This window comes from Ursus arctos, unplaced genomic scaffold (assembly GCF_023065955.2).
Source record: "Ursus arctos isolate Adak ecotype North America unplaced genomic scaffold, UrsArc2.0 scaffold_19, whole genome shotgun sequence".
Taxonomy (NCBI): domain Eukaryota; kingdom Metazoa; phylum Chordata; class Mammalia; order Carnivora; family Ursidae; genus Ursus; species Ursus arctos.
In genome coordinates this window covers 50,182,698-50,441,285 of record NW_026622863.1, presented here as the reverse complement: position 1 = coordinate 50,441,285, position 258,588 = coordinate 50,182,698, and the positions used below count along the sequence as shown (strand labels likewise).

General features: G+C 53.5%; 21 protein-coding genes and 2 long non-coding RNA genes across 39 annotated transcripts; 14 read left to right on the top strand and 9 right to left on the bottom strand.

Annotated features, from left to right (window-relative positions):
• Window positions 1–2,585: 2,585 nt before the first annotated feature.
• On the bottom strand, window positions 2,586–18,960 carry SNRNP70 (small nuclear ribonucleoprotein U1 subunit 70). 2 transcript variants are annotated; one of them, XM_026481862.4, is made up of 10 exons: window positions 18,478–18,960; window positions 17,555–17,711; window positions 16,145–16,207; window positions 15,978–16,032; window positions 10,472–10,536; window positions 10,242–10,304; window positions 9,561–9,642; window positions 6,241–6,342; window positions 3,489–3,576; window positions 2,586–3,406 (listed from the first exon to the last, which is right to left on the bottom strand). In XM_026481862.4, exons 2-10 carry the CDS (start codon window positions 17,699–17,701, stop codon window positions 2,755–2,757), a joined length of 1,317 nt encoding a protein of 438 aa, XP_026337647.1. In that variant the 5' UTR covers window positions 17,702–17,711; window positions 18,478–18,960; the 3' UTR covers window positions 2,586–2,754. The 2 variants fall into 2 exon arrangements, with proteins under 2 accessions (XP_026337647.1, XP_026337649.1); XM_026481864.4 differs by having other exon boundaries at window positions 2,586–3,379; window positions 18,478–18,689.
• A 7,624-nt stretch (window positions 18,961–26,584) lies between these two features.
• On the top strand, window positions 26,585–30,977 carry KCNA7 (potassium voltage-gated channel subfamily A member 7). The gene is made up of 2 exons (XM_026481709.4): window positions 26,585–27,193; window positions 28,102–30,977. The coding sequence occupies exons 1-2, from the start codon at window positions 26,639–26,641 to the stop codon at window positions 28,915–28,917; spliced, it is 1,371 nt and encodes a 456-aa protein (XP_026337494.1). The 5' UTR covers window positions 26,585–26,638; the 3' UTR covers window positions 28,918–30,977.
• Window positions 30,978–32,950: 1,973 nt separating this feature from the next.
• On the top strand, window positions 32,951–35,943 carry NTF4 (neurotrophin 4). Its single transcript, XM_026481710.4, has 3 exons — window positions 32,951–33,067; window positions 34,053–34,176; window positions 34,995–35,943. The coding sequence occupies exon 3, from the start codon at window positions 35,007–35,009 to the stop codon at window positions 35,640–35,642; it is 636 nt and encodes a 211-aa protein (XP_026337495.1). The 5' UTR covers window positions 32,951–33,067; window positions 34,053–34,176; window positions 34,995–35,006; the 3' UTR covers window positions 35,643–35,943.
• Window positions 35,944–37,616: 1,673 nt separating this feature from the next.
• Window positions 37,617–40,237, top strand: SAXO3 (stabilizer of axonemal microtubules 3). Its single transcript, XM_044378079.2, has 5 exons — window positions 37,617–37,772; window positions 38,061–38,261; window positions 38,362–38,526; window positions 39,238–39,365; window positions 39,874–40,237. Exons 1-5 carry the CDS (start codon window positions 37,617–37,619, stop codon window positions 40,235–40,237), a joined length of 1,014 nt encoding a protein of 337 aa, XP_044234014.2.
• LHB (luteinizing hormone subunit beta) lies at window positions 39,281–42,352 on the top strand. Its single transcript, XM_026481867.3, has 2 exons — window positions 39,281–41,716; window positions 42,031–42,352. Exons 1-2 carry the CDS (start codon window positions 41,432–41,434, stop codon window positions 42,271–42,273), a joined length of 528 nt encoding a protein of 175 aa, XP_026337652.1. The 5' UTR covers window positions 39,281–41,431; the 3' UTR covers window positions 42,274–42,352.
• A 301-nt stretch (window positions 42,353–42,653) lies between these two features.
• Window positions 42,654–56,559, bottom strand: RUVBL2 (RuvB like AAA ATPase 2). The gene is made up of 15 exons (XM_026481866.4): window positions 56,177–56,559; window positions 53,083–53,137; window positions 51,404–51,459; window positions 50,960–51,101; window positions 49,931–50,060; window positions 49,705–49,771; window positions 47,428–47,534; window positions 47,236–47,329; window positions 46,727–46,850; window positions 46,304–46,398; window positions 46,084–46,202; window positions 43,915–44,034; window positions 43,396–43,525; window positions 42,902–43,016; window positions 42,654–42,773 (listed from the first exon to the last, which is right to left on the bottom strand). The coding sequence occupies exons 1-15, from the start codon at window positions 56,186–56,188 to the stop codon at window positions 42,748–42,750; spliced, it is 1,392 nt and encodes a 463-aa protein (XP_026337651.1). The 5' UTR covers window positions 56,189–56,559; the 3' UTR covers window positions 42,654–42,747.
• A 189-nt stretch (window positions 56,560–56,748) lies between these two features.
• Window positions 56,749–72,110, top strand: GYS1 (glycogen synthase 1). 2 transcript variants are annotated; one of them, XM_026481868.4, is made up of 16 exons: window positions 56,749–57,100; window positions 58,595–58,776; window positions 60,775–60,966; window positions 61,853–62,038; window positions 62,263–62,407; window positions 63,263–63,380; window positions 63,683–63,803; window positions 64,087–64,193; window positions 65,566–65,625; window positions 65,718–65,796; window positions 67,655–67,768; window positions 68,047–68,173; window positions 69,515–69,610; window positions 69,770–69,933; window positions 70,378–70,458; window positions 70,611–72,110. In XM_026481868.4, exons 1-16 carry the CDS (start codon window positions 56,983–56,985, stop codon window positions 70,932–70,934), a joined length of 2,214 nt encoding a protein of 737 aa, XP_026337653.1. In that variant the 5' UTR covers window positions 56,749–56,982; the 3' UTR covers window positions 70,935–72,110. The 2 variants fall into 2 exon arrangements, with proteins under 2 accessions (XP_026337653.1, XP_044234170.2); XM_044378235.3 differs by lacking the exons at window positions 56,749–57,100; window positions 58,595–58,776 and adding an exon at window positions 59,947–60,148.
• Window positions 72,111–73,565: 1,455 nt separating this feature from the next.
• Window positions 73,566–75,042, bottom strand: FTL (ferritin light chain). Its single transcript, XM_026481873.4, has 4 exons — window positions 74,686–75,042; window positions 74,374–74,520; window positions 74,001–74,126; window positions 73,566–73,885 (listed from the first exon to the last, which is right to left on the bottom strand). Exons 1-4 carry the CDS (start codon window positions 74,785–74,787, stop codon window positions 73,733–73,735), a joined length of 528 nt encoding a protein of 175 aa, XP_026337658.1. The 5' UTR covers window positions 74,788–75,042; the 3' UTR covers window positions 73,566–73,732.
• On the top strand, window positions 75,028–96,182 carry LOC123000224 (uncharacterized). 2 transcript variants are annotated; one of them, XR_006408077.3, is made up of 5 exons: window positions 75,028–75,286; window positions 75,392–81,738; window positions 90,366–90,609; window positions 94,700–94,756; window positions 95,737–96,182. It is a non-coding gene; the product is annotated as an uncharacterized LOC123000224 (long non-coding RNA). The 2 variants fall into 2 exon arrangements; XR_008960167.1 differs by lacking the exon at window positions 94,700–94,756 and having other exon boundaries at window positions 75,392–75,511.
• DHDH (dihydrodiol dehydrogenase) lies at window positions 87,574–96,024 on the bottom strand. The gene is made up of 7 exons (XM_026481869.4): window positions 95,886–96,024; window positions 95,400–95,511; window positions 94,327–94,490; window positions 92,151–92,403; window positions 88,927–89,051; window positions 87,977–88,130; window positions 87,574–87,732 (listed from the first exon to the last, which is right to left on the bottom strand). The coding sequence occupies exons 1-7, from the start codon at window positions 95,973–95,975 to the stop codon at window positions 87,623–87,625; spliced, it is 1,008 nt and encodes a 335-aa protein (XP_026337654.2). The 5' UTR covers window positions 95,976–96,024; the 3' UTR covers window positions 87,574–87,622.
• A 4,469-nt stretch (window positions 96,183–100,651) lies between the features above and the next one.
• Window positions 100,652–121,188, bottom strand: NUCB1 (nucleobindin 1). 2 transcript variants are annotated; one of them, XM_026481875.4, is made up of 13 exons: window positions 120,897–121,188; window positions 120,359–120,498; window positions 117,727–117,834; window positions 115,252–115,384; window positions 110,587–110,690; window positions 106,681–106,866; window positions 106,347–106,437; window positions 103,287–103,345; window positions 102,925–103,017; window positions 102,748–102,840; window positions 102,221–102,391; window positions 101,660–101,756; window positions 100,652–101,548 (listed from the first exon to the last, which is right to left on the bottom strand). In XM_026481875.4, exons 2-13 carry the CDS (start codon window positions 120,485–120,487, stop codon window positions 101,436–101,438), a joined length of 1,377 nt encoding a protein of 458 aa, XP_026337660.1. In that variant the 5' UTR covers window positions 120,488–120,498; window positions 120,897–121,188; the 3' UTR covers window positions 100,652–101,435. The 2 variants fall into 2 exon arrangements, with proteins under 2 accessions (XP_026337660.1, XP_026337659.1); XM_026481874.4 differs by having other exon boundaries at window positions 120,329–120,498; window positions 120,897–121,003.
• Window positions 121,189–122,895: 1,707 nt separating this feature from the next.
• TULP2 (TUB like protein 2) lies at window positions 122,896–129,227 on the top strand. Its single transcript, XM_026481878.3, has 9 exons — window positions 122,896–123,216; window positions 123,827–123,964; window positions 125,345–125,466; window positions 126,129–126,428; window positions 127,322–127,434; window positions 127,957–128,071; window positions 128,157–128,255; window positions 128,496–128,667; window positions 128,955–129,227. The coding sequence occupies exons 1-9, from the start codon at window positions 123,003–123,005 to the stop codon at window positions 129,086–129,088; spliced, it is 1,407 nt and encodes a 468-aa protein (XP_026337663.1). The 5' UTR covers window positions 122,896–123,002; the 3' UTR covers window positions 129,089–129,227.
• Window positions 129,228–130,521: 1,294 nt separating this feature from the next.
• PPP1R15A (protein phosphatase 1 regulatory subunit 15A) lies at window positions 130,522–134,706 on the bottom strand. The gene is made up of 3 exons (XM_026481880.4): window positions 134,436–134,706; window positions 131,374–133,734; window positions 130,522–130,965 (listed from the first exon to the last, which is right to left on the bottom strand). Exons 1-3 carry the CDS (start codon window positions 134,490–134,492, stop codon window positions 130,609–130,611), a joined length of 2,775 nt encoding a protein of 924 aa, XP_026337665.2. The 5' UTR covers window positions 134,493–134,706; the 3' UTR covers window positions 130,522–130,608.
• Window positions 134,707–136,155: 1,449 nt separating this feature from the next.
• On the top strand, window positions 136,156–158,913 carry PLEKHA4 (pleckstrin homology domain containing A4). Of its 3 annotated transcripts, none has more exons than XM_026481881.4 (20): window positions 136,156–136,690; window positions 137,132–137,221; window positions 138,342–138,449; window positions 139,975–140,047; window positions 140,166–140,266; window positions 140,425–140,534; window positions 141,132–141,347; window positions 141,714–141,993; window positions 142,623–142,697; window positions 144,246–144,293; window positions 144,438–144,518; window positions 144,663–144,812; window positions 146,077–146,175; window positions 148,454–148,594; window positions 149,595–149,694; window positions 149,767–149,843; window positions 156,508–156,669; window positions 157,532–157,590; window positions 157,993–158,105; window positions 158,456–158,913. In XM_026481881.4, the coding sequence occupies exons 2-20, from the start codon at window positions 137,138–137,140 to the stop codon at window positions 158,713–158,715; spliced, it is 2,337 nt and encodes a 778-aa protein (XP_026337666.1). In that variant the 5' UTR covers window positions 136,156–136,690; window positions 137,132–137,137; the 3' UTR covers window positions 158,716–158,913. The 3 variants fall into 3 exon arrangements, with proteins under 3 accessions (XP_026337666.1, XP_026337669.1, XP_026337667.1); XM_026481882.4 differs by having other exon boundaries at window positions 136,166–136,568; XM_026481884.4 differs by lacking the exon at window positions 158,456–158,913 and having other exon boundaries at window positions 156,508–156,692; window positions 157,993–158,102.
• HSD17B14 (hydroxysteroid 17-beta dehydrogenase 14) lies at window positions 158,912–173,228 on the top strand. Of its 2 annotated transcripts, XM_026481886.4 has the most exons (10): window positions 158,913–158,997; window positions 159,205–159,407; window positions 159,898–159,936; window positions 160,098–160,180; window positions 160,923–160,989; window positions 163,975–164,066; window positions 172,122–172,226; window positions 172,481–172,548; window positions 172,644–172,740; window positions 172,843–173,228. In XM_026481886.4, exons 2-10 carry the CDS (start codon window positions 159,320–159,322, stop codon window positions 173,014–173,016), a joined length of 813 nt encoding a protein of 270 aa, XP_026337671.1. In that variant the 5' UTR covers window positions 158,913–158,997; window positions 159,205–159,319; the 3' UTR covers window positions 173,017–173,228. The 2 variants fall into 2 exon arrangements, with proteins under 2 accessions (XP_026337673.1, XP_026337671.1); XM_026481888.4 differs by lacking the exon at window positions 159,898–159,936 and having other exon boundaries at window positions 158,912–158,997.
• LOC113243332 (uncharacterized) lies at window positions 170,194–178,473 on the bottom strand. Its single transcript, XR_007191030.2, has 4 exons — window positions 178,321–178,473; window positions 177,767–177,891; window positions 172,024–176,089; window positions 170,194–170,443 (listed from the first exon to the last, which is right to left on the bottom strand). It is a non-coding gene; the product is annotated as an uncharacterized LOC113243332 (long non-coding RNA).
• Window positions 175,253–184,862, top strand: BCAT2 (branched chain amino acid transaminase 2). Of its 2 annotated transcripts, none has more exons than XM_026481885.4 (11): window positions 175,253–175,410; window positions 178,702–178,776; window positions 179,137–179,340; window positions 181,239–181,349; window positions 181,444–181,563; window positions 181,698–181,861; window positions 182,712–182,854; window positions 182,994–183,079; window positions 183,301–183,441; window positions 183,514–183,588; window positions 184,418–184,862. In XM_026481885.4, exons 1-11 carry the CDS (start codon window positions 175,387–175,389, stop codon window positions 184,454–184,456), a joined length of 1,182 nt encoding a protein of 393 aa, XP_026337670.1. In that variant the 5' UTR covers window positions 175,253–175,386; the 3' UTR covers window positions 184,457–184,862. The 2 variants fall into 2 exon arrangements, with proteins under 2 accessions (XP_026337670.1, XP_044234046.1); XM_044378111.3 differs by lacking the exon at window positions 175,253–175,410 and adding an exon at window positions 175,572–175,661.
• Window positions 184,863–207,667: 22,805 nt separating this feature from the next.
• FGF21 (fibroblast growth factor 21) lies at window positions 207,668–209,538 on the bottom strand. Its single transcript, XM_026481711.4, has 3 exons — window positions 209,126–209,538; window positions 208,826–208,929; window positions 207,668–208,063 (listed from the first exon to the last, which is right to left on the bottom strand). The coding sequence occupies exons 1-3, from the start codon at window positions 209,358–209,360 to the stop codon at window positions 207,773–207,775; spliced, it is 630 nt and encodes a 209-aa protein (XP_026337496.1). The 5' UTR covers window positions 209,361–209,538; the 3' UTR covers window positions 207,668–207,772.
• A 212-nt stretch (window positions 209,539–209,750) lies between these two features.
• On the top strand, window positions 209,751–214,609 carry FUT1 (fucosyltransferase 1 (H blood group)). Its single transcript, XM_026481890.4, has 3 exons — window positions 209,751–211,110; window positions 211,332–211,494; window positions 212,053–214,609. The coding sequence occupies exons 2-3, from the start codon at window positions 211,359–211,361 to the stop codon at window positions 213,138–213,140; spliced, it is 1,224 nt and encodes a 407-aa protein (XP_026337675.1). The 5' UTR covers window positions 209,751–211,110; window positions 211,332–211,358; the 3' UTR covers window positions 213,141–214,609.
• Window positions 214,610–215,164: 555 nt separating this feature from the next.
• Window positions 215,165–219,214, top strand: IZUMO1 (izumo sperm-oocyte fusion 1). 5 transcript variants are annotated; one of them, XM_026481900.4, is made up of 9 exons: window positions 215,165–215,931; window positions 216,343–216,417; window positions 216,789–216,875; window positions 217,119–217,139; window positions 217,486–217,566; window positions 217,771–217,871; window positions 218,137–218,290; window positions 218,595–218,757; window positions 219,025–219,214. In XM_026481900.4, exons 1-9 carry the CDS (start codon window positions 215,697–215,699, stop codon window positions 219,191–219,193), a joined length of 1,086 nt encoding a protein of 361 aa, XP_026337685.1. In that variant the 5' UTR covers window positions 215,165–215,696; the 3' UTR covers window positions 219,194–219,214. The 5 variants fall into 5 exon arrangements, with proteins under 5 accessions (XP_026337685.1, XP_026337684.1, XP_026337687.1 ...); XM_026481899.4 differs by having other exon boundaries at window positions 218,568–218,757; XM_026481902.4 differs by having other exon boundaries at window positions 218,568–218,778; window positions 219,025–219,117.
• A 22-nt stretch (window positions 219,215–219,236) lies between these two features.
• Window positions 219,237–231,547, top strand: RASIP1 (Ras interacting protein 1). 2 transcript variants are annotated; one of them, XM_048223844.2, is made up of 12 exons: window positions 219,237–219,599; window positions 219,833–219,973; window positions 220,653–221,338; window positions 222,784–223,139; window positions 225,784–226,437; window positions 227,006–227,043; window positions 227,278–227,429; window positions 227,537–227,652; window positions 228,804–229,047; window positions 229,255–229,427; window positions 230,422–230,569; window positions 231,138–231,547. In XM_048223844.2, the coding sequence occupies exons 2-12, from the start codon at window positions 219,837–219,839 to the stop codon at window positions 231,335–231,337; spliced, it is 2,904 nt and encodes a 967-aa protein (XP_048079801.1). In that variant the 5' UTR covers window positions 219,237–219,599; window positions 219,833–219,836; the 3' UTR covers window positions 231,338–231,547. The 2 variants fall into 2 exon arrangements, with proteins under 2 accessions (XP_048079801.1, XP_026337678.2); XM_026481893.4 differs by having other exon boundaries at window positions 219,238–219,599; window positions 227,549–227,652.
• Window positions 231,548–232,093: 546 nt separating this feature from the next.
• On the top strand, window positions 232,094–237,699 carry MAMSTR (MEF2 activating motif and SAP domain containing transcriptional regulator). 4 transcript variants are annotated; one of them, XM_044378098.3, is made up of 10 exons: window positions 232,094–232,489; window positions 233,002–233,085; window positions 234,260–234,298; window positions 234,974–235,125; window positions 235,302–235,486; window positions 235,809–235,911; window positions 236,114–236,308; window positions 236,599–236,820; window positions 236,899–236,953; window positions 237,131–237,699. In XM_044378098.3, the coding sequence occupies exons 2-10, from the start codon at window positions 233,028–233,030 to the stop codon at window positions 237,412–237,414; spliced, it is 1,293 nt and encodes a 430-aa protein (XP_044234033.2). In that variant the 5' UTR covers window positions 232,094–232,489; window positions 233,002–233,027; the 3' UTR covers window positions 237,415–237,699. The 4 variants fall into 4 exon arrangements, with proteins under 4 accessions (XP_044234033.2, XP_026337683.2, XP_044234034.2 ...); XM_026481898.4 differs by having other exon boundaries at window positions 232,098–232,489; window positions 234,944–235,125; XM_044378099.3 differs by lacking the exon at window positions 236,114–236,308 and having other exon boundaries at window positions 232,102–232,489; window positions 234,944–235,125.
• A 7,678-nt stretch (window positions 237,700–245,377) lies between these two features.
• LOC113243338 (galactoside alpha-(1,2)-fucosyltransferase 2) lies at window positions 245,378–256,672 on the bottom strand. Its single transcript, XM_026481904.3, has 2 exons — window positions 256,591–256,672; window positions 245,378–248,677 (listed from the first exon to the last, which is right to left on the bottom strand). The coding sequence occupies exon 2, from the start codon at window positions 248,673–248,675 to the stop codon at window positions 247,656–247,658; it is 1,020 nt and encodes a 339-aa protein (XP_026337689.1). The 5' UTR covers window positions 248,676–248,677; window positions 256,591–256,672; the 3' UTR covers window positions 245,378–247,655.
• Window positions 256,673–258,588: the final 1,916 nt, after the last annotated feature.

Here is a 258,588-nt window from a genome sequence, read left to right as displayed (position 1 = left end):
ACTCTCCCTGCTGCAAGAGGCAACAATTTACAGATGTTTTGCTTGTGTACCTAAGTAACCCGCTATTTCTCAATTTATCAATTTTAGGTATTAGTAATATATTACATATTGATTTTCTGCTCTTACAAACTTTCTGCTCTCTTCCCATGGTAGTTTTACGCTACCAGTTTTTAGGGCAATCAATAAAGGGCTCACATTATGTCTAAGTACTGACTGTTTAGTACTAGAGAGCCCAAGCAGTGTTCTGTGATTACATTTCCTTTCCTCAACAGTTTTCCTGCAACTTCAATCTGCTTTTCTTTCACGACATTCTCAATTTTTCAAACTTGCCGTCACAACATATTTTACTCCATCTTTTTAAGGCAGGTTTACTGAGAAATAATCGACAAGCATCGCTGCGGAAGCTTAAGGTATGCATGCAGCACGATGGTTAACATACATTGTGAAATGAGAAATTCCATCAGTTCAGCGACTGAACCTTTTATGCTGAAACTCCTTGGAAGCGTGAGTCCTCTGACTCCAGCCTGGACTAGGCACTCTAGAAACTGCCATCCTGGGATTTTCCCTGCTGCTCTGAATGGGATCCAGTTTCCTCTCCTTTAAATCCCTTGTTTTGGTGCCGTGTATCCTGTTAACTTACTTAAAAGATCGTGAGGTTTCTCTTAATCTCAAGAAAGTTTCTCTCTTCCCGCCCCAGCACTTCTAATGTGTTACAACAGGAACATTTCGGGTTATGTGGTATCTGATTAACTGCAAAATGCACCTAAAATCTTAATTTGTTATTGTTCTCAGTTCTAATTTTTTTTTTCTTTTAAAGATGGCGGATCTCTGTTAAAGCTCTCCATCCTTTCCTTGTTTTGTGAGCCTATAGTTATTTCACTCCCTGATAACTCCCAGCATCAGAATGCCTGGGTCTCTTGGCTACTTTTCCCTTGGTTTTCAGCAACTCTTCTTTCCAGAATGTCTGATTTTTTAGTAAATGCTGAGCATTGTGTACTAAAAAATCACAGAGGCTCTGAATTACATCTTCCCCCAAAGCGCTAAGTCCTCTCCTAGCAGGGAGGTCACCTACAAATCCTGAGAGGTCTACTTTCAGGTTTCCTCGCGCTTGGTCTGTTTCACTTGTGGCCTTACTCCAGTATGCTGGAGCTCTGGAGATCTGTCTTGCACTGACAGCAAGCAGTTTAGCAGCTGGCAAGTGCCTTGAGGGAAGACTGCACGTAGATCTGGGGGCTCAGTGCCCCATCTGAAAATTCTGCCCTCAAGTCCAAGCTATGCAGTCCGACCAGTGTGAACTCAGCCCAATGGGCTGCCGCTGAGTCAATCCCCCTCCCCACCCTTAACTGGCAAATGCCCTCGAGGAAAAAGAGGGTAAGTATGAAGTTCACCTGTGTGCTTTCCTTTTCTTAGGCATCAGACACCCTCGAGTCAAGCTCCCCGGTGCCTTCTGCAAGCTGCTTTTGCACATCTTGTCTGGGCTTTATGTAACTGGCCTATGTCACGCTAGCCCAAAACACTGTTCTTCACGGCCAATTCACAGGTGCAGTATCTGAGATATCTGTAAGAACATACTAATTAGAGGCACTGAATTCTTTTATTCCCTAAATTCTTCCAAGACAGTTTTTCCATTCAGCTTCTGGTCTCCGGCAGGATTTGCTCCATTGGCTGTCATCCTTGTATGCTTATGTAAAATGAGGCAGTTAAAAAGCATACTCCTTGGGTCAGATCTAATGGACAGGCCACCTCTGGGTTATCAGGCCAACTTTACCTTCAGACTGAGAAACTCCTCACACAAAAATAGGTCCTGTGTTTGCCTACGCAGAAAATGCCTGGCTCCTAGGCATCCATCCCGAGGGCTGAAACGGTTGTCAGACATTCCGGGCAGAGATTTTGGAGTCCGCTGAGCTTGTTGTACCTGCAGCTGTGGTCTCGAGCCCCTATGGGCTTCTGCGAGGCTGACTGGCTTCCTTCTCAACGGTCACCAGACTGAAGTGTCCTCACCATCACCTTAGTAATCTCCTGTCCGGAAATGGCTGGAATCTCAACTGCTGATGGAACCTCTGCGGGGTTTCCTGTTAATCCTCCACTGTCGCTGGCAGGCATGAAGTAAAAATACTCGCGGTGAACTTGCGGGCATGAACCGAAGGCCCTTTGCCCTCCCAGCCCCATGCAGCTGCTCTGCAGCACCGCATCTCATCCCTCTGCAGCCTTTCCCTGCTCTCCAACTCAGACCACAGCTTCCCTTTCACACAAACCTGCAGCAATTTAGTGTCTAGAGCCCCATCCGACCACCGAGGCAAGGGTAGGGACAGCCCCAAAGGGAATGTGTGAAAGACAAAAAAAAAAAAAAAAAAAAAAAGAAGAAAATCACAAAGGGATGAAAGACCATAAGGAGGGAACCCTTACAGAGCACCTCCTTCTTCCATTTTAAGCAGGTCTGGTGTCATGTGGGCAGCCCCAGGCTTAGGTCATAAAGCCCAAGTCCTTGGCAGGCCCTGGGACTCAAGCCAAAGTAGGGCTATCAACAGTCAGGTGATGACCTTCATGGGAAGGCATGAAGAGCAGTGAAGAAGAAACAAAAGTGCTCATTATCAACAGGAAATTAATTTTATTTTTAAATCTGAGGGGCCAGAACAAATGAGACTCCTACCCTTGGCTGGCAAACTTAGGTGGTGGCCAAGAAGGTCAGGGAAGAGGACGACAGCAGAGGGGTGGGTAGGAACACGTCCAAACAAAACAGGGGGGAGGCCCTCTTCATTCTGGTGCGGCCTCCATCAAATACCCGTTCTCCGGAGCCAGATACCCATCACCTCCCTCAGACTCCATGTACATGTCTCGGCTTTCATTGCCCAGACCCTCCAGCCCGTTGTCCTGGCCGCCACCACCCCCACCTCGGGCCTCATCCCTGCCCCGTTCGCCACCCCGCTCCCCCCGCTTGTGCTCGCGATCCCGGTCTCGGTCACGGTCCCGACGCCGCTCCCGCTCGCTCCGGTGGCTCCGACGTCGTTCCCGGTCTCGATCCCGGCCCTTCTCCTCTGGACCATCAGGACCATCAGGACCCAGCTCCCCAGGAGGCCCATCATCAGGAGGCGCGTCACCAGCCTCAGAGGGCTCTGCCATGTCGCCACCACCTCCGCCACCACGCAGCTCCTCCTTGCGCTCCCGCTCCCGGCGTGCCCGCTCGCGGCTCCGGCTACTTCGCCGCTTCCGTTCCCGGTCCTTGTCCTTGCTACGCTCCCTGGAGCGTCTCCGCTCCTCCTTGTCGCGACTCCGTGAGCGCCGCCGCCGGTCCCGAGAGCGGGAGCGTCGCCGTTCTCGTTCCTTGTCTCGCTCGCGGCTTCGTTCCCTGCGCTCCCGCTCGCGGTCCCGGTCCCGGTCCCTGTGGGGAAGCGGGGAGGGGCCGGGCCTGGATGAGGTGGGCAGAGGTTTGCGGCAGGGCTCCCCCACGTGACCACCCCCATCCCAGGAAACCAGTTGCCCAATCTTACCTCTCATCATAGCGGGAAGTATCGTCCCGGCCAGAATGCCGGATGTTCACGTCAGCCCCGCCTCTTCTGGTCCCACCTAGGCCACCTCCTGGGGTGGGAGTGGGGGAGAGAGGATCAGTCTGGGCAGGGCGCTTAGGGAAGGGAAATGAGGGGCACCAAAGAGCAAAGGGAAGGACTGCAACCACGTTTAACCGGACAGCCATGCTTTACAGAGATGGGAGCTCTTTCTCAAAGTGCCAGCTGGGAAACACCTGCACTCAGACTCCAAAGCACATTCCCCTCACAGGCAGGTACCACCAAGCCTCGCAAACCCTTCCCACTCAGTGTCCTCCTCCTCACACGAACCAAAGCCAGTGACTTTTTTTTTCTTAATATTTTTAAGATTTTATTTGAAACACAGCATAAGGCGGGGAAGGGTGTGCAGAAGGGTGGAAGATGGGGAGAAGCTGACTCCCCGCTGAGCAGGGAGCCCGGAATGGGGCTCCACCCAGGACACTAAGAATCATGACCTTAGCTGAAGGCACTTCACCAACTGAGCCACCCAGGCGCTCCAAGCCAGTGACCTTTCTAACTGATCTGCCTCAAAGCTTCCAATGGCTTCCCACTGTCCACTTTTCAAACCAGGGGCTCCTGGTTCTTTACGTTCTGGGCGGTTCTCGATCCCCTTATACTCTCCATCTCCTTTCTGCCCCAGTTTGGGTTCATCTCTTTCCCTAGAATCTTATCTTCCCTCTGAACTTATTCACCTGTTACAGGTTAGCCCGAACATCACTTGCTCAGAAAGCCTTCCCTGACCTACCAGATTAAGCTGTTCTTCACTATATACTCACAGACCATATACGTTTCCTTCCTGAAACTTGCGGGGAGCTTCACATTTAATACATCTGTGAGCTGAGGAATGCTTGCCTTTCCCGGCAGACTATTACGCACCACACAAGTTGGGACTGTGTCTGGTTTTGCTCGTTGTCACCAGCACGCGTGGTACAGCACCCACAATATGAAAGTCTATGTAGTGTAGTCAGATGACTGACTGAACAACTTTAAGTAGCAATAGAGAGCTCCTTCTGCAGATGAGAAAACAAAGACAGTCACTTGCCCACGGGGACTTGGCAACGAAGGTGCAGAACTGGGCTAGGGCTCCCAGCCAACTCCAGAACTTGCCCTTTCATGCACCCTTCTGCACCACCCGGACTAGAAGAGAGCTTCAGTGAGGCAGGCCCGAGTTCCGTATAAGGAAATGACTTTTAGCAGTGCCGGTGAAAAAGGAGAAAGGCCACTTGGAGAGCAAACATTCTACCCGGGACGGGCAACCACCGCGCATCTGGAACATCACAGGCATAGCACAGAACAGATTACCGTCTTCCGTTTTCAGGTCATGATCCAGCTATGGATCCCATCATCAATTTGATGGCTTGCAACCGATATATTAAAATACAAAATAAAACAACAGAATATGAAATACTAGTACTACCCGTAGAAAAGATAATTACTGTTCATAAAGCTTTTGTTTTGGGTGATATTTTTCCAAAGATATATACTGGGTCAGATGTACTGGGATTGCTATCACAAAGTTTGAATGCCAACTGAACTAGAAGATTCTGGGATTCCAGCACTCTACAGCAGAAAAGAGCAGACTGTGAAACACTCACTGCACCCTAGAGAAATGAAGGAAAGACAAGAACCTATCTACTGTTCTGAGACTCAGCAGGTGAGAGTATGGTCTAGGCCGCAGAGGCCAGTCCAGGGTGGGAACAGTGCAGGCAGGGGAGTAAAAGCAGGTAGTACCGCACCTGCCTGAGGTGTCGGCCCGGGGAGGACCATCTCTCTTGGAGAGCAGTCACTCACCCTCGCAGGAGTAGGTCCTTCACATGCGTGTTTGGATGGCAGGACCACAGCCCCAGGTCCAGACCCAACGCCGAGCCACTTAGCTCCAAGCACCCCAAAGCATAGAGACTCAACTAGGACTAGGTGTAAGAGCAGAGCAGGCACGGGGTCAGTGCAGGGAAACACAGAAGAGACCGGTTTGCAAAGACAGCAGGCAGGGTGGAAGCAAGCTGCTGTGACGCCAGAGGTGGCTCTTGACAGCTTTAAGGTTTGGCTACCAGGTCCTCTGGAGGCCCACTGGGATCACACACCTCTGGGCTCCAAAGGACCCCCAGAATGCTCTACCAACAAGCTCCTTTATGCTTTAAAAAGCTCAAATGTATTTCTGATACTTGCAACCAAACTGACCTTGACCGACACAGTGAATAACAATCAGAGACAAACAGAGGCTGTCTAGTCTTGCTCTTGACTAAAAAACGTGGTACACAGCTGGTAATCAATGAATAAACAAACGGGCAAGAGCAAAGAATACGTGGATGAGAGAGTGACATTTACAAGCCCTACCACATGCCACTTGCCAAGCTGGGCATCTGGTATGCTGAGCTCAGTGAACTCTGAGGTTATCCCCACTTTCCAGGATAAAGGAAAATGAGGCAGAAAGAGGGGAAAGCCACCAGCTAGTAAGTACACAAGCTGGCATATGATCCGAGACTCGCCTCTCCAGGCCAGAGCTCCCGCTCCTAATCAGTAACCCAGAATGAGAAGACAGCCACCAGGAACGATGATGGTGACAAAAGGAGCTGAAGGAGGAAGGGAGGATGTGATGAGCAGCCAGGCAAGCAGAAAGAGGAAGGGAACACAGAAAGCAGCAGAGGACACAGAAGGGAGTCAGGCCCACCAGGGTCCAGCCGGGACAGGAAGTGCTCACCTAGCCGCCGGGGCCGCCAGCCCTTCACAGTTCGGCCCCTCTCCACGTCCACAAGGACTCTCCTGCCATCAATCTTCTTGCCGTCTGCGTGCTTGTAAGCGGCTGCAACAGATGTGGGGAGGGGGGAGGGGGAGGAGTCCCCAGAGGGTCCTCTAGTCAGGACAGGGCCCAGCTCTGCGGCATCCCCACCCCCGCATCCCCATCAACACACTCTGTGCGCACGCGCACACTCACGCACACGCCCACCAGACAGCCAGGCAACTGACAGCCAGACCAACCCTCTCCCAAACCAGGAGGGGCCTGCTCCATCTCGGCACCTGTTTATCACCCCCCAATCACTATTGGGGGGGAGCAAGACCCCCCCGACCACCATGCCCCTGGGCTCCCAGGCCCTTCCTACTCCCATTCGACAGAGCAGCCCCCTCCCGCCCAGGCGGCCAAAGTCGCTGCAAAGAAACTGGAGGTTAACTTAAGGCCGGACTCTGCTGCGGGGGAGGGCTCCTCCACGACCCCAGGCATGCACCCTAAAACGTCATGCTGGGGGGGAGGCCCAGCTGGGCCGCTCTGCACCCCAGTGCACACCGGTTTTCCTTTTCGTTTTTTGAGTTTTTTGGGGGTGGGGGCGGAGGTGAGCGTGGGGGGAACAGACATCAGAACAGAAAATGAACCAGAAAAGGTGGGAGAATTCTTGAGGAGATGGCAGGGAGCGGAAGGGTGGGTTATGGTGCTCCCAGGGGGCCTGGCGGGGCCCCCTACAGCAGCTGGGGGAGAGGGCAAGTGGGGGGAGGCAATGGGAGGCGTGCGGTGCTACTGACAATTCCTGCCTTACCTGAGCCGACTGACTGCCACCCAATCCCAGCCCCCATTCCATCTCTCCCTCCACACCCCCAGCTCAACACACGCTGGGAGGCCAACCCCCGCCGGAGCCTCTCGGGAAGGGTGAGGAGTAGAGGGGGAGATTCGGGGACAGGCATGTTCCTGCTCTTGGGCAGGGCACAGCGATGGGCAGGCCCGATCCCCGGGCCTGTCTCACACGGGGCGTCGGGAAGGCCAAAAAAGCCCGTTTCCCACCCCCAGCCCTGGCCTAGGGGGTTGTCCTCAACCAACCACAATACCCTGCCCCGCCCCAGCCCTCTCCCCCCCAAATAACAACCAGAGGAAGAGAAAAAGGTGCCATTTACCGATGCCGGCCTTGCGGGTGTCCAAACCGAGCGGGATGGGGGGGGCTCGGCAACTCCTGGGGGCCTGGCGAGGAGGCGGGCTTCCCGGGGGGGGGACACGGGACCGCTTACCTGGAGCCCCCAAGCTTACCTGAGCACGCGCACAGACCCCACACCCACCACCATGGGGTCAGCTAAAGCTACAGGGAAGGGAAGTGGGGGGTTCTAGGGAGCCACAGAGAGGGAGAGGAACCACATCTCCTGCACCACCTGGAGACAGGCAGAGGAAGTGGTGGACCCCAAAAAAACCTCATGGAGGCCTTGAAAGGGGGAAGACAAGGATTAACATCAAGTCTAGGAGCTGGTAAAGCCCTGGGACTCGCTTGTTGAATTTAAAAAGAAGGCTGGGGAGGCCTTAGCGAACCTGTCCACCCTCACCTTTCCCAGTAAAGTCCACACTGAACTAGGCACACGCCCCACCCCCTCGCAGCACATAGAAGGACTTTTCCACCTCGAATTCCACACTCCCTCCCACCACCTGCCACTCAAAGGCTGGCACACAAGGGGACAGCCTGGGGGGTCCAGGAGATGGAGTGCTGCCCGTGATTTGAGGAGGAGGGGCCGTTTGGCCCCCGAACCCAAAGGAGGGTAGTGGGGGAAAGGGATTTAAGGACCGGGAACACAGTCAAGCAAAGGAACCCTGCTCTGGTTCAGTGTCCCAAACCCCAGAAGAGGCCCAACCCAGGAGTACCAACAAAGAAACCATGTGACATGTGTACTTCTAGGCTTCTCTTTCTCTCCCTCTCTTAGGTCTCTAGACAGTGGAAGGGTCTTAAGTAAGATCTACAACACCTTCAGCTGCTTGCAGCCTGTCGCTCGATCCCTCCCACACCCCAAACCCCAATTCCATGCACTCTGCAGAGTCGCTGGGCACCACAGCCCTTTGGTAGGCCTCAACCATGGTAAGGCAGACAGAAAAGGGGCACAGCACCCTGAGTCTAGCAACCACAAAGATTCTCCAGGGCCACCACAGTGACAGCCCCACAGAAGCACGGGGCCCGGGAGCAAAGGGTTGAAGGGTTCCACACGGAGCCCTCGCCCTAGTGCGTCCTGTCTTCAGTATTCCCGTAACCTTGCCGCTGATGTCATGAAGCCAGGTAAGTCAGGGGCTGGGTGGAGCCCAACTGGAGAGGCCGGCTGCCTTTCCCATCAGGGTTCATCCTTCCCTTCCTGGGATCAGCCAGATTATCAGAGAGAGCATATACGGATTGGGGGAAGGGGTGGTAGGAGGGACAAAGGGCACCCAAACAAGGAAAGGGTTCTGGGTGCGGGGAGGCTGAGGGGGCAACTGGGGATGGGAGGAGGGATGCCTCACTGCTCCTGAGCTGCCTGGCTAAGCTGGGCTGGTGTGCGGTGCTGAGTGATCTTACCCATGATACAAACCCTTATACCAACCATACACTGAGGTGTTGTAAGGGGAGCGTAAGCATCAGCTGCAAGCCAGCTGCGTGGTGGCTGCAGTGACAATAAGAACAGTCAATTAATACGGCGGCCCCTGGACACGCCGCAGCCCTGCCCGCCCCCACCCACCCATCCCTGCCCATGTGGACGCCGCCGCAGCCTCAAAGGGGGCTTTGGAGATGTGGGGGCAGGCGCTAAACACGCCTACCAACCCACTGCCCGCTGAGGAACAGGGTGGGGGGCCAGGGGTGGGGAGGTGGAGGGTCGGGTGGCCCAGCCCCAGCTCTGCCGGGGGGGAAGAGAGGGCAGGTTCAAAGGCCAGTCCTCATTCCAACCTGGCCCCCCCAATACTGGTGGGGGGGAATGGGGAGAGGCTCCCCGAACATCCGACCCCTCCCCCCCACCTCCAGCTGGCCCCAGCCCCGACCCAGTTCCCTCCTTGCCCCTGAGGTTCAACGTGTGACACTTACCTCCCCAGGTTCACACACACACACACGTTGTGGGGGATTTTGGTTTTTGTTTTTTAAAAAACACGTATATAAAAAAAAAAAAGATATATCAGAAACAGAGGGAGGAGGAGAAAAGACATCGCTAATGTCAGGTTTGGCAGGGTGGGAGGTGGGGACAGACGACGGGAAGGGGCTGGGCAGCAGAGAAGAGAGAGGGTCAGAGGGCAGGGCTCAGGCCGGAGGTACTCACAATGCATGTCTCGCTCATGTTCGTACTCGATGAAGGCATAGCCGCGGGGCTTTCCTGACCGCTTACTGTACACCATGTGTATCTGGGGGGCAAGAAGGGGGGCACAGGCAGAGATTGGTTCTCAAAGAAATCCCACCCATTCAAACGCAGATGCCTTGGACCCTCTCCCTGTCCTCAAGAGCCCAGAGTGACTAAGGCTCGGATGGTGCTGGGCTCAGCAGTGACTGCGCACAATGACCTCCAGCCCTCACCACTGCCCAGAGAACTTAAGTGACTTTTCAACGGATTCAAGACATGTCAGTTCAACATAAAGCTTTGCCCTAAAACAGGAGTCAACACACACATTTGCACTTTTTCTCTAAAGGACCAGACAGCAGATACTTCCAGCTCTGAGGGCCTCAGTCTGTCAACTACCCAAGTGTCTTACAGGAACAGCAGCCAGAGGACAGTGAGCAAGTGGGCTTGGCTGGTTACCAAATAAGCCCTTATTTACAAATAGTAAGTTTACAGTTTGCCGACTTCTTAGCTTTACTCCTGCTACCCAGATTCGGCTGTGTGTAAGCACAGGCCACGGCTTCTGAAGCCTCAAGATAACGGGATGCAACCCTGGGGCTGGGAGCCAGCCTTCTCCCTCCCCCCACCCCGTTCCAATTCCAGTAGCCGAGGCCCCAGTTCACTCACTCTTTTGATGGGTCCGTACACCTCAAACTCTCTCCGGAGCTTGGATTCTGTCGTGTCATAGTTCTACCAGGAGACAGATACACAAAGTTAAGTGGGAGAAGTGAGCCATCCCAAAGCCCTCAGAACATTCCAGGACTTAGCCTGTTGTCCTTTGTCCCACACATAAGCTCTCAGCAGCCCAGGGTTCTAGGCTCCTCTGGGGCTCCAGGGGCGGGGAGCTGGGGACTCACCACTCTAGCCACAAAGAGAGTCTTGAAGGCATCACCCTGAGCATTGGGATCATTGTGAGGGTCCCCTGTGCAGGAAGAACACAATGTGTAAGTACAAGGCATCAACAGGCTTGCCATGTGAGACAGGCAGAGGCCCACGAGACAGAAGAAACCGGCGGCGACCTGGAGACCTCGGGCATGCTCCTCTCTCCAGCTTCCCTAGAACGCAGTGGTCTTTATCTGAGTAGCCAACTGAGGCTGATGGGGGAAGGGGATAGGCTGACCTCAAGCTGACTGGATGGGGCCAGCCTAAATGCCATTTCAGCCCTACACACACGAAGACTCCAGTCCCTTCCTGGGGAACACTAGGTGTCTCTGAGGCAGTGCCATCACTCCAGGTGTCAGTTCCTCCCTAACCTGTGCAGCCGCAATGCCACCCGACGGCAACGCCTGCAACTACAGCCCCAGGGAAACCTTCCATCAAAGCTGGGAGAGAGGCCAGGAGAGCAGGAGCCTTGCTTTCTTCCCGATGCACTATGGCCTGTGCCTCAGGGAGAAAGCCAGGCCACAAGATGCGGATCAGATTCTTACTCCCACAAGGCCACTGAGGAATAACCATCTCTACAGACAGGAACCAAAATCTATTACAGAACTCTTTCCAGGGGCACCTGGGTGGCGCAGTCGTTAAGCGTCTGCCTTTGGCTCAGGGTGTGATCCCCGTGTTCTGGAATCGAGCCCCACATCAGGCTCCTCCGCTATGAGCCTGCTTCTTCCTCTCCCACTCCCCTGCTGCGTTCCCTCTCTCACTGGCTGTCTCTCTGTCAAATAAATAAAATCTTTAAAAAAAAAAAAAAAGAACTCTTTCCAGAGGTGATTCCGATGGCTCAGGCCTGGGAAGAAGTCCTTTTCAGACTATGGTGACCCAACCCCACACAATGGCCCTCGACTCCCACCAGGGCCCCAGAAGCGACCTGCATGCACAGTGCCCAGCGGAGGCGGTTTTTCCATGACACAGGGCCACCCTTAGAATGACCTGCCACATTGTGCGGGAATATGAGAAAAGGAACATTAATAATTGACTGCACATATAATTAGGCCCCGACACTGTGCTGGATGCTGAGGAGTAATCATTTTGCAAATGGAAACAAAACCAACCCCTGAAGCACGGAAGAGGAAGAAGTGTCAGAGCAGCAAAGAGGCCAAGCCCAGTTTTACACCCCAGCCCGACCTCACAGGCCGGGGTTCTAACTCCCAGGCTCCATGCTGAATGTCTAGGCACTAGCTTCTCAGGAAGATAGTCTAGGTGTTGTAGGAAGCCAGAGAAATAAAGTTCCAGATCTGTTTCCGGTGAGAGGGCTACACTGCAAACATAAATCAAGTGCAAGCTGACTTGAGAGAATTTACTACAACTCAGTGGACTGAGCCCATTTAAAGGAACTACCTGGAAACTAATGGCAGCCTTTGAAGACAACCCCATCTTTGAGCCTGCCCCCTTCAGTTGCTCACCCTACCTCGTCCCTCTGCGCTGTCATTTTCTGTGCCCTGGTCTCTCAAACTGCACCAGGCCGCTCTCATCCATTCATCTAACGGGTACCTGTGAAGTACTAGCAAGTGCCTGGAGCTGTCATTAAGGTGTCGGGGATTCAAAATGAACCAGACAGGGGCGCCTGGGTGGCACAGCGGTTAAAGCGTCTGCCTTGGGCTCAGGGCGTGATCCCGGCGTTATGGGATCGAGCCCCACATCAGGCTCCTCCGCTGGGAGCCTGCTTCTTCCTCTCCCACTCCCCCTGCTTGTGTTCCCTCTCTCGCTGGCTGTCTCTATCTCTGTCAGATAAATAAATAAAATCTTAAAAAAAAAAAAAAAAAAAAACCAAAATGAACCAGACAAAAAAGATCCCTGATCTGCTGGAGATCAGACACAAATGCAGGGAGGCAGACCATAAACAAAATAAGGAAACCACCCAATTCTATCAGTGACAGAGCCAGGCAGAAGAGATGTAAGGGGAAGGTCAGGAAAGGCCTCACTGGGATGAGGACATCTGACTGAAGACCCGGAAGTCTCACAGCAGCAACAGGAAATGCATCTGCCAAGAGCAGGCAGTAGGTGGTCGAACAAGTGCAGCAGGAATGCAGCAGTGGGACCACCGATGGCTGCCTGGGGAGTGCACTTCCTGGCGCGCAGCGTGGAAGTGCCAGCAGCACCGCGGGTACACGGCGGCGGCAGGCTCTGTGGTTCCCGCTTACCCAAGGGGCCCACGAATGTGACTAAAGGTCAAAGTGCAGCCGAGCCAACAGTACCCCTGTACCAGAAAAAAGACCCATCAGCACAATGACGGTGGCAAAGAACTAAAGTTGGTCAGCAGTTCACCAGTCCGCGCACATGCGCACACATACCCACGGCACTTCTTTGTGCTGGCCACTTTGCCTTTGGGAAATCCTTGGCTAAAGGGATTATCTAGGTAGCGACCCAGAGCAGGGGCTCAAAGAACTGTCCTGTGCGGTGGGGAAACCTCATGAGACTTTTGGATGGTGGGGAAAGCATCTCGGAACTCTCTCTCTCTCTCTGTAAGCATATTAGGCCTCAACGAGCCTCGATTTTCCTTGTCTTAAAAATACGAGTAATAACCCCGGCCACGCTTGGAAGCTGTGAGAAATCAATAGTATAAAGTACACCAACTGCTTTGGAAGGGAGGAGGTCCCCTCAAAGGGTAGCTGTTAACTGGGACAAGGCACAGCAAGCTTCTGTAGTGGGGATAGAGGCTCTCGGGGGCATAAAAACCCTCATATACTTGATCCATTCTTTTTTCTTTTCAATTATGCAGAAGTCCAAACACGTAGGGAAGCAGAAAACAATATAATGAAGCTCTAGGAGCCAGCTTCAATTACCAACGCTTGGCCACATTCGTTTCATCTCTAGCCCCATCCCACCAAAGTATTTTAGATCAAACCCCAGATATACCATTTCCAGCTCTGACAGACTTTTTCAGAACCCAGAACCGCCATACTGACATTGCACCTTAACACGTTATGTCAGTTCCTCAACTGCAGACCCAGTGTTCAAATGCCCATTATTTCAAAACCGGATGTTTATGGTTAGCTCATTTAAATCCAGATCCAAACAAGCTCCACGCATGTCACGTGCCTAACAGAGCTTCTGATTCTTTAGTCCACAGGGTCCGCTCCCTGCCCCTTTTCCTTGTCATTTATTGGTTAAAGAAACTGGGTTACAAGTTTGTTGTATACAACTTCACACGTTCTGGATTTGGCTGACTGCACCTTCGTGGTGTCGTTTAACACATCAAGACCCCTGCTTAAAGGGGGGAAGATAACTTCCAAGGGGACAAGTGATTAACCCAAGGCCACCTGGCTCCAAGTGGCAGAATCGGGGTTAAAGCGCACGTGGGTCAGAGCGCAAGGCCCGTGCCCTAGCAACGGACTGGAAAGACTCCCCAGACTAACTGCGGCCAACAACTGTGTGCGCCAGGCCCTACAGGGGAGGGGCCGCCACAGCGAGCAAATCCCATCGAAACCCTGCTCTCTCAGTGCAACCGTGAACCTCCAGGGGAGAGAGAGATTCTCTTCAAATCCCCCATGCAGACTGAAGTGACCACCCTGCGGCGGGACTCGGGGCTTTCAGCACACAATGTGATGCAACATGAGCAAGGAAGGCATGGAAGGCTTGAGAAGCGAGGCCAAATGGGGACACGAAGAGCTGCTACACATAAACGAAGATGTCATCACAGACTGGGGGAACCACCTGGGCAAAAGCCCAATGACAAGACACCATCCAGCAAGAATGAGCCATAAGAAGAGGCAGCTGTGGCTGGAGTGGGAGGGGAGCATGGTGCCCAGTGTGTCTGGAACAGTGTGCAAGAAAGAGACTTCGGTCTTATGCCGAGGGCAAAAGAAAGCTGTTAGAAAAAGGTGGAGTCGTATTTAAAAAAGACCCAAAGAACTTGGTGGAGACAGAGATGTAGATAAACCAGTTAGACTCTGTGTGGGCAGGAGGGAACCTGAGTGGTGGTGGACACGGAGAAAAGGGTCAGATTTGAGACAGAGAGTAACAGGGACAGGCCATGGGGACAGGCTGGGGAAAGGAGGAAAAAAACTGTTAAAAGCAAACTGAGTGGCCCACGATAGAGATCGTGATTTGCAAAGTTGCATGGCTACGTTCCACTGAAGAAAACATCCAAGGAGACCAGGTTGGTGGGAGGAGGAAATTCTTAATGTGGTTTGGACATTGAGTCTGAGATACTTTGGAGGCATCTGAGAATAGACAAGGAAGCAATTGCGGTGAGTCAGTGCTCAGAGAGCTCTCAGCCAGATATCCAGGTCTTTACGTGTTAGGCGTCTGGGGGCACCTGGGTGGCCAGCTGGTTAGGCGTCTGACTCTTGGTTTTGGGTCAGGTCATGATCTCGGAGTCATGGGATCGAGCCCTGTGTCAGGTTCCATGATCAGCTGGGTTCTGCATGGGATTCTCTCCCTCTACCCCTACCCCCAGTTCACACCCGCTCTCTCGCTCTCAAAAATTAAGTAAATAGGGCGCCTGGGTAGCGCAGTCGTTAAAGCGTCTGCCTTCGGCTCAGGGCGTGATCCCGGCGTGCCGGGATCGAGTCCCACATCAGGCTCCTCCGCTGGGAGCCTGCTTCTTCCTCTCCCACTCCCCCTGCTGTGTTCCCTCTCTCACTGCCTGTCTCTCTGTCACATAAATAAATAAAATCTTTAAAAAAAAAAAAATTAAGTAAATAAAATATTAAAAAAAAAAAGGTGGGGCACCTGGGTGGCTCAGGCGGTAAGCATCTGCCTTCGACTCAGGTCATGATCCCAGAGTGGGGATCAAGCCCTGCATCGGGCTGCTTGCTCAGCAGGGAGCCTGCTTCTCCCTCTGCCTGCCTCTCCCCCTGCTTGTGTGTGCGCACCGCCCTCCCCCGACATATGAATGAATAAAATTGGAAAAAAAAAAAGTTAGGCATCTGCATAATTGCCTTGAGGAAACATGCCACTCCAAGAAATAAGGTCCAAAGAGACATGATTCACCAGCCTCACAAGATGCAGAAAAAAAGCCCAAGTCTTCTGACTATAAAGCCCTTGCTCTAACAAGAAAGGATCATCTGAGATTGATATGACCCTCTTGTGAAGTCTGGTTAATGGTTATAATGTATCTGGTCCTGTGCTCCAATTCCTCCTGTACCTGCAAGGGATGGAAAAGTCCTAGCACGAGGGTCAAGGAGCAAAAGTGGAGCCATAACTGCCTCACTGCTTCAGCCCATGACACCGAAGTGGGTTGTAGTAGCCCCTCTGAGTGCGCTCCCCTGTAGGACTTTTAGCCCAAGGTCCCAAGGCTCCCTTCCCGCCAACCCAGACCCCATGCTGTACTCCTTAAACGCCTAAACCAAACAGTGTTTGGCCCACTTTGTGAGCTAAAAAAGTGAACCATCCCATCTTCCCAAATTAGAGTCCTGGGGTGGATCAGTAGGAAACAAACGCAAGAGGGTTTGAAAATATGGGAGAGGAAGAGAAACTTACACATTTTTAGCTCTGTTTCCACTTCCTGCTGTCGCCGCTCAATCTTTTCTCGTCTCTGTCAGGAGAAAGGTGGACAACTGAATGCAGACAGAAGTGCCCTGATGTCAGGGAACATCCTGGAGAAAGTGACAAAAAAGATGTGGGGCCAACAGGCAAAAATAACATACCTTTCTTTCCATGCGTTCCTCCCGAGTTTCTGCTCGAGTTGGGGGAGGGGCATCTCGAGGGTCCTGGGAACAAGAAGAGAGGTGACAGGGTGGGAGGAACAGGGGGTTGCAAGGGACACCCATCTGGAAAACAATAAGCACCCAGCCACTCACCTCTCCCCACCCAATCACACAAGCAAGCATGGGACAGTTCCCAGGCCAATGGAGCTGGGGGAGAGGCAAAGATCAAAAACACAGTCTGCGGACCAGTGCTATCCACAAACCGTTGCTGGTCTGTCACAAGAGAAGTACAGAGATCAGAAGAATTCAGAAACTTCTACAGCAACCAGATAAAGCAGCTTTATGCCCACTGAACTTAATAAAAATTTCATCTTTTATTCTGTGGTCTTTCTTTAAAGATACAAAAAAATCAAAATCATTCCTTTGTATTTATCAACATCACTCCGCAAAAGATTCATCCTTCATCACAGAGATCGGGACCAGGGCTGAAGCAAAAGAAGCTGACATTCGAGTACAGAAGCAATAACTGGACACCTTCTGAGGGCCAGGATAGTTCTCGAAGGGCTCACCAACCGCTCATTAAACTGTAACTGCCACATGACTCGCATCATCAAGGGTGCCACGGGCCTGTAGCCATTAAATTAGTTTAATTAGCTAATAACATTTCCCCAGGAGCGGTTCACCAAGGGTGGCAAATCCTCCTGAGGAACCAGTCTTCTGTTCTCTCTCCACTACCTTCTGCTCTGCAGCTTCCTCCACCTTCAGCTGCCCTTTCTCACTTGACACCATAACTGGCCTCTTCTGACTTCTGGCTGCGTGCCAGCACTTCTCAGGTGTGCTCTGATGCACCTCTGATGTTGTTTCCCCCAGTTTACAAATGAAAGACGGAGGCCCAGAAGCCCAGCCCAAGTCACGTATCTGTGTTTACCCTGCAGTTGTAGAGCTGAAATCCTCAAGCCCATATGAACATCACCCTATTAATAACAAAACTGATGAGCATGGTAACATTGATGACTGCTGACTACTTGCTGCCAAGCCCTGTACCAAGTCTTGCAGTTAATTCCCTGCCAATATTATGAGGAAAGTATTATTATCCCCTTGCTAAAAATGAAGAAATCAACTAAGAGAATACACCACTTGCCCAAGGTCACACAGCTGATAAATCGTGTGGGCCAAGAACTGCCTGACTCCAGAGCCTGAATCCTTAACTACTAGTTACTGAATTTTCAAACAAACAAACAAACAGCCACCCCACAAAGGATGCATTATCAACTCCATTTAAGACAGAGGATCAGAAAGAGTCTCCTGCCTATATCGCACTGCTAGAAAATGGCCAGAAACGGTACTCCCAAATCTAGCTCTCCGGCCCCCCAGGACCCAAACCATTCCAAGTCTGCTCAGTGAACTCACCTCAAACTCTCTGATGTAGGGCGCAATCCCACAGTAAGGTTGATTGTGGTGTTTTTCATGTGGCAGTTTCTCCAAGGGTGGCAGGTATGGGATAGGGTCACGGGGAGCAAAGAGGGCCAGAAGGTTGGGCGGCAGGAACTGGGTCATCTTGCCAAGTCTGAGAGCAGAAGCAGGACAGCATTATGTTAGGGTGACCGGGTAGAGATGAATCCCCCTATAATCCCCTGACTCCCAAGAAAAGAGAGAACGAGGGACAAGGCCTCAGTATGAAAAAAAGGTTCTGTAAGAACACGGCAGTGATCCTACGGCTTAAGGGAAACGCATCAGTCTGAATAAAACATCAGGTTCTTGGGGGGAGGGCTGTGTGAGCGCGGGGCAAGGCCGGTCAAGGAAACAAAGACTGAAAAAGAGTTTCTTAGTTAAGTGTGAGAGTCACGAGCAAGGAGCCGTGAGGCTGAGAGGTTCCCTGGGAGCGTCGGGGGGACTCAAGGATCCTTACGAGGGAGGTCCAAAGCAATGGCGGCTAGGGGTCCCACACCCTGGAGAACAGGTTACGGTGGCGGGAGTCGCACGAAATCTCCGATCAAGGGAAGAGGCTCAGATGCAACAAGCCCCTCGAGCCAGGGGCTTGTGGGTAATAAATAGATCCAGGCCCCCCCACAGACGAAAGGAATTGTGGGTAAGGGTCCAGGCAGCCGCGGAGGCGAGGGAGAAAAAGGCAACACGCCGCAAGGGCCTGTGGGTAAGGGACCGCGGGAGAGCTGCGGGAAGAGGGCCTAGTGCCCAGAGGACTCTGGGTAAGGGGTGCAGAAAGGTGCGGTGGCGCCGGAAGGAGGCCCGGCCGCGGGGAAAAGACTGGGGCCCACCGCAGGGGGTTGTGGGTAGCAGCTCCGCACCCGGTAAGGCCACTCAGTCACACTCACCCGCCGCGCGGCGCCCTCCTCGGCCTGGCGACGGTCCAGGGGCTCGCGGCGGCTGCGGCGGCCCCTCAGCAGTGGGGACTCCTGCTCTGGCTTCGACTCCGGCGGCGCCCGCGTCCGTCTGCCTCCGTCGCCCGCCCAGCGCGCGCACCAGGCCGCTGCTCACGAGCCCGCGCGGCCTCGGCTCGCGACAGGGGCAAGGGGTGGAACAAACCTCAAATCCCTCCGCCGTCCGCGTTGCGCACGCGCCGCGCGATTAAGCACAACCCACACACAAGGACCTGGCGCCGCCGCGGGCACTGCGCACGCGCCGGGTCACTCGCCCGCCCCCGGGCACCTTAAACTTTGCCGCGGCGGGCTGCAGGCCGTAGTGCGCACGCGGGTAGCGCACCAAGCCCTAGCCTTCTCCACCTTGCGCTCCGGGCTCCAACCGCCTCTAAGCGCGAGACTCCTCGATGCTCCGCCCCTTTCACCGACACACTTCCCGGATCTTGTACGCATGCGTGGTTGTCGCGTTTGTGAAATACCCCTCCGCCGCCTAGCAAAGAGTCCCTACGTGAATGGTGTCATTACGTCAAAGTCTGACCTGTTAAATCAATAACTGTTAATCCAGCGGCTAGTGGATGCTGGACGCTGTTAGGGCTCTGGAGATCTAGTACATGACTAAAGGCAAAGTCTTTTTCTTCTTGGAGCTTACATTGTACTGGGGGAGACGATAAGGGCATTTAAAAGGAATAAATTTCGGGGGCGCCTGGGTGGCACAGCGGTTGGGCGTCTGCCTTTGGCTCAGGGCGTGATCCCAGCGTTGTGGGATCGAGCCCCACATCAGGCTCCTCTGCTGTGAGCCTGCTTCTTCCTCTCCCACTCCCCCTGCTTGTGTTCCCTCTCTCGCTGGCTATCTCTATCTCTGTCGAATAAATAAATAAAATCTTTAAAAAAAAAAAAAGGAATAAATTTCAGAGAGTGCCTGGCAAAATAAAGAAGACTAGGGCAGGGACCTCCAGCTGACTGAGTCGGTAGAGCATGTGACTTTTAATTTCAGGGTCGTGAGTTCAAGCCCCCGGTAGAGGGTGGAGCCTACTTAAAAAAAAAAAATAAGGCAGAGTAAGGGGCTTGGGCAGTGAGAGTGGGACTATTTTAGAAAGGGGATAATGGAAGGTTCGTCTGAAGAGGTGAAATCCGATCCGGATGGAAAGAAGATCTGGGCGAGTGAATAGCAAGTGCAAAGGCCCTGATTTAGGACAGATGGCAGGAATTCCAGGTTGTCGGCCATGAGATCCGAGAGCTAGCAGCCGTGTTGCCTAGGGCCCTGTAGACCTGTGAGGAGTTAAGTGTTGTATAAGTTTTTCGGATAGACTCAATGGCCTGTTTAATAATAATTATGGCAGTTATTGTTTCAACCCAACCAGGAGCCAATCAAGGTTAACACATTGCATTTATTTGCATTGATCTCTTTTAATATCGAATAGACACGCACACACACACACACGTGCACACGTGCGCTGACACTTTTTTTTGTTGTTGTTGTTATGTTGGTTTTTCCCAGAGTTTGGACCAGTTTCCAGTAGAACGTCCCACATTCTGGATTTGTCTCATTGTTTCCTCATGGTGTTTAGTTTGTTCCACTAACCCTGTTGCTCCTGTAAAATGGAAATTGAGTCTGAGGTTTTGAATAGGTTGAAGTTAAGCATTTTTGGCAAGAACATTTCCCTGGTGATACCGTGGACTTCATAGCGCATCACGTTTGGAGGTGCATAATGTTAGATGGTCCCACTATTATGATGCTGAGTTTGGCCACCTGGTCAAGGACCTAACTGCCAGATCTCTCCTTCTAAAGGTACATCATCCCCTTGGTAATCTGGGCGGTGAAACTTTGCCACCATGCAAATACTGTGTTCCCCAGCCATCTCTCACCAGCCGTTGATGATCCTTGCCTGCAGCTGAGTATTACATGGGGCAGAGGGCAGATTTTATTTGAAATGAAAGAGGAAGTAACTAAAGGGTTTTGATCAGAGGAGATAGGTTTTTAAAAGATATTTAAAAGACCACTTCATTGGCCATGTAGGGAAGGGGCTGAAGGGACAACAGGAAGATGGTTAGGAGGCTGCATTTTCCAGGGCAGGGATGGTGTTTCGGACTGAGATGGTAGCAGTGGGGTGGAAAGGAGTGTTGGGATTAGGGATGTAGTGTGAAGATGGAGCTCACCCAGTCACTATAGGAGTGGAATTAGTGTATGGAAATGAGGGAAGTTACAAATAACTCCAAGGGACACCTGGGTGGCTCAGTCAGTCGAGCATCCAACTCTTAGTTTGGGCTCAGGTCATGATCTCAGGTCATGGGATCGAGCCCCATAGCAGGCTCCCCACTCAGTGCAGAGTCTGCTTGGAATTCTTTCCCTCTTTCTCTCCCTCCCTGTCTGCCCCTCCCCTCTGCTCACTCTCTCTCTCTCTCAAATAAATAAGTAAATCTTTAAAAAAAATAACTCCTAGAGGGGCGGCTGGGTGGTGCATTCCTTAAGCATCTGCCTTTGGCTCAGGGCATGATACCGGTGTTATGGGATCGAGCCCCATGTCAGGCTCCTGCGCTATGAGCCTGCTTCTTCCTCTCCCACTCCCCCTGCTTGTGTTCCCTCTCTCACTGGCTGTCTCTCTCTCTCTGTCAAATAAATAAATAAAATCTTAAAAAAAAAAAATAACTCCTAGAGGGGGGTGCCTGGCTGGCTCAGTTACTGGAGCATGAGATTCTTGATCTTCGGGTTGTGAGTTCAAACCCCACCTTAGGTATAGAGCTTGCTTTAAAAAAAAAAAAGGAAACAAAACAAAAAACTCCTAGAGGAAATTAAGGAGACAAATAAATGCAACGTGGGATCCTGGATCAGATGATGAACCGGAAAAAGAGCAGTCGTGGAATATTGGTGAAATTCAAGTGAAGTTTGTGGAATTATTGGTTAGTAGTATCATATCAATGTTAAGTTCCTAACAAATTACTATGGTTATGGAAGAAGAAGATTTTCGCAGAAGCTAGGTGAAGGATATGTGGGAATTCTGTGCTATGTTTGCAACTTTTCTGTAAGTCAGAAATTAGTTCCCAATGCCAAGTTTAAAGAAGATTTTAGGGGCGCCTGGGTGGCACAGAGGTTAAGCGTCTGCCTTCGGCTCAGGGCGTGATCCTGGTGTTGTGGGATCGAGCCCCACATCAGGCTCCTCTGCTATGAGCCTGCTTCTTCCTCTCCCACTCCCCCTGCTTGTGTTCCCTCTCTCGCTGGCTGTCTCTATCTCTGTCAAATAAATAAATAAAATCTTAAAAAAAAAAAAAGAAAAAGAAGATTTTAACATTAGCTTGTTATTAAATCCAAGGATTAACCCCAGTCTACCTCTCTGCACAATGCAGATGCTCGCCGCGGTGTTGCTGCCATTAACTGATGCCAGAACTCTTTGCCAATAACTTGAGTTAGAAAATGTCGTTAAAAAGAAAGAAACTCATCAACATCTTTCTTTACTATCTTATCTATATGTTCGTCTCGAAAGCATCTATTCCAACGTGGCATAGCTCCAACTCTCTAGCTCTGACTTGCAGATTCAAGCTCTCCTGTATTTATTAAGGGTAGAAAAAAGTTTTCTTATTTATTTTTACTTTTTTAAAGATTTTATTTATTTGAGAGAGAGCGAGAGAGCACGAGCGGAAGGGAGGGGCAAGGGGAGAGGGAGAAGCAGACTCCTCGTTGAGCAGGGAGCCTAAGGAGGAGCTCGATCCCAAGTCCATGACCTGAGCCGAAGGCAGATGCTTAACTGACTGAGCCACCCAGGTGCCCAGAAAATTTTCTTTTTAAAATGTTCTCCTGTGAAAATAATTGCTTATTTGTTATTTGATCGAAATTATGGAACCATAAAGAACAGTGGCTCCATTTCAATAAATATTTTTGAGATGATTGTCTAGAAAGCCACATCATATAAATCAGCTTGTGACCTTGCTAAGTATATGAACTGGATACATTCAAAATTATGGCTTCACTAGGGACGCCTGGGTGCTCAGTTGGTTAAGCGTCTGCCTTCTGCTGGGGTCATGATCCGGGGTCTTGGGATCCAGCCCCACATCGGGCTCCCTACTCAGCAGGGAGCCTGCTTCTCCCTCTCCCTCTGCCGCTCCCCCTGCTTGTGCTCTCTGTCAAATAAATAAAATCTTTTTTAAAAGATTTCATTATTTTTATTTTTTAAAGATTTTATTTATTAATTTGACAGAGAGAGACAGCCAGCGAGAGAGGGAACACAAGCAGGGGGAGTGGGAGAGGAAGAGGCAGGCTCATAGCGGAGGAGCCTGACGTGGGGCTCGATCCCAGAACGCTGGGATCACTCCCTGAGCCGAAGGCAGACGCTTAACCGCTGTGCCACCCAGGTGCCCCAAAGATTTCATTTTTAAGTCCTCTCTACACCCAACCAGGGGCTCGAACTCACAACCCCGAGATCAAGAGTCGCACACTCCACTGCCTAAGCCAGCCGGGAGCCCCTCCCTTCCTCCTCCATCTTTAAACTTCGCATTGTAGAATCTTCTCTTCTCCGTGACCTCTATCTACTTCTATCCTCACATCTTCTATGAATCTGACCTTCCCACCCTCCTCTTATAAAGACCGTTATGATTACATTGGGCCCACCCAGATGATCCAGGAAAATCTCCCCGACTCAAGAGCCTTCATTTGATTTAATGAAGTCCCTTTTGCCATATAAGGTAATAAATTCAAAGGTCCCCAGAATTAGGGGGTAGATATCTTTAGGGATTCCGGTAGCTTGTAGGTTTTCAGTGTAATCTGGAGTGAGGTGATCAGCTGACTGAAGGTGAGGGGGCCAGGGTGCTGTGGGGGATTTAAGGAGATCGAAGATGGGTAACAGCCATCTTGGGAAGGCAGAAGGTACACTGATGAGGGACATGTAGCAGGGTAGCAGGCAGGGCTGGGATGTAGGGTCCAGCCCCCCTTATGCTCCCTCACCCCCGCGGGGAGGCACAGAGTAGATGACAGAAGGATTTACCAGGGTTAGAGTTTGACTACAGCAGTGCCCTGGAGGGGGTCACAGTCAAGGGAGTTTAAGAAACGGGAAAGCTGGGCGCCTGGGTGGCTCAGTTGTTTAAGTGTCTGCCTTCAGCTCAGGTAATGATCCCAGAGTCCTGGGATCGAGCCCGCGTTGGGCTCTGTGCTCAGTGGGGAGTCTGCTTCTCCCTCTGCTCCTCACCCCACTCGTGTGCGCACGCTCACTCTCTCTCTCTCAAATCAATAAAATCTTAAGGAAAAAAAAAGAAACAGGACAGTGAGGGATTTTATTGGTGGCCCGTGGACTAGTGGAAGCAGGGGAAAGAGGGAAGGGAGGACAAGGTGGGGGGAGCCAGAAGGAATGAAAAGGTAACAGGATCAATGCATTGTCTGTGCCGGCAGGCAGGCTTGAAAGTTTTTCAGTGCCGTTGATGAGAAAACGGAGGGCACGGGATGATAAAAACAAAGTTCGGAGGAAATGTCATTACTGGTAATGACAAGGACAAAGCTATGACCATGAAAGCGGGTGGTACGATTGGGTGACAGATCAGGGGTGCAGAGTTTCTTTGCGGGTTAACAAAAATGTCCTCGGGTTGATTGTGATGGGTGCACAACTCTTAGGAATACATGAAAAGCCTGCTGTGTCATACAGGTTAAAGGGGTGAATTGTACAGTAATGTGAACTGTAGCTTGATAAAACCTCGAAAGAAAGAAAGAAAGAAAGAAAGAAAGAAAGAAAGAAAGAAAGAAAGAAAGAAAGGAAGGGAGAAAGAAAAAAAAAGGAAGATGGCTGGGGTAGGGCAGCGAGCAAGATCGATAGAAATGACGGGCTTGGAGTACCAAGAGGCCATGTTTGGGTTATCTGCTGCCACAGTGTTTGTAACAACGCATGGCTGAAAACAACAAAGGTAACTTATTTCGGTCCCGCATCTGCAATGTGGGCAGGGATTGGAGGGGGCCCGCGGGAGGGTTTATGTCTGCTCCCGGACCATCAGCAGGATGCTTCCGATGGGGTAGGAGGATCTGCTTCTTCCAATGGCTCACTCAGAAGCCTGATGCTGGAGATCAGCTGTGAGTTTAGCCAGGGCCGAGGGCCAGTAACCTAGGGTCCTCTCCCCATAGACCTCATCATCTGGCCTGTGCAAGGATCCCAAGGAAAAGAGTGGGGCCGAAAGTTGTGTTTCATGACCCAACCTCGGAAATCACACGGTGTTCCTTCCGAGGTGGTCAGTTAGTTGAGGGAGTCACCAAAACCTGGGGACATGGTCTCCGTGAGATAGGGAGTGGCAAGATTCAGGATTATCTTGTAGGACAAGAAATGGGTTCCTTTTTGGAAAAGACAAGCCAGTTACAAGCCAGGTTTTAGTAGGATCTTCTGTGGGGATATTGAAATCACTAAGGGTGAAGGACAGTAGCTTTAGAATGAGGGACAGGGAACCAGGATCTAAAATCTTCCATGAAAGAGCAGCAGTAGCCAGAGAGAAAGGGATAAGTTCAGTAGGGAAGGATGGGAAATGTCCAGGGATAGCTTGAGCTTCAAAGGAGCTGAGGGAGGGGGCACCCGGCTGGCTCGGTAGAGCATGGGACTCTTGATCTCTGGGTTGTGAGTTCAAGCCCCACATTGGGCATAGAGCTTACTTTAAGAAAAAAAAAAGTCAGAGAAGCTGAGGGTGGAAGAATGGTCTGGAAACGGCAAGGAGAGCACCCATTGTAGGTAGGAGGGTGTAAGAAAGGGCTGCAGGAAGAAGGGACCAGTTCATAGAGAGTTCAGAGACCTACAAAGAGAGGGATCTCTCTGTGGTCTCTGAGAATGACAGAAATATAGACACAGAGAAAGGGAGGACAGAGACCCAGAGAGAGAGACCCAGAAATCCAGAGGGTGGTGACACAGCTTTGCAGACAGAAGAGACTCCTAGTCATAACCTTCGTGTTTCTCCGCACTTGCCCAGCAGAGGGCGCTCGGGACCCCCATTCCCTTGAGTCCCGGTAACCAATCCCCACTACTTCCCCCCAAGCCCATCAGATGGGGCTATTTTTACGCGGTGTCATAGGACACCGGTGGCTGGAAGGCCATCGTCTGTCTGTCCTTTGGTCCCTGCGAGTGACCCTGCGTCATCTCCCCAGCCCACCCCCCACCTGTTCCTGGCAGGCCCGGCCTCCTTCTGCACTACATACAGCTCAGGCTTCACTGGGTCTCCGAACGCCTGACCGAGAATACAGGTGGAGACCTTGGCGAAGGAACGGGGTGTGGGGCGCACATGATCATGGCTTGCAGCTGCGGGAGCGTCTCCAGGACGGGGCGACCACCAGGGCAATGGCAGAGCCCCCCTACAGTTAGAGTCAAAAAGAGATTCAGAGATATGACTCCAGAGACCCTGAGTCCTCCGGAGGCCCTGAGACTGAAACTTGCAATACTTCAGGAATACAGAGAAAGAGACCCAAAGGGGAGCCCCAGGGAAACCCAGGGACAGAGCATAGAGGGCTGAGAGATGAGAAGAGATCCCGACAGAGGGGAGAGACAGAGACCAAGGGAAACAGAGATAAACGGAGACACGCCCCTAAGAAACAAGAGTCAAAGACGGAGATCCAGAGAGACCAAGACACAGACAACTGACACAGACCCCCCAATACAGAGTCCTCTAGAATCGCAAAACTCAGAGATAACTGACCCATAGAGATACCCAGAGATACAGCCCTTGAGAGAGACTCAGAACGAAGACATAGCCAGCCGCAGAGACCTACAAGATAACGAGAAAGACAGACGTGGAAGTTTGTGACTCCAACAGAGGGGCTCGGATATTCTTAAGAAAGAGACGGGAGACGCACACACGGAAACCCGGAAAGACGAGGGACAGAGGGAAAGGGGACCCGAGAGCGGGATGGGGGGCGGGAAACTGCGGCTGGGGGGAAAGGGCGGGCACCCCGGCAGAGGGCGCGCGGCCGCCCTCTGCCCCGCTGGGGTCAGGCGCCCCCTCCCCCGCGCCCTGGCCGGACGGCCGGGCTATTTTTACGCGTGGACACCGGACACCAGGCTGGGGCGGCGGCGGCGGCGGCGGCCGAGGCGGGGCCGGGCCGGGCCGGGCCGGGCCGGGTCGGGCGTCGGGGCCACACGTCCGTCCGCGGGTCGCCGGGGCTGCGCGCGCCATGGAGCCGCGGTGCCCGCCGCCGTGCGGCTGCTGCGAGCGGGTGGTGCTCAACGTGGCCGGGCTGCGTTTCGAGACGCGGGCGCGCACCCTCGGCCGCTTCCCGGACACGCTGCTAGGGGACCCGGCGCGCCGCGGCCGCTTCTACGACGGCGCGCGCCGCGAGTACTTCTTTGACCGGCACCGGCCCAGCTTCGACGCCGTGCTCTACTACTACCAGTCCGGCGGGCGGCTGCGGCGGCCGGCGCACGTGCCGCTCGACGTCTTCCTGGAGGAGGTGGCCTTTTACGGGCTGGGCACGGCGGCGCTGGCGCGCCTGCGCGAGGACGAGGGCTGCCCCATGCCGCCCGAGCGCCCCCTGCCCCGCCGCGCCTTCGCGCGCCAGCTCTGGCTGCTCTTCGAGTTCCCCGAGAGTTCGCAGGCCGCGCGCGTGCTCGCCGTCGTCTCCGTGCTCGTCATCCTCGTCTCCATCGTCGTCTTCTGCCTTGAGACGCTGCCCGATTTCCGCGACGACCGCTTCAACCCGGGGCTCGCTGCGGTAGCGGCTGCTGGCCCGGTGAGGGGGCGGGGCCTGGGTGGAGAGAGGCGGGGCTCGGGAGGAGCCGAGCGGGGGCGCTGGGAGGCGAGGCCTCTCAGGAAGGAGGGGCCCGGCTGTAGGTGGGCGGGGCATTGAGGGGCTTGTTGGGAGACAGGCCAATCATAGGTGGGGCAAGGAGCTCGAGTGGTGGGCCACCCAGGCACAGGGCCTGACCGGGGGGAATCTACCAAAGGCGGGCTGGGGGCGGGGCCTGATGATTTGACTAGGGGGACCTCCCTATCACAGGGCGGGGTTGAGACAGGTGAGAAAATGGCTTGCGGAGGGCGGGAGGGCAGGAAGACCGGTACGTTAAGAAATGAAGCTGAGGGCTGAGAGACTGAAAAATCAGGTGTCTGTGCGGCTGGCAGTAACCAATAGAAGGATGGGCTGGAGGTGGTGGGAGTGGAGCTTGAGGGAGCTGGAGACAGAGGGCCGAGGTAGGAGGAATCCGTCTCAAATAAAGTCAGGCTGAGGGCCATGAGAGCAGGGGCCCCAGAGTTTGGTGTACAAAGGAGGTCTATTGTAGTCTGGACTGGGGTTGGTTAGGGAGGGCAGTGCACAAGGAAGTGGGACCTGGGTGGTGACCCTCCCCTTCTGGAAAATCAAAGCTGGGGGTGGAACTTTGGGAAAGAAGAAATGGAGCCTCACTTGGGCACCATTTCAGGAGGCCCCACCAGTGAAGGATCAGGGACGGTAAAGTCAGCCGTGCACGCATGATTCCTAGGGTTCTGGAAAGGAATCTAGGACAGCTGGGTCACTGGAGGCCTGGGGACAATGACTGCTGACCAATTTGTACAGAAGTAGTTGGACAATTAAACCGTAAATATGGCTGTTCCAGTGTGTCCCAGCCCTGGTGTGGTCCTCTCTGAACCCCTTCCTCCCTGCAGTTCCCCGCTCGGCTGAATGGCTCCAGCCCAGTGCCTGGACCCCTGTCTCGCATGCCCTTCGATGACCCGTTCTTTGTGGTGGAGACATTGTGTATCTGTTGGTTCTCCTTTGAGCTACTGGTGCGCCTGGCGACCTGCCCGAGCAAGGCGATCTTTTTCAAGAACGTGATGAACCTCATCGATTTTGTGGCCATCCTACCCTACTTTGTGGCGCTAGGCACCGAGCTAGCCAGGCAGCGGGGTGTGGGCCAGCCGGCCATGTCACTGGCCATCCTGCGAGTCATCCGACTGGTGCGCGTCTTCCGAATCTTCAAGCTGTCCCGGCACTCAAAGGGCCTGCAGATCCTGGGCCAGACCCTACGGGCCTCCATGCGTGAGCTGGGTCTCCTCATCTTCTTCCTCTTCATCGGTGTGGTCCTCTTCTCCAGCGCAGTCTACTTTGCTGAGGTTGACCGGGAAGACTCCCATTTCACCAGCATCCCTGAGTCCTTTTGGTGGGCGGTGGTCACCATGACCACAGTTGGCTATGGAGACATGGCACCCGTCACTGTGGGTGGCAAAATAGTGGGCTCTCTGTGTGCCATCGCTGGAGTGCTGACCATTTCCCTGCCTGTGCCGGTCATTGTCTCCAACTTCAGCTACTTTTACCACCGGGAGACAGAGGGCGAAGAGGCCGGGATGTTCAGCCACGTGGACACGCAGCCCTGTGGCCCACTGGAGGGCAAGGTCAATGGGGGGTTGATGGATGGAGAGATGCCTGAGCTACCACCTCCTCTCTGGGCACCCCCTGGGAAACACATGGTCACCGAAGTGTGAGGGACAGTTGAGGTCTGCAGGACCTCACATTTCCTTGGAGGGAGGGAGGGAGGGGTAGAAGGGAAGGTTAGGGGGAGGGGGTTGGGTTTAGGAAGAACTAGGTTAAGTGGTCATGAGTTGGGGAACACTGAGTCTTGTTGGGTCTTGAGTTGTGGTTTGGTAGCTCCCGTGGATGCTTCCTTAAGTGACGGTGAATGGCAATGAGTTATAATGAGTTGATGGGGAGGCTCCACTGGTTTGTACTGCATTGGGTTGCGCGAGACTTATGGAGCCTTTGGCGGTTAAGTGTGGAGATAGATTTGATCACATAGTTTTGTTTTTTAGGTCCTCATTGGGTTGGGCTGTGTTGTTGAGTCTGGGTGAGTCTTGTCCAATTGCACTGTGCAGGATTCTGTGGTTTTATAAGTCCCCTAGGGCCATTTTGGATCAAGTTATGTGGTCACCCATGGCACTGTTGGGACTGAGTGCGTGTTCATGCATGGTGTTGAGGAGTTGAGTTGAGACATGTTGGAAATTTTGTGGCTTTGTGATGCTTCTAGGGCTATGTTATTTTAGGTTCTGTGAACTTGTGAGTCACGTAGAAATACGAAGAGTCAAGTGATTGAATGTGAGCTTTCTAGGTCACGTTAGGTTAAGTTGGGTTGGAATGTATGATGGTATGAGTCTTTCGGGGTTCCGTTGGGTTGAATTGTGTAGAGTAATGTAGCTAGAAGTTTTGGGGGCTACACTGAGATGAATCATATTGAATTGTATAACCATGTGAGTCATGTAGGGCCATGCTGAGGTGAGTTATCCCAAGTCGTGTCGTTGTGAGTCCTGTAGGAATGTTAGGTTGAGTTGGATTGTGCGTATGGGCTCCATAGGGCCATGTTGGTTTGTTTTGCATTTAGTGGTAGCACCAGGACCCAAGAATAACAACACTGGGGAGGAATCATGTATCAGGGAGCAAGTGTGGTGTTATGGACTCTGCGAGACAAACTGAACTAACTTGCCCAGCGTCACTTACTATAAGGGGCAGGGCTGGGTGCTGGATTCCTTGAATCAGTTTTTCATGCAGAGGGCCTCCGGATGAGCTAGGAAGATGTAGACACTCCTTCCATTTACTCCACACCTGCTTCATTTTGCCATTCACACCCTCTCTATCTGTCCTCCCCTACAGTTTTGCTTCCAACCATGGAGATCAGAGCCACAAGGGAAGGAAAAAGGGGGAGAAACAGTACTTTGTACAGGCATGATGGGGGGGGGCAGAAACTCAAATGAGGGGACAGAGACCTGGGGAGTGATAAAGACTCAGAGAAAGAAAGAGACAGAAACCCAGAGAAGAGGGAACAAAGACCCAAAGAGGGAGGATGAGAGATTTAGGGAGAAGGAGACAAAGACAAAGACCCAGAGAGATGGGGAGATAGAGACCCAGAGGAAGGGGGTCGGAAACTCCAAAGAGAAAGGGAGACAGAGACCAAGATGGGAGATGGAGATGGGGGTGTGTGTCAGGCACCCAGAGAGGGACAGACATCAGAGTTGGAGCCATACCAGAGTGCCCCCGAGAAAGATAACCGATAAAAGAATAGGCAGAAAAAGTCAGTGCCTCTGAACCCAAGAGATACACGAAGTATCTCTTCCACGGAATTACAAAGAGATCCCAAATCAGGGCACACCACCCTATCCTCCCACAGCTCATGAAGGATGTCAGACAAACTGGGGAGCCCACTCTATTTTCCAGGGAAGAAATCAGAGTCTTAGGGCACGGGAGTGGCTTCCCAGGGTCCCGTGGCACATCCCCAGGAGCTAGGATTTATGGCGGGATGCCTGACCCTGTCCCATCAGCCTGCTGATATCCTCCAGCCTCATTTCTCACAAACAACGAAACCGAGGCTCAGAGGGGAGGGTGGGACCCAAGGGCAGGAGGCCAAACATTTTCAGAGGGCTTTCAGTACTAAAAAGGCATTTGGAGGAGGGGGGGAAGGATGCTTCAATCACTAACACATATAGGGCTTCCTATGTGCCAAAGCATCATCCAAAGTACTTTACTTGTATTAATTTATTAAAGCCAGTGGTTTACAGAGTGTTGTTGTTATTTTTAGCTCTTGGGTCAAATGACCTGCTTTAGGGTCAAATGAAACCTTACTTAGATGCACTCACTTCGATGTAGTGTGGCACCTCAGAGGGGACCTGGTTTGAGGGACACATACCTGTGGAGTCCTTCTTAGCAACTCAGAATGCAGCCAAGAAATTCAGTTTGAAAAGCCCTGATTTAATCCAACCCCCTTTTTATACAGAGTGACGGAAGAAAATACAGATGGTGGGATAAGTTTGATAAAGGTCAAAACCCATAGAATCTGTAGGTGGTCCCTTCCCTCTGAGATGGAGACACATCTGGAGACAGAAATGGAGACAGACCCCCTCACAGTGACAGACACAAGGCAGAGTCTGGGACCCAGCACGGAGACCTGAAGAGGAGGAGACACATGGAGAGTGGGGTGAAGGCCTGGAGAGAGGACACCCAAGGGGAGGAGGGAGAGTAGGAGAGCAGTGACCTGGGAGGGGGTCAGAGACCCCTGGGGGGAGGGGGAGGACAGAGATCCACAGGAGCTGGGGAGGCAACCAGAGAGGAGAGGTCAGAGATCCAGAGAGAGGGAGGGGGACAGAGACCCAAAGAAAGAGGAGGGGTGCAGAGACTGCCCTGCTTTTCTTTAAAAACTCACCTGTATTACCTCATCAGAGACCGGAGGTCACACAGAGTCTCTCTGGTAGGGGGTGGGACCTGTTGGGTGCTTAGGGATGGGGGGGAGTGTGGAGAGGTCAGGGAGGTGACCCAAGGGGACGCTCAGAGACTGGGAAGTGCCCCTCTCCCACCCTCAATAAACAACCCACAGCCCCCTTCTACAGCCTTCTAGGCCACCTTGGCTGGGATGGGGAAAAGGACAGGGGAACACCCTAATCCGGGGACACCCTTCTTGCCACCTTGCCATGCTATATTTAGGCTGAGGGAGGGGTATGGGATGACCCCCCCCCCCCAAGATGGGTGTCAGCTTTCCTCCTGAAATAGCTCCGGGGGAGGGGGGGAGGACCTGGGACTCCAACTCCGTCTGACCTCCGTCTCTCTTAGGGTCTCTCTCTTCTCACTGGGTCTCTGTCCTCCTCCTGGGATTCTGTCCCCTTCTCTTGAGTGTCTGTCCTCACTCTGGGTTTTTGACCCCCCTTTCTCTCCGTTTCTGTGCCTTTCCCATCTCCCTTTGTCACTATTCGTTTTTTTTCTCGGAGCACGTCATTGTGTGCTCACATCATACCCTCGTCTATCTCCGAGTCCTATAATACCTTGAATATCTCTTATCTGAGCTCAGGACAGACCCTCTCCCCAGTCCCCACCCAGGAAATTCCAGCAGAGAGGATTCTGTGGGAGAACCCCCCCATATCCACTGTCTCCCTGGGCCTCGGGCCTTATCGCTGCCCAAGTCCAGCTGGTTAATGTCTGGCCTAGAGCTCCTGGGAAAGTAGGGATGAGAGCAGAGGGTGGGAATCTGCCCAGGGATTGACACTTAATTGGCAAAAGAACGCAAAGAAATCTCAGACCCAGACTCCTGGCTCTAAGGAAAGAGGGAGCTGCTGGTCAGGACTCCTGGGTCTGAGAGAGGAGGGGCTGGGGGTGCGGACTCCTGGGTCTGAGTGAGAAGGGAGGTGGGGGGGCGTTCTGACTCCTGGGTCTGAGGGAGAAGGGGGCTGGGGAGGGTCCTGACTCCTGGGTCTGAGGGAGGAGGGGGCTGGGGGTGAGGACTCCTGGGTCTGAGAGAGGAGGGGGCTGGGGGGGATCCTGACTCCTGGGTCTGAGAGAGGAGGGGGCTGGGGGGGATCCCGACTCCTGGGTCTGAGGCAGGAGGGGGCTGGCGCCTGGCCTCCCGGGGCAGAGGCGGGCCAGCAGCTGAGCGAGCCAGGCCGGGCTTCCGAGGTCTCGGCACGCGTGTGGAAGGCGGGATCCCCCGGCCCCTCCTCCGCCGTCGGGCGCCGCCCCGCCCCCGCCCCCGCCCCCGCCCGGGCCCTCCGGAGAGTGTGCGGCGAGGAGCCGGCGGGCGAGCGGGCGTCCCTGCAGCCAGCGAGCGGGAGGAGGAGCCGCGCCGCGCCAGGGGCAGCCGCGGAGCCGAAGAGGGCGCCCCAGGTAAGAGCCTCCGCGCCTCCTCCCCCGGGATTCCGGCGTCCGGGTCGCCCTGCCCCCGGGTAGGGAGGGACGGGGGCGGGGCCAGGGGGGCGGGGCTTGGCGGAGGAAACTGAGGCAGGAGCGAAGTGCTCCAGATACGCAGTCGGTTACCCCCAGCGGGGTCTCAGGAGACCAGACCCTCAGCCTTGATCTTTGGGAGGAGGGCTCTGGGAGTACGTAGTTCTGGATACCTGGGGAAGAGAGTCCTGAACTCCAGAGCTCCCAGGTCTGAGGGAGGAGGGCGCTGGGGGTCTGGACTCCTCGGTCTGCGGGAGGAGGGTGCTGGGCGCCCGGACTCCGGACTCCAGCATGGGAGGGAGGGAGCTGGAGATCTGGACTCCTGAAGGAGGAGGAGGCAGGGAACCAGGACTTTTGGGTCTGAGTGAGGTGGCGGCCGGGAACCGGGACTTCTGGTCTGAGGGAGGAGGTAGCTGCCTTCTGGTCCTGGTTGGATCGGCGTGGCTGGGTCCCTTCACACCCTTCTTTCCATTTCCCCATCTCGGAGCCAAGGCAGGCAGCCACTCCAGGTATGTGCGGTAGAAGTCTTGGACGGGCCCCGGCCTGTCCTGTGAGGATAGAACATTCCAGGAAGCAGCCTCAGGGGCCCAGGGCTTCTTGAGTGTGGGCCCTCAGGGACCCGGGTGTCCAGACCAGCGCCACCCCCGCCCTGTCTGGGAGATGAATGGGCCATGGAGGATGTAATCTTTTCCAGCCTCCTCTATCCCCCCGCCCCCTCCCCCCCCACCCCCGCCTCTCCCCTCACCTCCCCCATCTGCTTCCCATCCCAGCCAGGAGCCATCACCTGGTCAGGGAAGGGGCCTCTGGGAAGGGGGCGCGGCCTTGACTCTTGGGTACCCTACACTTAAAGAGGAACAGTGGGAAGGGGAGTGTTCAGGTCCCCTCCCCCACTTGCCCACACAACCTGCCTGTTCCCTTCTTCCCCTAGGTGGCTGCCCCTTCCCTCTCCTGAGATGTCAGGAAAGAGGGGACCACCTGTGTCCCCCACAGGGGCCCCCCAGAGCCTGGGGGCCCCCAGCACTGGAGCCTGGAGGTGGAGGAGGTGCTGACAGGTCTGGTAACCACCTGCTGCTTCCCACTTCTCTCCACACCACTTCCCCAGAACCACAGACTTCCAGAATATTGCAGAGAAACTGTAGGATCCACGCCCTCACCACTATCTCCCAGGCCCTGCTTCATTTCTTTTTTTTTGTTTTTTCTCTCTTAAGATTGTATTTATTTACTTGTCAGAGAGCGCACACAAGCAGGGGGAGTGGCAGGCAGAAGGAGAAGCAGGCTTCCCACTGAGCAAGGAGCCCAAGTTGATCCCAGGACTCTGGGATCATGACCTGAGCCGAAGGCAGACACTTAACCTACTGAGCCACCCAGGTGTGTCCCCGGTTCATTTCTTGGACAGGGAGACTGAGGCGCCACACAGAAGAGGAAATGTCTTGCCTTCTCAGTGGCACTTTTGAGCTGAACTTGCTAGGGTTCTAGAACATGGCCTTGCTCAGAATTTTGGAACCTCAAACCTCCTCTAGCCTGCGGACTTAGGGTCCCTCAGGGTTGTCAGTAGAGGTAGGATAGAGGGTGGAGTTGCTCTGATGGGGCTCAAGACCTGCTTCTGGCATTTGCCTTCTGTGTGATGTGGTATAAGTCACTCACCTCTCTGAGCCTGTATTTCTCCGTTTGCTGATTTGTTGGCTATTATTAGCAATAGTAGTAGAATAATTATGATTAATCTAGAAGTTGGGCATTATCCAAGGTTCTAGAACAAGGGCCTCCCCATGGTTCTGGCATTCAGGGCCCCCTGCAGTTCCCAACCTCTGCCCCCCTCCCCCACTAAGTTTTTACCCTCATCTTTAACCCCAGCTTCCCTCTCTATCTTCAGGTGCTCAGCAAGATGTTCCCCAGCCCCTCCTGCTCCCTCCCCATCCTCCTCCTTTTCCTCCTCCCCAGTGTCCCAATGGAGCCCCATCCCCCACCCTTACCACTGCCCCCATTTCTAGCCCCTGAGTGGGACCTCCTGTCCCCCCGAGTAGTCCTGTCCAGGGGCGCCCCTGCTGGGCCCCCTCTGCTATTCCTGCTGGAGGCCGGGGCCTTTGGGGAGCCAGCAGGCAGCCCTGCCAACCGCAGTCGGCGAGGGGTGAGCGAGACAGCACCAGCAAGTCGCCGGGGAGAGCTGGCTGTGTGTGATGCGGTCAGTGGCTGGGTGACAGACCGCCGGACAGCCGTGGACCTGCGCGGGCGTGAGGTGGAGGTGCTGGGCGAGGTTCCTGCGGCTGGAGGCAGCCCCCTCCGCCAGTACTTCTTTGAGACCCGCTGCAAGGCTGACAGTGCCACCGAGGAAAGTGCCCCTGGTGGGGGTGGGGGAGGCTGCCGGGGTGTGGACCGGAGGCACTGGGTGTCTGAGTGTAAGGCCAAGCAGTCCTATGTGCGGGCATTGACTGCTGATGCCCAGGGCCGTGTAGGCTGGCGATGGATTCGAATTGACACTGCCTGTGTCTGCACGCTCCTCAGCCGGACTGGTCGGGCCTGAGGCCCATGCTCAGGAACTGGGCAGACAGAGGAAGAAGACAGCTGGATGCTGAGGGACCTCCAGGTTGGCCTGGCTGCTCTAGGCCTCAGTTTGGGAACTTGTGAAATGGTCACAATATCAGAGCTTTCTGAGTTGGAGAGCTCAATCCATGCAAGACGGGTGGTGAAACCAAATGGGGTTTTGAAGGATGAATAGGAGTTCTTCTGGATGAACTTGAGGGTAATGATGATGATGACAATATCCAATATTTTCTGAATGTCTACTGTGTATCAGCGCAAATACACAATTTGTCAGATCAACTCTGGTGGATTTAACCATCAGAGGAAACTTGGCTTCCTAAGTTGCTAACCACTTGATCTCAGAGGTTATGTTGCTCACCCTGGAGGGAGTGACAAGGAAGTGATATGTCAAGAAGTGGGGGGGGGGGTCAAAACGGACACATAAGCAACTAGCTGGGAGCTGGGGTTCGAATGGGAAATCTTACTTGGTCACATGGGGTGAGTGTTGGCTTAGAATGTTCTGTTTTGAGGTAGTGAGCTACCCATCGCAGTAGGAGCACAAGCAAGGTTGAATGATAAGAGGTCAGGAGGCTTGAGAGTTTAACCCTGCTGGGGAGTTGGAGTCAGGTTTCTACCTCCTTTTCTGTCCCAACTTTTACCCCATATTGCGAAAGGAATAGAACCTAGAATTGTCCAGCTTGAGTATGGCATAAAGTTCTGACCACCAGATCCGACTCCTGGCTAGGATCAGGGGTCATGTGGACAGTGCTAGGCTTTGAGTGTGCCAGGAAAATCCAAAAGGAGAAGTGGCCCTAGAGGCCTGAATGAGGGGTTCAGTGGGATGAGCTACTGGGAGCTGAGAAGGCAAAGGCCTTGACCAAAAGGTCTTTAAACCAAGGAAGTGACAAGGGATGTCAGGAGTAGATCCCACACCTTCAGGATACCCCTTCATGTGTCACCAGTCCATACCTTAAGCTTGTTGCCAACACATGCGCGCGCGCGCGCGCACACACACACACACACACACTCACACACACACACACATTCTTTTAGAACCCGCTTTAGGCTAAGGACTGAGATCCTAGACATCCCGCATCCCCCACCAACACAGACTGGGCCCCTGGGAAGGGTAGGGATGGCCAGGCTGGTCCGGGTGTAGCTGCCTCTGTTTCTACATCTCTGTGTTTCTAGGTCTGTGGTTCCCACTCTCTTTTTTGTCACCCCCCTCTCCGTCTCTTGTCTCTGGGTCAGTAGCTCTCTATCTCTGTTTCTCATTCACTGTCTCTCACCCATTCTTGCCCTTGTTTCTTTCTCATCAAAGCTCTTTCCACACCCCCTCCCCTCTCTTTTTGCTAAGTATTTCCCTGTGTATGTGTCTGTGGGTCTCTCCCTCGTCACCCGCCCCCATATCCAGGTGGAAGTTTTCAACCAAATCAAAGGCAGGCAGGACAGACGAAGCCCAAGCCCCGGACTGACTCTTTCAGCGCACACAGGGAGGGAGGGAGAGCCCTGGGGAAGTCTGGAAATCGTTACCCTTGAGGTAGGCAGGCCTGGCAGAGGGAGGAGGGGGCTGAGAGAGTTGGGACCCTGTAGGAAAAGGGGCTGTTGCTCATGGATTCCCTGATGCGGTGGGTGGTCTCTGTCCTCCCCCTCTGGGTCTCTGTCTCTCCCAACCTGGGGTCTCTGTGTCTCTAAAATTCCCTACACCTCTGAGCTTCTATTCCCCCTTCCTCCCCCTTCCTGCCCTTCTCTCTCTCTCTCTCTGGGACTCCCCTCCCCCATTTCTCTGAGTTTCTGTGCCCTTCTCTCAAAGTCCCTGTCCCTCTCTGTGCCTGCGTCTCTTTCTCACTCTATCCAACCATCCACACACCTGCAGGCCTTCCATTGGCTGAGTTCAGGGTGGGCGGGTTCTGTTACCTAGGGCAACGGCAACAACAAGCCTGCCCCTGCGTGGCTACCCCGCAGGGGTGGGACCATGGCGGGTCGGACCCTAGCTCTGCGCTATGGTCCCCCATGGCCCCCAATCTCTGGGACCGAGGTACCTGGATCCTGGCCCAACTGGCATCTCACCAGCAGTGGTGTCGCCCACCACATTATCCCGTCTGTGCCCTTTCCCCCGCCCAATGTGCAGGTGAGAGGACCCTAGGTTCCTGGCCAGGAGGAGACTGGGGGCCCAGACTCCGGTGTCTGAAGGAGAGGCCTGGGGGTCCAGACACCTGCTGAGAAGAAAAGGGGATTGGGGGCGTGGACTCCCCTCTGACTGAAGGAGGAGGGTCCCCGAGTCCTGGGTCTGAAAGAAGAGGGGCCAGGGAACCTGGATGCCTGGAACTGGAGGGAGGAAAGGGTTGGGGACCGACTGGGAGAGATTAGGGCTCGCGGGCCGGACTTGAATCCTTTCAGCTGACGTCCTTCTCCCCAGTCCACGGTCGCGGAGCCCCTGCCCCCTGCCGCAAAGCAGGGTTTGCACATCTGGGATTTTGACGAGGTCATCAGCAGATGGGAGACAACCTCTGGCTCGGCTTACGTGCCTAAGACCCACGGGGGGCCCTACGCACAGACCAGGGCCCCAGAGCCTTCGGACCCCACGCGGACTGTGGGGATCAAGGATTTAGAAGAAAAGGTAAGGTTCTGGAACGTAGAGGTCCGCAGGGGACAGGACTGGGGATCGCTCTGGAGTACCGTGCACCCTCACGTCGGATCCCCGCGTCGCCTTCCCGCAGCTCAGACACCGCGGCTGGCGCCTCCCGCTGATCACAAAGCAGCAGTGCAGTGAGACGAGGGCGCAGTACACCGGCTGGCCCGGCTTGGATCAGCAGCGCCCTACCTTCTACGTCTGGCCCCAGCCCCTGGAGCTTGCCGAGCACCTTCGCGGAGGCCCTTCCCAGGTAGCGGAGAAGACCCGCTGCCACCGTGGGACAGAGCTTGTAGCGCCTGGGGCGGGGTCGGAGGGGCTCTGAAGCTGGGGACCAGGCTAGGAGACCCTGGGGTGGAGAATTTTGAGCCTGGGGTCTTGGCCAAAAGGTCTGGGACGGAATCAGGTTACGGAGTCTGGGGGTGGAGCTTGGACCTTCTGAGGTAGGGTCTGGGGGAGGAGGGGGCTGGAGACCGAAATCCCAGCGCTGAGGCTGGGGCCACAACTAGTAAATCCCGGGGCGGGGCTGGGAGGGTGTCTGAGGCCAGGGTCAGGGCTCCGCGGCGGACGGTACGTGGGGGCGGGTCTTGAACTTTCCAAGCCAAGGTCGGGAGGCGGGGCTAGGCTTTCCCGGAGTAGAGGAGCGTAGAGAAACGGTTGCCCGAGGTGCAGCTTGAATTCCAGCGGCGGGAGGTGGAAGCCAGGAGTCTGGGGGCGGAGCTGGGAAGGCTTTGTGTTCGATGACCCGCAAGTGTTTGGATTTTGGAGTAACCCTAATTAGGGTTCTGATTTGGGGAGCGAAGCTAAAGTGCGCTGACTTGCGATTGGTCAGGAAGGATTCGGATTCTGGGGGCGGGTGTGAGGGCTGGTGGGTCGAAGGAAAAGGGATCCTGAGTCTGGGAGCCAGGGCCTGGAATGCGGTATGAAACCTCTTGCTTGTCCTTCCTCCCCGGGTCCTCCTCAGGCTTTAATCCCCTGGACCAAGAACCCCGAGCTGGCCGGCCGGCCTTTCACAGTATCTGACCAGGGCATCTTGGACCGCCATCAGCTCTATCTGACCACCTCGGCCAAGGACTTCCGGGCCTACCCGAAGTGAGCCTGGGTCCTCGCTCGGCACCGCCCCCAGCATAGGCTGGTGGGACGCCGAACCCGGGTGTCGGCTACCTCGTGTCCGACTCAGTAGCCTCAGCCTTTAGCTCCTGCACGCTCAAGAACCAGAAGTTCAGACCCCAGCCCCTACCTGTTTCCTTAGTGTCAACTCCCAGAAATATGAAACCTGCCGCTTGCCCAAGAAGGGGTTCGGGACCAGGGGCGGGGCCCTAAGGCTCTGGGGCGGGACCTACTTTGGTTCCCAGATACTCCTTCCCAAGGATTAGAAAATTCCGGATTCCAGACCCTTACGGACCTCGAGGACCAGGAATCCAGGCTAGGAGTCTGCAGCCCCCATCCTTCCTGAGGGGTCCCCGAATCATGCAAATGTACCCTTGCCTCGAAACGCAGGAGTTCACGTCTACAGGCTCCTCAGAACGCGAGGTCTGAACCTCAGCCTTGTCTCTCGGAACCAACTGTGCCTTCCCTCTCCTGCCTCCCTCACCAACAGGAAGGAGTTGTCTGGATATCCCCGCAAGGACTCGCTGACCTACTGGAGCTTTGAGAAGACGCCTCAGGCCTGGGGCCATGACCCACAGAGGCCACCGTGTCCGGGCCCCTCTCGGCCGCCAGGGATCCGCGTGCCCCACGTCCACCCAGTGACGATAGCCGTGCCACACCACGGAGCGTTGTCTCTGACTCAGGAGTCCTACAGACCCCCGCTGCACCCGCTCCTCCGGCTCGACCGTTTCTGCCCGCTGGAGCTGCCCTGGGGCGGCCCCCACTGGAAGCCCGTGTCGGGGATCTACAGCGTGCCGCACGCCTACAGCACTGAGAACTCCAGCTACGGCAGCATGATGCCAGCCCTCATCTGAGCCGGCAGCGCCAGCCCCGCCCTGGACACGCCCCCCGGGCGCGGACCGAGACGAGAAAGCGGTGACTGGGAGCACACTGGGCGGGGCTAAAGCCGGGAACCCCGCCCGCCACGTGGGAGGGAGACAGAGGCCAGGACCCGCCCACTGGGCCGTGGGCTGGGCGAATCCCACACTTGACCTTAGGGTTGACTGGTTGGGAGAGGGAGGTGGGAGCTGAGCCGGGAAAAGGTAATTTGGGGCTGTGGGCTCGAGGGCGAGTCACGCCCTCTGCGACCGAGGAGGCGGAGCTTCTTAGTCAACGACAGAGTTAAATAGCCTAAACTATGCCCATTGCTGGGTCGTCTCTGGGGGCCTGAGTGTGGGGAGATGGGGCCCCCGCTGAATCCCTTGTGGAACGAAGGCACGACTGCCTGCAGGTGGAACCCGGCCTCTGGGCACAGAATCCAATATTGAAGCCACGCCCCTCCGAAGAAGTTAGTGGCACGGGAATGGCTTTCAGCCTACGGCAGGTGGAGAGGGGCTGAGGTCTCAGCTGATCATTCGAGGGTCCTTGGAAGGGGCGACCTTCAGCCTTCCCCTGGCTCCCAGCATGATGCGCAGAGGCGAGGCTATACAGCCAGGGGCAAGGCCAAGGGCTCCCTGTGGCCCATTCCCGATGACCAGGAACACGACTTCGCTAGTACCTGAGGATTGAGTCAGTGAAGTCAGCTTCACCTTGGGCGTCTCCTGCTTCTTGTGTGGGAGCCACTCAGGGAGTGGGGGGTAAGGGGCACTCCACGGAGCCACTCCTGCACACCTCCGTGACCTTTTCTGCTTCTCGCCCCCAGAAAGATTAGTGTCCAGGTTACCCCATCGTGCCGTCACCCCCAGTGGCCTTGCCGCCCCCACAGCCTGCAAGTATAAGACCAGGTAAACATCATAGGGAAGGCACTGAGCATGGAGACGCTCCAGGTAAGACTGTAGGGCCCCTAGGCACTTTGCAACTCTGTCCAGGCCACAGCTGGCACAAAGAGGGAGAGTCCTGTGACCTGATGGAGGAGGCTTCCTTCTAGAAGAGTGTGGACGGCCAGCAGGCTTCCTGCCAGGAGGGAAGCAGGTGGAGCAGGGCCTGAGGGTGGGAATCTGCAGTGTTGGGAGTATCTGGGGTTCCTGAGTCCTGGGACAGGGGATCGAAGTGGGACAGATGGGTCCCGAATGGAAGAGGCCAGGCAGGGGAGCTGTGTCCCTGAATGTGTCTGTGTGGGGGATGGGAGGGTAAGGGCTCAGGGTAGAGAGGTCTGGCTTGGCCCAGAGACACCGGCCTTGTCCCAGGGCCTGCTGCTGTGGCTGCTGCTGAACGTGGGTGGGGCATGGACATCCAGGGGGCCACTACGCCCACTATGCCGGCCCATCAACGCCACCCTGGCTGCCGAGAACGAAGCCTGTCCGGTCTGTATCACCTTCACCACCACCATCTGCGCCGGCTACTGCCCCAGCATGGTGAGCTGCGGGGGGCGGTCGAGGGCCAGCCCTGCTGGCTGGGGGACGGGTGCTGCCACCTCAGCACCAGGGGGGGTACTCAGGGCCGGGCCCACATCAGACGGGAAGCGGCAGCGGGGATGGAAGGGTGGCCTGCCCCCTGGGCAGGGGCTGGGGAACTGGGAGTCAGAGCTGGGCACGTGGGAGGGAGGGGGAGCACAGGGGGTCTGCTGGACACCTGAGTCTGCGACCTGTGAGGGGTGGGGGGAGCTCAGGGGAGGGCCTGACCAAAGGAGGATAGCCATGCCCCCCCACCCCCCACTCCTGGCCCACAGGTGCGAGTGCTGCCAGCCGCCCTGCCGCCCGTGCCCCAGCCGGTGTGCACCTACCACGAGCTGCGCTTTGCCTCCATCCGGCTCCCTGGATGCCCGCCTGGCGTGGACCCCATGGTCTCCTTCCCCGTGGCCCTAAGCTGTCGCTGTGGGCCCTGCCGCCTCAGCAACTCCGACTGTGGGGGTCCCAGAGCCCAACCCTTGGCCTGTGACCGCCCCCCGCTCCCGGGCCTCCTGTTCCTCTAAGGATCCCCCCCACACCCCAACTCCTGGAGCCAGCAGATGCTTCTTTCCTCCCTTCTTAATAAAGGCTTCTCGAACTGCACTCAGGTTGTCTTTTGTCAGGCTCAGGGTGCATGTACGCGTACACACACACACACACACACACACTCACACACTCACGATGGGTCCAGTTTCAGGGGCACCTGGGTGGCTCATTCGGTTAAGTGTCTGACTCTTGATTTCGGCTCAGGTCATGATCTCAGGGTCGTGGGAATGTGCCCCATAGTGGACTCCATGCTGGGTGTCCTGGAGCCTGCTGCAGATTCTCTCTCTCCCTCTTCCTCTGTGCCCCCTCCCCCACCACATGAACTCTCTCTAAAAAAAAAAAAGAGAGAGAGAATGGGTCCAGCTTCAGAACCATTTTATACAAAGTTACAGTGTCAGAACTCTAGTAGAAAACAGGTGGGGCGGGGGGGAGAGGGAGAGGGTGACATCGGCTCACGAGGTGTCCATGGTTTCGCCTTCTGTGGGGAGAAGGAAGGCCAGGTGGTCAGTGTGGCCCAGAGGGCAGGGCCTGAGATCTCCAGATCAGACACCCGCCTGCCCTCTGGGGTGGGTGACCCTGGGGACAGGCGCAGCAGGGGACACTCACTGAGCTCGTTGAAGAGAAAGGCATCCTGGTACTCCTTCATGTACTGCGTGGAGCGCGACTCGTCCAGGAAGAGCGAGTAGACCCGTTTGATGTCATCTACCTGCACTTCCGTGCCCTGACAGGGGATGGCCAGACCTCAGTGGGGCCCCTCTCCGGCAGGTGGGTCAGGCTGGGGACTCCGGGGCCGGACTGCCTGGGTTCGAATCCCGCCTTGGCCACCTCCCGGCTGAGGGCCCAACCCCTCCAGTCCTGGGTTTCTTCATCAGGAAGATGACCTTGACGGCATTAACTCAGAGCTGACGGACATCTCCAAAGCACCCGCTACGTGTCAGGCCAGGAGATACAGGTATAAACTCCCCAGACCCAAGCTGCCGGCCTTTGAAAACCCTGTTCTGGGACTAAATCCAACAACGTACTCCAAGCCCTTGGAGTGGTGAGCGAGGCACTCGCTCGCTCGCTCGGGCCGGCCCCGGGGGCTTACAGGGCTGGCTGACCTTGCGTTTCCGGCACACCAGGCTGGCAGCCGTGATGAGCTGGATGGCGTAGCGCAGGGACGTCTCCAGCCCGATGCGCGTCAGCACTGTGTAGGCGTCCTCACTCATTTCTACGTCCTCCTCCTCACACCTGTGGGCGGCGGGGGGGGGGCGGTCAGCCAGGCTGTGACTGCAACGAACCCCCTGCCCCTGGCCGGCCCTTCCCCTGGGCGCTGCTGGACATCCTGGGGGATGTGTGGAGTCTATGTCCTCAGAGCCATGGAACGCTGAGCAAGAAGGGCCACTGAGGTACAGGCTGGGCCTGCAGCCTGGGCCCCTAGACCCTCCCCAGCCAGGGCTCTTTCTCCGACCCCCGATCGGAGGCCATTGCTTGGATGCCCAGCCCTACCTCTTGCAGGTCCAGCGACCCTCCCCCTCAGACCTCGCTGCCCCCACCTGCCAAACACGGTGGGGGCCAGCCCTTCCTCTCAGGCCCGCAGCCGCGTCCTGCCCCAGAACGCCAGGCAGCTCTGCCCATACCGAATGCGGAGAATCTGCTTTGTGTCCTTCTCACTGTAGGGAGAGGTGGAGACGATGAGCAGGCGGTCCAGGAGGTCGATGGGGATGCCATGCGGGCTCTGGTAGCTGGTACCCCGGATGCTGGGGAGGAGGGGGGGAAGGGAGGGCTGTCAGGGTGATGCTCCCAGAACGCGGCTCTCCACTCCCTCTCCTTGGAATCCCCCACCGCCCCCCTCCACCACGGCCCACTCACCGGGCAAATACCACTTAACCTTTAGCTCAGGGCTGCTGTCACCACCGAGCACGCAGCCACCCCCCCCAGAGCTGGGCTGGCTTTAGCTGGGTATCTACATCTGGGATTAAGAATCAAGGTCCCCCTCCTCTGCGTGACACAGAGCTCCAAAGAGAAGCGACTATGCCGGTCCTACTTCCTGCTGCACCCGGCCCGGCCCAGGGCCCAGGAGATGGGAGTGGATTCTCAACATTCACGGCAGTGAAGGTTCTGTCACCGCTTCTCGAGTAGGTTCTTGGGAGCCTTTGCTCACAGTACTTTTGTCAACCGACTGACATGTAACCTGGTTCTATGTGTTTCTGTTTAAAGACAGCCTATTCGGGGCGCCTGCGTGGCACAGCGGTTAAGCGTCTGCCTTCGGCTCAGGGCGTGATCCCGGCGTTCTGGGATCGAGCCCCACATCAGGCTCCTCCGCTATGAGCCTGCTTCTTCCTCTCCCACTCCCCCTGCCTGTGTTCCCTCTCTCGCTGGCTGTCTCTATCTCTGTCGAATAAATAAAATCTTAAAAAAAAAAAAAGACATCCTATTGAACATATGTCACTGACCCACTCCCCTCGAACTTGCGGCTAGCAGCACTCTATGTCAGGCCCGAATGAAGCTCGTCTAACACACACACGCTTTCTCTAGAAGACGTGTCCATCCCCGCCCTATGCTTAGGGACACGGGACAGCGAGGGGCCTCTTTAGCCACGAAATCACCACTAAAAAGCATAAAACGCGGCACTAAACAGATCAGGAAAAGGACACTCATTTACAGCAGGTGAGCTGAACCCAGAAGGCAGGCAGGGTGTCGCCTTGTAGGACCTCAGTTTGGAGTGGCCGTATAGGGCGACTCAAACACGAGGCCCCTCCGCACATGTCTGCGGCCGGAGCACCAGAGTGTCGGCAGTACTGATTTGGGGGGCGGGGGGTTACAAATCAATGGTAGTGACAGTACGCAGACGCCCAAACACAGGCCGTGCAGATAACGAGGAGGGACCTGGGTTTGCGGCCGGACCCGGGAGGCGCCCTGGGCTCAGCCGGGCTCTTCCCATCCTCGTTCGGAGAGCCAACTCTGGCCCTGACACCTTCTCCCTGTAACCTGAGGCACGTCACTGGGCCTCGCTGTCCTCGTCTGTACCATGGGGCTGAGACAATATCCACCTCCCGAGCTCCTCTGAAGGGTCTGGGCGGTTCACCGGGGAAACAAGCCAGGGACAATCTGCCCACCTGCCCCCTGCAGGGGTGACGGTGGTCCTCCGGGCCCCAGCCTCCTGGGGGCTGTGTACCCCCCACTTCCTCCTCCCTGTTCACCAAAATACAGATGCGGCAGAGAAGGCGGCCAGCTGGGACAACAGAGCGAGGGGTGCTGGCAACACCCTAGGGCAGAGGTTCCCAAGCTTTACCAGAACCTGAGCACTTCACGGCTCGGGAATTTTTCCCTGGTATTCTTAGGCCAAAAGTAATATTAAGTTCTGGTCTGTAAAGTGGTTAGGGCTAAGTGACGTAAGCACAGTGATTTACGCAGTGTCCAACACACATCTCCGTGCATCCCTCAGAAACAAACCATCCCACAGCACTGTGTGTGTTCTGTGGCACACTGGGAGGCCTCGGCACGCAGTTTGGGAACTGCAGCCTCAAGGGCTATAGGAACAAAGACAGAAAGAACATGGTCCCTCAGCTTCCTTGTGGGGCAGAGCTGCCCGCCTACCCTCCCTGAGCCCCCGACTAGGAGAAGGAGAAGCACATCCTTTCGTCTGGGCCCCGGTACTTGTGGGTAGCCTTGTTGCAACAGCTAAGCCCATACCCTTCCTAACAGGGAGCTCAACAAACATGCCCTGCTTACCCTGGGCCTACACCCACCGCCTGGAGCACCCCATTTTCCCCAGAGGCCTTTGAGGGGGCCACCAGCTGGCTCACCGGGTGATGCCGCGGTTGGTGGCCATGATGAGGACTGGCGCCATGTCACTCTCCAGGGCCCGATTGAGGAAGGAGAAGCTTTCGATGTCTAGCATGTGGACCTCGTCGATAAACAGCACCTGGGAGCCATTGGGGCATGTGTCAAACCCACGACCCGAGCCTGTCTCTTCCCATTTCCCACCACCACAAGCCGCCTGCCCTGGCCGAACCCAGTACTCACCCCGGGGATGATCTCTGCTTTGCCCTCCTCACGCCACTCAGCCACCTTGGCATTGATCTGCTCTCGGACTTCTGACTTGATCTCCCCTGTGTCGCCTGAGGGAGGCAGGGGTGGCGCAGGGAGTGTCAGACAGGAAACAGGGACCCAGGGCCGGAGGGTGGAGGAAGATAGAGAAAGATGGGACACCAGGGACAGGGAAGAGAGACCAAGACTGGAGTGGCAAAGGGACAGAAGGGGTGGGAGTCCCAAATGTCCCAGAGAGGAGGAAGACCAGAGACAGAGAAACCAGGAAGAAGAGAGGGCAGGACATGCAAGCCCCCGCTAGACCCCCGAGAGAGGGACAAATGGCAACAGAGTGGGAGGGATGAATCAGGGGATTGTGTCGGGGGTTGTACGGAGCAGGGCCAATCCGAGGGGCCTCACCTGAGAAGAGAGCCAGGAAGCCCTGGGTGCGGGAGTTGATGACGTCAATCTCATGCAGGGACACGGTGTGGACCACCTCCTTGCGTTTCTGGAGTTCTCCGTCTGGACACTGCACGAACTTGGTCTATGGGGTGGGGCAGGGGAGGGGAGGGAGAGACAAGGGCGGAGAAGAGCATGAAAGAGGGCTCAAAGGGGCTGTGTAGGGGGAGATCGGACTCTGGACTCCTTGGGATGGAGCTGAGAATCCAGAAACCCCAGGTCCAAGAGGTAGTCACCACTAGGAGATTCAAGAGCACTGAAGGACTAGGGGTTCCCGGAGGACCTCAGAAACCAGGAGCAAATGGCCAAGCTGAAGGGCCCTGGCTGTCCTAGACCGTATAGGGAAAAAGTGCCAGGGACATGGAGCTGGGGTGACTGGAGGATCCAGACCCTCTGGGCCATGGGGGTGATGGAAGAGATGCAAACATGCCGGTGCCCGGAACGAGGGGACCCCCAGAGCCCTGGCCCACCTGGGAGCCCATGGCGTCATAGTCGCGAGCGCGTGTGAAGGAGCGGCCCAGCTTGGAGATCTTGCCCGTGGCCTTGTCAATGGTGATCACATCCCTGCAGGTGGGGGGGGGGGGTAGGAGGGCGGGAGTGAGGACAGGAAAGAGCCCAAGATCCCCCACCTTGGCCACTCAGTGTGGCCCCCTGCCACTTACCCAGCCTGGACCTTGTCCTTGGTCAGGGACTCAATCATCTTGGTGCCCAGGTCGTAGATGGTCTCCATCTCCGTGGTCTTGAGGGTCAGCTTGCCTACCTTGGAGCCCTGAGAAGGGTGACATGCCAGGCAAGGAGCTCAGAGCAGGCCCGATGTCCCCCCAGTACGGCTGAAATGGGCAGGACACAGGGATGCTTCAGGGGCTGACAGACATGTTCACTGTCAGGACCGTGGCGATGGCCTCACGGGCACACACGTGTGTCGAACCTTAACATCCTGTAAACTTTCAACGTGTGCAGTTCATGGTTTGTCAATTTCTCCTGCATAAACCGATTACTAAAAACCCAGCGAGCAAACAGGCCACCACCTGCCTAAAAGATAAAGTCTTAAGAACAGCAACACGGCCCAGAGGGCCCGTGACATGGGGGTCACACGCTAACACTCCTTACTCGATAGCCAAGTAACTGGTGTTTTTTATCCTTCACAAACCCAGAAAACAGAGCAAAGGCTAAACACAGCTAAGAAAACAAAAACGCCACACTCCCTCCCACAGGGGTTAAGCACAGTCAACATCTTCCAGGCTCTTTCAGCACATTCACCTCTCTCGTTTCCAGTGAGTTGTCCCTTCTGTAGGGACAGGTGGCAGGAAGAAAGGGTCGAGATTTGGGAGGGAGGGAAAGATGGTTTGGGTTTTACATTTTTATCTTTTGTTATTTTTTAAAGATTTATTTATTAATTTATTTATGTAAGTAATCTCTATGCCCACCGTGGGGCTCAAACTCATGACCCTGGAGATCAAGAGTCACACGCTCTATCGACTGAGCCAGCCAGGTGCCCCAGGTTTCACATTTTTAAAGGGAGGATACATCCATGGAATTCTTCTGTCATAAAAACCAAGCTTAAAGAAAGAACTACCTTGTGGGGCTCGTGGGTGGCTCAGTCAGTTAAGTGTCTGACTCTTGATCTCAGCTCAGGTCTTGATCTTAGGGTTGTGAGTTCGAGCCCCACGTTGGGGGTAGAGTTTACTTTAAAAGAAAAAAATAAAAGAACTATCTTGGGAATGGCTTTCTCTATGTTTAAATATTCTCCTACCATATTTTTAAAATTCAAAATATAATTGCCGATGGATGGGACTGATTTAGGAGACTGTGGACAAGGGTTAAAAGTGCAAGTCGAGGGGCGCGTGGGTGGCTCAGTTGGTTGGGCATCTGCCTTCAGCTCGGGTCATGATCTCAGGGTCCTGGGATCAAGGCCGGCGGCGGGCTCCCTGCTCAGCTGGGCGTCTGCTTCTCCCTCTCCCTCTGCCGCTCCCCCTGCTTGTTCTCTCTCCCAAATAAACAAATACATTTTTTTTTAAATTGTCGATGTAATTATGCATCTGAAACCCATTTCCACTGAGAATGACAAGCAAGTGAAAGAAGGGGACAGGGTCCATGTGACAAGACACAGGAACAGAAGGTGACTGGGCATGAGGCCAATGGGCTTGAAGCACATTTAAGCTTTCCATTACTTGGCATGTTACCAGCAACTACAACTTCACGTGTAAAAGAGAATGCGAGACGGAGAAAGCACAGCCTGGAGAACACGGTGCCAGGTGAGAGAAGCCAGCCTCGGCGGGTCACGTGCTGCAGGACCCGGTGTATAAGAACCGCCCAGAACCAGCAACTCCACGGAGACAGGAAGCAGATACATGGCCGCCAGGGGTCGGGAGCCGGCAAAGCTCTACTTTTTTATCTTGATGGTGGTTCTAAGGGGATTTGCTTTATAATAACTTACTAACCACACGATTATTTTACGTGCTTTACATCTGTTTTATTTTACAATAAGAATGTTATAATTCTTAGCTTAAAAAAAAAAAAGGGAGCGAATCACAACAACCGTGTAAGCTGCATAGGAAATGCCTTTTAGTGCTAAGCTTCATAAAATCTCCCAGAACAGGTTCTTAAGCCCAGCCATTAAGAATTAGCTGTGAGAGAGCGCTGCCGCTCTTTCTGCCCACAGGTCCTGTCCCCGTGCTTTAATAAAACCACCATTTTGCACCAAAAAAAAAAAAAAAAGGAATTAACAGTGAGAAACTTCCAGACCTTCTCTGTCATGACACCACTTGGTTTTAACTGCTCACGGTGTCGCTCACAAGTGGATAAACTTGCAATCTACTGATCCCACTGTAGGTGCACAGAGGGCTCCAACCTGCAGCTCAAACATTCCATGGATTCTGACCTCAGTGAGGACCTGCTGCCCCACATTCGGAGGTGGCCTAGGCTCACAGCAGACTCACCGTCCCTGTCGCCGGCCTGTCAATCTGGATCTCCACCACCTCCCCTTCGATGATCTCGGTCTCCTCCCTGGACAGAGAACGGGTGTGAGCAGAGAGCCCCATGTCTGGGCCCTTGGGAATGGCTAACTCCCATGAGCCCCTGGGCACCGAACAAGTCCAACAGGGCAGGGGTCATGCTGAGGCCGCTGGGCGTTGGCTCCAGCCCTGAACTGGGTCCTGCGCTTACTTGATGCGAACGCCGATAGACCGTCGGAAGGCCTGTGTCAGCGCCTCTGTCTTGCTCATCTCCAGCGAGAAGATCTCACTGCCGGCGATGGCTGTGAAAGGGGTGTCAGGGCCCAGGGCCTGGGCCATGCCTGTGGAAGAGGTGGTCTGGGTAGGTGGGCACAGCCTGGCACCAGGCAATACCTCCTCCGAGTCAAACCAGCTCTCTCCCTCCTCAGGAAGGCACGTAGTTGAGATGTCCCTAAAGTCAAGGCTTTGGTCTTACTCATCTAAGTGCCCCCAGTGTCTGGCCCAGGACCCCATTTTATTAAGAAAGCAATGGTCCGGGCGCCTGAGTGGCACAGCGGTTAAGCATCTGCCTTCGGCTCAGGGCGTGATCCTGGCGTTGTGGGATCGAGTTCCACATCAGGCTCCTGATATGAGCCTGCTTCTTCCTCTCCCACTCCACCTGCTTGTGTTCCCTCTCTCGCTGGCTATCTCTATCTCTGTCAAATAAATAAATAAAATCTTAAAAAAAAAAAAAGAAAGAAAGCAATGGTCCACGTTAAAACACATTAATATGTGTTAATGTCTCACCATGTTGCAGCAGAATGTAACTATATGATTAAGTTCTAGTCAATAAGATATAAGCAAAAGCGTGTGGGAGTCCCAACACAGCTGCTTAAAGGGAGCAACCTTTAAAGGGAGAGAGGTACACCCTCACTGCAAGATCTCTTTTCTCGTTCCTTCTACCTGGGACTATGGGTGGGAAGGCTGGAGCTTAGGCAACCCTCTTGGAACACGAAGTGCCCTGACATGGAAGCTAGTACAGAGAATGTTGAGGTGGGAAGGCAGAATACTTTACAGAACGCCTCAACAAGCCCTAAGTGGTCTATGTTCAGATTTCTTCTATGTGAGAGAATGAACCAGAGTGCTTATGCCCCTGCCATTTTGGGCTGTCTGTTAAATGCGGCTGAACCCAACCTGGATTTACACAGTAAGGATTGTCTGGCAGAGACCAGAAGAGCTCCTGCCCCGAGAGGCCTCTTACCCATGGCGATGGCCGTCTTCCCGGTGCCTGGCTGGCCAGCGATGAGCACCGCCCGCCCGGCGATCTTCCCTTCCCGGATCATCTCCAGCACAACGCCAGCTGCCCGCCGGGCTGCCAGCTGCCCCACCATGCCCTGGGAAGCCTGTAGGGTGGGAGGCGAGAGCACACCAGGTGACTTCCTACTGGGCTGCCACCCCATTTCCACCACCTCCAGGCCGGGGAGATGAAAGGGCATGCTCTTGGCTTGGCTAGGACTTCAGGAAAAAGTTAAAAAAAACTTTTTCCACCCCAATTTTTTAAAGCTAATAAAACTCTACACATGGCTCAATCTTATAGATAGGTAGCCAAAGGTCTGGGAGACCCTAACACTCCCTGGGGCCCTGGGGTCCCTGTGCCTGAGGCCTCCATGGATCAGCCTTCCCACCCCACCGCCCTCAGCTCTACCTGCCGTGGCTCCAAGGCATCGTCCAGGCCCAGCCCCCTGATGTGAGAGTGTGCACCTGTGTTGGGGGAAAGAACCAGAAGACACAGTTACCAGCCAGCTTGGGATAATGTGTGACCTGAGGAAAGGGGCTTCGTCTCTCAGCCCTGGTTTCCTCCTTGGTCAAATGGGAGGTCTGAGTCTCTACCTCACTGGGAGGATGGCTGGTCGGGATACATGCTTAATAAACTGGAGCTACTCTTAGAATACAGCATAGCCGACCAGAATCATCGAGACCCGGTTAACCACACCATCAGATCAGGATCTAACCGTGACAGCTAACGATCACAATTACTTTACGTTTATAGCCTCAGGGGCCCCACAGATTCTTATTTCATTCCATGTCACCCCGAGAAACAGAAGAGTCCTAGCTATTACCACCCCAGAGTGCTTCTGGGATTCAATATCCTCTTCGGGCCCTCATCAACATGAAATCGAGAAGGGAGCCCAGAGAGGTCAGGCCCCCTGCCCAAGACCACACAGCCCAGCAAGAGGTCAAGACGCGGGATTTCAGTGTTTCACACTGGACCGGGGCTGGGCAAACTATAGCCTGGGGGCCAGTAACTTGTTTTTGTAAATAAAGTTTTATTGGCACACCACCATGCCCATTCCCTTACATACTGCCTGTAGCTGCTTTCACGCAACAACAGGAGAACTGAGTATTTTCCACAGACAAGAGATTTACTGCCTGGCCCTTTAAGAAAAGATTTGCTGACCCCAGCACTAAATCGTAAGCACCTGAGGGCAGGTACTGGGTGCAGTTAGTGTCGACGGGGTCCTCAGCTCCAGCAGGGCCTGGCCCTCTGATAGCTGAGACAGTGTTGGCCCCTGCCCGTTAACGGCTTTATATGCCTGACCTTAGGGAACCTTATATCAACTGATGAAGTGAACTACCTTTGCTCCATTTTGCAGATAAGGACATTGAGGCAGAGAGCAACTAGCCTCTTGCAAAGAAGTGGTCGCCAGCAGCGGGGCTCCGGAACCCATGTTCCTAGCCACAAGCTCTTTACTCGTAGGCACAGAGTGAAGGAACGCGCACGAACAAGTAGTCTCCCCCATGCAGGTAAAGCTCTTTGGGGAGGCTGCACCCTGCTGGCCCACTACACCCCAGCTTCGTGCTCCTGGATTTACAGCCTACTCCATGTGGGAGCTGGGACCAGCGGCTTGACTGCTCTGAGTCTTGGTTTCCTCGGCTGAAATATGGGATGACAGTCGATATGCCCATCTCTCGGGATGGCCGTGAGAACTTGGCAGGTCACGAACTGGTTATCTGTTAAGCACCTACTCTGTTGGGGGCCCCTGCTAGGGACACAGCCAGAAACGAGCCAGACCTGGTCCCTGCGCCCAGGGAGCTGATGCCACAGTGTGTGCTGAGGGCATGGGACAGTCAGTTCTGAGCCAACCCCAGCGGGGACTCAGCAAACTTCCACTTTCATGATTTCCAAGAAGCAAAATGCTGGGACACCCAGGAGCCTGACCAGGGTAGCCAAGCCAACAGAAGTGCAGCCTGGGGTTAGGAGCCCAGCACGGTCCCCCATGTGCCATCTGAGCCCGCTCTGGCACTCAGCCCGGCTCCCTCTCAGGGCTCCTGGGCAGGCTGGCTCTGTCGGGGGCAGGCAGGGTCTGGGTCGTGCTCACTCACCGATACGCTCAATCCTCGTCACATCTCGGATCTCTGGGACCTTTGTTGTGGCCGACTGGAAGTGGAGGAAGACACGTGAGAAGAGTCAGATCATCTCAGTTTTCACCAACTCCTCCTCTGTCCCTCCCGCCCATGTCCTGGGAGACAGTCCTTTCCATTCCTTTTCCCTACACAAGGCAGGCCAACAGCCCAAACATCCGTCCCTTCCACACTTCTCATTTGTCACCAACTAATGCTGGTTGGTTGACCCCAGTACACTGAGTCCCAGAAAGACAAGGACCGTCCGTGTCTGTCTCATTGACAGCTCTGTCACCAGGGCCTAGCACATTATTTGGTGCCCAGGAATTATTTGGTGAAGGAAGAAGTCCTCCCCACTTCCATGACTGGAAGGACAGACACCTGACTGCCCAAGCCCCCTGTGCCCTGCTGCCCGAATCTCTATCACTGGGCCTTTGCATGCGCTTGTCCCAGAGTCCATCCTGCTCTCCCCACCTCCCTCACTGAATTAGATCAAGCAACGCTCAGGAAGGGAGGCCCTCCCTGACCTCTGCCCCAGCCTGACCCGTTCCAGGGTCTCTGGATGTCCAGACAGAATGAGAGGTCGAGCCGGATCTCCCTGTGTAATCTCACATTTAGGAGGGAGACTGTCTGATCAGTGTTCTCGGCTCCAGGGGACGGAAGGCCCGTGAAGGGCACAGCCCACATCCTGCTTGTTCACCTGGGGTTCAACACTTGGGGTCTGGATGAACGATGTACTGCAGTGCTGAGCTGAGTCAACAAGCAGGAACTGAGTCCTCTGGTGTTCCCAGCTCTCTGAAAAGAGGAGCCAGCCACCATTTCTTCTCACAGAGGGGAGACAGATCAGTAAGTACCCCCTGGGACAATCCGAAAACCCCCAGAAGATGCACATGAGTTTTCACAGCAGCATTATTCACAAAAGCCAAAAGGCGGGAAAACCCAAAATGTCCCTCAACGGACGAATGGATAAACAAAAGGTGGCATGTCCACACTTGGAATATTATTTAGCCATAAAAAGAAAGTTCTAACATATGCTACAGCGTGGATGAACCTTGAAAACATCATGTGCAATGAAAGAAACCAGGCACAAGAGGTCACCTATGGTGTGATTTCACTGATATGAAATGTCCAGGATAAGCGAATTCGTAGAGACAGGAAGTACACTGGTGGTGGCTAGGGCTGGGGGTATGAGAGAATTGGGGGATAACGGCCAAGAGCTAGCTACGGGGCTTCCCTCTTGGGAGGATAAAGATGCCCTAAAATTGATTGAGGTGACAGTTGCACAATTGTGAATATACTAAAAGCCACTGAACTGTACACTTTAAATGGGTAAATCGTATGGTATGTGAATCGCATCTCCATAAAGCTGTTAAAAAAAAAAATCTGGGTGGTAGGTCCTAGGCTGTATTATTTTCTGACACTGGAGGATTTAGCAATTTCTTTCTTTCTTTTTAAAGTTTATTTCTTTAAGGAATCTCTACACCCAACAGGGGCTCGAACTCACGTCCCCGAGATCAAGAGTCACCCACTCTCCACTGACTGAACCAGGTGCCCCTCACAATTTCTAGTAAAGGAAAGGAAAACCTAAGCAGCCAGCCTGCTGACCCAGTCCCTTGGCCACCTTCTCCCAACCCTTCCCCCCTCCACAGGTCTCTCTTCTTCCACCAGGAGAGGAGAGGAAGGCATCCAACCTAGTGGAAGGCTCCTGTCTCTGGAGTTTAGACTGTGGCCACCACATGGTCACAAGCTTCCCTCCCACTTACCCTCTGTTCATAGAAGGCTGGAACCAAGAACAGTGGACACTGGCCCCAAACATTATCAGAAGACTCAGAACATACCCCCACACATCACGACACACCCTATCAGACCCTCCTTGCAGCAATGAATGGGCATGGATCCAGAAATCCCAACTCTGAGCAATCCCAACACAAACAGACCTGCCTCCTACAAGGCCTTCCTTTTCACCAGAAGCCTCTCCTATGCTGTGCTCTCCATTGACCCCATGGAAGCAGAGGTCATTTTAAAACTTGGCACCCACGATCCCGTCAAACTTCAAATACTTCATCCCTGTCCATAGGAAATAGGTCTCAGGAGTGTGGCTGTTACCTTTTCTCTTCTGCTCCCTTATCCACCCCCTTGGCCACGGCAGCAGCCACAAACTCAAATTCCACCCCTCCCTCCGCACCAGTAACTATTACCCCCACCCCTCCTCCATCCTGACCAGAGTCACTATGGGAACCAAAGCAGCCAGAAGCCCAGTTCAACCCCAAGCTAAGGCCACATCCCTTCTTCATTCAGATGTTTCTCAAGCAAATGCCAGGGCCAGTGTACCTAGTCCCTTCCTTACAGAGCTCATTCATTCATTCATTCATTCAAACATTCAAGTGATAAGCCACTAATCATCCGCACTGAGTATGAGGTGCTGAAATATGAAAATGGCCCAAACAGTCCCATGACATGATCCCTAACCTCTGGACCCCTAGCCGTGTCCCCTTCCCCACGGACACCCTCCAGGTTCTCAACACTCTGGTGGCTCAAGGCTAAGCAACTTCACACTCTCAAGCACACAGGACAGGTCTCCACCTGAGCTTCCTCCTGGTACTCAGGTGCCATTCATACCATCAACAACCCAAGGCTCCTGAACGGCTTGAAGCCCAAGATACTACAACCCTCATCAAATTTTAGGGCAAAAGACTGCAGAACTGACTGCTGACAGCGCCCAGAGGACTGGAAGTTGGAGTTCCCATAACACCATGCGGTCAGATCTGACCACCGAGACCTTGACTTGAATACCACTTGAATCCAGGATTCCAGGATACCAGCCCCTTTCCTCCTCCTCAGACCCGGAGTCCTGGCCCCCAGCCTCCTCCTCCTTCAGACGCAGGTGCCGGGGCCCCCAACCCCTCCTCTCTCAGACCCAGGAATCTTCACCCCCAGCCTCCTCCTCCCTCAGACCCAGGAGTCCTGGTCCCCAACCCCTCCTCCCTCAGACCCAGGGGTCCGGGCCCCCGGCATCCTTCCCGCTCAGACTCGGGAGTACAGATTCACTCCTCAGCTCTCCCCACGCAGCACTTACCACGGTTGCCATGATGCTCACCAACCGCCAATATCCTAGCGGAAACGGAAACGCGCTAGGAACTGAGGCGTTCTGGTCCCTCTAGACGGCCAGGTCCTCCAAGATCTCGACGTTTCCTCATAAATATGCAAACTCTCCTTGTGGGGGCGTGGCGTCACTTTTTAGGTTCTGCTCCTCCGCCGAGACTGAGCTGGTAAAGGGATTCCCGGAACTCCGGGGTGTGTTCCCAACGCCTCTTGGCCCCTCCTTTTACCCAGGCCTCCTTGCTGAGGCTGATTGCAAAACTCTTAAGACTTCTTTGAGCAACCACACGTACCCCACGATCGCTTTCCTCCCTATTCCACCCTCTTCTCTCCCCGCTAACTTTGGGGCCTCAAGATTAGGATTGACAGAGTTGAGGGCCAATCTGCTAGCGCAGGGAGCAGCCACGCCCCCCCAAAGCTCTCATTGGTCGCTAAGGTGGCGGGGCAGGGCAAACCCTACCTTGTTCACCAATGAGGAGACGCGGCAGTCCCCTCCCCCGGGCACCGGCCAATGGCTCTGGCCGGGGGGCGGGCCCCGCCTCCTGGCGGCCGCAAGATTTCACTGCAGGGGCCCCAGTGGGTTCAGTGACGCTTCGGCCGCCTCCTACCTAAGGCCCAGCGCTCCCGGGCGGGGGTGCGGTCGTGCAATAGGAAGCCGAGGGCGTTGCAAGCTTCCCGTTGGGCACCAGCTACCTACCTGGCCCCGCGCCCTGCCCTTTGCATTCCCCAGACACCTTTGGAGCCCCCACCTGTGGCCCCTGGAGCCCCCTTCACGCGTTGGCCATGCCTCTAAGTCGCACTTTGTCCATGTCCTCCCTGCCAGGACTGGAGGATTGGGAGGATGAATTCGACCTGGAGAACACAGTGCTCTTCGAGGTGGCCTGGGAGGTGGCCAACAAGGGTGAGCACGCCAGGCTGTCGCGGACGAGGAGGGCAGTCGGGGATGGGGGCCGGAACTCTTGAGTAATAGGGGGACAGGACTACATGGCATGACTCTTGGGTTCTGGGCAAGGAGCCTATGACTCCTGTGTCCTTGGGGAGGGGTCGGGGTATGTCTCCTGGACCCTGGCGGGGTGAGGATGAGCCGCCTCACTGTTAAAATGAAAGAGGCTGGAAGTCCAGTTGCTGGGTCCTAGGGAAGAGGGGACTAAAATGAAAGATTCCTAGGTCCTGGAGGGAGGATTCCGGGAGACCAGAGACCTGGGTGCTGAACAGGGAAGGAGATGGGGCCGGGCGGGGGGCGGGGGGCGGAGTGGCACTTCCTAGTGCAAACCTGGGAAGTGGTTGGGTTTCAGACCCGCCGCCCTAGGGGAAGAGTCTGGGGATATAACTCCGGATTTGGGAGAGAGCCAACTGGGAGACAGGATGCATGAGTCGCCGTGGCAGAATTTGGGGGCTGGCCACTTGAGAGTAAAGATGGGAGGGGCTGCAGACTCTAATTCTTAGATCTTAGGGGGAGAGAGAGTTGGGGTCTGAATGCTTAGGCTCTGAAGGGAGCTGAGGGTGTGAGTTATATGTTTCTAAGATCCTGTGGCCTCAGACACATGCGTACTGGAATGAGGAAAGGCTGGGAAGTCCTAAGTTGGTCAGGGGCTGGGCCCAAGCATGGGAGTGGCTGGGGGCCTAGATTTCTGTGTCCCAGGCTCTGAAGGGCCTAAAGTTCTGGGTTTGGGAAACCAGCTGCAGCTGGAGGGAGCTAGGATTTTGCTTTGCTGAGTCTTGGGAGGGGAATGGGACCGGGTCTTACACCATGGCAGGCAGCCATCAAACTGGGAGCCATGTATCACAAGGGCCCAGGCTTCAGTAGGTAAGGAGGCTGAGAGCCCAGACTCCTGGGGCTGGAGTGGAGTCATGGGAGGAGCAGGGCCCTGCATGTGTGTCCTCAGTTGGAGAGAGAAGACTGGGGGACAGGTCAGCAGAGCCCCTGGGGGGCACGGAATGACAATTCAGCCTTCTCTTAGGCAACTGTGGGAATCTGAATAGGGCCATGAAGAGAGATTCTCCCCTACTGTGACCTAGAGCCTGACGGAGAATTTAAACCCAGTTCCTGTAAGCTGGGAACTCGGGAACCTGGGTCCTGCTAATCCTTGTCAGTGTCTGTCATCCTTGGGACCCCAGCCCCTAATTCCCTCAGACCCAGGAGCCCAGGTCCCTGGCCCTTTCCTGTCTGACTCAGAAGTTTAGCCTGAGCCCTGTTCTCCCTTAGACCCAGGAGTACTGCCCTCGAACTCCTATTGCATCCTCCCTCTGACTCAGAAGTATGGGTTTCCAGTCCCCTCCTCCCTCTAAGCCAGAAGTCCAGGGCCCCAGCACCCCCCATGCCCCCCACCCCCACCCCAGGTCCCAAAGCTGTGGACCTTGGCTGGGGCCTGCCCTCACACACTTGGGCCCACAGTGGGAGGCATCTACACGGTCCTGCAGACGAAGGCGAAGGTGACAGGGGATGAGTGGGGCGACAACTACTACCTGGTGGGACCTTACACGGAGCAGGGCGTGAGGACCCAGGTGGAACTGCTCGAGCCCCCAACGCCGGCCCTGAAGAAGACGCTGGACTCCATGAACAGCAAGGGCTGCAAGGTAGGACATGGCCGGGCTGAGGGCAGGGAGGTGGGTGCCCAGAGTTAGGGCGGGAGCAACAGATGGAGAAGGGATGGCAGGGAAGGGGGGGATAGCCCCCAGGGGAGAGAGAGGCATGGACAGAAACACGGGATGACCCAGTACTTTCTCAGACAGACAGAGAGGAGGTAAGATTAACAGACAGACAGATGCAGGACCCCGTGAAATGGGTGGGTGAACCCCAAGCTATAAGACATTGGTGAATGGACAGACAGCAGGTACAAGATAGACCGAGAGATGGTTCCTTAGAGGCCAAGATCATCAGACCCACAGAGAGAAAAAGAGCTAGATAGAAAGACAGCCAGCCAGATAGAACCCAGGGCAGGTGGCCTTGGGGTGAGGCAGGAGTGCCAGAGTAGGGGTTCCAGAGCCTGAAACTCAAAAGTCACCTTCTCCACTCTCTGCCTCTGTGACCTTGGCTAATAAACATGCTAATAGCATCTACTTTGTACAGTTTTGGGGAGGATGCAATAGTTAATAAAGTCTTCAGCCCAATTCCTGGCTTCAGTTAGCACTGTGTATGAACTACCGTGATCATGGCTGTCACCATCATCATCATTATTACTATAAACAGCCAAGCTTGCAATGAGGGGGAGAAGTGGACCAAGGGAGAGAGACGGATAGAGAGAGATTGATTGTCCCAAAAGGTGGTGACAGCCCCAGGGGCTAGAGCAATAGGGAGAGAGAAGAAGAAAAACGGCCTGACGTTGCAGGGAGAAAGACCTAGAAGGGATAGGAAGATGGAGTACTAATGAAGAAAAGAGAGCTAGGCAAGCAGACCTGGGGTGGGGAGAGGGCGGGCAGAGATTCAGAGGGATAGAGCCAGGAATTAAAGATCGGAGGGGAGCTCTCATCCCAGGGTCCCAGATAAGGACCAGAGAGATGGCTGTCGCCTGCAGAGAAGACCATGACATAGCAGGCCTCAAGTACAGAAAGGTTGGGGTTGGGGAGGGAAGAAGTACAGTGGTTCCTGCATTCATTCACAGCCTCTGGCTTGGGGTGGGGTCTGGAGTCCAGTCAGGCCAGGCCGTGTCCCTAAGAAACCCTAGGACAGCCCAGCCCTCCCCCGTGGCAGCTGCTCCCCACGTGCTGGGGGCCTAAGAATAGCCCCCCCCACCCAGTGAAAGGGCAGACAACAGCTGGGAGGGGGAGGGGCAGGGCATCAGAGTCGGACTCCCCGGGCTGGGAAAAGCCAGGTCCAGAGAGGCAAATGACTGCTTTCTGCCTGCACAGGGCCGTGGCAGCAGGCCCAGAAGCTAGGCCTTCATCTCGGGAAGAAAGCAGTCGCCGAGCGGAGGAACGTGGCAGAGGCAGAAGGAAATGTGACAGCGAGGTTTAGAGACAGGGCAGTGGGTAGAGAAAGGCAGCCCCTGGGGGAGGAAAGAGGGCAGCCGGTGTTAGAAAGGGTGGCTGCAAATCAAGGAGGCAGCAGGTGACAAACTTATGGTGAAAGGGTCAGACGCCAGGCAGCGGGTGGACGAAATAGGGCAGGGAGAACAGTAAAAGAAGCATCCGGTGGAAGGAATTTGCGGCAGAAGGAAAAGATCACGGGAGAAAGCAACGTGAGGGTTGGCGAGAGAAGTGGCAGCAAACAGGGAAACAAGGCAGCGGGTTGGAGACATTATAAGGGTGTGGAAAAACAAGGCAGCGGAGGCACAGAGGAAGGACATGTAAAATGAGTGGGTGTAGGCAGAGAAAGGAGGCAGTGGGGAGGAGCGGGGTGGTGGTTATAAGCAAGGGAGAGAGTAAATGTAACAGATGGAAAAAGATCGTGGTGGGAATAACTAACAGCACGCATAGAGAAATAAGGCAGCGGGTGAGAAATGAGCAGCAGATACAGAAACAGGGTGGAAGAGCTGAGGTGGTAAGTCCAGGTAGCTGCCTGCAGACAGGAGAGCCACAGATGCTGAGCCCAGAGACATGTGGCCACAGCCCTGAGCCTTCCTGTGACCCCCCCAGGTGTACTTTGGTCGCTGGCTGATCGAGGGGAGCCCCCTGGTGGTGCTCCTGGACGTGGGGGCCTCAGCCTGGGCCCTGGAGCGCTGGAAGGGGGAGCTCTGGGACACCTGCAACATCGGGGTGCCCTGGTACGACCGTGAGGCCAACGACGCCGTCCTTTTTGGCTTCCTCACGACCTGGTTCCTGGGTGAGGTAGGCCCCATTGTCCGTCCCCGTGTCACTCCTTCCAACCCCCCCCCCCCCCCAAGCTACAAGGGCCATCAGCCCCTGGCCAGGGGGTGTCTGGGTGGGGGCCTGGGGCTGGCTGGCTTCTCCCAGGGCATTCTGGGAGTTGTAGGTCCTTTTCCAAGCATTAGCTCTGAATTTTGGGAAAATGGACATCCAGGGGCCCACAGTCTTGTTCCTCAGAGACTCAAACTTCCAACCCTAGCTTCATTCACTCTAACTTTCCAAGTATAGGACTTTTGAGCCATTAGCTTTTGGGGGGGCTGGCCTGGCTGGAGGGTTTGTACCAGGGAATTCTGGGAGTTGTAGTTCTCTAGTCTGATAGTGGCTGGACTTAGCTCTCAGATGGGGCTCTGGATGTTTGGGGATCTCCAGTCTATATGAGAACGAGGAATCCTGGTTCTGACCCCCCTTTTAGCTTTTAAAAGGCTCAAGAAACTTCATTTCTCATGCCCCAGGAAAACAGTCTAGAACTGGCTACTCCTATGGCATTCTGGGAGTTGTAGTCCTTTAGCCAGTATTGGGTACAGTTTTACTCTTGATTGAGTTAGAGTCTCCAGGAATTGCATCCAGGACCTGGGGACACTTTCCAGTTCAGCCTTTTTGGGGCTCAAAAGGTTGCTTAAAAAAAAACCCCAGCTCCTATCAGCCTCTGGGGATGGGGTTAGCTGGTCTAGCCGTCTCAAGGATTTATCGTTCCTTCCTTATTCTGGGGGGACTGCCGTGGGCGACCATTCGCTCTGTGCAGGAGTCGTGATAGCTCTCCCTTGCTTTCTTCTCCACCTTGGGGGATTGTTGATTGCCTACACAACACATATGGAGACACAGTGGCCCTGTTCCTGTTGCCCCATAGTTCCTGGCCCAGAATGAGGAGAAGCCACATGTGGTTGCACACTTCCACGAGTGGTTGGCGGGCATCGGACTCTGCCTGTGCCGGGCCCGGCGGCTGCCTGTGGCTACAATCTTCACCACCCACGCCACGCTCCTGGGACGATATCTGTGTGCGGGTGCTGTGGATTTCTACAACAACCTGGAGAATGTGAGCCGGGAATGTGGCACGGGGGGGCTCCAAGTGTTTCAGGACAGCCCAGGGGGATCAAGCTTCCTTTTCTCCCATGACCCAGGAGTTCAAGGCCTCAGCCCCCTCCTCCCTCAGATCCAGGAGTTCAGCCTCCAGCCCCAACCGCCGCCAGGGCCCCGGAGTCTGGACCTCTAGTCTTCTCCCCAGTTCTTCCACCCTGACTGCCCTCCCTTCCCACCCAGTTCAATGTGGACAAGGAAGCAGGTGAGAGGCAAATCTATCACCGCTACTGCATGGAGCGGGCAGCGGCCCACTGCGCTCACGTCTTTACTACTGTGTCCCAGATTACCGCCATCGAGGCTCAGCACCTACTCAAGAGGAAACCAGGTAGGGAGTAGGCTGGGGTCCCTAGACGTGAATGAGGTGGTCTGTGCTAAGGCCTGCACCAGTTTTTTTTTAACTGTAGAGAGCGAAGAACTACACCTCCCAGAAGACCCTAAATTGGTGATCTGAATATGAAGCTGCCTGGCTATATGCCCTAGAGACCCACGGGAGGTGTCATTTCTTTGACGTTAATTTCAAAATGGTAAAGTTATTTTATTGGCAAATGTAGATATCGGTCTTCTGAAAGGGAATGGAGTTTCACTGGGTTTTGATTTTGAGAACAGTGTTGGAACCAGTTATTCCTCCCAGGTTATGGTACCCATTCTCAATGGGTGTATTGTGAAAACTACAATTCCCAGAAGGCCTTTGGCTAGTCAGCTCCTTACCCTCCTGGAATTTTGCCCCAGGAGGGGGTAGAGGTTATAATTTTTCATTGACATGCTTTAATTTCAACGAGGATAGAAAATGGTTGGAACCCTAAGAAAGGCTTGAAGGTTGAGGGTATATTCTGGGAGAAGCAGGATGGGGATGTTTAAACCGTTCCCAGGGCAGGGTGGAATAGGGGCAACAAAATAACCACTCCCAGAGGCCGCAAGGTGGGTCATTTCCCTGTGGGGTTAGTCATTGGCAGGGGCTGCTGGGATTTGTAGTTGTGCTTGTGAACGCATTCAAGTAACTTTGGGCAAGAAGGCATCCAAGTGTCAGGGCAGCGGGGTCACCAAGGGAGCTCCCAGAGGAGCTCCTGAAGCAAATAAATTGTTCAAGGAAAGGAGTCTTTCCTTTGTTTATTCATTCAGCCACACTGATCAGTATGAATAAATGAAGATCTGAAACGTGGACCTTCTCCCCCAACCCCAGATATTGTGACCCCCAATGGGCTGAATGTGAAAAAGTTCTCCGCCATGCATGAGTTCCAGAACCTCCATGCTCAAAGCAAGGCTCGAATCCAGGAGTTTGTGCGGGGCCACTTTTATGGGTACGTGGACCACATACCTGGGTCTTGAGAGAGGAGGGGGTTGGGAACCCAAGTCCCGAGTGTAAGAGACGGGACAGCTGGCCACTTGGCCTCTTGAGTTCCTGAGCCCCAGAACAATGGCTGAGTGTTGAGGGATCGATCCCCATCTAAGGAGAGAGGAACCACAATTCCCAGGAGCCCCCGTGATGCCTCTTCTCTGGCTGAGCTGTTCCTGGCCCCTGTAGCTGCTGCAGTCTGTAGTTCGCAGGCCAGGGCTACCGGCTCCCCACCGTTGCCTTCACCCTGCCTTGTGGCTTTTTTAGACACCTGGACTTCAACTTGGACAAGACCTTGTATTTCTTTATCGCCGGCCGCTACGAGTTCTCTAACAAGGGGGCCGACGTCTTCCTAGAGGCCTTGGCCCGGCTCAACTATCTGCTCAGAGTAAGGCCTGGGCTCTCTGTGAGGACACAAAAAGAGGACGAGGAAATCAGGACACAACTGGGTGGGGGGGTGGGAGTAGGAAAACCCATGTGTGAAGGGGAAGTGTCAAGACCCAGAAGGCAGACCAGGGTCCCCGTGGGGATGGTAACTTCAATCCTCCCTGACAGGAAGGGGCATGGCAGGGCCATAGTGGTCTTGATGGGTGGAAAAGGGTAGGTGACCTCAGCCTTCTCCCAGGTGATCCTGACCCCTTCCCCCACCTCACACCTTTTCCTCTGCCCAGGTGAACGGCAGTGAGCAGACGGTCGTTGCCTTCTTCATCATGCCGGCTCGGACCAACAATTTCAACGTGGAAACCCTCAAGGGCCAGGCCGTGCGCAAGCAGCTCTGGTAGCAGCCCTGGGCCCAGGAGCCCTGCCATTCCCACTCCAGCTTTGTGCTTTGGGGGGCTCAGTTTTGTTCTCTGGAACACAAGCAACTCACCCCACCACTTCCTAGGGAAGCCACTTGCTTGCGAAGCCTCCAGTTCAGGGGCAGTAAGGAGCTGCAGGCAGGACGAGTGTGACTGCACAACCAGGGCTCTGGCAAGGTCCCCCTTGTGCCACTGCCCCTTGCTGGTTTTGTGACTTTAGGCGAATAATTCTGCCTCTCCAAGCCTCAGTTTCCTCAAATGCAAAACCCATTCATCAGCTGTCAGATACTCACTGAGCACCTACCATGTCCCAGGCACTGTTCCAGGCCCTGGGGACACAGCCTGGATGAGAAAGATAAAATGAGAAAGATAAAAATCCCTGCCCTCGTCACATGGAGCTCACATTCTAGAAAGTTCTATAGAAAGTGCTCGGGGCACCTGGCTGGCTCACTGGGTAGAGCATGTGACATTGATCTTGGGGTTGTGAGTTCAAGCCCCATATCGGGTGTAGAGATTACTTAAAAATAAAATCTTTCGAAAAGAAAAGTGAGGGTGGGAGGTAAAAAAAAAGGGGAGGGGGGAAGTGCTCTGGCAAGAAAATAAAGCAGGACTGGAATATGAGAGACAGGACATGAGTTGTCAGGACAGGTCACACCGAGAAAGTGCCATTGGGTAGAGACCAACAGGAAATGAGGGAGGGAGCCCTGCGTGTATCTGGCGGATAGCATTTCAGGCAGAGGAACGGCAAGTGCAAAGGCCCTGTGATGTGTTTGAGAAACCACAAGAAGACCAGTGGGGCTGGAGCAGAGTGCTGTAGGGAGATGGGGTAGAAGATGAGGCCTGAGCTATGAGAGGATTATGAGCCGAGGAATGTCAATGAGACTGTGGGGTGTCACTAATTGCTGTCTTCCCTCATGCACCTCAAGTTTCCTCTCTCAGAACAGAATTTTCCCTTTTTATAAAATGGGGCTTAGCATTGCCATTGCCAGGACAAGTGCAAGTCCTAAAAATAGCTGACATTTCTGGAAGGCTCACCGTGCCCAGGCACTGTATACTTTTTGTCATGACTTCAAGTTTTCACTGCAGACCTATGATGTTGGTTCTATTTTTATCCCCGTCTAACAGATGAGTCACTGAAGTCAGAGAGGGAAGGCCACCTGTCCCTGGCCACACAGCTGATGCAAGGCACAAGGGAGTCGAGCCTTCCAGGGCCTGTTTCCCAGCTCCCCCTCCTCCAGCTCAGAATCCCCAGGTCCTCTGCTCAGACCTCGGTTTTCCAGCTGCCCCAGAAACCTAACAACTTACGGCACCTGGTGTGTGTATATGATACTGTGGCTCTGCTCGTTCTAGGGATACGGCCAACACTGTGAAAGAGAAGTTTGGAAGGAAGCTTTACGAATCCTTGCTGGTGTGAGTGTCCCACCCCCAGCCCTGCATCCTCCTGGGCCCTAACTGCTCTCATCACCCCTGATTCCCAGCTGCATACCCTGCTCACCTTGCAGGGGGAGCCTCCCGGACATGAATAAGATGCTGGACAAGGAGGACTTCACCATGATGAAGAGAGCCATCTTTGCCACGCAGGTATGGTTGGGACCCCTCAGTCGAGGGCTGGCAACGCCCAGCAGCCCCAGAGGCAGCTTGCCCTGTCGGCTCTGACCCCAGAGATGGCCGGAAGATCTCTGTCCTGGCAGCCCTTCCCAGGGAATCAGTTCTCAAGTCCACCGAAGGTCTGAGCTGACTGGTAGACCTTCAGTTTCCTGAGGGCAGCCCTGGTTTATTCTGCTACAGGGGCCACTTGGAGTTGAAATTTATTTTTCTTTCTTTCTTTCTTTCTTTCTTTCTTTCTTTCTTTCTTTCTTTCTTTCTTTCTTTCTTTCTTTCTCTTCCTTCCTTCCTTCCTTCCTTCCTTCCTTCCTTCCTTCCTTCCTTCCTTTCCCCTTTCCTTTCCCCTCCTTCCCCTTCCCTTTCCCCTTTCCTTTCCCCTTCTTTTCAAGTTGTAATTTCTTTGAGTCTCTGGGGTCAAAGGACAAAAGGTGAAAGGGAACGTTAGCAAGCCAACCCAGCCACAAAAGGAGAACTACAAGTCCCTGCTGTCCCTGGGTCTTGCTGGCAAACTAGCTGCATACTCATTAGAGACAGAAAATCCGCTAAAACACTTACCATGACCAGAAGAACACTGAAAACTCTCAGCAGCCGCTGCGTTTCTTATACTACTGGCTGTGTCTTAGTCCCCAAACATTCCTGGGAGTTGTAGCTTCTTCAGATTCCTGAGGTTAATGCAATTAGGCGGATGGGAAACCGTAAAGGTGTGGCAGCAACAGAATGAGAACTACAACTCCCACCAGCCCCTGCTTCACTGAGTCTTTGCTAGCCCCAGAGGCTTATGGGAGGTAGAGTTCTTTTCTTTTCTGCAGTCAAGAATCTTTGGTACCACTGATCAGGGTTGGTGAACCATTTCCTGGGGAATGGAAACCTAGATAAGCCAAGCTGCACAAATACGGCCTGTTGTACTTTTGGCCAAATTACAATTTCCAATAGTCCCTAAGGCAGTTGGTCTCCCTGAGGATGTATCTGCTATGGGGCTGCTGGGAGTTGTAGTTTCTTGCAGCCCCTGGAGGCCCTCTGAAGGTGAGTAGAACTTTTCATGAGATGGAAGAGGTACCAATAACTATCTGTCCAGCACCCCATGGGAGTTCCTTGCTCTGGCCTCTTCCAGTGACTCTTGGGAATTGTGGTTTCTTTGGGCCTCAGTTGGGAGCAGAGGTGGAGGGAATTACAGGAAGGAGAGTAAAGGGAACTTAGATAGAAAGCAAGCCAGGATTTTCATAAGAAAACGACAACTAAGGGCACCTGGATGGCTCAGTCAGTTGAGCATCCAACTCTTGATTTCGGCTCAGGTCATGATCTCAGGGTTGTGAGATCAAGTCCTGCATCGGGCTCCGCGCTGGGTGTGGAGCCTGCTTGAGACTCTCTCTCTCTCTCTCCCTCTCCCTCTGCCTCCCACCCCACCCTTTCTTTCTCTCTAAAAGCAAACCAACAAAACCAAAACAAAAACCCTGCAGTTTCCAGCAGCCCCCGAAGCTTGCTACCATATTGGGTAAAGTCTCTGCCCCATTGATTTAGGGTTTTAGTGCCTTTCGGGTTTCTTTGATGACAGAGCCAAGAGTATAGAACAGAATAGCTGCGACTCTCATAGTCCGTGAGGCTTTGCCTCAAAGACAGCTGGGAATTATAGTTCTTTCCGGCTCAGGGTGGTCAAAGGGAAAAGCGGACCTTTACAGAGAGAGCCAAGTAGAAATCTACAACTGCTAATCTCTTGGGCTTGTGGTTCCCACAGCCTGGTGGGAACTGTGGTCTCGCCAGGGTCAGCATGGCTCATAGGGCACTAGGGAGCCCCCTGTCCCTTCTCTGACCCCCATCCCACTTGTGACCTGTATAGCGGCAGTCCTTCCCCCCTGTGTGCACCCACAACATGCTGGACGACTCCTCGGACCCTATCCTGACCACCATCCGCCGAATTGGACTCTTCAATAGTGGTGCTGACAGGGTCAAGGTGAGGGCAACGGTCAGGGTGGGTTAAGCATGGTGGGGTGGGGTAGGGGTAGGGGGAGCCTGAGCCTCACATCCCCCCTTTCCCATAGTTTATCAAAGGATTGCTGTGTTTAGAAAGGACCTTAGCACTTTAAGCAGACAGACTTGGATTCAAATCTTTGTCCTCCCACTGACTTGTGTGACTTTAGACAAGTCTTTCACCCTCTCTGGGCCACTCCGGGATCCCAGGGAGTAGCTAAATAAGGTGCTTGGGCTGAGCTCTTCTTTTTTCACTGGTAGGTGATTTTCCACCCAGAGTTCCTCTCCTCCACGAGCCCCCTGCTCCCCGTGGATTATGAGGAATTTGTCCGTGGCTGCCATCTTGGGGTCTTCCCCTCCTACTATGAGCCTTGGGGCTACACGCCAGGTGAGTGCAGCATGGTGGTGGGCTTCTGGTCCGATCAGGCATGATCGATGATGGCACTTGCCCCATTCTGCGCCCCAAGCTCTCCTTCAACAGTCTCTTTTGCTACAGAATATGTTTTTGTGACACAATAGCTCATGTGATGCGTAATTAGGGGTCACATGTGATTTCCCCCAACTGGCTGCTGTTTGCCCCCCCCCCCCCACATAACAACAGTTGAATGCATAGTTCACTCACACGACTGAATGTGGCCAAGGCTCCCTGAGATGTTCTCAGGGCCCATTGGCTCCATCTTCCTCTTTTAGGAAGGGGTTGGCTCCAAGTTAGACCTTATTTGCAATTCTCCCTCATTTAGGGACATTCTGCTGTGGCCCCAAACTCAACCCTGCCTCACGCACTTTTCAGTCAAGCTACCTTCATGTTTTTCAGGCTAAGGAAATATCACATTTGCTGTAGTCTTTCTTAATTTATGAGTAATTAACAAATCTCTTAAAGCGTGCTTGCACGATAATTAGGATGATGATTTGGCCAGTTTTATTTCTGTCGTGGTTACAGTGATGCGGGGGTTTTGTGTGCTTGGCCCCAACCCTATTTTTCCCATAAGCCCTGCTATATCTGGAGCCTGCCTTTCCAGGTTATGTGGGTTTTTAGAAACACTTACATTTGAATTATAATAAACTGCTTGAAGCACTTCTCAGGCTTGTTTAGAGTATTAAACGAGGCAGTAATGAGAGCCCTTCTCTTACCTCTTGTCAAGATAGACTGAAGCTCGGGGGCCTGGATAGCTGAGTTGGTTAAGTGACCGGCTTTTGGTTTCAGCTTAGGCCCTGATCTCAGGGTTGTGAGATCGAGCCCCGAGTTAGGCTAGCACCAAGTGCAGAGTCTGTGTGGGACTCTTTCTCCCTCTCCCACTGCCCCTCCCCCCTGCGCGCGTGCTCGCGCGCTCTCTCTCAAGTAAATAAATACATCTTTTAAATAAATAGACTGAAGCTATGATTAAGCAGCACACTATATTTGGCACAAGAAAGTATCTTACAGGTTGTGAGGATTAAGTAAAATGGTAGATACTGGCACAGAGTCCGTACTTAATAATTCAGCATCCTATCGCCTAACTCTAGACTCTTCCTCGTCCTGAAGCCTTGGGACAAGTGAATTCCCTATTCTGAGCCTCCTACCTTCCCCTATGAGAAACACACTATGATAGTCTAATGCACCGCCTGGTTTTGTGGGCTCAGTGGTTTGCTCAAGGTGTCAGTAGAGGGCGCTGTTGGGGCTTTTATTGCGATTTAAGAGGCTGGAAAGGAGAAAGCTAAGCGGACACTTGCTTCTCACGCCTTCCCGCAGCTGAGTGCACGGTTATGGGTATCCCCAGTATCTCCACCAACCTCTCCGGCTTCGGCTGCTTCATGGAGGAACACATTGCAGACCCCTCAGCTTACGGTCGGTGCCCAGACTGAGAGCCAAGACTCTTGGATCCTGGGGGAGGAAGGCGTGGGCTCCTGGGTTCCCGGGGGAGGACGGGTCCTGGCGCCAGAGAGTCCCCGGAAGAATGAAAGTTTCCTTAGTCTGATTTCTGAGCCCCCGTCCTGGCCCCCACAGGCATCTACATTCTGGACCGGCGGTTCCGTAGTCTGGATGATTCCTGCTCGCAGCTCACCTCCTTCCTCTACAGCTTCTGCCAGCAGAGCCGGCGGCAGCGCATCATCCAGCGAAACCGCACCGAGCGCCTCTCAGACCTTCTGGACTGGAAATACCTAGGCCGGGTATAACCGCCTTCCGTGTCCTTTGCTGCTGAACTGGCCGCTGGGTCTCTCATTCCTCAGCCTCCAAGGCTGGGCGGGAGGCAGTCAGGCTCCTTCCGCCTCTAACAGTTGCTGTCCCTTTAAGAAATCAACCAGTTTTTGCAGGTAGACCACACTGGTGGCAGTTACCTTCCTTGCGTGAGTGTGTGGCGGAGGAGGTAACCGACTTACGAATTCTGGCCGTGTTAATGAGCTGTGGCTCAGAGATGGTCCGTTCACAGCTCTGCTTACCTACTTAAGGAGTGGAGCCGGAAAGATGGATAATGGGCATAAGGGCCATCGGGAAGGTGCCTGCGTGTGCTCATCTGCATAAAGGGTGTGGCTAGGGTCCGCCCCCTTCTACCTCTTCCGGGGGCGGGGTCTGGCTCCCATCCCCTAACGCCCCCTCCCTTTCTTTTCCCCAAGTACTATATGTCTGCGCGCCACATGGCGCTGGCCAAGGCCTTTCCAGAACACTTCACCTATGAGCCCCACGAGGCTGACGCGGTGAGTGGACCCGGATCTCTCTGATGGGCTTGGAGCTAGAGGGCTGTCGTGGGGGCACGTTCCTCCTGAAGTGGGAAGGTCTGGGGGAGTGGGGGGGAACCGTAGGGGCCTCTGCTCACTTTGAGGTTTGTGTCCACACCCGCCTAACTCAGACTCAGGGCTACCGCTACCCACGGCCGGCCTCGGTGCCACCATCGCCCTCGCTGTCGCGACACTCAAGCCCACACCAGAGTGAGGACGAGGAGGAGCCCCGGGACGGGCCGCCGGATGTAGACGGGGAGCGCTACGACGAGGACGAGGAGGCCGCCAAGGACCGGCGCAACATCCGCGCCCCCGAATGGCCGCGCCGCGCCTCCAGCGCCTCTTCCACCGGCGGAAGCAAGCGCAGCTCGGTGGACACGGCGCCCTCCAGCTCGCTCAGCACTCCCAGTGAGCCCCTCAGCCCTGCCAGCTCCCTGGGCGAGGAGCGCAACTGAGTCCTGTGCCCCACACTCCCGGCCTGTCCTGCCGCCCTTGTCCAGAGGGTGGATGCAGAACGGCGCTGTTCCTAAACCCGACTCCAGATCCCAAACCTTCCTGGGGGTCCACAGCCCTGCTCCCTCCGCCATACACTCCAGCCCCTCTAGCTCCACTCTTGGAATCCCCAACACTCCAGAATACACAACGCCGTGCCTTTCCTGGGTTCCAGAATGCATAATCTGTGTGCCCTGGAGTCCTTCCGGCCTTGTCTGGGCTCCAGGGTCCAGGAACCTGCCATTACCCTGCCGTGGGGCCAGAGGTTTTAGGAAACCTGGTCTGGTGCCTTCCAGGAAGGGGCTCCTAGAGCCCTTTGTGGCTTGCTAATTTTATAGCCCACAGAACATGCCATGCTCAGGCTTGGCCCAAGGGCCAGCAAGCTCTGGAAACCATGTGGTTTCCCTGCTAATGGGACAATCAAGTCCAAAGCTGGGGCACTTTCAGGGACTTTACTGAATGCAGAAGGTCCTCCATTTCAACTCCAGAACTGGGGCTCCAGACCAGGGCACTCCCCTGTTTACTCTGATCTGGCCCTTCCTGGGGTGCCTGGCTCTGCCTGGAGGGCCCCTCCACCCCTGCACTCTTCTTTCTCCGTACTTTGGCCAACGGGGTGGTGGTGGTACAGAACCACTTGGCTTCTCATTCCTATTGGAGAACATGCAGTCTTGGTCTAGATGCCTTTCTGGCCTTTTGAAACCAGACCCTCCTCCTCCTTCCCGGAGTCTGAGCTCCCCTCCTCATTTTGAGATTCCTGTTCACTCCAGGGAATCCCCCTGCTGAGGACAGAACTGGCTGTCTTCCCCTGCCACAAGCCACAAGCCCTAGGCCCGCCATGAAACCACTGGGTTCTAGGTCCCAGCTGCTGAATCTAGAACCTTACCACTGTGCTGCTTCCTGGTCCCTTTCCCCTGGTCTAGAACTGAACCCAGTAGGTTCTAGAACCTTCTTCATATTTACCTCGAGGCTCTTCCATCCTTAAGCTGTGCCCTGCCCCCAGCTTTGGTGAAAGGGAGGGGCCCTTCATGTGTGCTGTGCTGTGTCTGATGCACTCGGTTTGCCTTTGGGAGGGGGAGGGCAGAAGGGGGTGTGATTGATGTGTGTCCAGAGATGAAAAAAAATACAAGTATATTTAAGAATCTCAGGTTTGGTCCGCTGGGAGGGCTTGCTGGGCCTCGTTCCTGGCCCCTCCCTCCTTCTGGCTTCTCTACCTCTTTCCCGCTTCTATTCTACCCCTCCCCCACCCTCACCCCTGTGTCCCTGATACCTTGTCTCATTCTGCTGTCTTGGAGAGACTTGTTCTAGATTCTAGTTTTATTTAAAGGGAAGGCAGCTTTGTTTAGTCGGGACTTGCAAGTTTGGCTCAAGCTCTTTGGCAGAAAGGGGCTGTGTCACCATAAAAAAAAAAAAAAAAGACCCTCAGATAGCCGCAAGCCCCCTGTGGCTATTTAGATTTAAATGAACCAGATTCCTCAGTGGCAGTAGCCACGTGCAACTGCCCAATAGCCACTGTGGCTACATAAGGCTCATAGCTACACGACTGAATGGCACAAATACAGAATATGTTATTTATTTTTTAAAGATTTTGAGAGGGAGGGCATGAGTGGGGGAGGGGCAGAGGGAGAAGCAGACTCCCTGCCCAGCAGGGAGCCAGCCGAGGGCTCCACCCGAGGACTCTGGGATTGGGATCATGACCTGAGCCGTGGGCAGACGCTTAACTAACAGACACACAGGCGCCCCCAGAGTATTTTCATCATTGCAAAAAGTTCTGTTGGACAGTGCTAGCTTAGAACATGTTTCAAGGACGCTGGCCTCTGGACTTTAGCCCTACTGTCCCCCGAATGGCTGTTTTCCAGGAAAAAATCTGTTTTTTCAGTTCGAGTCTTCACTAGAGTGCATCTCTGAACCAATCACGTTTCAGGGGGAGTAGAAACTGGATTTGCATGTGTGACCACCCTTCCCGTTAACTGTATTGGTGATGGACACACACAAGCCCCCTCCCCTGCCAGGATCATGAGTGGCCACCAAAGTGTGGGGACTACAGCAGGTGCTGAGTATCTGAAAGAACAAGTGCCTGGAAGCCACTTCCTCTTAGATTCTTCTACCAAAACCAGAGAAGGGGCAGGGGGTCAGAGTTCACAGTTTTGTAGCTTGGACCCAGCAGCTGCCTGCTAAGCCTTCAGTTCCCACTCGGAGAACTTAAGTCCCCAGGTTTCACATCCTGTTTGTGCTGGGCCCGAACTCCTAGCTCAGCACCTCTTGCGTTATCATGTGCTCCTGGTGCTTGTTTCTGGTTACAGTTTATTTCTAACTGTGCCTGCTTCCAGCTACCCAGCCTAGGGCTTAATAGACTCTCCTTGGAGTCTGTAGAAGGGGCAGTTAACAGCCTGGCAAAGCAGAGAACTTGCTACTCCACCCCCCCAACATACTCCCCCAGGTAAGATTAGGGCTTAGAGAACAGCAAAGGTGGGAGTGGGGGCCAACACCTGTCTCCTGGCCAGGGCAGTCCAGCTTATTATAAGCCTTGTGAAAACATACCTCATTTCCCACACCATACACACAACCACAACACAAACACACCCAAAACCACCAGCTGCTGCAAAAAGCTTTATTGTTTCATTTGGTCCAGGGCTTGGGAGAGGGCTCCAGGGTGGTTAAAAAGCTGCCTCGTGGCTGCAGGGAGAGGCTGAGGCACAAGCTCTGGCACCAGGGGCTTGTTAGAGGGGCCCCCTCAAAGGCTGCTGGTCTCCTGCAGAGGCTCCTAGTCGTGCTTGAGAGTGAGCCTCTCGAAGAGGTACTCGCCCAGCCCAGCCTGGGGGCCGGCCAGCCTGCGGAGGTTGGTCAGGTGGTCGCCCATCTTCTTGATGAGTTTCACCTCCTCATCTAGGAAGTGGTTCTCCAGGAAGTCACAGAGCTGAGTGACGAAGACGAGAAAACATTGCCACTTATCCATCCACAGTATGACAGATGGGGAAACGAGACTCAAAGGGAAATCTGCCCGATTCGATGTGGATGAAGGGACTACTTACATGGGGGTCTCCGCGGGCAGAACCCAGGGCATGCAGATCCAAAAGGGCCTGGTTCAGGCTCTTCTCCAGAACCAGGGCAGCCTCCATGGCGTCCAGGGTTTTCCCCCACTCATCTTGGGACGGCTTCTGGACAGAGGACAGAGGGCTCAGGACTAGCTACATAGACGCACCCAGGCTCCTCCAACTACCCATCCCAGGGTTGCGGTGTGGTCAGCCACGTCTTCGGGGAAGTGCGCGCGCCTCCATTTTGCGCCGCACAGGAGGGAACACAATCGTCCAGAAGCCCACGCGGGGCCTACAGCGCTGCAGTCAAGGCGCTTGGCGCGCGCACGGCCCCCCGGGACATGTAGTCCGCTGCCCGCACACTATTTACCTGGACGTCCTGGAAGAGGGCGCGGCCGCCGCGCTGGTTTTGCATCTTCAAGAGACGCTCGGCGCCCTCGCGCTTCTCCTCAGCCAACTCGCGGAAGAAGTGGCCCACACCTTCCAGAGCCACATCGTCACGGTCGAAATAGAAGCCCTGAGGGAAGGGAGGCGCGAAAAATAGCGGGAAGAAAGGCCAGCCAGGAGCCCGAACTCCGCCCTCCGACTACCCTACGGGACAAAGGAGGCCAGCGCGTGCGCAGAGGGCCGGAGGTGCGCACTTGGGGGGAACTTAGGCTGGGGGCGTCCTGGGGACCCTCACCAGAGAGAGGTAGGTGTAGGAGGCCCGCAGATGCACGTTGACCAGACGGTTGACGGCGGCCTCCACCTCGGTGGAATAATTCTGACGAATCTGGGAGCTCATGGTTGTTTGGTGATTAGGAGGTAAGCTCGAAATTGGTTGTTGGCTGATCCCGGAGGCAGCGGGTGGCCAAGAAGACGGCTCCCAAGGTTGCGACTGGAAAAAAGGTTGGAGGGTGGTCGTTGGCTGGTAGAGGGGGCGTCCCTGGGTCTGTTCCGTCCAAACACTGTTGAAGCAAGAGACAGATCCGCAGGACCGCCGGGCGCACTGCAAGAAGCTGTGGCCAAGGCGGCTTCTTTTATGGCGCGCGGGCCCTCAGAGGTGGGGCGTTCAGGGAGAGCGATCGGCCAATGCTCGGTGCTGGGAGGCGGGGCTTAGAACCCGCTATTGACCAATCTGAGCTGATAGGAGTCCCAGACCCCCCGCCCAGAAGTTAGGAAGTCACGCGCCAGTAGCGCGAGGCTGTTGTGAAATGGGGAAGTGGAGGTGGGGGGCTGGGTTTCGGGGTGCAAGGGTCTTGGGGCTGATTCTGGGACGTCAGGGGATTGTGGGGGTCTCTCTGGTAGGTGGAAGGTTAATGGGGACACTGGGAGCCCTGGAAAATTATGACTCTGGGGTCTTGGGGGTGTCTCAGGAAAGTAAGTTGGATTCTGGGGTTGTCTCTTAGAGCATGGACCCTTCTGGCGCCCTGGAGGTTTCTCAGAGGTGCGGAGACTTCCAGATGACTGGGGTTTGCTCTGGAAGATAAGGGGCCCCCGGATCATTAAGAAGTTTGGAAGGCGGTGCGGTGAGATATTTTTGGGATCTTGGGGATCTCTCTGATAGATGGGTTGAAAGGGGGGCCTGGAACCCTGGGGTTCAGTCAAAGATTGGGAATTTCTGTAGCACTAGAGCTCATGATGGAAATCCTCATTTTCTGGAATCTTCCCCTGGGAGAGGGGTGGTGGTGTGTGTGTCTTTAGACTCATGAAGTGATCTTCAAGATTAAACGGACAGTTCTAGAGTCTCAGGGGTCCTCCTGCGCCCCCCCTCCCCAGTAGGGGACAGGGATATTTCTGGAAGCCTTGTAGGGGTTTTACTAAGAGGTAGGAGGTCTTTGGATCCTTTGAAAGATTGGGCCATTTGGAATACCTTGGGGCTATTTCAGGGGCCTGTTGTTTTTCTAGAAGCTGACACGGGTAAGGGTGAAATGACACTCAAGCTTTAGGGTCTCTCTGAGGCTGCTTATTCCGGAGACTATTCTGAGGGCAGCCAGAGACATGTAATTCTCTTTGGCTCTGAAGCAGTCCCTGTCTTGCCTAACACATGCTTCTTGAAGGTCCCAAAGAGAAGCCCTGGGTCCTAGGGAAACCAGGAGGGTCTGGGGACCTGTGGATGGGATGTATCTTTAGCCAATGTACATTTTTTAAGTCTTGTCAGTTGCAGGCTGGTGTCTGGGAAGCAGAGCTGGCTCAAACCAGGACTCTGCCCTCAAGGAACTCCCCGTCCTAGAGGGGGGTAAAGGAGACAAAGACAGGAACGTGACCCTATTTTCAGTGCCCTCCATTAGCTAGGGGGTTGGGCAGGGAGCTGAAGCCACTGAATCCTGCTTTGCAGGGGGCCACTCCAAACAGCCCAGGCAAGGGGGTGTCTCCTGACCTAGGGGATCCTGGACCAGGCTGGTCTCTGGGGTCCTCAAGGGGCGCCTGGGCCCATGGCCAGGGGAGCAGCTGTGCTGAGTCATGCTGAACTCAGCGGGAAGGGTCTCAGGCAGAGGCGGGGTGGGGCCACTGACTGACCTCATGGCGACGGCAGACTGCAAACTGGCTGGGACCCTGAGAACTAGGCCTGGCTGGGAACCACGGCTGGCCCACTCCCCCAAGATGTGAGTGAGCTTTGTCTCCGAGTCTTACAGTCTTTTTCGTTGCCTTGATGTTTTCCCTGGGCTCCTGCCTGTGGTCATACTGTCCCCTCTCTCTGGGCCGTTGACTCAGTCTCCCTTCACTGCTATCTTATCTGACAGCTCTCCCCTGACTTGGTGTCTCTGGGGAGAGTCTATGGGGGAGGGGCAGTTGCGCCAGGCACACAGTCACAATGGGGCCTGAGTTACTCATTCACCAAATTTCATACCTCAGCTTAAAGACCTTTAGCCTCCAGCAGGCCCCACCTGCAGAGAGGTGGCTTCTTCAGAAGTGCTCACAGGTAGAGAAGAAGTGGGGAGGCAAAGACCATCTGAAGAAGGACGGAGATCTTGGGGGCGAGGGGTAGGTCATGGGTTGGGGGAAAACAAGAGGCCCAGAGAGAGGACAGAAAGACCTGGGGGGGGGGGAAGAGACCCAGAGAGAAGGTACAACAGACCCTATGATCAAGTGATCTTAAGCTCTGATTTCCTTTTCTGTGTCCAATCTACAAGGCCGCTTTCCAGCATCTTCACTAAGGCCGGCTCTCCTGGAGGGCCCTACCCAGTTACTGGGCCAGCCCCTCCCCATGCAGCTGGTGTCCAGCCCTGTGCTCCTGGGCCACACAGCACAGGCTCAGGCCCTGTCCTCTCTCTCAGAACCCCAGATTCCAGCCTTCTGACCTCCAGCGGCTTCTCCACAGGGCTCTAGAGCCCTCTCCTGGTCCAGTAAGTCCTCCCAAGGCCTCCCATCCCTCCCCCCCCCTCCATTCTCCACCTCAGTAAGTGCAACTTCCTCTGGTCCCATATGGCGGAAGCTTCCAAGCCCTAGTTCTCCAGGGCCTGCTGCCTTGTTCTCTTTTCCTAAACCCCCAGGCTCCACTGCCTGGCTTGGCGTTGCCCAGTGCTGCCTCCAACACAACACCGCAGGCTTCCACACAAGTGATCTTCAGTTCCCTCAGGACTGCATGCTCCTGGAGGGCAGAGTGGAGACCTAACTCATCACTAACCCAGAAGGCACCAGGCTTCTTTGAAAAAGATTTGTCAGCACATGAAGCCTGGTCTCCTGTGACAGCCAGGGAGTGGGCTTAGTGATTCAGACGCCAAAGTGTGGCCTGAAAGAGGTTTATTGCCCCCCTAGACCACTCCTCCCTGTGCCCCCCCCAATAATTACAAAAGTAAGAAAAATGCCCATGACCCCCAATCCCCACCCCTCCCAGAAAAATGCCATAATTTATGCAGAAAAGACACAGTCCAAGGCAGCTGGTGGCCTCAGCCCATCTTTTTCCAGATGGTGAGTGACGCAGTGAGCACTCCAGCCACAAAGATGGTCACTGTCTGCCACGTGGGTGTCCCAAAGTAGGAGAGGAGGCCGTCCTGTGGACAGAGACATCAGTCACTTCAGCAGCTGGGCCAAGAGGCAGCCCTTGGACCAGCACATGAGGAATCAGGGAGGGAGGTGATCATAGGGCATGAGTGGGGACAAGAGCCTAAGATGAATGGATACCAAAGAGCTGGTGTCAAAGGGTTATCAAAAAACGTGAGGGACTCCAGAAGTGGAGGCACCAGGAAGGACAGAAGGTTAGATCAGAGGTCACTGAGAGGTCAGGGGTCACCAACAGGTCGTGGATACCAGACAAATGAGTTGATCAGACATGTGAGGAAATGCATTCCAGAGTCAGAGAGGGCAACACTGGTGGGCTCAGGAAGACCCAGGGGTCTCAGAGGAGTGGGGGAGGGGTTAGGGGCCTCACCCAACCACCCTGGTCCTGGATCCAGCCCAGCAGCCGCTCTCGAAGGAAGTCCAGTGTCCAGCCCATGATGGTCCTTATCAGCTCCGGCACCTTGGTACACAGGGCCTGCAGGGAGTAGACTGGCCTTAGGGACTGAGCCTTGTCCCCACTCCTTTCTCAACTCTGCCTCCCCTCCTGCCCCACTGCAGTCTCTTTCTACTCCTACTCAGAATGAGCTTCATACATTGTACACTGGATCTTGTTACGGTCAACTGCCCTGCTCACATACCTTCCATGGCTCCCCAGGTGGTAAAGACCAAAAGGCATATCTCAGCCCACAAGGCCCTGTATAAAGGCTCTGACTTGATCGCATTCCAATTGTCCACTTCTTTTCTGTGTCTCATTTACCTTCTTCCACATCTTCACTTTCACCAACTCTTCCCTGCCTCAGGACCTTTGCACATGCTGATTCTTCTACCTAAACAGGCTTCAACCAAGCAAATTTTTACTCCTCCCTCAAAGCTTTCATGTCAGGTCTGATGTCACTTCTCCAGAGACGGCTTTTCTGATCTTCAGACTAGGTAGGACCAGACATACCTCCATGCCCATGACTCTCTAACTCCCTAAACTTCTCCTCCTCACCGTTTTTTTATCTGGCTACTTCCTCCCTATTGTCCCCAGCCCCACCATCGCTCTGACCACTGTCCCCCTCACCTCCAACATTCAAGTCCCATCAGCTCAATCTGGCAAACACATTAAGAAATCTACTCCCTGCCTCCGTTGCTACCAAGGGAGGCCAGGTCAGTCATCAATCACTGGAACTACTACAAGTGCCCCCCTCCCAGCTTCCCAGCTTCCACCCCGTAATCTTTTTTCCTACCCATAATGGCCCCCCAAAATTGGTGGGCTTCCACTCCCCTGAAATTTTAAAGTTAAAAGGATTTTACAGTGAACAGCTATATGCATGCAGGTCACCTCACTCTCCTGTTTAAAACCAGCCAGTCACTCCCCTCTCGGCAAAGTTAACATCTTTAACATCAATTGTGGGGGGCCTTCAGATGACCCCTCACAATCTGCCCTCAATGCATCACCAACTCTTCCCTGCCTCAGGGCCTTTGCACTTGCTGTGGCCTCATCAGATGCCTTTCCCCCGATCTTCATAGATCACTGCAACTTTGGCTTTAATGTCACTCGCTCTCAGAAGTCCTTCCCGACCACTTTGCATTACATCATCCTAATTTACTTCTCTCAGCACCCATTAGACAATGTGAGCTCCAAGAGAGCAGGGACCTAGCCTGCTCTGTTTGGTGCTGCATCTTGGATGCCAAGGACAGGACAGGCACATAGTAGGCCTAATAAATTTTTGCTCCATGAATAGATGAAGGACCAAACAAGCAGCTCATAGGTCTCTCCATCCCCTTTGGTGACTGGGCTGCCACAGGGGTTGACCTCACAACTCCCAGGTCCCCATAGGTCTGAGTGGAGCTTCCCTGGGTTCACTGCCCTGCAGCCGCGCCCACCTTGAGCACCAGTTTGCTGGCAAAGTAGAAGAGGGCAACAACCCGGCCCCAGTTGAAGTTGCCATCAGAAAACATGTCAGCTGCCACTCGGAAAAAGACCTCGCGGGGTGAGTCTGTGTCCACGGCTGCGATCATCCTGCAGGAAAAGAGGAAAGCCAGTGCTGGGGAGGAAAGATCAGGCATTGTGTGGAGACCCTGGCAACCACCTCATACCAAAGACAGGGAAACTGAGGCCCAAGCCAGGCTGACGTGAAAAAGGGTCCAACGTGGGGGAAAGGGACAAGATTGACACTTAGGAAAGTGGGGAAAATGACTCCCTGAGGGAGGGTTTCAGTATTCTAAAGGAGGGAAGAGCTGAGAGTCCAAGGTGCTGGGGGGGGGGGGAGCTGGACCCCTGGGTCTGAGAGAGTAGGAAGCTGTGGGTCTGAACTCCAGGCTCCAAGGGGGAAGAGGGGCCTGAGAGCTGGGACTCCAGGGGCCCAGGGGCCACACCTCTGTAACTCCATGTTACTGTCCAGTTCATCTCCGATGCGCTTGAGACACTCGCTCAGCTTCTTGGTGGATGCGTCCTGGGGCACCTGCTCCAGGGCCAGCTCAGGTGTCTCTCCCCCCATTCGCCCTGCTCGATCTTGGATGAAACTAGAGTGGGAATGGAGTGCAGGGGGTGCAGAATCAGAATGGGGCATCACTCCTCAAATCCGCTCGGCAATAATCACACCTCAAACTCACCCCTGAAGCAAAAGGGCCCCTGTCTTCATGATCTGCTCAGAGCTGGTGGGCCCTAGAGGAGAAAGGAGGGAAGAGGTGCCTGGACTCTTGGGTCCTAGGGGATCCAGGGAACTAGGGTGGCTCATGATCTCTGAGGAAGGACAACACTAGGGGGTCCTGCATTTCTGGGTTCCTGGTAGATAAAGTAGCTAGGGGCCCGGACAACTGAGTTCCTGATGGAGAAAAAGGCAGGGACCCTAGGCCTGTATCCTGCGTTCTTCCAGCAGGAGACTGAGGGGAACACTTCATGCATCCAGACCCCTGGCCTGAGGGGGCAGAGGAGAGACCCGCCCCTCCCACCAGGAAGTGGTGCCGGCGACAAGCCCGGGCCTGCCCCGGGGGCTTGGATTCTGGGGTCTCCAGCTTCTCCGGGGTCCGAGAGCACCAGGCAGGAAGGAATCGGGGCACGGAGGCCAGAGAGCCGGGAACCCCCGGGGAGGAAGGGGGCTGGAAGCTGGCAGCGCCCGATCCGGGAGTTTCTGCCCCGGAGTGCTTAGAGATCGCACGGCCCCACACCGGCTGGACGGATCGTGGGGCCGGCCGGCGAGGGGGCTCGCCCTCCTCCCGCCCGTCTGCCTCCCGCCTCACCCCCGCCTCTGGGTTGCTCCCCGGACCCGTCCATCACCGCCGCTCCCGCCGCCGCCTCTCGCCGGGTCCGCCCGGGCGGCCGCAGCACGCCCCTAGTCACGTGATCGCCCCGCTGAGCGTGCGTCCTCTCACGTGACCGCCCCGCAAAATGGCTGCCGAGAGCTTTCGCCCCGCAGGGCCGTGCCGTCACGTGACTGCACCTGCCTCACCTGCTGGGGGCGCCTCGGCCCCTATCACGTGACCGTCCAATCCGCACTTCCCTGTAGGAAGCCGTCGTGGCGCCATTATACCGGCCACCCCCGTTCGATGGCCGCTGAAACTTTCATTCATTCATTCGTGCGGTATTTTCGAAAGTTTCAGGTGGTATTCGAGCCCTCCCCAGGGCAGAAGGAACACCGGAGGCGAAAATTATCATTCACGGAGGCAGGACGTTTCAGATGATTGAAGTCTGTGAGTTGTTTTCGTGAAAATAGAAGGAATATGGAGTTCAAAAAGTGGCGAAACTAATCTATGCTGATAGATCGGCAAGGTATGAACCTTGAAGGACCCCAGGACAGGCACCAGGGAGGGCCTGAAATGAGCTATATGTGGATCTAGGTGAGGATTACTTGGGTTTGCACATGTTGAAAAATTCATGCAGCTGTACATAAGCAATGCACACTCTACTGCATGGAAATTATTGTATCTCCTTTTAAAAAGAAAAGAAGAAGAAAAAACTCAGAAAATAGGCTGGGGTCAGTTAGTGAAGGGTGGGGGCCTGTAAGAGAAGGGATCTATGTCCCAAGGGTGGCTGGGAGCCATAGCAATAGATGATCATAGGAGTCTTAATACATCAGCCTAACACCACCAGGAAGAGAGTCTGACAAAGTCAAGCTTATTGACCCATTGTGATGATGGAGACCACACAAGAGAGAAACCATGGAGCATTTTGACAAAGGAAAGGGTGGAGTTATTATAGGATTTGCAGGAAGGGTAGAATTTAGGTGACAACTAAATGATAGGCTCAAAGCAAAGCAGGGTCAACATCAGGTGCAGACTGTGAAGAGGAACCAGGGTCTTGTACCCTTGGAAACGTTACAAGGTGAATCTAGATGTGGAGAATTGGGTCCAGAAACCCTTTATGTGAAGCTCTGCACCTAGACTGGAAATCGAGGCTGCTACTCTGTTTCAAATGACTACAGGCAAGAGTGAGATGTTTCATTTTTACTGATAGACTTTTCAACACTTCATGATTTTAGGGAACAAAGTTTCTCTGTAAGAAAACATGTCCTTGGGGGAAATAGTGTTTCCTATTCACTTTGAAGCTAACTTTATCTGTGCCTATTATTCCAGCCCAATGAATTAGCCCTCCCTTTGCCTTAATTACAGAGAAGAGAAGAAAGGGCTTTTAATGCAGCTACAGACCTCTAAACAGTACAGGTGTTGAGTAATGGGGAGAAGACTTCTTAGCTAATTCTGAAGTCAAAACGTTTTATAATAACAAAGATGCTACATTGGAACTGTGAAGCCCACCTCCAAGATGGCCCCCGACGATTTTTAGTGTCCAGGTATTCATGCCCCTGTATAGTCCCCTCCCACACTGAATAGAACTGAGCAGCGTGATCAATAGGATATTGTGGAAATAAATGACAGAGTGTGACTTCCAGAGTTAGGTCATAAAAATTACTGCAGCTTCTGTCTTGCTCTCTCTTGGATCACCCGCTTTAGAGGAAGCCAGCTGCCATGTTGTAAGGACTCTCAAGCAGTCATCTTCCAGAGAAACACACATGGTGAAGAATCAAATCCTTCAGCCTTGTGAGTGAACCACTTTGTAAACATAACCTCTAGCTCTAGTCAAGCCTTCAGATGACACCACCCCCCCCCAGTGTCCTGACTGCAACCTCACAAGAGACCCTGAGCCAGAAGCACACAGCTAAGCCACTTGTGAATTTCCAACCTTCAGAAATTGTGTGAGATTTATTGCCATTTTAAGCTGCAGCGTTTGGGAGCAATTCGTTTCACAGCGTAAGACATCTAGGATAATTATGGCCTATTTACAGATGAGGAAACTGAGGCCCAGAGAAGGAGCTGAACTTTCCAAAGTTGCATGGGAGTTCTCATGGGTGCTCTCAAGTGTCCAGCTCGACAGCTATGTCATTTGGACAAGGGCTTTCCTACTCAGCCCCCTTCATAGGTCCCCAGCCTCTTCTATGAACTCCCAGCCTCCAGTCCCTCCCCTCTAGTCCATCCCCCACATGGACTTAGAAGGGTCTCACTATACCCAGAGCTGACTGTGGACCTCCCCTGCTCATAGCCCTCCCATGGCTCACTGGTAAGGAAAATCTCTTACACATTTTTTTAAAGATTTACGTATTTTAGAGAGAGAGAGAAATAGCGTGAGCCGGGGGTAGGGAGAGGGAGACTCTTCGAGCAGACTCCCCACTGGGCAGAGAGTCCAATACAGGGCTCCATCCCAGGACCCTGATATCATGACCTGAGCTGAAACTAAGAGTTGGCTGCTTAACTGACTGAGCCACCCAGGCGCCCCTCTCTTACACATTATTATAAGACAACGAAGCTGGGGCAGCTGGGTGACTCACTTGCTTAAGTGTCTGCCTCTGGCTCAGGTCATGATCCCTGGATTGGGGCTCCCTGCTCAGTGGGGAGTCTGCTTCTCTCTCTAAATAAATAAAATCTTAAAACTAAAAAAGGACAATGATGCTAATAGAATCTGCTACTTATAGTACATCCGATGAGAAGATAAACTGATATTTTAAAACTCTTCTAACAAAGAAAAATATAATGTATAGATGTTTTAAAGTCATAGATTTATATTACAAGATGTAAGTGATAGATGGAATCTGGGTGTGGCTTACCTGGGTCCCCTGCTTCACATTCGCTCCCAAGACATCAAAAAGCCGTCAGCTGGGGTTCTGGACTCATCCAAAATTTCAACTGGGGAAGGATCCATTTCCAACCATGCTTACATGGTTGTTGGGAAGTCTCAGTTCCTTGAGATATGTTGGACTGAGGGCCTCAGTTCCTTGCCGGCCCCTGGCTACAGGCTATCCTCACTTCCTCATCATGGGACCTCTTCATAGGGCAGCTCACAGCATGGCAGCTGGCGGCACCACAGTGAGCAAGCAAGAGAGCAAGCAGGACTGAAGTCAGTCTATTATCACTTAGTCTCAGAAGGGACATCCTGTTTCTTTTGCCTTTAACAGATCGCTAGGTCCAGCACACCCACAGGAGAGGGGAGACACAAGGACGCGAAGACCGGGAAGTAGAGGTCATTGAGAACCCCTTTAGAAACCAGTTGCCACACCAGGAAAAGAGGAACCCTTTATGTTGTGGGTGCTAAGTTTTTCAGGAGCAGTGGGCCCTGGTGGCTGACCTAGGGAATTTTTCAGGGTGGAGAAAAATAGGTAGGATTTGGGGGTTCCAGTCTTGCTTAGACATATTAAAAATGGATCCATGTTGTAAAAGCTGTGATACCCGGTGTTCCGGTTAGCTAGTACTGTGTAACAAATCATCCCAGAGCTTAGCAGCTTCAAACCACAGGAATCATATTATCTTGCATAGTCCTGTGGGTCATGCAATCGGGAAAGGCTTAGCCGGGCAGTTCCAGCGCGGGGTCACTCAGTGTTTTCAGTCAGACAGCAGCCGCAGCTGGAACATTAGAGTCCGTAGCGGTCAGGACCAGCTGACCGAGCATCCCCCTCTTCATGGAGTCTCAAGCTTTCCATGTGGCTTCTGCGTGGGTTAGTTTGAGCTTCCTTGTGGCTTGGTGGCTTCGGGGCAGCTGGACTACTGGCATTATGGCTGAAGGTTTCAAGAGTATTTCGGCTCCCAAGGAAGACAGTGCATTGCCTCTCCTGACAACCTCACCAGTCATGGGGCTTGACCTTCTGCCATGTTGCAGTGGCTATGACTGAGTCATGAGCAGACACTTTTTAAGGGAAGAGGAACTAGAGGAACTCCAGCTCTTAATAGGGGAAGTGAGTGGGAACAGGAGAGACCTTTGGAAAATGTAAGGTGGCAGACCAATTCAGCTGCTTTAGGAAAGGCTAACGTAACAGTGACTTAAACATCAATGAAGCTTATTGACTGTTCATGTAAAGTCCGAGAATACGCAACCCACAAATGGAGTGAAGTTCTAAGGTCAGGGACTGTATGCTTAACTTTCTATGTCAACTTGGGGGGGCCACAGTGCCCAGAAATCTGGTCTTCCATTTTCTGGGCATGTCTGTGAGGGTGTTTTAGGTGAGATTAACATTTAAATTGGTGACTTAGTAAAGCAAACTACGTTCTCTCATGCGGGTGAGCCTATCCAATCAGGTGAAGGCCTGAATAGAACAAAAAGGCTGACCCTCCTCAGAGTAAGAAAGAATTCTTTCTGCCTGGCTGCCTCTGAACTGGGACATCAGCCTTCTTCCTGCCTTCAGGCTCACACTGAAACATCAGCTCCTCCTGCATCTCAAGCTGCAGGCCTCCTGACAAGAAGTACACCATCAGCTCTCCCAGTTCTCAGGCCTTTGGACTTGGGACTGGAACTAGACATCGGCTCTCCTGGGTCTCCAACTTGCCAACTCACCCTGCAGCCCTCAGGGCCTGCCCACCTCCATAGTCTTGTCCTTCTTCTATCCTTCTGGCTTGTGGCTCCACCATCTGGAAACATGGCTTCCATCTCATGATGTAAGACGGACACACCAATGCCCAACACCACCTCTCTACTCCAGAAGCAGGAAAGGAGATGTTGAAAGGGAGATCATCCTCTTTGCCTAAAAAAGGCCGGAATTCAGATGCTGCATACATCCCATTGGCCAGAACTTATCCACGTGGCAAGACCTAGTTGCAAGGGAGCCTGGGAAATGTAGTCTTTAGCTGGGCAGCCACACATCCCGTGAAAACTTTCCCATTGTAAGTGAATGATTGGAGACATCAGCCATGTTTGCCACACAAAAGATTAAAACCAAGCAAGCAGAGGGCTGAAACCAGTGTAGTGATAGCTGAATGACGTATAATGGGACTTGGAATAGAAAATAATAGAAAACTCATTTGACTGATGTCTACTCTCTCTCATTTGCTCAAAGTGAGAATTACTAGTGTAAACCCAATGTATGCATCTCTATCTTCTAGAACCTGGTAGGACAGGACTTCCTGGACTCTGGCCCATCAAGATCGTGTGGCTAGTTTTTGCCAATGAATTATGGGCGGTTATGTATGTTGTTTATGTGCTAGAGCATTTAAGTTTTGGTACCAGAGCCTCCAGAGCTTTCTTTCCTTGGCCACAGTGATGGGCAGGACTCCAGATCCTAGTGGCTCTGTCAGCCTAGATACCAGACATACACAGACCAGAACCCTCAGCTAATACATAGCACCCGCGAGACATAAACCTGTTATGCTGAGTTGAGATTTGAGGGTTGTTACAGCAGCACAACCTAACCTACAGCAACTATTACAGAAAAATGTGAAAGTTAGTCCTTGCTTAGAGCACAGAGTTAACCCTAACTGGCTGGCCAACCACCCGCATATAGCCCCCCCTCCAACTGCTTGTAATCTTAGTGGGCCGGACATCCTAAACCTGCTACACAAACGGGCATATGACCCAGGCTTTGCCAGTAAGGCCATTGAAGCTGAAGGTAAGGGGCGCCTGGGTGGCTCAGTCGGTTAAGCATCTGTCTTCAGCTCAGGTCATGATCCTGGAGTCCGGGGATATTGAGCCCCATGTCAGGCCCCCTGCTCAGTGGGGAGCCTACCTTTCCCTCTCTTGCTCCCCCTGCTTGTGCTCCCTCTTTCTCTCTCTCTCAAATAAATAAATAACATCTTGAAAGAAAAGAAAAGAAAAGAAAAGAAGAAAGAAAGAAAGAAAGAAAGAAAGAAAAAAAAGGAAAGAAAGAAAGAAAGAAAAAGACTGAAGCCCAATCCCTTCTTTCCAGTTGCAATGACTTTTTGTACCATAATGGAGGCCTGGAGCTTCTAGAGACCAGTTTGGGAAAGGCCTGACCTCAAAGCCAATGGCCATCAGTTAACATTTGTTGAGAACCTACCATGCTCCAGAGGCTGTTCATATACCCCCTCATCTAATCCTCACCAGAGGGTGGTTAGTACTATGTCTCTCCTTTACTGATGAGGAGACAGAGGCGGGGAGAGGCTGCAGGAGCGTGCAGTGAGGGACACACCTCCTACCCACATAGGATTCCTTGCCCAGGGTCACGCAGGGTATAGTAGGCAAACCAAGGATCTGCCCATAGGTGTCTGCTCCAAGAGCTTGTGAGAAATGCCCTGACCCTGCCTTCCTCCTCCTCCCCACATCCTTCTACCAAATTTATTCTCTAGTGACCCCTTTGGTGACCCCTTTACTCCAGTTCCCACCAAACCACCATTGCCAAGATCTCTGCGGGAGCCACATCTTTATTTATTCAGGGCACGCATTAGCGTTTGTCTTGGGGGAAGGTGACTCCAATGGCCTTCCTCACTTCTTCAAGGATGTCAGCCAGGAGTTCACTTTCCGCCAGGGGAATCACAGGACTTTCCTTCAGGCCTGGGGGAGAGTATAGTTAGGGACCCCTCCTACTCACACCTTAAAGATCGAAAGAACTACCATTCCCAGAATCCTGTGAGGCAGAGTAATGCATGGTTCAGGCAGATGGATGCCCCAGGGGGTCCTGGGAATTGTAGTTCCAGACAGCTACTTAGCGGGGCTGAGGGCTGGGGAGCGGCCCACCTCCCCTACCAGGTTTGCCCCTTCACCCTGCCACCCTCTCACCCATCCTCCACATCCTTACCCTTTCGCAGGCACTCCCGGACATGCTTGGCCTCATAAACCATGCCTGCTCCATTTATAAAATTTAACTCCTTGCTTGGGGTTGGGGGCAGCGGGAACTCCTTACGCTCTCCCTTCACCACCAGCTCTGTCGGGCACCAGCAGGGGTCGAGGATCTGGGGGGAGATAAGAGGTGGCAACGGGGGGCTCCAGCCTAATGATATTCGGGGGCCTCCCTCTCACACCTGGTGGCTAGGAGCTTGTAGGAAGGCTTGCCTCCCTCACCCCCGTTGCTGGGGATTTGCTTCTCAGCAGCAGGACTGTCACAATAGAAGCCTGTCTGTTCATCTCCCCAGGGGCAAACCCCTCTCTGACCTGATGCTTAGGCCTCGTGAGGACAGCTTATCTCCACACGTGTGAATTTCCTTTGCAAGGAGGAGACTTAGACAATCCAGCACCTTCTTATCTACCAGGAGACTTGATTTTTTTTGGCCCCAGAGCCCTGGGAAGCCTACAATATTCCCATAGCCAAGTCTAGGCCAAACTGGAAATAGAGATGTGCCCAGGCAAGGTCCAAATTCTGCAGTGCAAGTCTGGGGCAAGGTCCCAATTCTTCTCCTAAGAACAGGATTTCTTTCTAGCAACAGGGCCCCATGAAGCCCAATGAAGCCGCTCTTTGATAATGCCCAGATCAGGTCCTGGAAGCAATTCCAAAGGCCACAGCTGCCCTCTAAGCATGGTTGATTAGGACCGGTTTCTCCTCAGGCCTAGGGATTTGTGACAGACCAGGAGGTTCACCCTCAGGAAGGAGCCTGGAGGGCCAAACCCAACCCATGGCCTGGCAGTCAAGGATGGATTCCTTAGCAACTGTGGGAAAAGGCTGATTCAGCCCACAGCCAGCTCCAACAACCACAGCTGGCCTGCTCCTGTGGTGAGGGGCCACAGTTCCCAGCTTGGCCGGTCGCGCCTCACCTGGGCCATGCCCTTGGTCCCGCTCACAAAGGCCATATTGGAGAGCTGAGCAGCGATGCTGCAGGTAAAGCTGGCATGGACCTCTCCTGGGTACTGGAGAAGCACAGTGACGGTGTCGTCCACACCTGGGGACGGTATGGGACAGGAGAAGGCCTGGTCTCAAATCCTGCCTATGGAACGCTGGGCAAGAAATCGCGTCTCTAACATGGCAGTGAAAAAGGAATGAAGCCCTAAAAACACGTGTGCTGGGGCATCTGGGTGGCTCAGTCGGTCAAGTGTCCAACTGGATTTCAGCTCATGTCGTGATCTCAGGGTCGTGAAATCGAGCCCAGAGTCGGGCTCCCTGCTCAGCGGGGAGTCGGCTTCTCTCCCTCTTCCTCTCCCTCTGCCCCTACCCACCCCCAGCACACAATCTCTCCCTCCCTCTCTCTCTCTAAAATAAATAAATAAGTCTTACTTAAAAATTAAAAATTAAAAAAAAAATAGAAACAGAAACACATGTGCTAGGTGAAAGAAGCCAGGCATAAAAGGTTGCGTACTGTCGAATTCCACTTGTGTGAGGTGTCATAGTTGGCAAATCCCCAGAGCCAGAGAGGAGATCCGTGTGGTTGCTTAGGGCTCAGAGGGATGGGAGGATGGGGTGTGGGGATGGGTTTTTTGGGGGGGTCTTTTTGAATGATGAAAATATCCTAAAACTGATTAGGGTGATAAATGCGCAACTCTGTGAATACCCCAGAGCCATGGAATTATACACCTTAAATGAATAAATTGTATGGTGTGTGAATTGTATCTCAGTAAAGCTGTTACCAAAATAAACAAATGTATGCTATTAAAAAAAAAAAAAAAAGAGGGGCACCTCGGTGGCTCAGTCAGTTATGTGTCTGACTCTCGGTTTCAGTTCAGGTCGTGATCTCGGGGTCAAGGGCTTGAGCCCCGCCTTGGGCTCTGTGCTCAGAGGGGCGTCTACTTGAAGATTCTCTCCCTCTGCCCTTCCCCCCTCCCCGCTTGTGGGCTCTCTCTCTCTCTCTCAAATAAATAAATACATCTTTGAGAGAGAGAGAGAGAGAGAGAGAGGCTTAACCTCTCAGAGCCTCCATTCCATCCCTCTATAAATAACCTGTTGCATCGGTTTGCGAGAATCCATTTCCTCGGCTCCAGAATGGGGATACTAGAACCTTCTCACACAGTTGGTATGAGGATTACACTAACTGATATAAAATGCACAAAGCACTTGGAAGGCTATTTAGATTGCGATAAGGGCTATATAAGCATTAGTTAAACATTAAATTAAATACAGCCCATAAAGTACTAGCCTGGTTCCGGAACACATCGCGTGTGCCCTTGATGAGAGAACCTACTGACCTAATTCTCTTTGCTTTCAGATAAGCCGGGGTTCGTTCTTTCATTCTTTCGTTCTTTCTTTTTTGTTCTTTTTAAAGATTTATTTATTTCAGAGAGAAGGAGAGGGAGAGAAACCACGAGCTGGAGAGTCAGAGGGAGATGGAGAGAGAGAACCTCAAGCTGACTCCCCACTGAGCACGGAGCCTGACGCGGGGCTCGATCCCATGACCCTGGGATCATGACCTGAGCCAAAACCAAGAGTCAAGGCACTCAACTGACTGCATGACCCAGGCGCCGCAGATAAGCCCCAGTTCTTATCCTGGATCTGCCCTGTGAGCCTGGGTAAGTCACTCTGTCCCTCTCGCATCTGTGAAATGGGGACAAGGACAATATCTAGCTCCCGGAGATCATTCCTCTGATAACACTGACGCAGAGGAAACACTTGATAAAAAGAATCTGTTTTTGGAGTACTATTTAGCCTAAAAGTTGGCCAGATATTACACTGAGAAGATTTTCTAAAGTGTGACATTCACACCCGTGTATATTTTCCTGGTGATTCATTGCCTTGTGTGGGGCCGTTTGCAGAGCTGGCCACGGGAATTCCTCTCGTTCCGCCGTGAGTGTCCCTCGGCAATATGTCTTTGCAGCTCCTTCCATCAAAAGGTATAGGCTACTTGCCCACCTCTGAAATCTGAGCTGGCTTTGGGCCACGGAACAGTAGCAAACAAGGCAGAGGCCAAGGTTTGAAAAGAGCTTGCAAGGGGCGCCTGGGTGACTTAGCTGGTGAGGCATCTGCCTTCGGCTCAGGTCGTGATCCCAGGGTCCTGGGATCGAGCCCCACATCGGGCTCCCTGCTCAGTGGGGAGCCTGCTTCTCCCTCTCCCTCTCCTGCCACTCTGCCTACTTGTGACCTCTGTCAAATGAATGAATAAAATATTTTTTAAAAAGATTTTATTTATTCGACAGAGATAGAGACAGCCAGCGAGAGAGGGAACACAAGCAGGGGGAGTGGGAGAGGAAGAAGCAGGCTCATAGCGGAAGAGCCTGATGTGGGGCTCGATCCCATAACGCCGGGATCACGCCCTGAGCCAAAGGCAGACGCTTAACCGCTGTGCCACCCAGGCGCCCCGAATGAATAAAATCTTAAAAAAAAAAGAAGAAGAAGAAGAAGGGGCGCCTGGGTGGCACAGCGGTTAAGCATCTGCCTTCGGCTCAGGGCGTGATCCCAGAGTCCTGGGATCGGGCCCCACATCAGGCTCCTCCGCTATGAGCCTGCTTCTTCCTCTCCCACTCCCCCTGCTTGTGTTCCCTCTCTCGCTGGCTGTCTCTATCTTTGTCAAATAAATAAATAAAATCTTTAAAAAAAAAAAAAAAAGAAAGAAAAGAAAAGAGCTTGCACACCAGGGCCTGCTTTTTGCTGTATGTGGAACTGAGCCCACAGTGTGAATGAGGCCAAACTAGCCAGATGGGGGGAAAAAATAAAATAAAAGACTGACTTCATTAACTCTTTATGACAACCCCATTACCCCTTTCTTTCTCTCTCTCTCTACTCCCATTGTGGGGCTCGAACTCACAACCCCAAGATGAAGGGTCCGCGTGCTCTAGCGACTGAGCCAGCCAGGCGCCCCTATGACAACCCTGTTATTGACATTTTACCAGTAACGAAGACTCAGAGATGTTGAGTCCCTTGGCTAAAATCACACAGCAAACCCCAGGACAGAGCCTGCCCACTCTCTCAACTCTGATCCTCTTTGACTTCAGCAGGAAGTTCCTACAGCTGTCTAACTTGATTCTCAGGGGCGAGGAGACTTCTCCCCAGCTCAGGGCTCCCAGGGAGGGAGGATCACTCTTATCGTCAGCATATAGTCCCGCACAGACGGTACCTGTTTCATGGCGCCTTCCCACGGCTGAGATCTTCTCTGGCTTCTGCCCACCAAAGACCATAGAGATGAACTGGACGCAGTAGATGCCTAAGTCCATCAGGGCACCGCCAGCCTGGGCCCAGTCTACGACCCGGGGTACGTGGGTGAGTTCCTTCCCAAATTCTGCCCGAGCCACCCGGAGATCCCCCAGAGTTCCCTGAGACACAGCCGACCTCAGAGCCTCTACAGCAGGAAAGAAGCGGGTCCAGATGCCCTGCACGCCACAGAGGGGAGAAAGCAGGACAATGGAAAAGGAAGGAAAGACGTCAGGACCCAGGAGTTAACCAACAGTTCCTCTCCCTTCTGGAGCCCAAATTGAGGGACTACCCGCTGCTCCCCACTCTCCACACAAGACCCTTCCCCCTCCCTTCCCCAGCCCTGCGCAGTCCCCAGGTAGTGTCCTGCCCCTGAGTCTCTCTGCCCTCTCCTCTCCTCTCCTCTCCTTTCCATTCCCGTGGCCCCAACTCTGGCCTTGTCCTTTCTTATCTGGACCATTCCCCCAGTCTCCCAATGTTATGGGCTCAATTGTGTCTCCACCAAATTCAGGTTGAGGTCCTAACCGCCCTACCCACCCCCCCCCCCGTACCTCCCAGTGTGGAGATGGGTTTTTTAAAGAGGTAATTAGGTTAAAATGATGTCATTATGGCGGGCCCTAACCCAACAGGAAGAGATGAGGAGAGTGACACAGGGGAAGGACCACCTGAAGATACAGGGAAAACAGGGTGATCGACGGTGAGCTATGAGCCAAGGAGGGAGGCCTTAGGAGAGACCAGTGCTGCTGATACCTTGATCGCAGACCTCTAGCTTCCAGAAATTGCAGAAAAGAAATCTCTGTTGTTCAAGTCGCCCAGTCTGTGGTGGTACTTAGGGCAGCTCTGCAAACTAATGCACGTGGTCTCCCCACCCCAGACCACCCTCCATGTGGCCCCCGAGGCAGCTCTCCTTCTAGAGTTGATTCTGTCTCAAATTACTTGCCCTAAGATCACAGAGCTAGAAACCGGTGAGATGGAGTCTCAGCTCGGACTCGAAAGCCTGTCCAAGGTCAAGTTCCCACTAAATACAATGAATCTGCTTTCCCCCTCTGGCCCATTTACCTGTGCGATGTACTTTCCCTTGAAGGCTCAGGTCAGTCCCTACCTGTGGGAAACTTCCTTGACTATCCCCTACGCTGGGCTGATGCCTCTGTGTTCTGCCAACTGCCCAGTACTGTATCTGTGAAAGTTTGTGCAACTAGGCATTGCAATAGCCCATTTCTGTGACCGCAGCAGACCTTGAACTCATTAACTACTGTGCCTGTGTCTTACCCATTAGGAATCCCCAGTTCCAAGGGCTGGATTGGAACACAACTGGTACCAATAAAAACAAGGAAGCAATAAATTCAGACCTTTGGCACTGCCAAGGCACAGTGAGAACCAGAAGCACTGAGTAACCACAGTAAATCTTGACTATCTACTCCTTGGGCATAGAGAACTTTGCAGACTGGGAGCAATACTGGGCACAGGACAGCTAGATAGGACATGGGGAAGTAAAAGGCAGCGGTTGCTACTACTGACAGAACCTACAGCAAGGCAGCATTTAAGAACCACAATACTCCTTAATGTGAAAATAGCTCCTGGAGGTCATTTGGTGGCCATCTTAACTGCTGGCGCTATCCTTTGCCATCTGGCAGCCATTTTAATTACTGGCACTCTGCAAGCTGTCAAAGGCCCCCTATAGGTAGCCATGTCTGATAAGGGCAAAAGCCGACTGGTTGACCTTGAGAGTTGGTAAGGTAGGGGTGCCCTGGTCCTTCTGACCACTATCCTTGGAAATCTATCCAAACTCAGCCTATTGCTATTCTGTGCCACTTTCCACTACTGGCATCTTTCTCTGAAAAGCTGACAAAGTATCTTTCAGGCAGCATCGTTTGCTAATGGCCAAAAGCAATGGCTCTCATTCCTGATAGCTGTTGCCAGCAGATTTCATGGCATAGCTCAACTACAGCCTAGAAAACACACCAACCCCAGTTCACTCTGTGGCCATCTTTGTTCTTGACAAACCCTTCCTTTTTGTTCCTCCAAAAACGTCCACTGGCAACCATGTTTAGTAATGGCAAGAAGCGCTACGTTGGCGTTTGGAAAGTCCCCTCCACTCTCACCTCCATAAGAAAGAGGCCTCGGGATCGGGCTTCGGCAACCATTTCGCGAACTTCCGCAGCATTCACCCCCATGGGCTTCTCGCACAGGACGGCCTTGCCCGCTGCCAGGCATAGCAGCACTGCGGCCTTGTGCTGGGGATGCTGGGTCCCAATGTAGGCCACCTCTAGGTCGGAAGGAAGGAGGGCGGGAGGTCAGAAGCCCCGCCCACCCCAGACCTCCGCCACGTGCCCATAACTTAGAGGCCTGCTCCCAGCATGCTAGGAACTGGGGTCCCACCAACCAACGTGGGCCAGTCCTACTCTAGTGGGCAAGCCTCGTCTCCCATTAGGAAGGAGCTAACACATTCTCTACTATAACTCTTATTTTCTTCAGGTTATTTCCAGCCTTCCAAAATTACCATGAAGTCATTTGTCACACCACCACCAAGAGGTAGATACTAATATTGTGCCCGTTTTACAAATGAGGAAACTGAGAAAGGCAAGCGGAAGAGGAAAATACCAATTCAGGCAGCCTAACTCCAGTCAGGCTGTTGTCCAACTATAACATCCTGCCTCTCCATCCAGGCCACTCCAGAACACAGAAGCCGGGGCCACACAGCGTACTTAAAGCCTGAATGGGGGGCTCCTGGGTGGTCCAGTTGGTTAAGCATCTGCCTTCAGCTGAGGTCATCATCCCGGGGTCCTGGGATTGAGGCCTTGTGGGGCTCCCCGCTCAGCTGGGAGCCTGCTTCTCCCTTTCCCTCTGCACCTCCCCCAGCTTGTGCTCTCCCATTCTCTCTCTCAAATAAATGAATAAATAAATAAATAAATAAATAAATAAATATCTTAAAAAAAAAAAAAAAGCCATCCTGAACAGGCTCACTTACAAAGTCAGGCCCCTCCCAAACCACGGACACCTTGTTTCTAAACGCAAATTTCATACTAGACTGTTAATCCCAGGCCAAACCCGTTCCTACAGTTCTGCCTCCCAGCCCCAGATCCTTCCAGAAGCACACAGGGATTGGGCCATCCTGCGGAGCCTTGTTTATCCTACGGAGCACCCTAGAGCCAGCGCCGCTCCCCTTGCCACTCACCCACATTGGGGTCTTTGGCCAGCTCCTCATAGGACCCATAGGCCTTGGGGATGTCATGTTTCCTCGCAAACTCCTTCGCCCGGCTCAGGTCTCGGGCCGCTACCGCCACCACCTGGAAGGACGCTAGGGTCAGACTTGCGGGGCTGGGCCAGGTGGATGGGAGGGAGGTTGATGGAGAAGTCCCCAGGATAAGAAAAATTATGTCCCCCAGGACGGAGGCGAAGGGAAGGAGTCCTGGGGGAAGAGGTGACGGGGGCAGGACACGGGTCCTGAAAAGGAGAGATCTGGGGCAAGCGATTATTAAATCCCCTAATACCTAAATTTCCTCTCTTCGCAGTAGTTCAGAAAAAAACCCTCCCAAACCTGACGAAGCTCGAGTTCACAGGACAGAAGTGTGGAGAAAGGAGTAGGGAACCCTGGCTCCCTCCTCCCTCAGACCCAGGAGTCCCGGCTCCCCGGCCACAGGATTCCGGAGGGAGGGTGGACCTGATGCTCGGAACGAGGCAGCGTTCGCAGCCCGGCCGTGAAGTCGCTGGAGATAAGGCCGGCGGACACGATGCCCCAGCGAAGCGCCATCGCCAGAACCCGGGGTCCCAAAGTCTTGGCACCTGAGGCTGGAAATTTAAGACCTGACGCCCCGCCCAGCCGGGGGCGTGGTCATTTCTCCGCCCCCATTGCAGCTACGCCCCTTCTCATTGGCGTACTGGGCCTGCGCGCCCCTCCAGTCCCAACGCAAAGGAGAAGGTTATTTAAATAAATAAATAAATCTAGCATCCCCATTGGAAGAGCGCACCATTGGCTCCGCTTTATTAGGGATGGGACCAGAAATACTTCATTCGTCGCCAATGGCGACTTCTAACCACGTGACGTGTTTTTGTTTTTTTTTTCTTTTGAAGCTCTCCGCGCAGTGTAGGGGTTGAAGTCCCCACCGGAGATTAAGAGTTGCACGCTCTAGCCACGAGCCTGCCAGGCCCCCCAGGAGGGGGTGGGGAGGCTTTCTTTCTTGTCACCTTCGGAGCTGGCCTCCTTCCTCCTTCCCCAACTCTTTTGCTCCGAAAGCCGCGCACCCTTAGGAATTGTCCAGAGGGAGGAACAAGATAGTAGCAATAGCAAACATAATAATTACTAGCATTTCTAGAACCCCTGTTGAGGTCAGGCCCCCAGCTCCGTGCTTTACTTTCCTCATTTCTAATTTCTCACCACAGATCTGCGAACTAGGTTCTGTTGCTCCCTGTTTACAGAGGGAGAAACAATCCCAGAGAGCCATGGCCGTTTTTTGAAAGTCTCACGGACAGGATGTGAGCACGTGCAAATTGACCGCTGCCAAAGACCATAATTTTAGAAACCAGGTTATTCTGCTTCTTAAAAGCCCTGGAGCCAGGCTGACTGGTTCCCAGCCCCTCCCTGCCCCTGGCTGTGTTGCTTTGCACGAAGGGTTTCCCTCTCAGAGCCTCACCTTCCGGTTCTGGAAAACCGGAGTCACAACGGCATCCACCTGTTTAAGAGGATGAACCGAGCTCCAGAGTCTATGATGTAAAATAGAGCAAATGATTATTCTGTAATTGGCAAAGGGCTGGCCAACTTTACGCACAGCAAATCTGTGCACTTCTCTTCCCTTGTAGACATTCAATTAAGATCTGAGTTTCAGGGGTGCCCTGGGTGGCTCAGTCCCTTAAGTGTCTGCTTTCGGCTCAGGTCAGGATCTCAAGGTCCGACACTGGGCTCCCGGCTCAGTGGGGAGTCTCCCTCTCCCTCTCCCTCTGCGCCCCCCCCCCTTTGCTCTCACTCAAATAAATAAATAAAATCTTGGGGGAAAAATCTGAGTTTCACTCACAGGGGTTCCAGGTTCACAAAAACTGCCGAATACAAACGTTAAGGGATTGCCCTGAGGGCACAATATGACAGCTGTGAAGAAAAAGAAAAAAAAAGATGGGGAAGGTGGTCTTTGAGACATTCCTTCCCCATTTTCCCAGGTTGCCACCTTCCTGAATAAAGCGACTTTTCCTTTCCCACCATCGCTTGTCAACCGAGTATTGATTTTCCAGGGGTGAGTAGCAGAACCTGAGTTGGGAACAGACTCTCCGCCTGGTGAGAGAGATAAACAGACCAGCAGTGTCCAGGAGTTAAGGTTTGGGGAAGGGTGCTGTTATGAAGGGGTAACAGGCACGAGTTTCTGTGGACGGATGAAACAGTACTGTATCCTGAATGTGGCGATGGATGCTCGAAACTTCACATTGGATAAAGTTTCATAGAACTGTATACCAGAATTTTTTTAAAAAGATTTTATTTATTTATTTGACAGAGAGAGAGAGACAGCCAGCGAGAGAGGGAACACAGTAGGGAAGTGGGAGAGGAAGAAGCAGGCTCCCAGCGGAGGAGCCTGATGTGGGGCTCGATCCCAGAATGCCAGGATCATGCCCTGAGCCGAAGGCAGACGCTTAACGACTGAGCCACCCAGGCGCCCCTGTACACCAGAAATTTTTAAGGTGCATGAAAATCCGAGTAAATGCTGGTGAAATCCAAATCAGGTCTGTACCAGATTAAATCATGTAACCATGTCAATTTCTGGCTTTGACAATGCGCTATATTTACCTAAAATATCATCATGGGGTGGGTTGGCGGAGGGGAAACTCGGTGCAGGATACAAAGGAGCTCTCTGTACTATTTTTGCAAGTTCTTCAACAGTTTCAGGATGAAATGTTACGGCTTAAAATTGTTGGCAGTGAGTTCGTGTACCCAGAGAAATCATTTTGCAATATCCGGTAAAGTAGCAAAGGAGGGTGTCTCATGATCCAGCAATTTCTATTGTGGGTAGAAGACACATATCCTTGAGAAACCCTCAGATGTCCTGGGAGGACATATGTAAGAACATTTATTGCAGGGGCGCCTGGGTAGCGCAGTCGTTAAAGCGTCTGCCTTCGGCTCAGGGCGTGATCCTGGCGTTCCGGGATCGAGCCCCACATCAGGCTCCTCCACTATGAGCCTGCTTCTTCCTCTCCCACTCCCCCTGCTGTGTTCCCTCTCTTGCTGGCTGTCTCTCTGTCACATAAATAAGTAAAATCTTAAAAAAAAAAAAAAAAGAACATTTATTGCAACATTGGCTGTGATAGCTCAAAATCGGGAAGAGCCATCAGTAGAAAAATCCGTGAACAAACGGTGGCAAATTCTAGCAACAGGATACCACGTAGCAAGGAAAATGGATGGACTAACTCCCACCGTGCATACATGGAAGCTCAAAAACTTAAACTTCAGTGGAAAAAAAAAAAAAAACCACTCAAGTGACATCACCGGGATACAGTACACACTCTGAACTGTGTTGGCTGTGTTTAATTTCATTCATAATCAAGTTAGGAAAATCGCTGAAGGTCTGACACTGAAATGGAGGTGAACCGCGAGCGTTAAGCACAGGATAGCATTTCTGGGACCTGGAGTGAGAGCCAAGGGATTGACAGAGGGCAGAAGACAATGTAGAACTTAAAGGCAGAGCATCAGCAAATAGACAGGAGCCCATTCTCTTGATGTCTTCTGGCGAGGGCTGCTTGGCTGGGCTCAGGTGGCCACAGTGCGGGTCTGTAACCTGAGGAAGACACCCACTTCCTAACTCTTACTCTCTGTACGGAGACAAGAAAACGATGGTGTTGGAAGTGTGGCAAATCCAGTCTGAGCGTGGGCACCAGCACTTTCCAGGACTGGCAGGCAACATCGTGTGCAGACCTTGGAGGACGTTGAAATCATGGCAAGAGGAGATCCTGTGCCAGCCAGCCCCTAGCCAGGAATTCCAAAAAGAGCCTCCAGGGTCATTCCACAGATAGTCCTCCCAGATGGAACACAATATTTACTGAGCATCCAATTGGTTCTAGGTCCCGAGGACACATGAGAAATGAGACAGACACTTTCTCGGCCCTCCTATCAGCTCTCAGGGCTTAGTTATGTTCTAAGAACCGAAAACAGGCCAGCATGGTTGAAGGAAAAAGATGGCGGGCCCATAGTTGAAGGAAAAAGATGGCGGGCCAGTACGATGGAAGTTGGGGCTGGGGAGGCAGGCAGGGGAGGAGTCAGGAAGGGTTTGGAGAGGCCACCCAAGTTTTCAGCAGGAGCAGCAGGGACAAAGATCTAATTTGGGCAGCTTCTCGTTTCTGCACCCACCATTCGCATGACTCATATATTCACTGAGCAAACATTTTTACTTTTGACCTGGTCCTGTGCAGCGTGATGCTGGATGCCCAGGGATGCAGCTCTGCTCCCTGCCGCCCTCTAGTGGGCGAAAGAGACACAACCTGTGAGGTCGCAACATCACAAGTTCTGGTGTTTAGAGCGTGGACATCTCCCGCGTCCATATTGCTGTTGTTACGAGGTTAGGGGGCAGTGATTGTCCTCTGGGGCAAGGACCCTTACTTCTTCTGGGGTGTCTTCAGCTCCTGCATGCCCCGGATCTTATCCAGAGGCCAGAGACAAAGGCCTCAGTGGTTTTGTACCAGTCAACCAGCAGCTCCTTGACCCATCCCTCCACATTCATCTCCAACTCCAAGATTTCCTCTTTCTGGGAGAGAGGTGCTCCGGGATCCACTGCTCCAGGCTGAAGTGCTTCTGCAGCTCCTTGCAGTCATACTTGACCAAGACCTTCCCTTGATGCCTTACTCCTTGCTGCCAGAGCCCTTGCCTGCAGCCCCGGGGGCCTCTGAAAGTGGACGCGGGGCCCTGGACCACAGGCTACCACTTCGGCTGCCTTGGTGGCCAAGTGCACACCTGGCCACATCCTTTCTGTGGGCACCAAACTAGACAGACCCCCTGCCCAGTGGTGTGTTGGTGAACAGGCTTTGGTGGGGAGGGGTAGGAGGAGGCTCTGATTTGTCGTCTCTGCCGATTTCCTTCATCAGCTGTTGGTGTGGAGGTGTGACATCCGGAGCAGCTGCAGCCACTCTGGGGAGAAGCTAGAACTAGGGATATGGGAGAAAGTGGTTCCCTGGAATCACCCTACCTCGGGATGTCTTGTGTTGGGAGGTAATACTTCTTTTTCTTTACTAAACCTTTCTATCCTTGTGGCTGGGATCCTGCTGGAGGGTGTGTGTGTGTGTGTGTGTGTGTGTGTGTGTACACAGTGGACTTATCAGGAGAGGACAAAAAATTGCCAGGATGGAGCCTCTCAGATATTACGCTTGAATTGAATTTTACAGAATGAGGAGGACTTTAGCAGGGGGGTTGAGGATGAAGTTTCAGAGGGAACAGTATATACAAAGACAAAGAGGCAAAGATTGTTCCAGAAAGTGTATTTGGATGGAACTGGAATACAGAGAAGAACTCGGAGCCATGTGAGAGAAGGCCAGAAAGTGGGGTGGCGCCTCCCACGTGGGCTGACGGCCTGGAACCTGATCCTGGGGCAGGGTTGTGCTCCGGGACCCTTCTGGGTCTGTGCGGAGAAGAGGCAAGGAGCCAGGCAGTCAGGGCAGAGGCCGAGGCAGCTGGAAGCCAGGGGTCAGGGAGAGTCTGGGTTCCTGGGATCAGCGCTACTCAGCTATGCTGACTCTGCTGTCCCTCACAGCCAGCCACGGGGAAGACCCCATCCTTGAGGCATTGGTGGTCCTCTCGAGGGACCACCCAAGCCTCATCAACCGACAGAAGCCGGGAAACAGGCAGAATTCCAGCAGCTTTGGGGATGGATGCAGGACGCCAGAGTAGCCGGGCAGCCGGGCAGCTGAGGCCAAACCATCTAAGACGGCAGGCATGAGGGAGCCCCTTCTTGGGAGGGAGCAGACTTCCCTAAGTCAGGGTGACCCAGTGAGGGCCCAGCTAGACTCGAGAAGGCAGTCCGTTGGAGGGGCTTGGAAAGAAGGGACCACAGACCGGAGGCTGTGGAAGCTGAGGTGGCAAGTGCAGGGCTCGGGCAGCAACGTGTGAAGAGCCGCCCGGCCCGCCCCTCCCCCAGGCGGCCACACAAGTTGCTGGCCCCCAGAGAAGGTGGGTGTCAACTCCTCATCCCCCTCCCATCAGCTGCCTCTGTAGGAACCCAGAGTGTGGGGGTGGGGGATCCCAGGAGGATCACAGGTGTTGGGTATCCGACTGGGGCAGCTCAGGGGGCTGATCAGGAACCTTCTTTTCTGAAGGGTCTACGTCCTTCTGGTCACCAGCTGGAGCTGGGACAGGCGCGTCGTCTGGAAATGGAGGGAGGAAATGGTAGCACTAGGCATCCCAGCTTCTTCCTCCCTCGGACCCAGGAGTCGGCCACCAGCTCCCTCCCCCGGGGTGCCCAGGGCCCGGAGCACCTGTGTCTGGGTGGAACTGGAGCTGTCCCTCGGGGCCAGGGGCTGGGTTGTTCTGGCCTTGCTGCTGCTGCTTTCTTTGTTCCATTTGCAGAACGGCCTGGAGCGGGAGGCGGAGATGGGACAGGTAAGAGGGGATGACAGCGAGTCTCCATGGCAACTTGCTAAGTGGTCCTAAACCCATTCCTCCCCTATGGGGCTTAGTTTTTTTCTCTCTGAGAGTTGGGCTTAACAGTTAAAAAGATCCAGTTTTCCCTCCCCTGTCATGGCTTGAGTCATACCTCGGGACAGGGGAGACTTCACTGAACCCTTGCTGAGTCTAACCTCCTCCTCCGTCCTTGGCCTCCCCCCCTTTCCTGCCTAGAGCCCCACTGCCCTTATCCAACATGGCAGCCAAAGAGCTGTCAGGGATGGGGACATCTGCCCTTACTCAAGATGGCGGTCGCCACCGGGGGCTCTACTAGTGATGAACACAGTGGCCACAGGCCTTCCCAGCCTCTGAACACACAAGGACAAAGGCCACCAGGGACTCAGAGGATGGGCCCAGCCTCCCTGGCCAGTCACCTGCTGTAGCTCTCTCTTCTGGGCCTCCAGGCGGCCCTGAGAGCGCCCTAGGGCCTCCGTCTCCTGGCTCAGGCGCTGCGCCTTGGCATTCAGCTCAGCCTCCCGGGCGGCCAGCTCCTCCTCAAAACGCCTCAGTTCATCCTCCGTGTAGGCAGGGTGCATCTCCACTGTCTGCGAGGTGGGGACAGGGGCCCTTAGCAGGGTGACGTCAGCCTAGGCCCACCCGCGCTGGGGAGGGCTCCGCTAACAGAGGAGGTCTGGGGAAGGCTGGGAGGCCTGGGTCATGTGTGCGGACAGAAGACATCTGAGTGGAAGCCGAAGAGGGTGATGAAGACCCAGAGAAAGGGGAGAACAGGGACCCAGAGGGGGACGGAGACAGAACCCAGAGACAGAAGGAGGCAGAGACCCAGGGTGGGGGCGGGGAGCAGAGACCCAGAGAGTAAGAGAAGTGGCCAGCGACTCTGAAAGAAGGGTTAGGGCTGGGGGAGACCAGTATTCAGGACTCAGGGAATCCTCCATGGCCTCACCTCCCAGCCCTCCCCGGTGTCCCCGAAATCCTTCCTCTGCGTGGATGCGAGGAACTCCTCCAGGGTCACGAGGCGGTCCTGGTTGGTGTCCACCTGGGGAGCCAGGGTAAGCGACAGAGCTGGGCCTCACTCCACCTCTGCCCCCACTCTCCCCGTGATCCCGGTCCCCCCTCTCACATTCTTCATCACGTGCTCCCTCATGCGAAGCCGCTCCTCCTCCATCTCCCGCATGTCATCTTCTTCATTCTTTGGGTCATACACCTTCTCCAGCTGTAGCGGAGTCAAGCAAGAGGCAGGACATATTGAAGGGTCTAGGGCAACCTCTCTCCTAGGCTACTCCGCCTCTTTACACACACAACCGGGCAACTTAAACTCCCAGAAGTCTTTGGGGCCACCCTGCCACTCCTGGTAGCCTCTTTTTGTCCCAGGGGCTGCTGGGAGTTGTAGTTTCCCTGGAGTTCCCATCCAGGGGGCTCTGAGGGGACACGTGGCAGACGTGGGCATCCTCTGTACCCATGCTTTCCAAGATGCTCGCTCACCTCTTTGGTGAAGAGGGCCTCCAGCTCCTGTTCATCCAGGACCCCATCACTGTTGATATCTGTGGGGGAGACAACAAGGTATCTTGGGGGGACTGAGCACAGGGCAGGGCAGGTCTCTGAGGAACCTGCTAGAGAATGAATTGGGGGCTGATGTGGGCTCTGTTATCAGAGGACAGGTATCCTTGGGTCTCCAACAATACAATGATACCCTTCAGGCTTCAGTGCCCCATTGGCCCACTGCTAGGACAGACTGATCCCTACCAACCAGGGTCCCAAGAAGGGAATAAATGAAGGTGGCCTTCACCAGGACCATTCTTGGGATGGTTGTCACGCAGGACAACTTGATCCCTAACACCTGGTGGTCTGGGCACAGATCAACCCCTCTGCCCAGGAGCCAGGGGTGTCAGAGGCCCCCGCCACCCACAGAACCAGGCCAGAGGAACTTCCACCTGCCACCCAGCTTATATGGCTCCGAGGCTCCAGGCTTCTCAGCCGCACGGGCCACACTCGCTGTCCCCACTTCCTCTGCTCACTCAGATCAGGACCCCACTGGTCCCTCAGAGATGGCCAGGAACCTTGACCTTGCAAATCCAATGATCAATTTTTTTTTTTAAGATTTTATTTTTAAGCAATCTCTACATGGAATGTGGGCCTCAAAGTTACAAGCCCCAGACCAAGAGTTCCATGCTCCACTGACCAAGCCACCCAGGCACCCCGCCAATGGTTAATTTTTAACCTGCATTTTACTTGACTTTCTGCCCTGGCTTCCAGAACATCTTTCTCTCCTCCCAGATACCCCTCATTCTCCTTCATTGGCTCTGTCTTCCTCCTGAATGCTACCTATTGGTGGGCCCCAGGGCTCAGGCCATTTGATCCTCAAATCCAACATGGTGGCCGCTAGCCACACAGGGTATTTAAATTTAAATCAATTAAGGTAAAAATTCCAGTTCCTCAGTCCCACTTGTTACAGGTCAAGCATTCAACAGCCACACGTAGCTGGTGGCGGCCATATTGGGTGGCATAGAATATTTTCATCATTACAAAAAGAGTATGATTGGCTAGAACCTCTTCACATGGATTCCTCCAGCCCCTCCGCTTCCAACGCCATCCACAAGCTGCCTCCACACCTGAATATTCAACTGCCAACTCTCCTTACCACGTAAGTACCTAACAGACATCTCCATTTTAACACGAACGGACCTAGTTCCCAAGCTTCCCTGACAAATATGGTTGCTCTTCCCACTCCATCCTTCCGGTTGCTCAGGCCAAATACCTTGGAGTCACCCTTGACCCTTTTGTTCGCTCCTAATCCTCATCCAGTCCATCCGTGAGTCCTCGCAGCTTGCCCTTCAAGATAAATCCAGAATCCAATCACTCTTCCCTACTTCCCAGGGCACAGCCACCGCCATCTCTGGCCTTCTCCTGGCTTCGGCCCTCACGCCGTACGGCCTCTCCTCTTGTGGTGCCCCATCCCAGAGAGATCAAATCCAAATTCCTTAACTCGGCTGGAAGGCTCTGAGCAATCCGGCTGCTGTTACCTTGGGAACCCACGTTCACTCCTCCCCTCTGCGTGTTCGCTGTTCCCTCCGCCTAGAATGCGCTTCCCCCCAAATATCTGCAAGGCTCAACCTCTCACTTCACTGGAGTCTAGGTTCAAATGTCATCTCTCTAGAGCTGTACTGTCCAGTGGAGCACTCGCCACGTGGGACGCATGACACTTAAATTAGTAACAGCCAAATACAATGAAAACTTGGGTTCCTCGACATTATGCTAAATGAAGTAAGCCAGCAGCAAACAAGACAAATACTGTACGATTCCATTTCTATGAAGTAGCTAGAACAATGCAATTCATGCAGGCAGGAGCCAGAGCAGAGGTGGCCAGGGGCTGGGGGGAGGGGTAGCGGGCAGTTGTTGATTAACAGTTTTCGTTTCGAAGAGGATGAAAAGAAGGCTGGAGGTTGACTGCACAACGGCGTGGGTGTCCTTAACGTTCCTGAACCGTATACTTAAAAAGGAGCTGAAGATGGGACATTTCATGTTAAGTGTACTTTTTTACCACAATTACAAATTTTAATAAAATTCATGTCTCCAAACTAAAAACGAATTCGGTTCCTCGGTACATTTCAGGAGCTCAATAGCCACATGCGGCTGGTGGGTACGACACACTCTACGCCCTGAACCCTGCTGTCGTCTTTTCCATGTTACTTACCTCTTATCACTGCCCGAGACGCTATTATAGAATCCACTTCATTGACTGTTAAGATGTAACCCCCCGCCACCCGCACTATTTTATTATCCCTGAGACCAGGAGAATCTTGTCATTGGTGGTGTGTAAGTTTAATGGGCAGGTTGTGTAAAAATTCTAGACTCTCTTACACTCCCCGGTTTTTTAGATTCACTGAAATACAGAATTACTGGTGTGCCTGATTGCTGGCTATGTGGGTGGGTGGGGGGACTCTGATTTGTTCACAGTGGCGTCAGTCCTCTGTGACTGGGTCTCTGTGCAGCTTGACCTTAGAGGGAGTTTAGTAAATGTTTGGTGAATGAATGAACCAGGCCCTGTTACATTCTGCTGACTGCTTGCAGCTTCTGGGGCAGGGTCCTAGGCACATCTGAGGGGGCCTGGCAACCCTGGGTTAGGTTTCTAGAGAGGAGGGGAATGAAGGGAGACATGTGGCTGAACCACCATGGAAAAGGTAGTTCCTCGGTCTCCGGAAGCCTGTTTATTTGGGGGCAGCCCACCCTTGGCAACAGGGCTCCTGGCAAAGACCCGGGTTTCTGGGCCGTGGTGGGAGGGGGGCCCAGCCTAACCAAGCCTGGATGGCTCCGTGAGTGGATATCAGCCAGTCCTGAGAAACGAGATGTCTGGTGTATCCCAGAGAAGAGGCCTAGCTCTTCGATGGAAGATCCTAGCCATGGGGAGGGGTGTAGCCTTCTAGACCAACAGGAGGGGCGGGCTCAGACCTCCTTGGCCTGCCTAAACCCCACTTAGTATTCAGGCCCCAGAAAGGTCAGAGCCTCAGGGTTCAGCCTGGGTCTTGGGGCTCCTCCCCACCTTACCATGCAGTATGAAGAAGGTCTTGGGGTTAAACCTGTTGGGGTCCAATCCATCCAGCTCCTCCCACACCTCCTTCAACTGGGCTTGGCTGCCCTGTGGAGGGGAGAGCCAGGGGCTCATGAGCAAGAAGTCTGAGTCCCCCCCATCCCGCAAATGTCATTTCCCTCAAGCAAGAAAAACTACAACTCCCAGCAGCCCCTGGGGTGGCTGAGGACATTTAAAAGGACTTTTGGCCTCACGGTCGGCTGGGAATTGTAGTTCTTTAGCTACTTTCTCATCTTGTGGTGCTTGGAGAGTTGGACTCAGTGGGGGGTAGCCACAAATGGGGGTTCTTACAGGTACGTTGACTTTGGGGTGCTCTCGGTGCCGGCGCTGTTGTTCTTCCAGCTTCCTCTCTGCCTCCTTTCGCTGCTCCTCCCCCAGCGACTCCAGATAACGGCGTCTCTCATGTTCCTTGAGCATCTCATAGCGTTTGAACTCTTCATGGTGGGCCGCGTCATACTGGGCAAGGTCCCGGGTGGCCTGGGGAAAGGCAAACCGTCATTCTCATCTCACCACCACACCCAGGCCCTAATTTCAACCTCCAAATTCCAGGCCCTCAGCCTTGAACCTGGTCAAGCACCATCTCGACCTCCACCCAGTCCTGGGTTCCATGTCCTGAGCTCACTTCTTGATCTCTGTGACCCACTCTTGCCCCATGACACAGCCTCCCCTCTCTATTTGTTCAAAAGAAATTAGGACGGTTACACAGTAACAACTGTTTTTAAAAAGTTTATTTATTTAGGTAATCTCTACACCCAACATGGGTCGAACTCATGACCCTCCGAGACGAAATGACCCAGGCTCTTCCGACTGAAGCAGCCAAGCACCCCTACACAGTAAGAACATCGACCCACCTCTTTCAAGTCCTCCACAACCTCAGAATCTTGGAGGAATGGGGCGCCTGGCTGGCTCAGTGGGTGGAGCATGTGACTCTTGATCTCAGGGTTGTAAGTTAGAGCCCAACACTGGGTATAGAAATTACTTAAAAATAAACTAAAATAAAGATCTTGGAGAAATAAGCAATAAGGAACAGCACTCGAGGTGGACTTAATAGGGAAAGGAATGCAGCTAGGTGATAAAGAACGCTGGGTCTCTAATTACTTTGCCCAGGGTTCAAACCCAGGCTCTGCTGTGTGAACCAATCCCACTAGGCTGTGCGACCTTGGGCAAGTTACTTAGCCTCTCTGTGCCTCAGTTTCCTCCTCTGTAAATTGGAGATAGCAATACGACACTGGGTTGAAGAGTATCGCCCCCCCTCAAAAAATTCATGTCTACCCAAAACGCCGAAATGTGAACTTATTCGGAAACAGAATCTTTGTAGATTTATTTAGTTACAGTGAGGCCCTACCAGATTAGAGTAGGCCCTAAATCCAAGTGAATGGTGTCTTTATAAAAAGGCCACAGACAGGGGTGCCTGGGTGGCTCAGTCGTTAAGCGTCTGCCTTCGGCTCAGGGCGTGATCCTGGCGTTCTGTGATCGAGCTCCACATCCGGCTCCTCCGCTGGGAGCCTGCTTCTTCCTCTCCCACTCCCCCTGCTTGTGTTCCCTCCCTCGCTGGCTGTCTCTCTCTCTCTCAAATAAATAAATAAAATCTTAAAAAAAAAAAAAAAAAAAGGCTACAGACGGGGTGCCTGGGTGGCTCAGGCAGTTAAGCCTCTGCCTTCGGCTCAGGTCACGATCCTGGAGTCCTGGGATCGAGCCCCGTGTTGGGCTCTCTGCTCAGCGGAGAGTCTGCTTCTCCCTCTCCCTCTGACCCTGCCCCCTCTTGTGCTCTCTCTCTCTCAAGTAAATAAATAAGTAAAATCTTAAAATAAAATAAAATAAAATAGAATAAAGAAGGCTACAGAGAAGACAGAGAGAGACACAGGGAGAACACCATGGAGGCAGAGGCTCGAGTGATGGGTCTACAAGTTGCAGAATGCTGGCAGCCTCCAGAAGCCAGAAGAAGCAAGAGGTGGGTTTTTCTCTCTAGCTTCTAAAGAGAGTACAGCTCTGCCAAAGCCTTGGTTTTGGCGCAGGGATACTGATTTTGGACTACTGGCCTCCAGAACTATGAGAGAATACATTTCTGTTTTTATTTTTATTTTTTTCATTTGAATTTTTTGTTTTTTTTATTTTTAAGAAACCTCTACACCCAACACGGGGCTCAAACTCACAACCCCGAGAACAACAGTCACGCGTTCTACTGACCGAGCCTGCCAGGTGCCCCACATTTAAGACACTGAGTCTGTGGTAAGCTGTTGCGGCAGCCCCAGCAAACTAACAGCCCCAGCAAGACCCTTCTTGGATTCTGGTCTACACCGTATGATAATTTTAAGGTATTTTAAGCCACTAAGTTTGTGGTAATTTGTTACAGGGCAGCATAGGAAATGAACACAGCTGTTGCGTGGGGAAGAGGTTCTCAAGCTGGGGTGACTGGCCCACAGGAGACCACCGTCAATGTCTAAGGGCATTTTTGGTTATCACAGTGAAGGTCTACAGGCATCGAGTGGATAGCGAGCAGAGATGTGGCTAAACGTCATACAACGCACAGAAATCCCCCACAACAGAATTATCCAGCCCCAAACGTCAAGAGTGCAGAGTTGAGAAATCCTGCCAGCGAGCTTGGAAGGCAGAAGCAGGGAGCCCAGTGAGGAAGCGACTATGAGAGACGATGGGAGTCAAAACTAGGAGAAGGACAGTGGGGCTGGAGAAAAGTGGACAGTTTCTAGAATGTTCTGGAAATGAGTGGCAAAAACATCCCTCGGACTGAGCCCAATGCCAAGAATAGACGCGATTGGCTGCTATTATCGTCATCGCCACTAGATGGAGCTCCAGTAGGCCAGAAAAGCAGGGCTGAGGCCAGGCGGAGGCCAGGCGGTGGCCCTGGCTCAGTCCGGAGGTGCTGGGGACCTGTGGAAGGAATGGGAAGGCAGGGGCAGGTCTGGGCATCCCCTTGCACTCCCCAGCCCCGCCGCCCTTGGCCTTCGCCATGAGGCTGGGCTGGAGATCCCACTTCTCAGATAAGGACTCTATTACTCCAATGGCTGCTATTACGAATTATCATACATTTGGTGGCTTAAAACAACACACATTTGGGGGCACCTGGCTGGCTCAGTCTGTCAGACAAGCGACTCTTGATCTCAAAGTTGTGAGTTCAAGCCCCAAACTGGGTGTGGAGCCTAGTTAAAAAAGAAAGAAAAAGGGGCGCCTGGGTGGCACAGCGGTTAAGCGTCTGCCTTCAGCTCAGGGCGTGATCCCGGCGTTCTGGGATCGAGCCCCACATCAGGCTCCTCCGCTATGAGCCTGCTTCTTCCTCTCCCACTCCCCCTGCTCCCCCTGCTTGTGTTCCCTCTCTCACTGGCTGTCTCTATCTCTGTCGAATAAATAAATAAAATCTTAAAAAAAAAAAAAAGAAAGAAAGAAAGAAAAAAGAAAGAAAGAAAGAAAAGGAAGGAAGGAAGGAAGGAAAGGGAGAGAGAAAGAAAGAAAAAACACCATACATTTATCATCTTACAGTATGGAGGCCAGAGATGTGAAATTAGTTTCACGGAGCTCAAATTACAGTGGAGGCCGAGCTGTGCTCCCTCTCCAGACTTGGGGACAATCCTTTTCTTTGGCTCTTCTAGTTTCTAGAGCTGCCTTCCACGCTTACAGCTCCTTCCTCCACCTGCAAAGCCAGCAGCGGCAGGAGAGCCCTTGCTTCAGTGGTCACATGGCCACCTCCTAAGGTGATGACACCTCCCTCTGTGAGGACAGGGAGGGCCCCCTGGATAGCCCAGGATCATGTCACCAGCTCAGGACTCTCAACTTCATCACATCTGCAAAATCTCTTTCGCCACGTGAGGTCACGTAGCCACAGGTTCCACTGATTAGGATGTGCAGGATGTGACCTCCTTGGTGGGGAGGAGGGGGGCATGATTCTGCCTCCCACGAGGACACAGAGGGGACAGTGCCCCCCCCCCCCGCCCTGCCCAAGTTATATGGGAAGGACAAAGCCGAGGAGGGATTTGAAACCAGGTCTGAAGGGAGCCCAGCCTGTTCTGCCTATGCCTCCGCTCTCCCAGAGAGAATGTGGGGAGGGCTTCGGGCACCGACCTCAGAGAACACCAGACTGATCGGGTGCATGTCCCAGGCTCCGCTCCCTTCTCCCCTTCCACAAAGCCTCCTTCGGTCCTCTACCTATAGCCCCCGCCCCACCCCACCCCCCCGCCACGCTACCGTCTGGATCAGCAGCTCCAGGTCCCGGGCCTCAAAGGTGTGCTGATTCTGAGGGTCCAGGTGCTCAAACTGCTTCAGGAGGCTCAGGTGATCCAACTGTACATCTGGATGAGGGAGAAGTATTAAAACAAACTCATGGAATGTTCTTTCTTTCAAAATCCCTATCCTGGGCTAGATGCGCTCTAAAGAAGGTCACAGAGGGCACTGAGAAAGCCCACAGGATGGCCTAAATTGGGTCTGGGGCAATCAGGGAGGGCTTCCTGGAGGAGGTGATACCACAATGGACTCTGATGCTTAAAACAACAACAACCATGATAATAATTAACACATGTTATGCACCTACTATATGCCAGGCTCTGCTTTAAACACATTAAATATATTCATGCATTTTTTAAAGAGTTTATTTGTGACAGAGAGAAAGAGAGAGCACGTGTGCGCACACACACACACAAGCAGGGGGAGCAGCAGGCAGAGGGAGAAGCAGGCTCCCTGCTGAGCAGGGACCCGATGCAGGACTCGATCCCAGGACTCTGGGCTCATGACCTGAGCCAAAGGCAGGCATTAGCCAACTGAGCCACCCAGGGGTCCCTAATGCATTTATTTTTCACAAAAATCTTAAAACATAGGTCCTATGATTATCCCATTTTATGGATGTGAAAACTGAGGCCCAGAGAGGGTAAGGGACTTGTCTAGGTCACCACTATCTAGGAAGTGGCAGAGGGAGTATTAGAACCAGGTGTTGGGCTCCAAAGCACATAAACTCAAGCCCTGTTACGGGTTGAATTACGTGCCCCAAATCCATTTGCTGGAGTCCTAACCCCCAGACCCTCAGAATGTGACCTTATCGGCAGAGAGGGTCTTCCCAGAGTGATTGAGTTAAAATGAGGTCACAGGGTGGACCCAAATCCAATAGGGCTGGTTTCCTTCTAAAAGGGAAAAATCTGGACACCCCGGGGAAGACAAGAGGTGGAGGCTGGCCATCTCCAAGCCAAAGAGAGAGACCCAGAACCGATCCTGCCACGACTTGATCTTGGACTTCTGGCCTCCACGGTTGTGAGACAATACATTTCTGTTGTTCCTTGTACGAGAGACCCTCATCGAACAGGCCCTGCTCACGTGGCACCCTCCTTGCCCGGGAGTTTCCAAGCAGTAAGGAAGCGAGAGAGCACATACTCAACAGCCAGGCCTTCACTGAACGCACATCTTTCAAGGCCTCCTGGGGGCCCCTGATGTGAATCAGACCCAGGCCGGCCCTCCAGTGGCTCCCGGTCGGGGGCGGGGGGATCCCGGGGGGAGGGACCCGTGGAGGCAGCTGTGGCAGGGCTGAGCCCAGAGGTGGGACAGGCACTCAGGACACAGACACAGGTCAAATTTCATGGTGCATCATTTATGCCACAGACGCGTGCTGAGCTCCTTACTCTGGGCCAGACGCGGTGCCCGGCACTGGCGACGCAATGGGAACCAGATAGCAGCAGCATCTGCCCCCCTTGCCCTCAGCACCCAGCAGAGAGACAGAGGACGAACACACGACCCCCAGGACTCAGACTCCTTCATGCAGCCCCGTCAGGGTAGGAGCTGAGACAGAAGCTCAGCCAGCCTGCAAAGAGCCCCGAGAATGTCCCAGGCAGAGGGAAGCACCTGGGCCAAGGTCCAGAGGTGACAGAGACGTGTTGCACTCCAGCGTTACTAAAACTGCTGACAGGAGAGGGTACCTGTGAAGGGAGGGGCTGGGCGGGCAGAGCAGCCATGATGACTGTGGACTTGGGCCTGCCGAGCACTGGGGAGCCACGATGGGTTCTAAGCAGAGGAGGGACAGGACATGGACTGGGTGCTGTGGTGGGCTGTGTCATGGGCCCCAAGATGCCCAAGCCCTGAAACCCTGGAACCTGTGACGAGGAGACCTCAGGTGGCAAAAGGGACATTGCAGATGTGATTAAATTAAGAATCTTGAGATGGGGAGATGATCCCGGATTACTCAGGAGATCCAATGTCCAATGTCAAGAGGGAGGCAGGGGCGCCTGGGTGGCTCAGTGGATTTAAGCATCCGACTCTTGATTTCGGCTCAGGTCATGATCTCAGGGTCGTGAGATCGAGCCCAGCGTCAGGTTCCATGCTCAGCACAGAGTCAGCCTCCTCTCTTCCTTTGCCCCTCCTCTCTGTTCAGGCTCTCAAGCACACGTGCACGCGCTCTCTTAAATTAATTAATTAAAAGCAAAAAAAGAGGGAGGCAGAGAGAGACCCAACTACAGTAGAAGGCCATGTGACCCCTGAACACAAAGGCTACGCAGCTAGCTTTGAGGATGAAAGAAGAGGCCACCCGCCAGGGAATGCCACTCTAATAGCCAGAAAAGACAAGGCAACAGGCTGTCCCCCAGAGCCTCTGGGAAGATCGCAGCCCCACCAACACCCTGATTTTTGCCGGGCGATACTGATTTCAGATTCGGATCTCCCAACTGTGAGGGAATCAGCGTGTTGGTTTAAGGCACTAAGTTTGTGGCAGTTTGAGGGGCGCAGGGAATAGGACACAAAGCAGGGGTGGCAGCAGGGAGCCCGGCAAAGAGGTGACTGTAGTGATCCACGCAGGACCCAAATGGCAGCAACGAATGTGCCACGTGGCCAGATTCTGGAGATGTTTTGTGTTGCTAAAAGGACAAAAGTTGAAGCACCCAGCACAGTGCCATGGGCACGACAAGCAGCCAATTCATAGGACGCATTTTTCCCACTAGTGACAAGGGAATGTCTAATTTACTAGAGATCAAGTCAGACTCCGAAGCTGTAAGAATTAAAACAGCAGGGCAGAGAAGGCGTGGGTGCGCACGCGGGCTGTCTGGTCACCGTGGAGCTCCAGCCCCCGCCCGGCGCCCGGCACACAGTAGGACCCGAGACACGTTTGCTGAATGGATCAGCGGAGTCAGGCAGAAATGAAAACAGGGGTGCCTGGGTGGCTCAGTCGGTTAAGTGTCTGCCTTCGGCTCAGGGCGTGATCCCGGTGTTATGGGATCGAGCCCCGCATCAGGCTCCCCTGCTAGGAGCCTGCTTCTTCCTCTCCTACTCCCCCTGCTTGTGTTCCCCCTCTCTCTGGCTGTCTCTGTCAAATAAATAAATAAAATCTTAAAAAAAGAAAGAAAGAAAGAAAGAAAGAAAGAAAGAAAGAAAGAAAGAAAGAAAGAAAGAAAACAGGGGCGCCTGGCTGGCTCAGTTGGTTAAGCATCTGACTTCATCTCGGGTCATGGTCTCAAGTCCTGCACGGGGGTGGGGGAGGTGGGGGGTGGAGGGGTGAGGGGGGGTCCTGTGCTCAGCGGGGAGTCTACTGCTCCCTCTCCCTCTGCCCCTCTCCCTACTCATGCACGCACGCATGCATGCGCTCTCTCTCTCTCTCTTTTTTTCTTTAAGATTTTATTTATTTATTTGAGAGCGAGAGTAAGCACGTTCTTACATTTGGTCACGCACGGCGCCAGAATAAGCCACAGGGCTATAGTAAGTGTAACACCATGGTCCGTAGCAGCCAAACGGTTCAAACAACCCAGATATCCATCAACTGATGAATCGATAAACCCCACATGGTCCACCCACACGATGGAATATTACTTGGTCCTAAAAAGGTGCAGACACACAAGACATTTCGGATGAACCGTGAAAACATTATGCAAAGTGAAAGGAGCCAGACACGAAAGGTCACCGATGGAAGGATTCCATTTATCTGAAACGTCCAAGAACAGGTAAATCCAGAGAGACGGGAAGCGGGTTACTGGTTGCAGGGGTTGAGTGGGGGGAGGAGGGGGGTGAGAGCTGAAGAGTTCAGCGTCTCTTTCTGGGGTGAGTCCAATGTTCCAAAATCAACTCCGGTCGTGGTTGTACACACCTGTGCATATACTAAAAACCACTGAATTGTACCCATTACATGGCTCAATTATATGGCATCTGAATTCTATTTCAGTAAAGCAATTGAAAAGAAAGAGCGTGGTCCCGACACGCGCTCCGACAAACCCTATCTAGGAATGTCGGAAATAGGGCGGGATCTTGGACTCGAAACCTGCCTCTCTCCTCCAGAGACAGTTTTTTTCCTTTTTTCCAGCCAAATAACTAGACTATAAAATACAGTCTCAGGTATAAATGCCAGCAAATCAGACTCATCCTAGCAGGGGAGTCAGAGAATAACAAGGCCCGGGAAAATACAGAGTACCCTTTGCAACTTCATGGTGGCTGTGCAGGAGAACGCCCTCCTTCTGAGGAAACTCACACCGAATTGGCGAAAAGAAATACAGTCTACAGGGAACTTGCAAATGGCGAATTGGCCAATCCGGGTTAAGGGTATTAAGGAGATTTTTGTACTATCCTTGCAACTTTTCTGGAAGTCAACATTTTTTTTAAGATTTTATTTATTTATTTATTTAACAGAGAGAGAGAGAGAGAGAGAGCACAAGCAGGGGGAGCGGCAGGCAGAGGGAGAAGCAGACTCCCCGCTGAGCAGGGAGCCCAATGCGGGACTCGATCCCAGGACCCTGGGATCATGACCCGACCCGAAGGCAGACGCTTAACTGACTGAGTCACCCAGGCATCCCTTAATTTTTATTTTTAAAAGCCATGGTCATTTAAAATGTTGATGCAGGGGCACCTGGGAGAGAGTCCCCAGGAGGGAGGCCCCCCTGCCCCTCCCCGGCTTACTGGGCTCCTGTTCCGCGTCCATCTTGGCCTTGAGCAGCATTCGTAGCCGAGACACCTCCTGCCGCTTGAGCTCATCCAGCTTGGTGCGCACATGGTGGCTGACGAAGTCCAGCTCCCGGCTCAGCTTTCCACTCTGCCCGAATGGAAGGGGGACACTGGTCAGGCTGGGGGCCTAGGAGGGGGAACACTGGGCAGCCACGTTCTTTCTCTGCCCTCTCTGGAAACTTCTTCCAGCTTTGGGAATCCTGGAAAGCTTATAGACCCTTTCCCCATCCGCTCCCCTAGCCTCTGAGACCAGGTCCAGCCCTTCAGCCCGGTGTCTGAGGCCCTGCCCACCTCTGTAGCCCCGTGTCCTGTCATCCATTAAATCACACTCGGTTCCAGCAACACTAACTGGGCCTCAGCCCCCACGTTCAAGGCTCTTTACCTCCTCTCGGACTTTGCACATGCTGGTTGGTCCCTCTGCCTACAATTCTCTCCCGCCACCCCTTTTCAAGCCTAAGCAGATCCTCACTGCCCCTTGAAACTCAAAGCACATGGCATCTTCCTTGGAAAGAACCTCCCGGCAACTCCCTGCTCTCCTCCCCGGGGGTGAATTCCCTGAGCTGCTCCTCCTGTCACTTCAGATTGTGTCTGTTGCTCAGAGCTGACCCCACCCCTCTCCTGCTCACAGCTCCCGCGGCTCCCCAGTGCCCCCAGGACAGAATCCCTGAGCCTGGCACTCAAGACCCCGCACGCACCCACCTCTCCAGCCCCATTGCCCCTGTCTTTGTGTCAGTGATCAGGAACCATGGGCAGACAGCTGAAGGTACCAGAATGCTTCGTTTGTACAGTTTCCATGGTCTGAAATGCCACGCCTTCACCCCCCCCACACACTGCAACAACTTCCACACCACAGACATCCCCACTCAGACTTCGAACCTCACTTGGGCAAGGAGCATCCTTGCTCTAGAAGTCCTCTCTCACTTGTCACACTGGACTGTGCCCTCCTGGACCCTCCCCTCCCGCCAGCGCCCTCCGCTATCTGTCATTGCACAGGCTGCCTTTTTGGTCACTTGAGACTCACATCGGGGCTCCCCAGCCCGCAGGGACCATGACGCTTGAGAGGCAACAGGACACGGTGACCATGGAGACAGTCCTATTCATCCCAACTAGTCAAGCATCTACTCTGGGCCAAGCCCTGCGCCGGACTCCCCGGGTCTGTCCTCTAACCTTGACCATAGCCCCATTTTACAGATGGATAACCTGAGGCCCCGCAGGAGAAGCCACTTGCCCGAGGTCCCTCGGACAGTGAGGACACCGGGTCAGTGTCATGTATCCCCGCATCCTTTTCCTGCTCAGGACCACAGGACTGGAGGGGACATTACTGCCACCACCAAGGATGATGACTGACATCCACAGGAGCCTTACGATGTGCCGACCGAGCACCTCTAGTGGGGATTTTCGCCAATCCACGCTACCACCTCTCACGTCACAGAAAGCGTTGCATCAGGCCTCCCAGTTTCTGAGAAAGACACTGAGCCCCAAAGGGTGTGGCCACTCAGGCCGAGCGAATGAGGAAGAGTTGGGATTGTACCCGGGCACCGTCCCACTCCACAACCTGCCTAACTGGCCACTCTGTTTCCAAGGTCACCTCCCAGTGCTATGACCTTGGGCTTGCGTGGGGGGGGTGCGGGTAGAGGAAGGCTGCACCTCAGTTCTCCCAGCTGGGCTCTGTGGTCTCTGGTTCGGCCGGTCCTTCAATGGGGGCCAGGTGGATGGGGACGGATGAGAGCCTCAGGAATGCTGGGAGGCTTTGCGGGAGCAGGGCCACCTGGACCCTCTCCTGGACCAAGGTGTTTGAGACTCAAGGAGGCTCTTCCAGGTGGGGCATTCCCACACGTACCAGACCAGGGAGGGGGGTCTGGGTGCGAAAGGGTGGGGAGAAGGAACGTGCCCCCCTGTCTCCTCATGGGGGAGGGCCGGCACGCACTCTGAGCTGGGCTCCGGGCTCAGCCAGCCCTGCGGGGAGACCGGGCCTATCGGGATGACGAACACTGCCACATGGGCCTCTACGTCTGCCTTTAGAAAATGAGGACAACCTCGGCCCCTCTGGAGCCTTACGTGTGCGTCTCAGCCCTTGACTGGTCTTACCTCAGGTGATCCTGACCTGAACCCCATAATGCCGATTCTGCTATTGCGCCCGCTTTACAGATGAGGAAACTGAGGCATGACGGGGGGCGGTCACACAGCATCAAAGGGTAGAGTGGAGAGAGGGAGCCTGTGCCATCTGCATCCAGGCTTAACCACACACTCCGCGCTCCTCACATCTCTTCCCAGCCGCGTGGCACCAAGAGGAAGCCCGTCCCAGTGCCTCCGTTTGGCGAGGCCTGGAGCCACATGACCCACTTAGGGAAGCCGGTCCTTTACCTGAACTCTGTCCTCCGCACGTGGGCGCCCCTCCTCCCCTCCCACCTGGCTCGCACCCAGCCGCACCTTGATGTCCTCGGCGTTGGCAGCCTGCAGCTTCTCGCGGAAATGCCCATCCGTCTCCAGCACGTTGATGACTTCCTGGAGGTAGCGGTGGTAGTACAGGCCCGTGTCCTGGGGGGACAGGGATGAAATAGCAGCCTGGCCCCCGCCCCCCTCCGGTTCCTCCCTGTATGTAGGAGCCAGGCCCCGCTCCTCTGGGCGCCGGCTGAAGGACCTGAGACCCCCCCTGCTTAGAGCAAGAGGCAGGCCTGCCCCGTGGGACAAAGGCTCTAGAGCCAGGGGACCCCAGTTCTGCTCCCCATGTGCTCTGTAACCCCAGGCAAACTGCCTGATCCTCTGGGCCGCAGCACTCATCTTTTTCCAGGCTGTTAGTGGAACGAAGTAAACATCATGCGGGGAGACAGACACCCAGCCCAGCGCTGCGCACACAGCGGGTGCTCAGAGCGGACACAAGAGTATTTGCTGGCAAGCAGCGAAACATACACTCATTCCTCATTCATCAAGCGATCACGTGCTCCTACTGTGCGCCAGTCGCCGTGACAGGGGACCCAGCAAGTGAACGAGACAGACAAAAATCCTGAGGCTCCTGGACCCAGACCTGCCATGTGTGGGTGGGTGGCATGCTCTTCTTCCTGGGCCTCCCTCTGCCATTTCAAAAGAGGCAATAAATTCCCTACTTCTCAGCGCCGTGGTGAAAAGTACAGGACATAAAGGGCCTGGCACGATGCTAAGGACATAGGAGACAACGCGATCTACCAACACTTTCATTCTGTATGTAGGGAGCACACAGTAGCTGCCTGACAACCAAGAGCTGAAGGCTCAGCCATGACACTGTGGGTACACCAATTTCCTATTGCTTCTGTAACAGACTGTCGCAGACTAAATGGCTTAGAGCAACACAAATGTCTTCTTTTCGAGAATATTCTCTTCTGGAGGGAGATCAGAAGCCCAGAACGTGTGGACAGGGCTGAGCTTAGTCTAGAAGCTCTAAGGGAGAATCTATTTCCTCGCCTTTTCCAGCTGCTAGAGGCTGCCTGCGTTCCTTGGCACGTGACCCTGCATCACTGTGACCTCTGCTTACGTCATCACATCACCTCTGACTTTGATCTTCCTGCCTCCCTCTTATAGAGAACACCTGTGATTACGCTGGGCCCACCTGGATAATACAGGGTAACTTTTCCATCTCAAGAGCTTTGTCTCAATCACACTCACAAACACTCTTTTGCTCTATAAGGGAAGATAGTCACAGGTTCTGGGAACTAAGGTGTTGACAACTGTTTGGTTTTTTTTTTTTTAGTTTATTTATCTATTTTTTTAGTAATCTCTACACCCAATGTGGGACTCGAATTCAGAACCCCGAGATCAAGAGTTTCATGGCCTACTGTCTAAGCCAGCCAGGCGCCCCAAGGTGTGGACATCTTTGATTGCTTAGCCAATGGGCTGGAATCCCAAATCTGCCAATTACTAGCTTGGTGACCTGGTTAGGACAGCTAGAATGCCTAGTTCAATTTAAATTTCAGATAAACAACAAATAACTTACAGTATAAATACACAGCTGGAGTGTACTTACACTACAAATTATTCCTGCTTATCTGAAATTCGATTTTAACTGGGTGTCTTGTGTTTTTATTTGCTAAATCTGGCAACCTTGGTCCTTGGGCAAGTTACTTAAACTCTCTTGTGCCTCAGCTTCCTCATCTGTAAAGTAAGGTTGAAGAGCACCCATGGAGTCCCGACACGACCTCCCTCTCCCCGCCCCCCACTCTGCTCCAGTCACACTGGCCATCTCTGGGTCTCTCTCCTCACTCTGCTCTCCTCACCACCCAGTCTTTGCCCAGACTGTTCTCCCTGCCTGGAATGTTCTCCCTTGAACTTCAGATTTCAGCTGGTGACCCTTCCTCTCTGACCCATCACCCTGGTGTCCATTCTCAAGAAATGTGTGGGAAGAATGAAGGGAAAGGGAACTCAGACGTGCCCTTCTGAGTCTGCAAAGATTTCACCAAGCAGAAGCCTAATTCACAAGGTGGGGACCGCCACAAAAGAGCACGGAATAATCCCTCCCAGAGATAGCCATGTGCCCATTACCGCTGAAAGCTGGAGGAGGATTCAGGCCACAAATCAGGGCCTTGACCTTGAGGATCTTTAAAGTCCCCAGTTCCCTAAGACCAAAGGTTTCATAGCATTTGATAAACACATGTTGGAATTACCTTCATAATTTTAACAACTCCCACGAGTTCCATGAAGCAAGAACACCCCCGTTAAGGAACACCACCTGCCCAAGGTGCTACTGGGAAATGTAGTTCTTTTTTGGATTCCTTCTTGAGGGGAGGGGGGGCTCTTAAAAGAATACAGATTTAGGTAGGGGGTGATGCAGATTTGTCAAAATCTGACCTGATTTCCCCCACACCTCAGAGCCAGGGGCTTAGAAATATGCGCGCGCGCGCGCGCACACACACACACACACACACACGCCCCGAGTTTTTCACCACGTCAAAGCCCCGGGACTGCAAAGAATGGCAGGCAAACTCCGAGCCGCGGCCGTGGGGGAAGTATCCACCCAGGGACGACGGGGATCCGCGGGGATTGTAGTACCACTTGCAAACACCTGGCTGGAGAGCAGGGCAGGGCCACTCACGGGGCTCTCGGTCGCAGGGCTCTCCTGCTTGGGCGCCCCCCGCTCCAGGGGCACGGCCAGAACGGCGCGCAGCAGCAGCAGCGGTGGCAGCAGGAGGACGAGGGCTGCGCGTGGCCCAGAGGAAGGCATGGCGGCGTGGCCTGTGAGGGGCAGAGAGGTGGATAATGTCTGTCCCAAGTCGCCGACTCCCCTGGGCCCAGGAGTCTGGGCCCCCAGCGTCACCCCCACCCCCCTTCTAAGAGTCGAGACTCAAAGCGTCTCGTTTCCCGGGACACAGGATTCCGCACCTCCAGCTCTTCCTTCCTTAGACCCAGGAGTCCTGGCTCCCAGAACCCAGCCTCTTCACTCAGACTCGGGAATCCGGGATCTCGACCCCTTTGCCCCAGAACCAAAGGTCCAGGCCCCCAGCCACCTCCTTTGCCAGGACCTAGAAGTACTGGTGCCCAGTCCATCCTCCCCGAGACCCAAAGATCCAGACCTCTGGTCCCCTTCTCCCGCTCCTCCCCTGGACCCAATCTAGGACGCCCCGGCCCCTCACCTTTCCTTCACCGCAGAGGGCGTTTTCCCGGGCTGGGACCTCCGGTGCGTTCCGGTGATTTCCCCCCTAGGCCACGCCCACTTTCCCGCAGAGGACCCGCCCTCAGGAGCCTGATTGGTCCGCGTTGGCTCCAGGCCCCTGGGTCCCCGTCTAGCGGCCCGCCCCTTGCCGAAGTCGCTCGTCTGTTCTCGAAAGCTTCGCGTCCTTTCTCGGAAGCTCTACCTCTTGACGCCGCATTTCCTGCCTTTCAGGCGAAAGGAAAGCCGAGGCTTTGGAAGAGAACTACAATTCCCTGCAGGCAGGGGGAAAATGAGGCCACTTCCGCGGGCAAGGAGGTCCCCTGCCTTCGCCACCTGGCAGTTGTAGTTTTCCCCATTTATTTTTCCGCAAGAAGTGGTTGCAAGTTACAAATCGGTAGCCGTTGGTATAGGTCTATAAGTTTCTCAAAGTTTCTAATATATACGCCTTGTATATATATATACACTTATATATATGTGTAGAGCGTGTATGTATATGTATGTATATAGTGTAGAGTGTACGTGTGTGTGTGTGTGTGTGTGTATACACACATATATAGTGTAGAGCGACCCAGCGATGCCGGCTCTCTTGGGTCCCTTTAAGGAACACCTTGCATGTCCTTCCAGTTCAGAACCCTGGAGCAGGGTTGCCTGGCTGCTGTAGAGGCCAAGGGTCATTGCTTTGTTGGAAGTGGAGTGTGAGGGGCCAGGAGGGAGGGGATTAGGGCAGGTCCCAGTGGGAATCCCCCCCCCCCCAGCCCTCTTTCTTTGCCTGCTTATTTCTCAGAGACCCAGAGATTAGGTCCCCAGCCAAAGAGAGGGTTAGGTATGTTTAGAAATTGCCCAGAGAGGCAAGGTACTGAGGTGTGAATGTGAAAAGCCTCTGCGGGCACGAGGAGAGGAGTTGCCAGGATCCCAGGCAGGTGGGTGCTGGAGATCTGGGGTTAGTGAGGGGCGAGTGTTTGGGGCCCAGAGTCCTAAGTTCCCGTGCCTGTGTACAGGACAGTTAGCTATTTGGGGGAGAGGGAACTGGATTCCTGGGCCCCTCAAAGTCATGAAAGCTAGAAACAGGCTGCTGGGTCCCTGACGAAGTAGATGCTGGAATTTGGGCTGCCTGGGTCCAGGAGAGAATTTTAAAGCTTAAGATCGGGTGTTGGATGGCAGAGTCCACTGAGATGTTGGGTCTGTGTCCTGACTCCTCATTCTTGCTTCTCCAGAATGTCTCAGGAGAATGACACATGGAAGAAAGAGTGAGTGGGGAAACACGACGGGCAGGGGTGGAAATGGGGGTGCAGGAGGAACTTAAAAGTTTGATTATGCCCACACTCACTCCACTCTGGCTTTATGACCATGTTTGCAAATTTAGCACCACCAGCCTAGAGGTAAGGAGCTGGGGGCCTGGACTTCAGGGTCCTGAAGGGAGGGAGCTACACATGAGGACTCATGGGTCTGCAAGAGGAGGGGCTGGGGGCCTGGACTCCTGAATCCTGAGACAGGAGGGACCTGGGATCTCTGACTGCTGGATTCTAGACAGGCCAACGCTGGGGAAGAAGAGCTTTAGAACTGGTGGCCAGGCTCAGGTTCTGCTCCTTCTGTGACCTTACAAGTGCTCAGAACCCTAAGTTGGGCAGGAGGAAGGAAGGGAAGGAGGGGCTCTTGGTCAGCCCGGGTGCCCTGCTTGCTGTCACCATGAGCCCGCACCTCTCTCAGGGCGCTGGGGGATGAGCTCACCACCATGAGGCTGCAGAAGCTGGAACAGCAGGTACTATGCCAGGGAGTCCTGCCCCCCTCCCCTTCAGTCTTCCGGAGCTTCCAGCAGCACTACCCCCAGGACTTGCTCTGGGACTCCTGGCCCTCGTTGGCTCTCTCCTAGCTTCGAGCCTGCGATTGGGAAATGGGAAAATAGGAATTGGGGACCCTAAAGAAGGAAACCTTGGTGATGAGAATGCAAAGTTTCTAAGGAACAAGGGTTCTGGAGGGCAGGACTGCTAGGTCCTGGGGGAGGAGGGGACGGGGTGCCAGGACTCTGGATCCGAGGAGGGAGGAGCTGAGGGACTGAGAGCCTGGACTCCCGGACTCCCTCCCGTGCATGCCTCCCCTTACCCCAGGCCCTCCTTCACCCCTGTCTTCCTGTCCGGTTCCTGGCCCCCACACCCCCCCTTTTCCACACCCGCAGCGGCGGCTATTTGAGAAGAAGCAGCGGCGGAAGCGCCAAGAGCCCCTCATGGTTCAAGCCAATCCCGACGCTTCCCTGCGTCCCCGGCGACCCTGGCGGCGGGAGGAGCGCCTCGCGGGTGACATTGGTGAGGAAAAGTTCTAGTGTCGGGCAGGAGCCTAGGCCTTAGAGGGAGGGGTCTGCGGAAGTTTGGGACGCGGCCCCCAAGTACCCAGAGGGAAGGGGCCGAGCGGAGCCCAGAAGAGCCCAGTGCAGAGCCCTTGGGGACCCGGGAGCGGGACCTGGGTGAGCTCAGGGGCGGAGCAGGGAGAGCCTGGGGGCGGAGCCTGGTCCAACTTGAGGGTGGAGCGCGAGAGAATGCCGTGATTGGGCTTCCTAGAGCTCTGGGGCGGAGCCTGGGGGGTCGGGGGGCGGCCCTGGAAAAAGCAGGGACTCAATTCCTGAGAAGATGAGGTCTGGAATTAACAAAGTCCAGGGGGCGGGGCCTGGATATTTTCGAGACCGGTCCTGGAGAGACCGAGAGCCGTGTGTGGGATTGTGTAGGCACGGAGCTGCAACAATTTAGCCGCAGGGCTGTGCTTGCTTGAGCCATAGGATGGAGTTTGTGTTCTGAATGGGTCTCCGGGGTTTGGGCAGTCATTCGGGGACGGTGTTTGGGAGTCAGTGAGGGAGCGAATCTTCGCAGAGGACTGGAATTTGTACCTCGTGTTAATGGGCCTCGCTGCACCCTCTCCCAGGCCTTGGGAACCTTTTCCTCCAGGAGAACGTGCCAGAGGCACATCTGTGCTCTGGTGCCCACAGTGCCCTGGGCATCGTGAGCTGCAGTGGAGATGGCAGCGGTGAGCGTGGCCCACTGGCATCCCCGACAGGAGGAGGTAATCTTGAGTCCTTGGCCCGCCTATATCCTAGAACTACACTCCCACCAGATCCAGGAGTCTGGAACCTCAATCCTTGCTCTCCAAAGAACCCAGGAGTCCAGGCCCCCGTGGGCTCTGTCATCCCTCACACCAAGGACTCCAGATCCTGAAGCTACTCTTTCTCCAACACTCAGGAATCTGAATCTCCAGGCCCCTTCCTCGCCTCCCCACCCCCCAAAATCCCAGTCTCTAGTCCCTCTCCCTTATCCTGGCTACCAGACAGTTCTGATCCAGAGTTGGAGGAAGTCTCCGTGGAGGACGTTCCCGCTTCTCCACCTCCTTATAAAGAGCCTCCAGGGACTCGACGCAGGGGTTGGCCAGCCCACCAACCACCTGGTAATTTTGGGGACATTGGGTGAAATCCGGTCCCCTGGTCTATGTGGCAAATCCTTCCCCCTTTTTTGTAATAGCTTTATTGAAATATATTTCACATACCATACAATTCACTCATTTAAAGTTTACAATTCCATGGTTTTTAGTATATTTACAGAGATGAGCAACCATCACCACAGCCAATTTTAGAACATTATCATTATCCCAAAGGAAACCCTGTACCTTTTAGCAGTAACCCCTCGACTCCCCCCGTCCCCACGCCAACACACACCTCATTTCCCCCAGCCCTAGACAACCACTATGTACTGTCTCTTTGCCTATTCTGGACATTTCATTTATTATTTTTTAAAATTTAAGTTCAATTAGCCAATATACAGTACAGTACATCATTAGTTTCAGTGTAGAGTTCAGTAATTCATCAGTTGCATATAACACCCACTGCTCGTGCCCTCCTTAATGCCCATCACCCAATTACCCCATCCCCCCACTCCCCTTCCCTCCAGCAGCCCTCAGTTTGGACATTTCATTTAAATAGAATAATACAGTATCTGATCTTTAGTGATTGGCTTCTTTCGCTTAGCATGTTTTTAATGTTCATATATGTCGTAGCATCGTTGCTTGTTATTTCTTAATATTGTATGACAATTCCTTCTATTCTCATGACATGACCAACGATTCAATAACAGGACTCTTAATTATCACCCCGAGCCCCATTCCTCCCTTCCATTTTAGTTCCCAATCTCTCTGATGCATTCTTTGGGAAAAGATAAAGGGAGGACTTTAACCCCACCCTGTTCTTGGACGCGGCAGTCAGAGACTTCTCAGCCAGTGTAGACACCTGTGCCCATGGGGGAGGAGGAGGATCTGGCAAATGAGTGTGATGAGTAATAAGAAGAGGCCAGAAACCCAGGATATCTGGCCTTTTCCAGAGAGCACTGGTGACCTGGTCCCAAGCTCCTGGGACCCAGGTGTCCTGAGTCAGTCTTGGCTTTTTCCACCCCTTAGGGGCTCTTGCGGAGGAACAGAGTGAATCCCAGGATGTTGGAGATGAATATGAGGCACCCAGTCCAGAACCAAAACCTGGCATGGATGATGACCTGGGACGTGGAGTCTTAGCGTCCAACAAGGTGGGAGGTGGCACAGCCAATCAGGATATAGGAGCAGGCCTTTGACTCTAGAAAGAGTGGGTCTAAAATTCTACAGCCCAATCAGAGGCCCTTTCACTGGTGGGTGGAACCTGTTATGATTGGGCTAGAAGATGTGTGTGTGTGTGTGTGTGTGTGTGTGTGTGTGTGTGTACCATTTATGAAGTCCATCTAGAGGATTTAAATCAATGTAAGCACATACATTAAAATCCAGCCCACCGAAAGGCAGCGAACTTTGAAGAGGGTGAAACAGTGATGAGGAAGGGCCAGTTGGCACTCACGAAGGTATTGATGAAAGAAAGATAAATAGTTTCGGTTGGGTAGATCTGGGCCGTATTATGTTATCTAGACGGAAATAACACTGATTTTAGCCGAATGGACAGTGCTTTCAAAGAGGTTCTCCAATCTGTAGATGGAGTGGGCGTGGCTTCAGAGGGAAGCTACTAGTGGTGACCAATGAACAGATGATAAGGGCTTGGCTGGGTGGGCTCCTTGAAGGTACTGGCCAATCAGCGCGTGGCTGGGACGTTTGACCAATAGGCAGAAAACATGGTTGAGAGCTGGGATGGCCAATCAGTAGTTGGTAAGCCTGTGGTAGGGGCGGGTCTCAACGTCCCTTAATTTGAATTTGGCGCGTCGGCTAGGGCGAAGACCCGGAAGAAAAGAAAGAGGAGTCGGAGTCTACAGTGAAGAACTCCCCACTGGCAGCCCAAAAGAAGGTGTCCAAGACACCGGAAGGAGAGGTCGGTGCGGGCCACAGCCATGTGGGGAGCTCGCTCAGCTCGCCAAGCCTTCGGCTGGGGGAGGACATGGAAGCTTACGTGATGCGGCCGGCGCAGAGCGGCCACACGGTGCAGTGCCGCATCAGCCGCGACAAGTGCGGGGTAGACAAGGGCATGTTCCCTTTCTACTATCTCTACCTGGAGGCGGCCGACGGGCGGAAGGTGCGGTCTGGCGGCCTCTTGAGCAAGTTACAACTCCCAGGGGCAAGTCCCTCCCCTTTCTGAGCGAGGTCAAGACTTTCACGAATCCAGGTCTTGCTCAATGATGACATTGAGCTAGGACTTATGAACCCCAACGCCAAACCCTGCCCTTCACGGAACTACGCTGCTTTCGCAGTAGAAAAGGCCCTAACCAAGCCCGTAACTAAGTATCGTCCACTCTTGAGATGGGCGCATCTTTCTCAAAGTCAGGCCACGCTGTCTCAGGGTCCAAAACCTCACCCGTTATACACCCTCTCGAGGTGTTGGCCCCATAGTGTTTGTCCAAATTCGGCCTCTCACTGCGCCTTCTAATCTTATCAGGCCCCTACCCAATCCTCGGATAAGCCCCGCCCCTCAGAAACCAAGCCCCTCCCCTCGTGGATTGTGTCTTCTAGAGCCAAACCATGCAGGTCTCAAGCTGTTCAGTTCCCCCCTCGGTGTGGAGGCCTCTCTTCAAGGCACTCTCCCAAAAAGAGGCTTTTCCCCTACTCAGTAGTGCCAGACCTGCTTTTCCCGGACGAAATGCCTGCCAAAGTCCCGCTGCAATGTTCCAAATGAGGCTCTTCCCTATTCTCCAAAGCCACCCAGTCTGCCACAGCCTGGCTGGGTCCCCTCTGACCCGGGACCCAATGGCGGAAGGAGTGGGGGAAGATATTAAGATGTGAAGCTCCCCTTCAGGACCCAGCTGATGACTTCCTTCAGTGAGAACCCGCACCTCCCAGCAAGGCTCAGGATGCTTTTTGCTCCATTACCCTCTCCTCAGCCGTGGGGACACGGTGTTTCCTTGTCTTGGACCCCTAACCCTAGCCAGATACCAGAAACTGATTCTGATGGGCCGTTCTTCCTACCCACAGCACTTCCTCCTGGCTGGGCGCAAGAGAAAAAGGAGCAAAACCTCGAATTACCTCATTTCCCTGGACCCCACAGACCTATCTCGGGATGGGGACCACTTTGTGGGCAAAGTCAGGTGGGCAGATCCCTCATACATGAGAAACGGGTGGCAGGAGGCCTCGGGGGCGCTGGGAGGGGTGGGGGGAGAAGGGGACAAGCAGGCCACAGAGCACAAGTTCCACCTGCTCGAGGACCTTTTGTCTTATGGATTGATGGGATGTGTATATCTTCAGGTGGTAGCCCCAGGGTGGGTGGGAATAAGAGAACTAAGGGCTTTGGAGCAGAGGTTGACATTTAAGACATTTGACTTCTTGAGAGGTAAGGGGGTGGGACTCCTAAGTTCCCCTGGGAGAGGGCTGTGATGTACACATTCTTGCATCTTTGTGGGGGGGGGGAGAAGTTTCCTAAAAGGCAGGGGACTAAAAGTCATGGCTCATCAAAGAAACAGAGGGGCCTGGGACTGTAGATGCATGGAGAACAAAACTTAAGTCCCAACTAGAGGGTTAATGAGAAGAGTTGATGACATGACCTGGGAAAGCGCTTAATATACAACAAAACAGTAATTATTTTTACTCTGACCACTCCCCACCTGGAGCAGATCCAATGTCTTGGGCACCAAGTACACCATCTTTGACAGTGGGGTGAATCCTGAAAGGAGGAATTTCTTCCCGGAGACCGCTCGGATCAGACAGGAGCTGGCGGCTGTATGTTATGTGAGTGTCTGGGAGACAAGAGAGAATGAAGCAGGACGGTGGGGAGGGAGAAAGAGCCAGGCCAACTGGAGCATAATACCCCCAGGAGACCAACATCTTGGGATTGCGAGGGCCCCGGAAAATGACTGTGGTCATTCCAGGAATCGATGCCCAGAACCAGAGAATCAGCGTCCAGCCTCAAAACGTGAGTTGGCTAAAGTTCAGAATCTCTGGGTCAGTCCGGGAGGAAGGTCTGGGGGAACTACCCTAGGTCCTAAGGGAGAAGGGGACCCATGGCTTGCAGGTGGTCATATGTGAAGCCAGAAGGACTTTGTCAGACTTTTATGTTTCTCAAGGAGGAGAGATTAGGGACGCAAAATTTTGCGTCCGGAGAAAAAAAGTTCATTGGTTGTAGGTTAACCACGCCCCCTCCTCTATCTTCTAGGAGAAGGAGTCGCTACTGAGTCGCCTCCAGCGGGGGGCCAGCCAGGGTCTGGTCCTGCTGCGAAACAAAACCCCGTCGTGGAAGGACGAGAGCCGCGCCTACGTACTCAATTTTCATGGTCGAGTCACTGCGGCCTCGGTCAAGAACTTCCAGATCGTGCATCCGGATAACCGTGAGCTCCTAGGAACCGGTTTACCTGGGCCGGGGGCGGGGGGCGGGGGGCATGAACGGATGAGAACTACTTCTCCCATCAGCACTTGAGCGTTTTTCTAGGCAGGGCCGATTCCACGCTGTTGCAAAGCCTATTGGGAATTGTAGTTTAAACGGCCCTCAGGGTTTCTGGGCTTAGTGAGAGCGCCGCACAGCCCCTGAGAAGCGGTAGTTCTCGAAGTTGAGAGGCCCGCGGAAGCGAGTTGAGGAGTGGGGCTAGGCTCACTTAGTTCCTGACTTCCTCCTCAGCGGACTACCTGGTGCTCCAGTTCGGCCGCGTGTCCTCGGACAGGTTCACCATGGATTTCCGCTTCCCGCTTTGCCCGTTCCAAGCCTTTGCCATCTGCTTGTCCAGTTTCGATGGCAAGCTGGCATGTGAGTAATCCAATGAAATACCATGCCCTCATCAGCTTCTGTGCCTGCTCATTTGGAGAAAGGGCCCCCCGCATGCCTTCTTTTGCACCACCTTACTCATAACCAACACATCATAGTCGGCCTGGGTGCCCAGGCCTGTGCTCCAGGAAGTAGGGTTTTAAGCAGCACCTGCTTTCTCGGGACTCAGTCATGGGAGATGGGTCTTAAACAGCAAAGAAATCAAAATGCTCCTCTGCTACGAAGGAAAAAGCACACGGAGGCACAGTTTAGCTGGGTCAGATCAAGGTCTCTCTAAAAAAGTGCTTTTCACACTACATCTGAAGAATCATGAGAAACTAGGGCCAGAGGGTCAGGGGCGGGAACATCAGGCAGTAGGCACAGCTCATACAAACGTCTTTTTTTTTTTTTTTTTTTTTTTAAGATTTTATTTATTTGACAGAGAGAGAGAGGGAACACAAACGGGATGTGGGAGAGGGAGAAGCAGCCTTCCCGCTGAGCAGGGAGCCTGATGCTGGGGCTCGATCCCAGGACCCCAACTAAGCCACCCAGGCACCCCATCATACAACCGTCTTAAAGTGAAAAGCGGCTTGATCCTTTTGGGAAATGAAAGGATAGTGTGGCAGGAGCCTGGGGAACCGCTGGAGAGGGGCAGGGTCAGAGGCTCGACAGGGGTCAGGATATCTGAGCCACTCTTCTTTAAGCTGCTGGACAGATCTTATGGGATCAGAAAAGACTTCTGAGTTGGAGATGTAAACCTCGATGGTTAATTCAAGACATGCGTGGGTGAGAGTGCGAATAATTACAATACTAGCTATGCTAACTAACATTCAATATTTGGCAAGCATTGTTTTAAATTTGGACTTGGGATGCCTGGCTGGCTCAGTCGGTGGATGGTGGGATCTTGATCTCAGGGTTGTGAGTTCAAGCCCCACGTTGGGCGTAGGGATTACTTAAAAACAAAATCTTAAAAAAATTAAAAATGCAAATAAATAAATATGAACACCTTTGGGGCCTTACAATCCTGTAAGATTTGTACTATTGTTAGTCCCATTTTATAAGTAAGGTAACAGTCTATGGAACAGGGCTTAAAAAGGTGAAATTGGACCACCGAAAGCCTTGGGCAACTCACCACTGAAAGGACAGTAGGAGGATGAGTATAGTCCAGGGAGGCACAGAAAACTGGAATTGAACCCTTTTTTGAGATCAGTGAATCTAGCTCCCAGCCCCCCAGGGGAGATAATTGTCCCAAGTTTAATAAAACGTAAGCCGATACCAAAGAAAACTACAAGACCCACCAGCCCTTAGTTCAAAAGCAGCTCAGGACAAGAAGAGGCAAATTTGAGGGATGATGGGAAATATAGTTTGTCCTCTATTGAGGTACTCGCCTTTACCCCAGGGGTAGTGGATTATTGTCAGTTCAGATACACTCACGGACAATGACTCTGCTTGCTACAAATCAGGTTTTATTTCTTATATAAAACAACACACAAAAAATAAATAGTTAATAGAAACAGGAAACTCCATGATCTTAGCCACGCCTCCCACTGAGGTCCAGGCAAGGAGAGGGGGACACAGGAGGAGTGGAGGGAAATGCTCCAACATGTCCCAACATCAAGGGTGTAGCCTGGATGGAGGACAATGGTGAGACCTGGGGAGGAGCAGGTGTGGTGGCCAGAGGAGAGGGAGGGTTCCCACAGAGGGCCCAAGCCCTGGCCCGGGCGGCAGGGGTGAGACAGGGGCCCAGCAGCTCCTGTGCCTGGGCAATCCGCCGGGCGAAGCGACTGCGATCCCGGGCAAGCTGCTCCCAGGGTCCCCGGCGGGCGGCCTGGGCTGGTCCTGCCCAGACAACCAGGAGGTGGACAGAGACCTTCTCAGAGAAGCGTACCTGGAGACAGAGCAGCGCAGACGCAAGACACACGTGTCCACAGGGGGGAGGGCGGAGGGGGAGAGAGAGAAAACACCAAAACAAAAATGAGTTATGCAAAAATGCTTGCTTTCTGAGTCACCTGCTAGTCACGGATTCACGGGATTCTCCACGTGACTCACTGCAGGTGGAGGCTGGTTCCCGGTGCTGACCTGAGCCACAGCTGCTCCCCACTCCCCCGGGGGCCCCAGCCTCTTGCAAAGGATTGCATTACAGTGAACACAGCCCTCCCAATGGAGTTCACATGCAATCCTCTGCAACACACGGGGGACCCAGAAGTTGGGGTGTCCAGCCCTTCTACCCCTGCCCCCAGGCCCAGGAGTTCCAGCTCCTCCCTAAGACTCGAGAAATTGAGCCCTCAGTACCCACCTTTTGGGGCTTTAGGGGAGTCTCAGGGTCTGGATGCCAGGTCGGGGTTTCTCTGGGCTTGAGTCTCCTCTGCAGTCGGAGGGGCAGCCGAGGACGAGCCCAGGGAGGTGGTGGCTTCTCTCCAGGTAAATAGATGGTCACTCGGAAGGGGCGGGGCTCAGCTTCTCCCCACTCCTCAGCAACTTCCCCTCCCTCTGTGCCCCCTCCAGGCCGATATGTCCAGCCTCTGTGGAGGGTGCTCTGAGCCTGAAGGGAGGGAATTGGCTCAGGGTGAGCTGCTTCTGAATCATCTTCCTGCTCTGTGTCCTCTCCTGGCCTATATATCCAGGCCCTTGAGAAGGTATCTGTGGCCTCAGCTTCTCCCTCCTCCTCAGCTCCTCCTGAATCACTATCTTCATCTTCTTCCTCGGTGTCCTCTCCTGGTCGATACACCCAGGCCCTCACGAGAGCACTGGTGGATGGGACGGAAGAGGGACCCTCAGCTTCTCCCTCCTCCTCAGCTGCTCCTGAGTCACTATCCTCATCTTCCTCGGTGTCCTCTCCTGGTTGATACACCCAGGCCCTCACGAGGGCACTGGTGGATGGGACGGAAGAGGGACCCTCAGCTTCTCCCTCCTCCTCAGCTGCTCCTGAGTCACTATCCTCATCTTCTTCCTCGGTGTCCTCTCCTGGTCGATACACCCAGGCCCTCACAAGGGCACTGGTGGATGGGACGGAAGAGGGACCCTCAGCTTCTCCCTCCTCCTCAGCTGCTCCTGAGTCACTATCCTCATCTTCTTCCTCGGTGTCCTCTCCTGGTCGATACACCCAGGCCCTCACGAGGGCACTGGTGGATGGGACGGAAGAGGGACCCTCAGCTTCTCCCTCCTCCTCAGCTGCTCCTGAGTCACTATCCTCATCTTCCTCGGTGTCCTCTCCTGGTTGATACACCCAGGCCCTCACGAGGGCACTGGTGGATGGGACGGAAGAGGGACCCTCAGCTTCTCCCTCCTCCTCAGCTGCTCCTGAGTCACTATCCTCATCTTCTTCCTCGGTGTCCTCTCCTGGTCGATACACCCAGGCCCTCACAAGGGCACTGGTGGATGGGACGGAAGAGGGACCCTCAGCTTCTCCCTCCTCCTCAGCTGCTCCTGAGTCACTATCCTCATCTTCTTCCTCGGTGTCCTCTCCTGGTCGATACACCCAGGCCCTCACGAGGGCACTGGTGGATGGGACGGAAGAGGGACCCTCAGCTTCTCCCTCCTCCTCAGCTGCTCCTGAGTCACTATCCTCATCTTCCTCGGTGTCCTCTCCTGGTTGATACACCCAGGCCCTCACGAGGGCACTGGTGGATGGGACGGAAGAGGGACCCTCAGCTTCTCCCTCCTCCTCAGCTGCTCCTGAGTCACTGTCTTCATCTTCTTCCTCGGTGTCCTCTCCTGGTCGATACACCCAGGCTCTCACGAGGGCACTTGTGGATGGGACGGAGGAGGGACCCTTGGCTTCTCCCTCCTCCTTAGCTGCTCCTGAATCAGTGAATTCATCTTCCTCCTCCTCAGATTCCTCTCCTGAACAACACTCCCAGGCCCTGGGGTGAAAGCCTGAAGATGAGCAGGAAATGGAGCTCTTTGTGACTTCTTTATCCTCTGTTCTTTTTTCCTCTGTGGCTTGATCGTCTTCCTCCCCAGCATAGTACACCCAAGCTCTGGGCTTGGACCCTGGAGATAAAGGGGCAGTAAGTGTTCCGACAGCTCCTCTGTTTATAGCTTCTCCTTCCTTCTCGAACTCCTCCACCCCTGGACAACATTCCCAGCGTGATGGAGGAAAAGAGAAGAACGTGACCTCTTCTTCCTCTTCAGCAGCTCCTCCTTCCGCAGACTTCTCCTTTCCAGGAGGTTCTTGCAGGGTTCTTATCAGAAGGCTGGGGGACAGGGGAGCAGGCTGGCCATCTATAAATTCACTTCCCTGCTCTTTAGGGACACTGGTTGCTTGTTCCCCACCATACTCTTCTTCACCATCATCATCTGAAAGTTCCCAGGGTTCAAGAAGAGAACTGTTGGCTTTTAGATCATGGCAGGCCTCCCAGAACACTTCTCCATCCTCCTCAGCTGCTCCACTGTCTCCAGTCTCCCCTTGAAAGTGCCTGCCCCAGAAGGCATGGCCGGTGGCGGGAAATGTCTTAGCTTCTCCCCCGAGGCCAGCTTCTCCCTGATCGGCTCCCGTTACCGCTTCCAACAGCCAGGGTTCTGGAGGTCCTGGGCCCCTCAGGTGGCCCCAGGCCCTGCTGAGGAGGCCCATTAGTGGGGACAGGAGGAAAAAGGGGGAGGTATCCCTCCAGGGGGCAGACTGATGGGGCACTTGGCCTGGGGCCATCTGTCTGAGCTGGGAATAAACAAAAGGAAATAGAGTTTAGAAGCCATGTAGGGGAGAGCATCAAAGGATGACTGTGAGTCATAGCAACGGAAATAGTAAGGCAAAATAGCAACAAGAGAGTCCCCGCCCCACATTCTTTGCTGATCCCTGCCACTCCCATCTCCAGCAGAGGCAGGGTGGTTCCCACCTCTCTCCTCTCAATACCCGGGAGTCTGAGCCCCCAGCCTCTTCTCTCAGACCCAGAAGTCCCAGTCCCCAGAACGGAGAATACAGATCCTCTACTTGCTTCCCTTACGGACAAGATCCTAGTCCCCGGTTCTCAAATCCTCCCGAGGATCGACAAATCAGGCCCTCATCACCCTCCGGCCCCTGAGACTCAAAAGTTGCGACCCCTGCAGGGTTCCTTCCATCTGTTCCACTGGGGATCCATGAGTCTGGCTTCCAGAACCCTCCTCTCGCCAGGCTCAGGCCTCCAGGCTCCCGATTTCTTCTCCTTCCTAAGTCCGAGCCCCGGAGTGCGTCCTGGTCCCCACCTCTCTCCAGACACAGGAGTCCGGGCTCCCAGGCCCTCGTTCCTCAGGACCCAGGGGTCCCGGCCTCCAACCCTCCTGTCTCGGTACCCAGAAGCGCAAACTCCCTCCTCACTGACCAGGAGTCTGATCCCCAGCCCCCAAATGTTGGGGGCGCAGGTGTTCGGACCCCTCACTCACCGACTCGGGGCTGCGCGTCACCCCGGGGGCAGGAGCGCCGGCTCGGGTTGCCACCATCGATCGCAGATCTGGACGGCTCGGGAGGCCAGCGCGTTCATCTCGCCCTCCGGTGCCGGGCTCGGGGACTCAGGTTATAAAACCTGCTGCTGCAAGCACTGTAGCGGCGAACGGATGCGGGGTTCTTCTCGTAAGCGTCTGTAATACACAGCGAGGCTGGAAACTGACGCAGCCCGCGAGTCCTTTATAGTCCAACGCGGCCGCACGTGCTGATGTCACGAGGGGAGGCGGGGTTTCGAAACCAAGGCGTCAGGGCTGGGGGGGAAGGGAAAGTAAGGTTGGAATTCTCGCGGAGTTTCCAGAGGTTTTGTGACGACACCGCGCATTTCCGAGCGCGACACGCCCCGAAATAAGCGAGCTTGTCCATCAAAGGCGTGCACGGCTTCAGCCGCCTAAGCGCTCTCCCAATGACTTTTGGGGTGTGAAACCGGCTTCCCGCCCCGATTTAATCAGCAGGCCCCAGGCTAGAGTCTCCCACCGTCACATCCGGTCTGCTTCCTTCCTGTTGGGGGAGAGCATTGTTTTTTCACATTCCATTTTCAGATGAGAAACTAAGGCTTGGGAATGAAGTCACTTGCCCCAAGTGGTCACAGCAGAGTCTAGATTGTTTGCAAAGGAGAACAAGAATGTAAGCACCCTGAAGGCAAGCACTTGGCTTTGCTCGCTGCTTTTTTTCCTTGGTGCCTGGCACATAGTAGGTGCTCAATAAATACTGGATGAGTGGATTCGAAACCGAAAACTCAGACTCCTTCCTGGTGTCAAGCACAAGGCCCCAAACCTGGATTTCACCCACTTCAAACTCATACAAAAGCTCGTACACAGGGGAGCTTGGGGAGCTCAGTCGGTTGAGTGCCTGCCTTGGCTCAGGTCATGATCCCGGGGTCCTGGGATGGAGCCCCAGATCGGCTCCCTTCTCAGCGGAGAGCCTGCTTCTCCCTCTCCCTCTGTTGTTCCCCTGCTTGTGCTTTCTCTCTCTGTCAAATAAATAAATAAAAATCTTAAAAAAAAAAAAAAAAGCTCATATACAAACTTAAATCCTGGCCAGGTAGAATTGACTGAACCTCGTCGGGGTGGGGTCTCTTGCCACAAGTTCCTGGCCCAGGCACACAGTCCCAATTCCCCGGCCCATCCCTGCTACCTGGTCTGTAATTTTGCTCCTCGAAATATGACCAGGGACCGTGTCTACCTCCTCAGGGGGTCATCTTGAGTCTAGAATACAATTCTCACCTGGATCTGAGGTAGATGTGTGACCATGGCTACCTGACCTTGCCCCAGCCATAATCCAGGAATCCAGCGTCAGTCCCTCCTCCCTGGAAAACCTGGACCCATCCTCTCAAAAACACATTTCCAGATGCCTGGCTCCATTAACGACTCAGGAGTCCTGACTCCAGGCTCACACCTTTTCGGGTACCCAGAAATCTGAGGCCCCTCTAGTTCCAGGATCCCAGCTACCTCCCTTCAGGGTGCCAGTGACCCAGGTCCCGGAGTCTGGGCCCAGCTCCTCCTCTCCAGACACTTAGGAATCCCAGCCCAGCAAGGGACCCAGAAGTCAGGGGGGCCCCAGCCCCTCCCCTCAGCGGTGGGGGCAGCTGAGCCAGGGGTCAGGCTTGGAAGTGGGGGGGGAGGCCAGGAGGGGCGTGGTCAGCCGGGATTGGAAGGGGAGACCGCAGCGTGGGCGGCTGGCGGACCAGGAGGGAGGAAAGAGAAACGGAGAGGGGAGGAAGACAGAAGGGGAATCTGAGCGAGAGGAGGAAACGTCGGTGGGGACAGAGAGAGAGAGAGAGAAAGAGGAAGAGCTTGAGGGTGAGGGAGAGAGAGAGGGAGAGGACGAGATGGAAACCTGAGGAAGAGAGACTCTGTAAATCGGAGCGAAAAAGATCTGGAACAGAAACAGAAAGCCTGGAAGGGAAAGTGTTGGGTGGGGGGCGGGGGAGAGAATGAGGGAGAGGGAGACTGGAAGAGACGGATTAGAGACAGAGAGACAAGGCGAGGCCAGAGACAGAGACGCTCTGCAAGAAAGGGAAGAGTGACCAGAAGAGACGAGAGACAAAAAGCAAAACGCGTGTGAGTGAGCAGGTGAGAAGGGAGACAGGTCTGAGAGGTAGCCCCCCTTCCCAGTCAGAAAAGGAGGGACACCGCAGCTGGGGGTCCCAGCACTCACACGGCCCTCTTGCCCCGCCCTTGGGACCCCAGAGCTGGTAAGTTCCCTGGCTGGCCTGGGTGTGCGTTCCTGGCGTCCCAGAGCTTGGCAGGCATGGCTTGGGGATGCGTGTGGGAGGGCAGGAGACAGGTAGCTGGGGGCGGCCGGGAAGAGGCAGGGAGGGAATGGGGGCTCCCTGAGCACAGAGAGGGTCACATTCCTGGCTACAGTGCAGAGGGCAAGAATAAAGGAGCCCCTATTCTCTGTCTTGGGCTGCAGACAGCTGCCCCCTCCCCGCAGCTGCCAGTGCCGCCCACCTCTCTTGGCATCACTCTCGGTATGCAGTCCGAGGCCAGGGCCTCCCCCAGCCCCCCAGTTCCCAGACAACAGGCTCTTTCTCCTCAGCCTCCTCCGACCTGCGAGTCCCTGACCCTGTCTCTGTCCCCAGCCGGGTCAGCTGCAGAGACAGGCACACAGCCCCTTTCTTTCTCTCCCCAAGCCCTTGATGGAGGAGGGCAGACCTCGGAGCAGCCTCAGCCTGGCCAGCAGCGCCTCCACCATCTCCTCCCTGGGCAGCCTGAGCACCAAGGTTCGAACTTCTTGGAGGGGCTGGGGAGGAGGGCGGGGCTCCGGGCTGCCCCCTTTTCCTGTTTCCCAGCCCCGGGTTCCGTGCCAACCCAGGGGATTCCCATCGTTAAGGGCAAAGATACTTAGCGATGGGCTCTGCCACACCTAGTAAGGTCCCAAATTGCCCATCAGCCCCAGCTAGGAATTCAGAGACACTTCCAGCTGTCCCCACCCCTTGTATTTTCCTAATTCAACCAGAGTAACAATCCCATTGGACTCTGGTTGCTAAGATAGGGTTACTCCCCAGCCATGAAGCTCCCTCCAGGAACTCAGGCTGTGGCTACCCTTGACTGGGACTGAGAACTCCCTGTCCTACCTCTAGCCATCCTACCAAGTTCTGAAATCTGATAAGGAAAGACCTTCCTCTGATGATAAGGCCCCAGGAGGCCTGCGACACTTGCGTCACCAATCGTCACCCCAGCCCAAAGTTCAGTGACAACACTAGTTTCCTTGTCCTCTGCCACTCTCTTTACTCATTTCCAGTTTCCCCAGTTCAGAATCTAGAGATTCAATCCCAAACTTGGTCAGCGCCTTCCCCAAGGAAGGGCTTCCTGTGGGACTGGGGCCGTAGATGCCTGAGACACCTGTGTGGATGGGAGAGGGGACTCCGTCTACTGGGGGGGGGGGGGAGCTTGGAGCCATCTCTCTGCCCTGGACATGGTTGCTAAGGGAAGTCACTCCCTGGCACTGGGGCATCTTCCCCTTCAGCTGACCCATCCATCACCAGGAACTTGGCATGGAAGTCTTTCCTGGTTCTGGGGGACCTCCCAGCCAGTATTTCCAATTCCAATCCCAAAGACTGCACTACATCTCCGGCTCTAGTGGCCAAGGGCATCCTCTCCTTGGCAGTAGACCCTTGACACCCCAGTTCCTCCCCCATCAACCAGTAACTTCTTCCTTTCCTCCAAACATCTCTGTCTGCCCATTCAAAGTGTCTATCAACTCTGTACCACGCACCTCCCGTTCTGATCTCAAAATCCAGCTCCTTCCTTGGCTTGGTGTCTGAGGGCGGCCGAGCGAGGGCCTTGGGTTGCCTGCACCCAAACCCATCCTGTTCATTTCTGTCCTCCTTCTCTCCTCAGAAGCCTACCCGGGCAGTAAGCAAGGTGCATGCCTTCGGGAAGAGAGGCAATGCGCTCCGAAGGGATCCCAACCTTCCAGTGCACATCCGAGGCTGGCTTCATAAGCAGGTGGTGTGAGCACTAGAAGGGAAGAGACACTGACTGACGCTGGGCCCCTGGCTGTCCACTGTTTCTCTCCTTCCCAGTCTCCAAACGCGTTTCCTTTTTCCTAATGCGGCTTCTCCCCTTTTCCTGTCCTTTTTCCCTGCACCCGTTCATTCATTCAGTGACCACTTCCTGAATTTTTATAACATGCCAAGCCCAAATAAGACAAACAGATGTCTCTAGTACGTTCAAGAGGGGGTGGGGCAGGGATGGATACTACACTAGCATATTTCAGATTGTAGGAATTGCTCTGAAGAAATAACACAGGAGGCTATGCGCAAAAGTGGCAGAGGGATGAGGGCACCCTTTGACTCTTGGTCAGGGAAGTCTCCAAGGTGACATTTGAGCTGAGAACTAACTGACAAGAAGGAGCCCATTATGCTAAGAGCTGGAGAGCGGAGGGGATCTGAGAGCGGAAGGCCCTATGGCAGGCCAAAGCTTGGTGTTTGGAGCCAGCCAAGGGTCGAGATAGGAGGGATGGCAGGGCAGTGGTTCGCAACGTGTCCCTGCTAGGAACTTGCTGGAAATCCCTGCTAGATCTACTGACTCGGGAGTTCTGGGGTTGGGACCCAGGAATCTGTATTTTAATAAGCTCCCCTGGTGATTCTTTTTTTTTTTTAAGATTTTATTTATTTATGTGACAGAGAGACAGCCAGCGAGAGAGGGAACACAGCAGGCGAGTGAGAGAGGAAGAAGCAGGCTCCTAGCGGAGGAGCCCTATGTGGGACTCGATCCCGGAATGCCGGGATCACGCCCTGAGCCGAAGGCAGACGCTTTAACGACTGCGCTACCCAGGCGCCCCACCCCCCTGGTGATTCTTATGCAGACCTAGGTTTGAGATTCCCTGCAAGCCAGTAAAAGAGGGGAAGGAATTTGAGATTTATTCTAAGTGTGACAATAGGCTCTGTTTTGAGCAAGGGACGCCCACCATCTGACATAATTGAAAAAGATCGTGCTGGCTTCTGTAGGAATGGATTGAAGAGGAGAGGGGCACAAGGTTGGAGATGGAGTCGTTTTGGCAGAGGAAATGGGGAGATGCAGGATTCAGGTTAGGGCTCCCAGTGCCACCTTCCTGGCCTCTCTCTGTGTCTCAGACTCCGGAATAATCTGACCAAAAGTCTGAGTCTATAAAATTCCGGGCCATGGGTTATACAGTAGCTCGCTCCAACCTTCCGGTAATTTCTCAATCCCCAATTCACAGATGAGAAAACACGAGTGTCCTAGCCAGGAAATGACTAGTCTAATGGCATAGTTTGAGAAGGGTGGAGCTAGGAGCCCAACTCAGGTCTGACTGTGTCCAGAATCTATGTGAGCTCAGCCCGTACACTCTGGCTTCCAGTTCTCCAGCTCAATCTATTGCAGCAAACATGTGTCTGTTCCTCTCCTCTTTCTGGGTTTCTCTGCCTCCGGGTGTCACTGTCTTCATTTCCACGTTTCTTCTCCCCACACCCCCTCTACTCAGGCCTCCCCTCCCACTCTGTTTCCCCAGGACAGCTCCGGGCTCCGGCTCTGGAAACGCCGCTGGTTTGTCCTCTCCGGCCATTGCCTCTTCTATTACAAGGGTCAGTGCCCTCCCTGGCACGGGGTGGATGGGCCCCCCTCCCACCCTCTTTTTCCCTTAGCCTCTTGGCTTCCAGATCCCTGTGCGATCGATCCCTGACCCCAGCCCCTCTTTTGCAGACAGCCGCGAGGAGAGCGTCCTGGGCAGTGTCCTGCTCCCTAGCTACAGTATCAGACCAGATGGGCCAGGAGTCCCGCGAGGGCGGCGCTTCACCTTCACCGTGAGTCTGCCCACCCCCCGTGGGCACTAAAGCGCTAAGCCATGGGGGCAGCCGTGGAAACATCCGTTATTGGAGATAAAAAGCCTTGACCAGAGTTCATGGCATCCTCCTTTTTAGAGGGCCCGGGCGTCCAGGTCCCCAGCTCTCTCTCCCCGCAGGCCGAGCACCCAGGCATGAGGACCTACGTTCTGGCCGCCGACACTCTGGAGGACCTGCGGGGCTGGCTGAGGGCGCTGGGCCGGGCCTCGCGCGCGGAGGGGGACGATTGGTGAGTTTAGGTCCTGGCCACGCCCCTGACCTGTACCTCCAATCCAAGTCCATCTAATTATTCCCCAGACCCTCCCCTTTAGGCCTTGCCTCTTCAACGTCCAATCATACGTCTTCTAGCTAAGGAGGCTCCGCCCTTTGAGCTCCACCTCCAGGGAACTTCCTGTCTTCCAATCAGCAGAAAGTCTTTCTCTTCTAGGCTCCGCCCACCACATTGTTCAGCCCCCTTCATCAATATTGCACACTCTCTGATTGGCTCCCTCAGAAGTCTCCGCCTCAGAGGCTGCCATTGAAGTAACGTCAAATATGAACAGAAAAGCTTTAGGCTGACTCTGTCCCGGCCTTCCCCAAGTTTCAGTCTGGAGACTCACAGTCCGGGACATTGGGTCCAGCGACCCCGATGGACCTTGTAGCCCTGCACTAGTCACTTCCACACCCAGGGCTTCAGTTTTCCCATCTGCAAAGTGGGAACAATGATTTATAGTGCACCACTTACCCTTTATTCTGTGTAGGTTCCCGTGCGCTCATCTGTGAAATGGGATTAAGGGTTGTTATGAAGTACAAAGGAGTGATGTCTTTTTCTGTGCCCACTCCTTAGTGGGCGACCCAGGTCACCCGCACGTCCCCAGCCTGGAGAAGGCCCTGGCGGTCCCGGTGGTCCCCCGGAGGTGAGAAGAGGGGAAGAGAGACACGGCTTAGAGTCACCAGAGGTGGCTCGGCTCTCCAGAGGTCGTGGACGACCCGGGCTGCTCTCTCCCAGCCCCACAGCCGACCTCCAGTCTGGACCTCAGATCCGGAGGACCAGGAGCCCGGAGTGAGTTGAGGAAGTCTGGGACAAGAAGTTTCCAGAGGGCAGAGTGTCAGAGGAAAAGCTATTGTTGGGGGCATGGCCTAAGAGAAGGGCGGGAACTGTGGCCGATTCCAGTATGGCTTAGTTCTCTCTCCCTTGAGCGGATGTGAGTTGCCGGAGTTCTTGTGGGGTCAGAACCCATAGGGGGAAGTCCTAAGGAGTAGATGCCACAAAGGGGGAAATTATTCAGGATCAGGCTAATAGAGAGGGGTTCTACTCTAGAGGGACAGTGAGACACACTGAAAGGGGACATGTACATGAGGCTGAGGGGGGGTAGTGGGGTGAAGGGGCTCTAGTTCACCCAGTTCTCCTATTCTCTCTGCCCAACAGCCTATTCACACCATTCTCTCGCCCTCCCTCACCTCTGAGCCTCCCCCGGCCTCGTTCTGCTCCTGCACGCAGACCCCCTCCATCCTCCAGTGACATAGCACCTCTTGCCAGACCCCATACCCCTCTGAGTCGCATCGACGTCCGGCCTCCCCTGGATTGGGGCCCTCAGCGCCAAACACTCTCCAGGCCCCCCACTCCTCGTCGAGGACCCTCCTCTGAGCCTGGGGGAGGAAGGCCCCCCAGGAGTCCCCAGCACTGGAGTCAGGAGGCCAGAACACAGGTTAGCAGAGAGTTAATGGGGAGGGGGACTACATTTCCCATATGGCTGTGGTCTGTCTTCCCAGGCAGGTCTGCAGGCCATGGCCCCTGGGCATCATGGGGATTGTGGTTCAACATAAGCACATCTGAGTTCAGATATGAGGGGGGAAGTGGACTTCATCTCCCATCAGTCCGCATGGCTGTCTTTTCAGGCCGGTCTCTGGCCATTACGCCTTAAGTATTATGGGGATTGTAGTCCAGAATACTGTCCTCCAAGACAATGCTGGGAGAGGTAGTGTGGATTGCACCTATCTTGTGTCTCCAGTTTATCTTTCCAAGATGGTCACCTGCTATTTCCTCTGAGCATCATGGAATTGTAGCCTAGAATATCCACAGATAACCACAAATGTGAGAGTGAGAGTAGATTGCAACTTCTATTGATCTCTGGGGCAGTTTTGCCAGGCTCGTCCATTTATTATCATCCTATGTGTCCCCACAGTGGCACAAAGCTGGAGAAGAGGAAGTTGTGGGGGCCCAGTTCTGAACCTCAAAGAGTCTCCTAGGTCACATCAATTCTGGATGCACCCACTCTAATATTTGTTACTAAAACACGCCAATTTCTAAACATCTCTATTTCAATATTCCTCCCAGGCCCCCTCTGGCTCCTCCACATATCTCCAACTACCCCCAAGAGCTCCTGGGACACGGGCTTCCATGGTTTTATTGGTAGGTGTCCCGCGGCATCTCGAATCTGCTAGAGCCCCATTCCTTGCTTTCTTTGCTATGGAGAATGTCATCTCCTGGACTACCGTGCCTAGAGAAGAGTGGCTATTTCAAGGTCCCTTGACCGATGCTTCTATTAGTTTCCTAGGGCTGTCACAAACTGGGTAGCATACATATAGAATATCTCTCCATTCATTCATATCATCATTTATTTATTTATTTATTTATTTATTTATTTATTAAAGATTTTATTTATTTATTTGACAGAGAGAGACAGCCAGCGAGAGAGGGAACACAAGCAGGGGGAGTGGGAGAGGAAGAAGCAGGCTCCTAGCAGAGGAGCCTGATGTGGGGCTCGATCCTGGAGCACCGGGATCACGCCCTGAGCCGAAGGCAGACGCTTAACGGCTGCGCCACCCAGGCGCCTCTCTTCTATTTGTTTTTTTTTTTAATTTTTTCAATAGAGATCTCATATGCTCTTAGTTAAGGTAACTCCTAAATTCCTGATAGTTTTTAAAGCTATTTGAATGGTTTCTTCTTTTTTTTAAATTATATTTTCTAGCTATGGATGGTGTAGAAATAGGCTATTGATGTTTGGAACTTCATCTTTCACCTGGCACCCTTGCTGAATTTATTTATTTATTTATTTATTTGTTTATTTGTTTGTTTGTTTGTTTATTTATGTAATCTCTACACCCAACGTGGGGCTCAAACTCAAGACCCCCAAGAACAAGAGGCACATGCTCCACTGACTAAGCCAGCCAGGCAGCCTGAATTCTCTTATTCTTTTTTGTTTTTTTAAGATTTTATTTATTTCTTTGAGAAAGACAGAGACAGAGAGCAAGCAGGAGCAGGTGGGAGGGGCAGAGAGAGAAGCAGACTTCCGCTGAGCAGGGAGCCCAACATGGGTTCCCAGAACCCTGGGATCACGACCTGAGCCGAAGGCAGATGCTTAACCGACTGAGCCACCCAGGTGCCCCTGAATTCTCTTATTCTAATCACTCTTTGATTTCATTGGTTTCTCTGAGTCGATGAGCATATCATTCCTATCCTTACACTTCTATTTGTTTCCTTTTTCTTTTCTTATAGCATAGGTCAAGATCTCTAATACAGTGTTAAACTCTAACAGTAGTAGCGAGCATCCTTATTTTATTTTCAGTTGTAAAAGAAATGTCTAAATATTCTCCACTAATTATAACATTACCGAAGCTTTTTGGTAACAGAGTCTATTGCATCTTCCTAAAGCCGAGAATCTGACAGGTGGTCTACTGAGGTTTGCTAAATCTTGGAACAAAGATAATAAGGGGGTGCCTGGGTGGCTGAGTCAGTTAAGCATCCAACTCTTGATCTCAGCTCAGGTCTCTCTCAGGGTCATGAGTTGAAGCCCCAGGTTGGGCTCCGTGCCAGCGTCAAGCCTAGATAAAAAAAAAAGGGGAGGGGCGCTAATAAGGAGAAGGGGGTCTGTCAATAGGAACAGGGCTTGACTGAGCACTGAGCTACAATAAAGATCTGTCTGTCCACGTGACCCCTGGTTTTTCTCCTCCTCCGCAGCCAGGTCCCCCCCTTGACTCAACTTTTCACCAAAGCTTGGAGACAGATGTAAGTTCTCTGTGGTCTAAACCCTGCCAAATACTCAGAGTTTGGGGAGAATGCTTTAGATGGGGGTGGGAGAGGGGGGTGGCAGGGAGGACAAGGGAAGAGCCGGGTCTGGTCCATAAGTAGCTCCTGTTCTCCTTTCTCCAGACTCTGTTGACCAAATTGTGTGGGCAGGACCGGCTCCTGAGAAGGCTGCAGGAGGAGATAGACCAGAGGCAGGAGGAGAAGGTATGAGGCTCTGAGATGGGGAAGGACACTTGGCCTCTCCCTTCCTGCTCCCCAGGACGCCCAAGGATTTGGAATGACACCTTTTCTCTCTCCCGGGGCCTGAATGTGGATTCAGAAGTCTAACTACCTTGCTTCTTGGTGCAGGAGCAGCTAGAAGCAGCCTTGGAGTTGACCAGACAGCAGCTGGGCCAAACAACCAGGGAGGCTGGCGCTCCAGGGAGGGCGTGGGGGCGCCAGCGCCTCCTGCAGGACCGACTGGTCAGCGTGAGGGCCACTCTTTGTCACCTGACTCAGGTGAGCATCTGGGAAGGGGCGTGCTCTCCCAGTAGGACTACACAGGTTGTTTGTGAAGGGGACCTGCCGCAGAGGCTCATGGGAAGATTGTTCTTGAGAATTCCGCTCCCCCCAAGTGGTTTTTTTTTTTTTTTTTTTTTTTTTAGGGGGTTGAGGGGCAGTGGGAGAGGGAGGGAGAAAATCTTAAGCAGGCTCCACGCCGAGCCCAGAGCTGGACCCGGGGCTCCATCTCACCACCCTGAGATCGTGACCTGAGCCAGTATCAAGAGTCGGGCGCTTCACTGACTGAGCCACCCAGGCTCCCTCCCTCCTCCTCCCCCTCTCCCCAAGTTTTGAATCAGTCACTTTGACAGTCTTAGAGGGCGAGGGGCAAGCAGCCAAGAAACAGCAGACTTAATTTTGTAGTCTGAGAGGGTGAATTTGATATGGGCTTCCTAGCTTTAAATCTCAGCTCCTGCTCGCACTCAGGGTAGCTGTGTCGCCTTAGAGAAGTTACTTAACCCCTCTGGGCCTTAGATACCTCTGATGCAAACTTGAAATGATAAAAATAGTATTTACTTCATGGAGTCATTGTTAGAATTTCATAAATACATATATATTTATACATAACATACATAAATGAATGAATATTTAACACTTATATAATACAATATATATTTTATATATGTATATATCTTATATGTAACATATAAATATATACATTTATATATATAAATATAAATATATAAATATCATATCAATATATAGCTTATAAATGTTTAACAGGTGCCTGGTATATGGTAAGAAATGTTAGCTATCATTATTATCTGTAAAACGGAAACATTAATAATACCTCATTAGAATTAAATGAGCACCAAGGACAGTGCCTGGTACATGGTTGGTACCTAATCAATGTTACCTGCTATGATGATGACGACGGTGACGCTTCCCCGGGGGCACGTGGGGGTTGTGATCGTGACTGTCCCAAGAACTTACTGAATCTATAGAGTCTGCTACCCTAGAGGACTTCAGAGATAATCAGAGAATTTAGGGAAATCTGTTATTTGTCTACACTGGCAGCTCATTGGGATAGTAGGTTCCATATAGACTCTGGGGATTCTAGTAGTCTGAGCGAAGAGGCTCTTGGGAATTGTAGTCCATATAACCCTCAGAGCACCAGCAACCAGGCTTCTCTTCCTCATAGTCAGCTGGGAAAAAATGGAGTGGGGGAAGATCTGGTGGGTGGGCATACTAACCCCGTGTCTCCCCCTTTTTGGGACCTGAGGAGCGAGAGCGGGTTTGGGACGCATACAGCAGCCTGGAACAGGAGCTGGGCACCTTGAGGGAGACCCTGGAGTACCTGCTGCACCTTGGTTCCCCCCAGGTATGTCCCCCAAACTCCACCCTTTCCACCATCTTGGCCTGGAAATCCTTTGGGCATGTAAGCCCCTCCCACTTCATTTCAAGCCCCTCCCCTCTATGTCCTTTCCTTTCATTTTAAACCCTTCCTTTCATTCTAAACCCTTCATTTTAAGATCTGCCTCAGGTTCGGACCCACTCTGCCGTCTGGTTCTAAATCTCTCTTCTAATTTTTTGAAGCTCTGTCTTCCAGTTCAAAGCCCCACCCTTCAGCCTTTTCCCCATCTTGCCTCCTGACTTTTGCTGTTATATTTATCCTCTGGAATTTCTAGTTCTAAATCCAATCCCTTGGTTCAAGCTCCACTTCAGCCTCAGATCTACTTCTTCATTCTTTTTTTTTTTTTTTTTTTTTAAGATTTTATTTTCAAGTAACCTCTAAACCCAAGGTGGGGCCCAAACCCGCAATCCAGAGATCAAGAGTCACACGCTACACCGGCTGAGTCAGTCAGGCGCCCCTCCCCCCACTTCTTCAATCTAGGCCTAATAATGGAGTTTCTAAATCATATACCTTTAGTTTAAAATGTTGACTTCCTTTTTTGTAAGATCTATTTATTTTAGAGAGGGTGGGGGAGGGGCAGCAGGAGAGGGAGAGGGGGAGAGAGTCTTAAGCAGACTCTGGGCTGAGTACAGAGCCTGATGCAGGGCTCGATCTCATGACCCTGAGATCACGACCTGAGCCAAAATCAAGAGTCAGACGTTCAACCGACTGTGCCACGAAGGAACCCTTTAGATGTTAACTTCTAGGGGTGCCTGTGTGGCTTAGTCAATTAAGTATCTGACTCTTGATCTCAGATCTTGAGAGGTTTTGATCTCAGGGTCGTGGGTTCAAGCCCCCCAAATGAAATAAACAAACCGTTGACTTCTAGTATTAAATACATACTCACAGATTTAAGCTCCACTCTCTTCATGTTAAACCTGTCCCCCTTCTTCCTAAAATCCACTCCTCAACCCTAATCCCCCATCTATTGGTGTTAAATATCTCTCAGCACCAGCAATATATGAAAAGAACCAAATTAGGTTTATTACAGGAATGCAAGGTTAATTTAACACTTGAAAATCAGTCCATGTATTTCACTACATTTTTTTTAAAAAGGAGAAAAGCCACATGATCATCTCAATAAATTCAGGAAAAACACTTGACTAAATTTAACATCCATTAATGGTAAAAGCTCTCAGCAAAATAGGAATAGAAGGGAACTTCCTTAATCTGATAACAAACACATCTATAACCAACCTACAGCAAACAGTTGGCGGTGAAATATTGAGAACTTTCTGCCTGATAGCTGGAATAAGACAAGGGTGCTGCTATTACCAGTTCTAGTTAACATTGTACCAGGGGTCCTAGACAGTACAAATCTAGGAAATAAAGGTATAAGGACCAGAGAAGAAGAAGTAAATCTATTTTTTATTTACGGATGGCACATGATTGTATAAATGTAGAAAATTCAAAATAATCTCCGGATAAGCTGTTAGAATAAACAACATCAAGGTCACTGAATGCAAGGATAATATGCAAAAATCAATTATCTTCTTGAGATATTTGGGCATTTAAGCCCCAGAGAATAAATATTTATAATCAATAGTGTTTGTAATTGGCATAAACAAATTAAATATCCAGGAAGAAATCTAATGAAAGATATACAAGACATCTATTCTGAGAGCCACAAAATGTCATTGAGAGAACTTAAAGAAGACCTAGATAAATGGAGAGATGTACCATGCTCATGGATAGGAAAGGTACATAATGTAAAGATGTAGTCTCCCCAAATTGATTTACAATCCCAATACAAATCGGGGAGGTTTCTATGTAGAGATTGACAAGCTGACTCTAAATTGTATCTGGAAGTGCAAAAGACTAAGAGTAGCCAAGGCAACCTCCAAGAACAAAGACAAGTAAATGTCAAGTCTGATTGAAAAGCTACGGTTAATAAGACAGTGTAGTTAAGACAAATGGACCAAAGGAATAGAATTGGGTATTCAGAAACAGACTCACATATTTATATGCTCATCTATGTATAACAGAGGTCACACTGCAGAGCAGATTAGAAAAGACAGTGTCTATGGTAAATGGTGGTGGGTCAATGGGATATCCATATGGAAATGGATATCCACAAGTATAACCTCCCCATGCATACATAATTCATTTATGACTCCATAAATATAGCCTCACTGATTTCAGACCCAACTTTAACCCTCCTGGCATTTTCCCGCCTTTGGGTAACAGATTTCTTTCCTCCTCCCAGGACAGAGCTTCTGCTCAGCAGCAGCTATGGATGGTGGAAGACACGCTGGCAGGTCTTGGGGGCCCCCAGAAACCACCCCCCAACATTGAACCTGACTCCCCATCCCCCGCACTCCAAGGAGAGGAGTCATCAGAGAGGGAGGTGAGACTCACAAGCCTCTCTCCCCATGCCCAGCTTCCTGTCCCATCTGCCCTGAGCCCAACTCTTCACCCACTCAACCTTTTTCTCTCTCCCTTTCTTTCTCTCAGCTAACCAGCCACAGGCAAGTAGCCTAAGCTCCAGAAGCCTTTGTTTCTTTGCTTGTTATATTGCGATCATAGTCCAGTGGGATGGTGGAGCCAGCTCCCAACACCTCCCAAGAGCCACTTGTGTGCATTTCATCTCAAGTCTGTATTCAGTGATGTCATGTTGGTAGCTTGAAATTGACCATGGGGGGAGTATTTGCACCACAGAGATTGGCCAACGTGACAAACCAGGGCTGTTTTCTCCCAGAGAGACATTTATGTAACATTTATGGGACATCGCTGATCATCACCCTCAACGTGTAGGGTTCTGGAAAAAGGAGAGATGATGATAAGAAAGTGTCTGACACGGAGTAGGCCCTCAGGAAGCAGGAGCCACTGTTGTCATAGCTGGGTCAGAGCTGCTGTGTGCCTTGGCCATCAGATCGCGTATCCAAGAGACCTGGGTTCAGATCCCAGCTCTGCCATCTTTGTGATACCAGTCGTCGACTTCCTTCTTGGAGCCTTGGCTTCTCCGTATGTTAAATAGGGATAATAATTGCCGCTTTGTAGGTTTATGGAGGGGATTCAATGAGATAATGCAAGTAAATTGCTTCTCACAGCACCAGATGCACAATCATTATAGAACCTTGCACTTACAATGCCTCACCATGTGAGGGTGCTGTTCTAAGTGCCTTACATGTATGTATTCAATCTTCATATCAAAGATGAAGTATGGCCCAGAGAGGTAAAGTAACTTGCCCAGGGTCACACAGCTCATAAATGGCAGAGCTGAGATTTGAAACCACACCGGTTTTCAAATCTTCACTCCTATTCATGCTGCGGCTCGGTTGCTGAGTGCCTGAAAAATAGTTAGAATGACGATGGTAAGCATTATTCTCTTTTCCTGACCCCTCTAGAGCCTGCCTGAGTCCTTGGAATTGAGCTCATCCCGGTCCCCTGAGGCTGACTGGGGGCGGCCCCCTGGGGGCGACAGAGACCTCTCCAGCCCTCGCTCAGGTGAGCGTCCTGGGCTGTATGGGACTTGCTTGGCATTCCCTGTCCTCACCAAGTCCCGTTCTGCCCTCCCAGGTCTTGGATCTCCAAGGGTCTCCCGGGCTTCCAGCCCTGAGAGTCGCCGTCCGGCTTCCCCACAGCCAGGAACCAAGGTAGGTGGTCCATCCCCGCGTCCTCAGGTCCATCTGGAACCCTTTGACCTGACCACCACCCACTCTGGGCAAACAGCTGGGAGAAAGGAGTTCTGACATCACACCCCAGAGCAGAGAGAGCGAGATTTGTTGAGCACTGGGATTGACTTTTGTCTCTGCCACTTCTAAGCTATGTAACTTCGGGTCAGTTATGAAACCGCTCTGTCTGAGAGCGCTTACCTGCAAAATGCAGCTCCTAGCAGCCCCCCCCCCCCCAGAGCTGATGGGAGGAGTCAAACTGGATTTCAAACTAAGGTTGAAAATAGTGCAGGGGCGCCTGGGGGGCTCAGTCAGTTAAGCGTCTGCCTTCAGCTCAGCTTGTGATCCCAGGGTCCTGGAATCCAGCCCTGCGTCTGCTCCCTATCTCCCTCTGCTCCTCCCCTCGCCTCTCCCCCTGCTCCTGCTGTCTCTCTCTCTCAAATAAATAAAATCTTAAAAGAAAAGAAAAGAAAAGAAAATAGTATTTAGATGTAGTAAGGACTTCATTCATTCATTTGACAAATATTTATGAAATATTTGGGGGCGCCCGGGTAGCACAGTGGGTTGAGCACCCCACTCTTGGTTTTGGCTCAGGTCGTGATCTCAGGGTCATGAGATCGAGCCCCAAGCCAGGCTCTGCGCTCATCACGGAGTCAGCTTGAGTTTCTCCCTCTCCCCTGCCCCTCCCGCTCGTGCTCTTTCTCTCTCTCAAATAAATAAATCTTAAAAAAAAAAAAAAAAAAAAAAATATATATATATATATATATATATATATATATATATATCTCCTCATGGCTGTCCGATAAGGTAGCCAGTAGCCACATGGGACTATTTGAATTAAAATGAATTAACATGAAATGTAATTTAAGAATCATTTGCACCTAAGCATTTCGGGTGCTTAGGGGCTACCCGTGGCCAGTGGCTATCTTGTGGGACAGAGCAGATAGAGAACATTGCCACCATCACAGAAAGTTCTGTTGCCTAGAGCTGTTTGGGCGCTGAGGGCACAAACGTGAACAAGACAAGAGAAAAAAAATCCTTCCCTCATGAATCCGACGTTCTAGTGGGAAGAGGCAGATAATAATCAATTTGCTATACGTTATTTTATGTTACAGAAGAAGTTAACACAACACGACCACGGTGAGGAGGTTAGGGATGCCAGAGGGGGTGCAGTGGTAAATGGCCTGGTCTGGGGAGGCCTCAGGGTAAGGGGAGGGAGCGAGCCTTGGGTGGAAGAGCATTAAAGACAAAGGGAACGGCCTTTGCAGAAGTTCTGCGGTGAGGTGGGGGGAGTGGGTCTGGCGTGTTGCAGGAGCCCCTTGAAAGTCAATGTGGCTGGAACCGAGTAAGCGAGCGAGGGGGAGAGGGGTGGAGAGGAGAGGAGAGATGGGTACTGGGGATGGACCGTGCTGGGGCTTGCGGTCCAAGGAGAGCCGGGAGCCGCGGAGGATTCTGAGCGGCCGTAAAGCGGGAGCCGGCGCCCTCTGCCGGCCATGCGGGGAACAAACTGCGGGGCGAGCACTGAGGCAGGGGACCCAGTGAGGAGAGTCCGGGCTGGAGAGAAACGTCATTCCCAGTAGGTTAGAAGAACCGGAGATGTTGAGAGGAGGTAGATTCTAGTTATACCGATCTTCAAACTTTATCCAAAACCCTGGGGACGAGATATAATTCAAAATGCAAAAATTTGCAGATTCTAGGGGCACCTGGGTGGCTCAGTCGGTTAAGCGTCTGTCTTTGGCTCAGGTCATGATCTCAGGGTCCTGGGGTTAAGCCCTGCGTCTGGCTCCCTGCTCAGCGGGGAGCCTGCTTCTCCCTCTCCCCCTGCTTATGCTCTCTCTCTCTGTCAAATAAATAAATTAAAAAAAAAACATGATTAGGCAAAAACTTTGCAGATTCTAGGCTGGTAATAGGATGCATATATATACTCTGTCTTATATAAAAGCCCCAGTGATGTATGTCTGGCACAGCGCCCTTAATCAGACACATTACATTCCTCTAGCAATACGTATGAATATTCATACTTAAACGGGATTCAGCTTGTAAATGACGTCTCAATTTAAATTTGTGGTTTTTAAAAATAGAACAATGAAGAGCTAAATGATCGAGTCAGTGGAATAAAAATAGATTATAAATATGCACTTTTTATTTCCTTTTTTAAAAATTTTTATTTATTTTTTTAATTAGAGAGAGAGAGTACATGTGAGCGGGGGTGGGGGGGGAGGAACAGAAGGTTGGGAGAGGGACAAGCAGATTCCTCACTGAGCACGGAGCCCAATGCAGGGCTCGATCTCATGACCCTGAGATCGTGACCTGAGCCACCTAGGCGCCCCTGGGAGGTCTCGTTTTAATTGAGCAAACCAGTTGGAATCTCTTGGTCCCTGATAAACATACCCTGTTGAAGGTCAGCAATGAACTATAGCATAAGGGGCCGAGGGCAGGACCTCCCCAAGGCGGGCCACTTCCACACGAAGATTATTCTGAGCTGAAGGCAGTTGAGACCCTACGGGCTCAAGAGAAACTTTTGCCTCTCCCTTAACTACATAGAAGAATGTAGATTGGGGGGCGCCTGGGTGGCACAGGGGTTAAGCGTCTGCCTTCGGCTCAGGGCGTGATCCTGGAGTTATGGGATCGAGCCCCACATCAGGCTCCTCCGCTATGAGCCTGCTTCTTCCTCTCCCACTCCCCCTGCTTGTGTTCCCTCTCTCGCTGGCTGTCTCTATCCTGTCGAATAAATAAATAAAATCTTAAAAAAAAAAAAAAAGAATGTAGATTGGGGGTCTTTCCCAGACGAAAGGTTGTTAGCTGGGATAAATGTTTTCTGAGTGACCTATCTGCAGGGCAGGGCAACCATCGAATTCCTAAACATCTACCCTGGGAAGTGCTTTCCTTTCCCCTGAAGTCCCAGACCCCTGCCCTCTTCTCCTTGGTTCAGAATGACACACAGAACCTCATGTGCCCGACCGCCTTTGGAATTTCCACGTCCGTGTGGATTCCCCGGGCGGATGCTATTAAACCCGAATTTCTTGGCTTCATACTATCTCGTGTCAATTGCATGCTTGGTCCGGCTTGAAGGACGCTTGAAGGAGACAGGAATTCTTGCTCCCTGACAAATGATCATTCATTTCACCTTTTCTTCTGTGGCGAGTTATTTCGCTGTGCCCCAACGTCTTCAACATCATCGGGGTAGTCCTCTTGAATCTCTGAATGTCACCGTGACGAATGCCCACCTGGCGAGTCACTGAGTCACTGCCAGGGTCCAGCGGGGGCTTTCTAGGTGCACCTGACCACTGTAGGCAGAAATAACAAGGTTGGGCATCTTCTTCTCACCAGACCCCAGATCTGATTGCTTGAGGACTTTGGGACAAGGAGGTCCTGTACTTTTCACCTGCAGGGCCATTTTATTTTATTTTATTTTATTTTATTTTATTTATTTATTTATTTTAGGGTTTTTTTAAAATGATTTTTTAGTTATTTATTTGAGACAGAGAACAGTGCCAGCGAAAGAGAACATGAGTAGGGGAAGGGACAGAGGGAGAGGGAGAAGCAGGCTCCCCGCTGAGCAGAGAGCCTGATGCGGGACTCTATCCCAGGACTCTGGGATCATGACCTGAGCTGAAGGCAGATGCTTAACTGACTGAGCCACCCAGATGCCCCCCCCCCTTTTTTTGTAATCTCCATACCCAATGTGGGGCTAGAACTCACGACCCCAAGATCAAGTCTTGCCTGCTCTTCCAACTGAGCCAGCCGGGGCAGCCCCTGCTACAGGGTCATTTTAAACGTTCTTGGAGCCCTAAGCCCTGTGCTCCCATTTGCCTGTGAGCTCTTGGAAGGGACCGATATTTCTGTTGCTTCAGCTGTAACCCACGGCGCTCTTTGGCAGGACCGTTCTCATGCCCAGAAAGAAGACATAAGCAGATGACCAATCCAAGCAGCGTGTCAGGAGGGCCAAGGAGCTGAAGCTTCTCCGTTCTCCCCTGAGCTTTGAGGGGTGGTGGCTGCAGAGAAATCTTCCTTTATTTGCTCAGCATGCATCTCCCAACGCCTGGTAGGGCCCAGGCCCTGTGGGAGGTATTAGGGGTCCAGCCACGAATTAGACCTGATGCTCCTGTCTGATGGGAGAAAGATACTAATCCAATCCTACCTATCCAACAGGGATAAAACGCAAAGCACTGGGAAGCCTTTTAAAGGATAGGGAAGTCGGGGCGCCTACGACTCTTGATCTCGGGGTTATGAGCTCGAGCCCCATGTTGGGCATACAGATTACCTAAAAATTTAATTTTTTTTTTTTTTAACAATTGGGAAGCTGAGTCTGGATGAGTAAAAAAAAGGTGTGGGCCATGCAGAAAATGGTCCTCCAACCAAAGGATGGAGGCTATGTGTGCAACAGCATGGAGGTGATCCCGACAGAGGCCGCTGGTCTGTGTTGGAGGCAAAGCTGAATTTATGACTTGCTTAAGACAGACCTATTCTTGTAAGATACAGTCTCCCCAAGCAAAGCGGAGGGAGAGCTGATGTCCTATAGCAGGGAGTTCAGAAATTGCTGGATTCTGGAGGCATGAGTGTTTAAGACTGGGAGCTTCGGCTCAGGTCCTGATCCCGAGGTCCTGGGATCGAGCCCGGCGTCGGGCTCCCTGCTCAGCGGGGAGTCTGCTTCTCTGTCTCCGGCTCCCAGCTGCCACAGCTGTGTGTCCGTCGCTGCCGGGCTGATTTGCAGAACCCAGGGGCCGTCCCTGACCGGTTGCCTTTCGGCCGCCTGGTTGAGGTGCCCCTGCCGTTGCTCGATCGAACATTTAAAAGCATGTCTGGTGCTTCCTTATTATCGTGGATACAAAACAGTCCGTTAGTCCTTTCTGAGGAGGAGAGGAACTTTGTGGTTCTCAGTGGGGTGCGTGCAGGACGTGGGCTGTCGGGGCTGCTGAGAACAAGGCTGAACCAACCAAGTGGTTCTGGGAGCTGCGGCTGTTTGCAGCTCTGGGGTGGTGTGTGTCATGAGTTCCAAGGATTTCAGAGCTGAGCAAGGACAATGATATGACCGGGGAGGCGGTAGAAGTAACACACACCGGCCGTATGGGGTCCAGTTTGGCCAATGGGAGGAGTCCCTCACACATGCCATAGGTCACTGCCTGGATGCCAAAGCCCAGAAACTTCGATGGCGAGTCTCTGGGTCAGGGAGCTCCTAAGGGCAGCAGCCACTTGGGGGCTTATCTTATCTGTGGCTAGCACACGTGGGACACTGTTTCCTGCAGTGCTCAAAGCAGGCAGGCCGTAAATGCCTACGGTTATCTGCCTACTCGGGCTGTGTTTTAAACAAGTGGATGTGTGAACCTTGGAATTTGGTGATGGCCGGCGTGGGGCCATCATTTTTACAGCAGGTGGACATGTGACTCACGGTGGCCCAGATCGGAGCAAACCAGAGTAAACGGCAGTGTTTGGCCCTACACTAGGCAGCTGCTCCAAGCCGGCTCCCTAGAATTTTCTAGTTTGAGGCTGCAGCTAAGGGTTATCTTCCCTCCGGTTTTGTTTGTTGAGACAAGAGATGGATTGTCTTACGGTCGGAGGCTAGGAGTCCAAAACCATGCTCCTTCGGAAGGCATCCAGGAAGGGTCTGTTCCCAGGCATCTGATGGTCCCTTGACTGGTGGCCCCAGGAACCCCAGGAGCCCCAGGAACTCCAGGTGTCCCCTGGCAGTCTTGCTGTATGCGTCTATGTCCGCATGGCCCCCCTTTCCCGAAGGATGACACTTGTCTGCAGCCGGAGAGGTCTGTCGGCCTGGTTCCTGCCCAAATGACAACCTTCCTCCGTTTCGGCCCCAGTCTGTCCCCTTCAGTTCAGGCTGGTGGCATTTCTGCGGAGCTGATTTCCTGGATCCACGCGTCACATGCCTAATGTCTCAGCAAACGGGGTGTCCAGCCACGCCCTTGGGATTCTCTCCAGAGTTCTGGTTTTGTTTGAGTGGGTTTTTTTTTTCTTCTTCTTCTTTGATTTATCTCTGTCCTCTTGCATTTTAAGTTCTTAAGGCTGGAGGTCCATGATAGAGGTGTCAGTGGGGCCGTGTTCCCTCTGAAGGTGCCGGGGAAGGATCTGTTTCAGGCCTCCATCCTAGCTTCTGGAAGGTTCTTGGCTTGTGGCCGCCCACTCCACTTCTCCCATGGCGTTGTCCCGGTGTGTGTCATCCATCTGGTTTCGGGAGCAAGAGAGAGCTCACAAAGCCCTTTCTGAGGCCAACCCAAAGGGATCCTCTTGACAATTTAGTTAATGCATCTCATTCCTCCTTTTCTTGGGTCTAAGCTGACTCAGAATTGTTTTTCATCACAAGGAACCCAGAGGTGACAACCCGGCTCCTGACTACCAGTGCGAGGAAGCTGGGCATGCCCAGGACGTGTGAATGTTTGTTAGGCTGTGGCTTTGGATTCGAACAGGGCAGCTGATGGAAATGAGGCCAGAGAGGGGGGTAGGGCCCCAAACACCTTTGTCCTGAGGGTGCTTGGAGGCATGGGAGGCCGGCCTCAGCTCTGGCTGCGGCAAGATCCCTCTGAGTCTAGGGGTGAACTTACTGGAAAGGGCAAGACTGGAGGCCGAGAGGTTCAGGGAAGAGGAAAAGAGGAGGCCCAAGGCTGGGGCCTCAAGGTGTTTTTCATCTCCCCAGGCCCCCCTGGCCCGGCCTCGGATGAGTGCTCAGGAGCAAATGGAGAGAATTCGCAGAAACCAGGAGTTTGGACGGCCTCTCCCTCGCCCGGCCTCCCCCCGGCTTCTCACTCTGGGGAGGACACTGTCCCCAGCCAGACGCCAGCCTGACACAGAACCAAGGGTGAAGAGAACAGAGGGTGCAAGGTGGGGCGGTGGGGTGCTCCTAGTTTGAGCCTCAGTTTCCCCCTCTGTAAAATGGGAATTTCCCTACCTCTTTACCCAGAGCTGGGTTTCCACGTTCACCCCAACCTGAACCTGGGATGATGGCTCCCCTAGGTGGTTGGGGGTAGGGGAGGCAGAGAACTTTTCACTTCACCAGTGTTTCTCCCTCAGGATGGGGGTCAGAGGTCAGGACTGTGGGCCCAGCTTTTTTTTTTTTTTTTTTTTTCGTTACTATGTGTCATCAAAGGGGGAAACAATGAGCAAGTAAGGAAATGATCATATTCATACTGTCGCAATGGGGACAGCATTCCAGATATGAAGATAAGAGTGTCTCAGCCGATGGTTCCATCTGAGACTTTTCTAGGGAGTAATTAGACAAGTCATAGGTCGGGTGATTTTATAGCTGGGATTATTTTTGTCATCAGGAGTTGTCTCAGTCAGCTGAACCCCAAATGTTTAACTCTGTGTCTAGTTAGTTTTAGGGGGACGAGCAGTTCAGCTAATTCCTGATGAGCCCAAAATTGTGAATTTGGAGAGCCTGTTCCTGGCCTTGTCATAGGTAAATAAGGGGGTGATCATCTGTCAGTCCCCTGTAGGTCATATGAAGGAAGAGAGGTGGTAAGCCACACCAAAGGATGTGTGTTGGGGGGTGGGGGGTGGATTTTCTTAACTCTTGCTGTTTTGCAGGAATGCATGTAAAGTTAAACACTGTCTCTGGGGCAATTTCATTCCCTCTCTGAGCCCCCTTCATTTCACCCTCAAAATGAGAACGTGGGGACTTCCAGGTGAGGAGGAATTTTAATGCTCCAATTCCTTTGCAGCCTGTCCAGGGACACTCAGGAGCCCCCAAATGGCTCAGAAGCTCTGGATCCTGGAGCAGGTAAAGAACTGGAAAGTGGGGCAAGAAGCAGGAAATCAATTTGCCTACGGGAAGGCATTATTATTGCTGTCTTTTGAGTAGTAAAGTACAGACCACAGAACTTTTAAGAGATGCTTGACTTCCTGGGGTATCAGAAAGCACCTAGATCCGCATGAGAACTGCAGTTCCCCAAACTGCAGAACTGGGTGGATGTCAGGGAAAGCGGGTAAAATTTAGGGAGGACTAGACTACAAATCCCACAGCACAAGCAGGCCTTTATGAGGGCCACGCTCTGTTTAAAGTCCTTTAGGGACCAGGGCTAGGGACTACAACTCCCAGAAGGCCGCGCGTGGCACTGCGGTAATGGCTAATTGTACACTGCCCCAAATCTCTCTCTCGCTCTCTCTCTTTTTTTTTTCCTAGTCCAAGGAATACCACCCCTTATTTGCCGACAGCCGAAGGGCACCGGGAGCGAGTCCTCAGCCTCTCTCAAGCTCTGGCCACTGAGGCGTCGCAGTGGCACAGAATGATGACAGGTGAGGAGGGGCTGGGGACCTTGGACTCCTTAGTTTTGGGGAAGAGGGAACCAGAGCCTGGAATCCTTGGTTCTGGTCGGGGCGGGGGGGGGGGGGTGTCTGAGAACTGCTGGGATCCTATGCCTGGATGGGGAGAGGGCCCTAGAGGGTTTGGGAGTTGCTGATCCCAGGCAGGAGGGGACAGGGGTCAAGACTCCCGGGTCTGGGGGTGGCGGTGGGGGGCCAGACCTGTGGGTCTGAGGGAGGAGGGGACTGGGAGCTCGACTCCTGGGTCTGGGAGGAAAGGCCTGGGGGTCCGGACTCCTGTGTCCCAAAGTTTGCCATTCTCACTGTCCACTCGTGCTGTCCAGGTGGAAACTTAGACTCCCGAGGAGACCCGCTTCCCCCTGCGCCACCGCCTCCGTCAGATCCCACCCCCCAGGTGACCTCGCCCCCAAGATCTCCAGTGGCTAATTCCCGCTCCGCCGGGTTCTCCCGCGGAGGTAGTGGACGCGGCGCAGGCCCCGCCTCCTGGGAGCCCACGTGGGAGTCCGGTACCGCCCCTCCCGCCCTGACCCAGGAGGAGGGGGCGTGGCCTCTGCGAGTCACGCTGCTGCAGTCCAGCTTCTGATCCGCCCGAGCACCGCAGCCAATCGGAGCGTGAGGGCGTGGCCCGGGGGTACCGCCCCGCGATCTGGAGCCACTCAGGGCGCCTGGGGGCGTGGACTGGCCCCCTTGGGGGCCTGGGGAGGGAGACGTTTCTATGGCCAAAGTTTGGTTTTCCCAACACTTGTCCAAATTCGGATTAAAACTTTGAACTTTCAGTCAATAGCTTTCTCTCTGTCTGTTTGGGGTTGTGACTCTGGGGTCTCTTCGGGGCAGAGCTGGAGTCGTGGACTCCTTTGTCCTGAAGGTCTGGAACCTGTGGGTCTGGAGAAGGAGGGAGCTGGGGCCTGAATTCCCGGGTCTGAGGGAGGAGGGGGCTGGACGCCCTAAATCCCGAGTTTGAGGAAGGAGGGGATCAGGAGTGTGGGGGGGGGGGCCAGTACTCCTGGGTCTGAGGGAGGAGGGGCCGGGCCAACCTTCATAGCTTCTGGCCTTCCTGGCAACGCCCCCCCAGGGCCGGGCTTCCAGGATCCAGCCCCTATTTAATGGTTCGGCTCCACCGCCTCACCCGACTTTGGAGGTGGAAAGAAGCCCAGAGCGAGTAACAGGGAGAGACAGACAGAAGCAGCATGGCAACGGGAACGCGCTATGCCGGGAAGGTGGTGGTTGTGACCGGGGGCGGGCGAGGCATCGGAGCCGGGATCGTGAGAGCCTTCGGTGAGTAGGGGTCTGGCTGCTCAGGAATATTGGAGACTAGGAGAAGAGGGACCCTGGGAACTCGTGGGTGTGGGATCTTCAGTACTGGAGCCAAGATTCTCATAAAAACGCAATTTGCGATGCTAATGAAGGGCTAGGCAGTATAAGCCTGGGGCCTGAGCTTGGCAGGTCTCCAAAAATGGTTACTCCCTCTCTGTGGGTCTCGGTTACTGTATCTACAAAATGAGTGGTTAGGGAATGGCACTTGCAGGTTTAGGGATTATTCTGGAACCTAGGGATGGGGGGCTCAGGAACCCCAGCAGGCACCTGGAGCGGCCAAAGAGAATATGGGTCAAGTTTTCTGCCCTTTGCTCTGGAGGATCATCATGAGACTTTGGGGTCACGAGGGGAGCGTTTAGGAAGATGGGCCCCCACTCCCGGTGGCCACAAGAGGGCAGCAGAGACCTTTGCCAAGGTCTGTGCTGCGGTAACCTGTTATTTCCATTCTCAGTGCAAAGTGGGGCCCAAGTGGTTATCTGTGACAAAGATGGTGAGTGGGTGTCCCTCAGTCCTCACCCCCAGCCTCTCCTCCCTCATACTCAAGAGTCCTGGCCCCCAGCCCTGTCCTCCCTCAGACCCAGGAGTCCAGGCCCCCAGCCCCTCCTCCCTCAGACCCAGGAGTCCAGGCCCCCAGCCCTTGTCTCCCTGCAGAGTCCCGGGGCCGGGCCCTGGAGCAGGAGCTTGCTGGAACTGTCTTTCTCCTCTGTGATGTGACTCGGGAGGAAGATGTGAGGGTGAGCTATCCTCGTCCCTGCCTGGTCCTAAAAGCTTAGGCTCAGCCTTCTTTCCAGGCTTTCCCTGCTGGCCAGGTTCTGGGTCTCCTGGGAAGGTTCTCCTTTATCTCTCACTACTTCAAGGCTCTTGTCACACCTGTCACAGAGATTGGAACAAAAAAAATCCCTCACAGTGGATCTCTTTCTGGAAGAGTTTTCCTCTCTTGTTTCTGGGTTTCTTTCTTTTTTTTTTTTTTTAAAGATTTTATTTATTTATTTGACAGAGATAGAGACAGCCAGCGAGAGAGGGAACACAAGCAGGGGGAGTGGGAGAGGAAGAAGCAGGCTCCCAGCAGAGGAGCCTGATGTGGGGCTCGAACCCATAACGCCGGGATCATGCCCTGAGCCGAAGGCAGACGCTTAACCGCTGTGCCACCCAGGCGCCCCTTGTTTCTGGGTTTCTAACCCTTTCCTTCTGGAACTGTCTCTCTGATGTGCACCCCCTGCCCCCTGCCCTCTACCCCGACCCTGACCCCAGGTATCTGCAGTGTGAATATAACCAGCCCTCTGGTCTCTGGCACCTCTGGCTTTCTGTCTTCTCTTCTCCTGCCATACTTGGTGATTTGGGGTGTCCCCCACTGCCCGTAGTTCTTGTCCCCTCAGCTATGATCCAGCTTCCCCCTCCCGACCTTGCTTTGGGGAGTCCAGGCTCCTCAAGGCTGGGTTCCCGCACTGCTCGCTTACAAGATGTCTTTGTCCCCAGGCCCTCATTTCTGAGACCATCCGACGTTTCGGCCGCCTAGATTGTGTGGTCAACAACGCTGGCTACCGTGAGTTGTGAGGCCCACAGGCCATTCTCCGCTGCTGTCAACCCACCTCCTGGCTTCCCATCCCTTCCTCCTCCCACCTCAGTTTCGCCTTGTCTTCCCCATCCCCTTCTCCGTTCCCTTGGATGGGACAGTACAGCTCTGGAATCTGGCCCCTGGGCTTACGTCCTGACTCCTTTCCGTCCCGCCAGGTGCCCCCAGGCCCGTGCCCTCCCCTCTCCGTGCTTCAGTTCCTGTATTTCTAGAATGGGAATGATGATAATAATCATCATCATTACAGAGTGGTTGTGAGTACTAGTCAGCCTCATAATTACCAGAACTATCGGGTGAACAGCTTCCGGAAGTCTTGTGGTCTCAATTTTCTGATCCATGAAGTGACGTGGATGGCCCTTCTCTTTGCTGATGACGATGACAAGATCCTCATGAGTGCGGTTTATAGGTCTTAGTGTGGTGACTTTGAAGGGAAAATGCCATCAGCTTAATGACTACCCTTCCTAAGAAGTTCTCATGCTGGTAAACCAGGGCTCAGAGAGGTGAACTGTCTGCACTGAAGTCACACGGCAAGGCCGTGATAAGAGAGACGCCCCCCTCTACGACCCCTCCTATACCCCCCCCATCCACTTATTGGCTGGGCAACTTTAAGCAAGTGGCTCACCCTCTCTGGGCTGCATTCTCCTCCTTATATTGTTGTAAGGATCAAAGAGATGGCGAATAGTAGTTCATCCTTTCTCTCCGTGGTCTTTGTACATTCAAGAGGTCTTTACTGAGCGCTTACTATGTCCCAAGTTCTTTCCTTGGGACTGGGGAGTGAGCAGCGAACGAAAGAGACAGAAACATTCTTCCTGGGATTCACGTTCTCAAGTACAGAAAGAGACAACCCCGTTCGTGGTTTCCGTATTCATGAAATCACCAGCTAGCTGACCAACAGATTTTTTTAGTAACCCCAGCCTCTGTACTCACTGCTTTCCGGGTGTTTGTGGATTTGCATGGAGCGGGAGCAGCGAGAAAAATCCCAGTTGCCTGAAACACCTGCTCTCAGTGGAGGTCGTTCGAACGAGGCGAGCGGCGAGCATAGCTCTGTGCTCTGGTTTCAGAGGATGGAGATGCCCTGGGGCCCGCTGGATGGGTCCGCATCCGAACTCTGGCGGCCTCCAGCTAATCGCTCAACACCTCTGAGCCTGAGCCGTGCTTCCTTGTTTGCAAAATAAATAAAATAGAGTCTCCCAGAGTTGTGTTGAGGATTTAAGAGTCTAATCTGATATGCAAGTATCCGTAGACATATATTTATATACATGTGTCTATCTGTCCATCCATATCCATATCTTAGTCTGTTTGGGCTGCTAGAACAGAGATGCCACAGACGGGGAGGGCTCAAACAAACATTTATCTCTCACAGTTTTGGAGGCTGGGAAGCCCAAGATCAAGGTGCCAGGAGATTCGTGTCTGGTGAGGGCCTCCTTCTTGCTGTGTCCTCACAGGGTGGAAGGGACTAGAGGATCTCTGGGCTCTCATTTCTAAGTGCACTAAGCCCATTCATGAGGGGGTCCACCCTCGAGACTTAAAAAGCCCCTCCCACAGACCTCACCTCCAAATGCCATCACTCTGAACGTTAGGATTTCAACATATGAATTTGGGGGGTGCGGGAGACAGATTTAGTCCATTATATTTACATACTATTAGTTAATAGGTACCTATTTCCCCTGGGAGCAATGGAGGAAAATTCACTAATTCAGTATTCACTGGAATTTTATAGACCTTAACTGCCTTGAATAATAGGATCGACTCTATACACCAGTATGTTTGGTGGTGATATAGGCTATGAAGAAAAATAAAGTCAGGGCACCCAGCTGGCTCAGTCAGTGGAGACTGCCACTCTTGAACTTGGGGTTGTGAGTTCGAGGCCCACGTTGGGCGTAGAGCTTACTTTAAAGAAAGGAAAGGAAAGGAAAGGAAAGGGGGGGGGAAGCTGTTTAGGGTCTACAAAACGGCAGGGGCTATTTTCAACAAAGGATCCAGGGCAGATTCTCTGAAGATGTTTGAGCAGATCCCTAAAGGAAGCCAGGCCACAGGCCCTGTGTCCCTGGAGAAGAACAATCCAAGATTCCCTCAACTTTCTGGCCGCCATCTTGTTTTCTTCCTCCCCTTCTCTCCTAAAGCCTTTGGAACATTCAGGGTGCGCTCCTCCCACTGCCTGTCTCTTCTCCTTGTTCTTATTCCCCTATCTTTTCCACTCCTTTTCTCCTGAACATTGATTTTTCTGTCCCTCTAACCATTACCCCTCCCCTCCCATCAATTCCTCCTATTTATTTTACAAATACATTATGGGACTGTCAGGCACAAATACTGACTCATGAAAAAAAATTCTTTTTAAGATTTTATTTAAACAATTTTTTAAATTTAAATTCAATTAGCCAACATATAGTATAAGATTTTATTTTTAAGTAATCTCTACACCCAACATGAGGATTTGAACTCACAACCCGAAGATCAAGAGCCACTTGCTCCACCGACCCAGATAGCCAGGTGCTCTGACTTGGGAAATTTCCTTTTTTTTTTTTTTTTTTTTTCTGAGTAGGTTCCATGCCCAACACAGGGCTTAAACTCACAATCCTGAGAACAAGACCTGAGATCAAGCTTTAGATGCTCTATCGACTGGGCCACGCAGGCGCCCCCAGATTTGGGAAACTTCTAAGCCCAAGAGGAAAGCGTCATCCTCCTTCTATAGATACGGAGACTGAGGCACAGAGAGGCATAGTGACTTGCCCAGAGTCACACAGCCAGGAAGTGGCAGGGGCTCATATTGGAACCCAGGCCTTCTGGCCTGAGGTGGCTTTTCGATTCACTGTTATACAACCTCCCTTCCTTTTCATGATCCCTGACCCTCTTGTCTCCCCCCCCCCAGTGCCCCCTCCCCGCCATATCCCTATTCCTTCCCTGTTCTCTGGGTCACTCCCTCATTCTCTCTGCCTCTCTGTCCCCCACTCCTAGATCCGCCTCCACAGTGGCCCGAGGAGACCTCTGCCCAGGGCTTCAGGCAGCTGCTGGAGCTGAACCTGCTGGGGACATACACCCTGACCAAGGTGAGGACCGCGGCCCCGGCTGCCAGGCCGGGGGGCCTCCTGACAGTGAGATTGTCAGACCCACTTTTTCTCAGAGCAGAATGTTGCCTCTGCCCTGTTTGATCTTGCTTCAAAAGGACTCCGTTCTTTGTAGCAAGTAGGTGGGGGCCAATCCCTACATCCAGCCAAAGCTAATTGTGTGGCTACCCAGCCCATTGCCCTTGGGGACTTTCCAGAACCTTCCAGAGTGGTGTGCTGCTCGTGTTGGGGCATGTTAGGAACAGGGGGGAAGAGGTTGAGGCAGGGAGTGAGTGATAGGCAGTTACAGCGTTGCCACCTGTGAACAGCTCTGGGGAACAAAGACCTTTTACCATCCTGCCCTCAGAATCTTCCTGTAAAGTCCTCCTACTTACTGTCTTCATTCAAATGCCACCTCCTTTCAGACACCTCTCCTTCCCAGTCATCCTTGCTTCTGTGGCACCCAGTGCGCACCCATATACATATTTATTCTCTGTAACAACTTGTTTATTTTCATCAGAGCACATTTTAATCCATTCAACAAATATTTGCTTAGTACCAGCGGTGTGCATCCAGCAGGGGACAAACGTCCCTGTCCTTGGGCAACTGACACGCTAGTGGGGGAGACAGGCCGTGAGCAAGTAAACAGAAGCTAATGTCAGTGAGTAATAAATGCCGGGCACAAGAGTGATGCACAGTGTAAATATTGTGGTAGAAAACTTTTTTTTTTTTAATAGGCTCCATGCCCAGTGTGGAGCCCAACGAGGGGCTTGAACTCATGACCCTGAGATTGAGACCTGAGTTGAGATCAAGAGTTAGACGCTGAACCGATGGAGCCACCAGGCGCCCCTATAAAATTTTTTATTTTGACATTTTGCAAGCATGCGGAAAAGCAGGGAGATTGTGTACCGAATTCCACGTGCCCACCCCCCAGCAATCATTATCAACATTCTGTCATTCTTCCTGTGGACCCCCTCACTTTTTTTCCTTTTTTCTTTTCTTTTCTTTTCTCTCTTCTCCTTTCCTTTCCTTTTCTCTTTCTTTCTTTTTGCTGGAGTATTTTGTTTTTTAAAAGATTTGTTTATTTATTTTAGAGGGTGGGGGAAAGGCAGAGGGGGAAGGAGAGAAGCAGACTCCCTGCTGACCACGGAGCCTCACAAGGGGCTCGATTTTACGACCCTGAGATTATGACCCGACCCCGAGATCATGATCCCAGCCAAAATCAAGAGTCTGATGCTCAACCGAGCCACCCACGCGCCCCTTTTGTTGGAGTATTTTAAAGTAAATCTCAGACATACTTTACATGTAAGTAATTTAGTATGTATCTTTACCAGATGAGGTTTTATTTTGTTTGGGTTTTTTTTTTTTTAAAGAGTATTTATGTGCTCTTTGGGACAGGGTGGAGGTGATCAGAAGGCTACTCTGAGAGGTGATATTTGAGTCAGACCTCAGGATACGTGTGGGACAGAGTGGTCCAGCAGAGAACAGCCTGTGCAAAGGCCCTGGGGTGGGGACTGGTCCGAATGTAGGGTGAACAGCCAGAGGCCAGTGTGACTGAAGCAGGCAGGGTAAGGGGGAGAGGGCAGGAGATGAGGGCAGAAACGGGATGAAAGGACCTGGATCATATCTGGCCATGACGAAAGGACCGCAGAGAGGACTTTGCTTTTGGGCTTGGTCCTGGAGCCAACGAAGTGAGCCGCCGTAAGTGGGAACCGGCGCCCTCCGGCGGCCGCGTGGGAAACAGGCGCGGGCGAGGGCTGAGGCAACGCGCCCAGGGTCGTCCAGGCAGGCGGTGAATTGAATCCCACCAGGCAGGTGGCTGTGGATTTGGTGAGAAATGTTCCCACTCCGGATCCATTTTTAAGGTAGAATTGTCAGGATTTCCTTGTAGACTAGACGTGGGGGGGGGGTGGACTCGAGAAAGAAAGGAATGGGGGTTTTGGTTTATTTTCCCCCCACCCCTACCGCCAGCAACTGGCCGCAGGACTGAGTTCCCATCCATGGCCACGGGGAAGCCTGGGGAGGAGCAGGTGGACTGGGAGACCTTTTGAGTGCGGGTGGGGGTGGGGTGCCCAGCCCGCGTCCACTTGGAATTCTTGGGTCTGAGGTGAGGGGAGAGGTCTGGAGTCATCAGCTGGGAGCTCACCATCCTGAGGCTAGATTAGGTCTGAAAAGCCGGTGTAGACAGAGAAGGGAGGAGCCCCGGGAGTGGGCGGGGCGGGGGGGTTGGTCACCCGTGTGAGGAAGCTCAGGCGCTGTCTTTGAGGTCTTACCTGAGATCCAGGTGAAATGTTTCTGGGCAGCTGGGTGCCCTTGCACCACCTGTGAACCCTCGCTCCTATCCCTCACTTGTGTTCAGCTCTACTGGCACCTCCATACGTTAAGATACATTCTACAGCCCAGAAAGGGGATATGTGTGTAATTATATACATAATCTCTCTCTCAGTGCCCAGCATTTATTTATTTTTTTAAAAGATTTTATTTATTTATTTGACACAGAGAGAGAGCACAAGCAGGGGGAGCAGCAGGCAGAGGGAGAGGGAGAAGTAGGCTTCCCGCTGAGCAGGGAGCCCGTCGTGGGGCTCGATCCCAGCACCCTGAGATCATGACCTGAGCCGAAGGAAGATGCTTCGCCCACTGAACCACGCAGGCGCCCCCGTGCCCGGCATTTAAAAAGAGATTTCTCATCAACAATGAGATCTCTGGTTTCTCTTGAAAGGTTGGCAAACTGAACCCACAGGGCAGGGCGACAGTCCGCTAAGTATGGCACGACTCTCCATGATATCCCAGTCCCCACCTCTCCCTAAGGGCTACCTGACTCTGTCGTGGGTGAGCGGCTGGTACAAAAGCCTCGCGTAGGAGTAAAGGGTCCTGCCCAGACAGGCCTAAGCTCTCTGCCGCCCCCTACCGGCAAACATGGCGAGTGACTCAAGCTCTCTGCCCCTTGGTTTTCTCCTGCTTTTGAAAAATGAGGCTAATCATAGCTCCTAATTCACAGGGTTCTTCCTGAGACTCGAATGAGTAAACTATCCATGAAGCCCTTAGAACATGCCTGGCACAGAGCTGACTGTCTGTACGTTTTATTGCTTATCGTACACATTGCCCCATCCTGTCTCCTATGGCCAATCTACCTAACGCAGGTTGAGCTCACGAAATAGACATTGGGCAAATGAAGCCTGGCAGAAGTAGAAGGCAAAAGGTGAGGTTTGAGCTGACCCCTGAGTGGGAGGAAAAGAAGTAGAGAAGTAGGCCACAGGATGTTTCATTTACCAAAAAAGAGTGTGGAAATGTCCTGGGGGCACTAACCAGCAGGTGTGTTTTAAGAACAGGAGACACGGGGCGCCTGGGCGGCACAGCGGTTAAGCGCCTGCCTTCGGCTCAGGGCGTGATCCCGGCGTTATGGCATCGAGCCCCACATCAGGCTCTTCCACTATGATCCTGCTTCTTCCTCTCCCACTGCACCTGCTGTGTTCCCTCTCTCGCTGGCTGTCTCTATCTCTGTCAAATAAATAAATAAAATCTTAAAAAAAAAAAAAAGAACAGGAGACACTCTCTCCTGTCTCCACCTCCAGCTTAGCAATTAGAAGCGTTTTATTAAATTGTTCTCTCCATTGCTTCCTGCCATCCCTTACTGAGACATCCTATAATTTCATCAGTAGGAACTTCATAAATACTACCAATGGATTTGCATGTTTACTTATAATTACTGACATAATTTAAGACTCACAAAATCTTGTCAGAATAGGACGGAGAACTCCTGTATTCCTAGACTCCTCATTGTTAATATTTTACCCTGTTTGCTTTATTTTTCTGCCTCTCGGTTTGAGGGTAAATTGCAGGCATAATGTCCATTCACCCCTCCGTACTTTGGGGAATATTTCCTAAAAATGAGAACGTTCTCTCACGCAGTCACAGTAAGGTTAACAGTGATACCGTGGTCTTGGGTAATCTAGACACCTTTTTATTCAGATTATGAGAACGATTTTTTTTAAAGATTTATTTATTTCGGAGAGAGAGCACACAAGCCAGGCTCGGAGAGGCAGGCAGAGGGAGAAGCAGGCTCCCCACTGATGCGGGACTCGATCTCAGGACTCTGGGATCGTGCCCTGAGCCGAAGGCAGCCGCTTACCCGACTGAGTCACCGAGACGTCCCCAGATTATTAGAATTCTTACCACCACCACACTGCCATGGCTGCACCTGTGTTAGTGGGGCTTCTCCACAAGCCGACCCTGGGTGAGCACTGGAGCGTGGGATGCATGGTGGGCGATCCCACAAAGTGCTGCTGTCGGGGTCGGTAGTAGTTCTGGACACGCAGGGGCAGCAAGTTACCACTGGGGCAAGTGGGGCACCATCCCCTGGGCGAACTGAGAGTCGGAGAGAAACATGCACCTCGCAGTTATTCCCCACCCAAAAAGCGAGGGAGAGCGAGACAGGGTTTAATTTAAAAAATAAGTTGCATGGGGTGCCTGGCTCGCTCAGTCGGTAGAGCATGCAACCCCCCCTTTTTTTTTAAGATTTTATTTATTTACTTGAGAGACAGTGTGCATGAGCCGAGGTGGGGGGAGGGGCAGAGGGAGAGGGAGAAGCAGACTCCCCACCAAACAGGGGGCCCGATGATGGGGGGGGCTCCATTCCAGGACCCCAGGATCACGACCTCAGCCAAAGGTAGACGCCCAACCAACTGAGCCACCCAGATGCCCCCAGATGTCATTTTTAGTAATTTCCACACCCAACGTGGGGCTTAAACTCATGACCACGAGATCTAGGGTCACATGTTCGGGGCGCCTGGGTGGCTTCGTGGGTTAAGTGTCTGCCTTCGGCTCAGGTCATTAGCTCAGGGTCCTGGGATCAAGGCCTCCCCCCCCCCAGTCAGGCTCCCCGCTAAGCGGGGAGTCTGCTTCTCCCTCTCCCTCTGCCCCTCACCCTCGGCTCCGTGCCCTCTCTCTCTTGCACACTCAGATAAGTAAATAAAGTCTTTAAAAAAAAAAAAACTATCGTCAATGTCACCACCACCACCATCATCCCTTGGAACTCTTAAAATATCGATTCCGGGGCCCCAGCCCAGACCTCCTGAATCAGAATCTCTGGGTCTTTGGTGGATCGCCACGCAAGCTGGAGTTTGGGATACAGGCTAGAGAAGACAGTGGGGGAATGAGGGGTATTTATATGAGGGAGGAGATGCGCAGTGGGCAATAGGGATCTACAGCAGGTGTCTAAAGGGAAGGAGGGGGAGGGGAGGGAAGGACGGGCCAATAAGATTCCAGGGCGTCCTTGTTGTGGCTACACAGAGGTGCTGGGTGACCTTGGAGGCGGGGGGGTGGGCTGTGGGCCAAGGAATGTGTGGGAGGGCTAAGAAGGGACCACAGGGAGTGTGGGACAAATATTTGTTCAGTGCTAGTTGCGTGCCCAGTGCTGGGACAAGGGTGGCGAACGACCCACGTTGTGCAGCCCTTAGGGACCTCACGCTGGGAAGGGAGTTAAACAGCTGGGCGGGAGTGCGAAGGTTTAGGAAAGAAAGAGGCAGGGGCGGGGCCTGGGGGAGGGGATGGGCAAGGCCAGGGCTGAGGGAGGGAGGGTTTCAAGGCCAATGAGAGAGAGGAGAGAAAGGAATGGGGGGTGGAGGAGGGAGTCAGGTCCCTGGGGAGAGGATGGAGGATTCGAATCTCCCCCCCAGGGCCCACATATCATGGCACTCATGCTCAAATCATCTTAAAGTTCTTAAGACTTAGAGTTGTCACAAATTCTTTTTTTTCGTTGTGGGCTTTGGTCTCTGACTGCTCACTGCGGGGTGCAAATACTGGCCCTGACAGTTGTCCCAGGACCCTCGGAGCACCGGTCGCCTGCTCAGTCTCCTCACCTGGAGAAAGGAGCTAGGGACAGTCCCTTCTTCTAGGGTTGTCCTGAGGATTAATCTGTGTGAAGAGCTGACAACAGGGCCAGGCACATAATAGATAAATTCAGGGGCGCCTGGGTGGCTTAGTCAGTGAAGCGTCTGCCTTCGACTCAGGTCATGATCTCTCTGGGGTTCTGGGATCGAGCCCCGCATCGGGCTCTCTGCTCAGCGGAGAGTCTGCTTCTCCTTCTGTGCTCTCTCTCAAATAAATAAATAAAATCTTTAAAAAATTGATAAATTCAATAAATTCATTCATTTATTCAGAAGATATTTATTGAGCACCTATTACATGAGAGACCCCTGAATCCCGGGGGTGAAACAAAGTAAGAAATTGCAACCATCCCTCATGAATTTTTGCATTCTTTTTTTTTTTAATGATTTTTTTATTATATTATGTTAGTCACCATACAGTACATCCCCGGTTTCCAATGTAAGGCTCGATGATTCATTAGTTGCGTATAACACCCAGTGCAGAATTTTTGCATTCTGGTGGGAGAGACAGAGAATAAGCAAATAAGTAAGTTTGATATGACATAATTAGATATGGCATGTCGGACGCAGGTGCTGTGTTACAGAGAAAAGGAATCAGGAATAGGGATGAGGACCCAGGGGTAGGCAGGTTGCAGGTTTAAATAGGATAGTCAGAGGCGCCTGGGTGGCTCAGTCAGTTAAGCATGAGTCCCCCCACCCCACCCCCGCGCTCAGCGGGGAGTCTGCTTCTCTCTCTCCCTCTGCCCCTCCCCCTGCTTTCTCTCTCTCTCTCTCCCCCTCCCTCTCTTTCTCAAATAAATAAATCTTTTTTTTTAAGATTTTATTTATTTATTCGACAGAGATAGACACAGCCAGTGCGAGAGGGAACACAAGCAGGGGGAGTGGGAGAGGAAGAAGCAGGCTCATAGCAGAGGAGCCTGATGTGGGACTCGATCCCATAACGCCGGGATCACGCCCTGAGCCAAAGGCAGACGCTTAACCGCTGTGCCACCCAGGTGCCCCTCAAATAAATAAATCTTTAAATAAATAAATAGGATGGTCAGGGTTGGCCTCATTGAGAAGGTGACATTTGAACAAGATTTGAAATTGTTGAGGGACTAGGTTTACCCAGGACTGTCCCAGGTTAGCCCTGAAGGTGGACTGAATGTCCCATGTCCTCAGAAACACTTCAGTCCTGGGCAAACCAGAATGGCTGGTCACCCTAGGAGAGAGTCCCATGCGTATCAGAGGAAAAGTAAGTCCAGAGGGAACTGTAAGTGCAAAGGCCCTGAGATTGGAACACTCAGGGTATGTTTGAAGATACGCTCCTCAGAAAAGGTGGAGGCTGTTTTTGAGGGAGTGGAGAAAGTCTGAAAGAGCTGATGGGGTGACCCAGAGAGGGAGCTAATTTAGATTCCCACTCTGGGAACCACTTAAGGGAACATGCTTACACTCATTAATCTTTAGCAGCCGGAACAGGTCTTGCCCGGCCAGCTCAGCTGTCAAAGGAATCGGAGGGGAAGGATAGAATTTGAATTTATTCAAGGTCATGTGTAGTGAAAGAGCTGAGAGACAGAGGAAGGGAGGAGAGGGAAAAAGAATTAGTTTAGGGAACTCCGGGGAGCCAGAGAGTTGTAGGGGAGAAGTTGGTAAAAACGGGTGCATTTCATGAAGGTCTCCCACATCACATTCTGGCCACAGAGTTTTCCCTAAAATTCAGAGATACGGTCTTCCCCTCATGGATAAAAGAGCTTCCTCCCATTTTTGCAAAATAGGGCAGCCATCTTGCATTTTCCTATCTTGATTTGGACATGAGTTTGAGTAACATACAAAGACCCAGAGTGGGGAGACAGAGACGTAGAGAGAGGGGGAGAGGATGGGAGTGGTGTGGGGAGGGAGTGGGGGAGGGGGACGGACAAAAAGGGAGGGAAGGAGAGAGAGAGGTAGTGGAGGAGCCCTAGAGAAAAATGCCTTCCAGATATGGAGAGACGACTGCTTAAGCAGACCCAGAGACCCTGGGGCAAACCAGTGAAGGTGTTCTCTGGAGTTCTAGAATGCTGTCTCTACAAGGCACTGAGATCCACTAGTGAACATACCAGGGCAATGGCCATTGGCCCAGGCATCAGGATGTGTTTCAGTGTGGCTCGGGGAACCCAGGGGCTCGGGTGACTGACTTTGCCTTCTGTCTCCCCAGCTTGCCCTCCCCCACCTGCGGAAGAGCAAGGGGAACGTTATCAACATCTCCAGTCTGGTGGGAGCCATTGGCCAGGTCCAGGCAGTTCCTTATGTGGCCACCAAGGTACCCTGCCCCTTCCTTCACTCTCTACCAGGCCCTCCAGGTACCTCAGCTCCGAGGTATGACAACCTGTGGCATGTTGTTATGCGCCTAGTGTCTCCCAAGAAGCAGAGGCTAGCGCATCCCACGGAGGCCAGCAGGGAAGGCGTGACCACCCCATTCTGATGCTCCAGCTTGACATGCTCTGGTTGGAGGAGAGAACAGGAGGAAACTCGTCTTCCCTGGACTAAACTTTCTCTCCACATCATCTTCCACAGGGGGCAGTAACAGCCATGACCAAAGCCTTGGCCCTGGACGAGAGTCAATATGGCGTCCGGGTCAACTGGTAAGCAGCTCAAAGTGGGCTGAGAAGGCTGGGAGTGAGCCTAAGAGGCCACGTTTGTGGCACAATTCCCTGATCCCCCTTCTCCCTTCCCACAGTATTTCCCCAGGAAACATCTGGACCCCACTGTGGGAGGAGCTGGCAGCCTCAACACCTGACCCCACTGCCACAGTCCTACAGGGCACATTGGCCCAGGTATGAGTGGGGGCCAGATCCAGGTGCCATGGGAGTGGCTTAGGGAGTGGCAGTCAGACCCGGTGCTTCACTTGGTCTCCTTTTCCCCTGGTCTGTCTCCAGCCCCTGGGCCACATGGGCCAGCCAGCTGACGTGGGGGCTGCTGCCGTGTTCCTGGCCTCCGAAGCCAACTTCTGCACCGGGATTGAGCTGCTTGTGACCGGGGGTGCAGAGCTGGGGTTTGGGCGCAAGGCCATTCCAGGCACCCCCGTGGAGCCCCCCATCATCCCTTCCTGATTTCCCACATTTCCACTCGGGTCTTCCTGATTAGGACTCCCACCCCAAACTGATTTCGGTTTCTATCCGAAATTTCTATCCGAAATTCTAACCGAAATCCTAGATTTCGGTTTCTATCATCTGCCTCTTAGGTGCAGACCCCAACTCTAGACATTAACTCCACAATGTGCCAAACCACCACGCAAGTTCCCATAAAAGTAGTTTGCAACCAAGAGGAGGAGGGCGTCATGACATTTTTTTTCTGCCCCTGAGTTCTGCCACGTGGAGACAGCGTCCCCACTCCCAGCCCCACGTGTTCCCACGCGTAGCCTCGACCCGCGGGACTACAACTCCCGGCAGGCCTTGCAGCAGGCTCCTGGGAAAAGTATTACTGGTTGGCTTCGCCGCTGCTAATACAAAGGCCCGCAGGGGAGAATAAATTAAACCGTATTAGGAGATAATAGTGGAGGTGAAACAAAAGGGCCTCCTTGTTATTCTTGGTCCTTAAGGGAAAGGAGTTTTGACCTCACTGGCTGAGGAATAGGAGGGTAGCGGGCTCCAGAAGTTCTGTGGGAAGCAGCAGCTAGGGTTGAGAGTCCTGGGTCAGAGAGAGGAGGGGCTGGGATCTGGACTCCTGGGTTTTGGGGGAGGAGGAAACATGGGGGCGTGGACTCCCCAGTTAGGGAAGAGCGGGCCTTGGATTCCTCCAGGGGCGCGGGGCTCAGTCCGGGGTGATTCTCCTCAGTGAGGGGGTGGGGCTGCCTGGCTGCTGCGGATTGGCCGCGGCGGGGGTGTGTGCGGCAATCGCCGATTGGCCGAGGCGGGGAGGGCTCGGTCGTGGCCGCCACGCCCCTCGGGCCCTGGGCTCGGTGGTGGGAGAGGAGGACTGGGGGAGTAGGAAGCAAAACCGGATGATACTCAGAGGGGGAGGGCTGGGACTTCCCGAGGTCTGTGGCTGTTAGGGCTGGGGCACAGTGACCCGGGGACAGAATTCGGGGGCAAAATATCCCAGAGTAGAATTGTGGAGGCGCAGTGGCCCAGGAATCGGAGTTTGAGGACTCAACAGGAAAAAGATTTTGGTTCTTGTAATCTGGATGCCGGAGTTGGGGGGACTCTGACCACAGCAGGATTTGGGGCCAGAGTGACTGAGGAGTTCGGTATAGGGGGCACTAATGCAGGTTTGAATTGCTAGGGATTAGAGGGATCCTGATGAGCTGTAATTAGCTAACTCGGCCCTGGGGGTCCTGTAGTTGAGGAGACACTCACAAGGAGGCAGAACCAGGTAACCTTGCCCTAGGGGCTGTAGGGGCTGTTCTTAGAGGCTTACTCATGGGTTGGTGGATTAAAATTTTTCGGGCCTCACTGATGGGACTGGAACCATGTGTGTTGTATCTTTTTTTAAATGATATTTATTTGAGAGAGAGTGCAAGCGGGATGGGGGGGGGAGACAAGCAGACTCTGTGCTGAGTATAGAGCCAGCCGAGGGGCCCAATCTCTTGACCCCGAGATCGTGACCTGAGCTGAAATCAAGAGCTGGAGGCTTAACTGACTAAGGCACCCAGGCACCCCTATTTATTTTAGATATTTATTTAGAGAGAGAGTGTGTGTGTGTATGTGAGTTTGGAAGAGGGGGGGAGGCAGAGGGAGAGGGAGAGAATCCCAAGCCACTCTGTGCTGTGTGGGACTCGATCTCAGGACCCTGAGATCATGACCTGAGTGGAAACGAAGAGTCTGATACCTAACAGACTGACCCACCCAGCTGCCCCACGTGTGTTATATCTCTTATATAAAAGCTACAAAGAATACACATATGTTTTCTCCTTGGAAAGAAAAACTATATTCAAACGGGTTGACTGCAACCCCTTCATCCGTCACTACCTGCTACCCCTTCAGAGGCCTTGTTCCAAAGCCCTTTCCCTTTTCACTTACATGATATATGCACCCACCGACACTTAACTCTTTACGATACTTAACAGCCAGTGCTTTGGCTTAAGGCATGGGAGACATGCGGAGATTCCTGTTCCTGGCCTTTCAGCTCTTACCTGGCGATGCTTATCCTCGTTAGCGTTCCGTGACAGTATCTATTAAAATGCATTTTTTAAAAAACTTCGTGCAGTCTTGCACAGCAATTGTGTGGCTGGAACAGAATCTGGGTGGGCGTTAGGAGGAGGGTGCAAGTCCATGGGCTCCCCTAGCCCCGCGGATTCCAGCGCATGCGCTCTCTACCAGGGCCCAGCTCCCCACAGGCGCCCTATAATTGGGGCGGCTCGACCCGCCTGGGGCTTAGGGCAAGCCACCCTCCCGCGGGAGGGGGCGTGGGCAGGGCGGGGCCGGAACGGCTTTTTCCCCGGGCCGCGCCCCGGGCGGGCACAGTTACCCGCCGCACCGACCATGGCCGCAGCCGCGCAGGCAAAGGTGGGTTCGCGGCCCCGGGCCGGGGAAACGGGAGAAGGGGTGGGGAGGCTGGGAGGCCCACTTCCGGGTGGACCACTAGCTCCCGGACCCGTCCGGCTTCGCGCCCCCGGCGCTCGGGTTCCGCTGCGGGACGCCGGGACCGAGGGGGTCCCTTGGAGAGGAGCACGAGGCTTTAAGAGCGAGGGAGGTGGAGGGCGGTAGTTGGTGGGACGGGGCCGCCAACGGGAGGTACGAGGGAAACACGGAAGACGGTACGGTTAATGGGACTGGCACCGGGCTGCGGTGGGTGAGGGGTTAAGGAGGGGAGAACAGCCAGCCTGTGGAGGCTCCGGGGTAAGACACCCCGAACTTCTGGGGGTGCGGGTAGGATGAAGGCACAGATCTCAGGTCTGGACTGGGAATTGGACCCAAGGCCCCGTTTTCTTGGAAATAAAAGTTAAGATGCATGTGGAGTGTCCCTGCAAGCTCTTCTCCGAAGCTGGGCATCAGGGCTTTTGGAAAGGGAGCCAGCTTCCCACTGTCACAGAGACAGATCTCCCTGTCCATTCTTACCCAGAAGAGGTCAACCAGCAGAGTTGTGGAGAGTGGGCTTTTACAGCACAGAGTTCCTCAGCGAGGAAGGAAACGCTAACAGCTCTCGGAAGGGATCTTCACAGCCCTGCTCAGCGGCAGCATCACCCTGGGAAAAGTGGTGTTGGCATCCAGTTCTGCCCCTGACCCTGTCTGGGACTCCTCCCCCAGCCCGATGGAGAGCAGGGCACAGTGTTACTGTTCCGACTCTTGGGGTGACTGATGCTGGGCCATCACTGGGACCATCTGGGCTCTCATGGTGCCACTCCTGGGCTGTGGTGGGAGAGTCCGGGGCAGTGGCAGGGACAGTTTGGGGTTGTGATGGTGGACAGTCTGGAGCTGCCATCGGGCAGTCTAGGTCTGAGATGGGCGAGTCCCGAGCTATCATGGGACAGTTCTACATGTGATGGGATCGGTCCTGGGCCACGACAAGGACAATTTGGGGCTTTGACTGGGACTGTTTGGGGCTGTGATAGGGACAGTCCCTGGCTGAGACAAAGGACAGCACTGCATTACGAGGGACCCTTCCTGGGCTGTGATGGGGGGGCAGTCCTGAAGCATGAAGGACGGTGCTGAGCTATGACAAAGACAGTCCTGGGCTTTGATGGGACCTTCCTGGGCCCCGCTGAGAGGATGGATTGTGCTGGGGATCGTCCTAGGCTGTAATGAGATGCGGGAAAGACTCCATCACGTTTCAGAGCCCTGCTCTGTGCCCCTCCCCCCCTTTCCTTGTTTCTTAATTCAGCCCCAGGCTTTTCACGCTCTTTGTCCCAGTAACCCATCTACCATCCCTTGGGCCCAATCCCCATGGCTTGGGGTGTCAGATGGCGGAGCACTTTCCCTGAGCTGAGGTGAGACCCCCTGCCCCTACAGAAATGTCCTGGAAGGATGAAGGCAGCTTCTCTCAGGGCAAGAGGGTCTTGATGGCCAGTGCTGATTTACAACCTGGACACTGCCCGACTCCTCTCTGCCCCGTGGGTGTGTTTTTCTGCCTCTCCCTTCTCTATCTCCTGGATATACTCTGTCTCCAAGCATCCCTGAGTCAGTTTCTCTCCAGGTGTTGGCATAGTTCTGTCTCTTTGTGTTTCCTCCTTTCTCTGGGTCTCCTTTCACTTTGTGCTGTCACCTGAAGTCTGGTTTTTGTCTATTTACTTCCCCCCCCCCCCCCGCAGCCTCTCCATATCTCACCCTGGGCATTTTCCTGGATTTCTCCAGACTTTACTTTGCCTGAGTTTATCTCCCTATCTGTCTCTCATATCAGTCTCTCTTTATGATCTTATCTATTTTGGCATCTTGTGTTCTTGATTTCTGTTCTCCTCAGTTTTTTGGTTTTTTTTGATTAAGATTTTATTTCTAAGTAATCTCTCCACCCAACACGGGGCTCAAACTCAAGACCCCGAGATCAAGAATCACCTACTCTTCTTACTGAGCCAGCCAGGCACACCCTCGGTTTTGTTTTCTATTTCTGTGTCTATTTGTTTTCTCCTTCTTGCCTTTCCCTCTCTTTTATTTTATTTTTTCCATTCTGGCTCCTTCTGAGCACTGCTCTCCTGCCCAGATACTGGCTGTCTCCCCTCTGGGTGTCTCTCCTTTCTCTCTGCTGTGGGTGTCCTGTTCCCTCCTGGACAGAAGCAGCATAGCCAGACTTTCGTGGGCTACACAGCGCCACCTAGAGGCCATGCCGCGGACCCACACGCTGATCAGCCCAGAACCCCTTGGGCCCCGCACTATCTGGAACCACTCCTCAGACTTCATGCCCCACAGCCCCCATCTCCCCATGACTCACCTACTGACCAGTGACTGCTGGCACTCATGTTCGTTCTCACGGATGGGTGTCCGCTCAGCCAGCTCACAGGGCAGGAACAGGCGAGGCTGTTCCGTCTGCACCAACCTCATGACCCAACTGCTTTCCTGCCGAGGCATGGGGTTGGGAGCTTAGGTAATGTGAGCCCAGTTGGTCTAATATCCTGAAAGAATAAAGACTTGGACTTCTGGATCTGAGAGAGAAGGGGCTAGGGTCCTGGACTCCTGGGTCTGAGGGAGGAGGGGGCTGGGGGTCTGGACTCCTAGGTCTGAGGGAGGAGGGGCTGGGGACTGGCTCTCCTGGGTCTGAGGGATGGTGGGCCTGAGGGCCTGGATTCCTGGGTCTGGGGGAGGAGGGGACGGGGGTCCGGACTCCTGGATCTGAGGGAGGAGTGGGCTGGGGGCTTAGACTCCTAGGTCTGAGGGAGGAGGGGGACGGGGGCCCAGCTTCTGGGTTCTGGGGAAGTATGGCCTCTAGGTTCCTCACTTTTCTAATTCTTATCAGGATTTGGGTCCCCTAGGGAGACCTTCACTTACCTGCTCACTTTGCCTCGCCGTCTTCTGTCTGAGCTGATCTCAGGGCTGGGGCCAAAGTTCCGAGGGGTGGGAGGTGCCTGTGTTTGACTTTGCCCTGGCATGGAGGGAATGGGAGCTGATTCAGCCCTTTCTAGGGATTGTCCTTGTGAGGACAGGGAGGGGACTTGACCTCCTTCAGGATTCCCTCCCACGAGGTGCTGACCTGACAGGGGAGCAGATTTGTCCAGGGCCACATGGTCCGTCTAGAATGCACTAGGCCTCGGACAGAGCAGGCCAGAGGGACCTCCCAAGTGCATGGTGGCAAAGGAGGCACCAGGGTCCCCTGCTCTCTCTTACCTTTCCTGGCCTCACCACCTTTCTTACTTCTGTCCCCACTCCCAGATTTGGGCCCGAAAACTCCTCCCTGTCTCTTGGCTTCTGTGTGGCCCCAGAAGATATGCCTCATCCAACTTCAAGGTGAATGGAGGGAAATGTACTTCTAGATCTCAAGGAGGGGGCTAGGGCCAGGACTATTGGGCCTGAGGGAGGAGGGGGCTGGGGGCCAGGACTCTTAGGTTTGAGGAAGGGGCCGGCAGCTGGATTTGGGCATCTCCGAAAGGGTCCAGGGTCCAAAGGTGAAGGTGGTTGGCAATGGGGTCCTAATAGTCCGCCATAAGGTTGTGGGAGAGATTTGATACTGCATGTCCCAGAAGCCTCTGGGGCTACAGGTCTCTCTTCTCTTTGGGTCTTAGCCCCAGAGGTTCATGGGAGTTGTAGTTTTTCAGTTTGCGGTTGCCACCAGATTTCAGGATACCCGGCTCCCCTGTCTTTTCTCAGGCTGCAGACCTGCAGCTGGAAATGACGCAGGAGCCTCATCAGAAGCCTGACCCCAGCAAGCCCCTGGTGTTTGGGAAGACATTCACTGACCACATGCTGATGGTGGAATGGAAGGAGGAGGAGGGCTGGGGCCAGCCCCGTATCCAGCCCTTCCAGAACCTCACGCTGCACCCCGCCTGCTCCGGCCTCCACTACTCGATGCAGGCACGGCCGCTGCCCTCTCTCCCCCTCTCTCTGCATCTCTTCCCTCTTGCTGAGTCGCTTGCCAGGTCCACCGCCCTGGGCTTGCTCTCCGTGTGTTTCTTCTTTTTTTTTTTTTTTCAAAGATTTTATTTATTTATTCATTCGACAGAGAGACAGACAGCCAGCGAGAGAGGGAACACAAGCAGGGGGAGTGGGAGAGGAAGAAGCAGGCTCGTAGCGGAGGAGCCTGATATGGGGCTCGATCCCATAACACCGGGATCACGCCCTGAGCCGAAGGCAGACGCTTAACCGCTGCGCCACCTAGGCGCCCCACTGTGTGTTTCTTCTTGCTCAACATGTGTTCCCTGAGGTCCCTCGTGTTCCAGGCCCCGTGCTGGGTGATGCCAGGGTCCCCAAGAAGAGCAGACCCCGTTCTTCCACTCAAAAACCCCATGTTTTTGTTACAGCCCCATGGGGTCATGCTCTGAAGGAAGCAGCTGAGGCGTCATCAGAGCCAGAAGAGGCACCGATCCTACCTCTAACTTGAAAGGAAGTAGGGTCCCTTCCGGCAGAGGGAAGCTTAGGGTGTTAGCGGGAGAGGAAGCAGCCAGTACAAAGAGCCTGGCATATCAGGGGAATTGGCAGAGGAGGCTGAGAATGTCGTCAGGGCCACAGAGGGGCCGAGGGATTGGCACCCTGTGAAGGGTGCTGGGAGCCATGGAGCGCTCTGAGTAGGCATGGAGCAGGGTCCGCTCTGGGTGTAGTGAGACCCCGCAGACCCGGTGGAGGATGAGCTGGAGGCCAGGAGGCCTGAGCTGGGGCTGGAGCCAGGGGGAGGAACAGGAGGGCCAAAGGGATTCAGGGACACGAGGCACTGGCAGGCTGGACAAGAGCAGGGAAGGGAGGGCTGAGCATGGCGCCCAGAAGTTTGGCCAGGTGACCAGGTAGGCCAGGGGCTGTCCCCCTGTGGGGGCTCAGCAGGAGATGGGCTTTGCAGGCCTTGGTGAGTGGCCTTTAAGGGAAAATATCCAGGAGGCATTCAGGTTAGGACTGAAAGCTGTGGCTGAAAGTAGAGTCTTCCTGAGGACGCTTCAGTGGTGACAAGAATTCGGATGAACATATTTCAGCCCCAGTAACCAGTTTGCAGTGTCAGCTCAGGAGGCTGAGATAAGAGGAGCCAGATCCTGTGAGGCCTCGAAGGCCAAGGTCAACAAAAGGCTGGGGGTGCGGATCAACTTTGTGTTGGTTTTTTTTGTTTGTTTGTTTTTCTGTACCTTAAAAAATGTTTTGGGGCGCCTGGCTGGCTCAGGCAGTGGAACATGTGACTTCATCTCGGCGTCATCAGTTGGAGCCCCACGTAGGGAGTAGAGATGACTTTAAAAAAAATTTTAAGTTTTTATTATGGGAAATTTCAAACACAGAAACAGAATGATATATAAGGACCCCCCCCCCCCGCCCTGCTTCATCAGTAGTCCCTGTGGGTCACCCTCTCGTTCCTTCTGGACTCCCATCTCCGTGCCCCCCTTCCTGTGAGATTTTGAAGCAAATCCTGGACTTTGCAGTGTTTCATCCACAGCGAGTTCAGTGCTTCTCAGGAACGCAAGGAATCTTTAAAAACAGAACTTGCACGCCATCACTGTTCCTGAGAAATCGGGTCAGTAACACAGAAGGGGCTGAAGCAGGGCGATCTCTCGGCCCCTCCGTCTGTGGGTCTCCGGCTGTTTCTGGTGCCCCTCTGTCGTCTCTCTTTCCCCTTTTCTTCCTCTCTGAGCTCAGCGGGTTGGTCTCTCCTCGGCTCTGTCTCTGCAGCTGTGTCTGAATCCTTGTGTATCAGGCGCTGTGTTGGGATCTCTCGATGTGTCTTGTGGCTTCCCCCGGGGGGTGTCTGAGCTCGGTCACCCACCCACCTGTCCCCGCAGCTCTTTGAGGGCATGAAGGCGTTCAAAGGCAGCGACCAGCGCGTGCGCCTCTTCCGACCCTGGCTCAACATGGACCGGATGCTGCGCTCGGCCCTGCGCCTCTGCCTGCCGGTGAGGGGCCCTGGCTGGCCCCCTGGGGGGGGAGCAGGGTGCGGGCTGGGGTGAGGGCAGGGGCGAGGGGTCGACTCGTGGGATTCTTGCCCAGAGTTTTGACAAGGGCGAGTTGCTCGAGTGTATCCGCCGGCTGGTGGAAGTGGACAAGGACTGGGTCCCCGAGGGCAACAGCAGCAGCCTGTACATCCGGCCTGTGCTCATCGGGAACGAGGTGGGCCTGACTCCCTGACTCCGGGAGTGGGGGGATGAGGGTGGGAGGGCGGGGCTGGGGACTTCAGGGAAGGGGGGGGAGGGGCTGAGGGCCCAGACTCCTGGGTCCCTGATGCCCCCTTCTGCCCACTGCAGCCCTCGCTAGGCGTCTCCCGTTCCTCGCAAGCGCTCCTGTTTGTCATTCTGTGCCCCGTGGGCGCATACTTCCCCGGAGACGCCGTGGACCCCGTCTCCCTCCTGGCCGACCCAGCCTTCATCAGGGCCTGGATAGGTGGGGTCGGTGACTACAAGCTGGGGGGGTAAGTCATCCCTCCAGTAGTCCCTCCCCCAACCCTATGTGTCCGGGACGCTGGATGTCCGAGACACTGGCTGTCGTGCTTTGGGTGTGGATTTGTGTCTTTGGATGTCAGTTGTCCTTCCGTCTTGTTGCACATGACTGGGGACAGCTCTGCTTGCCCGTGGGGCTGGGATGTTGGCACTGCGGGGGACGGGGCGCTTAAGTGGAGAGGGTCTGTGCTAAGCGCTGTGGACACATTGGCTCGGAATTTGGAAGGGGTAGGGTGAAAATCAGTGGAGAAATCAGGATTGGCCTCCTGGGAAGCCTCTAGAAATGCAGTTTATCCTTAGTTCATTGGTCTCTTCCCCCAGGTAGCCTCCCCTGAACACCCAGGCTCGGCCAGTACCCCCCACCCCCACCCCCATGCACAGCTCTCATGGTCCCCTGGGCCTCCAGTGACCACCATCCCCTGTGGGGGCTTCCCGTGTAAATCTGTCACCAGGGACCTCAGCTCAGCAGGCCAGGGAGGGCCCCCCACCACCGAGGTGGTCCAGGCAGAAGGTGGGGGGAGGGTGTGTTGGGATAGCAAGTGCAGCCCCAGCCAGGAGCTTCATTAGGGTCCTTTCCACACTCCTATCTTGTGAGGTGGTCTGAGGGCCAGGCCCTGTGCTGGGCGAAGCTAGGGACGCAGATGAATCAGGTCCAGGCCCTGCTTTCCAGGGGCTCCCAGGCTAGTGGGAGTCCCGGGATCCAGAGCAGCCGGTGCTGTGATGGAAATGGCTGGGGCATTGCTCACCGAGGGGGCAGTGCCCCCTCCAGTGAGTGTCTCAGGAAGGAGACAGTGTCCTGGTCAACCATCTGCTCTCTGCCAGGAACTACGGGCCCACCGTGTTGGTGCAGCAGGAGGCGAAAAAGAGGGGCTGCGAGCAGGTGCTCTGGCTGTATGGGCCCGACCACCAGCTCACCGAGGTGGGCACCATGAACATCTTCATCTACTGGACCCACGAGGATGGGGGTGAGCCCTCCCGTGACCCCCTGCCCTCCCGGGGGAAGTGCCAGTCTCACGGGGGGGGGGGGTTGGGGTGGCTCCTAAGAAGATGGGAGGGTGTGCCTGAGGGCATGAGGTAACCCCCCAGCCCTTACACTTGACCCAGTGCTGGAACTGGTGACCCCCTCGCTGGACGGTGTCATCCTGCCTGGAGTGGTCAGACAGAGTCTGCTGGACCTGGCTAGGACCTGGGTGAGGGCGCCGTGTGTGGGGGTGGCTGGAATGATGGGGAACTGCTGTGTCGGGGGCCAGAACTTAGGGGGCTCTGGAGGGGGCTGTGGCACGCTAGCACATCTCTGCCCCTTCTCTCTGGGTGTCTGTCTCCTCGGGTGTCTCTGTCACCCTTCTCAGGGAGGGAGAGGCAGGGCCCTGCGGCAGGGGGCGCCCCTGGGCTCACGTGTGTCGCTGGGCAGGGTGAGTTCCGGGTCACAGAGCGCAAGGTCACCATGAAGGAGTTGTTGCGGGCGCTGGAGGAGGGCCGCGTTCGGGAAGTCTTCGGCTCGGGCACCGCTTGCCAGGTCTGCCCTGTGCACCAGATCCTGTACCAAGGCAAGGTGAGGTGGGCTGCTGTTGGAGATGGGAGGGAAAAAGGGGGTTCCTGGTCCTCACGCCGCTGTCTCCTCCAGCACTTGCACATTCCCACCATGGAAAACGGGCCTGAGCTTATCCTCCGCTTTCTGAAGGAGCTGAAGGCGATCCAGGTGAGGTGCACTGGCTGGGAAGGGGGCTGGATGTTTGTTCCCCGGGGAGGTTCATGTCCCAGGAGCCCCTGCACTGGGAGCCCTGCTGCCCCACAGTCCCAAGAGCCAAGAACGGCTCTTGCCGTGGGCCCGTGGGCCCCAGACTGAGTCATCTCCTTTCCTGGGAGCCTCTGAACGCTGACTTGAGGAATCCCTTTCCCTCCCCCTCTGTGGCTCCTGCGTGTCCTTGCGGTGGGGACCCCTGCCCAGGGGCCTGTGGGACTTTGGGCCAGAAGCCCCCAAGCGGAGCCCCTGGAGCCCCCGGCTTTCCCTTTGGCCTGAGAAATCTTCCACAAGCCCCCAGATCCTGGTCCCCGTGTGTGGCCCAGGAATATCTGGTCTCATAAGCCCTGGAGGTGTTTCCATTCATCTCCGACGAGTTATCTTTCCTGAGAACCTCTGGACTCCTTTCCCGGCACTCGACCTAGAACCGCTTTTCCTGTGAGCTTCCCTCAAGTCCTGTACGCGGGGACCTAGAACACCTCGTCTCGTCACATTCCGAGACGTCTCAGCTGAAAACGATCTCGCTCCCCCCAAAACCTTCCAGGCCTTCCAGTGACTCTTTGCAGAACCCCTTCTCCCTTTTGCAGAACTCCTCCCTTAAGCCTCTGCGCCCACTTGGCCATGGTGCCCCTTCCCTACGGTTGTCGGCCGGCTTCCGGGAAGTGGACTACGTTTCCCATGAGCTCCTGGGGCGCAAATCCGCAGCCGTTGAGCCCGGGACGCCCCCAGGCTTGCTGGGAGTTGCAGTGTGGCCTTCCTCTCACGCCCGGCCTCTGTTGTCCCGCAGTACGGAGCAGGAGCCCACGAGTGGATGCTCCCGGTGTAACGCTAAGGACTCGGCCCTACCTCTCCTAGGACCCGGCCACCCACCCACGGCATCTAGTCCCCGCCGGACCCTCGCCTCCCTACCAACGACTCACCTCAAGTGCAATATGAAAGAAAAGGCCGGGGGCTGCCGGGACGCCTGGGTCTCTGGCGCCCCCACGTGGTCTCTACACTCCCGAAGCCATAAGAGCCGGACCCAGGCGTCCGGGCCCCTAGCCCCGCCTCTCAGATCTCGGGGGATCTGGGCTCCGTGTTGCGGGGTCAGGGATGCACTTTGGCCCCGACTCCGCATCTCTCCGTTCTCAGACCGGATCTCCCGGTGCTGCTGTTGGTTTGGATTTTTTTTTTTTTTTTTTTTTTTTTTTTCTGTCTTGCTGCAATTTTGAAATAAATGCCAAAGAACAAGCCATTAGCTGTCATCTCCAGTGATGCAACTCAGGGACTCTAGGGTCTTCACCAGGAATCCCTGCCCTGGGCCCTTTTCATTTTCCAAGACGCAGCCATCCGGGCCCCCAGTGACCTGGCGGGTTTCTCTGACCTGAGAGATTTTTTCCACCTCATCATACACTGAGTTTAACCTCTTGCCCCCGCTAACCCATGCCTCCTCTACTTCCACACCTTTGGGACAGCCCCACTGTACATCCAGTCACTAGGCCAGATCCCTCGGCACTGTACCCCTTTCCCCCCAAAGCCCATCAAACTCAAGCCCTGTCCTCCTGTCCCCAGCTCTGCCCTGTCTCTCTCCTCTGTCTCCTCTCAGCCCTGCTTCAGCCCAGTTCTTGCCCTACATAGCCCACTCTCTGCATCCAGCCTGGCCCCCAAAGGGTCTTTGCACACCCAGAGCTGCCTCTGCTCCCTCTCTTCCAAGGGCTTCCCAGCACCCATGGCCAGTACTGTAGATCGTGGGCCTTGGTGGGTGGGGAGTGAGGCAAGATACTCTACGCTCGGAGGGGAGTGAACATCAGAAGTCTATAAAACCTAGTCCTCCTTACCTCCCTGTGTCAACGCCTTGTGTCCCAATCTTGGACACAATCTTTCACACACATACTTTAATAATTGTTACGTGTAGGTGTAGAGAGAGCCAGACATTAGGACCAGGCCGATGTAGGAAAATGTTGGGGTTTGGCGCTGAGGACCAAGAAAAAATTCCCAAGATGTCTTTGGTGCAATAAGCTGGTTTTATTACAGCACAGGGACAGGCCCCGTGGGCAGAAAGAGCTGCCCTGGGGTCATGAGGAGTGGACCATTATATACTTTCAAGTTGGGAGGGGGTTAGGGTTAGCCGAGTCTCTTAAGGAATTTTGGAAGCAAGGTTTCCAGGACCTTGAGGGGGCTGGCTGTTGTTACGAGCAGGTCATTTATTACCGTCTAATAAAACCTCAGTCAGGAGACCCTTCAGGTGTATATGGGTGGGTCGTAAGCTTGAGGAATGACTGCCAGCATACATCCTGGGGGAGGGGCGGGTAGAGATAAGGGAAGTTTCCTAAGAAGTTTTCGTAAGTTCAAGTAGACTCATAGGATCCTGGGGGGTCGGGATAATGTGAAGCTATGATTGCCTTTTCCCTTAGCAAAGTATTAACATCGAGGCAGCCCAGTTCCTAGAGGAATGTCACTCCACCTGTTTCAAGGACTTGTCAATGGGCTGTAAGTGGTAAGGAGATTTCATTTTTCCTTTGTCTTTGCATCCCACGTCACAGGCATATCCGTTGGGTTGGTCCGGGTACAAATGTGCCTCCATTATCTGCGTGGTGTGTGCCCTTGGGCTTGTCACCTTATCTCTGACCCCCTTTGCTGGAGGGAGACCCTCGCGGGACTAGGGCAGACACAGTCTGTGGGCTGTCAGCAGTTCACAGCTTTGGGACAAAATGCTGATTTGTTGGTAACCATCCTCAGACCTCTCATTTCCTTTTGTCAATGATTCCTCAAGAGAAGTTCAGGCCGTGGTGGGGACATTTGCCTGGAGGCCTCTGGGAAGGCTTTCTTCCCTTGAAAAAGAAAGCCTGAAAGACAGCTTTTTCTTTTCTTCCCTCCCTTTGGCTGTGGTCGTCTGTAAGTGTGATGCTTGGAGTGTCTCCACAGCCGTTTCATGCCCCAAAGTGCCATTGCCCACGAGCTGAAGGCCGAACACAGAGACCTGGGGTCCTCCAACAATTAAACCTGATTTCTAGGGACGCCCAGGCGGCTTGGTTGGTTTTCGGCTCAGGTCATGATCCCAGGGTCCTGGGAATCGAGCCCCACATCCGGGCTCCTTGATCAGCGGGGAGCCTGCTTCTCCCTCTGCCTCTGCCTCCCCTCCCACTGTTCATGCTCTCTCTCTGACGAATAAATAAATAAATCTTTAAAAAAAAACCCAAGACTTGATTTCTAGATTGTTCTGCTTAAGAAAAACAAAGTCAAAATTAAAAACTGGTTTAAACCACTGTAGTCAGGTTGTGATTCTTTTTTGTTTTTGTTTGTTTGTTTGTTTTTTGTATTATGTAGGGTTTTTGTTCTGTTTTGTTTTGTTTTGTAACTTGCAGTCAAAAGATTCTTCCCTTCCTTGTCTGTCCTGATGGCGGAGCCGATCCCACCCAAGGAGAATCCCTGACTAGCAGCCAATTGAATTGCTGGCCAGTAACTGGACCCCAAAGGGACAGGCCAGATTTTTATCTCAGATTTGCATCTGAAGGGAAAGGACAGAGTAAATAGCCGTTATTACGTGGTAAACAAAGCCAGAGCCCCTCCTGAAGAGACTGAGGCCCAGCGAGGTAAACATCACCTCAGTTAGTTAAGTATTGTTATTTTTTAAATGACTTAATGAATACATATTTGGTTAATTGTTGTGATTTCTAAGTCTATAAATATCGATAGGTGGGACCCACATTAACTAAGACCCCTTGAGGGGGGGTTCCTCGTGGATTCTGAGGGGGGTCCTGAGGTCTCGGGACCAAAAAGTCCATGAGCAATGCTTGGCACTTGGCAAGCTGGTGTGAGACTTAGTTAAATAATACAATAGGCGATAGATCTGCTACTGTTGCAGCTCGTCTCTTAAAAGAACTGATTTTGGGGGGAGGGTAGTGCACCTGGAGAGGCTGGGGAAGCTCCAGGCCCTTCCCTAGGCCTGGTCCTCTGCCTCTCATCTGGCTGTTCCTGGGTTATATCCTGTTACGATCAGCCAGCGATCTCGATCCAATCTGGGATCCCATGTTTGTGTACTTGTCATGGCCGCTTACCCTCCTCCTGTGTGGGGAAGGTCCTATGTCTTGTCTTTCTTTCTTTTTTAAAAAGATTTATTTACTTATTTTAGAGACAGAGCACGTGAGAGCAGTAGTGGGGGGGGTGGAGAGGGAGAGAATCTCCAGCAGGTACCCTGCTGAGCCTGGAGCCCCACGCGGGGGCTCGATCCCACAACCCTGAGCTCATGACCCGAGCCGGAATCAGGAGTCGGGTGCCTAACTGACTGAGCCCCCCAGGTGCCCCTCCTGCATCTTTTCTGATCTTTCATGACCTGAATAGTCGTAAAGAAGAATGGTAAGAAGAAAGAGGCAAGAACATACGTCCAGGCGCTGTTCAACCAGCTGCTCGACCATCCAGGGAGGCTGGCAGCTTCCCATTGGCCACAAGGCTCGGACCAGGTGTCACTGCCAGAAGGAGGCTGGGGTCCCACCGCCGTGATGTCTCAGCCTATGCATGTGGCCACCTGCTCATGCCAAGGCTGGTAGCCGCGCGGAGTCATCACTAGACGGCTAGAAACTATGAACAGGAAACTGCTAGAAGAGAGACACGAGGTCCAACTCGGAATCACTGGCGCGAAGCCAAGCCATCACTGGACACCTGATACCCGACCTACGTACAGTTTCAGCCTCTTTCAGGAACGGCATCTTAAACCATCTGAAACCACCTGAGGCCACTTGCCTGGCAGACCCCTGCCCTCCCCCAAAGGAAGGGGCCCCTGCCACAAGCATTCTGCTTTTGCTAATGTAACATCCCAGTCCCTCTGCCCATAAAGTCTTTCATTTTGCACACCTCATCAGAGCTTGTACCTACCTGCTAGATGGGGTGCTGCCCCACTCAGGGATCCTTGAATAAAACAAATAAGATATTTAGAAAAAAAACAGGGGCGCCTGGGTGGCTCTGTTGGTCAAGCGTCTGCCTTCAGCTCAGGTCGTGATTCCAGGGTCCTGGGATCCAGGCCCACGTCGGGCTCCCTGCTCAGTGGGGAGCCTGCTTCTCCCTCTCCCTCTGCCCCTCTCCCCCGCTCCAGCTCTCTCTTGCGCTCTCTCTCTCAAGTAAATAAAATCTTTAAAAAAAAGAGGACAGGCCTGCCCTTTCGGCGCTCACATTCCAACAGGGTGGGGGTGACAGAGTAAACACAACACATTGGTAAGATCGATATTACAAATTACATACTTTCTATTGTATAATATATTTATATGAATATATTTTTATAAAAACATACTATAATAAATTATTTTTTTAAAGATTTTATTTATTTATTCGACAGAGATAGAGACAGCCAGCGAGAGAGGGAACACAGGCAGGGGGAGTGGGAGAGGAAGAAGCAGGCTCATAGTGGAAGAGCCTGATGTGGGGCTCGATCCCATAACGCCGGGATCACACCCTGAGCTGAAGGCAGACACTTAACGACTGAGCCACCCAGGCGCCCCACTATAATAAATTATTAAGCATATTTACATCTTTATATATTATTAAGTATGTTCAGGTATTATATATTATGAAGTATATTTATATGTCATAAAGTACTCTCTCTCTCTAAAATAAATAAATAAATCTAAAAAATATATACTGTAGTCAGGGAAAGCCTCACTGAGAAGGTGGCACTTAGAAAACCTTTTTATTGTGAAAATGTGGAAGGTACAGAAAAATAGAAGCAATGGTAAGTTCGCACTCTATACCCATCACTGGCATTTGGCAATTGGCCACGTTTTGCCACATTTGCTGCTTCTGTTTACTGTTTCTGTATTTGCTGAACCATTTTGGATTTTTTACAATTTTTTATTTTTAAAATTTTAAACAAGATTTTATTTGTTTTTATTTATTATTGTTTGGTTTATTATTTAATTTATTTATTTGAAAGAGTGAACGAGAGAGAGAGAGCATGAGCAGGGGGAGAGGGAGAAGCTGACTTAGGGAAGGCAGTCGCTTAACCAACTGAGTCATCCAGGCGCCCCCAATTTTTTAATTTTTAAAAATATTTTATTTAGGGTCGCCTGGGTGGCGCAGTCGTTAAGCGTCTGACTTCGGCTCAGGGCGTGATCCCAAAGTCCTGAGATCGAGCCCCACATCAGGCTCCTCCGCTGGGAGCCTGCTTCTTCCTCTCCCACTCCCCCTGCTTGTGTTCCCTCTCTCTCTGTGTCAAATAAATAAATAAAATCTTTTTAAAAATATTTTATTTATTTATGTATTTATTTGAGAGAGACAGAGCAGGAGCGTGTGCACGAGCACGAGGGGGAGGGAGGGGTAGGGACAGAGGGAGAAGGAGATGGAGAGAAGCTGACTCCTGGCTGAGGGAGCCTGATTGGGGGATCGATGATCCCATGGCCCTGAGAGCATGATCCCAGCGGATATCAAAAGGCAGGACCCATAACCCACTGCGCCACCCCGGTGCCCCTTGCTGAACCCTCGTAGAGTTCATTTCAGACATCTTCACCCCTCCCCGCTTCACTTTGTGTCGTGGAACAATGAAGACCTTTTTCTCTACTATAAATCACGTTGCCACTCGTAATGAAATTAACAACGATTCCCTAATATCATTTAATTGCCCACGGCAGGTGGAATTGGAGCAGCCACCTGAAGCAGGCGAGGGATGAGCCAAAGTGGGTCTCTGGGAAAAGAGCATTCCGAGCAGAGAAAACAGGCAGTACAAGGGCCCTGAGGCTAGAAGGTGCCATCTGCGTTCCAGGAACTGTAAGGCAGGTGTGGCCAGAACAGAGTCAGCGAGCCAAGGGGAGAGAGTGGGGTGTCAGGGCAGACAGGGAAGGGGCCAGATACTTCAAAGCCTTGCGGGCACTGAGGCTTTCCTAGGAATGAGCCTGAAGCCACGGAAGAGTTCCCAGCAGCAAAGGAACGCGACCTTCCGTAACGGGAACGCGCGCCCTCTGGCGGCCGTGTGGGGAACAGACTGAGGGAGGAGGTGGAAGCCGGGAGCTTTCAGCAGGAAGCACTCTGAGTGGTCCCGGTGGGCGGGGTGGGGGTGGGGAAGGCTGCAGGACCAGGGTAGTAACCTTGGCAGGAGCAAAGAATGATCGGATTCTGGCGCGTTCTGAAGGTCAGACCAACGGGTCAGACGGGACGTATGAGATCACACCCCTACCACCCAGGTGTGACAGGAGAAAGAGAAAACAGGACTTGCTTCCCTTAACGCTGTTTTGCGTGGTTACAGTTTGCCCATTGAATGTAACTCAGTTTATTACCCATTCCACTGATAATGAACATCTGGGTCCATGATTTTGAGACCTAGTCCGATGTGGTTTCCAACACCACCAAGCTATTCTCCAACAGCAGCTGGGTGTCCTGCACTTGAGCTCAGTGCCTGACGCCATTGATCTGAAGAGAACCCCAGATCCTGCAGGGTCAGGGCTCGGTCCTGCCAGCCTGCTCCCTGCTCCCCTACTTCAGCCAGTTCCAGTTCCAGCTTCTGACCCAAGAGCTACAGATCAGAGGTTCCCACAGTCCCTTCCTTGGGTTGGATTGATTGGCTCCCTGTGCCTTATCTGGGTTACAGGAACAGCCAGATAAGGCACTGGGAATGGGCATGAAGCTTCCAAGTTCTCCCCAGAGGTGCTGCTGTCCCCAAATTTCCAGCAGCGCATCCACCTGGGAGCTCCCTGAATCTGGTCTTTTTGGGTTTTATGGCCTCTTCGTTCCACAGACACGACTGATCACATCACTGGCCATTGGTGATGAATTCAACCTCCAATTGCTCTCCCCTTCCCAGTGGTGGGGGGGGGGGTGGGACTGAAAGTTTTAACCCTCTAACCACAGGGTTGGTTAGATTAAGCAACCAGCCCCCACACTTAGGTGCTTTCCAAAGTCAGCATATAAACGCAAATGTGGTTGAAAAGGGTTTGTTAGGAATATCAAGAGACTGGGACGCCTCCATGGCTCAGTCCGTTAAGTGTCTACCTTTAGCTCAGGTCATGATCCTGCGATCCTGGGATCAAGTCCCGAGTGGGGCTCCTTGCTCAGCAGGGCGCCTGCTGCTACCCCTGCTTGTGCTTTCGCTCTCTGACAAACGAAGTCTTTAAAAAGGGGGGTGGGGGGCACCTGGGTGGCTCAGTCAGCTAACACCTGCCTTCAGCTCAGGTCATGATCCCGGAGTCCTGAGATCGAGCCCCGCATCGGCTCCCTACTCAGCAGAGAATCTGCTTCTCCCTCTCCTCCCTGCTCAAGCTCTCTTCGCTGTCTCTGTCTTCTCTCTCAAATCAATAACATCTTAAAAAAAAAAACAAAACAAAACAAGGGAATAAAGAAAACCTCAGCAACCCAACAGAAAGAAGGAATGGCAAAAATAATTCGCTGAATAGATCCCAGATGGCTCAAAGATTTCAATGTAAAATATGAAACCATGAAAGAATGAGAAGTAAATGTGGGAAAGTTCCTTTCTAACCTGGGTGTGGAGAAAGCCTTTAAACTGTGACTCATAATCCTGGAGTTCTAAAAGACAAAACAGTAATGCATTTAAATGCGGGGAATAGGATCAAACGCTCTCCTTTCTTTTTTGTTTCTTTTTGAACAAATGGTCCTAAGGCCCTTGGGTGGAACAGGCAAGGTCAGCTTGGGGGCGGGGGGGGGGGGGGGGACAATGGCCCAGAATGGGTGTCATGACGTCGGTGGGGTGGGGTGGGGAGGGCTCAGCACAGTGGGGAGCACCCAAGAGGTTTTTGCTGGGAGGGGGGCCAAGTGGTTTGGAAGCAGAAGCCCAAGATAGGTGCTGAGGGTTTGCCTGGGGGCAGAGGAGGGGAGGGGTAACAGACAAGGGAATTGATCGAAGAAGTCTATTTCTTTTTTAAGATTTTCCTTTTTTTGAGTAATCTCTACACCCAGTGTGGGGCTCTAACCTACAACCGCGAGATGAAGAGTCGCCCGCTCCCCAGACTGAGCCAAACAGACACCAGATCAAAAAAGTCTATTAAAGGGGCGCCTGGGTGGCGCAGCGGTTAAGCGTCTGCCTTCGGCTCAGGGCATGATCCCAGCGTTCTGGGATCGAGCCCCACATCAGGCTCTTCTGCTGGGAGCCTGCTTCTTCCTCTCCCACTCCCCCTGCTTGTGTTCCCTCTCTCGCTGGCTGTCTCTGTCAAATAAATAAATAAAATCTTTTAAAAAAAAGTCTGTTAAGGAAAATAGATGATGTCTTGTGGGGCAAGGAGGAAATGGTCAAGAAAGAATTCTCCAGGGGCGCCTGACTGGCTCAGTCGGTGAAGGGTGGGACTCTTGATACTGGGGTTGTGAGTTCCAGCCCCACGATGGGTGCAGAGATTACTTAAATAAAAATTGAAAGAAAGAAAAAAGCTAATAAAAATTTTTTTAAAGATTTTATTTATTTATTCGACAGAGATAGAGATAGCCAGTGAGAGAGGGAACACAAGCAGGGGGAGTGGGAGAGGAAGAAGCAGGCTCCCAGCGGAGGAGCCCGATGCGGCGCTCGATCCCAGAACTCCAGGATCACGCCCCAAGCCGAAGGCAGACACTTAACGACGGAGCCACCCAGGCGCCCCAAAAGCTAATAAATTAAAGTTAAAAAGAAAAGAATTCTTGGGGCGCCTGGGTGGCACAGCGGTTAAGCGTCTGCCTTCGGCTCAGGGCGTGATCCTGGTGTTATGGGATCGAGCCCCACATCAGGCTCTTCTGCTGTGGTGCCAGCCGGGGGTTTGATCACATATCTGTCTACTTCTTAGGTTAATGTCAACGTGCTGATGGTCTTTTTTTGCTGACGTCTGGGGGCTTAGGCCTTAACCCCCCCTTGTGTGTGATATTGACAAACGCTTTGTGGTTAATTGCTTTATTTTAGGACGTTTGCAGAAGTCATTTCTGCAAAGGCTGCAAAACAGGATGTCAGTGCTGTTTTATCTTAGCTGTCCCAACTTCCATATTCTCTAGTCGGGGACCCTGGCCCTGACTACCTAACTGTCCAACTAACTCCTAACAGATGTACACACATCTGTACATAATATGTGATATATACATTATGTATGCATATATAGTATACGATGTGAGATATATCTGTGTGTATATCCAAACCCCAAAAGAAGAAAAGAGCCCCCGTAGGGTTCAGATCTTGGCTTTTCATTCTCTACTAAAAGGGCTCCTGGGTGACTTGGTCGGTTAAGCGTCTGACTCTTGGTTTTGGCTCAGGTCATGATCTGGGGGGTCCTGAGAGGGAGCCCCAGAACAGGGGACCGGCTCCAAGCTCAGCGTGGAATCTGCTTGAGATTATTTCCCCCATCCTCTCCCTCCCCTTCTACTTCTCCCCCTGCTTCTCTCTCTCACTCTCTCAAATAAATAAATAAAATCTGAAAAAAAAAAGAAAAGAAAAGAAAAGAGGGGCACCTAAGTGACTCAGTGGGTTGAGCAACTGCCTTTAGTTCGGGTTGTGATCCCAGGGTGCTGGGATCAAGCCTCGTGTCCAACTCCCTACTCAGCGGGGAGCCTCCTTCTTCTTCACCCTCAGCCCTTCTCCCTGCTCATGTGCTCTCTTTCTCTCTCTCAAATAAATAAATAAAATCTTAAAAAAAAAAAAAGAAATGATTTTGACCACCACCAGAAATTAAGAACAATAGTAATTTTACTCCTGATTATAAATCATGGGGAGAAAACGGGAAACCATGAGTCTACACAGATAGAAATTAATTAATTACTTGAAAGTTTGATAAGGAATGGGATATTTGTATAGTTTCAGGGTATCTCCCTAATTAAGATTCTCGCTAATGACAGGATGAGAGACACCTAACTGGCTCAGCTGGTAGAGCGTGTGGCTCTTGATGTCGGGGTCCCGAGTTTTGAGTTTGAGTCCTGTGTTGGGCATAGAGATTAAAAAAAAAAAAAATACAGAGGAAGAAAGAATAATTTTGCAACGGATAAGAAAGGCCAGTGCCACCTTAATCATGTGGCTAAAATGAATATCAAGAGTCGCTGGGGAAGTGGAAGCCCCACGATGTGCGATGAGAAGACCACGACATCACAGCAGTAGTTTCACTGCTGAAGAATCTCAACATGTGGAAACAGAAAAACACACACTGAGGGACAGATTGCAAAATAACTGCCTGCAGTTTCCACAAATGTCAAGGTTATGTAAGTCAGGAGAGATTGAGGAACTCTTCTTCCCTGGGAAAACTGAGAGCTGAAGCAATGCGGGATTCTGAACTTCACTTTTCTGTTGTAAAGGTATTATTGAGACAACCGGCGAGGCTTGAGTGAAGCTTCTAGAAGCTTCTATGCCGGATAATACTGATGTTTGGGCTGTGGTCCTGTAGGAGAATGACTTTGCAGGAAGTACCACGCTCAAATGTGTTCTAAGTGTGGTGGTGGAGCTTTCAAGGGTGGTCCCTTGCACTTAGAAAGTTCTGGAAAATAACTCTTGTTTGTACTGTGCTTCTGCAATTTCTATACGTTCGTGATTGTTTCAAAGTTAAGGAAAATTATTATTCTTAAGATTTCATTTTTATGTAATATCAACATATACATATCACATCATATACTATAGACATATATATGTCTATAGTCTTATGTCTAAGGTCATATGATTTCTATAATTCTTTCTCTATTAGAAATTAAGCCTTTGATTACGAATTGCAAATACTTCTCCCCATTTCTCACTACCTTTTGAGTTTAAGATATTTTGCTTGCCATGCAAAGTTTGTTCTTTATTTTAGGATTTTATTTTAAGAGAGAGAGAGAGAGCAAGAGAGCGAGCACACAAGCAGGGGGAGCGGCAGGCAGAGGGAGAAACAGACTGCCCGCTGAGCAAGGAGCCGGATGATGCATGATGTGGGGCTCGATCCCAGGACCCGGGGATCATGATCTGAGCTGAAGGCCCATGGTTAACCAGCTGAGCCACCCAGGCGTCCCCAAGTTTGTTCTTTAAAGAATAATAATTTTTCTTGGGGCGCCTGGCTGGCTCAGTTGGAAGAGTACGCCACTCTTGATCTGGGGACTGTGGGTTCGAGCCCCACATTGGGTGTAGAGATTACTGTCCCTCATTGGCTGGTCTGTGGCGGGGGAGGGGGTGTGGGAGTTGGTGGGCAGAGAAAACCTTTCTCCTCCTGCTGCGTGGTCAAGTAGTAGCTACAGTGGTACGGATTTGCAAGGTGTATCTGCTGCGGTTAGGGCTGGAACCGAGGGCACGAGGTAGGGCGTGCGCGCTCCCCCTGCTGCCCTCCCGACTCCGTGTTGGTGAGGTTTCCCTTTGTTGATTTTTGCGGTATTTATACAAATACAGATATTTCCCTGAGAAGTAATTTCAAACGGGGGGGTCAATCTCTGGCAAGACATGGGCCTCATGGACAAAAGGAGCAATGTGAATTAAGGCCACACCTCCGAACCATTTCCCTGTAACAGATTGGCAGGTGTTCAACCGACTGAGCCACCCGGGCGCCCCAGGGCTGTCTTGTTATTCATGAAAGTGACTTTTGGACCCCAGTCAAAGAGTCGGCTGGTAACCAGGGGGGACCAACGTGTGAATGAAGGGGTGGAACTCTCGTTCCCGCCCCTCTTCCCCAACGGCTGCGGAAGGGGGGTTGAATCAGCCCATGGCCAATGGCTTCCGCCATCATGACTTTGCCCTCAAGTCTCCATAAGAACCCAACAGGACTGGGGTCTGGAGAGTTCTGGGCTGGTGAGCGCATGGAAGTCTGGGAGAGAGTGGCGTACCTGGAGGGCCCAGAAGCTCCACGCTTTTTCCCCAGACCTCACCCTATGTATCTCTTCATCTGGCTGTTGATTCCTACTTTTTATCATATCCTTTCATAAACTGATAAACCTAAGTGTCTCCCTGAGCCACCCTAGCAAATTAAAACATCACAGGGGATGTTGTTGGAATCACCAATTTGTAGTGGGAGGGTCAGAAGCACAGGCTGAGGCTTATGTAGACTGAGGTCTGCAGTGGGGAGCGGAGGGCCGTGGGATCTTGTGGCGTCGGACGCTGCCTCTGGGTGGAGAGTGTCAGAGTTGAGTTGAATTCTTGGACGGCAGAAGGGATTGCTTGGTGTTCTTTGTGTGGGGAAAGCCCCCCCCCCCACCCCGCGCTGGAATTTGGGGACACCTCTGAAAGAGTTGGTGTTAGCAGACTCCCCTCACACTATATACTTTTCATCTGGAAATTCAAATCTTATGTTTTCTGATAAAGCTTTATTGAGTTACACTTTTTTTTTAAGATTTTATTTTTCAGCAATCTCCACACCCGAGGTGGGACTGGAACTCACAACGCTGAGATCAAGAGTCACACGCTCTACCGACTGAGCCAGCCAGGCGCCCCCATCTTTTAATTATAGCAGCCAAGTATGAACCATATGTGCCTCAGTCTGCTGATCTGTGAAATGGGGATATAGTGTTGCTTTAATCTTTCAGGGATTTTCTGACAATGTAATGAAATAATACTTTATTTTTTTAAAGATTTTATTTATTTATTTGACAGCACACAAGCAGGGAGAGCAGCAGGCAAAGGGAGAGGGAGAGGCAGGCTCTCCACTGAGCATGGAGTCCGACACAGGCTTGATCCCAGGACCTGAGCTGGAGGCAGACGCTTCACCAACTAAACCAAGGGGACGCCCCCCACTGGAACTTTTCATTCTACCTTCCATGTCTCTTCTTCCATTTTCCATCCCCTTGTCTCCCGTCAGTAGCATACTGAGATCTGCCTTCCAATCCATGGATTCTCCCTTTCTCTGTTTCTCATATGCTGTTTGACTCTTCCTGTCACCGTTTCGTTTCAATGACTATTTCATTTCTGTGTGTGTTTCATTCATTCCCACTAGAAGTTCTATTTCATTCTTTTCCAAACCGGCCTGGTCTTCCTTGGTTTTTCTCATTTCTCATCCTTTCTTTTTTTTCTTTTTCTTTCTTTCTTTCTTTCTTTCTTTCTTTCTTTCTTTCTTTTTTTTTTTTAACGTCTAGGCATTTAAATGTGTTCATTTTGTAGTTGTCAGTATTAGAGACCTTACGCTTTGTTAGAGACAATGTGATTTCAAAATTGACCAAAGGCTTTCTTTTTTTTTTTTAAGGTTTTATTTATTTATTTGACAGAGAGAGAGAGAGACAGCCAACGAGAGAGGGAACACAAGCAGGGGGAGCGGGAAGAGGAAGAAGCAGGCTCCCAGCGGAGGAGCCTGATGTGGGGCTCGATCCCAGGACTCCAGGATCACGCCCTGAGCCGAAGGCAGATGCTTAACGACTGAGCCACCCAGGCGCCCCGACCAAAGGCTTTCATTTGTCCTGAGACAGACCAAGTTTCCCCGTCTCCTGAGGAAAACAGAAACCTCTCCAGGTATTTCAAATACAGGGAGTTTATTAAAGGGAATTGGTTCCGCAAGTGCTGGAAGCCGGAAGAGCAACTCGATCCCCGAGCTAGGAGACCTGTTGGTTACCAGAAGCCGCTCAAACCCCAGGGACTGTAGGCTCCAGAAGGAGTAGTGCCCTGCGGGGTAGGACTGTCCTCTGGAGGCTGGGAGGGTGGGTATACCCCAGGCAGCTGTCACTCTGACTTCCAGGGGGGTGTGGCCTGTGGGGGCGGCACCTCCCTCTGAGGGGACTGAGAATCTTTCTCCCAAAGCCGTTCAGCTCGCTGGTGCTGGAAGTGCCAGAAGTAACTGGAACGCTGGAGCCCGCGCTGCCGGTGGCTGCTGGCACGATGCACGTGGGAACGAGGGGGGTCCTTTGCTCCTCCTCCTGCCTCCTCATCTCCAGCGGGCGCCTCCCTGCCAGGCTTCTTAGCTGCCAACAGGGGTCACAGAATTGGGGGGTGGGCTTTATGCTAGAGAGACAGCAGCGCGGCCTCACCAGAACAAGCAGAGGGAAGGGCTCAGCCTGAGTGCGTAAGAAAGAGGAAATGTTCCACGCTTAACAGACAAGGCCCCAGAGCAAACAGTGGCTAAATCATCTCACCTCCAGCCCTATTAAAATAATATGACTCTTAAAACATGTTTTGCAGGCTGTGGCGTAAAGATATGCCACTCTGAGCAAACAGCTGTGGGAAATAAATCAGAATCGGTAAAATCCATTTCTTTTTTTTAATGTTAAATCGCTTTTATTATTTTATTTTATTTTTTTAAGATTTTATTTATTTATTTGTCAGAGAGACAGAGAGCACAAGTGGGGGGGCGGCAGGCCAGGGAGAAGGAGAAGTAGGCTCCCTGCTGAGCAGAGAGTGCGACATGGGGCTCGATCCCAGGACCCTGAGATCAAGACCCCAGCGGAAGGCAGACGCTCAACCGACCGAGCCACCCAGGCGCCCCTGTTAAATCACTGTTTAAAAAATATTTATTTATTTAATTAGGGGGGGTCACAGAGGGAGAGAGAGAATCTCAAGCAGACTCCATGCTGAGCGGGGAGCCTGACTTGGGGCTCAGTCTCATGATCTTGAGATCGTGACCTGAGACCCTGAGATCATGACCTGAGCCAAAATCAAGAGTCACCCGGGTGCCCCCCAAAATCAATTTCTTTTTTTTTTTTAAGATTTTATTTATTTATTCGACAGAGATAGAGACAGCCAGCGAGAGAGGGAACACAAGCAGGGGGAGTGGGAGAGGAAGAAGCAGGCTCATAGCGGAGGAACCTGATGTGGGGCTCGATCCCACAACGCCGGGATCACGCCCTGAGCCGAAGGCAGACGCTTAACCGCTGTGCCACCCAGGCGCCCCCCAAAATCAATTTCTTAATCCATGTGATGGGGACAAAGTCTAACTGGGGTGGAACTTGGGCGTGGTGGGAATTAACTTGGAAAGTAGCAGGGCTCATGTCCTGGGGCTGAATCTTCAACTCTCAAACTGTTAACTTCAGCTTGTGGAGTGAAGCCTTACCTAGAAGGTTAAGAAAAATCACAAGTAAGAAGTATCAGGACTGTGGAGTCAAAATCTTGATCAGAATAGAGGTATTGAAGAAACATATTTATATCCAGGACATTGGCACCTTTGTAACCGGTTGAATGAAAAGAAGTTGATTTGCTGATCATTGTACTCCTGTCTGTCTGTTCTTGAGATATTTAAGGCATTTAGAAGAATCTGGTATATTTGACTTGCCAAAAAATATGCTCAATATGTATTACTGCCTGTCTTCTCTTCAAGGCACTTCACTCATTTAAGGGAATCTGAAATACCAGGCTTGTGGAAGTTCATTGATTTACATTTGCAATGTTCAAATGTTTGGAAAAAACTAAAATTGTGAAATGCAGTTTGCTATTTTTAGCTGTGGAAGCCATCAGCTAATGTTTAGAGGCAAGTGGATTGCTTAAAAATTCATTAATCATTACCAAAGAAACAAATAGTTGTGAACATTTGTGCCCGTCCATAAAAGCTTTTCTGACATTAGAAGACCTCACCACAGTCTTCTCAACAAATGATGCTGGGGAAACTGCATGTTGACATGCCAAAGAATGAAACTGGATCCTTACCTAACACCACATGCAAAAATTAACTCAGATTAAATCAGCAACCTCAACGTAAAGACCCAAACTATACAGCGCATAGAAGAAAACACACGGCGGGGGGTGGGGGTCATGACGTTGGATTTGGCAATGATTTCCCGGATATTACAGCAAAAACACAGGCAACAAGAGTAATAATAGAAGAATGGGACTGTGTCCAAATTAAAAACCTTTGTGCATCAAAGGAGACAGTCAACAGAGTCAACCCTTATGATAAAAGAAAATATTTGCAAATCATAAATCTGATTAGGGATTTATGTAGACAGCTTTCTATGATGTTCACGCACATTGATGAGTTTCCAGAATCAAATGCTAATCTCTTCCAGAAATGCCCTCATCGACACATCCAGACATCATGTTTCACCATCTCTCTGGGGATCCCTCAGTCCAGTCAAGTTGACCCACACAGTTAACCATGACAGGCCGTTCCTCAAAAGATGAAACATGGAGTTTCTATGTGATCTGGTGATACAATGCTCATTGTATCCTCCAAAGAATGAAACCAGGGTTTGGGAAGAGATATTCGTACATATGTGTTCATCGCAGCCTTTTCCGCAACAGCCAAAAGGTGAAAGCAGCCCAAATGTCCATCAGTGGGTATGTGGAAAACAAAAATGTGGTCTGTCCCTACAACAGAATACTATTTAACTATGAAGGATATGTTGACACTTTCTACAGCACTTTGGAAACATTACGCTGGGTGAAGTAAGACATTCGCACACAGACACACACACACACACACACACACACACACTCTATGATTCCACCGACGTATCTAAAGTCGTAAAATTCATGGAAGCAGGAGGCAGATGGTGGTGGCCAGGGGCTGGGAGGAGGAAGAGACGGGGAGTTGTTTAAGGGGTACAGAGGTTGAATTTTACAAGATGAAGAAGTCCTGGGGACTGGTTGCCCGGTAATGTGAATTCATTCGGTGCTGCTAAACAGGAGACTTATAAATGGTTAAATAGTAAATTTTATGTTGTGTATATTTGATCACAATAAAAAAAGCAATTTTATTATTTTTTTTAAGAATTTATTTATTTATTTGACAGAGAGACAGCCAGCGAGAGAGGGAACACAAGCAGGGGGAGTGGGAGAGGAAGAAGCAGGCTCCCAGCGGAGGAGCCTGATGTGGGGCTCGATCCCAGAACGCCGGGATCACACCCTGAGCCGAAGGCAGACGCTTAACGACTGCGCCACCCAGGCATCCCCCAAAAAGTGATTTTAAACAACCATTTTTCTCTGAAAACTTTACGATCTAACGTTATTGCCGGGTTGGGACGCCTGGCTGGCTCAGTTGGTGGAGCCTTTGACTCTTGATCTCTGCGTTGTGAGTTTGAGCCCCACGTTGGGTGTAGAGACGACTTAAAAATAAAATCTTAAAAAACATAAAATTAGGGGTGCCTGGGTGGTGCAGTCGTTAAGCGGCTGCCTTTGGCTCAGGGCGTGATCCCAGCGTTCTGGAATCGAGCCCCACATCAGGCTCCTACGCTAAGAGCCTGCTTCTTCCTCTCCCACTCCCCCTGCTTGTGTTGCCTCTCTCGCTGGCTGTCTCTATCTCTTCAAACAAATAAAAATTTTTTAAAAAAAATCTTAAAAAAAAAAAAAGAGACTTCCTCTGTGAGATCGGAGTTGGGCGATGTCTCTCCAGAGAAGCTTTGCCTTTGCTTTGGCAGAAGACTTAGGGATATCACCAGCCCGACCGCTATGCCATTAATTTCTCAGCCCGTCAGCCCCTCAACAACCCAGCTTGATTTCCAGCCCATTCCATAGGAGATTAGTTGGGTGGTCACCCACTTTTCAATAGAGAATCATTTTTCCGCCATCCAGAGCCCAAACAGAAATAGCAAGATCTCCTTGAAGTCTTCCTAGTGCCGGTTGGTGATTTTTTTGTTTGTTTGTTTTGATTTATTTTAAGTTTGGCTCTTTATGTATTTAAGTAATTTCTGCACCCAATGTAAAGCTCGAACTCACAACCCTGAGGTCGACAGTCACGTGCCCTTCCGACTGAGCCAGCCAGGCACCCTGATGTTTCGTTTTCATTGTGGTGAGGGACACATAACAGCACGTTTGCCATTTTAACTATTTATACGTGCACGGTTCGGTGGCATTAAGTGCGTTCACACTGGGGTGCAGCCATGACCGCCATCCGTTCCCCCAGAACTTTATTTTTTTTTTTAAGATTTTATTTATTCATTTGCCAGAGAGAGGGAGAGAGAGCACAAGCAGGGAGAGGGGCAGGCAGAGGGAGAAGCAGACTCCCCACGGAGCCGGGAGCCCGATGCGGGGCTTGATCCTACCATCATGACCTGAGCCAGAGTCAGACACTTAACCGCTTAACCGTCTGAGCCACCCAGGCGCCCCACCCCCAGCCCAGAGCTTTTTCATCTTCCCAGACTGAGACTCTGTGCCCAGCAAACGGGCAATTCCACATCATCCCCTCTTCCCCCAGCTCTTGGCCACCACTCTACATCCTGTTTCCAGGAAGTTGCCTCTTCTAAGAGCCTCTAACCAGCCGATTCACCCTATATCTGTCCTTGTGAATCTGGCTTCTTTCACTCAGCATCAGTGGCCTCAGGCTTCCCCTGGCGCGCAGCCTGTGTCCCAAGTTCCTTCCTTTTTAAGGTTGAGTAACAGTTTGTTGTAGGTAGGTAGGGATTTTATTTTATTTTATTTTTATTTTTATTTTAAGATTATGTATTTATTTGAGAAGGAGCATGAGCAAGGAGAGGGGGAGAGGGAGAAGCAGACTCCCCACCAAGCAGGGAGCCTGACACGGGGCTCGATCCCAGGACCCTGAGATCAGGACCTGAGCTGAAGGCAGCTGCTTCACCGACTGAGCCACCCAGGTGCCCCCTGGTTGGTGGGATTTTAAACACCAGGCTTTCACTGAAATTCTGGCCTCAGAGCTGCCCCTTTGCGCGCACACACACACACACACACACACACCCATCACAGTGTCTGAAGGTTCCAGGAGGCTCCTTCCTGCTCAGCTCACATTCCACTCTGATTTCACTGTTTCTTGTGTTTGCTTCTTCTCTCCCTTTCTCTTCTCTTTCCTGTCACCTTCTCCTTTCCTTCCTTCCTTCCTTCCTTCCTTCCTTCCTTCCTTCCTTCCTTCCTTCCCTCCCTCCTTCTTTCCCTCCTTTTCTTCTTTCTTCTTCTTTTGTGAGGGAGGAGATCTGGAAATTTCTGTCTTCTCATAAGCTCGTCTGTACATTTAGAAGGATGTCTGGAAAGAGGCGAGATAATAATGGGGCCGCAGTGTGGATTTTTTTCCGCAGAGGTAGCTTTTACCTGATACAATGTTGAACTTACAGAAAAGTTTCAAGGCTCCCCCTTCTCGCTGTTCCCGCCCCCTTTTGCCTTATCATCCGGTCGCTATCTCTCTGTATTATTATATATTTACCTTTCCAGAGGCATTTGAGAAAACACTGGAGGCACCATGCCCCTTTGTCCCTAAATCCTGCAGCGCGCACTTGCTGAGAACAAGAACATTGTTTTTAATAACCACAATGTAATGATCCAAGTCAGAAAATTTCACCCGGATCAATGACTACTATCTAATGCCCGGAGCTCATTCAAATTTCATCAAGTGTCTTACTCACAACCAGGATATCACCTGATTGCTCAAAGGACTGAGCCTGGCGTCCATTAACATGAACATTTCCTCTCTCTTCCTCCTCCTCGACCTTGACTTTTCTGAAGAGTCAAGGCCGGTTGTTTTTGGCAGAAGGTCTCCTGATTGGAAAATGTTTGAGGTCTCCTCACGATGAGATTCAGGCTGGATGGCACGGTTTCTTAATCTTCCCACCCCCTACCCCCACGTCCACCCCCAGCCTCATCCCCCCCGAAACAACAACAGAGCAAATCCAGGTAGGGCACCTAGGACAGCAAAAACTCACAAACGACATCTTGCACAAACCCCAGCTGACCCGGGAGCCCCACGGAGCCCTGAAATACAAGTGAGTGGGGCAGAACCAGTCCTGGTACAGGAAGAAAAGGGGATTAGCAAGCCCGGAAATGCCCCCCCCCCGGCCCCCACCCCTAGAGGAGAGGTTGCCTTCATGGCTGAGGACTTGGTGAGAGTCCTTAGGACAGCAACACTCAAATCTTGGGCGTGTGTGTGTGTGTGTGTGTGTGTGTGTGTGTACGGGCTCGCAGCTCCAATGAGTATAGTAGGGGTTGTCAGGGGTGATAGGAAGGTTGGAAGATGCTGGGGTGGGGGTCTGTGTCCTCTGAGATCTCACAGTTCCTCAACAATCTCTCTGTCTTTTTTGAGTATGGAGACAGACGTGGGGCTTGAACTCTTGACCCTGAGATCAAGACCTGAGCTGAGATTAGGAGTCCGCTGCTTAATCGACTGAGCCTCCCAGGCACCCCCAGAATCTCTCATTGGGAAGGACAAAGCTCCATGCTTTAAAAAATGTTATTATTTAGGGGCGCCTGGGTGGTGCAGTCGTTAAGCGTCTGCCTTCGGCTCAGGGCATGATCCCAGCGTTCTGGGATCGAGCCCCACATTAGGCTCCTCCGCTATGAGCCTGCTTCTTCCTCTCCCATTCCCCCTGCTTGTGTTCCCTCTCTCGCTGGCTGTCTCTCTCTCTCTGTCAAATACATAAATAAAATCTTTCAAAAAAAGATAAAAAGATAAAAAAATAAAAAATGCTATTATTGAGATACAGTTGACATATAACATTGTATAAATTCAAGCCGCATAGCACGTTCATTCGATACATTTACATACCGTAATATGATTGCCGTTACAGCAATAATGAGCACCTCTCTCCGGTTACATAATTATCTTTTCTTTTTAGTGGTTGGACTCTATTTTTGTGAAAACTAATGGAAGGAGAACCCAGATTGATTTTGGCCGGAACTCTGGGAGTAAAGGAGAGAAAAGGTTCACATACTGGCGGGGGAGGAAACAGATCTGTCTACATTTTGGAGCGGCTGATATACTGAGAAGTTATATATATTTTTTTTTCCTTTTTTTTTTTTTAAAGATTTTATTTATTTATTCAACAGAGAGAGAGACAGCCAGTGAGAGGGAACACAAGCAGAGGGAGTGGGAGAGGAAGAAACAGGCTCATAGCGGAGGAGCCTGTTGTGGGGCTCGATCCCAGAACGCCGGGATCACGCCCTGAGCCGAAGGCAGATGCTTAACCGCTGTGCCACCCAGGCGCCCCTATTTTTTTCCTTTTTTAAAGATTTTATTTTTAAGTAATCTCTACACCCAACGTGGGGCTCGAACATGCAACCCTGAGATCAAGAGTCATGTGCTCTTCCTACTGAGCCAGCCAGATGCCCCAATAAGAGAGGTTTTATTTTTATTTATTTATTTTAAAGATTTTTATCTATTTGGGAGAGAGAGTGTGAGCGAGAGAGAGAGAGAGCACACGAGCAGGGCAGAGGGAGAGGGAGAAGCAGACTCCCCACTGAGCAGGAGCCCCGATGCAGGGCTGGATCCCAGGACCCTGGGACCACGACCTGAGCCAATGGCAGAGGCTTAACTGACTGAGCCACCCAGGTGCCCCAAGAGAGGCTGTATTTTTAAACATCGTCTGGAAAGAGCAAAGAGTGAACTTTAAGAACTCTGCACACCCCGCCCACACATACTTACAGGTGAGCACGACCAGATGAGGGTAGGAAACTGCCAAGGTGTGTGCTGAGTTCCATGACAACCCCAGGAAATTCATGTTCCCCTGAAACCCGTGAACGTGGCCTTATTTGGAAATAGGGTCTTTGTAGATGTAATCAAATTAAGATGAGGTCATCCTGGATTAGACTAGGTCCTAAATCTGATATGACTGGTGTCCTTATAAGAGGGCAATTTAGACACAGACACACACAGACACTTGAGGAAAAGGCCATATAAAGATGGAGACAGAGACTGGAGGACAGAGATTGGAGTGACGTGTCTATTAGCCAAGGGATGCCAAAGATTGCCAGCGACCGCCAGAAGCTGGGAGGAAGCAAAGAAGGCTCCTCCCTGAGAACAAATCTCTGTTGTTTTAAGCCACTCAGTCTATGGTACCTTGTTATGGCAGCCCCGGGGAAAATAATATGCTCCCCATTCCACCGGGAATATTCTGGGGCCGGGAATATGCATTTCTAGCAAGTTCCCAGGCGGTGCTGAGGCTGCTGGCCTCCCTACAGCATCTCAAGCATAGAACACCAGGTTCCAGTCAGCCAAAGAGCCCACAAAGGGCACCCCCAGTCCCTCGAGCTGACACTGGAGTCTAGAATCTCTACCAATAAATTCACCTACTGGGATCCCTTCCCAGACTGGCTCCCCAGGTCACTGCCAATTTCAAGGGCGAGGTCCTGCTGTTCTTTTGGTGCCCTTCGCAGCTCCTCACTGACCATTCTTTGCACCTCACCTTTTGGAAGCTGCCAGAATTGAGTCTAGAAGCAGTGAGAGGTGACGGGGCAGATCTCGATGGAGATCTTTCTTGAGGCAAATGGACCCCTCTGACGAAGAGCCTACATCTCTGGCGAAGTTACCCCCAGGGATGAAACCACTCTTTCCGGTGAGTTTTGTGGCATCTCGGCTCTTGCTTCCCGTGACAACGCTTTCCCCCGCCTGAGCCAGCCTCATGCCATCAGAGTGGAAAACCGTCCTTCCAGAGGACGCAGACTGTCATCTCCTCTGGGCATTGAATCCCGCCTGTGACCTGCCAGGACCCACACTGGTATCCTCCTTCCACTGAGATGTTCCTCTCATTTGAACGTGGGAATTAAAATGAAGGGCCCAAGACCACAGCTCTGGAGAGGCTGCAGTGGTCAGTCAGACACCCGGGACCCAGAGGGCACTGACCATGAACCCCGAGGAGGTCTCATCTGTAACTCCGTCCTCCTGTCTTTCCTAACCAGGAAATAACCCGAGGAGCAGTGTGGAAATCTAGATTGCAGGAAGGAAGGGAGAATGGGCAGCTCACTCACTGGGACTGGAGTCTGTGACAGTCCTTACACTCCTGAGTCCATAAGCACCTGGATGGATGCATTAGATCCTCAAGGGCTCTTCCTGAGAACCAGGACTCCCAGTCTCCTCCAGTCCTTCCCTCAGACCAGAGTTCCATGATCCTCTTCCCCTGTTCTCCTGGGACCCGGGTGTCCAGATGGCCAGCTCTCTGATCCCTCAGGACCCAAGAGTCCCATCTGGCACCAATTATACCCCTAGGATCCAAGAGTCCCTGCCGCAGCCCTGAGGACCCAGATGTCATCCCATTCCTCGTGCTAAGTGGACCCAGAAAACTACATCTCCCATGAGGCTGTAGGTCTGCAGTGTCATGGTTTAAATGGCCCCTGTTATTGAGGTACCTCAGAAAAATAGTTCCACAACACAAGCATGAAGTTGGAGGGGGTGAAAGGTTAACAAGCCTTCTCCTATCAAAGGGCAAGGATAGTCCAGAGTCCCTGGGGACACCAAAGCAGAGCAGAAAACTGAGGCCCAGAGGGCAGCTGGGACCTTCCCACAGCCTCCTGGCGATGGGGGGGCCGGGGTTCTTGGGGTCGATGGGAGACAAGGAAGCGGATCCCGTATCCTCCCTCAAACACTCACACAGGTTCACTCGGATCCTCCTCTCAGATTCTTTATTATCCCAAGTAAGAAAAATAAAAAAATAAATAAGATAAATAACCCAATAAATAAAGAGGAGACCCCATAATAAACAGCCTGTGGCTTCAGGAAGCGTAGCTGGGACTTCGGCCCTGCGAAGGCCCCACCATGCTCAGGGGGTCCGAGGAGCCCACGTCGGGAGGCTCGGGGCCCAGGATCCCTGGGGGGTCCGGGGGGACCGGAAGCAGGCCTGGCAGGGGCAGGAAGCGGGCAGGCCCCCGGGGCGCCAAGTCCCGGTATGGAGAGTTGTGGGCGGGCAGGCGAAGTGGGAGGCCGAGGGTCTCGGAGTGGTAGATGTTGTACCCATCCTCCAGAAGCAGTTCCCGGAAGCTGCAGGCTACGGGGTCGAAGTGGAGCTGAGGGGACGAGAAGAGGGATCAGAGATAGGGGATTCCTGCACACCGTTCTGCTGCAGGACCCAGGCGTACAGCACCCCAGCACCCGCCCCTCTCAGACCCAGGGGTCCAGGGCCCCAGCTCTCTCTTCTTTCAGACCACAGAGTGCTCTCTTCCAACAGGATACAGGAGTCCAGACACTCCAAGGGAGCTGGGGGAGCCCCTCCTCCCTCAGATCCAGAGTCCAGGGCCCCAGCCCTCTCCTCTGGGACACAAACAGAAGCAGGCTCCTCCTTCACCCCTGGGCCGTCCTGCAAGGCCCACCTCCCCGTCCCCACTTCACAGAGAGGAATACTCCAGCGCAGGGACCAGTCGAGGCTCTCTGAGTCCAGACAGGGGAGTCTGGCTTCCACCCAGGGGTCATGGTCACTTTACAGGCCATGGGTCCTCAGAGCAACCCTGAGCCCAGCAGGAACAGGACATGTAGGAGCCCATGTGGCCACCAGGGGTTCGGAGTCACAAGACTCAGCCTCTCAGGCCACTCTGTCATTCACAGGCCTCGTGACTCGCACCTGGCCTGTCCCTGTGTAAGCCTCAGTTTCCTCGTCTTATAAACATTGACAAGGTCAGCTCCCACATGCAGGGGTGCTGGCCTGATGGGGGCACGTGGAGAGCACAGGACCAAGCCTGGCCCAGGCCCCAGGTGCCAGACCTGGTACCCCAGATGGGCGAAGATGACAGGAGGAAGGGTGGGGCACAAGGAGGGGGACCCCGGAAACTCACCGATCCGTACAGTGTCCCATCTGGGCCCTGGCACAGGAACCTAGATGTTTTCACTCCCAGGATTTGAATGACCCCCGGTTTCAGGGCTTTCAGCTCCAAGAGACCTGAGGGGAGAAAGTGGTCGGGGACTCAGAGGGCCCCTGCCCAGGCCCCTCTCTCTTAGACCCGGGAATCCAGGCCCCCAAGCCCTCCTCCCTCAGACCCAGGACTGCCGTGCCTCAGTGTTCTCCTTCCTCAGACCCAGGGGTCCGGGCCTCCGGCCCCTCCTCCCTCAGACCAGGCCCTGGTCTACACACTCACTTTCTGGGCTGCGGCGGGCAGCCCCCACCACTGTGCCATCAGCCCTGATCTCTAGGTGGGCCTCTGTCTCCTGGGCATCGTCCGTGTACAGGTACCGCTGTCGAACTTGGCCTCCGAATTGGAGGAGGGGGCTGGAGTCAGGGATAGGGTGTGCCTGGCAAGCTTCCAGCAAAAGGACAGCCAGCACAGGGACCCACAGCCCCAGCTGCTCCGACCTGGCCTCGTCCCAGCCCATCAATGGCTCACGTCCTCAGGCGAGATCTGGGGTCTGGGGTTTGACGAGCGCAATGGTATAGATTCTGTTTCAGAGCCTGGCTGTCTGGGTGAGCAGATCCACGGACCACTGTTTAGCCTGAACGCCTGGGTCCTCTTGCACGTGGATTCCCAGCTGAACAGAATACGCAGGTCTCTTCGAATGGATGCAGGAGCTCCAAAATTTATATCCAGACAGACCCGCCCAATCACCTTCCCCACACCTGACCCATGCTATTTGACCCACTTGGCAGGAGCTAGGATTCCACGGTGGCCAGATCGGGCTGAACGGATGATGCAATAGGGGGGTCCTTCCAGACTCCCGAGTCTGAGGAATCACGGGGACAGGGGTCTGATGAACTGGGTGACAGGGGCTGGGGGCCGGGACCCCCAGAGTCTGAGGAAGGGAAGGGCTGCGGGCATGCCTGGAAATCTGCCTCCTTGGCTGACAAGGCAGACTGTGTCCCGTAACGGGAATTTCTGCATGCCACCTGAATTTCTAGGTTTCTGGGGGTCACGGGCTGACGTTCCTTGATCATCAGGAAGACAGAGAATGCCACATGACCGAGGGATCCCCTGCAGGGAGAGGCATCCTGACCTCAACCTCGCCAACCCCAGCCCAGACGCCCCACCTGCACCAAACGTCCCAGCCTCTCTCTCCTCCCTGATGCAATCCTGGAATTTCTTTCACCAGAGAAGCTACCCCAGGCCCAGAAAGGTGCTTTCAAACTAGCTTGGGGCAGGGGGGAGGGCGAGAGTCTCTGACTCAGGGCTGGTAGCCAAGCCAGGCTCCGGAGGGGGAAATGAGAGGCAAGAGCCCAAAGGGAATGAGGGGGTGGGTAGGTTCCTGGAAACTAAAGGTACAGAGGCTGGCCACCTGGGTCAGCGCGAGGAGGGCACTGGAGGCCTGAACTTTTCCCACGGAGGAGGGAGCTGGGGTTGGAAGCCCTGGGTCTGAGGAAGGAGAGGCCTGGGGGCCGGACCCCTGGGTCTGGAGACGTTTATGTCAAATCTCTGGAGAGTGACGTCAGCTTCCTGGGTTTGATTTATAGAACGACCACGGTCACCCTGCTCCGGCCGGGGTGGGGGTGGCTGTGGGCAGGGCCACCCTGACGATGGTTCCAACTTCAGGTGTGCAGCAGAGCCAAGCCTTTGAACCCCAACCTGGGGCCCCAGCCTCGGCGGGAGGCTGGGAAGAGAAACTGGCTTCCACTCCCGCCTGTTCCGTCCCGTGCTCGGGGGAGAGGCTGCCTCAGGGAGGCGCCGGGCTAGAAAGGAGCTGTCATGCGCCAGGTCCTCCACTCCCTCCGTAGGAGAGGCTGGGGGCCGCGACTCTGGAATTTGCAGGCGCACGGTGCGAACCTGGGAGATCAGCGGCCCTCGGTGTGCACGGGGACACCTACGGGCCGGAGGCTCCCACGTCTGGGACCCTGAGAGCTGGAAGAGGTCTTCCATCCGCTCCAGGAGCAGCCTGGCGAACAGGTTCCTCACCCCCACCGGGAGGGCGAGGCGGAGGGCGGAGAATCTTCCTCCCCGCCCGGGCCTGGTGTCCAGGGGCCATCCCTAGCGGCCGGGGCGTGGCCGGACTCCGCGCATCCAGGTACCCCGGGCAGACTGTGAGCCCGGGCTCCGGGGAAGGGGGAGAAGTCGATGGACCCGAACACCTGGGTCCAGCATTGCGTCTGGGAGCTAGAAGTCCACGTCCACCGAAGGATGCGGCTGCTGGAGGCCAGGTAGGCCGGCCCCGGAGAGCCCTGTGGCTGGCCGAGGCCGACGAGGAGGGGCCTGGGCGCAGGTCCCCGGGTCTAGGGAGGGCAGGGGGCGGGGGCTCCCACCCTAGCCTGGGGCGCCAGGACGGGGGCGGGGCTCCGCCTCGGACCTACCTGCCTAGCCCGGGAGGGGCGGAGGCTGCGAGCCTCGGAACCGCGCCCATCTCCTTCCTCTCCTCCCCGAGCCCTTGGAGCCAGTCGGGGGAAGAGGCATGGAGGGGAGGGCTGTCGAGCCTTGGGACCTGGAGTTCGGGGTTCCGGGGGCGGCCGGATGTGGGCTGCACTTGCGGACGGCGCGCTCCAGCCTCGCCAAGCCGACTGCGGATCCGCAGTCCGCCAGGAGCTCAGGTGAGTGGGACTTGCAGATGCCTGGGACCCAGGAACCGGGGCCTTCAGTCCGGGGAGGCGCACCCCCAACCTCTCCCCCTTAGGACCCCGGGAGTGTCCACCCCACCCGAAACTCCTGCTCTTCCAGCAACCAAGATCCCTCATCCAGTCTGGGCCTCCAGCCTCCCTTGTTCTGCTTGGCCTGTCTCCTCCATGGTGGAGGCTGCCCACCTCCTCCCCAACCCCCACCCCCATCTGAGAAAGGAGTTGGTGGAAATTTGCCCAACTTCAGTGGGCCTTAAGGGCCTGGGGAGCCAGATTCCAAGATGCAGAGATGAGATGCTGGGTGCTAGACCGTTGCTATTTTGGAAAGCACAATTTCCCATCCCCATCCCCTGAAATTCCAAGCTCACCCCCCCCCCCGCCCCCGCTTCTCCTCCATCAGATCCAGGGCCCTGATCCCCCTTCCCTCGGACCCAGGAGTCCAAATTCTTAGTATCCTCCTCCTGTCCAGCCTCCACTCCCTGACATTCATCCTCGGGCTCTGAGCACCTGCTAACTCACCTTTCCCCCGTGCAGGCATGTGGGCCCCCAGCCGACGGCAGCTCTGTCTGACCTTCCTGCTAGTCTGTGTTCTTTCAGCCATCTTCCTCCTCCACATCCAACAAGACCTCTTTCACAGTGCCCTAGACCTGACTGCCCTGTGTCCAGACCGCCGCCTCCTGTCACCCCCCGTGGCCATCTTCTGCCTGTCAGGCTCGCCGGTGGCCGCCAACACCTCCTCCTTTCCCTGTCTCAAGCCCCCTGCCTCCCTCTCAGGAATCTGGACTATCCACCCAGATGGCCGCTTCGGTAACCAGATGGGGCAGTACGCCACCCTGCTGGCCCTGGCCCAGCTCAACGGTCGCCAGGCGTTCATCTTTCCCGCCATGCACGCCACCCTGGCCCCCGTGTTCCGCATCACCCTGCCGGTGCTGGCCCCCGAGGTGGACGGCCGCACGCCGTGGCGGGAGCTGCAGCTGCATGACTGGATGTCGGAGGACTACACCCACTTGGAGGACGCCTTTCTGAAGCTCACGGGCTTCCCCTGCTCCTGGACCTTCTTCCACCACCTCCGCGCCCAGATCCGTCGGGAGTTCACCTTGCATGAGCACCTGCGGCAGGAGGCCCAGGGTCTACTGAGCCAGCTCCGCCTGCGCCGCACGGGGGACCGCCCTCGCACCTTTGTGGGCGTGCACGTGCGCCGGGGAGACTACCTGCAAGTCATGCCCCATCGCTGGAAGGGTGTGGTGGGCGATCGCGCTTACCTCCAGCAGGCTATGGACTGGTTCCGGGCCCGGCATGAAGCCCCCGTCTTCGTGGTCGTCAGCAACGGCATGGCCTGGTGTAGGGAGAACATTGACGCCTCCCGGGGGGATGTGATCTTTGCTGGCGACGGGCAGGAGGGCTCGCCAGGGAAGGACTTTGCGCTGCTTATGCAGTGTAACCACACCATCATGACCATTGGGACCTTTGGCTTCTGGGCCGCCTACCTGGCCGGTGGAGACACTGTTTACCTGGCCAACTTCACCCTGCCTGACTCCAACTTCCTTAAGATCTTTAAGCCCGAGGCCGCCTTCCTGCCCGAGTGGGTGGGCATTAATGCGGACTTGTCTGCACTCCAGTAGCTGGCGGGGCCTTGAGCAGCAGGGAGACTTTCTGGAATCTCTCATCAGTCTGGGACCAGCATTTATGCATCTCCAGAGGCCTGGCAACTTCTGGAGAAGCTTGTGGTGGTAGTCCTGCAGCAGGCGGGCCCCCATTTCTAGAGGAATTCTAGCTGGCTAGACCTGGAGAGAAAGGAGGGCTTTCCGTAGCTGTCGGACATTCTAGAACCAGCAGAAGATCTTTTCCTGTTGGTTGGCAATGCCCAGAGAGGTTCATGTCAGTTCTAGAAGGCCATGCCTACCTGCTCTTCCCAGCCCGTATCCAGAGTACTTCTAGATGGCCGCACTCCAAGAACGGGCAACTCCCCCTTCTAATGTTGCCCCTCGTCTTTTCTAGAAGAGAGGTTCAGTCCCCAGGACGGAAGGAATTTGTGGGTATTCTAGAGCAAGCACGCACCAACTCCTCTTCTGTGTTTCGGGAGTCGTTCTAGAGAGGGTCAGTTCTAGTGCCTGTGAAGAATCCTGCAGGGCTTTTCCAGAGGGGATGGGTTCTGGAATTCCACCAGAATGTCAGGAAGGTACAATCCGAAGCTCAATGCCTCAGCCACTGCCAGAAAGATTGGTGGAAGACAAACTATCTGTAGCTGTGAGCAGCCCTGAGATCTGCCCGACCTCTCAGCCCCTGAAAAAAAAAGAAAGACCAAGACTCAATTTGAGCAGATGGGCGAAACCATGGGAGGTGGGGGAGGTGCGGAAGTGCAGCAGCTTCTGGAGCAAAGTTTTCCAGAAATGTAGGAACGCTTTTTTTTTTTTTCTTAGCTCAAAAACTGCCAAAGACAAGCACCCCACAAGGTGGCTCTGAGTTAAGGTCGCCTTGCCCAATTACGGAAGTTTCCGCCTTCCGCCTCTGCCGTTGGGCTGCGGTGGGGTGGGGGGGATGGGATCGATTTTCTGGAATTCAGCCAGCATGAATGTTTCTTTGGGCTTGCAGAAAGCGGCTGGCATTGTGTCCTTTGCCAGCCCGGTCTGCCCCCTCCCCTACCCTCCCCGATTTCACAGAACCACTAAATCTGGCTTCCGGTGTGAAAGGATCTGAGGGTATGCAGACCCCGGGCTGTCCTCAAACCCAGACAGAAAGGACCACAGGGTCTGGTCAAGGAGGATGGGATTCTGGACTCAGATTTCAGGAACGCCTTGAGGCTTTTTGAAGGGGGTGAAGGTGGCTAGCTAGCTTTATTACAGACAACTCTGATCGCATCTCCTATCTGTCCAGAAGAATGCAGACCCCCTTTTCAGTCTTCTCAGGGAGTTTTGAGGGATCATTCCCTATTCAGCTGCCACAGGTCGGGGAGCGGAGGTATGAATTAAAGGTCCACATCGCCAACTCCTGTCTCTGCAGGATTTTTGGATTCCTCTCTCTCTCTCTCTCTCTGTGTGTGTGTGTGTGTGTGTGTGAGTGTGAGGAAAGGTTTGGAACTGCCAGGGACTCTTATTCGTGTCTAGGGGTATTGTCCTGCTCAGATCTGGCAGCCTCTTGTTCTCAGAGTTGTGTGAGTCGTGCTGCTTGTTTTTTCTGGTGGCCTGTTTAAATGATGCAGAAAAGGAGACCCGTAGAGCCCCAGTTTCTCAGTATTGGCTCTAGGCTTCTTTCCTCTGGAACCTTGGCATCAATCCCCTCTGGGCTGGGGAGAGAAGGTGGAGGAGGGAGTGAGCAAATGTGTAACTCTGGAACTACATTTCCCATATAGCCATCTCAGGCTGGCCAGGGAGAGGTCCCAGGGCCTCCTGGGAGTCGTAGTCCTAGGGCTGGAAAGGGCCATTCCCCTCATCTTCGTGGCTGGACCCCAGGTTTCCAAAAGGCCACGTGCACCTGGCCGGAAGCCTGGGTCTGGGGGCTCAGGAACGGGCGGAAGATGAAGGTCAGAAGCCCTCTCCTTGGCTTTAGAAGCCGGAGGGGACAAGATACTTTCCTTTCGGCAGACGCTGGGAAAATTCTACTCGGGAAAGACGGCCGCCTCTGTGATATCATGGAACGGTAGGCGGAGTCTCCCTTTGTTGCGGTCGGATCAGACTCAGTGTCGGGCTTGTGGGCGGGGCCGAGAAAACTCCCAGGGAGTATCTTTTGGGGAGTTGGCGCCCCACGTGGGAAGCTAGAAAGGGGAAGCTGTGGGAATTCCTCGTAGACCGGGGCGAACGGTGACCGTGACTCCAGTCAAAAAGCTCTCCATATCACGCGACCGACCTCACTCTGGCCCCCGACAAAATCCTTAATTTTAGTCGTGGGAAAATAGTGGAGTGGAAGGACGTGGCCTGCTCATCCTCTCTAAAAGCCCTCAGCCTGGATTCGGCTCTTCAGCGGACCCTAGTATTTTAGGGTACAACATTCAAGGTCAAGGTCGGGCAGCGGCTGTTTAGGGCGCATCGGGTCTCCGGACTCCTCGGTTTCCTAACCGAGAAGTGTGCGCCCTGCAAATTGGGGGTCTTAGTCTCGGGGAAGGGCTTCTCTCCACTTAGCGTGAACGTTTGGGGTGAAAGACCCTCCCCGGGGTTCTGCGCGGACTGAGCGCTCCGGCCGCAATGGGTCCGCAACTAGCCCTCCTGATGGCGGCGCTGGCCGGCTGCCTGCTTCCTGCCGGGGGCTGTCTCATATGTGCTACAAGGGTCACAGAGGCGCTAAAATTCTTGGAGCTGGATTACCTGCCTGGCCACCTGGCGCTCGAGCGTCGCCAAGGCTTGATGCAAAGGATAAAACAAGCCGTGGTGGATTTCAAGGAACTGCCAATTGACGAGGATTCCTATATGGGGGTTGTCGGTGAGGGCAGGGAAGAGCGTGGAAATCTTGAGTCCTGGGAGAGGAGGGGTCTGTGGCTGGGATTGCTGGGTGCGGGGCCGGGGGTGGAGGAGGGGGAAAGGGAGGGCAGGGCTGGAGGCAGAGTCTACTGGGTTCGGGACTGGAGAAGGCTGGAATGCAGATTCTGGGCCTTACCCAAGCACTGTGTTCCCCACCCCTTAGCCTGCAATTGTATGTAAAACAACAACAACAACAAAACACTACAATTTCCAGAAGGCAACGGGGCGGACTAGCCGTTTACCAGCCCTCTCATTACCCAGTAGCCTCATGGGTATTGTAGTTTCTAAGGCCAGGTGAGCCAAAGAGGCAGTAAGGCTTGGAATCTGGAGTTCTGTCTCCCCCTCCCCGCATCCCCACCTCCCACCCCTCCAGATGAGCCAACACTGGAAAAGGCAGCCTGGAGTTTTGTGAAGGATCTGACCCGTATCACAGAGAGTAATGTAAGAGGTAAATGCACAGAGGGGCCAGGGGAGGGGCTCCAGAATCTTCCAGAGAACTGATGGTTGTTGAGTGGCTCTGGAGCCAAACTGCCTAGGTTCCAATTCCGGCTCTGTCATCTCCTAGCCGTGTGGTCTTGAGTGAGGGATTTCGCAGCTTTGTTGTTTCTAAAACGAAGATCCGAACAGTGCCTTCATGCCAGCTGTCCCTTAGCTCAGTGGCCAGCATTATGTTAAGTGGTCATTCAGTTTCATTGTCCCTCCCTGAGTGCCTCCCAAAGTGGACTGCCAGGCTCTTCCAACAGAAGCAGACTTCCTGTATGTCACTCCTGGGGTGGGTGAGAGAGGGGAAGCACTCTGTGTCACCCTGCTCCTTCCCAGGTGAGCTGCTCGTGAAGGAGCTGTACTGGATGTTGCACCTGCAGAAGGATATCTTTGCCCGCTTTGCAGCTCGGTTCCAAAAAGAGGGTGAGGGAAGATGGGAGTCCGTCAGAGACCACAGCCCCTTTCTCCAACGGTCCCAGGGCCCCTGTCCCCAGCACCCTGCTTCTCCAAGTCCAGCCCCTCAGCTCTCCCAACTCCATCCTCCCTTGGACCCAGGGATCCAGGCACCTGGGTCCTTTCTCCCTCCCACCCTCTTCCCTTGCCCCTTCTCATCTCCTTTAATTTCTACATCTGATGATAATTTTTTCTTTCTTTCTTCTGAGGCAGCTTTTTGTCCCAACAAATGTGGTGAGTCCGGATTATGGGAGCTGGTCCTCTATCTCTCATGGTCGCCCCGTTCATACCCAGCCGTTCTCCTCCCCCTTTGGGTCTGGGTGTTTCTTCATTCTCCACGTCTGAGAGGTTCCACATTCCTTCTGCACTGCGGACTTACTGGGGGGCGCCTCATATTCTCTTTGCACTCTTAACGGAGCCTGGTTCCATCCCTCTTCCTGCGGGGCTGTCTTCTACCCCCGCCTTTTGGGCTGACCTCCAAGGGATTGGGCGCCAGACCCCGCCTCAGCCCTTGGCCCTGCCCTCTCCTTTTATAGCTTCGCCTCTCGGGGCAAATACAGCGTTGATCCTGCCCCTTCAGGTATGATGTTGCAGAGTCTGATCTGGTGCAATACCTGCCAGAAGCAGGTCCACACCTGTCGCAAGAGCTCTGATTGCGGGGGTGAGAGAGCTGGGGCCCGCGGGAGGGGGGTCGGCGCAAGAGGGGCGGAGCTAGAGGAGAGACTGACTCTAGAGAGGGCGGAGCCTGGAGCCGGCGACGAGAAAAGGCGGGGCCGAGACCAAGGCGCGGCGGGGGGGGGGGGGGGGAGTTGAGGAAGGGCCCGGAACTTTGAAGCAGCAGCCCACCGAAACCCCTTATCCCCAGTGCGCGAAGTCACGGTCCACGAAATGGAAGACTTGAGGCTGAACTGTGAGCTCAGCTGGCATCGACTCTCTCAAGGCCTGGCCAATTACAACTTTTTCAGGGTGGGGCCCTCTAAGTCCTGTAACCCTTGAATCCCAAGTCCATTAGGCTTGTGTGAGCCCCCTGATCCCTGTATCCACAGGTTTGCACCCACAATTCCTATGACCTACCAGGTTTGGCTTCTACTGATCCCCGGGGACCCCATGTCCTGACCGGTATACCCTGGACTCCCATCTCCCCCACTGAGGCCCCGTGATGATCTCACCCCTGTACAACCCCAAACCCTGAATTCCCCAGGCCTCTGTGACCCCTTGAGCTTGGGTCTAGGTTTGGGGGACAAAGGCTGAGACCTTGCTGTACACGGGGAATGATCACACCCTGACCAAGCCCGCGGTGACTGCAGAGGATGCCGGTGTCTACCGCTGCAGTTTGGACACTGTGCGCTCCGGCCCAGCCACGATCATCCATTTTCACGTCAGAGGTTAGTGCTGGGGAGTTGACAGTGGTGTGGGATTCCGGGTCCTGGGGGTGGAGGCAGTCAGTTTCAGGGGCGTGGTCTGCGGGGCTTAACTTCCTGTTGGGGTGTGGTTTCAGGCCACGAGGGTGTGGCTTCGTGCCCAGGGTGTGGCCCTCCCACCACAATGGCAGAGCTTCACGCACTTAGCGGCGTGATTCTCTCCTGCAAGGCCTGGGTCTTGGGGCGGGCTGGAGTGGAGCGGGCTTGCATCGGCCAGGGTGAGACCTTCGTGTCCTCCCAGGACTGCTCCTTCCCTCTCCTCTGTCAGTGTTGCCCAGAAGGCTCTTTCAAGATATACCGTCAGCTGGGGAGGCCTCAGGCGTCCATCCTACACCGACACAGTGTCCGAAGTCCGAGAACGTGTTGAGAGGCCGTCTGATAGGACTGCTCATCTGGGGCTTTGTGGTGCTGATAATCGGCTTTGCGACCGCGTGAGCCGCCCACTGAAGAAGGCAGGGCTTGGAGCAAGGGGCGGGATTTCCAACTTCTAGTGCAGGAGGGGGTCTGGGAGCTAGGGAAATACTGAGAGCTGTACTTCCGTTGGGGATGGGGCTTAGAAAACAGGGTGGGGCTTACCTAGGTGGGCTAAGCTTGGGTCACTGCTAGAATTAGATCGAATATAGGGAGGCTGGGAGGGGTGTCCCTCACTCAGTTAGGACCTGATCTGGTTCCGCTATTGGCACCCCACCCTCCCCCAGGATACTTTGCTTTCGACCTGAGAAGGTGATCAATTCCATCAAGTCCTGGTTCAACAAGAATGAGCCTGCCAAGGAGCCTGTCCAGGAGCCCGCCAAGGAGCCTGCCAAGGAGCCCGCCAAGCCTCCCCATGTTCCAAAGGAAAAAGCCACACGATCAGGGCTCAGATAAAGATTTATCTGGTTGTCTAAATATCTGACTCATTCCTCCGGTCTGATCCTAACTTTTGGTTTCCCCCCAGCAGAGGTCTGGGTCTGGGGATGGTCTCCTGTCTGAGAGCATGGGCCGGGAAAACAGCTCCCGGAGTCCTGGAAGGACCCACCCGGCTGAGACGTAATTCCAGAATCAAGGAGCAGGGAAAGACCAGCCCTACCCAGATCTCCTCCCCCAGGCCCAGTCCCCTCACAGGACGCCCCCTCCCCGCTCTTCCTGCCGGGTTTCCTCTCGCCTTTTCCTGTCCCCCACCCAGTGCTGGGAGCTGGGGCAGAGGCAAAGGCTGAACAGGAGCAGCGGGGTCAGGAACCAACCAGGGCCAACGGAGCCAGGGCCCCGGGGTGCTGCTGGGACCTGAAGCAGGGTAAGAGCCAGGAACCCAGGAGTCCAGACCCCTCCTCCTTTAGACCCCGGAGCCAGTCCTCAGCCTCCTCCCACCCCAACACCCAGGAGCCTAGGCTCCCATCCTTCTCCTCTACTCGGACTCAGGAGTCTGAGCCCCTGCCCCCCTCTCTGACCGAGGAGTCCGAGTCCCCCTCCATCCCAACTCTGCTGCTCAGGGCCTCAGGAGCTGGGGTCTTACCCACCCTTCCTTAGGGCGATGCTATCTGGTGAACGGAAGGAGGGCGGAAGCCCCCGCTTCGGGAAACTCCATCTCCCCGTGGGCCTGTGGATCAATTCTCCCAGGAAGCAGCTGGCCAAGCTGGGGCGGCGCTGGCCCAGCGCTGCCTCTGTTAAGTGAGTGCCCACCCCTTTGAGACTCCTGCTTCTGCCCCATCTGCTTCCCATTTGTCCCCATTTATGACGCAGTCTCTGCACTGGGTAATGCTAGGGGCCCCAAGGATTGGCTTCCAGTTCCTGTCCTGAATGGGCAAGTGAGCTGGCAGGCAGGAGGAGACAGTGGGGTACAATGCTATCAGGCCCAGTGTGGGGAGTGCTGGGTCTGGAGATGGGGTTAGGCTGGACGGACACTGGGATGGGGACACAGGGGCAGGGGTTTGATTCACCTTCCTTCCTCCCCTCCCTGCTTGCTTCTTGGAATTTCCTTCTGGGGTACTCGCCTTTATTTATGTATTTATCTCTCTCTCTTTGCCTCTGGCCTCTGCCCAACCCCATCTCTGTTGCCCGCCCCTCCCCCCATCTCTTGCCCTTCTGTGGGTCTCTGTCTCCCTCTTTCTCTGGGCCTCCGTCCCTCTCTTTCTCTGGGTTTCTGTTGCCCTTTCTCTCTGGTTTTCTGTCCCCTCTCAATGGGTTTCTGTCACTCTCCGGGTCTCTGTCCCCCATCCCGTCCTCCCTGGGTCTCTCTCCCCTCCATTTGGGTCTCTGCCCACCTCCCTCCATCTCTACCATCTACTCCCTTCTCTGCCTGTCTTTCTGGGTCTTTCTCCCGCCTCTCCATTCCCCGGCGGGCTCCCAGGTCTTCTTCTTCGGACACGGGGAGCCGCAGCAGCGAGCCGCTGCCCCCGCCGCCGCCGCACGTGGAGTTGCGGCGAGTGGGCGCGGTCAAGGCGGCCGGAGGAGCCTCGGGGAGTCGCGCCAAGCGCATCTCCCAGCTCTTTCGGGGCTCGGGGACCGGGACCACGGGGTCCGGCGGCGCGGGAGGCCCCGGGACTCCGGGGGGCGCCCAGCGCTGGGCCAGCGAGAAGAAGCTGCCAGAGCTGGCAGCGGGCGTGGCCCCCGAGCCCCCGCTGGCCACGCGCGCCACGGCGCCCCCGGGGGTCCTCAAGATCTTTGGCGCCGGGCTGGCGTCGGGCGCCAACTACAAAAGCGTGCTGGCCACTGCGCGCTCCACGGCACGCGAGCTGGTGGCCGAGGCGCTGGAGCGCTACGGGCTGGCGGGCAGCCCCGGCGGCGGCCCGGGCGAGAGCAGCTGCGTGGACGCCTTCGCGCTGTGCGACGCGCTGGGCCGGCCAGCGGCGGGCGGCGTGGGCAGCGGCGAGTGGCGGGCGGAGCACCTGCGCGTGCTGGGCGACTCGGAGCGTCCGCTGCTGGTGCAGGAGCTGTGGCGAGCGCGACCCGGCTGGGCGCGGCGTTTCGAGCTGCGCGGCCGCGAGGAGGCGCGCCGCCTGGAGCAGGAGGCCTTCGGGGCGGCAGACAGCGACGGTGAGCTGGCAGCCGGGACACTGGGGGCGGGGCCTGTCCTGGAGGCGGGGCCTGCGGGTTGGTGGGGCGGGGCTGGGGAACAGGGCGGGGGCGGGGCAGGATCGGTGCGGGGCTGGAAGGACCAATGGTAGGCTGGAGGCGGGACCCGCGGGAGAGAAGGGGACTGGGAGGGACCTATAGCACCGGGTCTAGTGGAGAGTGGGGCTGGGGGCCGGACCCGGCTGAGCAAGATGGGCCCGACTAGAGGTTTTTGCAGAGCCGGTGGGCGGGGCCTGTGACGCCGGGGCGGGGCCTGAGGAATAGAGTATTCGGAGCCAGAGGTGTTGAGTGGTGGCGCTGGCCCCTGTGTCAGGAGGCCAATAGGTTGAAGGGGTTCGGTGAGGGACCAGGCCTATGTAGATTAAGCGCATAAGGGGAAGGGACTTGGAAAGTGAAGAAGTGGTCTGCTTAATCTGGGCCTAAAGATGGGCGGAGCCTCAGGGGAGCGGGCCTTAGAGCAGGTGGCCCTAGGCAAGGTTGGCTGCAGAGTGTGAATGGGAGACTTGAGGGTGGCTCAAGGGAAATGAAGAGATAGAGTATTTGTAGGGGCCGAGGAAGGTCATGCTTACATGCTGGCCTGGTCTTGGAGAAGGCCGGGCCTGTAACAGGAGATGATACCATTGGTGGGCCAGTGGGTTTGGAGCAGGGCCTGGCAGGGATGGGGCCTGGCTCAGGGCCACAGGCCGCTCAGGGAGCTTTCTAAAGCCTTTCTGTTTCTGAGTCTCCCTTTGGGAGATAGAGTGGTGTAGTAGTTACATTCATGAGCTTTGAGCTCTGGCTTGGATTCCAGTCTGTCCTTTGCCAGTTAAACTGAGCAAAACCCTAGGTCAAGTTGAAATGAGATCATGTATAACAGGGCTTTGGCACAAGACTCAACACATAGTAGTTGTCTAATAAAGAATGGCAATTATAACCATCGCTGTCTCCCCCCCCCAAAAAAAAGCATTTGTTGAGCACCTACTGTGGACCACACAGTATTTAGGGCCGTGGGGGAATACAGTGAGCACATGACAGGTGAGGTTCCCACCCTCCTAGATTTTACAGTCTAGCGAGAAACACATCAGTCCATTCCTTGGACTTATTTCCACTAATCCCCCACTATGTGCCAGGGCTCTGCTGGGTCCAGACAAGCCTGGAGTGTGTGCAGCAGTGCCCCGCACATAGTAGATGCCCGCCCCCCAAACAGTTAAAAGAATGAATTTCTGAGCTGAAAACTGCAAGGTGTGTAGGAGTCAGGCGGGAAGTGTTTTCCAGGCATATGCAAAAACCTAAACAGGGAACAGCATATGCAAAAACCTAAATGTGGGAAGCCGCGCCTCACTTCTCTGTAGTCAATTCTTTGTCTCGTTACAATCTCCAGCTCTCTCTTTGCAGTCCCTGCCTCATCCCTCCGCATCTCTCCGCAGGCACGGGCGCCCCCTCGTGGCGGCCACAGAAGAACCGCTCCCGGGCGGCGTCCGGCGGGGCGGCGCTGGCCAGTCCTGGCCCGGGGTCGGGGTCAGGGCCCCCGGCTGGGTCCGGGGGCAAAGAGCGCTCGGAAAACCTGTCCCTGCGGCGCAGCGTGTCGGAGCTCAGCCTGCAGGGGCGACGGCGGCGGCAGCAGGAGCGCCGGCAGCAGGCACTTAGCATGGCCCCGGGGGCAGCCGACGCCCAGATCGGACCCGCAGACCCTGGCGACTTCGATCAATTGACCCAGTGCCTCATCCAGGCCCCCAGCAACCGTCCCTACTTCCTGCTTCTCCAGGGCTACCAGGACGCCCAGGTAAGCGCAGCCTATCCTACTGGGAGAGACCTATGCTCCACCCCCTGGTGGCAGGGAGACAAAATTACAACTCCCAGAATTCCTTGGGTCGTGGTAGTCTCAGGTATGTCCCAGCAAGGTTCCAGGGTAGGAGATGTCATTGTCAGAGATGGGGGATGGAGGGGGGAAGGTAGTAGTGGTGGAGGTTGATGCCTGAAAAGATCTCGATGGAAGAACAAGTAGGGAGTGGCTCATTTCATGCAAAACTGGGGGAAAGTACCCTCTTTGTCAAGGGGGGGAATGTGAGAGCCTATTGTAGAAAAGGGATCTCCTTCTAAGGGTCTATTTTTGGTGAGGAGTAATGGAAGTGTCTATCTTGTTTGGGAAGAAGATAATTTGATGGATGCCTGGGGTCTTGTTCTGGGTAAGCCTGTATTTGCTTGGAAGGAGCGGACTAATCCACTCTTTAAAGGTGCTGGTTTATGCTGGAACAGTCTGTTGTTGATGCGGGTAGGTGATACAGATACTTCTATTTTATATATTTGGGTGACGATGGAACTTGCCTGAGTGTTAGGGAGCAGAGGGGAAGAAAGGATTAGGAGTTAGTAGAAAATTATTAGTGGATTAGTGGGAAATTATTTCATTAATAGAAACATAATGTGTTATTGGAAATACTCGTTTTTGTGTATGTGATGATTGCGAGAATCATTTTTATGATGTTGTTTAACTTTGAGTAACAGTGGTACAGCCAAGTTCAACAGGTACTTCTGGGAATCAATGGGAAAGCCAACTGGTGGAACTTAGTGAATAGCCCCATTTTCACTGTCATAGAGAGTGATCCAATGGGGTTAGGTGGCCTGGCTTTGTATATGAATGAGAGAGGAAGACTATTTAGAGAAAGTCTTGCTTGGAAGAATTCATTCCTCCTTCTTGGGGCAAGGGGATGGGGCAAGTTCATTATAGGGAGGAGTTTGCATATATTATTACAGCCCATTTCTCGAGACAAGGTTGGAGAATAGGAGGGTCTATTTTGGGAAGGTAGTTAAGTTGGAAGGATCTGTTCTGGGAGTATAGGGGAATCTGTTATGGGAAGAGGGGAAAACATTGGAAGCATCCATTCTTTTGAGTGAGGTCCATGAGAAATCCCTTTTTAAGAAAGAGGCTTCATTGGAAGTCTTCCTTCCTTGGGATCAGGAGTAAGAGGTGAATCTCTTATAGAGAGGAATTTATCTGCACTCGTGTACTCACGAGTGGCTCTAACCCGAGAGTTCTTCATGGCCACTGTGGAAGCATCTCTTCTTGGGTTAAGCAATTTTAGAAAAGGGGTTCATGTATTTTGGACCTTTCCATTGCTTCAAACAGGGATAGAAAGCAGGAGATTCTCCCTTCAGAAAGTGGTCAGACTGGAAAGTGCCATTTTCTAGAGGCAGATGAACAAATCCATTATAGGAAGGGGTCTCTTTGGAAATGTCCATCCATGGGGTATAGGTAATTGGAACGTTCAGTGTAGGAAGGGGATTTATGAATATCAGGGTGACTATTCTCTCAGACATGAGGAGAGAACAGAGAGTGTATTTTAGGAAGGAGATCCGGGAAGGTCAGGGGATCTTCCATTTTTATAGGATGGAGAAGGGAGAGTCATTTAGGAAGGGGTCTTCTGGAATGCTCCTTTTCATTTGGCGGATGAAATGGGACACTCCCTTATAAGAAGAGCGTCTCCTTGAAAACATCTATTTATAAGGTGGGGTTGCTAAAAGAGCTACTATATGGAGATCTCCATGGAGATGTTCTTTGTTGGGATGGGAATATTGAAAGCATACACCGATGGAAAGGAGAGTATCTTTAGAATTCTCTATCATGGGAATGAGGGTAGTAGGTAAGTATTATGTCTCCTTGGAAGTGAGTCCAGCATGGGATGGGAAAAAATGAGAATCCATTGGAGAAAGGGGGTCTCCCCAGAGTGCATACTCACGGGGTAGAGAAAATGGAAGAAACCTTGTTCAAAGGAGGAATCTCTTTAAAGATATCTATCCCTTGTTTCGGAAATATTCAGAGAAGCTATTATTGGAAGGAGAAACGTCTTTGGTCGTCTCCATCATAGGGGTGGAATGTGGGGCAAATGGGGCCAAGGGTAGGGAAATGGGAAGGTTCTTAAGAGAAAGATTTCCTTGGAAAGTTCCATTCTTTGACGGTAAAGGTAGGAGGACAGTCCATTTTAGTAGTGCGGGTGTAGTGTTTTTGGAAGCACCTATTCTTTGCGCTGGATGTTGTGGGAGAGTGCACTGTGGAAAGGGATTACCTTGTAAGGGTCCGTTCCGAGGAGGTGGGAAGATGCGAGAGTCTACTGGAGAAAGGTCTGGAAAGCATCAACAATTTGAGGGAGGGGAATTCTAGAGCCTGTGTCAAGAAAGGGGTTTCCTTGTAAGCAGCCGGTCTTCAAGATGAGTGTTATGGGTCAGTCGGTCATAGGAAGTGCCTTTGAGAAGTCCACTCATGCTTGGGTGGAGGTAATTGGTGAGTCTTTTGACGTCTCAGGAGATCTCCTTGGAAGTGTTCATTCTAAGGGAGGTGGTTGATGGGAGAGTTGATTGTGGCAAAGGGTCCTTGTTGCTAGCGGTCAATTCCTCATGGAGCTGTCTCGACTGTATCTTCCCTTTCCCTCCAGGACTTCGTGGTATATGTGATGACGCGGGAGCAGCATGTCTTTGGCCGGGGCGGGAACTCCTCGGCCCGCGGTGGGTCCCCGGCCCCATATGTGGACACCTTTCTCAATGCCCCTGACATCCTGCCGCGGCACTGCACCGTGCGTGCGGGCCCTGAGCCCCCGGCCATGGTGCGCCCATCCCGGGGTGCCCCAGTCACGCATAACGGGTGCCTCCTGCTGCGGGAGGCGGAGCTGCACCCTGGCGACCTGCTGGGGCTGGGCGAGCACTTCCTCTTCATGTACAAGGACCCCCGCACTGGAGGCTCGGGGCCGGCGCGGCCGCCCTGGCTGCCCGCCCGCCCTGGGGCCGCCCCGCCGGGTCCCGGCTGGGCCTTCTCTTGCCGCCTGTGCGGCCGGGGCCTGCAGGAGAGGGGCGAGGCTCTGGCGGCCTACTTGGACGGCCGCGAGCCGGTGCTGCGCTTCCGGCCGCGGGAGGAAGAGGCGCTACTGGGGGAGATCGTGCGCGCTGCCGCCGCGGGCGCTGGGGACCTGCCACCACTCGGGCCCGCCACGCTGCTGGCGCTGTGCGTGCAGCATTCAGCCCGGGAGCTGGAGTTGGGCCACCTGCCCCGCCTGCTGGGCCGCCTGGCCCGTCTCATCAAGGAGGCTGTCTGGGTGAGTGCTCCCACCACTGTTCAGCCCCGTCAGCGCCCCAGGTTCTTTCCCCAGCCACCCCTCCTCGCTACCTTCCAGCCGTAGTTGGGTGGGATGAAACTATCTCTTCAATGATGCTCCGGGAGGGGTTTGGGCTGTTAAGCGAGGGGTCTCACGGGATGCTGGGAGGTAGTGGGCAAAGACCATTCCTGGAGGCGAGGAAGAGCAAATCAGTCCGACTTACAGATGGAAATGCCTGGGAGAAATCATCCAGAGTGGGGTTAAAGGTTCCATCCCACTGAGCTAGGGCTCATTAAAGAGAAGCTTAAAGAAGTGTCTTGGGGGGGGTGGGGGGGTGGGTAAGAAGAAACTATTTGAGCAGACCTGAGGGCGATAGACCACTCACAATCATAGGGGTTTGTGTTTAAAAGGTAAGAAGAGGATAGACCCTTCTGAAGCTTGAGGGTTAGAGTCAATTTGAGTGGGGGAGAGTCTCTGTCAAAAAGGTGCTTCTAGAAACACCAGGGTATTAACTCATAGGCCTCTCCCCAACCGCCTTCACCTTGACTCTGATCTTACTGTTCTACAGGAAAAAATTAAGGAAATTGGAGACCGTCAGCCAGAGAAGTAAGAGAAATTCTGGGGAGAAGGGTCTAGAGGGATGCAGGGGTGGGGATTTGCAGCTGGTGGTTCATTCACTCCATTCATGGCTTAGTGCAGGTTTCTGCTCTTCCTTGGCACTCAACTCTTCCAGCCGTGAAATGAGGATTGGCCTCAGTCCCCAATTAGACCCAGATTTCGGGGTTTAGACACGACAGTGGGGGTTGGGCAAAGATCACAGGTCGTTTTCTCCTTCCGCAGCCACCCGGAGGGAGTCCCCGAGGTGCCCTTGACTCCCGAGGCTGTGTCTGTAGAGCTGCGGCCACTCATGTTGTGGATGGCTAACACCACGGAGCTGCTGAGCTTTGTGCAGGAGAAGGTGCTGGAGATGGAGAAGGAGGCCGACCAGGAGGGTGAGCTCTGACCCAAGCCCAGGCCTGTTCCAAGCCCCCTGTCATTCCCTCTACTTGGGGACTTGGGCTCCTGCCTGTCAGCCTCTGGTTCTCTCTCTCACCCCCAGGTCTGTCCTCAGACCCACAGCTCTGCAATGACTTGGAATTATGTGACGAGGCCATGGCCCTCCTGGACGAGGTCATCATGTGTACCTTCCAGCAGTCTGTCTACTACCTCACCAAGGTTGGTTTCGTCCCCTGCTTCCTGTTTGACATAACCTCACTTCTGGTTTGAATTACGTCACATCGCTCCGATGTCACTTCCTATTTGACCTTGTAAGATTCCCCGCTTCTCTGACATCACTTCTCATTCTCCGCCGCACTTTGCTGTTCTGGTACCACTTCCTGTTTGAGCCTACATCACTTCCTGTCTTTCTGGCTTCTCTTCCTGTTTCTGCAAAGATCCCTGCTTGACAGGCTAACTTTACTACCTGGTTATATCACCATTTTCACTTTTTTGAGCTCCTGTTTTCTAAGTCCACTGGTAAACTTAATAGATAGGTAGATTGGCAGATAGATAAACAGGGTTCAAATAGTGCCGGGTACTGTCATTTAAATGAAAGGCCCTCTTGAATCCGGCCTCACTTCCTGTGTTTGCTGACTTCATTTCCTACAGCTCTGAATTCACTCCTTTTTCTGCGCCACAGACTTTCTCCCTGGAGTGCTAGTCCTGCAGGACCTGCTTTCTGCCCCAGTCCCCCACCACCTTTGACCTTAAGATGGCTTCTTGGAATTCTCAGGGTTTCAGGATTCTGGTTGGCCTGAGCCCCTACCTGTAACAGCAAAGGGGATCTTTGGGGAGAGTCTTTCTGTTCCTTAAGCAGCCTTGATTGGTGAAGTCCATTCCTCCAAGGCTTCGCTTCCTGTCCGTCCCTGCCAAGTGTGGCTTTATTTCTTCTTTGGCTCTGACCTCATTTCCTGTCCTTGGCCTGATCTCACTTTCCACTGGCTCACTGCCATGCCACTCCCACTTCCTGACTCTTCATTCTTTTTCTTTCCTTCGGGAACTCTGGATAAATAATTCTTTGACCGAAGGGGGCCTCTTTGTTCAGTATCCTTTGTCCTCTGTGAGCTGTCTCTGTTGAGAACTACAAGTCCTTCGAGACACCAGAAGTGGTCGTAAAATACCCAAGAAACTCCTGGAGGCTTTCTTAAGACTTGAGGTGTCCTCGGCCTGATGAATGCTAGACACCCATCTGGAAAGTAGGGATTTGCTCACGAAGAACCTTTAGCGTGTTGCAGGTAGAATGGACTATAATTCCCAGAAGCTCTATCACCCTGAAGCTTCCAGCGAGTGTAGTCCAATCACTTGTTTGCATCTCTGTATCTTCTTAGACTCTGTATTCAACGCTGCCTGCTCTCCTGGATAGTAACCCTTTCACAGCCGGGGCAGAGCTGCCAGGGCCTGGCGCAGAGCTGGGGGCCATGCCTCCAGGCTTGAGACCGACCCTGGGCGTGTTCCAGGCGGCCCTGGAACTGACCAGCCAGTGTGAGCTGCACCCGGACCTCATGTCTCAGACTTTCGGTTACTTGTTCTTCTTCTCCAATGCGTCCCTTCTCAACTCGCTGATGGAACGAGGTGAGGGTCGGACTGGGGAAGGGGCAGGGAAGAAAGCACAGGAACCTCTGAGACCCATGTCAATTCAGACACCACGCCCCAAGATCGGCCTCATGTTTAAGGACCCTGGAGAGCAAGCTCCAGATCCCAAGCTGAAGGATAGGAAGGGTCTGGCAGGCAGGAGGGCTCAGTCCATGCACTCATTGCCCTTCATATCCTGCCCCACAGGTCAAGGCCGACCTTTCTACCAATGGTCCCGAGCTGTCCAAATCCGAACCAACTTGGACCTTGTCTTGGATTGGCTGCAGGGGGCCGGGCTGGGTGACATTGCCACTGAATTCTTCCGGAAACTCTCCATAGCTGTGAACCTGCTTTGCGTGCCCCGCACCTCCCTGCTCAAGGTGACTTCTATCCCTGACCTCTGACTCCTCGACCCCACGCAGCCATCCTCTGCATTCAGCTCACCCTTGGACCTCCCCTTGGACTTCATGTTATCCCCAGTCCCAGCTCTGACACTGTGGGTAATCTGTTGACAGTTAGAAGGAAGCCAGCCACAAGTGTCTAAGCTGCATCTGAATCCCATGGGACTTCCTAACAATAGTTTCCAAGCCCCCCCCCCCCCCGCCCTCAGACATGCTGATTCAGAAAGTCTGCTATGAGACCAAGGAATGTGATAGTTAAAGCATTCATTGAACATAAACGACACGCCAGACACTGTCTAGCACTTCTCATTGAATGTTGACTAAGCCTCATGAAATAGGTTATTAACTGACAATTCTTTGCAGACAAGGAAACTGAAAATCAGGTAGGATAAGTTATTTGATTTATTTATAATTATAATAATGTCATTTCAGTTAAGTGTAGAAATTTTCAGATACAAAAAATAGCCACAGTATAGTAATGAACACCTAGGTACACATCATCAACTTCAATAATATGAACTAATGGCCAATTTTGTTTCTTCTCCACCCCCCACCCCTCCTACATCACATTTATGCTGAAGCAAATCACATTTTTTAAAAGATTTTATTTATTTATTTGACACAGAGAAGCATGCGAGCACAAGAGGACAGCAGGGGGAGCTGAAGCAGAGGGAGGGAGAAGCAAGCTCCCTGCTGAGCAGGAAGCCCAATACCTGGCTCCATCCCAGGACCCTGGGATCAGGACCTGAGCCTATGGCAGACCTGGGCCATCCAGGCACCCCAAATCATATTTTTTAAAGCGCCCTTCCCCACCATCACTTTGGTGACAGCCTGGCCTCACAGTGTTCAGAAGATACCGCACAGATACCACTGTCTGTCCACTACATCCGTGCCCTTTATGGAGGGCCTTCCATTTTTGATTTCTCAGCTGCCCCATAATGACCATAGATCTCTCACCTGATCTTCCCACCAGGCTTCATGGAGCAGCCTACGAACTGACCACCCCACACTGACCCCTGCTCAGCTCCACCATCTGCTCAGCCACTATCAGTTGGGTCCTGGCCGTGGGCCACCACCTGCCTGGGACCCTCCCCCTGCAGAGCGAGATGCTGTGGACACAGGTGAGGAGAGACGGGGACAGAGGCTTTTTTTTTTTTTTTTTTTTGGTCCTCAGGACCCAGGAATCCATAGCCGCAGCCCCTTCCTCCTCCTGACCCAGGATTCTGGATCCTGAATCCTCTCCTCCCTCAAGACTTAAGTAATGGACCCCAACTCCCCTCTCCCCCAGGGTACAGGAATTCAAGTTCCAGCTCCTTTTTTCCCCAGGGTTCAGGCCCCCAGCCTCTTCCCCGGAGAACCTACCCTCCTCGCCCAGGAGTTCGGGTTCCAGGCCCCTCTACTCTAAGGAATCCGTAAAACTAAGTTCCCAGACCTTCCTTCCTCACGGACCCAAGAACCCAATACCTCGCCCGTTTCCCAGGCAACGGTGGCCTTTTTTTTTTTTTTGGTCTGAAACTACAACTCCCATGATGCTCGGGGACTCTCGAGAGTCCTGTTGGAGTGGAACCTGCTCCAGGAATCGCTGGGGGTTGGAGTTTTTCCTTCCTTCGGGCGTGACACAGCCTCTCCCCAACACTGCTGCCGCACGCCCTCTTTCAGAACTTGACTCCGTCTTCTTCGGTCTCCTAGGGGACATCTTCGAAAGTTTCTCTTCCCATCCTCCCCTCATCCTGCCCTTGGGCAGCTCGCGCCTGCGCCTCACGGGTCCTGTGACTGACGACGCCCTGCACCGTGAATTGCGCAGGCTCCGCCGCCTCCTCTGGGATCTTGAGCAGCAAGAACTGCCGGCCAATCACCGCCACGGACCTCCCGTGGCCACGCCTCCTTGAAAACCAATAACAAACGAGCGCGCGAACCTTGAAAATTCTTCGACTTCTTCTCCCGGGAGCCCGCCCGAGCTCAGAGTTCTCTGGGAGTTGTAGTTCTTTCCCCGCGTGGGATGCCGGGAGTTTGAGTTTTCGGGTAGTAGAGGATGGGACAGTGGGAAGATGGGTTTGGGGCGTGAGCGCAAGGAGCAATAAAGGTATCTGTGGTATCGGCAACGCCTTACTTGTTAAGACTCGAGAACTCTGGCGATGATGATTTTCTGCGGATTAGAGCACGAGGGTCCTCGACTAGAGCGTTGGGTTCTTGCCGAGTCCGAGGTGGTATTTATAGCCTCGGCCTCAGCTTGCCCTGCGGCTTGTAATCCAAACCCGGAGCCCTGGGGCCTCCCACGCATTTCAGGACAAAGCTCTAAGCTTGCTCTGCCAAATATCAGGCCCTCAGTCCTGCCGGTGGGAACCAGACTTCTCCCTTCGACCCCAAAGGCCATGGTCCAGCCCTCTTCTCCCTCAGACCCAGGAGTCTGGGTTCCCAGCCCCCATCTGGACATTTCTGCCTGTCGGGCACACTGCCGAATCCCAACACCTCTTGTCCTTGTTCTGGCATCCCTCCTTCCTCACATCCGGAAGTCCGGGCCCCCAACCCACTCCTCCCTCAGACCCGGGAGTCCAGGTCCCCAGCCCCCTCCTCCCTCGGATCCAGGAGTTCGGGGCTCCAGTTTGTACTTTCCACTCCCCTAAATCCGACTCCTGCTGCTGCGTCAGGGAAAAAATAAGCGACAGGTGGCACCTGCCCGCAGGGCCGGGTCGCGACCACCTGCTCCCGCTGCTCACCCGGCGCCCCTCTCCAGGCACCTGCTTCTGTCAGTCCGCCCGCCGCTGCCCTGCCCGACCCCGCAGCCCCAGGACTCGGAGGAGGAGAGACCCAGGGAACCCCGACGTTCGCCCCGCCCCAGTCCCTCCCAGCCGGTGCTCCCGCCCCTTCTCAGGGTCCCAGGCGGGGCTCTTGTTTCCCCCCGCCCCATTCCACAGGCTCCTGGCACGCCCTAGAAAGGGGTGTCCTAGGCGGTCCCAGGCCGGTGGGGCGGAGCTTGCGGCCTCCAGCCTAGACCAGGGGAGTTAACCCGCTCAAGAGCACTGCTGCGCCGAGCCCACCTGGTGAGAAGCCCCTGGAATGGGGGTGGGGGGAACCCACCTTAACTTTTCTGTCACCTCTCTGGTCCCAGTCCCTTCCTCACAGACCATGGTGGCTGACACCCACCCACTTCCTTCTCCAATGCAGGTGGCAGAGACCCTTCCCATTCCCCAGGAACATACCAGGTCCCTTTCCCCTTTTGATCAAGGGTGCTGGATTCTAGTCTCTTCAGAATATTGAGCTCTGTCCCTTCACCCCCTTTTCCTTCCTCTCCTTTCACAGGCCCAGGGGTCTCCTTTCATAGATCCCAGTCTTTCCTCCCCCAAGCTCCAGGAATTGGGGCCCTCAACCCCCTTCTCTTTCAAATCCAGGAGTCCGGGCTCCTAGCCCCTCCTCCCCCAGGAATCAGAAGTTCTGGCTCAAGGCCTCTCCTATCCCTAAGCCCCTGAGGCCCTTTTTCTGCTGCCTCCACATGGAGGGACAGCCTCCTGACCTCCACTCTGACCCTCCTCCGTGGGCCCTGTCCTCCCCTCAGTCCAGGTCTCCATCACAGCCTTGGCAATGACTCTCGCAACTTCCTCTCAGCGCTCCCAAATCATTCGCTCCAAGTTCAGATCTGGTGAGAGGCTTCTCTCTATGCACGTAGAAGGGGAAGGGGTCTTCTGGGTCCTGGGATCGAAATACTCTTAACTCGGCCAGTGTGTGTGGTGGGTGAGGTGGGGAGGGTGGGCCATGGGACGCATAAGGCAGGTGTTTTCTGTGCAAAAGTCACTTGTGTATAAAGGAGGCCCCAGCAAAGGGGCTGAGTGTGGGGGGCTCAATGAGTGTGCAAATGGCCAGTGCGATGCTTCTGTAAACAGTGTGGAGGGGTTGGCTAGGGGTGGGTGTGCTGAGGGTCAGGCACTGCAAAGGACCGGGGGCTTAAATTGACGTGTGCGCAAAGCGGAGGAGTGCACAGAGTGGGGACTTTGGAGCGGGAGGTGTGGGAGTGTTGGTGAGGGGATAGTGAGCTCTATTAAACCTTGAGCTTGTCAAAGGTTGTATTTTAGGTCCCAATGTGGACCGAAAGCGTGTGCTGGCTGTCAGTTCCTCAGTAGGCAAAAGGCATACGAGTGTGCAAATGAAAATGCTGGGGGGGGTGTGTGCAAAGACAGCAGTCCCCAAAGAGCAAAGAGTGTGCCAGAGAGTGCACGTGAAATGCGCAAAGAGAGACCCCCGCTCCATTACTGGAAGCCAACTCCTGAATGTGCAAAGAAGTGTCAGCAAGGCTGGGCGGGTGCCAAGACAGAGTGAGCCAAGGATGGAGCGTATCGAAGGCTACAAGTGCACGAGATGGGCACAGGTGCCAGCCCAGAGCCCAGGGAACTGCGTGTGCAGAGGGACTGAGTGTGGGGAGGCCCGGGGGTACATAGAAGGGAGCAGGCTTGTGCAGACGGGAGCGCGCGGACGCGAAGAGGTGAGGTACACATGGGTCAGGCTGCCAAGATGGCCATCGTGCCTTGCGCGGGGTGGGCACATGCTCAGGAAGGGGGCAGGTGGAGCTGGGGGCAGGGCTGCCTCCCGCCTGCACACTGGCTGGCTCCGAGTCCCAGAACGGCTCTGGCAGGGAGCAGGGAGCAGGCGGGAGGCCCGGGAAAGGGAACAGGCTGCCGGCCCACCCGCCGGCATGGGGTGTGTAAGGGGGCTGGGCACGCATGTCCTGCCAACAACTGCAGCTTGCGCCGCCTGCCAGGCCAGGCTCCTGGACACTCCCTTCCCGCCTTTCTCCTCCCACCTCCCTCCTTTCTCCATAGTCCTCCAGCTTCGGATCCACAGACGGTATCAGGACCCAAGTAAGTGTGGGCCCTGGAAGGGAGGGGGTGGAGGCCTGACACCCCTGGGACGCCCAGGAGAGAAGCTCCCAGATCTCCTGCACTGGTCCCTGGGCTGAGCTCAGTCATTATGCCAGGGATACCCTGAAATCCTATCCTGTCCCTTCCCGAGGACCCGAAGTACAGGTCCCTGGCCACCCCACCCCTCAAAGCTCTGCTTCCCCTTCTGTGACTTTTCCCACTCCAATGAAATGCATGAATGAATCCAGATCCTGTTTCTTTGAAGAAAACAGGCATCCCAGGCTCCACACTTGGCAGGCACACGAATCTCAGGATGTGGCTTTCAGCTTCTCTCTCTCCTCAAGAACCAGGAGTGCTGGCCCCAACCCTGTTCCAGGAAAACCCCCCAAACCCGTGATCCTCAGCCACCACACCCCTTGGTGACTGAGGACATGATTCCTTTCTTGAGAATATAAAAGTCTGGAACCTCTGCCCTGAGATCCAGGAGTCTGGGCACTCACCTCCTACTGCTGGGGTTTCCCTCCCTGGGCCTGTCCTCCCACACGGGGTGGTGGGGGTGGGGTGGGGGTGTGTGTGTGGCTGAAGCCTCCAGGGCCCTCCTTCCCACACAGCCTTGTTCCTCCCTGCCTGGCTTGCTATCTACAGGCCTCTCAGGGTCCTTCACTGCCTCTCCAGTCTTGGATCCAGATCCGTGGGTCTCAGCCACAGACCCTGCTCTGGCCCCTGGAGCTCCAGCCCCAGTCTCGTCCTCGGGCCCCACCCCCTTCCTCTTCAGCCCTGGGGACCTGCTCCCTGAATCAGAATACCGCCCTTGGAGGTCCCTGAAGGTGAGTCTCCATTGAGTGAGGAGAAGTACCCCGGAGAGTCCAGCATTGGTTGTCCTTGCTGCTGCCCTTTTGGCCCCTTTCTGGTGGTGCCAAGCTGACGCCATGCTTTGCATGAGGCTCTGGGGCAGGACAGCGGGCACAGAGCTGAAGCATATGACATCACACTTGCTTTTCAGGAGTCTCCCAAGATCTCCCAACATTGGAGAGGGCCCAAGCCAAAGGGGAACTTGACCTACCACCAGTACATGCCTCCAGGGCGGAGACAAGGGTCCAGGGTAGACCCCCAGGCCAAAGGGCTGGCCCTGGGTCCCCCTGGACCACCTCTGTGGGAAGGGACAAACTCACAGCTGCCACCTCCCAGGTATGATCCCTGTTTTTGTTCTCTGGTGGGAAATTCAGCCTGCCCCGCATCCTCCTCCCTCAAACCCAGAGTCCAAGAGCAGGGGAGTTCAGCTCCCAACCCCTTCCTCCTCCAGGACTCGAGTCCAAGTTCCCAATCCCTCTTCCTTCAGTTCCGGGCAAACTGGCTTCAGACCCAAGAGACTGGGCCTCTGGTTCCTCCTCTCCCACGCACAGGAATTGGCCCTCTTCCTGGGCCCTCTCTTTCCTCTTCGAAGACCCCGGAATGCCCTGTCTCTCTCTGCCCCCTCTGACCTCTGGTTCCCCCTCCTGACTCCCGCCAGGATGAAGCCCACTGCCCTCACTCCCTCCCCACTTGGAGTCCCCAGCCCCTTGCCCCCTCCACATAAGCTGGAACTTCAGACCCTAAAGCTGGAGGAGCTGACGGTGAGTGTCGGGAGTAACTTCCCAGGCTGGCCCTCTCCCTCGGTGGGTACCCACAGGTCTAACCCCGCACCCTCTGCCCCATTGGAGACCCAGGAGCCTGGGCCCCCAATCCCTCTTCTCGCGGTTCCCAAATGTCCAGCCCCAGCTCCCGCCTGTGGCCCGGAGCCCTCCCAGCAAGGCCTCTCCCCGCCCCCCACCCCAGGTCTCAGAGCTCCGGCAGCAGCTGCGCCTGCGGGGCCTCCCGGTGTCGGGGACTAAGTCGATGCTCCTGGAGCGCATGCGCGGCGGCGGCCTGCCCCGCGAGCGGCCGAAGCCGCGGCGCGAGGACGGTCCCGCGGGTGCTCCCTGGCCGCGCCTCAGGCCCAAGGCTCTGGGAGCCGTCCGGCGGCAGGGCTCGGTGAGGGCGGGGCTACGCGCGTTATGGACCAGTGAGGAGAAGACAAAGCGGGACGGGGCGGGAAGTCGAAAGAAGAATAGCCAATGAAGTGTGGGGGCGTGGTTAAGGGCAAAGTGGGAGGATCTAAAGGGAAGAGAGGCCAATGAAAGAATACCGGGCGGTACCAAACGCGGGCGGTCGACGAGCTCTCGGAGGCCGGGAGGCGGCCAGGGGGTGGAGCCACAGGTTGCGAGTGGGTGGGGTTGCTCCAGGTGGGCGTGGCTTATGGGAACTCCTGGTTGCGGTTCCAGCTCAAGCCAAACCCAAACTCTCACCCTCCGCCTCCCGCACGTGCCTCGGAAACCCCTGCCACTGCTCCGGCCCTTGCTCCCGCTCCGGCTCCCGCTCCCGCTCAGGCTGCGGCTCCGGCTGCGGCTGCCGCTGCGGCTTCAGCACCCGCTCCTTCTTCAGCCCCACCCACAGCGGCCCTGACTCTGGAGGAGGAGCTGCAGGAAGCCATTCGCAGGGCGCAGGTGAGAGGGAGCGGGCTAGGGGTCTCGGACAGGATGGGGCTGGGATCCCAGGTTCACGCCTCTTCTGTCCGTCCGCAGTTGCTTCCAAACCGGGGCATTGATGACATCCTGGAGGATCAGGTGGAGGCCGAGGGTAAGAGTCGAACTCCTAGATTTGGGGGAGGAGACTGAGTTTCTTGAGTCCTAGTCCAAGGGAAGAAGGGGTTGGGGTCTGGAGTCCCGGGTTCTAGGGAGAAGTGGGCTGGGGACTTGCATTTCTGAAAACGAGGAATAACGGAGTGGGGTCCGGATCTCTGCCTTTCTCCTGCAGAACCGCTGCCCCCCATCCCCCTGGACTTCCCCGGCTCCTTCGACGTGCTGTCCCCCTCCCCGGACTCTGAAGGCCTCTCATCTGTCTTCTCTTCCTCGCTCCCGTCCCCCACAAACTCCCCGTCCCCCTCTCCCAGGGGCCCCACAGACTCCTTGGACTGGCTGGAGGCTCTGAGTGGGGGTCCCCTGCTAGGCTGTGGCCCCCCAGCCCCAAGCATCTTCTCTGCTGACTTATCCGACTCCAGTGGCACCCGGCTGTGGGACCTTCTGGGGGATCCGTGGTGATGAATGCTGGGGTTTCCAGGGACGGAGAACTGGTGGGGATGGGAAGGTCACAGAGACAGACTCCGAAAGGAGGGGGTGGGACAACCGGCAGAGCCCCTCCCACCACAGACGCAGAATCAGAGATGACTGTCATCCCCACCTGGCCCCTGAACTGCTGACCTGCCAACCGCCCGAGTCTCTCCTGCCTGACCTCCATATGATCCCCTCCATGGTTGTGTGGTTGGGGCAGGGAGGTGTCATTTGCTGCTGGCCGGGGCAAACAAGCTGCTTGCTTCTTCCTTCAGAGACCTCATGGATGTCTTTGTTCCCACCTTCTCCCCTCCCATGCCACCAACTAGATGGGAATCTGGAAGGTGGTCTGAATTTTTTGGGTGCAGGAGAGGGGGCAGGGAAGAGTCAGGAGGGAGAACAGGGAGCCAGACCCTTGGCTTCTGGTTGGAAGTGAGAATATCAGAAGCGTCGTGTCTGAGGTCAGGTTCTCTTGGAAGCAGAGCCCGAGACAAGATTCGTGAGCCCATGATTTTTTAAAGAAATGCTCCGAGGAGAAACCAAAAAGGAGCGGAGGAAACCGGACAGCGAAGGGGAAGAAGACTAGCAAGAGTATGACTTCAGGTGAAGTCCCAACCCCTGTGTGATCCCATGGGGAGCTCTGGAGGATAAATTAAGTTGCAGGGTCTTTCTTACCCTGAGGCAAAGGGAGCTAGGGAGACCCCTGTTTGGGTTTTTTATTGCTGATTAACAAGCCACCCCCAAACTTAGAGTCTTAAAATAATAACTGTTTATGATCACGCAATGTCCTGGCTTGATGGGCTCAGCAAGGCAATTCTTCGGCCCAGTGACTAGGGCTGCAGTCATCTTAGGGTCCAAGTGGGCTAGACCATCTAAAATGGCTCAGACATGTCTGGCGCCTTGGCAGGAATGGCTAGTAGGCTGGAACCAGCCAGCCTGTGGTCTCTCCGGCAGGGTCTCTGGACTCCCTACATGATAGCTCAGGGTCCCCCAAAGTGAGCATTACTCCAGGGGGAAGGAGAAGCTGTCAGTCACATAAAGAGAGAGCTTGGAACTGGCCCATTGTCACCTTCACTGCACTCCACGGGTTGATGCAAGTCAGGCTGGCTGAATATGGGAGGGGCTACACAGATACATGCATCTTGGGGGCGTGGTCATTGGGGGCCATATTTGGAGACTCCACCCCTCTTGTCAGTCTTGGGCCATGAGTCATGAGGAGACGGCGGGACATAAACCACCAGGCAGGACATAAACTGCCAGTCACCTTGAACCCCAGGGCGGTCCTCGGAAGAAGAAGGTCGCAGGGGAAGCCATTAGCAACAAAGTCTTGTAAAATGTAGCTTTTATTAATATTCAGGTGTGGGGGAGCTGACAGATCAGAATGACCGCAATTGAAAAGATCCTTCGGGCGCCTGGGTGGCTCAGTCGGTTTAGTTCTGTGTCTCACTCTTGATCTCAGGGTCGTGAGTTGAAGCCCCTCATTGGGCTCCACACTGGAAGTGGAGCCTAATTAAAAGAAAAGAAAAAAGATAGTTTGTCCTTCTCACAGATCCCCAAAGACGGGGGTGTGCCAAGCTGTGCACATAGGGAAGGGCCAAGGGTAGTCAGGAGGCAGAGGGGGAGAGGGGAGCCCTGAGCAAGAGTCTCTGTCGCGGTTTCCCAGTGAAGGAACAGGGGAGACAGGGTGAGCTGGCTTCAGATTGTCTAATATGAATAATTTCAGCTGGCTCTGGGGTGGAGGGGGCCATCCCTACTTGTCTGGAGCGTGGTCCTGGGGTGACAAGGCAGAGGAATCCTGCCCTGGGGTAGAGTATACCAGTATACGAGCTCATAAAGGAAATGGTTGCGGGAAATAAAAAGCCATAATGAATGCAGAGAGCGCACAGAAGATGGAGGGCTGGGTGCACAGAGCCGGGAAGAGGGATCCAGATCTATCTGGGGGAACCTGGGCAGGCCACCCGCCCTGTCCAGTGCAGGTGGAAGAGGACAGCAGATCAATGACGTGCGACAGTACCCGGAACCAGTGACTTTCCCTCGTCTGTCTGTTTGCTCACGGGTCCCTACAGCCCAGTGAGGATGAGATGTTCACTGAGACTTCCCACGAGCTGGACCTGGCGTGGGAGACACGCTGACAAATATTAATCACCCTTAGGAGCTGCGGATCCACGATTCTAGTTCCTCCGAGAGAACGGGCAAGGGAGCGAGAGCTCTTTACCAGGAGGCAAAGGCAGCCCTTGGGGTCATCTGACCAGTCGGGCGGGAGGGGTCAGAGAGGCATTTTATTTTATTTATTTATTTTTAAATGATTTTTTATTATATTATGTTAGTCACCATACAGTACATCCCCGGTTTCCGATGTAAGGCTCGATGATTCTTTAGTTGCGTATAACACCCAGTGCACCATGCAATACGTGCCCTCCTTACTACCCATCACCGGTCTATCCCATTCCCCCACCCCCCTCCCCTCTGAGGCCCTCAGTTTGTTTCTCATAGTCCATAGTCTCTCATGTTTCATTCCCCCTTCTGATTACCCCCCCTTTCTTTATCCCTTTCTTCCCCTACTGATCATTCTAGTTCTTATGTTCCATAGATGAGAGAAATCATATGATAGTTGTCTTTCTCTGCTTGACTTATTTCACTTAGCATTATCTCCTCCAGTGCCGTCCATGTTGTAGCAAATGTTGAGAACTCGTTCTTTCTGATAGCTGAGTAATATTCCATTGTATATATGGACCACAACTTCTTAATCCAGTCATCTGTTGAAGGGCATCTCGGCTCCTTCCACGATTTAGCTATTGTGGACATTGCTGCTATGAACATTGGGGTGCATATGGCCACTCTCTTCGTCTGTATCTTTGGGGTAAACACCCAGTAGTGCAATGGCTGGATCATAGGGTAGCTCAATTTTTAACTTTTTAAGGGACCTCCACACTGTTTTCCAGAGTGGCTGTACCAACTTGCATTCCCACCAACAATGTAGGAGGGATCCCCTTTCTCCACATCCTCAGAGAGGCACTTTAAATTAGGTTCATGAGTCCATAGCTTGTGCCCTCAGAGTTGAAAAAACAGAGCCTCCGTCTCTGCTCTGGTGAAGCTCAGACATTTGCACAGAGGGAATTCCAGGGCGGGGTGATAAGGATTTTCAGGGCAGAGGGGCCATGACTCCTAGAAAATACCAGAAGCCTTGGGGAATGGGTAGGGGGGTCAGGGCAACGGTCTGGGGAGCCTTGTGAGGTCAGGGCTGCTGGAACGAGAGGTGGGTGGGGTGGCGGCTGCAGAATTTGGGGCTGGAGGTGGGTGGTGGCTAGGGCCTGTGGGCACTTTCCTGTCAGGCTGAAAATTGGTGGTAAAGGGGCACCATTGGCCCTGGAAAGATCAGGAAGGGGTGCGGTGGGGCTTCTGTCTGTCTCCACCTCAGCCTGACTCTGAGCTTGTGACTCTCTGTCCCCAAGTCTCCCGTGTCCAGGGGAGGGCAAACCCAGAGGGAGTCAGGGCGAGGGATGGCGGCTGAGGAATTCTCTAGTAGGTGGAGATTTGAAAGACAGGCACAGGCTTGGGTAGGGTGTGCATGTTTGAACCCAGAGCCGGAGAGAAGGACTTGGGCCCTACACTCCCCACCACCTGTCACCCAACCTTCTCCAGACATTCCAGTTGCTCCCTCCTGTCCCCCAGGGAGAGGGCTGGGCTGCTCCCAACGGCGGGACCAAGGGGTAACACGGGAAGATGGGGCGCCCCTGTACCACGTTGCCGTTCCACGAGCTCAGTAGACACATGGAAAAGACCAGGAATATATTTGACAAATGACCACAATTATCAATTTATCTTTTTTTTTTTGTTGAAGATTTTATTTATTTACTCACGAGAGAGAGCACAGAGGGAGAGAGAGAAAAAGGTCCCTGCCGAGTAGGGAGTCTGACGCGGGGCTCGATCCCAGGACCCCGGGTTCACGACCCCAGCCGAAGGCAGACGCTTCACCGACTGAGCCACCCAGGCACCCCTATCAATTTGTCTTATGGACATAATCTCCAGAAGGACACACTGAGTAGACTGGAGAATATACTCTTATTTCTCTTTCTCCTTCCTCCTCCCCTCCCCATTTCTCCCTCCCTCTCTGTCTCTTTCTCTCTCCCTTCTCCGTCTGAGCTACCACATACCCCTTCTGTTCCTCCCAATAGCTGATTCCCATTCTGCATTTCACCTCCACCTTATTTTCCCTCCCCACCCCCCCCCCCCGGTGATGCCCCGTCCCCACATCCAACTCCAGGCACCCCGAGACCATCCCCATCCGTCATCATCGTCATCATCGAGCACAGCCGTGTTACAGAGTGTGAAGGAATTTCCCTGGGAAACACCCCTGGGAGTGGGTGACGCAGGGGCAGGTGCCTCCGTGACTGAGAGTCTCGTCTCCGGGGCCAGATCGACTTGGGTGGACTCATCTCTCCATCACTCTCCATGACCTATAGGGAGACCCATTTAACCTCCCTGGGCCTTAGTTTTCTCATCTTGATGGTGGGGACAAGAACAATGGTACTTTCTCTGCGGGGTTGGCTGAGGAATAAATGAGTTAAGGTGTGCAGAGCACTTAGAACCGTGTCTGGCATCGGACACGCTCGTTAAGCATCTGTGGTTGTCACTGACCCGCGGGATGGATTGACTTCCACTCCTCTGCCACGTGGCTGCCCCCACGCCATCCATGCACGAGGCCTGAGCTGCCCTTGGTGTTGTCCACCATTTTTCCTAACATCTTGCCGGGCTGTTACGTGTTCTGTCCCTCAAGTCTTGTTTGTCCCCCGTGGTGGATGATGACTTCCAGACCCCAGAGCCAGGGCAGGGATAGAACAGGTGGCTGAACTGGGGGGAAAGAGGGAAATGGGAGTCTCGAGCCTTCACTCCCTGGGCGACAGGCCTCTCTCCTCTCCTTGGGCTCCAGAAACCATGCTTTGGGGCCAAACCTGCGTTCAGACTTTGAGCCCAGCCCCTGCCTGGTGGGGGACCTTAGGCAAGCCTCGTTTTCCTCTCTGCCCTCATAGGAGACCTCACCGCTATCTATGTATTTTCCCAAGAGAGATGATGACATGCGTCTACACAAAGATTTATAGGCCAAGGTTGATAAGAGTATAGCCCCAAACTGGAAATAACCCGCGAATCCATCAAATGGAAAAACAGATCGACAGCCCGTGGGACAGCCGCATGGTGGAATACTTCTCAGCAGTGAGAAGGCAGTGAATGATTGAGACTTGCAAGAATGTGGAGAATCTCAGAAACATGATGCTAGAGGCGCCTGGGTGGCTCAGTCAGTTAAGTGTCAGGCTTCAGCTCAGGTCATGATCCCAGGGTCCTGGGATCAAGCCCCGTGTCGGGCTCCCTGCTCAGTGGGGAGCCTGCTTCTCCCTCTCCCTCTGCTGCTCCCCCTGCTCGTGCTCTCCCTCCCTCTGCTCTCTCTCTCAAATAAATAAATAAAATCTTAAAAAAAGAAAAAGGACACAGTCATATTGGATTAGGACCCACCCTAATGATCTTATCTTGACTACATTTTCAAATACCCTATTTCCAAATAAGTTGCATTCACAGTCCTGGGGGTCAGGACTTCGACATAATCCCTTTCCAGGGATATAATCCCAATTTAGTTCATAACAGGTGCCACTCTAAGCAGACAAACCAGCCTGAAGTTCTTTATGAAATATTACTGCCCTCTCCCAGCTCAGGCCCCTGCTGGCTTATGATATATAACAGTGTATGTTTAAGATCGTAAATATCTAAAGTGTATGGACCAGATTAGCTTTACTCTGCAATTGATCAAGAAAATCTGGAGAATGGGGATGATATGATGTCATAGAGGGTGCAAGATATAGACTAGGAGGCAGATGGTACCGCTGTGTTCGCAGGACCCCAAATAAAACTCAATACTAGATTATGAATCAGATATCTTGTGAGCCTGCAGTTAAGAGCCGGGAATCAGTGTGGGCTGTCTAGGAAGATATCCATTTTATTAGTTGTTCTGTGGTTACTGTTTTTTTGTGGGGTGTGTATTGGTTAAGAAAACCGGGCGCCTGGCTGGCTCAGCTGGTAGAGCTTGCGACTCTTGATTTGGTCGTTGTGAGTTCGAGCCCCATGTTGGGTGTAGACGTTACTTAATTTTTAAAAAATATTTATTTGACAGAGAGAGTACAAGCTGGGGGAGTGGCAGGCAGACGGAGAGGGAGAAGCAGACTCCCCGCTGAGCAGGGAGCCCAATGTGGGGCTTGATCCCAGGACCCTGGGATCAGGACCTGGGACCTGGGACCTGGGCCGAAGGCAGACACTTAATGCACTGAGCCACCCAGGCGCCCCTAGAGGTTACTTTAAAAAAAAAAGGAAATCCCCCTGAAGGAGAAAAAGAAAGAAAGAAAGAAAGAAAGAAAGAAAGAAAGAAAGAAAGAAAGAAAAGAAAAAAACCTTTGCCCACCTCAAGGTCATGAAGCTTTTCTCCCATGTTTTATTCTAGAAGCTTTATGCTTTTAGCTTTCACATTTTAGTCTGTGATCCATCATGGATTAATGTTTGTGAATCGTGAGAGGAAGGGGTCAAGTTCACCTTCTCTGTGTGGATATTGGATGGCTTCTGTTTGTTGGAAAGCTCTTTTGTCCTTCCCCTGAACTGTGTTGATGTCTTTGTCACAGATCAAGTGACCACATGTATGTGGTCTATTTCTGGACTCTTTGTTGGATTTCATTGGTCTGTCTTTTATGCCAGTACAACTTTGTCACGGTAACGTTAGCTTTACGGTGAATCTTGAAATCTGGTAATCTCTTTGCCTCACTTCCGCCATGACCTCACTGGTCCACCATCATTGCTTGCTGGTAGTGAAAATCAGTTGAATTCATTCTTCAAGGCGTATCTTCAATATAGGCTTTACATCATAGGTTTCTTGGTGTTGTGATACAGAATTACACACACACACACACACACACACACACACACACACACATATTTTAAGTAGGCTTGAACCCATGACCCCAAGATCAAGAGTTGCACGTTCTAGCAACTGAGCCAGCTAGGCGCCCCTTAGTTTGACAGACTTTTGTAGGTGTCCAGGCAAAGATGGTGGTGACTTGAATATAGTGGTGATGGTAGAAGAAGGAAAGAAGGTCCGATTCAGGGTGTATTTTGAAGGTAAAGCCGTCAGAACTTGCCGGTGGATGGAGTACGAAAGGAAGAATCTAGAGTAAGTTAAGTTTTTGGTCGAAGTGAATGGATAGTGCCATTTACTGAGAGGGGGATGGGCAGGGGAAGATTTGGGTGGTTGGAATCGAGGGGACATGTTGTCATGGCCATCTTTGGAAATGACCACCAACCATGATGTTGCTTTAATTTAGCGCCATGTAAAATGTGCCCCCCGATACGTTTAAAATGTACATTAAAAGAGAGAATGCCAAATTTATACACAAAATAATTGAGGATTTGTTTGTTTATTTTTAAATGGCAAAACCTGGTCCAGCAACCATCACCCATTCGGGTTGTATAAAATCAGACCGGGGGCGCCTGGCTGGCTCAGTGGGTAGAGCATGTGACCCTTGCTCTCAGGGTTGTGAGAGTTCAAGCTCCATGTTGGGCATGGAGCCTACTTAAAAAATAAATAAAATAAAAAAATGAAAAAAAAACACTAAAGTCAGACTGGAAATTTGAATGAGTTAAATACAGTTATTGAGACAGAGACCTATTAGCATACTAAGTACTGTGGCACCCATTCCATGGGCACTAAGCCAAAAGAAAGGGCCTCCCAGAGAACCATCTGGAGAGACTGTGGAGGCCTACAAGATGTGGTCATTAGAGCACAAATATTCCAGGGGATGTGAATGGGTTGTTCTTGACATTGGGTGTGACCACTTGACTTGCTTCAGCCACTGAAACGTGAGTGGCAAACTTTTTTCCCCCATATACTCAATTTCAGAGCATCTTCCCAGTCCTTATGTTCTTTTTTAAATTTTTATTTATTTTTATTTTGTTTATTTTTTTAAATGACTTTATTTATTTATTTATTTATTTGAGAGAGAGAGAGCGAGAGAGAGCACAGAGGGCGAGGAAGAAGCAGACTCCCCACCGAGCAGAGAGCCCGACATGGGGCTCGATCCCAGGACCTTGAGATCGTAACCTGATCTGAAGGGGGACTCTTAACCGATTAAGCCACCCAGGCATCCCCCGATCCTTTTATTCTTTTATTACCCTCTTTTCAGACCAATTCCCTTACAAACATGGTGGCCTTGTTTGTATTATGTGACCTCTCCGCGTGGCCTCAGGTAAGTGGCCCATGGTGAATGCTTGAGTCAAACATCACTCTGATTGAGGCAAAGATGTCTCTTTCAGGATTGTGAAACTGGCAGACACCCTAGGAGTCTCTGTTGAGCCCTTAAAATGAGACCTCCTTGGCCCACCACCACTTTTTGCTAGGACTGTTCCAGTAGCCTTCTCCCTGGTCTCTGCCCCTCTTTTACCCCTGCAGCCCTTCCTCCACATAGCAGCCAGTGAAGTCCACACAGCGAATCAGATTGTGTTAGTCCCCTAATTAAGACTCTCTGATGGCTTCCCCTTGGCCTTAGAATAGAACCCAAAGTCCTTGCCATGGTCCACAAAGCCTTTCACGGTCGACCCTGTTAACTTCTCTCCCACCTGTCTCCATGCGTTCCAGCTTCGTTGGCCTCGTTCTGCTCTCATGTATAACTAGACTCCCCCTGCCACAGGACCTTTGCACGTGGGATCTCCAGTCAGGTGGGGAGATTCATGTTTTGCCTAGGTCGTGCCAAAGTCCTGAAAGTGTCTGCAAATATAGAGAATGATTGACTCAGTTTGTTTATCTCTGGCTGTATCACAGACAACCCCAAAACTTCACAGCATCGAACAGTCATATTGTTATGCTCACAGACTCTGTGAATCAGGAGTCAAGATAGGGCTGCTCTCTGCAACATGTTCTCAGGAACCTCAGCTGGATCCTAGGCTGACTTGAACGACATGTGGAATCGTATCTGATGCCTATGCTGAACGACCTGGAGGTTGACCTCAGCTAAGACTGCTGGCCCCTGAGTGGGGTTGGGCTTCCTCACAGTATGGGGGCTGCTTCCATGATGCTGATGACTGAGGGGATGCTCCGTTGAACTCTACGAAAACACAGCTGCATGAGGCTTCAGCCAACACTGCATGGAGCAGAGAGCCACCCAGCTGACCCAAAGGATTGCGAGAAATAATGAACTGCTGTCATTTCAAGCCCAAGTTGTGTTTTGTTAACCCAACCTTTGCTAGCGGGGATCCTGTCTGTTAGGTGTACCACCACAGACATTTACAAAGAACAAATGGACTCCAAGTTCACTGAAGCCAGGATTGCAGGAGTGGGTGGGAGGTCTTAGATGCGCACCAGCTACTGGCCAATAGGGCAGCACTCTTGTGAAAACTGGGGAAAAGGTCCCCGGTCTGGGCAGACTAACTAGAAAATAGTGAGCCCTCTGGGTGGACACAGTCCCAGGGACACATGACTTGGTGAGTAGGCTGTTGACTCTACTAGAGCCCCCCTTGCCTCCTTGGCCAAATGCCTTTGTGTCGTGAACAACCCGCACAATTCAGGGCTTCTCTGTTTTGTGTTGCGCCTTCTTCCTATTTAGAGCACCCGTTTTCTTTCTGCAAGCCTCCACGTCTTTCAGAGGAGGCTGATCAGCTCCCCAGCTGAAGGGAGCAAAGATTTATTGATCTGAAGCTAAGCCAATCCCAGGGTCTTATTCACCTTGCCCTATAATGAGTCATGTGGGCATTTGACACACTTACAGTCAATGGGATATGCGGGGGGCGGGGAGCGGGCAGTTGCTGGAGGGCTTTGGAATCTTCCTCTCACTCTTCAAAAGGGACTCAAGAACGAAGCTCTTTTTGCTGCCTCATGAAGAGGTTGTCTGCATGTGACACCTGGCTAAGTGGCAGCCCTTTCTGGGACCATGAGGGAGCCAGTCTGAGAGGAGTTGATGGCAGCTGAACGAGATGGATGGAACCAGGGTCACCGAAGACATTGCCGGGCTGCTGACTTAACTAACCCCAGAGATGCACCAACCTCCGGTCGTGTTGTGTGAGACACAGAAATGCCTTATTTAAACAAGTCCATTGCGACTTCCGACGCAAGAGGGAAGTGTCCTGCTACCAGGTAACAGTATGCTCCTCACGCCTTGGGAACTGGTCTTGGAGCCAGCGAAGGAGGGGGTGCCAAGGGCCGCCTGACATCAGTGCTTGAGTAGGGGAGAGAGGTCCGCGTCGATCCCAATCCACTCGGGCAGGAAGGCTGCCTCTGGCTTAAAGAGTTTGAGGAAGGGGGAGTCGGGCAGGGTGTAATTGGCCAGGTAGATGGTCTCTCCCCCCGCGAGGTAGGCGGCCCAGATCCCGAACGTCCCAATGGTCATGACGGTGTGGTTACACTGCGTGAGCAGCGCGAAGTCCTTGGCGGGGGAGTTCTCGATGCCGTTGCCGGCAAACACCACGTCCCCACGGGAGGCGTTGATGTTCTCCCGACACCAGGCCATGCCGTTGCTGGAGACCACAAAGATGGGGGAGTCATAGCGAGCCCGGAACCAGTCCAGGGCCTGCTCTAGGTACTGCCGGTTGGCGACCACGCCCTTCCACACCTGCGGCATGACGCGCACGTAGTCCCCCCGGCGCACGTGAACCCCCACGAAGGTGCCCGGCTGTCTGCCATTCACCTGCAGGCCCCGCAGGAACCTCTGGGCGTCCTCCCGCACGTGGTCGTGCAAGGTGAACTCCCGCAGGATCTCGTCTCGCAGGTGGTGGTAGAAGGTCCAGGAGCAGGGGTAGCCGGTGAGGCGCACGTACTCGCCCGGGATGTGGCGGTAGCGCTCCTCCATCCAGTCGTTCAGGTGGTAGTTCCGCCACGGGATCCTGCTGGCCGTGGTGCCGTGCAGGACCGGGAGGCTGATTCGGAAGATGGGCGCCAGCGTGCCGTGCATCTCGGCCGGGATGAAGGCCGGCCGCCCGTTCATCTTGGCCAGGGCGTAGAGGGTGGCGTACTCCCCCATCTGGTTCCCCAGGCGGCCGATGGCGTTGATGGTCCACATACCCCTGGGCGGCTGGCTCGTGGGGCGTTCCGTCCTCGTCAAGACCAGCGTCTCAAAGTCCCACGTGAGTGGAATCTTCGCTAGCCGCTGCTGAATGTGAAATATGGTGGAAGCCGTGAAGACAAAGAGGATGATGTGGGCCATGGGGAAGGAGAAAGCCTGACTGCTGAGCATGGCTGTCAGGGAACGGAGAGCAGGGAATGTTAGCTCGCGGCGGGGGGATGGAGGCCCTGGGGCGGGTGGGGGGATGCATGTGCGGGTGGCTTTGCTGTGTGTCTCAAGGAGTGCAAATACTCAGGTCCGCGTATGGAGGTATGTCTCCAGAGTGTGTGATGGGAGTGTGTGTACGTTGGGTTCGTATGTTCCTGTTTGTGTGTGTAGATATGACTTCACTGTGTGTATTCACAGATGGCATCTGCATTGTATGAGTGTGTGCGCGCGTGCATGTGGGTATCTATACGTTGTATACGTATATGGGTGTGTGTGAATTTGTGTACATGTAATGGACATGTGTAAGCTGTATTATATGAATGTATACGTATCATGTACATATATGGGTATGTACTCTTTATACAGTGTGGATATATATATACAGACACGTACACACACAGTACATATATATACGTTATATGTTTGAATATGGGTATTTATAGCCTGAGTATATATACGTGGGTGTCTATAGATAGGGAGTACAAGTGTATAAACCTACTATTTACTGGGGATCCAGCTCCTAGAGATGTCCATCTTTGCATGCCCTGCCTGTCTATAGTCCCTTTGAAGGGACATTGCCCAACCCATCAGTAATTCAACCACTTGACCTGCCTACCCTCCTGGCCACAGCCACTGAATGCGAGATAAACACTAGGCTTCACAGTGGCTTTGCCATTAACTAGTCATGACAGGTCGTAGGCTGGCTCTAAAAGATGAGTTGGCCAATTCTCTCTTGAATATTTTTACTAAAAGGTCAGAAGGCAGTTGGCAGGTAAGAGTTTGTTTTCTTCTCCCCTGGGTGTTGGACACCTGGTTGAATTCAACAATTCAATTTTGACATTGTCTACCTGACTTAATATCAGATCCAACAAGTTCAAGACTTCAGTTCCACTTCATACATCAACTGCAAGTCCTGAGCCATCCATACTTCTTCTGACTGATAGGTTATAAACTGACCCTCTCCTTAGATTTGGTAATTTGCTAGAATGGTTCACAGAACTCAGGAAGGCACTTTACTTACATTTACCAGTTTATTATAAGGGACACAAATGAATAACCAGAAGTACATAGGGTAAGATCCAGGAGGAGCTTCTGTCCCCATGGAGTTGAGGTGGACCACCTTCCCGGCTCACGAGTCAGTTTGCCAACTCAGAGGCTCTCTGAAACCCATTTAGGACTTTTCATTACATACGAATGATTGATTAAATCATCGGTCACTGGTGATTAACCTAATCTTCAGTCCTTCTCCCCTCCCCAGAGGTTGGGGGCTGGAGATGAAAGTTCCAATGTCTTCATCAAGCTTGGTCTCTCTGGTGACCAGATCCTGAAGCTATCTAGGGGCCCGTGAAGAGTCACCTCATCAGAGCAAAAGACACTTCTATCACCCTATCACTCAGGAAATGCCAAGGACTTTAGGAGCCATGTGCTGGAACTAGGGACAAAGACCATATACCATTGTATGAGACCACAGCAGGTGATGCTGAGAGAGGAGGGGTTGGAGTGGCTGGGACATGTCAGATGAAGGCTGAAGCAGAGGCCCCCAGCAATGGGGAGACACCTGCAGAGATGTGCAGAGACATAAAAGGACCTGGCCAAGAAAACCCAGAGGAAAATCCCTTGTATATACTTATACGACCTGTTCTTTTCAACTCTGGTTAAAGTAGGAATTAATTCCAGGAGTGGGGTGGTTGCACTGGATGGACCTTCTGAGAACACATGGAATTTACTGCAGTATCATAGGAAGTAAGGGACATTGAGAATTCCCCATCCCAGGCCATACAACTTGGACCAGTGATTTGTAGAGCAAAGCAGTTCATTAAGCTCCTTCCTGGGACACCCCCCCCACCCGGAACAAAGTAAAGGCCCCCCCAAAGGACAGGGGTTTGAAGATAGGGTTGTTGAGCATAAGCCAAACAGTTGAAAGGGAAAGAAAGCAGGGAATGAATTGGCTCCCCATTACGTGGCTAGAAGCCAGTAAGGACAAGTGGAACAAGCACGAATTGGGATGATCACAGTTAACACTTTATTGCTGCTAAAGACTGCATCCAGGAATGACTGATGGGCTTTGTTACTCCAAAGTCTGGGCTGGAACAACACCTGCACCATGTTGCCACAGTAAAAGTCTAGGTTTGGCCACTGATCAACTGTGGAATCGGAATAATGGGAATGGGGATATGTGGGAGGAGTCAAAAGAATGAGACCCTTCTGCTTCCCCAGCTCTTCTTTTTTTTTTTTTTTTTTAAGATTTTATTTATTTAGGCAACACAGCAGGGGGATTGGGAGAGGAAGAAGCAGGCTCCCAGCGGAGGAGCCCGATGTGGGACTCGATCCCGGAATGCCAGGATCACGCCCTGAGCCGAAGGCAGAGCTTTAACGACTGAGCTACTCAGGCGCCCCTTCCCCAGCTCTTCTAAACACTTCCGTCCTCCTTCCCTGCACATGCAGGTTCCCACCCCTTCTTTTTAAAACTCTTCCTCATGGGCAGGCATTAATCAAAGCATATCCTGGAGGCCCTGCACAAACGTAGATTTGAGGTGAAAGGTTTCTGGTTGACTTGGTCCAGGGATTGGGTTCCTGGTCAAAGTACTGAAGCAAGTGGCCATTCAGAAGAGAACACTGGGGCTAAATCAATCAGGGTGCGACCTGGTTCTACTTGGGAAGCTGCCAGAAGCTATGCAGATATGGTCCTTAATGACTAATTATAGCTGACAGAAGTTGGCACACGACCTAGTAATAGCAATATCCCTGTTTCTAAGTCACTGCCACCCTCACAGCCCATTAAGATCACATGCATTATCTTTCTTTCTTTGAAGATTTTATTTATTTGAGAGAGAGAGAGACAGAGATAGGGACAAGAGCACGAGTGGGGAAGAGAGGGAGAGAAGCAGGTTCCCCGCTGAGCAGGGAGCCCGATGCAGGACTCGATCCCCGGACCCTGAGATCATGACTTGAGCCCAAGGCAGATGCTTCGCCAACTGAGCCACTCAGGTGCTCCACATTATCGTTCTAGAAGAAACTCAGGTTTGTCCACTAGAAGCCTGGATTTGAGTTAAACCAACTCAGATGGGGGTCTGGGCCCCTTGGGTCATCACCAGATGTTGAGCCTGACCCGAGATGAACTCCAGGGTGGTACAATCTCCTCTTGCCCTGTCTGTCTTGAATGAAAGGAGCCAGAGGGGCTGGATTTGCTGCCTAAAGTTCACTTCACAACTCAGCTGACGCTCCGGAGAGTTTCGGTCTTACTGCTCAAAAGTTCCAGATCGGGCCCCTTCCTCATGGCCACTGAAAGTAAAGCCTCCACTCCCTAAGCCCAACACTGTGCTTCGCTCAGTGACTGAAGGACCCACAGATCCATGGCTGAGCGCACGCGCTCTGGTTACAGGCTCCCACACTCACCGGCTGTGTGATTCGGGACAAGTACCTTCACCTTTCTGAGGATTCAAACTACCTGGCCTGAGGACAAAACCAGTACCTTTTGATATTATCACACACAAAGCGGAGAGCGCTGTTCTGTGTGGGCTCTGGGCCAGGCACCAGTGGATTTCCACTTTTCATACTGGGTGTATTGGTCACGGTCAAATCTAGCATTTAGATCATAGAATTCGGAGCAGTCACACGTGGATGAGATGGAAACCTACAAGAGGAAGGAATTTCATTCAGAGGCTGTGAATTCTGGGGCTGACCAGGGTAGCCCCAGACCATCAGATGTAGATTCGGTGGGCCCAGCTGCCTTTGGGGAATGTCCCTCTGAGGAGTGGGTGAGTATGTGCGATTCTACTTGCCCGGTGAATGTCCGATCTTTTTTTTTTTAATGGAGTTGAGGAGTATGAGATAAAGCGTGTGCATGCTGGCCATCAACACATAGACTGTATTAAGGTAGTACGTTTTCGCTCACCCAACCCATAAAGCTTGTGTGCTATGTGTTGGAGTGTGTCTTTCTGCAAAAGGTATATTGGAATCCTAACTCCTGATACCGCAGAATATGACTTTATTTGGAGATGGGATCTTTACAGAAGGGAGCAAATTAAAACGAGGGCAATCCTAAGGTGAACTCCAGTCTAACAGGATGCGTGTCTTTATTAAAAAAAAAAAAAACTAAGGGGCGCCTGGGTGGCTCAGTTGTTAAGCGTCTGCCTTCGGCTCAGGGCGTGATCCTGGCATTCTGGGATGGAGCCCCACATCAGGCTCCTCCGCTAGGAGCCTGCTTCTTCGTCTCCCACTCCCCCTGCTTGTGTTCCCTCTCTTGCTGGCTGTCTCTCTCTGTGTCAAATAAATAAATAAAATCTTTAAAAAAAAACAACACTAAAACACAGCCCATGGTGTATCATATGATATTGGTCCAAGGCTGGCCTCTCTACTGCCAGCTCATGACGTGTGGCCATGGGTAGCTCAGAAGACTCATCAGTATCAAGCAGAGTCTCTCCCTTGGGAATTTGAAGCCAGAAGCACAGAGAAGGTGGCTGGTTGGTGGAGGGCCTGGCGGCTAAAGGGCCTCTTAGGGCCCACGTGCAGCCACATTGAGCCATATCTAAGATGGACCAGAGAACTCCACGAGCAGAGTGAATTCGACCCTGAGAACAAAAAGAAAGAGGAGCCCAAGGGAGAAATGGAAAGTATGACTGTGCCCCTGATGGCTTCCTGGTTCCTGTTCCCTCAAGGCCACCTGCGCTTATATCCCTGTCCAGATCCTGACAGGATTCCTCAAGACCCCATCCTGACTCTGGGTAGAAGGAACTCTCTGGAGACTGGGAAGCAGGAGGAAGCTGGAGAAGGAGGGGCCACCCAGGTAGGAGCAGGGAGAGCTCCCTGCGGAGTGGCCCCCCACCTTCTTCCCACTTCTTCTGGATGTTTCTCTCTTCCTTCTGCCATTAGATTGTGAGCCTTTGAAGGTCAAGGAGTTGACTTGGCTCCTCTGTCTGGTTCCGAGAATTTGCAAAGCACAGGACGTGGGACAACAGGGGCCAAGGTAAATGCTTGTGGGACGGCAGAAGGATGGAGGGAGAGAGGCAGGGAGGAAGAGAGATGGAAAAAAAGACAGGAAAAGAGAAAGAGAAAGGGAACTAGCTTGAGAGAAAGACAGGGAGAGAACCAGAGAGAGAGAGCAGGAGGAGATACTGAAAAGGAGAGATGGAGACAGAGAAAAAGAAAGAGAGACAAGAACAGAAAAACCACAGGAGAGACAGAGAGAGAGACAGAAAGAGGGGGAGAGAGAAATAAGGCCAGCAGGATGGATCTGCCCGCACTCAGTTCAGCTCTGGCCCCTGTTCTGTCCCAATTCTGTGTCTCCAGGTGAGTCCCTGCTGGGATCGTTCAGTCCCAGTCTCCTGATCACACACACAGCTCCGTGAAGGGAGGGACAGCGTCGGTCTTACTCCCTCTGGATCCCCCGCAGCCCACAGACACGGGGCTCGACATACAGTAGGTGCCCAGGAAATTGATGCAGAAGGAATGTGGGTCTGTGTCCACCTGTCAAGACCCATTTGGGCTCCGTCTGTTGCTTTTCCTCCTTGCACCAAGTGTCTGCCACATCTCCCTGCCTTGAGTTTCTCTCTCTCTCTCTCTCTCTCTCTCTCTCCTTTTTTTTTTTCTGGTTTTTGAATCCATTTCCCAGCACCAAGTAAGTAAAGAGGGGACTACTGGAAGGGACGACCTTCACAATCAAACCTCTTCATTTCTGGGCTGGCCCTGAATATCCCCTTGAAATATGTTTACAGCAGACAGAAAGACAAGAAGGCTAGTTTTGTTTGGGTGAAAAGGAAGACAATGTTCTAGAACAGTGTCCCTGAGCTTCCTTGGTCATTTCCTGCTTCCTCCCTCGGGAAGAGGGAGGGCCCACTGTTGAGGGGCCTAAGGGAAGCACCTGCAGACCTTGACCCCTGTCCCTGTGCGAGGCTGTGGGGAGATGAGGGAGGGAGGCTTACAGGGTGAAGGAAACCCAGTGTCTGGGAGTGGGGGGCGGATCTGGAGAACAGCCCAGGGGAGTCGGTCATCAGCCTCATTGGGCTATGATGGCTATGTGACCTTGACCAAGGGCCTTTACTTCTGCTGTCATTCAAAGATTGGGGATAATAATACGTCTCTCCAGGGCTGTGTGAGCACAACATGGGTTAGGAAATCTGTACTGAGTGCTTAGGAGCGCGGGCCAGTCCTGGTTAGTGCAAACACGCCCATTTGAAAGCAAAGGCAAAGTGAGGCTCGGGAACTAGTCAGAGAGGGGCCTGGGGGGGCAAACCTGGGGGAAAGGCCAGGGGTGGGGTATGGAGCTGGGCACAGGGAGACCGGGAGAGTGGCTGGCCCGGCTGGCCCGGCTGACATCCACATCCATGGAGAGATTTGGGGGAATGCCAACGGCCAACCAGCCAACCCCTGGGAGTCTGAATGGAAAGATCAGCCGCTTGGGGTAAGTGGGAGGAGCCTGCCTTCCCCCTAGTCCTGGAGATCAGAAAGTTCACCTCCTTATCTGTCCTCAGTCCCCCTCAGGCACCTCAAGCCCGCCAAGGAGGGAGTGGCAAGAGGAGGGGTTAAAGGGTCCCTGCGTGGCTCAGTCTGTTCAGCTCAGATCACGATCCCAGGACTCAGAGCCTCGCTTCTGACTCCCTGCTCAGTGGGGAGCCTGCTTCTCCCTCTTGCTCTGCCCTCCCCCGCCCCCGCCCTGCTCCACTCACTTGTGCTCGCTCGCTCTTGCTCTATCTCAGATAAATAAATAAAATCTTTAAAAAGGGAAAAAAAAGGTGGGGAAGGGTCAAGATCTCTTCCTTCATCCTGGTCCGCTGGCAGCCGTCCCTTGGGCGATCGAAGCGGGAGGATTGGAGAACAGAAAGGGGCCCCAACTTTGAAGGAGGAGTCCAGCCTGAAGCTTCCCTCAGAAAAATGGGGCCATCCATATCTGCCCATAATTTCTTTTAAACTCTCTCTGTCTCGTATGCCAGGCTGAGCCTCGTACTCTCTGTCCTCTCCCCTCTGGAGCCTGGCCCCAGGAGCCCTGCCTCCCCCCTACCCACTCCCAGAGCTGGCCTGGCCCCCTCCTCAGCTCACAGCCCTCCCGGGGCTTCCCATCCCCACCCAGCCAGGCTTTGCCACCAAGAAATAACTCCCTCTCCCACATCCCCAGGCCCAATGGTCACACCCTGTGATTTGCTGTCTGGTCCCCTCCGCTCGGAAAGCCCCTCCCTACCCCTTCCCAGCCTCTCCCCCTGGTAATCCCAGATCACCCAGTTCAGTCTCCTCCCTACCGCAATTGGCATTGCAGGTTTGTCCTGTTCTTCCCATTGCCCGGAATTCACACTGTAAGCGCATCTCTGGGGAAGGGCTTGGGGACCCAGATGTGAGGCCACCACTTTGAAGTCCCCAGCTTGATTCCCAGGACTGGAACGGAAGGGGTGACTCGGGAGCCAGGGATCCCTGGGGCCATGGTGGGTCGGGGGATGGGGGCGGCAGCTCGGGGACTCTGAGGACCCCTGGGTCCCGTGGTTGGGTCCTGCGTCCGTCCCAGAGGTGGGGGAGCAGATCCCGAGAAGCGACCAGGAAATTAACCCCGGCCTTTGGTCCGCACAGGGATTCTCAGGTAGGTTCTAGGAAACGGGTGATGGGAGGGAGGGAGCTGGTGGCCTGGGGCAGGGGGAGGGGAGAGTGGGGGTGATAGAGGAGGGAGGCGGCTCAGGTAACAGATCTGTTAGGAGGGAAGGTGAGGGGAGCCGAGCTGGGCGGTGGCTGGGGGCTGGAGGTAGATCAGGCGGGGGGGTGGGGTGGGGTAGCGCCTGGGCTGTGAGGGATAGACTCTCTGCTTCCGGAAACTCATGGGTGGGGGCATCCCAGAGGGGACCCCCGAGTTCAAGTGTGTCCCAGCTCCTCGGGGAGAGACCCCCTAGCCGTCTCTCACCTGGTTCTGGCTGCAGGAATCCGGGGAGCCGACGACGTGGTTGCTCTGCAGGCAGACCAGGGTGCTCCCTCCCCCGAGGTGACTCTTCGCACTCAGAAATCTGAACCTCCCAGCACCCTTGTCCGGAAAACCCCGCCCAGGATCTACCTGGCCTCCCAGAGCCGTAGGGAGGCGGGGTGGCTGGGCTTGGGGAGCCAGGTGTGCCGGAGCCCCACCTCCTCCCTCCCCATGTGACTACCGGAAAGCAGACCAGGAAGACAGCCCGGAGGAGGAGGCCTGAGTCCCATCCCACTGGGCCAAGCTCTTCCAGATTCAGCCCTGGGTGGGGGTGGGGGGCTTTTATTTCTTTTGGCAACAACGGTGGCATTTACGTGGTCTCTCAACCTTATTCCATCTTCCCAAATCTGTGAGGTCAACCCTCTCAGCAGCGCTAGGGTACAGAGGGGGATACCGAGGCACAGACAGGTGAAGTAACTTCTTGCTCAAGGTCAGACAGCTAGGAAGCCTGAGAAGCGAGAACTCGAAACCAGGCAGGCCAGAATCTTGGAAAACACCTGGCAAATACCAACTCTTCTCACTTTCCCTTCTTTCTTTCTTTCTTTCTTTTTTTTTTTTAAGATTTTTTATTTATTTATTCGACAGAGACAGCCAGCGAGAGAGGGAACACAAGCAGGGGGAGTGGGAGAGGAAGAAGCAGGCTCTTAGCAGAGGAGCCTGACGTGGGGCTCGATCCCAGAACGCCGGGATCACGCCCTGAGCCGAAGGCAGACGCTTAACCGCTGTGCCACCCAGGTGCCCCTCACTTTCCCTTCTTTCAAGAAAGATTCCCGGGAAATGAGAATCCCCTAAGCATATGCTGTCAAAACCAAATGCAAGATCGAGGAGGACTTACGCCGGGGAGGGACGACGGGGCACCTCCAGAGCCCCCAACAGTCCTAACACTGGAAGAGGCCCGAGCAGCCCCTCTGGACCCCTGAGTTAGGTGACAGGAGGCTCGCTGCACACGCCACTTCTTCGCTGCAGAAAAAGGAGCCCGAATCCCATGAAGCCTGTCAATGTGAGTGCCAGCTTTGAGAAGACAGGATAGGGTGCCGGTGAATGGACACCGTGAGCGTGCCAGGAGCCGAGTCCAGAATGTGGGATGGTCTACAGGACCCTTTGACTTGGTTTCCCCAACATTGGGAACAAAAGAACGAAAGAAGCAAGGGGAGTCTTCTAACCTAGGCAAAGCAGATCCTGGGCTCAGGAATGTACAAACAGATTTTTTTTTTTTTAACCTATATGGATGTCTGACCGGAGATCCGAAAGTCAAGGGGATGTGGGACACGTCTGCCCTATGTGATGTTAAGCAGCCTCGGTCCTCAGTCACTAAGTGCTGTAACCACTGTGACAACTCAAAATGCCCTCAGATGCCCAGAGTGCGCCCTCCCGGGACAGTACTGCCAAACCACTCTTCTACCCCTTCGGGGGGACCAGAGGCTGGTAAACGCTTAACAAACAGCTCTCCCAGGGGGTGGGGGGGGATCCCTGTTTGGTAGCATTTGCCAATTTCCTTTGTATAAAGACCCCACCCCACCCCCCAGCCGATTTCAAGCAACCCACACAGACATCATTGAACACTGACCTGGAAAGAGAGAGATGGCAGAATGCTGATGTGTAATACTCAGTAAACAGATAACAGTAAATGTCGATAACCTCAAGAGAGAGTAGCGGGAAACTAATAAAATAATCAGGGCATGGGGAATTTTGAGCCTTCATTGCCTTTGGTTTGATATAATGTATTCACTGGCGATACATTTTAATTCCAGGTAATGCCTGTGCTTAAAAACCAGCCGGGAAACTTAACCATTGGCTCTCTCTCTTGAGGTCTGTGCTGATTCTCTCGCATGCTCTCTCTCTCTCTCACACAAATAAATAAATAAAATCTTTATATATAAAAGTTACCTTAATTAAAAAATACTTTATTGCTAAAAAATGCTAACCATTGTCTGACCTTTT

Coding starts and splice junctions, on each gene's coding strand:
- MAMSTR (XM_026481898.4), top strand. CDS start 233,028: ATGACTCTCGCAACTTCCTCTCAGCGCTCCCAAATCATTCGCTCCAAG. Junction 235,126..235,301: donor GCCCTTGGAGGTCCCTGAAG/GTGAGTCTCCAT, acceptor CTTGCTTTTCAG/GAGTCTCCCAAGATCTCCCA. Junction 235,487..235,808: donor TCACAGCTGCCACCTCCCAG/GTATGATCCCTG, acceptor GACTCCCGCCAG/GATGAAGCCCACTGCCCTCA.
- DHDH (XM_026481869.4), bottom strand. CDS start 95,975: ATGGCGCTTCGCTGGGGCATCGTGTCCGCCGGCCTTATCTCCAGCGAC. Junction 95,512..95,885: donor TGCCTCGTTCCGAGCATCAG/GTCCACCCTCCC, acceptor GCGTCCTTCCAG/GTGGTGGCGGTAGCGGCCCG. Junction 87,733..87,976: donor CCGGGAGTGCCTGCGAAAGG/GTAAGGATGTGG, acceptor ACTCTCCCCCAG/GCCTGAAGGAAAGTCCTGTG.
- GYS1 (XM_026481868.4), top strand. CDS start 56,983: ATGCCTCTAAGTCGCACTTTGTCCATGTCCTCCCTGCCAGGACTGGAG. Junction 63,804..64,086: donor GGCTCAACTATCTGCTCAGA/GTAAGGCCTGGG, acceptor TCCTCTGCCCAG/GTGAACGGCAGTGAGCAGAC. Junction 64,194..65,565: donor GCCGTGCGCAAGCAGCTCTG/GTAGCAGCCCTG, acceptor TGCTCGTTCTAG/GGATACGGCCAACACTGTGA.
- SAXO3 (XM_044378079.2), top strand. CDS start 37,617: ATGGCGGGTCGGACCCTAGCTCTGCGCTATGGTCCCCCATGGCCCCCA. Junction 38,262..38,361: donor TCAAGGATTTAGAAGAAAAG/GTAAGGTTCTGG, acceptor GCCTTCCCGCAG/CTCAGACACCGCGGCTGGCG. Junction 39,366..39,873: donor GACTTCCGGGCCTACCCGAA/GTGAGCCTGGGT, acceptor CCTCACCAACAG/GAAGGAGTTGTCTGGATATC.
- FUT1 (XM_026481890.4), top strand. CDS start 211,359: ATGGAGGGGAGGGCTGTCGAGCCTTGGGACCTGGAGTTCGGGGTTCCG. Junction 211,495..212,052: donor GCAGTCCGCCAGGAGCTCAG/GTGAGTGGGACT, acceptor TCCCCCGTGCAG/GCATGTGGGCCCCCAGCCGA.
- NUCB1 (XM_026481874.4), bottom strand. CDS start 120,487: ATGCCTTCCTCTGGGCCACGCGCAGCCCTCGTCCTCCTGCTGCCACCG. Junction 115,385..117,726: donor CCAACGCCGAGGACATCAAG/GTGCGGCTGGGT, acceptor CCATTCGGGCAG/AGTGGAAAGCTGAGCCGGGA. Junction 101,549..101,659: donor CCAGTTCCACCCAGACACAG/GTGCTCCGGGCC, acceptor CTCCATTTCCAG/ACGACGCGCCTGTCCCAGCT.
- FGF21 (XM_026481711.4), bottom strand. CDS start 209,360: ATGGGCTGGGACGAGGCCAGGTCGGAGCAGCTGGGGCTGTGGGTCCCT. Junction 208,930..209,125: donor TGCCCGCCGCAGCCCAGAAA/GTGAGTGTGTAG, acceptor TTCTCCCCTCAG/GTCTCTTGGAGCTGAAAGCC. Junction 208,064..208,825: donor ATGGGACACTGTACGGATCG/GTGAGTTTCCGG, acceptor TCGTCCCCTCAG/CTCCACTTCGACCCCGTAGC.
- BCAT2 (XM_026481885.4), top strand. CDS start 175,387: ATGGCCGCAGCCGCGCAGGCAAAG. Junction 178,777..179,136: donor ATGCCTCATCCAACTTCAAG/GTGAATGGAGGG, acceptor GTCTTTTCTCAG/GCTGCAGACCTGCAGCTGGA. Junction 179,341..181,238: donor GCCTCCACTACTCGATGCAG/GCACGGCCGCTG, acceptor CTGTCCCCGCAG/CTCTTTGAGGGCATGAAGGC.
- LHB (XM_026481867.3), top strand. CDS start 41,432: ATGGAAGAGGCCAGGCAGGGGAGCTGTGTCCCTGAATGTGTCTGTGTG. Junction 41,717..42,030: donor CCGGCTACTGCCCCAGCATG/GTGAGCTGCGGG, acceptor CCTGGCCCACAG/GTGCGAGTGCTGCCAGCCGC.
- RUVBL2 (XM_026481866.4), bottom strand. Junction 43,017..43,395: donor TGGTGTGCCGGAAACGCAAG/GTCAGCCAGCCC, acceptor ATCCCCTGTCAG/GGCACGGAAGTGCAGGTAGA. Junction 42,774..42,901: donor CTTTCTCTTCAACGAGCTCA/GTGAGTGTCCCC, acceptor TTCTCCCCACAG/AAGGCGAAACCATGGACACC.
- LOC113243338 (XM_026481904.3), bottom strand. CDS start 248,675: ATGCTCAGCAGTCAGGCTTTCTCCTTCCCCATGGCCCACATCATCCTC.
- NTF4 (XM_026481710.4), top strand. CDS start 35,007: ATGTTCCCCAGCCCCTCCTGCTCCCTCCCCATCCTCCTCCTTTTCCTC.
- IZUMO1 (XM_026481899.4), top strand. CDS start 215,697: ATGGGTCCGCAACTAGCCCTCCTGATGGCGGCGCTGGCCGGCTGCCTG. Junction 215,932..216,342: donor TTCCTATATGGGGGTTGTCG/GTGAGGGCAGGG, acceptor CCACCCCTCCAG/ATGAGCCAACACTGGAAAAG. Junction 218,758..219,024: donor ATAATCGGCTTTGCGACCGC/GTGAGCCGCCCA, acceptor ACCCTCCCCCAG/GATACTTTGCTTTCGACCTG.
- KCNA7 (XM_026481709.4), top strand. CDS start 26,639: ATGGAGCCGCGGTGCCCGCCGCCGTGCGGCTGCTGCGAGCGGGTGGTG. Junction 27,194..28,101: donor CGGTAGCGGCTGCTGGCCCG/GTGAGGGGGCGG, acceptor TCCTCCCTGCAG/TTCCCCGCTCGGCTGAATGG.
- SNRNP70 (XM_026481862.4), bottom strand. CDS start 17,701: ATGACCCAGTTCCTGCCGCCCAACCTTCTGGCCCTCTTTGCTCCCCGT. Junction 16,208..17,554: donor CCTACATCAGAGAGTTTGAG/GTGAGTTCACTG, acceptor TCTTGTTCCCAG/GACCCTCGAGATGCCCCTCC. Junction 10,537..15,977: donor GGAAACAGAGCTAAAAATGT/GTAAGTTTCTCT, acceptor CTTCCTGCACAG/GGGACCCTCACAATGATCCC.
- TULP2 (XM_026481878.3), top strand. CDS start 123,003: ATGCCTCCCCTTACCCCAGGCCCTCCTTCACCCCTGTCTTCCTGTCCG. Junction 125,467..126,128: donor GAGTCTTAGCGTCCAACAAG/GTGGGAGGTGGC, acceptor CGCGTCGGCTAG/GGCGAAGACCCGGAAGAAAA. Junction 128,668..128,954: donor GATCGTGCATCCGGATAACC/GTGAGCTCCTAG, acceptor CTTCCTCCTCAG/CGGACTACCTGGTGCTCCAG.
- FTL (XM_026481873.4), bottom strand. CDS start 74,787: ATGAGCTCCCAGATTCGTCAGAATTATTCCACCGAGGTGGAGGCCGCC. Junction 74,521..74,685: donor CCTACACCTACCTCTCTCTG/GTGAGGGTCCCC, acceptor CCCTTCCCTCAG/GGCTTCTATTTCGACCGTGA. Junction 74,127..74,373: donor CCCTCTTCCAGGACGTCCAG/GTAAATAGTGTG, acceptor TCCTCTGTCCAG/AAGCCGTCCCAAGATGAGTG.
- PPP1R15A (XM_026481880.4), bottom strand. CDS start 134,492: ATGGTGGCAACCCGAGCCGGCGCTCCTGCCCCCGGGGTGACGCGCAGC. Junction 133,735..134,435: donor TGACGCGCAGCCCCGAGTCG/GTGAGTGAGGGG, acceptor GTTTATTCCCAG/CTCAGACAGATGGCCCCAGG. Junction 130,966..131,373: donor CTCCCCTAAAGCCCCAAAAG/GTGGGTACTGAG, acceptor CTCTGTCTCCAG/GTACGCTTCTCTGAGAAGGT.
- RASIP1 (XM_048223844.2), top strand. CDS start 219,837: ATGCTATCTGGTGAACGGAAGGAGGGCGGAAGCCCCCGCTTCGGGAAA. Junction 221,339..222,783: donor CGGGGCGGCAGACAGCGACG/GTGAGCTGGCAG, acceptor ATCTCTCCGCAG/GCACGGGCGCCCCCTCGTGG. Junction 227,653..228,803: donor CTGTCTACTACCTCACCAAG/GTTGGTTTCGTC, acceptor GTATCTTCTTAG/ACTCTGTATTCAACGCTGCC.
- PLEKHA4 (XM_026481881.4), top strand. CDS start 137,138: ATGGAGGAGGGCAGACCTCGGAGCAGCCTCAGCCTGGCCAGCAGCGCC. Junction 144,813..146,076: donor CTCTTTGTCACCTGACTCAG/GTGAGCATCTGG, acceptor TTGGGACCTGAG/GAGCGAGAGCGGGTTTGGGA. Junction 149,844..156,507: donor CCCCACAGCCAGGAACCAAG/GTAGGTGGTCCA, acceptor TCATCTCCCCAG/GCCCCCCTGGCCCGGCCTCG.
- HSD17B14 (XM_026481886.4), top strand. CDS start 159,320: ATGGCAACGGGAACGCGCTATGCCGGGAAGGTGGTGGTTGTGACCGGG. Junction 160,990..163,974: donor GGTCAACAACGCTGGCTACC/GTGAGTTGTGAG, acceptor CCCCACTCCTAG/ATCCGCCTCCACAGTGGCCC. Junction 164,067..172,121: donor GGACATACACCCTGACCAAG/GTGAGGACCGCG, acceptor CTGTCTCCCCAG/CTTGCCCTCCCCCACCTGCG.